General features: G+C 41.8%; 5 protein-coding genes and 1 non-coding gene across 14 annotated transcripts in view; 3 read left to right on the plus strand and 3 right to left on the minus strand.

Annotated features, from left to right (window-relative positions):
- Window positions 1–1401, minus strand: part of MEIG1 (meiosis/spermiogenesis associated 1) — a 16524-nt gene extending 15123 nt beyond the window's left edge. Inside the window, exon 1 of the mRNA XM_070382135.1 lies at window positions 1221–1401. Coding sequence (XP_070238236.1) covers window positions 1221–1260 — 40 coding nt within the window. The 5' untranslated portion in view covers window positions 1261–1401. The remainder of the gene's footprint in view (window positions 1–1220) is intronic.
- Window positions 1402–8985: 7584 nt separating this feature from the next.
- Window positions 8986–43011, plus strand: DCLRE1C (DNA cross-link repair 1C). Of its 2 annotated transcripts, XM_005894846.3 has the most exons (14): window positions 8986–9164; window positions 18308–18359; window positions 20897–20981; window positions 23688–23747; window positions 25423–25478; window positions 26679–26780; window positions 27181–27253; window positions 27399–27539; window positions 31505–31606; window positions 34546–34682; window positions 35665–35719; window positions 39048–39136; window positions 39625–39719; window positions 42033–43011. In XM_005894846.3, exons 1-14 carry the CDS (start codon window positions 9056–9058, stop codon window positions 43007–43009), a joined length of 2133 nt encoding a protein of 710 aa, XP_005894908.2. In that variant the 5' UTR covers window positions 8986–9055; the 3' UTR covers window positions 43010–43011. The 2 variants fall into 2 exon arrangements, with proteins under 2 accessions (XP_005894908.2, XP_070238018.1); XM_070381917.1 differs by lacking the exon at window positions 23688–23747.
- A 644-nt stretch (window positions 43012–43655) lies between these two features.
- SUV39H2 (SUV39H2 histone lysine methyltransferase) lies at window positions 43656–70209 on the minus strand. 4 transcript variants are annotated; one of them, XM_070381919.1, is made up of 6 exons: window positions 70045–70209; window positions 67217–67362; window positions 52876–53547; window positions 50824–50970; window positions 49040–49169; window positions 43656–48220 (listed from the first exon to the last, which is right to left on the minus strand). In XM_070381919.1, exons 1-6 carry the CDS (start codon window positions 70073–70075, stop codon window positions 48114–48116), a joined length of 1233 nt encoding a protein of 410 aa, XP_070238020.1. In that variant the 5' UTR covers window positions 70076–70209; the 3' UTR covers window positions 43656–48113. The 4 variants fall into 4 exon arrangements, with proteins under 4 accessions (XP_070238020.1, XP_070238019.1, XP_005894907.2 ...); XM_070381918.1 differs by lacking the exon at window positions 70045–70209 and adding an exon at window positions 69658–70034; XM_005894845.3 differs by lacking the exon at window positions 70045–70209 and adding an exon at window positions 69191–69594.
- A 7273-nt stretch (window positions 70210–77482) lies between these two features.
- Window positions 77483–106110, minus strand: LOC102264477 (heat shock 70 kDa protein 14). Of its 5 annotated transcripts, none has more exons than XM_005894844.3 (14): window positions 105841–106110; window positions 104644–104724; window positions 104488–104570; window positions 95968–96016; window positions 95734–95839; window positions 94715–94805; window positions 93652–93756; window positions 92428–92589; window positions 90687–90842; window positions 87475–87577; window positions 83708–83920; window positions 83130–83303; window positions 81103–81173; window positions 77483–80245 (listed from the first exon to the last, which is right to left on the minus strand). In XM_005894844.3, exons 1-14 carry the CDS (start codon window positions 105895–105897, stop codon window positions 80167–80169), a joined length of 1530 nt encoding a protein of 509 aa, XP_005894906.1. In that variant the 5' UTR covers window positions 105898–106110; the 3' UTR covers window positions 77483–80166. The 5 variants fall into 5 exon arrangements, with proteins under 5 accessions (XP_005894906.1, XP_070238025.1, XP_070238023.1 ...); XM_070381924.1 differs by lacking the exon at window positions 105841–106110 and adding an exon at window positions 102285–102394 and having other exon boundaries at window positions 104644–104701; XM_070381922.1 differs by lacking the exons at window positions 104644–104724; window positions 105841–106110 and adding exons at window positions 100691–101189; window positions 101670–102394 and having other exon boundaries at window positions 104488–104527.
- Window positions 82681–82800, plus strand: LOC138990612 (small nucleolar RNA SNORD22). Its single transcript, XR_011466735.1, has one exon. It is a non-coding gene; the product is annotated as a small nucleolar RNA SNORD22 (small nucleolar RNA).
- A 151-nt stretch (window positions 106111–106261) lies between the features above and the next one.
- CDNF (cerebral dopamine neurotrophic factor) lies at window positions 106262–142803 on the plus strand. Its single transcript, XM_005894843.2, has 4 exons — window positions 106262–106477; window positions 118721–118848; window positions 119931–120072; window positions 125587–142803. The coding sequence occupies exons 1-4, from the start codon at window positions 106363–106365 to the stop codon at window positions 125763–125765; spliced, it is 564 nt and encodes a 187-aa protein (XP_005894905.1). The 5' UTR covers window positions 106262–106362; the 3' UTR covers window positions 125766–142803.
- The last annotated feature ends 145555 nt before the right edge of the window (window positions 142804–288358 follow it).

The following is a 288358-nucleotide window of genomic DNA, read 5'->3' on the forward strand; positions in this document are numbered from 1 at the left end:
TCAGTATGGTTCTATTAGCTGAAATACATTAAAATCAGACCTAATAAAGTAGATCCTGTAAGTGAATTTGTATTTCAGTTGTAACAATGAATGCTTATGATGTTAAAGCCAAGTGGAGTCTTTACACTGTGCCACCTGTGAAACCTTCTTACAGCTTTCTATTTACTAAAAACAGAATGAAACTAAAAATAGGAAAAAATCAACTTAAAATTCCTTAAAGATTTGAGTGATTCTCAGAAATTCAGTGACTGCACTAATTCTGCTGGTAACTTTAGCACTTTGTAAGTTTTAATGATAGCTGTAGCAAAAAATAACTGATATGAAATACTTTTTACCTCTGTAATACTAAGTTGTATCTGGAGACACAGGAAATGGCAATGCCTCCCTACTATGCAAAGATCAGATTTTATTAAACAGTATTAGGATTTACATGGGTATTGAAAAATCCAACTGATATTAATTCCCTGACAATCTGAGACTCAGATCTAACAGAAGAAGCATTTGATGTACTGTCAAACTCCTTTCTGTGCAAACATCTGTCACCTTCTTCTCGCTTTTAAAAGTGCTTTTACTTTTCAAACTCCAAGAGTCATCAGTAAGGCTAATCTCCCATTTTTTTGCCCATTTTATTTTTTTCTGTTCCTAGACAAGGCAGGATACGGCAGAAGGGCCCTTTAACTAGTAAGTCACTTGATAACCTCTAAATTTCTCACAGTTCCCAAAGTTGTTGGTGTTCAGTTGAACAACAAAACTGGTTCCCAGAGTCCAAGCCTTGGTGGTCCATCGTCCAGGTGTGCTGTGTACCTCTGCAGCATAAAGCCCCTCTTCTCAGGGACCCTGCAAGGTGACTAATGTGACTTCTCTGGTCCCTCAAACTTTTTTTTTTTTTCCCTGCCAGAAATCAGCAATCACGTCTGTAAGGCAAAATCTGCCTAGAGAAGGCTGGGATGGAGAAAGTGTCCTCAACACTGGGGATCAAATGGTCGCCCTGCAGGAGGAACTCAAAAAGGAGCCCCAGAATCGCGACCCCTAAAGACAAAGGGGGCACAGGGCCGCCTGGAAACCACGAGGAGTTGAAATTAAAGCCCCTTCCATAAAAAGAGGAAACGAGAAAATAGAGGAGGGAGGCGGACAAATCTCAGGTACCCTGAAGAAGAAGGGGTGGACCCTGGATGGCTTCGGAGAGGGCGCACCCATCCCTCCGCAATGGGGCTTCTCACCCTTGGGTCCTGCTCGCAGGGGTAACCCTCGCTCAGCCATCCTTGAGAGGCCGGGGCGCCCCGCCCAGGAGCTTGCAAGCGAGCCCAGCGGTGCTCGTGCTTTCCACTCGGGATCCGTGGCCTGGGCTGGGCCACCCAGAGGCCAACTGTCACGGCCTTGGCAACGCTTCCTTTACCTGGCAACGCCTTTCGCAGCTTACTTAGGCCCCTTTGAACTCACTCAGGCCCCACCCACTGTGAACGGGCCTTTGTGCGCAAGTGCGTGGGGGCGGGGCCCAGTTTGGAGCTTGAAAGCGGGTCTCTGGATGGAGCCTTGCAATTGTCTCAACCCCCCTTAGAGGTGGAGAGAGGACTGTGTCACTTGCCACTGCATCAGTCACAGACAGCATTCCCTAAAAAAGCCGATCAAGGAATAGAGACCACTGGGCTTCAGGTCCCTGATACTAAATATCTCCTATCTGTCCCACCTCTTTAACCAATCCATAGAGCTGAGCATAGAAGAAGTGAAGTGGCCCAGTCGTGTCTGACTCTTTGTGACCCCATGGACTGTAGCCTATCAGGCTCTTCCGTTCATGGGATTTTCCAGGCAAGAGTGCTGGAGAGGATTGCCATTTCCTTCTCCAGGGGATCTTCCCAACCCAGGAATCGAATCCAGGTCTCCCGCATTGCAGGCAGACACTTTACCGTCTGAGCCACCAGTAAACCTATGATAAATGACATCTATAGCTTTAATTATTTTTTCCAACATTACCTTCATTATTGTATTTAAAATACTGCCTCTTTACTTACAACTCTCAAATTTATTTCCTTAATCCAGATCTCTAAACTCCAAGGTGTATACAGCATCCATGTGTGGGAAAGTCGCTCAGTTGTGTCTGACCCTTTGCTACCCCATGGCCTATACAGTTCATGGAATTCTCTAGGCTAGAATACTGGAGTGGGTAGCCTTTCTCTTCTCCAGGGGATCTTCCCAACCCAGGGATCAAACCCACGTCTCCCACATGGCAGGCGGATTCTTTACCAGCTGAGCCACAAGAAAAGCACTACTCAACATCCATATGGTTGTCCAAAACAACTACCCTCCAAACACTCATGCTTAATTCTTCCCCTTCCATGGTCTCCCACTTTCAGTAAGTGGTCACTAGAGTCCATTTTCTCTTGCTATTTGTCAGCAACATATCCATCCATCTGCAAAATCTGTTGGCTTTACTGCTTCCATCCAGCCCAAGCCACCATCACTTTTCCCCTTCTGGTATTGCAGTAGTTTCCAACAGGCTTCTCTTGTCCCCTGCAGTCTATTCACAGCAAAACAATAGACTTGATCTTATAAAATTATGTTATTTCTCTTCTCCTAATCCTGCAATGATTTCCCATTTTACAGAGTAAAAACCACCAAAGCCCAACAAGATTTGCTCTCAATCACTCCTCCCTTGTTCTGTAGCTCTGGATCACACTGCTCAGCACCAGTGACCTGGCTGTTCATCTCCTAGCTCCCACAGTAAGGATTTAGTCGTAGCTGCCTCCTTCCATTTATCCCCTTGGCTCACTTCCTTGTCTTCAATTGTTAATATCTCAATTCACCCATTTTCATCCAGCTAGCTCGCTCTTCCCATCGTATTCTCTAGTCCTCTTACTATGTTCTAGTGTTTCTTCTTTCCGCAAGTCTGATCACCTCCTAATATACTATTTTTATATTGCTTCTTTTTTCCTTTTCTTAGCTTAATGTTTTTTATATTGGTAGTTTCTTTAAAAAAATTATTGAAGTATAGTTGCTTTACAATATTGTGTTAGTTTTTACTGTACAGCAAAGTGAACCAGCTATGAAAGTGAAAGTGTTAGTCTCTCAGTCATGTCTGACCCTTTGTAACCGCATGGAATGTAACCCACCAGGCTCCTCTGTCCGTGGAATTCTCCAGGCAAGACTACTGAAATGGGTTGACATTCCCTTCTCCAGGGGGTCTTCCCAACCCAGAGTTGAATCCAGGTCTCCTGCCTTGCAGGCAGATTCTTGACCGTCTGATCCACCAGAGAACATATACATATATCCCCTCATTTTTGGATTTCCTTCCCATTTAGGTCACCATGGAGCACTGAGCAGAATTCCCTGTGCTATACAGTAGGTTCTTGTTAGTCATCTATTTTTCACGTTGTATCAGTGTATATATGTCAATCCCAATCTCCCAATTCATTCCACCCCCATTGCCTGTTTATATTTTAGTATTTATCTTTCACTCGAATGTAGTTTCCATCGAGAGAGATATTGTTAACTAAATTCCAAGAACAGTGCCTAGCACTAAGTAGGTACTAAAACAGCATATTAGGAATAAATATATTTCACCATCACTGCTACTGTGTGGAAGCAGTATAGCATGGTGGCTAGGAGATACATTCATCTGTTGATTCCATGTCTTGGCAATTGTAAATAATGCTGCTGGATGCTTATTCCTTTGAAGAAAAGCTATGACCAACCTAGACAGCATGTTAAAAAGGAGAGACATTACTTTGCCAACAAAGGTCCATCTAGTCAAAGCTATGGTTTTTCCAGTAGTCATGTATGGATGTGAGAGTTGGGCCATAAAGAAGACTGAGCACTGAAGAACTGATGCTTTTGAACTGTGGTGTTGGAGAAGACTCTTGAGAGTCCCTTGGACTGCAAGGAGATAAAACCAGTCAATCCTAAAGAAAATCAATCCTGAATATTCATTGAAAGGACTGATGCTGAAGCTCCAATAGTTTGGCTGATTTGAAGAGCTGACTCATTGGAAAAGACCCTGATACTGGGAAATATGGAAGGCAGGAGAAGGGGACAACAGAGGATGAGATGGTTGGATGAATCACCAACTCGATGGACATGAGTTTGAGTAAGGTCTGGGAGATGATGAAGGACAGTATGCTGCAGTCCATGGGGTCACAGAGAGTTGGACACAACTGAGCGGCTGAACAACAACAATGAACATTGGTTAATTCTTTTTGAATTAATGGGTTTCTTTTTTGATATATACCCAGGGGTGGAACTGATGGGTCATATGGTATTTTGAATATTGAGAAACTTCCGTACTGTTTTCCACAGTGGCTGCACCAACTTGTATTTCCATCAATACTGTACAAGGGGTCTCTTTTCTCTACATCTTCACCAGTATTTGTTATTTGTGTTCTTTTTGATGATAGTCATCCTGACAGGTGTAAGGTGCTATCTCATTGTAGTATTAATTTGCATTTCCCTGTTGATTAGTGATGCTGAGTATCTTTTCAAGTCCCTGTTGGTCATCTGTATGTCTTCTCTGGAAGAATGTCTATTCGGGTCTTCTACCCATTTTTAAATTGGGTTGTTTGGGGGAGGTTGCTGTTAATTGTATGAGCTGTTTATGTATTTTGGATACTAACCCCTTATGTTGTTGTTTAGTCTCTAAGTCATGTTTGACTCTTTTGAAATACCATGGGCTGTATAAGTCATATTACTTGCAAATATTTTCTCCCATTTAGTAGGTTATCTTTTGGTCTTGTCACTGGCTATCTTTGCTGTGCAATGGTTTTTAAGTTTAATTAGGTGCCATATGTTTATTTTGCTTTTATTTCCTTTGCTTTAGGAGCAGACCTCCAAAAAAATATTGCTATAATTTATGTTAGAGTATTACACCTGTGTTTTCTTCTAAGAGTTTTATGGTTTCTGTTCTTACATTTAGGTCCTTAATCCATATTGAGTTATCTTTGCATATGAAATTGTAAAAGAATGAAATTAGAACCTTTTCTATGTAGCTGTCTGGTTTTCCTACACCACTGTTGAAGAGACTGTCTTTTCTCCATTAGATATACTTGATTCCCTTGTTGTAGATTAATTGACCATAAGTGCATGGGTTTATTTCTGGGATTTCTATCCTGTTGCACTGATCTATGAGTCTGTTCTTGTGCCAGTGTCATATTGTTTTGATGATTGTAGCTTTGTAGTCCAGTCTGAAGTCAGGAAGTGTTATTCCTCCAACTCTGTTCTTTTTTTCTCAATATTGTTGGCTATCAGAGTCTTTTGTGTTTCCATATACATTTTAAAATTATTTGTTATAGTTCTGTGAAAAATGCTCTTGGTATTTTGATAGGATTGTGTTGAATCTTACATTGGAAATGTGGAATCTTAACCACTGGACCACCAGGGAAACCTCATAGCTAGGTAGTGTCTTCTTAATCAGTCGGCTCCTATAGAGAAGGAATATCCCTACCAATCTTGTTCACTTTGTTTACATCCTCCTATGTGAGTGAGTGAAAGTCACTCAGTTGTGTCCGACTCTTTGCTACCCCGTAGACTATACAGTCCATGGAATTCTCCAGGCCAGGATTCTGGAGTGAGTAGCTAGCTGTTCCCTTCTCCAGGGGATCTTCCCAACACAGGGATCAAACCCAGGTCTCCCACATTGCAGGTGGATTCTTTACCAGCTGAGCCATCAGGGAAGCCCTATATACTCTCTATTTTTTTTTTTTCAAATCTATTGAGCTATAATTGAAATGCAATAAATAGCACATATTAGCAGCATGTAATTCAATAGGTTTTGGCATATGTATATACCCTTGAAATCATGACCACATCAAGTTAATGAACTTGTTTCCTTGTGTACAAAGTTGACTGTTGATTGCTTTCTGTCACTTTAGATCAATTTACATTTTTCTATAATTTTATATAAATGGCATAATGTAGTATGTACTCTTCTTTTGTCTGGCTTCTTTTGCTCAGCAAAATTATTTTGAGACTCATCCCTTTTGTTTTGTTGTATTAATAGCTCATTCCTTTTCTCTCCCAATTGTATTGTGATATAATTTATATATAACATTGCATAAGTTTAAGTTGAACAACATAATGTCTTGAAACATGTATATGCTGTACCAACATGATCACTACAATAAATCTAGCTAACCATCCATCACCTCATATAGTTAGTTTTTTTTCTTGTGATGAAAACTTTTAATATCCACTTCTTCAGTAGCTCTCAAGTATACACTGGGCTTCCCTGGTGCCTCAGATGCTAAAAAATCTGCTTGAAATGCAGTAGACATGGGTTTGATCCCTGGGTTGTGAATATCCCCTGGAAGTGGGCATGGCAACCCACTCCAGTATTCTTGCCTGAAGAATCCCCATGGACAGAGGAGCCTGGTGGGCAGGCTACAGTCCATGGGGTCGCAAAGAGTTGGACATGACTGAGCAACTAAGCACAAGTATACACTACAGTATTGTCAATTGTAGTTGCTATGCTGTACATTCCATTCCATGACTTTTTCATCTTATAACTGGAAGTTTGTACCTTTTGACCACTTTCACTCATCTCTCCCACACCCCTCACTCTTCTCTGGCAACCACCAATCTGTTCTTTGTTTCCAAGAGTTGGATTTCTTTAGATTCGACATATCAGTGAGATCATATAGTAGTAGGTGCCCACTAAATAATTAATGGCTAATATTTATTGGAAGCTTCCCTGGTGGCTCAGATGGTAAAGAATCTGCCTGCAATGGAGACCCAGGTTGGATCTCTGAGTCGGGAAGATCCTCTGGAGAAGATGGAATGTCAGTCCACTCCAGTATTCTTGCCTGGAGAATCCCATGGACAGAAGAGCTTGGTGGGCTACAGTCCATGGGGTCGCACAGAGTTGGATACGACTGAGTGTCTAATATTTATTGAGCTCTTAGCATTTTCCAGGGCCTTGTGTGGGCTTTATTGTTATCTCCATTTTAAGATGATAAAACTGAGTTTCGGAGACGTTACCTTAACCAGGATTACATAAATAGTAGTGGCTCAGATGAAAGTGGCTAATCAGGGCCTGTATTTTCTTTTCTAAGAATAGCATAGAACATAGTATGTGTATAATGCAAGTTATTTATATTGTCAGCTGAAAAAAAAGCACAACATAAATATATGGCTCACTCATCTTAAGGGTACACATTACATGCCTCTGGGCTATGCTTATCCTATCCTCTTTTTATTCTAACTCTCTATTTGTCTTTATTCTCTTGTACTGTATCCATTGTTGAAAGAGAATAGGATAAACAAAGGGACAAATAAAAAAATAAGAATATGAGCCATATCAAGACCTGTGGCCAGGAGCTTCATTCTCAGAAGTAAACACACTGGATTCTGCAGATATCAGGCTCAGTGCAAGATCTTGTTTTAGGTACAGACAGCCTAGCCACAGTGACACCCTCTTTTATCCTATGACAAGCCATCTCATACCAAATCAAATGTGTTGGCAATATATACTAGCAGAGTATTTTACTCAGAGTAGTGACAATGGTGTGTACTCCTCCCCCCTCCTCTCCCCTTTCTCTTCTTACTCTTCCTTTCCTCCTCCTCCTCCTCCTCCTCCTCAGCAGTTCATCAGAATCTGTATTTGAATAGAACTGACTGCCAGGGCTTCAGAAATATGCTAATATTCCCTGAGGGTGACATTCTGATTCTTGATTTCCCTGGTTAGAACAAATTGTTACTGGAATTATTCCTACGTTACCTTGTGTCTCTGTGGAAGCATTTATTTACCATGTTCTACAAAGGTCTATCTCCAAATTGATTGAAAATGACTTGTAGGCACATCTTAGTCATCTCTGTCATCATGGCAGGGCTTGTACAGTGCTAGCACAAAGTAGTAGCTTGCACAACACTAAGCACAACTCACAGGTGTTGGAGTTGTGATTAAAATAATACTGTGGTGTCTAAGGAGACTTGCTACAAAGGGGGTGCAGGTAATGCTATTGCGACTATTTGGTGAATGTTAATATTTTCACAAGACTTCTCCAATGGCTCAGCGATAAAGAATCCACCTGCAGTGCAGGAGACGAAAGAGTCATGGGTTCCATCCCTGGTTCGGGAAGATCCCCTGGAGGAGGAAATAGCAACCCACTCCAGTATTCTTGCCTGGAAAATCCTATGGACAGAGGAGCCTGGTGGGCTACAGTCCATAGAGTTACAAAGAGTCGGACATGACTGAGCATGTAGGCCCACACAATACTTTAGCAAACCTTTTCATAAAGTTGCTTTGATGTTTAAAAACTCCATACCTTTCATCTATCACCCTACCATTGTTTTACTTTTATACATCTTTCTAACTTCCAGAAAACAATAACAACAACAAAACATCTCAGAAGAGTTGGAGGTTGGGGAGGCTAGCAGCTAAACTCTCCCTGAGATCTTTACTTATCTACCCTAAGATCATGCATCTGAGCTTGATTGTCAGAGATTGTGTATTTTACTCAGTTTGTAGATTATAAATGGAAACGGGGACTAATAGTTTTCGAATATACCACAAGACTGATACAATTTTCTCACACAGTCTTCACGATTATCCCATAAAGAAGACAGTGGGAAGGGACAGAAAGAAGAGAAGCCAAAGCAAGCTTTCAGGAACACAGTGGACAAGAAGGAAGCAGAATGCAGTCTGATTTCAAAGCCAAGCTCCGCATCCCGCTTCTCATCCTTGGATGTAGTCGCCTGCTCTGGACGTTGTCTCCCTTCGCATTCTTGTTCCTGCACAGACCCAGGCAAAGCGACGATGTGTTGTGCCAAGGTATCCAGGAGGAGGCCCACTGCTCGCGTTACAGCCTAGATTCCACCCAGCCTCTCAGCTGTGAACGCAGAGCAGCCCAGGTGGTTGGTTTTAACCCACAGGTGACGGGAGGCCGGAAATGACAGAAAGCTCGTTGGCACCGCCCACCCCGGAAGCAGAGCTGCTCTGATTGGACTTTGCTGGGTCCGGCCGGCCAGTGGTGAGGCGGTGGCAAGTTCCCGGAAGTAGCGGCGCCGGCGGAGGCTGGGGCTTACGCGGCTCACTCGCGAGGCGGTTAGTCCGCCAAGGTTGACCGACGCTATGAGCTGCTTCGAGGGTCAGATGGCAGAGTATCCAACCATCTCCATAGACCGCTTCGACAGGGAGAACCTGAGGGCCCGTGCCTACTTCCTGTCCCACTGCCACAAAGGTGAGTGAGCGCAGCGCGTCGCCTCCTCCCGGGGACCCGGGCTGCGCGGGATCGGGCCCCTCGAAGAGGTCACCCATGTCTGGAGAGAAGGAAGGCGAGGGTCTTGTAGGAGGAAGTGCAAGCTTTGGGAGGCTATGCGAGAAACTAGCTTGGACCTTGCCCAGCCGAGCTCTTCAGTCTATCCGAGGCTTTATCTTCTCATCCCTCATACTGCGGGATAGAACAGCAACTACCAGTTGCCACTGACCCACGCCACTTTGATCTGCCACAACTGTTCGGTTCTTTTGAAAGCTCTCCCAGTGCCCAGTAATCAGAGGTTGACGGGTATTACTTAGTTCTTCCCCCACATCCTCGGGATTATGCCATACAGTTCAGTTTAGTCGCTCAGTCGTGACCGACTCTTTGCGACCCCATGGACTGCAGCACGCCAAGCTTCCCTGTCCATCACCAACTCCTGGAGCTTGTTCAAACTCATGTCCATCGAGTCGGTGATGCCATCCAACCATCTCATCCGCTGTCGTCCTCTTCTCCTCTTGCCTTCAGTCTTTCCCATCATCAGGGTCTTTTCCAATGAGTCAGTTCTAAGCATCAGGTGGCCAAAGTATTGGTGCTTCAACTTCAGCAACAGTCCTTCCAATGAATATTCAGGACTGATTTCCTTTAGAATGGACTGATTGGATCTCCTTGCAGTCCAAGGGACTCTCAAGAGTCTTCTCCAGCACCACAGTTCAGAAGCATCAATTTTTCGATGCTCAGCTTTCTTTATAGTCCAACTCTCACATCCATACATGACTACTGGAAAAACCATAGCTTTGACTGGACAGACCTTTCTCAGCAAAGTAATGTCTCCGCTTTTTAACATGCTGTCTAGGTTTGTCATAGCTTTTCTTCCGAGGAGAAGCGTCTTGTGCCATACTCCTACACACAGATAAGCAAGCATGCAGGCACTGAAAAGTCCTGTCTGTAAGCTAGACGAAGTGCAAGCTCCCCTCCCTTATAGATGTTCTGTCTAGAGGTGGGATGCAGGTTTCTTTTCTAGAGGGCCAGGTCAGGCAACTAGAATACGAATGTTTCACAGCTGGAACCTGTTAGGAATTAAGCCTGGCATCACCCTCTAACCATAGGGTCCCAAGGCTAACTGCTCCAGGCAAGGCTGGAGCATCTCTAAAGCGTTTTAGCCAGTCTCCAGGGCTGAGGTACCTGCTGATTTCACAACCACTTTCCATTTTAACATCTGACATACTGACTGATAGGTCACTAACTTTACCTATGAAAACAGGCTCCATATTCATTGTGCTAATTAGCACAGCTTTGGGCATTGACCAGAGATGAAGCTTAACTGGAGCAATCTGGAAGCTGCCTCTTGAGTGTGGACTTCCAGAGTAGCTTAAGTAGGATCCCCAACCCCTATTTTGAGGAGTGACTCAGATACTTATTTATGTACAAACCACACCGTGTGATATTAAAGTAAACTGCAAATACCAAAACTTGGCCCTCGTCGTGCGGTTGGTGTGCAGACCAGCCGTTGTCTTGTGTGTGGAGTCAGTCACTTTAAGGTAGTGTAAATTGATGAAATTTCTGCTTTGGGGAAATGCCTCTGCTTTCCAGCTCTTAGCTCCTTTTTTTTTTTCTCTCTCTTCAATGAGAAAAATCTGGACCTCCTTTCCTGATTCACTGAAGAGCATAGGAGCCTCTATACAGTCTTTCTGTGACTTGATAACATTTCTGTTTTTGCCTTGTTTTTCATTGGGAATTCACTGCTGGGTGAGAATATTTTCACCTTTTCTATTGAGTCTCCACAGGAGGTGTCTGAACTCGCATGTGGTGGCCACAATGAAACAATGGATTCAGGGCTTGGCTTTCGTATTTTGCAGTAGTGAGTTTGGAGAAAGAGTTCATATTCATCTAACGAAATTTGTCTGTCTGCTTGTTTTTGTATTTATATGTGTATTTATATTTTTACTTATTTTTTTAAATTGAGGAATAGTTGTGAAATCATCATCATTAGTTTGTACATTAACGAAGACTCTCCTGTCCAGCACTTTATAATAACTTTTCCTATTCTCTGATCCCACGTGGGTCTGTTTTCCCAATAAGGATGTAGACTCATCAAGGGCAAGAACTCTCCTTCTGCTTTCTGAGGTTTGCCACATTGCCCACTGGTGGTTTATAACCATTTTGGGAAACATTTCTTTGGATGTGTTATGGAGTGACTTGTACACTGCACGCCCCCAAACCCAAATTCAGATACTGAGTCCCTAACTCCCAGTGTGACTGCATTTGGAGAAGGGACTTTTAGGAGGTGATTAAGGTTAACTCCAATGTTCTGGAAAATTCCATGGACAGAGGAGCCTGGTGGGCTACACTGAATGGGGTCGCAAAGAGTTGGACACAAATGAGTAAATAACACCTGAAGGTTAAATGAGATTGTAAGGGTGAGGTTCTAATTTGATAGGATTGGTGGCCTTAGAAGAAAAGGAGGAGAGCTCACTCCCTCCATATGCACAGTGAGGAAAGGTGTGAACACATAGCAAGAACATGGCTGTTTGTAAGGCAGGAGGAGAGGCATCCCCAGAAATCAGTCTCGTCACCTTAATCTTGAACTTTAGCTGCCAGAAGTGTTAGAAATGCATTTCTGTTTAAGCCACACAGACTCTGATATTTTGTTATTGCAGCCTGAACTGAGTGACACAGGATGTCTGACAAGATCTGTGGCCTCTTGTTAACACCTGCATGTACACTGTTAGCATCACATCTTGATGAAAGTTAAGGTGGGCCATGGACCTGCTTGACGCTTGCTTATGGCCCATCTGGAATCCAGTGCTGTGCTCAGGGCAGACTTGACTAAGCACCAGTGAGGCCTGGAGGACAAGAGGGGACCCATAGCCTTAAGACAGTGGCCCAGAGTGGGGGAGGACCCCTTCTGGAGACAACTTAAGATGATTTATTCTGGTCAAGGAAAACAAAAAAGGCCCTGGAAGAGAGACTCTGCGTGCAGTCCTTGTTGTTGTTGAGTCACTCAGTCGTGTCCAACTCTTGTGACCCCATGGACTCCAGGGTCAGAGTCCCACCAGGCTCCTCTGTCCATAGGATTTCCCAGGCAAGAACACTGGAGTGGGTTTCCATTTCCTCCTCCAGGGAATCTTCCTGACTCAGGGGTCAAACCTGGGTCTCCTGCACTGCATGCAGATTTTTTACCACTGAGCCACTAGCATGACAAAGTAAACGCATTCAGGTTCCCTTGACTGCCCATGAGGAAGGAGCCTGGGGTGGTGGGCTGGACTGTCTTGATGGAACAGGGTGCTGCCCACTGAATTGGTTTGGGAACATGGAGCAGAGTCCTGAGTCAGCCTTCTATTTGTCATGACTCAAACAGTTTAGAAATGACATAACAGAGAGTCCTGCTCTGGGAAGTGCTCATTGTCCTGAAAAGCCTGGACCAGCAGTGACGTGAGGAGATGCACCCTCTGAGGCGGCAGGTGGACTGTCCTGTAGAGGCATGTGTTTGGTCAGTGTTGGCCACGTGAGGTGTGGTGATGGCCTTATTTTCATTAGTTAAGGATCATTACATACAAATTTGAGGGTGTGTGTGTTGGTAGTTCAGTTGCTGTGTTGTGTCTGACTCCTTGAGACCCCATGGACTGCATTATGCCAGGCTTCCCTGTCCATCACCAACTCCCAGAGCTTGCTCAAACTCATGTCCATCGAGTCACTATGCCATTCAACCATCTCATCCTCTGTCGTCCGCTTCTCCTCCTGCCCCCAATCCCTCCCAGCATCAGAGTCTTTTCCAATGAGTCAGCTCTTCGCATGAGGTGGCCAAAGTACTGGAGTTTCAGCTTTAGCATCATTCATTCCAAAGAAATCCCAGGGCTGATCTCCTTCAGAATGGACTGGTTGGATCTCCTTGCAGTCCAAGGGACTCTCAAGAGTCTTCTCCAACACCACAGTTCAAAAGCATCAATTCTCTGGCGCTCAGCCTTCTTCACAGTCCAACTCTCACATCCATACATGACCACAGGAAAAATCATAGCCTTGACTGCTGCTGCTGCTAAGTCACTTCAGTCGTGTCCAACTCTGTGTGACCCCATAGACGTCAGCTCACCAGGCTCCCCTGTCCCTGGGATTCTCCAGGCAAGAACACTGGAGTGGGTTGCCATTTCCTTCTCCAATGCGTGAAAGTGAAAAAGTGAAAGTGAAGTCGCTCAGTCGTGTCCGACTCTTAGTGACCCCATGGACTGCAGCCTACCAGGCTCCTCCATCCATGGGATTTTCCAGGCAAGAGTAACGGAGTGGGGTGCCATTGCCTTGACTAGACGGACCTTTGTTGGCAAAGTAATGTCTCTGCTTTTTAATATGCTGTCTAGGTTGGTCATACTTTCTTCCAAGGAGCAAGTGTCTTTTAATTTCATGGCTGCAGTCACCATCTGTAGTGATTTTGGAGCCCAGGAAAATAAAGTCTGTCACTGTTTCCAGTTTTCGCATCTATTTGCCATGAAATGATGGGACTGGGTGCCATGATCTTAGTTTTTTGAATGTTGAGTTTTAAGCCAACTTTTTCACTCTCTTCTTTCACTTTCATCAAGAGACTCTTTAGTTCTTTGCTTTCTGCCATAAGGATGGTATCATCTGCATATCTGAGGTTATTGATATTTCTCCCAGCAATCTTGATTCCAGCTTGTGCTTCATCCAGCCTGGCATTTTGCATGATGTACTCTGCATATAAGTTAAATAAGCAGGGTGACAATATACAGCATTGATGTACTCCTTTCCCAATTTGGAACCAGTCTGTTGTTCCATGTCCAGTTCTAACTGTTGCTTCTTGACCTGCGTACAGATTTCTCAGGAAGCAGGTAAGATGGTCTCATATTCCCATCTCTTCAAGAATTTTCCAGTTTGTTGTGATCCACACAACAAAGGCTTTGACATAGTCAATAAAGCAGAAGTAGATGTTTTTCTGGAACTCTCTTGCTTTTTTGATGATCCAGTGGATGTTGGCAATTTGATCTCTGGTTCCTCTGCCTTTTCTAAAACCAGCTTGAACATCTGGAAGTTCACAGTTCATGTACTGTTGAAGCCTGGCTTGGAGAAGTTTGAGCAATACTTTGCTAGCGTGTGAGACGAGTGCAATTGTGGGGTAGTTTGAACATCCTTTCGCGTTGTCTTTCTTTGGAATTGGGATGAAAACTGACCTTTTCCAGTGTTGGTAGTGATAGGGTAATTAGATATTTTTCTTGTGGGTTATTGCCACGCTATTTAACATTGTCTCCCCAACAGCCAAGCTTGACTGACTTTGCTTTCATCAGGGGTGGTAATGGGCAGTGTTTACATAAATGCAAATGAAAGTCAGTTTTGGTAAATGATTTGAGGAGGGATGACTTTCAAAATAACCAACTTAGTTATAGTTTTAAGTAAAATTAATTTCCAGCAGCATTTATGTATTAACCTTAAAAGAGCTGAAAAAAAGTTATAGAGAGAGAATACTTTTGTTTTAATTAGCTTTAAACTTACTAAACTTATTATCAGCTTTTAGAATACTTATAATGAAGGTTGTTAATTTGTGGTTAGACAGCAATTTTATGGCTGAATAATATCCTTCGTGCATGTAAACCACAGTTTTCTTTATCCATTCATCCACTGATGGACACTTAGGTTGTTTCCAGTCTTGGCTGTTGTAAATAACAGTGCAGTGAACCTGAGGTGCAGATACGTTTCTTCAGATAAATACACAGATTTGGAATTGCCAGATCATATGATAGTCCTATATTTTAATTTTTTGAGGAAATTCCATATTGTTTTCTATAAAATGGGCTGCACTAATTTACATTCCCACCAACAGTGCACAAGGGCTCCCATTTCTCTACATCCTTTTCAACATTTGTTATTTTTCTTATTGATAATAACCATTCTAATGGGTATGAGGTAATATCTTATACTGGGTTTGATTTACATTTCACTGGTGATTAGTGCGGAGAAGGCAATGGCACCCCACTCCAGTACTCTTGCCTGGAAAATCCCATGGACAGAGGAGCCTGGTGGGCTGCAGTCCATGGGGTCACTGAGGGTCGGACACGACTAAGCAACTTCACTTTCACTTTTCACTTTCATGCATTGGAGAAGGAAATGGCAACGCACTCCAGTGTTCTTGCCTGGAGAATCCCAGGGATGGGGGAGCCTGGTGGGCTGCCGTCTATGGGGTCGCACAGAGTCGGACACGACTGAAGCGACTTAGCAGCAGCAGCAGGTGATTAGTGATGTGGAACATCTTTTGATGTGCCTGTTGGCCATCTGTATGTCTTGGGGAAAATGTATATTTAGATCTGCCCATTAAAAAAAATCACTTTGTATTGATCATTTGTTTATTTTTGCTTTTGGTGTCAGATTTAGAAAAATCATCATCAAGACCCATATCAAGTAGCTTACTGCCTGTGTTTTCATCTAGAAATTTTATGGTTTCAGATCTTACATTCAAGTCTTTAATCTGTTTTGAGTTAATTCTTATGTATAGTATAAGATAGTGGTTAGGTTTCATTCTGAGTATAGCAACAAAGACCCAGCACAGCCAAAAATAAAAAAGTAAAGATTATATGTATATATATATATATATATAAACAACTATGGATTTGGGAGTAATTAGTCTTAAATTTTGAGGCGGGCATGGTAACCCACTCCAGTATCCTTGCCTGGAGAATTCCATGGACAGGGACAGGCCACAGTCCATGGGGTCACAGAGAGTTGGACGCAACTGAGTGCCTAACATTTTCACTTTTTATCATAAATTGACACAATATATGTGGGTTTATTTCTGGGCTTATTATTCTGTTTTGTTGATCTATCTATGTGTTTTTATGCCAGTACCATACTGTTTTAATTACTATAGCTTTGAAATACATTTTGTAATCAGAAAACATCTCCAGTTTTGTTCTTTTTCAAGACTACTTTGGCTATTTGGAGTCTTTTGTGGTTCTGTACAAATTTTATGATTATTTGAACTTTTTCTATGGATAATGTCAATGGAATTTTGATATTGGTTACATTGAGCCTGTTGATTGCTTTGTGTGGTATGGACAATTTAACAATATTGATTCTTTCAGTCTATGAACACAAAATAGCTTTCTATTTGTGTCATCTTCAATTTATTTTATTAATGTTTTATAGTTTTAAATATACAAACCTTCATTTCCTTGGTTAAGTTTATTCTTAGGCATTTTATTCTTTTTGATGTAGTTTTGAATGTTTGCTGAGAGATTGTTACAATGGCTTTATTATATTAAGGTATGTTCCATCTGTACCTGGTTTATTGAGATTTTTTTGTCATAAATGTATATTGAGTTTTGTCCAGTGCTTTTGTGCATCTGTTGAGATGATTATATGATTTTTATCCTTCATTTTGTTAATGAGATTATCACATTGATTGATTTGTGGATGTTGAACCAAGTTTGCATCCTTGGAATAAATCCCACTTAACCATGGTGTATGATCCTTTTAATATATTATTGAATTCTGTTTGCTAATATTTTGTTGAGGATTTTTTAGTCTATGTACATCAGGGATATTGGGCTGTATTTTCTTTTTTTGTGTGTGATGTCCTTGTCTGGTTTTGGTATCAGGGTAGTACTAGCTTCATAAAATGAGTTCTTTGAATGTTTGTAGAATTCAGCAGCAAAGTCATCAGGTCTGGGACTTTTGTTTGTTGGATTTTTTAAAATTACTGATATTAGAAAGGATATTTGATATCCTTACTAGTAATCAGTCTGCTCAGACTTTCTGTTTCATCATGATTGAGTCCTTCTAGGTTGTATGTTTCTAAGACTTTATCAATTTCTTCTAGGCCGTCCGCTATGTTGGTGTATAATTGTTCATAGTAGTCTCTTACTCTTTCTTTTCTGTGGCAACAGTTGTAATAACTCTTCTTTTATTTCTGATTTTATTCATTTGAGCCCTATGTCTCTCTCTCTTTTTTGTTGGTGAGTCTAGCAAAGACTCGCCAGTTATGTTTATCTTTTTAAAGAACCAGCTGTTACTGATTTTTCTCTGTTGCCTTTTTAGTCTCTATTTCTTTGTTTTTGTTCTAATTTTTGTTATTTCCTTCCTTCTAATAGTTTTGGGCTTTGTTATTTTTCTAGTTCATTAAATTGTAAAATTAGGTTGATTTTTCTTATTTTTTGAGGTGGAGATTTATCATTTGCACTTCCCCCTTAGAACTGTTTTTGTGCATCCCACATATTTTGGTATGTTTTATTTCCATTTTCATTTGTTTCAAGGTATTTTGGAATTTCTCTTTTGATTTCTTCTTTGGCCCATTGGTTGTTCAGTAGTGTGTTGTTTAATCTCCATATATTTGTGAATTTTCCAGGTTTCTTGTAATTAATTTTCTTTCTAGTTTTATACCATTGTAGTTGGAAAAGATGCTTGATATGATTTCAATCTTCTTAAATATATTGAGACTCATTTTGTGGCCTAATATGTGCATGTCTTGGACAGTGTTCCCTATGCATTTGAGAAGAATGTGTGTTCTATTGCTTTTGCATGGAACGTTCTGTATATATCTGTGAAGTTCATCTACTCTAATGTTTGTTTAAGTCCAGTGTCTCTTTAATGATTTTCAACCCAGCAGTCACAGTTGGCTGAGAAGTTAATGAAACTCTTCTTATTCTGGCCTAAGCCTGTATGGTTTCCTCAAGGATTCCATGGAAGCAAACTTGAATTTCCAGATGGACTAACTTAGTGACTGGAATTGAAGGGGTTAGAGAGAGCATGGTCCGAAGATGGTTGGATTGAAATAAAAGAGAGTAGAGGAAAATGATGGAAGCAGTTCCAAATGAGACTCTGGTCATGCATTCTTCTGTGGCTACTCCAAGTGATTTAGACTCTGCCCTAAGATACAGAGGCTCATTCTCCTTTTAAATGGCTTCTGTTGGCTCAGAGATGGTCAACTTTGGTGGTTCTTGTCCTGTTTTCGGTGGATTCTTCACTTGCAGAAGCAAGAGCTCATACAAATCAATGCTCCTATAAAAGTGAAACTCTCATTTATTTTCTCTTAAAAGGAAATCTATAAACAACAGACAACTCAGTTTCCCTGGGTCAAGGAATCCTCTGAAAAAATAATGTATTTATGATATCTGATTCTTTTATGTTTTCAGATCATATGAAAGGATTAAGAGCCCCTAGCTTGAAAAGAAGGTTGGAATGCAGGTAATTTTTTCTTGCTATTTATTTGTGTGGGCTTTTTTAAGTAAAACTTTTAATTGAGCTGTAACCTCTATGTAGGAAAGTACTTACATCATAAGGAAACAGTCTGATGGACTTTCACAAGTATACACATGTGCAGCTTCTGCCCAGCCTGAGAAACAACAGCACTCACCTGGTACAGAACTCTGTCCCTCCCCAACTTGGTCTTTCCCACTCACAGATAACCTGTCTTCTGACTTCTGCCATCATTGTTTAGCTTTTGGTTGTAAAATCAATTCTATCTTATGGATGAGGAAACTGAGGAACCAGAGGGGTTAGATGAGTTGCCCAAGGTCACACAGCTAGTAATGGGGGACCAGGACTCCCGCCAGGTCTGTTGGATTTTAGAGCCGGTATATTAGTCATCTATTGCTGCGTAGCAAACTACCCACAAGCTCAGTGGCTTAAAGTAACCCTAATCATGTATTCTGTCTCTATTCTGTTTCTGAGGGTCAGGAGCTCTGACAGGGCATAGTGGGGATGGCTGGTTTCTGCCTGACTGGGTATTATATGGGGCTGGCGTTACGTCTGGAGGCTTATTCATTCAATGTCTGACACCTGAGTTAGGCAGACTCAAACAGTTGGGGCCCTTTGGGTATCTCCACCTCTAAAAATATCTCTTCAGCATAGTGGTTTCAGGATAGCTGGAGTTTTTAAAGAAAAAAAAAGTGTACATCCCAAATGAGAGCTGTGTTAGTTGCTCAATTGTGTCGGACTCAATTTTGCGACCCCGTGGACATAGCCTACCACATTCCTCTGTCCTTGGGATTCTCCAGTCAAGAATACTTCAGTGGGTTGCCAATTCCTTCTCCAAGGTATCAATCCACCCAGGGATTGAACCTAGGTTTCCTGCATTGCAGGCGAATTCTTGACCATCTGGCCACCAGAGACCTATAACAGAGAGCTAGCGGCAGCCATATTGTCCAGAGATCTAGACTCGGAAGCCCTACAGTATTACTTCCATTACATTCTGTTGGTTCAGATTCAAGGGGAGGTCAACACAGATCCCTCCTGTCAGTGGAAGTTCCATGACCATTTTGTTAAGAAGGCTGTGTGTGGTTGGGGGGATATATGGTTAACATGGCCATCTTTGGAAAGTATGATCTACCATAGACTGCATTCCTAACCTCTAAATTGGAGTGTCCCAACTCTCTGCGACCCCATGGACTAATACAGTCCATGGAATTCTCCAGAGCCAGAATACTGGAGAGGGTAGCCTTTCCCTTCTCCAGCGGATCTTCCCAACCCAGGAATTGAACCAGGGTCTCCTGCATTGAAGGCTGATTCCTTATGGCAGAAAGTGAAGAAGAACTAAAGAGCCTCTTTATGAAAGTGCAAGAAGAGAGTAAAAAAGTTGGCTTACAACTCAACGTTCAGAAAACTAAGATCATGGCATCTGGTCCCATCACTTCATGGCAAATAGATGGGGAAACAATGGAAACAGTGACAGACTTTATTTTTTTGGACTCCAAAATCACTGCAGATAGTGACTGCAGCCATGAAATTAAAAGACACTTGCTCCTTGGAAGAGAAGTTATGACCAACCTAGCATATTAAACCTCAGCATATTAAAAAGCAGAGATAGTACTTTGCCAACAAAGGTCCGTCTAGTCAAAGCTATGGTTTTTCCAGTAGTCATGTATGGATGTGAGAGTTGGACCATAAAGAAAGCTGAGTGCCGAAGAATTGATGCTTTTGAACTGTGGTGTTGGAGAAGACTCTTGAGAGTCCTTTGGACTGCAAGGTGATCCAACCAGTCCGTCCTAGGGGAAATCAGTCCTGAATATTCATTGGAAGGGGTGATATTGAAGCTGAAACTCCAATACTTTGGCCACCTGATGCGAAGAAAGACCCTGATGCTGGGAAAGAATGAAGGCGGGAGGAGAAGGAGACGACAGAGAATGAGATGGTTGGATGGCATCACTGACTCAATGGACATGAGTTTGAGTAAATTCCAGGAGTTGGTGATGGACAGGGAAGCCTGGCGTACTGCAGTCCATGGGGTCGCAAAGAGTCGGACACAACTGAGCAACTGAACTGAACTGAAATTGGAGTGTTGAAGTTTTACAGTTTGTCATGAAATTGATTTCTACCAACTAAAAACATAAATGGAATAGATTTATATGAAGTACAAGGCAGATGTCTTCTGTCCCCTTGCCCCTTCTGCAGAGGTAGTTTACTCACGTATCTCTCCAGACACAGCTAATCCTGTAAAATTCATTTATTTAAGATGAGAATGGTGAGGACCAGCCTTTGAGGAGGTCAGAGGGCCCCGTCCGATCTGTCCTCTGCTTCTTGTCTGTCCCTTTACACCATCATGCGACTGAAGTGGTCATTGGACTGTTGGCCTGCTGGGAGCTATTCTAATACGTTTGTGTCAGCGCAGTTTCTGATTTATTCGAGACAACTGACACACATTGAAACATATTTCCTAGTCACCCAGATGGCGGCTCATTTTGAATTGCGCTCAAATGACTTTTTTCTTTTGTCTTTTTCCCCAGCTTGAAGGTTTGCTTATACTGTTCACCTGTTACTAAAGAGTTGTTGTTAACAAGCCCGAAGTACAGGTTTTGGGAGAAACGAATTGTAAGTTTTATTTTTTGAATGATACTAATTCTTTTTTTCAAGTGGAAAATATTTTTTGAGGTGTATTGAACAAAATATTGTCGTTATTCAAAGCCCACTTCCTCACAATGTATTTATCCACAGTAACCACCATGTCAATATTCAGCCTTTGCAATTCATTAGTTTAGAAGAAGTTGACATTTTATTGTTGTTGATTTTTCTTTCTTGTCCCCCAACATGATGACCTAGATGCTTAGTTTTGTCTAATCTCACAAGGTGTCTTTCTGAGTTGCATTTTAATGCTTTAAAGTGTAAACTGTTTATTGACAGAACTAATAAACCTTTTATTTAGATCATGGAATAGATTAGGAAAAATAAGAAAAATAAACATAACATTATTTATAATAAAGAACCAAAATAAAAGTAGAATGGATAATTTTGAATCTGGCCATATAAAATGGATATCTCCAATAGAAAGTTATAGTAAAGGTGAGAAAAACAAAGCATGGCATGAAAATGTGAAGATGGCAGGCAAGGTTATGTCATAACAGTAATTGCTCTAAATATAAATGGATTTATTTCAACTTTTGATCAGAAGACAAATTCTTGATTTAGGTTAAAAAAAATAGTTCCCCAAGTTTTGATCTACAAGACACATAGATAACACTAAAGGAAAAGTTCAGGTTGAAGTGGGAGGAAAAAAAAAAGGGAAAAGATATACTGAAAATTAGAAACTAAAAATGCCAGAGTAGCAACTATTACATCACGCAGAGAGTTGAAGGCAAAAAATATCATTAATTTCAAAGACTGTGTTTTTACTATTCAAAGGGACAACCTCTTAAAAGTATCAAGAAGATGCCACTTGGTGGTTGGGGAACTAAGATCCTGCAAGCTGCAAAGTGCAGCCAAAAAAAAGGAGAAAAGATATCAACATATATGCAACTAACAAAATAGCATCAGACCAGATATAGTAGTCCCTGATCACTCAGTGATTGATCGGAGAAACAACCGCAATGAGTAGATAGAATTAGGGGTTGTTATATGGATTAAACCATCAATACTTGGGGGAGCTAGCAGAGAGTTCCGGAGAAGGCAATGGCACCCCACTCCAGTACACTTGCCTGGAAAACCCCATGGACGGAGGAGCCTGGTAGGCTGCAGTCCATGGGGTTGTGAAGAGTCAGACACGACTGAGTGACTTGACTTTCACTTTTCACTTTCATGCATTGGAGAAGGAAATGGCAACCCACTCCAGTGTTCTTGCCTGGAGAATCTCAGGGACGGGGGAGCCTGGTGGGCTGCCGTCTATGGGGTCGCACAGAGTCGGACACGACTGAAGCGACTTAGCAGCAGCAGCAGAGAGTTCTGAACAAGAGTCTGTTTGATGTCTGACTGCTGACAACTTTCAGTTCCCATGTCCACCTTTCCCTTCTGCCCTACCTGTGGGCAAACTGGTTTTTAAAAAAGTCTACACCTTCCTTGGCACCTACATGGCATTCTAAGATGCAATCCCAGGCCCACCCTGTAACCACAGTAAAAATCAGGACCACTCACTCCCATTTTCTCAGGCCACACAAGCCACTTTGTCCCTGCCTGGGTTCTACCCTACCTACCATAGAAAATAAACTACCACAGAAAATAAAAAGGAAGATGAATAAAAGTAAAAGCTGGTCTGTAGAGAAATAAACTTCTGCCAAGACTGAAAAAACAAAGATGCATATAAAAATAACAAATGATATAAAGGAAAATAACTTAATAAACAGCAGTGCCTTGTTTTGAAAATTAATACAGTATATTTGATAATTTAGCTAGAGTGGATAAATACCTGGAAAAGTAGGAAAATCCCAAATTGAGGCAGGAAAAGATAAAGAAGTAGCCATCAAAGACATTAAAGCAGTTTTCAAAGATCTCTTCTTCAAAAAAAGCCTCAGGCCCAGATGGTTTTATCTTGCCTTTTGCCAAATATTCAAAGAACAAATAATCCCTACTGTAGGAGAGAATAAAAAGATAAGCTGCTCAACCTCACTGTCAAATGGATAATGATAATACATGGGGAAGAAAGGCCATTTCTATATGAGCACATTTGAACATCCTAATACTGAATCTAACAGTATTAAAAAAATAGTACATCATGAATACTGTGTGTTTAATCCAAAAGTGAAAGTTATTTTCACACCTGAACCTCACTGAAGGTATTATGATATCAGTGGACTAAAAAGATGAGAAATTATCTTCATTCATCAACGACTTACTGAATGCCTCTCTGTGCTGGTTGCCATTCTATGAAATGTGCGGATAGCTTCTTGAATCTGTGAATTAGGCCAACACATCACAGACTGATGGCAGACTGTGTTCTGCAGCAGAAAATCTAAATACAAAGAACATGTGACTACATGTTGTACAAAGACTCAAGTTCAATGGGAATGGGAGGGTTGGGGAGGTGAAGGGGGGAAATTGAATTCATAGTAGAAATGCTGTGTCAGAGGATGTACAGGTTTGTAAGGCATCCAATATATACATATTGCCATATCAACCTCAAGAAAGGTGTAATTTTAACTTTATCATGTTTTCAAGCTGTAAAACTGTTTTTATAGTGAAATCAGAAATTGTTCCACTGAGAGTCTGTAATATCTCTTAGTTCCCTTTCTGTGTTTAGATGGCAAAGGCATATAAAGTCATGAAAGACTGTGTACAATATGATATATACCTGATGTCTTATTTTAATAGGTATCAATTGAAATTGAAACTCCTACCCAGATATCTTTAGTCGATGAAGCATCAGGCGAGGTAACTAAATATTAAATATTGTATTTCTAAAAATTGTTATTTAGCATTAAATGATTATCTTTCTCCTTGATTTTGAATGCTCATTTAGCCAGAAATAAAATTTATAGTAAATGAATAAGTTTGTAAGGAAAAAAAAAAGTTTGTGATGTATTTATTTTCTACGTCTAAGGGACTGAACATTGCTTCTATCCAATTCTAAGGACAGAACTGCTTCTATTAGCGTCACATGCTAGTTATAGGAGTGCCATAGTAATGGTATGATTACTATGTAGTATGACTGCCACATGTATTGTTTATTATAATGTTAGGTATATAAAACAGTGTTTAATGTTTTTGCAGCAAATTTATGTATATTGTGATTTTTTTTCTGAATCATTTTCTTATTCAAGAAAAAGACATTGGTCAAGTGGATCTAGTTTATTTTTTTGTCCTTAAATTCAAACGCAGGTACTTTTGTGTTGTGCATTCAATTTTTTTTTTAATAGTAACTAGGATTGAAGACCCACCATTTATGTATGTATTTATTTTTATCTCAAATTATACATCGGGCAGGGAGGTATTTTCCTGTCTTACAGCAAATCCAGTTAGCATTTGTTACGTAGCCCAATTAGAACCTGCTTTGTTGACGCGTTGAAATCTGAAGAGTGTCCTTGGTGGTGTGGCTGTCATGGGACAGGGACGGACTTTTCACATGTCCTCCCTGGAGGAGATCAGACATTGAAGTACTTTTACAGTAACTGTTCCGAGGGAGAGGGAAGGGATGGCCTAGAACCTTCCTGAATGCCATCCTGAGCTCCGTTAGCTGGCACTTTGGGGAGATGCTCTCAGTCCCTGGTGGCCTGTGTTAGTGAGTGGCCTTCTCAGAATTGGGCAGCAGGCAGCAGGTGGCCCCCAGTGGTCAGAGTCCTGCCGCCCGACTCTGGTCCTTTCTGTTTCTTCTCACACACTGAGGCTTGTGTGTTTGTCTCCAGCTCCAACCAGTGGGAGAGCCTGTTTTAAAGGGGCCTGGGGAACAAACATAACTGGAGGAGTTGCCATGATGGAGCATAGCTGATTAACAATGTTGTGATGGTTTTAGGTGAACAGCGAAGGGACTCAGCCATACATACACATGTATCCATTCTCCCCCAAACTCCCCTCCCATCCAGGCTGCCACATAACATTGAGCAGAGTTCCCTGTGCTATACAGCAGGACCTTGTTGGTTATCCATTTTAAATACAGCATAGTGTTGATGTCCATCCAAACTTCCTAACTATCCCTTCCCTTCTCCCCATTCTTCCCCACTGGTAACCATAAGTTCATTCTTTAAGTCTCTGAGTCTGCTTCTGTTTTGTAAATAGGTTCATTTTTATCATTTCTTTTTAGATCCTGCATGTAAGGGATGTGATATTTCTTCTCCGCCTGACTTCCCTCACTCAGTATGACAATCTCTAGGCCCGTCACTTCATTTCTTTCTTCCCAAGAGTGGAAATGCTGTGTTGCATTGGAACTCTACTTTTAACCATTTGTTTTGTGAATAAGGATTCCACTTGTTTCCAGGATTTGGAGAGTGGGGAAAGGAGCAAGATATAGCAAGTTCTTGAGAAGTACTTGTGTACGTTCTACTCAGGAGGGCTTTGTTTAGCTGGGTCCTAATGATAACTTCTATTATTATTTTTTTTTCTTTCTTTTTAGAAGGAAGAGATTGTTGTGACTCTTTTACCTGCTGGTCATTGCCCAGGATCAGTTATGTAAGGGGGTTCATCTGTTTTGCCCATTTATTTTGTGTTGATATGTATTACATTTGTAGAAATAAACTTGTAGGGTCTAGAAAATAACGTGTACCAGGAGATTTGCTTCTTGTGATGGCAATTCTTTTAACCTTTATTTCCAGGGTTAAACTAGGGGGGACCGGGGCACAGGTTATGTTCAAAATGTGGCTTTCTTACAATGGAAGACTTCAGTAGCAATCTTTCCACGGGCTTTGCATTTTCTCATCATATGGATCTTTTTCTCCATGAGCAGGAGAAAAAGATTTCTCCTGTATACAGTCAAAGGTGCTGATGCATTTTAGGGGACATCTCTTGCAAACGCAGCGATATCTCCACCATGTTATGTTTTCCCTCTTTGGGAAGACGTGGCAGCTGAGGGTTCAGTGTGGTTTAACACTTTGGGAATTACATCAGCACCGTATCACAGCAGCTGTGTTTGGCAGGCAACATGGGCTATGGATTTAGTATATATTTGTATTTAGTATATATTTAGTGGGCTTCCCTGGTAGCTTAACTGGTAAAGAATTCACCTGCAGGGCTTCCCTGGTGGCTCAGTGGTAAAGAATCTGCCTGCCGATGCAGGGGACACAGGTTCAATCCCCGGTCTGGGAAGATCCCACATGCTGCCAGACAACTAAGCCCATGAGCCACGACTACTGAGCCTGTGCTCTGCAACAAGAGAAGTCACCTCAATGAGAAGCCTGCGAACTGAAACTAGAGAAAGCCCATGCAGCAAGGAAGATCCAGCACAGACAAAAACAAATAAATAAAAAAATTGTAAAAGAAAAAAAAAGAATTCATCTATAATGCAGGAGACCCTGGTTTGATTCCTGGGTCGGGAAGATCCCCTGGATAAGGGATAGGCTACCCATTCCAGTATACTTGGGCTTCCCTGGTGGCTCAGATGGTAAAGAATCTGCCTGTGATGTGAGAGACCTGGGTTCAGTCCCTGGGTTGGGAAGATCCCCTGGAGGAGGGCATGGTAACCCACTCTAGTATTCTTGCCTGGAGAATCCCCATGGACGAGGAGCCTGGAGAGCTATAGTCTATGGGGTCGCAAAGAGTCGGAGATGACTGAGTGACTAAGCACAGCACATATATTTAGTATATGGATTTAGAATAAATTTACTAGAATTTTGTATGAGACTTAGAAGCCACTGGGATCTATTTTCTTTCCAGGTTTTTATTTCAGGGCAACAATGGAACTGTCTTGTACACAGGAGACTTCAGATTGGCTAAAGGAGAAGCTGCCAGAATGGAGCTTCTGCACTCTGGGGGCAGGTACTGGGCTTTGTGGAGTTCTGGAACCTAATGACTGCATTGTTTTAAAGGTTTTATTGTTCATTTCTCCCCACTAAATACCAGGCTTTGTTTCTCTTAGAAATCTAATTGGATTATAATAATATTTGTAATAGAAAGGCACCTTTTTCCTCTTGAAATGAAGGGATGGTAACATTCCATGTGTTGATCAAGGTGGTAATTACATGAATTGGTCTAAATTCACTGAACTATATATGCAAGAGCTGTATTATTTCATCATATGGAAATCATTTCCCAACAAAGTTGATATAAGAAAAAAATCCAAATGACAGAACAAACTGTAAAACAACTGACAGTGTAGGCTTCGTATTTTATTTCCCATGAAATGAATCACACCCCCTTGTTTGAATTTTGTTTTCAGAGTGAAAGACATCCAGAGTGTGTACTTAGACACAACTTTCTGCAACCCAAAATACTATCAAATTCCTAGTCGGGTATGTCTCCTTGGAGCACAGCTGTATTTCTTAAGAGGGTGGTTTGGGGAGTAACAGATGAGATGTTAATTGTTCCTGTTGCCGTGGGTATCTGGGAAGCCTGGGCGTGGAGCAGTATTAACTGCCTTTGAACCTTCCTGCCCAGGAGGAGTGCCTGCGTGGAATCATGGAGCTGGTCCGAAGCTGGATCTCACGGAGCCCCTACCACGTGGTGTGGCTGAACTGCAAGGCTGCCTATGGTTACGAGTATCTCTTTACCAACCTCAGTGAGGAGTTTGGACTCCAGGTACCTGACGACTCTTTCTTTTCTGTTGCTCTGAGCTTCCATCCTCCCATCTCCTCCTCTCCTCCCCTTTCTCATGCCCGCTCCCAGCATCCCCTAGACTGAAAACCATAAAAGATGAACGCAGTCTTTAATGACTTAATTTATTTTTGGTTGTGCTGGGTCTTGGTTGCTGTGTGGGGTTCTCTCTAGTTGTGGCAGGCTGGGGCTACTCTTCACTGCGGTGCATGGGCCTCTCCTTGCAGAGGTTCTTCTTGTTGTGGGTTTCTCTTGTTGTGGCGCGCAGGCTCCAGGGCACGCAGCCTTCAGTAGTTGTGGCACCTGGGCTCAGTAGTTGTGCTGCACAGGCCCAATACTTGTGGCGAACAGGCTTAATTGCTCTGTGGCATGTGGAATCTTCTTGGATCAGGGATCAAACATGTGTCTCCTGCACTGGCAGGTGGATTCTTCACCACTGAGCCAGCAGGGAAGCCCTGAACACAGCCTTTGTCATCTTTATTTGCTTCCTCTTGGGAGAGTTGACAGTGGGAACAGCCCTTTGGTGAGAAGTCCCCTAAAGGACGTATTTTTTTCAAAATTGCAGGTCATGAAATTTAGTGTTTGTGACCAGCAATGAGAATACATTTGAACTAGGAAATATCTGAGGGGGTTGCTTGCAGTTAAGAGTAATCACTGTCTTGTGAAAATTTACGTCAGGAATCAGACACATGCCTATCTAGACCTTCCTTGAGTTAACCACAGGGCTTTGTCCTGCTAAGTCCATTGCTTACCATTAAGTCAAAAATTCCTTTAATAGCCAAGACCCACTGAACATCATAGCTTAGCCTCATCTACCTGAAATGTGCTCCGAACACAGATTAGCCTACAGTTGGACAAAACTGTCTAACACAAAGCCTATTTTAAATGAAGTGTTGGGAGTCTCGTGTAACTTATTGTATGCTGTAAGTGAAAACCAGAATGGTTGTGTGTTCTGGACATACAACCATTCTGGTTTTCACTTACAGCATACAATAAGTGTGTGAGCTGTTCACCCTCACAATTGCGTGCCTGACCAGGGGCTGCGGCTCTGCCTCTGCCCAGTATCCTGAGAAAGGAGTGTGCCACAAATCGCCAGCTTGGGAAAAGATCACAGTTCAAAAAGTATTTCTTACTGGAGATCATGGTCAAAAGTGTATGGAGAATACTGTCCTGGGGCACTAAGCCCCTTCCCCTTGAGGGAAACACACGTCAGGTCAGGCTGGGAGTCAGTATTCACCTGTCCCTTCCATGGGAGCTGAGTGCTGGGCTTTTGGGAACCCCGGCAACAAGGTGAGCAGAGTGCTTCTGGCAGTGCCCACGGCCCCTGAGAGAAGATGGATTTTTGGTGGTGGCTCTGAACAAAACAAATGCTGGAACGAGTTGGATGTTTAAATTCTGCTTCATTTGGCATCTTTTATTGATCCTCTGGTTAACAGACTTCTGCCGTGAACTTAACTTATATACAACACAATTTAGTAAAACTAAAAAGGTTAAGTGCTTTTACATTTGAAATTTAAACAATTTCTGCAGCTCTCCATAAGCCTTACTTCCTAAGTCCTTCTTTCCTTAATTTCTTCCTTCCTTAAGTTTTCCTGTCCAATATTTTTGGCATAAAGCTCCCAATTCTCCATTTTGGGACAGATTTGCTTTCATTCTGAGATTGTGGTTCCTATGTGTTTTTGGTGTTAAAATGGCCTTTTAAATAAAAATCACAGTAATTATATGTTGTGTGTGTGTGCAAACTTGCATATTTTACAGTCTGCTTTTTTTCCCCCTCATGTCCTTTCCTGGCAAAATATAAAGCTAGCCACCACCTGTCAATCCTGAATTTATTTTGTGAATTTCAGTGGTGTGTGAAATCTACAAGACTGGAAGCTCCAGCTCTGAGGCCTGGCAGGGAGAAACCCTGGGCCTAGGAGGTGCCCAGGGATGGTGGAGAGGAGGCAGGTCCTAGGAAAGTGACCCTGGAGTGAGCCCTCTTGCCAGTCTCTTAATCCCTCTGTAGGGAACAGAAACAACTTTAGAGACAAGGGAGTATAGGGACTTCCCTGGCAGTCCAGTGGTTAAGACTCTGCACTCCCGGTGCAGGGAGCACAGGTTCGATCCCTGGTTGAGGAACTAAGATCCTACATGCCTGGTGGGAAAAGAGCACACAGAAAAGGGGAGAAGAGTGAGGTTTTTTGACAGAGGGATCTGAGAGATGAGATCTGAGGGTTGATTTATAGCAACCTTTTCAAGCACCTTCATTTTCGTGCGGATGAAAATTTCCCTGTCTCTCTCTCTACATCTCAGAATTTACCTCTTTTTATCTCCTTAGGCCAAAAAAATCCATTTGTTGTTTCTTCTTGTTAGTCATTAGGAAAACAGGCAGCGAGAGGAATAAGGCTAAGTCACAGTCAGGCTTGGATTCTTTCTACACTTGTCTGGGTATTTAATTTCCACACTGATTTAACATTAGTCTAATCTGTTTTGTTATTCAGACTTCAAAATTAGAATGCTTTGGGAGGGTGCCATTTCATTATCCTTGATTCAGTTTAGGTACTTGTTGTTTACTCTAAAATACCCAGAAGATTTAAGTAAAACTGACATGTTGGTTTTAACCATTTAAAATGTATTAGCTTTAAAATTCTGAAGGTGGCTGAGCTTTGTTCTGTTTTGCTTTGTTGCATCTGCCAGAGTCCTCCTTTCACCCAATAAAGAAGAGTGTGGAAAGGGAGGATCTGGGTCTCTGCTTCCTCTTCCTGCTGGCCTCCCCTCCTGCCAGCTGCCGGTATACAGCATGTTGTGTGTGTTTTCGTGAGCAAGTGAGTCCTTTTCTAAACATTTTATTTATTTATTTATTCATTGGTCATGCCTCACTGCTTGCAGACTCTTAATTCCCTGATCAGGAATCGAACCTGGGCCCTGGCAGTGAAAGCACCAAGTCCTACAGACTAAACCTGCTAAGGAATTCCATGAGCAAGTGACTCTTTTTTAAAAATTATTATTATATTATTTATTTAATTTTTGGTTTAACTGGTTCTTCATTGCTGCTCTCAGGATTTCTCTTTTGCAGTAAGTAGGGTTACCCTTGGAGAAGGCAACGGCACCCCACTCCAGTACTCTTGCCTGGAAAATCCCATGGACGGAGGGGCCTGGTGGGCTGCAGTCCATGGGGTCGCTAGGAGTCGGACACAACTGAGCGACTTCACTTTCACTTTTCACTTTCATGCATTGGAGAAGGAAATGGCAACCCACTCCAGTGTTCTTGCCTGGAGAATCCCAGGGACGGGGGAGCCTCATGGGCTGCCGTCTGTGGGGTCGCACAGAGTCAGACACGAGTGAAGCGACTTAGCAGCAGCAGCAGTAGGGTTACCCGTCATTGCAGTGTGCAGGCTTCTTATTGTGGTGCCTCTCTTGTTACAGAGCACAGGCTTTAGGCAGGCTTCAGAAGTTGAAGCCCTAGGGCTCAGGTGTTGTGGCACACAGACTTAGCTGGTCCGCTGGATGTGAGATCTTCCTGGATCAGGGCTCAAACCCCTTTCCCCTGCATTGGAAGACAGATTTTTACCTACTGTACCACTAGGGAAGTCCAACAAGTCATTCTTGATTGTTTTCGTCTGCTATGTACACTGCAATAAACCCAATACTTAGAATAAAGCATGATGTAGAACAGGTGTACAAGAAATATGAATTGAATGACTTGATGGACGGATCCAATGAAATCCACCAGCCAAGTCACCACACTTTTCACTGCCACCCACAGTGGGCAGTAACGCTGATTGCAGGGCATGGGATCTTGATGTCCTGGCAGATACTAAAAGGCATTGAAAGAGTTGAAAACTAGGCTTTGAGGAAGAAGAAAGTTATTTTCTAACTGGATGATTTACCCCTGCCCGATTTACCCTTGAATACTTTATTTACAGGAAATACAATTCCAATAACGTGCTTATTTGTGGTGTTTTCCTCAGGTTCATGTGGATAAACTAGACATGTTTCGAAACATGCCTGACATTCTCCATCATCTGACAACAGACCGTGACACTCAGATCCATGCGTGTCGACATCCAAAGGTACATGGTGAACTCTCTTTCTTACTGTTTGTATGATTCACAGAAACCAAAATTTTAGATTCAGAAGGAACCTCAGAAATCCCATTTTGTAGGCTCTTCAATTTCCAAATGTGAAAAGTGAGGCTGAGATCCCGGCATTAGATCAGGGTCATGCAGCATTACATCACTATATTCCGTTATCATAAACCTAACTAGTAAACAGACACAGATACTTGTAATTTCTAATGAAATATATTTATACAATTGATATATGTTTATTTGTAATGAATTATGTAACGAACAATTTATTTGTAAGGAAAGTAGTAACATTAGAGCTTATAATTGAAAATTTAACAAAAGGTAATCACCATCCATTGTGGTTTACTTTTGAAACTCATGACACATGCATATTTATAAACTTTATTTTTTTTTCTCATTTGAGGTAAATATCTAAATATAACTTTGCTTTGATTTTTTTTAAATTTTTTGGCCACACCACACGGTATTCAGGATATTAGTTCCCCAACCTGGGATCAAACCCAACCCCCTGGATTGCAAGTGTGGTGTCTTAATCACTGGAGCATCAGGGAAGTCCCTTAAATTTGGAAGTAGTTACGTGTATTGGTGATCCAGTTTCAAATGAATATTTTTAGTGTCTTTGAAACTCACTGGTAATTGACTTTCTGATGCCATCATAGAACTTCCTTCTCTTATTAACTGCCAGGGATTCAATTTTGAATTTGGCTTTAACAGTTCCATTTTAATTTATATAGTCATTCAGTGTAACTCAACTACTAATTAGTGACCGTCAAATGCAGAGGGTTTGTGTGATCATAATTTTTCTCTAAATTTTTAATCTTGGCATTCAAATGCTGAGTAATTTTTATTTTAGTAAATAGCACATTTATACATTTGGATAATCACTGTAGTAGTAATACTATGTAACTCCATCAGCCAAAATCCTAAAGTTTCTTTGTCCTAAAGTAAAGCAAAATTTAAAAAAAAGATTGTTATTCTTACCATGGAGTATTCTATTTCAAACCACCACAGGAGAGATATGAGCTAAGAAATTCTTTTGATGATTGTTCAGCTTCATATTATAATTTACGTCATGAATTTACTTCATCATTTTGTTTATGTATATATACACACAAACACAGACACACACCATGCAGTTATTTAATGGATGGATAAAAATAATGTTGATACAAAGTAGAAACTGTTTTGTCCTTTTTCTGTGGGACTTGTAGTCTTTTCCCCAACAACACCCCATAAATGTCTTAATTGGCAGATTTCCTTTTGCTTGGTATAGAAAATGGCAACCCACTCCAGTATTCTTGTCTGGAAAACTTCATGGTTGGAGGAGCCTGGTGAGCTACAGACCATGGGGCTGTAAAGAGTCAGTTGTGACTGAGCAACTGAGTGCTACACTTTGTATAGTTGATGTACAGTATTACATGTTGCAGGTGTACAGTATACTGATTCACAGTTTTTAGAGGTTGTACTCCATTTATAGTTACTATAAAATATTGGCTCTGTTTCCCCATGCTGTACAGTATGTCCTTGTGGCTCATTTTATACCTAATAGTTTATACGTCTTAATCCTCTACTCCTATCTGCCCCTCCCCCTCCTCTCCCCACTGTTAACACTAGTTTGTTCTCTGTGTCTGTGAGTCTGTTTGTTTTTTGTTGTGTTCATTAGTTTGTTGTATTTTTTAGATTCTACAAATAAGTGATATCATATAGTATTTGTCTTTCTGTCTGACTTATTTCACTTAACATAATACCCTACAAGTCCATGCACATTGTTGCAAATGGCAAAATTTCGTTCTTTTCTTACGGCACATTATCCACATTAGTTGAGGTGATAATGCTCTTGTTTTGTATTATTTTTTTTTCTAACTTTCTATTTTGTATTGAGGTATAACCACTTAACAGCGTTGTGATAGTTTCAGGTGAACTGTGAAGGGACTCAGCCATACATATACATGTATCCATCCTCCCCCAAACTTCCCTCTCATAGCTCATGGTGTATATACGTACCACATCTTGTTGCTTCCACATGTTGGCAATTATAAGTAATGCTGCTATGATCATTGGGGTGCATATATCTTTTCAAATTAGTGTTCTTGGTTTTTTTTTTTTCCGGATGTATACCCTGGAGTGGAATCACTGGGTCATATGAGCACCTCGTCCTCTTCATCCGGATTTCACTGTGTGTTAACACCACCATGCCTTTTTCCTGGCAGCCTCATCTCTCTCTCCTGTGTGTGTGTAACCAGCACGCCACTCCCCCCCGACTCCCCACCAACCCATCTGAGTCATGACACTTCACCATAAACAAAGACATTCTCCTATATGACCACAGTACAGTTCTCACACTCAGGAAATTCAGCATCGATACAACACTGTTGGATGTGATGTCGTCCATATTCAAATATCCAGTTGTCCTAATCGTGTCCTTTATGGCTTGTGGAGGGAGGAGCAAGGCTGTCCAGGATTTAAAGAAATATATATTTATATATTTGGATGCACCGGATCTTAGCATGGCATATGACCTCTCAGTTATGGCGTGTAGGAGCCAGTTTCCTGACCAGGTATGGAACCTGGGCCCCCTGCATTGGGAGTGTAGAGTATTGGCCACTACACCACCAGAGAAGTCCCCAGGATATTATTTAGAATCATGTGTTGCATTCACTCAGATCTCCTTAGTTTCTTTTGATGTAGATCAAGTAAGTCTCCAGTCTTTTGCTTTTCTTTCATTACAGCAACATTTTTGAAGAGCCCAGGCCAGTTATTTTATAGAATGTTCCTCACTTTGGACTTACCTGTTTCCTCATGTCTGTCTGTCTATTATCTATGTCTGAAAATCCATCTATGTTTGTTTTTGAGACCCTGCCTACAAACAGATTTGTTGAAAATGTTAAAACTGATTTTCTGTATTTTTAAAATGTTTTTAGGCAGAGGAATATTTTCAGTGGAGTAAGTTACCATGTGGCATTACTTCCAAAAATAGAATTCCACTCCACACAATCAGCATTAAGCCATCTACCATGTGGTTTGGAGAAAGAACCAGAAAAACCAACATCATTATGAGGTAAGCAAGCAGTGTCTTTGGAGAGAAACCTTGTTGTTCAGTCACTAAGTTATTTCTGACTCTTTGTGATGCCATGGACTGCAGAACACCAGACTTCCCTGTCCTTCATCATCTCCCAGAGCTTGCTCAAACTCATGTCCATTGAGTTGATGATGCCATCCAACCATTTCATCCTCTGTTGCTCCCTTCTCCTCTTGCCTTCAATCTTTCCTAGCCTCAATGTCTCTTCCAGTGAGTTGACTCTTCATATCAGGTGGCCAAAGGATTGGAGCTTCACCTTCAGCATGAGTCCTTCCAATGAATATTCAGTCAGGATTGACTGGTTTGAACTCCTTGCAGTCCAAGTGACTCTCGAGTCTTCTCCAGCACCACATTTGAAGGCATCAATTAAATCAATGGTTTAAATGCAGTCTAGCCTAAACCCATTCCAGTATTCTTGCCTGGAGAATCCCAGGGACAGAGGAGCCTAGTGGGCTGCCATCTATGGGGTCGCACAGAGTTGGACATGACTGAAGCAACTTAGCAGCAGCAGCAGCAGCCTAAGCCCAAGAAGAGAATACATTACAATTGTGGAAAATAACCTCTGAAATTTAAACTCTGTTTGAACTAAAGAAATGCTGCTTCCAAACCTATCTATTGGCCAGTATCTCCCAGGGTCTACCTGCATTAGACAGACAAGAGGGTTAGAGTTGAGGTGTCTTGCTTGGCGGGGAGTCATGAATGGATGTTGTAGGAAGTAGAGCCCTTGGTGGAGTAGAGGAGCCCCACACTGATCACTGTATTTTAGCAAATTTCCTTAATGTTCGCTACTCAGAATGTCTACAAAAATTTGTATTTCTAGAAAGGATTCTCCCCTGTGCCAGGAAGAAATTACTGATGATAGGATGATTTCACACTGCAGTAGCCTACATGAAAAGACTTGAAGTTTAGAACTTAGTTTTGATCAAGTGACCTTTAATTTTGTGTTTGCATCTCCCACCAGGACTGGAGAGAGTTCCTACAGAGCCTGCTTTTCTTTTCATTCCTCCTACAGTGAGGTAAGAGGATCCCATAGGCTCAGAACCTCGGCCGCCTTCATGGCTTCTGGGGACATCTCTTTTTCTACTGCTCAAGGTGGGCTGTGGCTTTTCCTAAAGAAATGCAGGGAAGACATCTCAGTGGATGGGGTATGTCATTAAGTCTAAAGGAAATTGCTGATCATCACCATTTTCAACCTAAACATTAAAGAAAACATACGACTAAGGTGTTCTCTCTGCCTTGCTTTCTAAATTTATTTGAAATACTCCACTTCAGTTCTGTTTGTCATAAAAGCATCGTAAATCTTACACAGCACATGGGACTATATTCACTGACTTGTGATGACCTATAATGGAACAGAATCTGAAGCTGTACACCTGAAGTGAACACAATACTGTAAATCAGCTATAGTTTAATAAATAAAATTTAAAGGCTAACAGACAAAAAAAAGTGTCCCTAATGAAGTCATAGTTAAGGTAAAATACTCCATTATACAACACAAGGAATATAGTCAGTACTGTATAAGTGGAGTATAACCTGTTAAAATTATGAATCACTACATTGTATACCTATGACATATAATACTGTACATAAACTATACTTCAATTAAAAAATTGAAAAAAAATCTTAAATCTTTTTTGAAGGAGTACTTCAATAAGAAGAAAGACGGAAAAAATATCTTAAATCTTATTTGAAGGAGCACTGCAGATAAAACCTCATGATAAGCTGCCTGGTACTGGCCAGATTCTTGGCCCCTTCCGGATTTTGATGGTACTGAAAAGCCATTTACAAAATAGTCCTCACTATTCAGAAGTGTGGAAGAACAAAGCTATTGGGGTATACACTCTGTCCTGAGTAAGGACCAGTATAGCAGAATTACTCAGTTGAAGAGGACTTCATATGGTTATGTGAGGATACTTTTTATATAGGATATTGACCTACTAGGATGGAAGCCTGACATACGTAATTTATTTGCAAAATTCTCAAGCATTTCCAAAGTAAATGCTAGCATCTTACAAGTGCAGGGGTTCAGTAATTTCATATATTGGAGAAAAAGCGAGATCAAAGCTGGCTTTTTATGATGCTTTGTCATATATGATTGTAGTTTTGCCACTGCTGCCCTTAATGCATTTCCCTGATAATGGTTATTTTTTGTATTGGAGCTACACAGATACAGCTCTGCAGCAGTGAGCTGTGGGCATGGTAGTGATTTGAACAGCTCCAGGCAATGACATTCTTTAAAAAAAAAAAAAAAAATTTTATTGAAGTATGGTTAGTTTACAATGTTGTGTTAGTTCCTAATGTATAGCAAATTCACTGTTTAGTGAGTCAGTTATTTAACACACATACATTCTTTTTCAGATTGTTCTCCCTTATAGGTTATTACAAAATACTGGATATAGTTCCCTGTGCTACAGCAAGTCCTTGTTTATCTATTTTATACATAATACTGTGTATCTGTTAATCCCAAATTCATAATTTATACCTCTGCCGCCCCCTTTCCCCTTTGGTAACCATAGGTTTGTTTTCTATATCCTTTCTCCCTCCCCCGCCCCCAAGTATTATTGATTCTCATTATTCGTGGATTCCTTATTACAAACCCGCCTGTTTACTGACACTTGTATGAACCCTTAACATCAGTGTGCATGGTGCTCTGTGGTCCTTTGCACACATGTACACCCGGGAAGCAAAGGATTGGACTCACCTGACACACACATTCCCGACTCAGGTCGCACATGGTGGTCTCCTGCCTTCATGTTTCAGCTCGTAGACTGTAAACAAGAGACCTTTAAACTATTTACTGCTGCATTTTCCACATTTTTGTGCTTTTGGGGTGATTTTGTTGTTTGAAAGAGCCCCCAGGTGTAATGCTGAAGTGCTGGCAAGTGTTCCTAAGCGCAAGGAGGCTGCAGTGTGCCTTATGGAGGAGTTACCTGTTTGATTTTTGCTCAGTTGTGAGTTACAGAGCCACTGGCCATGAGTTCAGTGTCCATGGACCAACAGTATATATTATGTAAGATATCTTTAAAGAGAAACTCACATAAAGCAAGATTGTGTATTTGATTGGTTGACAAAGTGCTGTGAGTAGAGGCTCACAAGAACCCTGTAGTTACTCCACCAGGAACAGCAGTCCACCGTTTGCAGTGACTCTATGGACAAGCAGGAGAGTGTACTGGGTGTCTGTCTCCCTGAACTGTTTCTGGTGTGTAGGTTTGACCTTCCTTTCCTCATTCTTATTCCCTTCAAAAGCCTCAGATTTCTACCAGCCTCAACTTTGGACTGATTGTACAAATCATATAGGTTGTGGGCAGGTAACAATGGTTTTTCATTGCATGCCTGCTCTGAAAGTGCAAATGAAATTGTTTATGAAAAGTAACCAAAGAATGGATCTTTGTCTTTCCCCCAGGCTTAATTAAGGTTCCCATTTTAATCCAGTTATTAATAATTGCTGAGTTCCCTACCTCTTGTGGTGCTTTACTTGAAAAAGTTGAGTGCTAATACTTACTTTGTGCCTCAGTCTCCCCATGTGCAGAAAGAAAGAAAAATCTTTGTGTTGCCATGATGACCAACTCCTAATAGTTTTATTGAATATTTAACCATGTGCTAGGTACCAGGCTAAGCACGTCACATGTGTTATGTCATTTATACGCTTAGATGAAGAATCGAAGAGACATGAGGTAACTTGACTGAGATCAATCACAAGCTCACCAAGATCTAGTAAGTGACAAAGCAGAAGCCCGTCTGGGTTGTTAAGAGATGTTTTGAGGAGGTTCTTGTTTAGCATTCCGAGCTTTGCAGAGGGCATTCATGACATGACATGTTTGCATGTCATTGTCCTTGTTTAGAATAAATCCTGAGAACAAATTAGGCAGCCTCAAAGGTGTAGTTCCTCTTGGTGTATTGCTAACAATTCCATGTCAGAGGAAAGGAATGGAGTTTGAAGACCTTGTTTCCTTGTGCATATTAAATACTCAGCTAAATTCCAACTTCCTGGAAGGAGAGGTATTTACTATGGGTGAGTGACCTAATGGGTCACTATGGGTAAGGAAACTAATGTCGTGTGAAGGACAGAATCTCTGAATCCCAGTCATCAGAGTGTCTCACACCTTACTGGTAGCCAGAATCACTGCTTCCCAGGCCCCATGCAGCTCGGTGTTAGGGGATCTTTGGAGATAGGGCCTGCACTTTGTGCATCTCTTCTTGAAAGGGCCCAGACACTCCCCGGGTGCAGCTGACATTGGGAGCCACAGTCTTGAGAGACTTCAGCTTCTCCTCGCTTCGCTCTTCTTTAACATCCAGGGTTTTCATGGGAGAGATAACTGATGCATTTTGTTTTCCTTCTTCCAGATTAAAGATTTCTTGAGCTACATCTGTCCTGTGAATGTCTATCCAAATGTCATCCCGTTGGGCACAACTATGGATAAAGTTAAAGAAATGTGAGTGGACTACCTGTGGCATTTATGTTGTTGAATGGGATGGACCTAGAGAATAGTTTTGGGCTGAAAGTGGGAGCAAGGATGTGAAACAGGCTAGTTAGGGGCACATCGGCTTTCTTCAAGCAAGTGTGTTCTACATAATCCTCAAGGCTTCTGGGAATCTGCAGAAGGAAGCTGTTGCAATACTGAAATTCCCTGAATGCCAGAAGGTGTTCCTCTATAAAGACCTGCTTTTCTGCAGTGCAAGAACAAAGAGAAAAGTTTTGCTCTCCCCAGTCCTACAATTAGAGATGGAGGTCTACGAGGTTGTTTAAATGCTCGTATTTACCACTTTGTTATAGGAAAGTATTTTTGATTATTAAACATTGCTTTTCTGCTTTTAATAGTAGTGGCTCCCACCCCCCATAGTCAGGTTTTCATAACCTCTATAACACTTACATTCCAGCAGCTTTCCCAACAGGAAAAATAAAATGTTTATATTATTTCAGCTTAAAGCCTTTATGCCGATCTTCCCAAAGTACTGAGCCCAAGTACAAACCACTTGGAAAACTGAAGAGAGCTAGAACAATGCACCTAGACTCAGGTAGGAAGAATGACCCTGGTGTCATGGATACGGGTTTCCCTGCAAGGCTGCTTTTCAGGGTGTTCTGGTCTGGGGAAAGCTGTCTTTGTGGTGTCTTCTTAAGTGTAAAAATTTAACTGTTGATGAAGTCCAATTTATCTAATTCCTTTTATAGCTTTTGCTTTTGGTGTCATATCTAAGCAAAACTATTGCTTAATCCAAGATCATGAGGATTTACTATCATATTTTATCATTTCTGGGTCAATTTTGACTTTTCCTTACTATAGGTTTTATTTTCTCACCTTTCTACACACCTATTGGATGCCATAACTACATAATGGTATATCTGATGTTTGTCATTGTACATTTATTTTGAACTTTTCAGTTGTATAAATATTGTGATGAACATTATATGTTAAGTCTGTTTCACAGCTCTCATTATTATTGGGTTAAACTGAATTGTAGAAATTACAGTATTTATATTGTCAAGGCATAGAATAATATCAAAATAAACTTCTAATAGCATAGAAATTTTACTTTTTTTCAGACACATACAGGTGAGTTAATGTGAAAATGTTCTGACAGAGTAGAGTTGAAACATACCATGATACTGTTATAGTCACTGATTCAGAACATGAGCTATCCAGCTTTAGAGGTGATACAAACACATTCCACAGAAAGGTAACTTTGGCACATTGTGAAGGAGCTGTAACAAATGTATTAATCCCTGGCTTAAAATAAAGCCATAACTTGGACATTAGGATGACTACAGATACAGCAGCTAGACATCTTACGTCACCGTGAGTCCTTTAGAAGATGAGAAGATATAAACAGTTGCTTGTTTGAACAATTATAAGTTCTAACAGAACCCTGGACTTTAAGAGCTGGGTTTCGTCCCTCAATCTGCCTGTCTGGTTTCTTGACCTTCGCGTTGTCACACACCTCCAGGCCTGTCTCCTCAGTGGTAAGATGGGAAGCTCGATGATGGATCCTATACCTGCCCCCCTACCCCGTTAAAGCAGCTTTAAAAAATGTAGTTTTAAGCTATACCCTTTGTCACTGGGAAAATAGTTAATTTATAATTACCTGTGTCTTAACACCAGCTTCAGCACTAGAATAGTAAGTTACCCTATCCAGTAAGCAGTCTCATGAGCATTCCGTTTCATTCTTCAAGCTTAGGTACCATTAGAGGGCAGGGAAACATTTGTTCCCCCTTCCCTAATTCCCTGCCTTGTCATTTTCACTTATGTAAAGTACATTCTGTATGTAAGATTTCCTCATTTTCAGGATGTAAGTGGACAGGGCTCACTTCAGGCAAGTGCAGCATGCTTGAGACAGTAACGTGACACCAGACGTGGCTTATTCAGCATTTTGGTTAAAGTCTCCTGTTCCTCCCGCCCCCTCGTGTGTCTCGTGGCCTTGTGCACTTGGCACAGGCTACATGGCAATGAGCAGACACTGGGTGCTACTCACGGTCCTGGGGGCCGCTGGGATGGCAGGATCAAGGTGCTGGCAGGTCTGGGTCTTGGTGGGGGCCCACTTCCTGGCTTGTACCACCTTCTCACTGTGCACACATATGGCCTTTGCTTTGTGCATGGGCCTAGAGAAAGTGAGAAATCTGCTTCCTCTCCTCACAAAGACACCAATCCCATCATATGTGTCCCCCACCTCCCTCACCATGAGCTAATTAGCTTCTAAAGGTCCCACCTCCAAATACCATTGTGGAGTTAGAAATTAAGAATTTTGAAAGGACCACAGACATTTAGCCTGTAACATGCATGAATTAACAGATATCAAAAAATGTTCATAGAAGGAAAACTTTAGAAAAAAATTGTTTTATTAAATCAGCCAATGCATTGAACATCTACTGGCTGCAGAGCACAAAGAGTTTGCAAATGTCTCTCCTAGTGTAGATGGTTTCAAAGCCGAACTGATGTAGAGAATCAGCTGTAGAACTTAAAAAATAAATTATTCGGCCCTACTTTCAGGGACTGAGTAGGTCTGAAATGAAACATAGAAAGCTATTTTATTTAAAAAGCTTTCCAGGTAAGAACCACTGATTAAGACTCTGTGGTCTTATGTGGGGAGTGCAGATCTCTAGTCTCAACTCCCTGCCTGGCTTTATGACAAGCTAAAGGCTGGTAGTCAGGTCAGACTGTTCAGAATAATAAGCGGCCTTTTAACTTCTCCTGGAAGAAGAGTGAATTCCCATTATTTGCAATTCTATGAATTTAAAAATGCAGCTAAGTGCTGCAAATTGGATTTTTAATTAAAAGCATGAATCGGTTCCTTCTGCATTCTGTCACCTACACACCTGTTCTGTTTGTCTCACAGAGGAGGAAGACGACGACGGTCTCTTTGATGATCTTCTGCCGGCACCTTTAAGGCACAAGGTTCCAAACCAGCTGACTCTTCACCCTGAGGTGTTTCCCACGCCTGCTATATCACAAAACCAGCCTGAGAAACGGAGAGAAAGCACAGGGTGCTTCAAAGCAGAGAGTATGCCAACGTTCCTTTGGGCAAACTTTATAGATTGTGAGGAATCCAACAGTGAAAGTGAAGAATCAGAAATTCTAGGATCAGCTCAAGGAGACACGGGTCCTGTCTTCCAGCCCCAGCAGAGGGCTGATGGGGAAGTACCGCAGTGGGAAGTGTTCTTTAAAAGAGATGCCGAAGGCACAGACGACTGTTTGGAAAACCTCCCGTCTTCCACAGAGGTGGGGGGCTCCCAGTCCCCAAAGCTTTTCAGCGATTCTGATGGGGAATCAACGCACATTTCTTCCCAGGCCTCCTCTCAGTCAACACACATATCAGAACAAGGAAGTCAAGGCTGGGACAGCCAATCGGACACTGTTTTGTTATCTTCCCAGGACAGAAACAGTGGGGATGTTACCTCCTTGAACAAAGGGGTCTATAGGCCAGGAATCAAAGAGAATATTCCTGCCCCTCAGCCAGAACAAAATGTACTCTGCCTAAAGGACACTTGCTCGGATTTCAAAAGCAGAGATCAAGATGTAAACATACTTCCTAGTGCTGGAGAAACCACCACTCTAAGCAGTGGGAAACAGATGCTTCAGGAGAAAAGGCCATTGACTCTTAGCAGCAGTGCGGATTCACAAAGCTCCTCTGATTTTGAAATTCCCTGCACTCCAGAAGCTGAGCTTCCTAAACAAGAACATTTACAGTATTTATATGAGAAGTTGGCAACAGGGGAGAGTATAGTAGTTGAAAAAAGAAAAGGCTTACTTCATTCTAGAGCAACCACTAAAAAGTCTATACTATCAGATACCAGTCAAAATCATAATAGATAAAAGTAGAATACTTAGAAATGATCCTATTACCTAAAAGGTGGCAGTAAAGAGGAAATGGATGACCGAAAAAGCAGCACCCCATGCTTCCGTCTTTCACTACCTCCCAGAGTTTGCTCAAACTAATGTCCAGAACATGTCAATAATTACATGGGAATAGGGGGAAAAGTAAACCAACTATATGCTACCTATAGGAAACTGACTTCAAAAGACTTGGGTAGGTGTACCAGTGAAAGAATGGGAAACTTTACCCTGTAAACATTACATAAAGACGCAGTGTCTATATTCTCATGTTAAAAGGTCCAGTTCACTGAGACAGAATCGAATCCTAAATGAGTAAGTACCTAACAACATTTAAATACACAAAGCGAAAACAACTGAAAGAAGACAAACTAACGCACGATTACAACTATAACAGATTAAGTTTAGAAAAATAAGGATATGGAAGAACAGAATGGCACCCTCAACCAACTGGATTTAACTGATAAAAGTACACTTCACAGCAGAATACAAGCTTTTCAAGTTCACACAGGACGATGTTCACTGATGGATCATATCCTAGGTCATAAACACACTTCAAACTTAAATAAGCTTGAATCTATTACTATAAACTGATGGCTACAGAAGAAAGTCAGCCCTTTACCTACCTCAGGTGTTCCATCATCTTTAAGAATATTGGGGGAAAGACAGTGGTAAAATTAAAACCTAAAGAAAATACTTAAAAGGCATTCAACCTCTTTAAAATCCACCAGTAGGTTATGTATGTGCATTTAATATACTCATTCACAGATATTCATAAACACTTTGGTTTGCTGATACTTCATATTAAGAAAGCAAAAGCAGAGCTTTGACTTAAGTGGAGTCTTTAAAAATCAATTTTCAGATCAATGAAACTGAAATGCATTATCACCATGCTGCATTGTAGATAAACCAAAAATAAGTACTGAATCCACAAGACTCATTAAGGTTATAGGACAGAATCAGTGGGAGAGGAGAATAAACTGGGTGTTCAGAGGAGCCAATACCAAGTGGACCTGGGAAGCCAGCCCTCTCACTTGTCCAGAAGGGAATTTTCCATTCCCAAGTGTTGGGAGAAGGATAAATTAGCCCGTGTCCATTTACACGGGAGGAAAACTGGACAGTGACTTTTAAGTTTCAACTAAGAAACTGGCACCAGAGAGGGGTAACCCAACATGATAAGGCTCAGGGCCGAGGGTTGGGGGCCTGGTGCTACTCCTTTCTGTTCTTTGAGGAATATGTTGAATCATAATTTACAGCAAGTGTCTCTGTCCTAAATTACTCAACAATTAGTTTATTAATACGTACACCAACAGAAACTGGGCTGAGCATCATAATATAGCTGCTGGCGAAGGAGCTGAAGAATGCAGAGTTTTAAGGGGACACGGAACCTTTTTTCTAGCTCAGATGCTACCCTGAGTTTTTTATGAAATACACTCTACAGACTCAGTGTGACTGGGGAAGAATTATATATTATTCTATTTTGCACAGCTCCCCTGTGAGTACCATTACCTAAATTCAACGTGAATATAAAGTCACTAGAGACTACCAGTGGCAACTATAAAATGTTTAACTCTCAACTGGCCTATTACAGGAACCCAGAGACTTCATTTTTAATTTTTAGCTCTAAAAATTAATTATACTTCATTATCATAAGTCACATAATCAAATGTAACTACTGTATACATTTGTACATACTCACTGACCATTAAGACTTCATCTTAACAGCTTATGATCCAAGGTGGATGTTCAAAACATGCCTGTAAACATTCTTCTGAATATATTTGTAGTATTTTATAATCACCATCAATTTAATATTCCATATGGCCATATATTTATTGTTTTATATGTGATTCTAGCATAATAAATGCTGGCTGAATGTATTTAATGGCTAAGAGTACTACAACAGACTTTGATCAAAAACCCTGCAGTGATCACCAAATATTTTACAGTACAGAATTACAGCTAATACTGATATATGGTACTTCCTTTGTAACAAGGCTTAATTCTTTCACATACTTTTTACTCCTCACAACCACCCTATGAGGTAGGCACACTTACCATCTGCATTCACAAAGGAGAAGGCTAAGGCAGAGGGGTTAGTTCATTAGTAAGATGTGAAGCCAGAACTCAAACAAGACACTCAGGCACCCCAGGCCATGCTCTTAACCACTGTGCACTAAAGCCTCTCAAAAAAAGCATAAAAGTGGGTAAGATTAATTACACTGGCTGTTTGAGTTTTACTTCAAGAACTGTGATGTATAAGTGAAAAAAGTTTCAAAAATGCCAAGCTATATTATCACAAAAGAAACCCATGGCTAGCCACATTTCTTTAGGAATCCAGGACTTTGCAGTTTGTTTAAACTAACAGTAGAAACTGATTAAAAAAAAAAAAAAAGTCTGCCTGAAGCTGGTCAAATACATTAAAAGCAGTCAAGTGTAGTTTCTGATTGGGGGATGTTAATGTTAACCGCAGCAGTCTAAGCCCATTTCTTCAGTGTGTTTAGGGAAGACAGCACCAACCTCCTCGATTCATGAGAAGCACAGGAGGACACACGTAGGGCCTAAGACTTGCTCAAAGGTTATCAGCTCTAATTCTAAAATTCCTCTGCACTTCCAGGCAGAACTTAGCAAAATTGTTTAAGTACTTGGTGACTAATGCTCAAAAAATTTAAGCATCCATCTACCTTATGCTAAGTACAAAATGGTACTTTACTATTCAAATGCATGAGCCATGACAATAGAAAAACTTTCTTAAAAGTAATATTTAAAAGAATGGTATAAACCTTTGGTTAATCTCAGTAACAGGTACTCAGGAATGCATCAATAATTTTCTGCCCCTTTAGCTTTACTGAAAATGACAGTAAAATATTCAGAAATACAGCTAAGGCATAATAAAAGAAAACCAAATGCTAAACTACATTTATTTTGCTAAGAGAAACTGCTTAACTATGAGTAAGTGCAGTCTAGATTTTGTGCATATGTGGGGAAAAAACCCTGAGCTTACCAACTATGTGTCAGAATCCTTTTCTGTAGATACTGAAAACAGTGCTATCAATACAACATGAACAGTGGATTAATTTACAGCGTTAACTTGATTTAAATATTGTAAACTTGATCTAAATATTACCCTTGCATATTTGCTTGATATTGAGAGAAGAAATTCTGACAACTTAGGAAACAAGTAGCTAGATGTTGACTTAAAATAGTTAAAGCTCCTAACAGCTTCATTTAGTTTCTAGTATTTTACTGCTTAAGTTCAGCTTTTTTAACGACTCACGGTTAATGCGGGTATTTAAAATGTCAAAAGCTCATTACATTTCTATTATAATAAGGACCAAATGCAAGTTTACCGAAAATAGTCATTTTTCCCTTTGTTCTCCAGCTTTACATTTCTTTAACACAGAGTAGACAAGATCAAATAACTAGACAGTAAAACACTGACCAATGTTACAGCTTGAACCTGTGAGAATTATAATTCAAAGTAAGTCTGGCCCCTGGGGGCAGCTGTAAATTTGTGACTTTTTTTAAAAACATCACTGACACCTTGTGACTTTTTTTTTAAATCAAGAAATGGCACTAAAAAAATATTTTTTTCTTTGACGCCTCCAAATTTTGGTATGCAGATATACTCCGAGGCTCCAAACATGTAAACAATTCACCCTGTACTATGAAAAAGCCAAGTCCTGTGACAGCAATATTAACAAAGTGCAGCTTCTCCCAAGAAGAGAAGTTAAGGATTAAGATGTGAAGTGCTGCATCCCTGAAGTCAGCTCAGTTTTACCCAAGGGCTCTGCGGGTCAGGAATACCAACAGCCAGACTCAGCTGCTGTTGCTGTCACGTTGGACACCATGTCCCAGGATCTGAGGGAGATGAAAATAGTTTTTTTCCCAACTTAGGTTTCACTATGTAGGAAAAAACAAACAACCCCCTCGCCCCAAACAATAAATATAGTCACTTCAGTCTTCAGAGTTCAAGTAATAAATGGTCTCGTAATTCAGACACACTTTGGCCAAGCCAAGTTTAGCTTTATCACATTAAAAAATTTCACGTATAAAATAAGTATCTGTTCAAAATATAGATCAGGTCTTAAGAAAGGCATGCAGGCCCTTTATTAATTATAAAAATAATTAAATTTAGTGGCAAGGAAATGTTAAAACTACCTGAAATTCAGAAGATGCAATGTTAATTATTGTGTGGAACATTATCATTACATACAGCTGCTCTAAAGAGATAATCTTGTTTTTACTGTGGAGACCAGAGGTATTCAGCAGAGATCGCCTGATTCATATTATCAAGAGGGTCCTATAAAGTGCTCCATCTCCCCTGCTTGGTGCTCCAAAAGACCCTCATGGCCCCATGCCCCATCCTTTCTAAGAAGTGCATCAGCCAGCCATTCTAGAATTTTAGGTAAACTTCAGATACCTCTCCTCTACAAGATTAAAAAATCTTTTACTGGTTCAGATATCCACTCCTCCTACTGGTCTAGATTGCTTCAAAGTATTAAATCAAGCTGTAATTAAATTTTTTTACATTTAATTTTAGACCTTAAATTTCTATATCATTAAGATACCAATGTTTTAATGAAAGTAGAAAATAGAGTATAATTCAGTATCACCTATTTGTCTCAAATACAAGTACAAAGAGTTGTTAAGTAGGTAAACAGGAATGACAATAACAAAAATAGAACTTGTGTATTTGTCCAATTCTAAATTCAAGGTATATGGCAAATTGAATGTTCAATCTTAGCAACTGTTACATCATCAGTTTAACACTTAAACACTGAAGGAGGCATTTCTCTATATTCACATAGACTTCCTGTTAAGTATATAGTTGTTGATTTGCAAACAGTTTTCCTTTCATGTTTGGTATCTAACCACTGAATATGTATATGTAGAATTAGTCTATGTGACCCCCACGTTCCTCTCTTCAAAAGGATCAGTAACGCATTTGGTCAATAGTCTGAAAGGTAAATTGTAAATCAACGTAGTGTATAATCTTGATAATATGAAAAGAGTCCAAAATACTTTTAAAATGTTAACATTAGAAAAAACACTATAATCGTCATAAGTTCTATTTCCTGAAAATTCAGTTGAGGTAACCTCTGCAAGTCACAGCTCCACATTTGCACACAGTTCTGGCCCTCTTTTTGGCTGGGCTGTGGTCAATAGAATCTGAAGATACATCTCCAGAACCTGGATACATAGAAAAAGAAATACAGGAGAAAGAGTTAAGACAATTCATAATGAGTTTCAAATTTTGTATCAGTTACAAGTAAGTGTGACTATTCAGAGACAAATCATTATGAAATGTCATGAAAGGACGGTGTAGGCTAGTCAGAGGTAAAGTGTTTGTTATTACCCGATGTTTATGAGGATGGATTTGTGAAATGATGAAACTTACTAGTAAAATTCAATATACAAGCATTTCATAAATTTCTTAAGAGCCATAAAGCAAGGTCAAATAGTAACAATATGTAAAGGGCATCATACTTAGAAAAACAGTGTTTTCTTTCCTAAGCAAAGAAGACAGTAAAGCACATAAAATTAAGTGTTCACAGGAAAGCAAAGAGAATTCAATGTTCTTTTTAAAAGCCAGATTCAAGTAGAAATGGAATAAGCTCATATATGATTTAATCATATTTTCAATCTTTTGAATATACATCTTAGTAAACATTCAGAAATGTAAGGCTGAAAATTTTTTAAATTCAAGTAATACTGAAAAAAGATCTTATAATAAATAAGCTTCTATGTGGAAGTTCTGAAAAAAGCAGGCAGCAATGTGATGTAAAGAAACAGCATTACTCAGCCCCCAAGGTAAGGCAGACCTGGATTCTAGCATTAGCTCTATCAGATTAGCTTTGTGCCCTTGATGGAAAAGACCAACTCTTATAGCCTTTTTTGCCCCTTTCTATTTAGTTAGTATTTAGTTTGGTTCAGATGTTCTAAAGTCTTCTACTCTAATTAGATTTTTCACACTGAAGTTCCATCAAAGAAACTATTTGAAAATCATACCTTTCATTTGATAATCAAAAGTGAGCTCTTCTCCAGCATTGATAGTTCTCGTGGAAAATAATGCTATTCGGGGAAGACGGGTATCGAGGTTATCAATGAAAACATTGAACACCTGAAGGTTTGGGTCACACTAAAAAGGAACATGAGATCCCACTTAAGTAAAAATGACATGAATAAGCTCTTCTATATGCTATGTAAAATCATTAATTTCCCAGAGTATTAGTGTTAAATTCTATGAGAAATTAAGTGGCTTACTGTTTAGAGGGTTTTGAGGCATGCACACTGAAAAAGTGTTCCCTTACAGAAAATTTCAGACATAAACCTAGAGAAAGTAAGTTCACATACATCCACTATGCAGCTTCAAGGACTATTAACGTTTTTGTCATTCTAGTTTCATCTAATCCCAACTTCTTGTTTCTGGAGAATTTTAATGCAAGTATTAGATAATATCATTTCACCTGTAAATATTTTAGTAAGGCATCTATATATTTTCTGCTTGTTTCTAAAATTTTTAATATTTTTGGAGAATGTTTGACAGCAGTAACTAAAATCATGGGAAGTAAAACTGCAGATAAACAGGGACTACTGTATCAAAAGTTTATTGAAAAGCCTAGAAACAGTCAAAAAAGGCCCACACAGAACATCTAGAAATAGATTATTAAAAGTAAAAGATGCTCTAGTAAGGCTTAAAGAACTGCAGTAACTGTTCTTAAAATATCAAATCATGCAATTTCATATTGCATGGAGTTTCACTTCTTAAAACTTTTGATTGGAATTATTCATCATTTTGAGAACTCTACACTAAATTCTATAATATGCAAGAAAGATCCAGTGAATTATACTAAGAAATAAAAATGACTGTTTAACTGTCCTTGAATAGAGTAACTATTTTGAAAGCATTTTGATTTTATCATTAAGAAAAAATTAAATGTTTAAGCAAACCAGAAAACTAAAATGTCAGAAGGTCTCTGATATTTCAGTACTCATCATAAACTAGTTTCTTGGTATAAAACCCAATAAAAGATTATCATGGGCTACGTTCCTTCTATGGCCAACTGTAAGACTTACTCTGTGAGATACATTTTCCTTATATCTATAAAATGGAGACAATGCCAATCTAACAAGCCTAAAACTTTGTTATCCATTGAGCACTAAATAGGTGTCTAGTAACTCCTAACCTCCCTTATAGTTTTTATAGAGTGTAGTTTTTTAGAGTGTAAGTTTCTGGAGTTAAGGTTCTAACTGTATTCTAAATTTGTTTCAAATAGGAATTGAGAATACTAGTTCATAATTTGGAAAAGTAGCCCTAAATACTTCAGTACTCAAGAAATCCTAAAATTTTATAAAAATGTTAACATGTTTACATTTTAAGAGAACACAGCAGTCTTTCTTTAGTCATACATCCTAAATTTAGCTGTATTAACATCTGTAACCCATAAAGCTGTGTTAATTCTTCAACATTTTACCTCTTTACTCCTCTGGTGATTAATTTCCTTCTCTATATGAGGATAATACCTATCTTATAAAGTTGTTGGAAAGTTTAAATGAAGTAATACATGTAAAGATTCTTAAAAGGGATAGTATTTGGTATGCACCTTGATGAATTTTCCTAAAAGAGCAGTAATACCAGGAATTAACAGAAAAGGCCCTTGTATAAAAATACTTTGGAAATAATGAAAAAGTATATAATTATCCCTCAAGTACAGAAAATCTTTTAAAACAGTACTAATTAGTCCTGTCTGTAGTAAGTGGTCCTAGTCCTGTCTATAATAAGTATCTCTTACACTGTGATTCACAAAATGAGACACATTTCCATATCGAGCTGCATCCACTGTGAATTCATCAGATTCATAGTCCAGATCAAAGAGATACGTGATTCCTTTGTTGTCATATAACTGGCCACGTCTCTCAGCTTCCTCACTGGTGATCACCTAAAAAGAAAAAACTGTATTATATAGCTGTTGCTGAACTGAAGAAACATTCATCCATAAATCTATTAATATATTAATGGCCTTCAAGTACATAAAAAGAAATAAAAGTGCCATCAAAATAAACATTTACCATAAACTATTCTAGAAAAACTAGATGAAAAGAGGTGGGGAAACGAGAGGAGAAAATGAGGGTGCTAAGTATGACTATTTAAATGAGAATTAGGACAACCCAACAATTATCAAGCTGAAATAGTATACTACTTTGGTTCTAATTTATTGATATGTTCAATATATCAATACAGGAGCTACATGATAGCTCTCTGTAGAACACACCAGAATGTAAAGAACTAAGTTTACAAGTAAGTATCTGTGCTCTAAAGCATAATTTTCCTATAATTAATCTGTGTGTAGTTACAAACAGAAATTAGTTGCAAATACAGGAGAGAAGGTATGTTAAATCCACAGTTAACTATGGCAAGTTTAGTTTTGTAGAACAGGTGGTTTTCATGAAATTCTGCAACTCATGACCATCATCTATACAGTTCCGCTCTGAAGAACACAGCTTCACCACATGCTCAGATTAAGAAACCAAAAATGTCTCAAGTGATTCATGGTGGCAACCAAATTCAGCTGCATTTATTAAACTCAAAAAGAGAATGATTTGATTATACGAGATCCAGTCTCCTGAATAAGTGATTTATAATAATCTGCCGTTGTCTAAAAATTTAAGGATCAAAATAGGGATGCAATTTAACCTGAGAATTCTGAGTGAATGCAGATACTTAAAGGTGATCCAATTCCAAACAACTTCTAAAATATCTGAGTTGACAACCCCAGATATGCAGTCACACTTGTATTTTTCTAGCCATAGCCTCTCCCACCATTCAGTCTGGGGAAGAATGGTGCAGGGGTCAAAATTCTAGAGCCTTGGTTTTGAATCTTGGTTCTTTGTTACTATTAAGTGACCCTGGGTGAGTTGCTTATTTTTCTCTGTGCCTCAGTTTCCTCCTGTATAATAACGGAGAGAATGCTACCATGTCATAGAGTTGTTGACAGAATTCATAAGTTAAAACACGAGGTACTTAGAATAGTATGCAGTGAATACTATCTTCTGTAGATCTACATTGCATGTATAAAAACAAATTTGCTTAGTATTTGGTAATTTAGAGAACAGTCTTTGTAGCTGAGTTACAAAGGATTCGGACATTCCTTGCTGGCGGGTGCAATACATGTTTTTATGTATATTTTACAGTGCTTGCTCATAAAACGTCCATTTACTCTACAGTCTTTCCTACTGATACAAAACTGAGTTTTGCCGACTACACATAATCATATTTGGTCAAATGGATGAAGTGAATTACAATTTAACAGTTTCCGGAGCCCAGCCTGGTACTCTGTGATGACCTAGAGGGGTGGGATGTGGGGAGGGAGCCGCAAGAGGGAGGGGGTAGGGATACATATATATATGATGGATTTGCGTTGTACAGCAGAAACCAACACAACATGGGAAAGCAATTTTCCTCCAATTAAAAAGTAACCACCCCTCTGCCCCCAAAGTTTCCAAGTCAGGATGTTTTTAGATCTGATTTTCAAAATTGTCTTAGGACTCTTGTGTAAAATAGCTGTCATATTTTCAAATTTACAAATGCCAGTTCAGTGACTATGACTGGGTGTTTGTTGAAAGATGACTACTACATTTGTCATTATATATAATTTTTTGATTCATATTCAAGTTTATATTTTTAATGATGCCAGTGAACCCTTCTTTCAAACCTGAAATTTGTACATATTTGCAATGATAATATCAAAACATATCAAATGTTTGTCACAGAGGTTAAAAAGGCAACTTTTCAAAAGCATAAACCTTCCTTGTACATTATCTGCTATGAGAGAAGGTGAACGTACCTCTCCAACATATTCCATGACAAAACTCATTCTTTTAATCTTCACAAGGGTTTTTACACCCCAGCCACAGCCATTGCTAGTTCGAAAGATGCAAAGTGAATACTGTGTGCCTTTTTGTACGATCCTGTTGGGACAGTCGGGTCCACATTGACACCTTGAGTTGCACTCGTAAATGGGGGTACCAGGTGGGATTTTAATTTGTTGATTTTTATTATAAGCCAAAAGAACTCCAGCTTCAGCAGGACAACATTTTTCAAAGAAGCAATCTGTGCATGAACAACCAAAGGTAGCTTCATTTACTAAGCTGATTCCAGGAGCTGGTTTGTATTCATTAATGTAGTAGAAGTCTGAAGGGGGCCCCTCTAAGTCCACAGTATTTTCAACAAAAATCATTCCTTTGTGAGTCTTCCTTCTGTTGAGTTCATCCTGCCATCTCTGCAGGGCTATCCTTTGTTTAGCCTTCTTTACAATGTATTCAGCAACAGCAGGTTTCAAGGCTCTGTGATTTTCTTTTAGAGTTATTGCTTTGCCTTTCTTTACCTGAGATAAATAATTATGCTTGTCATTAAAGAACTGCTGAAGTAGTAATGGGCACTTGAGATTTTGCAAAGGTTCCCAAGTATTTGTAGAATCTGGCCATCCTTTCCATTTTACAAGATAATATTCCATATCCTTAAAATATAAAAGAAAATGCAAATCAGATTATGACATATCCATTTATCAAAAATAATTTAATATCTTGAAGGGTATTCATTATTATTTTTCTTAAAAAAGTTCATAATACACAGTTACAGATTACTAGCAGATGAAATACAAATCATAAAATAAACCTGTTTTTCTTTACATTACATAAAATATGTACAGAAAACTTAGATATAGCATTATGTTTGACTGCAGGCAAAAGAGTCACACCTGGAGAAAGATAAAAGTAATGAAATTCATGAATATGTTACCAGTGATCAAGTTAAACAAAACAGTATTTATCTTTATATGGAAATAAGCTGTACCAAAATGAATTTATGACATAGGTCAGTGGCTTGCTTGGCCAGCACAGCTGCAGACACCACCCTCTAAGGTCTGTAATAACCGGTTCAATGGACATGAACTTGGGCAAACTCCAGGCGATAGTGAGGGACAGGGAGGCCTGGAGTGCTGCAGTCCATGGGATCACAAAGAGCTGGACGCGACTTGGTGACTGAACAAGGTCTATAATTTAATATTTTACGCTGGATATGAGGGTAGTTCTTTTTCATTAATGTCCAGGACACACCTCCCTAGATTTTCTAGAGTGAACTGTCTCCGTCATTCCTGGCCGAGGTCACTACTGAATGTGGCTGGTCCAAACTGAGATGTGCTCTATGTAATAAACACTGCACTTCAAAGACTCAGCACAAAAATAATGTACACTATTTAATTTAAAAACATTGATTATACATGGAAATAATATTTGGGGTTAAATGTATTATTAAAAGAAGTTTCACCTGGTTCTTTCCATTTTGTTTAACACAGTTACAAGAAAAGTTTTTTTTAATTATAGTTGTCCTTTGGTATTCACCAGAGGATTGGTTTCAGGACCCCTCTCGGATAATAAAATCCACTATGCTCAAGTCCCAGATGTAAAATGGCATAGTATTTGCATACAACCTACTTGTATACTTTAAATCATCTCTGCTGCTGCTAAGTCGCTTCAGTCGTGTCCGACTCTGTGCGACCCCATAGACGGCAGCCCACCAGGCTCCCCCGTCCCTGGGATTCTCCAGGCAAGAACACTGGAGTGGGTTGCCATTTCCTTCTCCAAAGAAATCATCTCTAGATCTAATATAATGTGAATGCTATATAAATAGTTGCCAGCGCACGGCAAATCCAAGTTTTGCTTTGCAACTTTCTCTTTTTCAAATATTTTCTCTCTGAGGTTAGTGGCATCCTGTGGTGCAGAACCTGGGGATACAGAGGGCCGAGTGTATACACCTGTAGTTTGTATCATATTTCTATTGAACAGCACAATTCCAGAGACACTTGCCTGTGGCTGGATTAGGTGACAGGCCCTCAAAGCACCAAAGATCAAATATTTTGATTTATCCTTCAGACTGCTGTTGGTCACCATGGTACCTGAAATCCTGCTTTCTCACCCCAGGAGTCAGGCCGTGTCTTCTTCCGAATGCTGTATTAAGTTTCTCTTTAGAAACGTAGTCTAGTGTACGTGCATGTGTGCTAAGTCGCTTCCACTGTGTCCGACTCTGTGCGACCCCATGGACTGTAGCCCGCCAGGCTCCTCTGTCCATGGGATTCTCCAGGCAAGAATACTGGAGTGGGTTGCCATTTCCTCCTCCAGGGGATCTTCCCAACCCAGGGATCGAACCTGGGTCTCTTACATCTGCACTGGCAGGCAGAAGTCTAGTGTACATGCTGTACATAATAAATTATTCAAGTAAAGTCTCAATTTTCTTTGTTCTCTAGAATAGCGAACATATACCTATGAGTGCTAGGGTAAAATGTCTTCTGAAATATAAAGTAATTAAACTGCATTCTATGGTTTTTAGTTAGCATTTTAATTCATAGATATTGATAAAAAAATTAACTGGGATACATTTGATTTCGCCTGAAATTTTAAATAGAGGTTTTATTATAAAATAAGGATGTCTTACTAGTTCTAGTTTATATGACCTGGCAGGTCCAGAAAATGTACTGAGGCATGATGGGGTGAGGAGCATTAAGGCAGCCTTGCAGGAGCTCACCTGGCTAGTCAGGGAGCTTATCTCCATGTTTTATTATATTCTACTCAATACACAATAATGCTTGTTAATGAAAAGAGCTCTACTTCTTTGTGAAATTGGTAAAAATGTTTAGTCAAAAAAAAAAGTGATTAAATTATGGCATGAACATATGCCCCAAAACTGTACTTCTATGAAAAATATATTATGATTCCAGGGCAGAAAAAGCCTAGACATATTGAAGTGTTAGTCAAACTGGCTCACTAAAACATAACATGGGTTTCTCCCTCCTGTCAGGTGACTACAATTTGCAATGTTGTTAGCAGATATATGCTCAATAACAATGAGGATGGTTTGGCACCATGTAACATTACCTATTCCCCTTAATTATAAATAAAAGTTACATTTTTCTGATTCCAAAATAAAACAGTGCAACCCTGGTCCTCTTTTTTTTTCCTACCATAGCCCTGAGTTATACACCAAAAGTTGCCAGCAAACAATGAAAGAAACACTAAAAACACTAAGCCACTGAAGTCCGCTTTCTAAATAATGCATTGTTCAATGATGAGTCATTTGCATTTTTAGTGATTATTTTGTATGTTAATTACATTGTATCTACTTAACTTATGGATGGTAAAGGTGCTTCTAAAGTATGAATGCAGTGTAAATACAAGTAACATTTTATTTCTATTTTGTAGATTTGTCTTACATTTTATAAGAATGAAAATTTTACTTTTTATATATATGTCTCATTTTACTTTTTATATAAAAAATTTCCCTTTTTAAAAAATAAAATAATTTTATACAGAAATCAGTTTGACTTAAATGCAATGACTTCAATACCCTAAACTCTCAAATAAAAGTCAAAAATTTCTTAAGTCTCACAGGATGTCAATATCTTATTCAGACATGCAGTCAACTCTTGATTACCTATAAAAATGGAGTGGAGTCATAAAAATGATCCATTAATCACTCCTGTATAATTTGGAATGCATCACATGAAATTTTTTCTTCAAGACATTTTCCCCCACTATATTTGGCTTAGGTTAAATTCATTCAAATATCTTAGTGTCTATAATGAGCATATGGAAGTTCAGTCACTAGGGGGCGGGATGAGATGTAAGATAGTATTAGCCTTTAAGTGTAAAATCTCATTGGGAAAGGAAGGCAGTAGTATGTAAAATAAAGAGCGATGCAAGGTGGCACAACTTTAAAGGCCAAAAAAAGTAAGACAATAAATACCACTAAAACATAAAGAAGGAAATCAATATAGGTCAATGAGAAAAAGGCACAGGAAGCAGAACAAACTACGCTGTGAAAGACTGATAGCGTTTGTTGGGCAGGGCACAGGGCAGGCAGGATGAGAAACACAAGCGAAGCTTGGAGCTAAGATTTGCATGAAGTATCCAGAAAACAGTGAAGAGACAGATTTAGCTAGCTTTGAGGTTGAGAACACTGAAGCGAGAGATTAAACTGCAACAGCAAGGGAAGAGCAAATTTGGGACAGCCTTGAATACCTGACTGAGGCATCAGAGCTTTATTGTAGGCTAATGGTTTTAACAACTCAGAAACCACGGCGTTTCTGTAGGAAGTGTCATTCAAAATAAATATTTAATTTTATCTTGTCTACTAGAACATTTTACCAATCTTCCAACTGTCAAGCCAACTCAGTCCTCATCTGACTTCCTTAGGCTTTGGTATCATAGTTCTCTCTTCATTTTTGTTCCTTCTCTGCCTTCTTTGCTGAGATCTCTGCTCATCACTTAAAACAATGTAGTCACTCAGGATTCTGTCCTTGGTCCCTTTTCACACTAAAGTGTTTGTCTCTTTTGAGAATCTCCAGAGAGCTACAGACTTTCCCCTATCAAAAGTTACATGTATGATACAATGGGTAATTTCAGGATATTTGGATTCTAGTCTAAGAATTCTTCCTCTAAATGTTCTCTCTGGGCAACCTCATTACTCCAACGGTTTTAACTGTACGCTGACACTCCCAGAATTTGAGCTGCAACCCCATGGAGTCAGTGACCTACTAGATGTCCTGTAGGTTCTTAATCTACCCACAGGGAACTCACCACTGCTGTTCCTAAGCAGTTCCCCTCTGTATTCTCATCAAAGCAGCCTTAACCTCCTCTACCTGGTCACACAAGCTGCAAATCAGGAGGTCAATCTCATGTCTTTCTTCCCTTCAATCCCCCATCAGCAAGCTTCCTTAGATCCTTTCACCCATCTCTATTAACATAATGCTATTTACTTCAAGCCTTCAGTCTTGCCCAGATTATGGCACTGATCTCCTACTGGTTTCCCTGCCTCCAGACTAACAACAATCCATCTATCCTTCTCTACTAAAGTGTAGATTTTTAATAAAAACAAAAAGCACCCCCCCACCACAGTACCAGTCATTCTGTTATTTTCTTGCTTAAAATTTTTAATGGCTTCCCCACTGCCTAAAGAATTAAACTCAAACTTCCAGTTATAACAACAATTATTCTTGACTGGGTCTTTGATGCTCCCCTGACTCAGTGTTCCAATATGGCCCCATTCACACACCACCCTCTAGCCACACTGAACTGCTGTCTTCCTACCTTTACGTTGCTCTGCTCACAGTTATTTCTAGTTAGAATGTCTGCTTCCATTTGTCTACTGAACACCTATTTCAGTCTCATCTTTTCTGTGCAGAAAAACTCACCCATTTTTAAAACTCAGCTCAAATGTCATCTCTCCTGTGGAGTCTTCCTTGCCACTCTTGCCCAAGGTGGACTGATTATTGCCAACTTGTGTTCCCATTTCTAATAGAAACTATTGGGTTAGCCAAAAAGTTCGTTTGGGTTTTCTGTACAATCTGATGGAAGAACCCAAACAAATATTTTGGCCAAATCAATACTGGCCAACTCATTTGCAGGAGGGTAGCAATCTTATTCCTGGTAGCCCTAGCACCAAGCAGAATTCCCCACTATGTCCTAGGCACTTACTAAACGTTTCTGAATGTGTAACAAAAACTGTGACTACTAATATGTATGCAGTATTAAAAAATCACAATAGTAACCATATGAATCCTTAAAAGAAATACAAGCTGTTCAACTTAACCTGAAGATAACAATTCATGTTTTTTTTTTTTAATGTCTGTTAGTATCTGTTACCTGTTGCCTGTAGCCAGTAAGAGGTAGCAAGCACAAACTCTTTAAAATGCATATATGTGGGAGCACAAAAAAGAAAAACAATTAAAATCTACCTCTCATTAGCTAATTTTCCCCTGCAAGTTTTGAGATCATAATATTCAATATTAATGGTAGAAGAGCTGCTGCTGCTAAGTCGCTTCAGTCATGTCCGACTCTGTGCGACCCCATAAACGGCAGCCCACCAGGCTCCCTCGTCCCTGGGATTGTCCAGGCAAGAATACTGGAGTGGGTTGCCATTTCCTTCTCCAATGCATGAAAGTGAAAAGTGAAAGTGAAGTTGCTCAGTCGTGCCCGACTCTTAGCGACCCCATGGACTGCAGCCTACCAGGCTCCTCCGTCCATGGGATTTTCCAGGCAAGAGAACTGGAGTGGGGTGCCACTGGTAGAAGAGCATGAATCTGAATATGAAAATCACACAGTTACATGGGAACACAGTTTGAGAATTATTCTGGTCAATGGAAAGTCACTGGATTTTCGCACTACTAATTGAGAGAGTGTACGTATTGTGAGGAATGGGTTAGAGGCCCAAAACTGACACAAATGAATAACATGACCCTGGAAAAGTCCTTCTTGGAGCTCTATTTTCCTGACCTCTACAATTTAGGTTTTAGTCTAATGATTTCTATTATTCCATTTCTTAACAAACCACCCTAATTGCAGTTGTCTTTAAGGAATATGACTATGCTGAAATGTGGATATTTTGTTAATATGTGTCATTCAGTCTAGTGCTAGTCCTAGAGACAGAGAATGACCTGGAAACTTTAAGAAGTCAAACCTTTATGTAATATTTCTTTAATATTTGATTCCTAAGGACTTCTTCACTAATGAGCTGAGTTTGTCAATAAAGAGCACCCAGTTTTGTCACAAATTTTTCTGCATGAAGGGGCAACAATGGCAAACATGTGGCATTAAAAAAAAAAATCACATAGCACCGAGACTCCAGTTCACATCCTTTGAGTTCCACTGGACCCCAACAGGAGCCCATCTTGGTAACTGTCCCGTTGTTCCCCCAGCTGGTATTCCTTCCCCGTCCTGAGTTGGCTATTCCAGACCTTCTCCATTTTCTTCCAGGTCCCTATCCCCCGCCTCCCCCCTAGTATTTTTGGGAGCACATAGCCCTGACTTTCGACTTTCCATCCTTCCATGGACGTGGAACTAGAGACGAAGGGGACCAAGGATACGGCAGGAGAGATGCCCTTCCTCCATCAATGCCTTCCCTCTCCTGTCTCTTCAGTTTCTTGCTCTCTCCTGATTTTCACTAGCATCTGACTCTCCCTTAATTTTTTAAAAGCAAAATTAAACCTCCTTTGAGATATAAATGCTTGAATAAAGAGGGGACCTCTAAAAGATATGATAAATTACTAAAAGTTTAGAGATCAGAGACTAAGGTCAAGGAGTGGAAGATTTTTTTTTTTTCAGTATAAAATGCTTTATAACATTCAATTTTAAAATTCACATTATCTAGTCAGATATTTTTTTAAATCAAATTATCAATACTCTTAGACCCTACACATCCATATTTGAAAGTGAGAGTTCTTGAAGAGTTGCCCACGCTACTTGACCTTACTTTCTCGTTTCCAACTTATTCTTTAATTCATTCTATTTTGGCTTCTTCTATCCAAACCACAGAAATGCTCTCAGGGCATCAGCGACCTGTCCACTACTCAGTCCAGAGGGTAACGTTCTACTTCTGCTTTGACCCCGCTGGTCATGACTCTGTCTTGCTGACAAGAACTGCTCCTCAGGCTTCCGTGGTTTACTCTTCTGATTCTCCTACCTTTCTTGCCAGGTTGTGCCTGTCCTTGGACAGCTCTTCCCTGTGAGTACCCCTTCCTGTTCCTCGATCTTGGCTCATCTCCCATTTTTTTTGCGTGGATTACTGTAATGGGCCTCTTATCCTTTCAATCCACTCATTGTGCAACAGCCCCCTTCCTGACCCCTCTCTCCCATGTTACTCCCCTGATCAGAACTTAGAGTCAAAAATTCCTCTCTCTGTCTACAAGAAGTGGCACTTTCTGGGCCCTGCCCCATCCTTCCAGCCGCATTTCAATCCTTCTGGCTTATTATGTTCCATCCATACTTCAAAGTCTTTGCAGAAGTCAGGCTCTCTTCCGACTCAGGACCTTTCCCCATTATCTCTACACCCTTTAGTACTAAGTCTGAAATCAGTTCCTCATGGACAACTGCCTATTCTCTCCAGGATGAGTTACAGCCTTCTGTTACACTAGCCTCATCTCAACTATTATTCAGTTCTTGGTACAGTGATAGTTAAGGTTTTTCTACATTCACCAAAAGGCAAACTCCATGACATCAGGGACCATACTTCTGTGTCATTCACCACTGAGATTGCTAGTGCCCAGGGTGTGACATGATAGGTGGTAGAAGACTGGAGAAATATCTGTGGGTTAATGAAGGGGTAAGTGTACCCAGTCCCGGGGCTTCAGTCCCCATTCTTCCACCAATCACTTCAAGGGCCATGGCACCAGTCAGTTCTCACTCTTGATTTAAAGCCACATTTCCAACCACCTGTCTTCTTCAAGTTGGCTTAGAGGGTCAAGAGTCTGCCTGCAATGTGGGACACCTGGGTCTGATCCCTGAGTTGGGAAGATCCCCTGGAGAAGGAAATGGCAACCCACTCCAGTACTCTTGCCTGGAAAATCCTGCGGTCGGAGGAGCCTGGTAGGCTACAGTCCATGAGATCGCAGAGTTGGACACGACTGACCGACTTCACTTCACTTCACTTCCAACCACCTACTGGTTCAGCTCACATTTAAATGTTCTCAACCTTCTTCTCCAACCTCAATCTGGCCCCCTATCCTACTCCTCCTTATACTAAGCCTCATCTTCCTGTATTCCTGGGTCTTGGTGAACAGGACTACCACCAACACCACTGCAAGCTTTCCAGTGCTGGATCCCCAGCCAACACCTTGACTGCTAAACCACAGACTGAAATTTTACATCCTTGATAATTAAGCAAATCATCTACTTCTTTTCATCTTGATTGTTACTACTTTAGTTCAAACACAATCACTTCTCGCCTACATTACAACAGCCTTTCAGAACATGTAAGCTGTACATGTGTCATTTCCCTTCCTGCTAATCCGCTCTCTCCTGAGAAGAGAAAACCCTCTGAATATAGTGTCACTTTTTAGAACCAGATGATGCTCTCTGCAGTAGGATGGCTGGAGTTCCTTCACTTGTCTCTCACCATCTCCAAATCCCAGATCCTTCCCCTCCATTCTCTGTACTAAAGCCTTAAGGAAAGACTCCATTCAGTGTTACGAGGTCCCAGCTGGATGTTATCTGTTCCAGGAAGCCTTCTCTGAGTCAGCCTAGGCCTTCCTCCCATCAATCGTGTCAGGATGTCTGTCTTAGCGCTTACTAGTCTATACAGCATTGGATGGTTTACTCATCAATCTTGTTCACTGGGCTGTGAGTTCCTTAAGATTCGGGACCATTTCTCATTAATTTTTATGTTCCCATTGCCTAATGTAGCACCTGATACAAAGAAGAATCTCAAATGTTTACTGAGTGAGACTACAGAAAGATGAATCGGCAGACATCAGTCAGTAAATTGGTGCTGTCATTTAAGCATGAAGCTATGAAGACATGGTCCAAAGGTCATTGTGAGGACTGGAGAAACCACTGACATAAAAAACCAATTCATCAACCATGAACTAAATACCCACTGTGTACTACGGTTTATAGTAAGACATAGTCTTGGCCCTCAAATCGTTGATAGTTAAGCAGGGAAGGTATGAAACAAAGCCACAAAATGGGAAAAGTTTTAGAATAATGACAAAAACAGTGCTTATCCTGAACATAAAGAAAGTAATTTTGCTGAGATGAGCAAGGAAGGAGCCTCTGTGGTTGGTGTAACCTTTCAGCTGAACTTTGCAGGCATGCAGGATTTTGCAAAGGAGAGAAGAAAAACAATGTTTCGGAGAGAGAAGTGGATGAGAAAAGTCAAAAGGCACCAAGGTGCATGATGTGTTCAGGAATTAGAATATAAGCTCTGTCTGTTGTTAAGCTAAATTCTCAATGCTCAGAAGACTGCTCAGCTCATACTACACATTCAGTAAGCCTTAGCTACATGGAAGAACTTTCTAGCATATCAGTGCGGTTGGGAAGTAGGATATATTACAGGAGATGAAGCTGGGAAGGGGTTTGGAGGCCCGATGACAGAAAACATCAGTCCAAAGGGACTCAGCTTAGATTGGCAGACACCAGGGAGCCACTGAAAGGGCTAAAGGAAGGTCCTAGTGCAATCAAAGCTGTGTTTCAGAAACTAATGACTCTGAAGAATATGCTGCTGAACAATCTCTTTTATGAGTTAAATGGAGGGGAATATTTAAGAAAAGGACAGGGTCATAAAATCTCTCACCTGCCCTGACTGTAAGACAGAGAGACACAGACAGAAAAGGTAGAAATATACTGAAGTAATACTGGCTTACAGACTCAATAACCTGTGTTAGGCAGAAGAAGTGAGGGATAAAAGTGGGCTGTCGAGGACATACGTGCAGGAAGCGTGCTTATTCCAAAGTAAGAATCCAAAAGGAGAAGGTTGAAGGACAGCAAAAGTTACCCAAACTGAACTGTAAGACTAAGAATTTTGAATAAGAAAAAAGATTGGCAGCTCCTTCAATGTAAGCACAGATTCCTTGGTAATTAACTCTCTATTAAAGTGGATCAGGAATTAACAGCAAAAGACAGAGACATATGGTCTCTAAGAGGTAGAGACCATATAATCAGATGACCTATTAGATTTAGAGGGTAGGGAGAAAAGAAGAATTTATAAGGATAGGTCACTGTGAAGATTATAATTCGATGAAGCTAGACAGGGGACACTAGATCAGGATGCAGGTTTGATGGGGAAAATGGGTATAGATTTGAATATGTTCAGTGTGGTTACCTAGAAACTGGGTGCCCAGTTTGAAATGAAGCTCAGAAAGAACACAATGCCTCACAGAGATTTGAGGGTCACTAATACTTTTGCCTGGAAAATCTCATGGACGGAGGAGCCTGACAGGCTGCAGTCCATGGGGTCGAGAAGAGTCAGACAAGACTGACTTCACTTTCACTTTCCACTTTCATGCACTGAAGAAGGAAATGGCAACCCCCTCCAGTGTTCTTGCCTGGAGAATCCCAAGGACAGGAGCCTGGTGGGCTGCCGTCTCTGGGGTTGCACAGAGTCGGACACGACTGAAGTGACTTAGCAGCAGCAGCAGCCAAATCAATGTAAGTAGAGACCACCAAGAAGAGGCCGTCCACAGAGCAGATTCCAGGTGAGAAGAGGGCCGAGGAGAGAGCCTTGATGAGTACGTATCGACATTTCAGAGGAAGGACAGGCAAGAGACAGCAAAGGAGCTTCAGACAGAACGTTAAGAAAAACTGGTGGTGGAAAGAGTGGAGATTGAGGTGAGAAACCATGACAGCACATGCTGCTCCCACATGACAACCACGGTCAGTCTGCTAACAGAAACCCTATGAGGTGGTACTGTCCATTCATCTCAGGGAAGAAACTGAAGGAAAGAGAACCAGGTAATATATTGAAGGTCATGCAACTAGTACATGGAAGAGGCGGAATCTGAACCCAGGCAGTCTCTCCAGGACAAGAGGTTCAAGGAAGAAAGAGTAGCCAACAGGGTAGGATGTTGCAAAGAAGGAGAACAGATCTGAGGTCCTCAAATGTGGCAATTAGGAGGTCACTGATAGGAGCATAAATCAAAATGGAGTGGGTTAAAAAGTAAGACGGGAAACAACAAGCAAGCTACAGCACAAACTTTTTGCAATCTGTGTATCTGATAAGGGACTATCTAGAATATACAAAGAACTAGTACAACTCAGTAAGAAAAAGACAACCCAATTCAAAAAAAATAGGTAGGGACCTCCTTGGTGATACGGTGCTGAAGAATCAGCCTACCGATGAAGGGAACACAGATTCCATCCCTGGTCCGAGAAGACCCTACATGCACGGGGCCACTAAGCCCGTGCACCGTTAACCCTGAACCTGTGCCCTAGAGCCTGGCTCCACGACAAGAGAAGCCACCACAGTGAGAAGCCTATGCACCTCAACTAGAGTAGGCCCTGCTCACAACTAGAGAAAGCCTGCACAGCAACGAAGACTCAGTGCAGCCAAAAAGAAATAATAAATTTTAAAACCTTTAAAAAATAGGTAAAGGATCTGCATAGATAGTTCTCTAAAGAAGATACACAAATGGCTATCAGCACTGGAGCAGATGTTCAGCATCATTAGCCATCAGAGAAATGCAAATCGAAAGAACGAGATGCTCCACACCCACTAGGACAGCTATAATCAAAGTCAGATAACAGGTATTGGTGAAGATGTGGAGCAATCAAAACCTTCATACACTGGTGGTGGGAATGTAAAATGGTGAGGTCACTTTGGAAAACAGTTTGGCAGTTCCTCAGATGGTTAAACCACAGAGGTACCATATGACCCAACAGCTCATCTCCTAGGTATATATCCAAGAGAAACAAAAACATGCCCACAGCAAGACTTGCACGTGAATGTTCATAACTTTATCTATAACAGCCCCCGACAGAAACAACCCAAATGTCCATGAAGTAATGAAAAGATGAATCAAATGTGCTATGTCCATATAATGACATATTTGGCAATAAAAAAGGTACTGATATATGCTACAGTATGAAAGAACCTTGAAAATACTATGCTAAGTGCAAGAAGCCAATCATAAAGGACCACATACATACTATATGATTCCATGTACATGAAATGTCCAAATAGGGACATCTGTTGAGACAGAAAGTAGACTAGTGGTTGCTGAGGGTTAATGGGAAAAAGATCTGGAGAGGTTTGGGGGGTGATGGCTAAACAGTATGGGGTTTCTTTTTAGGTTAATGAAAATGTGCAATCACTGCTACAACTAATTTTAGAATAATTCTGTGAGTGTGCAAAAAGCTTTGAATTGTACAGCTTCAACTGGTGAATTGTAGGGTATGTGAATCATGTATCAATAAAGCTGTATTTAAAAGTTGATGGGAAATGAAGAAGAAGGAAAAGATAGGAAATGCTTGAGTGGGGATGCAAGATCAAAGAAAGATTAGGGAAAATCTGATTTATCAATTAAGATAAACCAGTGGAAAAATAGCACTTGATTAAAAAAAAGACATCAAAGATTAAGCAAAGTTCTGAAAGGGATGGGCAGGGGAAAAAAAAGAAAAATAGGTGCAACCTCTGAACAAAGATAACTGATGTGAAGTAAGTTGAGAGTTCATACTTGAAGGATCCAAAGAGGTAGAAGTCTGCAGCTGAGAGGGTGAGGGACAGAGTAAGAAGTCCAGAAAAGTTATAACTGGGAAAACTGATGACAAGAATGGAAGAAGCAAGCGAAAGATAAAAGGCTTGTCCAGTGGCACTGAGCAGTGTGAGAACAGAAATAATATATAATGGAGCCACGAAGTGTGACTGTATGACCCCTGCAGCTATACTAGCCAGGCAAGAGTTTAGAAACTGAAATGGCAGAGGACTGGGCTGTTTGGGGGTTGAAGACTACAACCCTGAGTACAGAGAGTGCTGACAGTGTAGGTAAAATTTGGTTGTTGTTTAGTTGCTAGGTAGGTGAAATGCTTCATCACAACATTCCACTGAGTGAGGAAGCCAGTGAGACCAAAAGAAGATGGATGTTTCAAAGGAAGAATTTGATTTAATGGCAGAATCCATATGGAAGATGAAAGAGAAGGAAAACAAGGAAACAGGATTTGATTCATTCATCCAGAAGAACTGACAGATGAACAACCAGAGTTCTTACAGAATAGGTAGGCAATGGAGAGATGAATTACTAGAAAGTATATGGTAAAGTTTAGATTGTAAGAGCTTCTTGAAGAACCCTGTCATTTTCAAGAGAAACAGAAACACAGGGAGGCCCAGGGAAGTTAAATGACTTTTCTGGAATCACAAGGTACTAGACAAAGGCTAGAAATGACTGAACTCCAGGCTGTCCTACTGCAAAACAAAACCTCATTGCTATCTGGAGTTTGACAGGACGGCAGGAAATACAAATGGTGATGCTTCTTGAGATTTGGTAACATTAAAATTGGCTTGAATTTCTAGGTTAATCTCAGGTGATAGTGGGGAAATATGATTCAGGAACAAAACGAATGACAGGAGAAGCCAATCTGAGCTAAAACATTTGCTCTGGTAATCCACATGGAGATAATCAAGAGTTGGATGTACAATGACATAAGTACCTTGAAATATTTGAATGTAAGAACATTTTATGCTTCAAAATCCTTTCAATGTTAGTTGGCAAAACAGATGACAGGACATATAAATTTATCATGGCTAAGAATTGTAACCATTAAGAAGAGCTTTGCTTACTTTTAAGGTTATTTTTATGCTACAGAAATATGAAATACTAAAGGGAGGTCTGATTAGGTCTTTTTTAAGGGTCTAGATATTTGCCTTACCTTTACTACCTTGTAGTCACACAAGTATTCCACCTCATAATTGTTTAGATTCCTTTTGGTGATTCCAATCGATTTACATGTGAGCTTTTCTTTTCTACATAATTCCTGAAGAGTATCAAGTGAAACTAGGCAAGGCACACACCAAGCTACAATAAGAAAATAGAATTCTTTACTAATGAAATAGCTACTCAATTAAAATAAAACAAAACAAAAAATCTTGACTTCTATATCCCCACCCTTCAACTGGCAATTTTATAAGACTAAAAATTCAAGAAACCATTTACATGTCTAAGAAAATTTAACCACTTAAGAACTATTTTAGTAAATATTTCTTCCTGGATTTTCTCATGTGTCTCTGCCCTACTATATCAATTTCCACTAAGCCACCTGAACAAAATGTTTCATGTCTATAAGCTTTCATAAGATTACACATAGATAGGCTGGGATAGTATTTTTAACTTTTCATTGTATTCTATATAGAACTGCTGTTTTAGTCAAATGTAGACCTCAAGCACAAAATTATTAGTTAGAGATACATCTTAAATATATTCAAAAATAATCTTACATTGTTAAAAAGTAATTTTCCCTTTCTCTTTGTCCAGCAATAAGAACTGAAATCTAATTCTATAGTTATATACTCGTGACATCATATGATCCACTTTTCCTATTTGAGAAGGTTGTATGAAATTTTAACTTCAATTTTGCCCATGCAGCAATGTAGTTTAGCAAGGTAAATTAACCCAAGGACTACAATAAAATAATGAAGAGTATATTGAGTTTTGTAATACTCACTTCCTGTATTGTTTTCAAAGCCAAGGATGACAATACAGAGTATTCAATTTACACCAAGCCTGAAGAAAATTACATACACTCATCATCAACCTTCTAGAAGCCAGTAACAGTGCTGTGGAAGAGTCTACCCTCAAATTCCTGTTAAGGGTATGCCACCACACTGCATTAAAAACAGGTTAACACAGAGTGGTGATCCAGCGGCTAAGACTCCAAGCTCCCAATACAGGGGCCCAGATTCACTCCTGGTCAGGGAACTAGATCCCATACGCTGCATCTAAGACAGAAGATTGGTGTACCTCCAACTAAGACCTGGCACAGCCAAATTAAGTAAATAAATATATTTTTTAAAATAGGTTAACACAAACTGACGTTTAGAAACACAGAATAAACTTGGCTTTCCGGCTAGTGCCACGAGAAGCACCAGAGAGGATCAAGGGTCCTCTGTTCCAGCCCCCGCGAGGCCCCCTAGCTACATGACTTGAGGGAGGTTTCCATCTTTCCGGGTTTCAGCTTCACTGAAAAAAATGTGAGGGCTGGAGTAAACTGGGAGTAAACCAAACAAAACCCATCAGTAAACGCACGCTTTACTTGGCAGCTCTCCAAGGTAGCTGTGATAACCTTTTGGGTTTGGAGGTAATTTCCCAGGAAGAGAGAAGAGCTGTTCCTAGTATACCCGTTCCTCGCCCTCCCAAATTCACCCAGGGGTCTCATGATCAGAAAACCTGAAATATGATTTCCAGCCGCCCCACCCCCCAAAAAAGAACTCAGTTCTAGATCAAGAAAGTGAAATGTATTTTTCCCCCCAAAATTTGAGGGGTGGTTTGGGGGTAGGAGAGTAGTGGAAATACAAACCACCCCTTATGTCCATCCCTTCCATTTAAAAAGCCTCAGGATGTTTTGTGTAGAGTTAACCTCGTTATGCTGATCACCTGGACTTTCTACCCAAGGTGTATCTGTCTGCTATTCCTACCAATTTCACTTAGTGCAAGTAACAGAAGAATTCAAGACGCAACCCTCCACGGAAATGCTAGTTTTCAGAGTAAGAAAACTTGGAACACACGACAGCGCAACCCCCCTGGTAACCAATCTGACTGTCTCTAATAACGTAGAAAGAGAATTCACTGGGAAGAGTAAACATTTCATGACCACCACAAAAACTTGACACTGGAAGTTCACACTAACCCCTAGCGGAGGAAAAGTTGGGCGATAATGAGTCCATAATCCAAGCGGAGAGGCGCAGTGCTGGAAAACACCTTTCCGATTCAGAAGGCATTGAAAGTTCCAGTCTTGGAGCGCGCGCACAAACACACGTTCAGCACCGAATTCTTTGGCGACCACAGAAATAGCACGCAAGTTCCCTCCCGGCGGGGATGACGATTCCCGTGAGCCAGAGGCTAACGCCTCCAGTACCCACTTAGTGGGACTTCCTCCAAAGGGTCCTCCCCGTACGTCCGAATCGGGGTACATCCTCACTCATTTCCTTTCTTAGCCTTCACACCTCTCAGCCCCGACCTCTCTCTGCTCCTCCGACACTGAAGTCACACCCACACCACCGGGATCCTCCTGCTCCCAGTTCCAAAACCAGCCCGACCGCAAACGTCCCGCTCAAACCATCACAAAGGAGTCGCGCCCCCCTCGTGTCCACGGACCTCGAGGCGCGCAAGGATCCGCCGTAGCCACCCGCATGCCCCCAAACAGCGGACGGGAGGGGTGGGGTTTCTGGGCCGGCCAGCGGCGGGGGCTGGGCCGCCGGGTCCGTGGGACAGCAGCGGAGGGCGGGGGCCGGGCCTCGCGAGGGCCGGGCGCGGGAAGAGATTGCGGGCAGCAGGCGGGCCGAGCCGCGAGGAGGGTCAGGGGCTGGGGGCAGGGAGGAGCCCTCGGCGCGCGTCTGGGGGCCGCAGTGTCAGCCGCGCGGAAGGCGGTGTCTCGCCGCGTCGAGTTGCGGCCGGCCCGCGCGTTCCGACCCCGCTTCCCGGGCCTCGGGAGTTTGCCCGGCGGACAGGGGACAGTGCGGGGCGCCGCTCTCCAGCCCTCACCTCCTGGCGCCTCGGCCCCGGCCGCCGCCATCTTGAGGAGCTTTCATTCAAACTGGCGCGGTCTGACGGGATAGCTCAGTTGGCCCAACGCCCCGCCCCCGCACAGCCCGCGCGGAACTCGGGAGCCCGGGCGGGGGCCTAGAACCCGCGAGGCGTCCTGACGTCAGCGGCGGCCGTCCCAGCCGCGGCGGCGAGTGCGCCTGCGCCCCACGTCTTTCGCGGGGACCGCGCGGACAGGGGCGGGGCAAGCGGTCGGAATCTGGGAGCGCTTGCTTAGGTGAGCGGCCACCTGCCCTGGCCTGGTTGGCTGACCGCCTAGTTCAGGGAACGGGCATCAGTCAGGCTTTCCTACAGTAATTATTTCTTCTGCCTGGGCGCTGGGTGTGCAATGTGCAGAATTCCAAGCGCAATGTACGTTTTTCCCCTCATAATTGTTCCTCAGCCACCTGAGCCCAACAAACCCTTGTTTCCTTCTAGGCTCTGCCTCTAGATCACACGTTCCCAAAATTGGCTATACATGGGGACCCCTTGGAGGTTTTGTTTTTTGTTTCAGTCTCGGAGATTCAATAGGAATGGGGTGTAACGGGGACATTGGAATTTTTAAAGCTCCCCAGGTGATTCTCAGTGTGCAATTTGAAACCACTGGTCTAGATCAGTGCTTCTCACACCTGAAAGGGCATAGGAGTCATCTGGACATCTTGTTAACATGCAGATTGGAATTGGCGGTGGCGGTGGGGGGGCGGGGCGCGGGTGGGCGGCGAGCTGGGCTGAGATCTGGAGTTCTGTTTCTGACTAGCTCCCGGGCTAAGCCCCACGCCTGGGGGTGGCGCCTATCCTTGTAGCCGGGCTGCAGGACGCCCAGGTACTCATACCTGGACCACACAGGTCTCCACTCCCACCCCGTCTCCATCCATCCATCACACCGCATCCATGGTGACTGATGTAAACAATCTGAAGCAGAAATCTTCCAAGAGTAAATCACAGAAGTTCGGTAGAAAGCCGTTTGACGTCTACCAAGGATTTTTAAAAGCAATTTATGTAAAATACGAAAAGATTTTAAAGCATCCTAAGTTTGCGATGTTGAGAATAAACACAGAACATTAAAGGAATTAATTTGTTTTGATTACATTATGAAATACTGTCAAGCCATTAAAGATGTTTATGAAGCCTTTGGTGTCATGGAGAAGTGTTTAACAAAACTTCCTATAACATAAAACAACAAAAAGCTGTAAAATATACAATTTCAACTATGTAAGGAAATGTATAGGAAAATAGATATAAAGTCTCGGGGAAGTGGTTTCCTTTTTGACTTCTTGTTTTTACGAATTTTCTATAATGAGCATCTTGTAATGGTTTAGTCGCTAAGTTGTGTCCAACTCTTGTGACCCGATGGACTCTAGCCAGCCAGGCTTCTCTGTCCATAGGGTTTCCCAGGCAAAAATACTGGAGTGGGTTGCTATTTCCTTCGCCAGGGGATCTTCCCGACCCAGGAATCGAACCAGGGTCTCCTGCATTGCAGGTGGATTCTACAAGGTTATGACTGCCGGGAGCCGGTGAGGCATTCCACTCGGCATATGACCATCTTACTACCTTGATAATAAGGAATAGAAGGTCCTATCCAACCCTGCTACATGGAGGGCCCTTTGTGATATGGTGGTTCCTGCCCACTTCTCAAGCCTCACTGCTCATTTCCTCCTGTTCTGATTGTAACTTCCTGGAATATCCAATCTCCTGCTCCTTGTCTGCAGGACTTCGGTCAAACCTGTTCTCTCTGCCTAGAAAATGCCAACTCTCCCCCTACCTATGCTAGGATGATTCCTACAGATCCTTTAAGACCTGGATAGCACCTCACCTACTTCCCAGGGCTACCCCTCCCCCACCCTCGTGTACTCTCTATGTTTTCAGAGCACCCCTACTCAACAGCATCCAGCCTCACTCAACTGCCCTCTACTTCCCTCTTGGTTTTCCCCCACCTCACTGGCCACTCTTCACTCCTATGTTGGCTCCCTTTCCTCTATCCAGCCTAAATGCTGGGGTTCAAGATTTGGCCTTGAGACATTTCTCTTACGCTCTTTTCCTAAGTGACTGCCTCAATTTCTATGGATTTAAATATCTTTTCTAGTTAAGAGTCCCAACTTTCTGTCTCCAGTCCTGACCTCTATTCTCAGTTCCAGACTTGAATATCCACAGTGCCTAGCTGACATATCCACTTAGGTGTTTAAACCAACATATCAAATTGTATATATCCCCTTATTCGCCTGGAGTATGTTCCAAGACTCCCAGTGGATGCCTGAGACCACAGATAGTACTGAACCCTATATATACTATGGTTTTCCCTAAACATACATCTATGATGAAGATTTAATTTACAAATTAGGCACAGCACCATCACTTCATGGCAAATAGATGGCAAAACAGTGGAAACAGTGGCAGACTTTATTTTGGGGGCTCCAAAATCACTGCAGATGGTGACTGTAGCCATGAAATTAAAAGACGCTTATTCCTTGGAAAAGTTATGACCAACCTAGACAGCATATTAAAAAGCAGAGACGTTACTTTGCCAACAAAGGTCTGTCCAGTCAAGGCTATGGTTTTTCCAGTGGTCATGTATGGATGTGAGAGTTGGACTGTGAAGAAAGCTGAGTGCTGAAGAATTGATGCTTTTGAACTGTGGTGTTGGAGAAGATTCTTGAGAGTCCCTTGGACTGCAAGGAGATCCAACCAGTCCATCCTAAAGAAAATCAGTCCTGAATATTCATTGGAAGGACTGATGTTGAAGCTGAAACTCCAATACTTTGTCCCCCTGATGCGAAGAACTGACTCATTTGAAAAGACCTTGATGCTGGGAAAGATTGAAGGTGGGAGAAGGGGACGACAGAGGATGAGATGGTTGGATGGCATCACCTACTCAACGGACATAAGTTTGAGTTAACTCTGGGAGTTGGTGATGGACAGGGAGGCCTGGCGTGCTGCAGTCCACAGGGTTGCAAAGAGTCAGATACGACTGAGCAACTGAACTGAACTGAAGGGATTAACAACAATAAATAATAATGGTAGGACAGTTATATAGTAATGAAAGTTATGTGACTGTGGTCTCTTTCAAAATACTGTGTAGAAATTGGATATTTTCCATCTTAATGAAGCACTTATCACTTGCTGTGGTGGTAACTTTTTCAGTTTGAGGTGTGACAGCAAAACTTGCACAACTTTTTTTCCTTCTTCACAATTTTATAGAACATTTGTTTTTACCAAAGATCATGGGAATCTCAGCAGATGACTTTTTCCCTTTCCCTACTAAGTCGAGAACTTTCACTCTTTCACTTAAATGAAGTACTTTATGTCTTATCTTTGGCATATCTGAATTGCCACATCACTCCTTGTGTGCTTTGGGGTCATTATTAAGGGTATTGTTGTTGTTCAGTCACTAAGTTATGTCGGACTGTTTGTGACCCCATGAACCATAGCACACCAGGCTTCCCTGTCCTTCATCATCTCCCTGAGTTTGCTCAAACTCATGTCCATTGAGTCAGTGATGCCATCCAACCATCTCATCCTCTATTACCGACTTCTCCTCTTGCCTTCAATCTTTCCCAGAATCAGGGTCTTTTCCAATGAATTAGCTCTTACCATCAGGTGGCCCAAGTATTTGAGCTTCAGCTTTACCATCAGTCTTTCCAATGAACATTCAGGGTTCATTTCCTTTAGGATTGACCGGTTTGATCTCTTTGCTGTCCAAGAGACTCTTGAAAGAGTCTTCTCCAGCACCACAGTTTGAAAGCATCAATTCTTTGGTGCTCAGCCTTCTTTATGGCCGAACTCTCACATCTGTACATGCCTACTGGAAAAACCATAGCTTTGATTATATGGACCTTTGTCAGCAAAGTAATATCTCTGCTTTTTAATATGCTGTCTAGATTTGTCATAGCTTTTCTTCCAAGGAGTAAGTGCCTTTTATTTTGGTGGCTGCAGTCACCATCTGCAGTGATTTTGGAGCCCCAGAAAATAAAATGTCATGGTTTCCGCTTTTTCCTATTTCCTATTGTGAAGTGACAGAACTAGATACCATGATCTTCATTTTTTGAATGCTGAGTTTTAAGCCAGTTTTTACACTCTCCTCTTTCACCTTCATCAAGAGGTTCTTTAGTTCCTCTTCACTTTCTGCCATTAAAGTGGTATCATCTGTGTATCTGTGGTTGTTGGTATTTCTCCTGGCAATCCTGATTCTAGCTTGTGCTTCGTCCAGCCTGGCATTTTGCATGATGTACTCTGCATATAAGTTAAATAAACAGGGTGATAATATACAGCCTTGATGTACTCCTTTCCCAATTTTGAACCAGTCCCTTGTTCTATGTTGGGTTCTGTTGCTTCTTGTCCTGCATAAAAGTTTCTCAGGAGGCAGGTAAGGTGGTCTGGTATTCCCACCTCTTTAACAGTTTTCCAGTTTGTTGTGATCCTGACAGTCAAAGGCTTTTCGCATAGCTAGGTCATAGAAAAAGCAAGGGAGTTTAAAAAAAATCTCCTTTTGCTTCATTGACTACACTAAAGCCTTTGACTGTGTGGATTGCAAGATAAGGGTGACCTGAACACAAGCACTGTGATACCATGACAGTCAATCTGATGATTACTAAGTGACTGAGAGGCGAGATAGATAGATTGGACAAGGATGATTCAGTCCCAGGGCAGCCAAGATGCCATCACACTATGCTGAACAGTGTGCAATCTAAAGCTTATTGCTTATTTCTGGAATTTTCCATTTATGGAATTCAGTGTAGGTGACTGAAACTTTGGAAACTGAAAGCTTGTGTAGGAGGAGACTGACTGTACTCAGAAAAGTACCCTTGATTTTTGCCTCCCAGCCTGGTCTTCTCCACTGCAGCCCCATGAATTATTTCATCTCCATATGCTGGACCACCTGTTCAGGTGTTTAAGAAGTAATTCCAGCATCATCTTGATTCACCCTATCCTTATTCTCCAAATTAACTCCATCCACAAGTCATGTTAGTTATAGGTCTAAAATATACCTTGCTTCTGCCTCTCCTCTCCATCACTGTTGCTATTAGTCCAGGCCATCATTTCACAACCAGACTTGCAAAAAGCCTACCTGATGTCACTCCACTATTGCTCCCCTCCAGTCCATCTTCCATACAGCTGAAAATGTGGGCTCAAACCTAAGTGGAACATGGCCTCCTGCTTTAACTATCTCCCAATGTGCCTGGAATACAATCCCAACCTTCTAATAGCCCACACATCTTAGTGGGACTGGAATGCTGTCTTCTGAATCGTTGTGTCTCTCTCCTTCTGCCCACTATTCTTTAGGACTTGTTTTACTCATTCAGAAACCTGTCATTATGGAACTCCATTGGTGGTCCAGTGGTTAGGACTTTATGCTTCCAATGTAAGGAGAACGGGTTTGATTCCCGGTCAGGGAACTAAGAGGGCTTTCCAGGTGGCTCAGTGGTAAAGAATTTGCCTGCCAAGCAGGAGACGTGGGTAAAATCACTGGATCAGGAAGATCCCCTGGAGAAGGAAATGGCAATCCACTCCAGTATTCTTGCCTGGGAAATCCCATGAACAGAGGAGGCTGGTGGGCTACAGTCCATGGGATTACAGACAGTCAGACAAGACTTAGCAACTAAATAACAACAGGGAACTGAGATCCCACATGCTGTGTGGTGCTGACAAGAAAAAAAAAAACCTGTCAATGTGTATATCCTACATGCCAGGTTCTGTATGAGGTGCTGGGAATGTAACAAAGGACAAGAAAGAGAAAGACCCTATCCTCCTTGTGGGAGGAGCAGATAATAAACAAGGAAATAATGTAAGGTAGCCCAAATTACTTCCTAGTTCAGAGGACATGGTCCTCCCTCTCTTCACATTGCTGAGTCTCAGCTTAAATGTCACTTCTTCCGAGACCTCTCCTGGTCACCCTGTCTGAAATAGATTCTCTCTCCCTTGCACTCTTAAGTGTACTTATCAAACCGTTATTTTGTCTGTTTTGGGGGTCTTGATCAGTTTCAGTAGTAATTTATAGAATGTATTAGGCTCTTTTATAAATCAACTGTTTCTTTTGTTTCTTTAGTCTTGCTGCTGCTGCTGCGAAGTCTCTTCAGTTGTGTCCGACTCTGTGTGACCCCATAGACGGCAGCCCACCAGGCTCCCCTGTCCCTGGGATTCTCCAGGCAAGAACACTAGAGTGGCTTGCCATTTCCTTCTTCAATGCATAAAAGTGAAAAGTGAAAGTGAAGTTGCTCAGTCGTGTCCAACTCTTAGCGACCCCATGGACTGCAGCCCACCAGGCTCCTCTGCCCATAGGATTTTCCCGGCAAGAGTACTGGAGTGGGTTGCCATTGCCTTCTCTTTAGTCTTGGATAGCATTTATTCCAAGGGACAGATTAGGCCTTGTGTCTTCAACACACATTACTGTGTCTACTGTCTAGAGCAGCAATTCTCAAAGTAATGTAAAAGGACCTCAAGATCCTTCCAGGGGGTCATAAGTTCAAACTACTTCATGACAACACCAAGATGTTATCTGCCTTCTTCACTTTTCTCTCATCAGTATACGATGAAGTTTTCCAGAGGTTACACAACTTGGACCCTGGAACAGACTGAATGAAGGAACAGATAATAAAATAGAGCTATCTTTTTAAGGCAGAAATTAAAAAGATTGAAAAATATAAAACAATACCACTCTTGCCACTAAATTTGTTATTTTCAAAAATGTTACCTGTGCTAATGTTAATTTACAAATGAATGATTATTTTAAAAATATCTTGGCTTTAATTTCTATATGATAAATAACACTGAGAGGGAAGTTCGTGTGGTTCAGCGTTAAAGAATTTACCTGCTAATGCAATCCCTGGGTTGGGAAGATCTCCTAGAGAAGGAAATTGCAACCCACTTCAGTATTCTTGCCAGGATAATCCCATGGACAAAGGAGTCTGATGGGTTACAGTCCAGGGGATCGAAAAAAGTCAGACATGACTTAGCGACTAAACACAATAACAACAAATAACTATATATATATAACAAGTACAAACAAAAGTTCCTTAGGTTTTCAATAATTTCAAAGAGTATAAAGGAATCATGAGACTAAAAAGTTTGAGATGTTGGTAAATCCTGGCTGTAGATGAAGAGGGAAATAAAGTCACTAAACTTAGTGACTAAACAACAAACATACACCAGTGTCCTCAAGAAAAACAAATAGAGAATTATGCCACCACCTCCCAATTCTTTATAAAAACCACAGAAAACATACTTTTGAAGATCCATGGAACATCTCCTTTTCCATTTACATAAATTTTCTTCTTTGAGAGTTATAGAATAGTAGCAGAATGGACACCAGAAAATGTGAATTTAAATGAAAAAAAAAATGCACATAATGTGCTTAGAATAGTAAGCAATCAAGAAAAATTAAGTATACCAAAAAAGCACTTGAATATTAGTTCAAAACCCATTTATTTTCTCTGAGACCTTGGGAAATTATTTAACTTCTCTGAATCTATTTCCACATCTAGAACACAAAAATAATACATGCCATATTACTCTCTATATATTGCAAGTACTCACATGGTGAGATCACAATTCAAAAAGGAAATAACGAATTAAAGCAAATAAAGAGCAATACTATGATGTTACATGATAACTGTTATTTTAGAAATTCTGGCATTTCCCTCTAGTTTTGTGCTCTGACACTGTTTCCTCAATTTTTAAAAACTGTGATGAAATAGTTTGTGACCTCCTAAGACTTTCACAGTATTATATATACTATGAATATATATATAATATTATATATACTGTGAGTGTATTATTAGATATCATACTGTATACAGGCATTTCTTTTTGTATTTGGCTCTGTCCTTTAGACAATGTCAATGTCAGCAGGCAAAATTATAATCTGACATAATCTTCTGCTGATAAAAGTGCTCAAGTGTTTTAACATACATGAGACACTGCAAAAATGGTTGGTAAGTGAATGAAAAGATTATCAAGATGGTCACCAAAAATAACTTAACATTTGTTACTCAAGGTGCTAGAGTAGAGGATGTTTTATGTTTGCTTCTTTAATTTTAATTTATAATGAGTATGTGTCATTTTATAATCAGAAAAATGTTAAAGGTATTTTCACCTTGAAAAATTAAAAGAAAAAAAAAAACACTATGACGTTTAACTGGCAAATCTTCCAGTGTGGATGTAAGAAAATTTGGGAGTACAGTAGACTCTTGAGAACGTAGTTCAGGGACTATTCTGGGGGTTGGGATACAATGGTATCTTAGACTTAGAGTCTCCTGCTCTCACAATGCTTAACAATCCAGTGGAGAAAGCAGTCAAATAAGTAAAGTGTTACCTGGATATGCAAGGAAAGAAAACTCTTGGATAAATGCTTATGACATTTTACTCTGTAAATTTCACTCATCTATTTCAGGGGTTGACAAACATTTTCTGTAAAGGGCTAGACAGTAAATATTTAAAGCTTTGTGGGTCATACAGTCCCTGCTGTAACTACTCAACACTCCCATTATAGTGAGAAACGGCCGCAGACAATATGTACATGATTGAGTGTGGCTATGTTCTAATAAAATTGTTATTGACAAAAACAGGTGTAGGGAGGACACATTGCCAACCCCTGGTCTAAACAGCTAATTATAGCTACAAAATAAAACCCTACAGCACTTTTCCAAAGCATAACTGAAAGCAGATGTAGCAGTTCAACTAGTTCAGCTGGTATTTTCCTAAATTCTAGAAACACTTAATAGCTTATAATCATTTTATTTCAAAATCTTTAAAAAAGTTTTATTTATTTATTTATGGCTGCACTGAGTCTTCGCTGTTGCTCATGGACTCTAGATTGTGGGCTCAGTGGTTGTGATGTATGGGCTTAGTTGCTCTGTGGCATGTGGGATCTTCCCAGACCAAGGGTAGAACCCACGTCCCCTGCATTGACAGGATTCTTAATCACTGGAGGATCAGGGAAGTCCTTATTTCAAAGTTTTTAAAACTTGGGACAAGATAATAAAAGATAACTAAGTACTTCGCCTTTAATCAAAGGACAGACCTTTGAGGCTGCTTCTTTGTGGACTTATTAGACTCATACCTGAATTTTCCTTGGTGCTTCTGTCCATAATTTGATGCAGAATAATACATTTAAGTTTAGTTTCTCCATTTAAGAAATAGAAGATTACTGCCATCTGTCTCCATAAAAATCAACGGTAATAATAAATCACATTTCAAAGTCTTGAACGGGTGAAAAAACAGCAGAGTTTTAAAATTTTACTGGGTAAAGATATTTCTCCTTCTCAAATCCACTGGGAACCAAGGAAAGAAACGAGTGGAAAATCCTCCCTTGGTAATGAAATCTAGAGTCTGATGCACATGGCTCACCTTCAAGCTCTCTCTTCAATACAGGCAGATTAGCTGTCATGTTTTACTAAAAGAAAAAGCTTCTTCCTTAGTATCCACCTAAGTATTCTCAATGCACTAGTCAGCATTTTCTGGTGAACAGAAAGTGGCTAGGCTTTTCTTCACAATAAAAAAAAACTTTCAATTTCAAATGAAAAACATGTTTGTTAGAGGGAAAAAAATCAACCTCAAGATAATTATAAAAAGTGTATCCCGTGTATTTCCCTCCACTGTTAAGAGTCTGGTGTTCAATTGTCCATCCTTTTCTCTACATGTGTCACATGTGGATTTATAAACAATTGTGTGTTTTGTTTTTTTTTTAAGCAAAAATGGTATCTTACTTTGCATATGGCTCTATGGTTTCTTTCATTTAACATCAAAGACTTTTAAACTGTTCTTAGCTGATTAATAAGAATTTCTTAAAATTAGAAATTGTAAAGACAGAAAACATTTTTAACTGCAACATTGAATTTCCAGTAAAGTTTCCTTCATTTTATTCTAAGTAGGTTCATGATAGAAAAAGTTCTTTGTATTTCCCGCTAATAATGGAAATCTTTAAGTGGAAAACAACAAAAATAAGTTTGCAACAATTACCAATATACTATAGTTTAATAGAAACATAGATCATACAGGTAATTTGAAAAGTATTTTAATATAAACATTCTTAAACAAAATGAAATAATGTTGACATTTTAGATTTAAAAAATTCATGGTTCCTCTAAAATACTAAGATGCCACCTCTATAGTAATTGCCTCACATTTTCCAGTTTCTTGATCTGTGCACGTCACGTGTAAAGATCCATCCCTGTGCAAACAAAAAATAGTAACACTTCATAAGCTCAATTTATAAAAGCAGAAAGTTCGTAAGAAACTACTTGAGGACTTTGAGTAAATAAGAGATCATTTTACCTTTTGAAAGAAGAGTATTAAGAGACAAATAACTGAAACACAACTTCATGTCTTTACATTTAGAATCATATGCCATATTTGGGTAGTTGTTCTTTAAAAATCTCCTTCTGTGTCACTATGATGAAGGTTGTATTCCTTGAGAACCCATGATGATAAAGACCTTGAGTTGAAAACTTTATGCAAGTTCAAGATACACTGAGTTGTTTTCAATCCCAGGCCATGATAGATCTACCCTAATGAATTCTACATTCTGGCTAAATATGATTTATGGAATAAATTGCCCTTAACGTTGATTTGGAAATGATTTACTTGTAAGACATAGTATTATGGATGGACTATTGTTAAAGAAATGATAACAGCTGAATTTAATTTGTAGTATATGTTCTATAGATTTCCTGTTGAAATACTGAAATAAACTTACCCTTTCATAGGACAAAAATCAATTATGTAAACCTTAGGAAATCATATTTAACGTTGATAAAAATTATGTCTCAAACTTGCATGGACCAGTTTTTTAGGTTGACTACACCCATAATAATAAAAGAAGTCACAAAAAATTCAGAATGGTAATGACTTGAGATACACTTTTCTTGGCAAATACAGTTCATTTTACAGGGAAAAATTTAAGTTACTGATAAGATCTTTACAAGCTTTTAATGATTTTCTCAGAGTGACAACAGATGAATCAATGGAAAAAAAAGGCAGAATCTCAAAGCAAATTTTCTTAACATCAGAAGTACATTAATTTTTTACCTTTTCATAGTAAGAACAGCTAATATATCACGTAATCCATTTTCTTTTTTATCTAAATCTTGGAGCACAACCTGTTTAGGCAAAAATAATACAAAGATGATTCAGTATTTTGACATTAATAAACTGATGCATCAATTATTCCAATGGACTAAATCTTATTCATTACTGAAAAAACCTTTTAAAACAGGGCTGTTTTCAGTTCTTTTAGCATTTATCATAATTCAGAGCATAGAATTAAGCTTTCTTAACTGACACGTCTCCTCTAAAAGGAGGGCATGGAAGATAACTAATATTATTTGTCCCTCTTAAATGTCATGTCCTAGATTAAAATGATACTGTTTGTCTCAGAAAATAAAGACTGTTTTTCTTTTTGGTGACTACACTATTACAGTAATGCGTACATTACATTTTGGCAAGCCTTTTATATATACTTTAAAAAATTCAAATATTTTAAATGCACTTGAAAAAACCATTTAAAAGAAATACATGTCAACTTCTTTTGTACTACTATGATTACATTTGTAAGTAAGAATTATTAATGGATTTACTATAAAATTACTCGGTTTCCTAAAGAAAGGCATAATGACAGGTCAAGTTTGAAAGTGACTTTTCAGATTTTGCCAACATGAAATTTTATGACCTTAGGTAAACACCAAGTTTACTCATTTGTAAACTGAGGCAGTTAGAAGAGATGGAATCTGTAAAAGATTCTCTTCCAAATTCAGTATTATGTGACTAGTTTTTTCCTTTCCAGCATCTGGTAGCTACAGAGTCTCTGAGTAGTGTGTCCAAAGAAAATGTAAGAAATGCACTGATTCAAGAGATGAATACTACTTCCATCTGAGTTTAGAGCCTGGTGCACAGCAAAATACTTTTATAGTGATACACTGCAGAAGCATATGGAGGAGCTTTGAAACCTTTACTAGCTTGAAGGAGCCCAGGCAAGAATACTGGAGTAGGTTGCCATTTCCTACTCCAGGGGATCTTCCCAACCCAGGGACTGAACCCAGGTCTCTTGTGTCTCTGGCACTGGCAGGCAGATTCTTTACCACTGTGCCACTTGGGAAGTCCATTACTTCTTGGGCATGTTTCTAAGCAAATTACATGGCTCCACCTCATACTTTTTAAAGGATGTAGAGGACCATATCATATGATCCAAGCATGTGGTATTTGAAAAAGCAAACTTATCCTATGTCAGAGGCAGCATGCTGCAATGGCAAGAGCATGGGCTCAGGAGTAAAACCAACCTGAGGATAAATCTCAGCTCAATTAAGCACAAGGTATTTACTATCATGAGCCTGTTTCTTAATCACCTATAAAATGCACAACAATGTCTATCTCATAGCACTTGGGATTATGTTTGTAAATTGCCTAGTAGAGCACACTTGGCATTTAGCAAACAAATAAATGTCATTTCCCCTGCCACTGACCTTATTGTCAAGGAGGGTAGAGAGCACAAAGAGAAGTAGAAACACAACTGTACTTCGTTTTCGTTTTCCTCTTTCAAATTGAAATAGCTTGTTTCTTCTCTTTCCAAAATGAATAAGTACAATTAATCCATTCATAACAATGTGTTAATCCCAGTGAAGAAACATTCATGTCTTATTCCCTGTCCTAGTCCCATAGCCTGTAAAGGTGAACCCACTGGGGTTGGCTGGAGGAGAAGAGGAAAGCTCATTCCAGAAGGAACTGAGGGATCCTAAGAATTTCTAAACAAGGCAAAGAGGGGAATAAATGACTGGTTGAAAAGTAGATTGTATTTTTTTGTGGGGTCTAAAGAAAGAACAAAGCACACATGATGGAATCCAATATGAAGGAAATAAAAAACGAAAATTTTTTGTACAGATTACCTGTTCAAATTAGCATATAATCATTTCAGCCTGTCTAAATAAGTTTTGTTTTAAAAAAAAAAGTGTTAAATGTCCTATATGCACAGTTTATGAATTAATGTTAAACTGAGCCTAAACCAGAAGGAAAAGCTAAATGGTTTCATGTGATTAATTCATAGTATAATCTGATATATTCACCTGTGCAAACTTGTTTTCTACTTTTGCAGAGTTTTTCCCCTCAGACTCATAGAGTTCAAGACACACTGAGGATATACTTCCAGGGGCCTGTAATGTGTGTTGTCTTCGAGCTGGCAAAGGAGTCCCTGATGGAAACAGTACTTTGAAGCTGTTGGCTCCTGATTCATCAACTCCCTAATAAGCAGGAAAATAATATGCACATCCTTTGATATCATTACAACAAGAAAAAAAATCACTATTAGAAATGACGATATAGTCCTTGTTGATAATCTCAACACTACAAAGCAGCAAAGAGAAGAAAATGGAACTGATCCTTAATCCCAACCCACTTTAAAAATAAATTGAAACATACACTTCTCAACCTGTATTAGAAGCTTATGATTAAAACGATAGCAAATTAAGAAATTAACAGATTAATATCAACTGAAAGAATATCAGAAACTCATTACAAGTAAAATTATAAACCTAAATTAAAAATTTTTACCAGTACAAGGTTTTATTTTAAAAACCATATGTATGTAAACCTGTGGCAATAACTTTATACTACGTATGGAAAAGTAAAGACAAGCTAAACATACCTTAACTAAAATATCCTTGGCTGAACACTCTATCTGAAGAGCATCTTCCACTGAAAGGCCTTCTTTCCCAATAAGGATTCCTGCTTCTATAGCTGCACCAATAGGGATGACCTCATCAGGAGGAATGGAATTGAGAAGCTCAACAGCTGGGAAAAGATCTCTAATCATTTGCTGTAGCCTTGGGATTCGAGAAGACCCTCCACAAAGGACAACCTAGAAAATAAAAACAATTTTCAGTTTTTTTACTTTTAGAACAATGATTGTTTCTCAAAATTAGATGTAACAGGCCATCTTCATCACATGAAATGGTAAAATATAAGAAGCCCTATTTTGGCATATTATTTTAAACTTATCATATAAAATATACACATATAAACATGCATTTAGTACACTGTTAATATTTAACATATTCTTTACTTATAATGACAAAGTTTAAAATGACGAAAGAGTAAAGAAAGAGCCCTGGTTATGGAGGCCAAGTATCTGAGTTCCAATCCTGGCTCTATCACTTACATGCCAGCATTACTTCAGGGAAAGTCCTTACCCTCTCTGGAAACCTTTTATTGGGTTGGCCACAATGTTCATTTGGGTTTTTCCATAACAGCTGATGAAAAGGAACTTCTTGGCCAACCCTACAGTTTCCTCATCTGTAAATGGAGAGCCAATTTCCTGACTTTGCCAGGATTAAATGTTTCAGTGAATATAAAGCCCATCATTTTCTCCCTCTATCCCTGTAAGAGGATTAAACATCCCCACCCACAGCCACTACCCAGACACTGCAACCCCTCCCTTTTATTTCTCTGCTCCATACTCAGGACCGGCCATGGGTTTAGCTTTGGCCAGGTGAATGTGAATACACTGGAGTACAACATATCTAAGCAGAAGTTTTAAAAGCCCTGCATGTTCCGCCAGCTGCTTTCCTCTTTCCCTTCCACCACGAGAGCTGCTCCTTTAGCCTGGGTCATGGAATGAGAAGCACACAGAAAAATGCCAAAGCAGTAGACACACGGCCACCTTCAGCTGCTCGTGTGGAACACAAGCAAGAAAAAACTGTTCACTACAGAAAACCAGTGAGACCTGGGGGTTGTTCATTACTGTCACAAGGTCAACAAACTACAGAGACAACACTATATTTTTAAATTCTCAAAAGCTTGTATTTTAGAAGTATCTAGTGGGAAGCTGCTGTATAGCACAGGGAGCTCAGCTCAGTGCTCTGTGATGTCCTTAAGGGGTGATCGCCTCCCCAAGAGGGGGGTGATCGCCTCCCCAAGAGGGGGGTGATCGCCTCCCCAAGAGGGAGGCAATAAATGTATACATATAGCTGATCCACTTTATTGTACAGAAGAAACTAACACAACTTTGTAAAGCAATTATACAAAAAAAAAAACCTTAATTCTAAGAATGTACCTGATCTTTAGTCAAGCAATTGAGGATTGTACCATTTGTGATATCTAATGTCAGGGTTGTATGACCAGTTAATGAAGGAAGAGAACTCACATTAACTGATCATCTATGGCATGTCACACCCTGTGCCATACATGGTTTTCATTTAATCCTCACAACAACCCTATAGAATAATAATACTTACCTGAAAGTTAAATATTATCACCCTCCTAGTAAGAAGAGACAAGACAGTAAGGCTCAGGAAATTAAGTGATTCGTCTATTCTGGAACTATTAGCACTGTGAGCTTTCCAATTCAGCTGGATCTGTCTCCAAGCTCATTCCCTTCCCACCACTGCCTTGTATCATTTATACCATGTGCTTTCATCTTTATAAGCCACTCTTCCACTCACGTACCACAGTGCATAGCATATGTATGCAAAAAAAAAAAAAAAACCCAACTGAACTAAAACCTCTACAAACAGACAAAAGAATGCAACTTTCATGTTACAACATACACAAAAATAGTGAAAATATAAAACTTTCAAACTACAGCAAATTAAAAGAAAACAGTAATAAATATTTGTCAAACACTTGAACAAAGATGGAACTGGTAAATTCAGAAGCAGCTGAAGAAATGAGAGTAACAGACCAACAGATTTAAATAGGTCAATAAATGAAACCTCGGTGTGTCAAATACCCATCCTCCCTAATAGAACCAAAATTCAATAGTAAACTACATGCCTCAAACGAAGGTTGCAGTAAATAGCAGTTAATTTTCTGATTATACAGAGCATTTACACAAATAAATTTTAAAAATCCGTAAGATTTAATCGACTAAACAGTTAAAGAATACGAAATATTTACACATAAGGAAATACAAACTTAAACATTTACTATTTAGTAACATTGACAATACTTTTTCAAAGAGTCCTATAATAGTAAAATATAGAGTAAAAACATCTCTTTTCAACTACTTAATGGAAAATTTATCTTTAAATGTAAAACTCAGTGTCAGCAATGTTATACTAAAATGTCTGTTCTCATACACTGCTGATGAAAGTATGAGTTAATCCAGCTCTTTTGAAAAGTAACTGAAGGTAAAAATAGGCTTCTGCTATCTATATTCTTTGACTCAATATTTTTATTATAGAAACTTATCCCAAAGAATAATCTTAAATATAGGAAGAGATGAGCACCACTTTTCTGGGGAAGGGAAGACCCAATCTAGGAGTTCAAAAGAACAATGAAATAACCTACGGTGCTCTTGCTTTTCTAGGATATTAAGAACCTATTTAAAATTCTTTCTTAAATTCTTATTGACTTATTTAGGCTGTGCTGTGTCTTTGCGGCCGCACGCACTTTCCTCTGGTTGCGGAGAGCGGGGCTACTCTCTTGTGGAGCACAGGCTCCAGGGTGCACTAGCTACACAGCTGTGACTCCAGGGCTCTAGAGCACAGGCTCAGTAGCTGTGGTGCACGGGTTCACTTGCTCAGTGGCAGATGGAACCTTCCGGGACCAAGGATTGAAGCCCCGTCTCCTGATCTGGCAGGCAAATTCTTTACCACTGAGCCACTGGGGAAGTCCAAGAGTCTATTTAAAATTGTGTTGATGAAGACTATGTAGTAATATGGACAAAGACATTGGTTATAATATTGTATAAGGAACATAAAATTCAAAATTGTGCAACAAATTTGACAAGTTTATTATAAAGTAAGACACTGGACTATTTTCTGAGTTTTCTTATATGAAAATTCCTTTATCAACAACAATGAAAAAATGTATATATATTGTGAAAGAGTAGAAATAATCTTGGGAAAAAAACTACAAACCAGTAGAATATTCTTGAAAGTCTCTAAATCTTCTTATGCAAGCAAATATGCAATATTTCTCAGCAAGCAGAGAGGAGACCGTTGTACTGGTTAAAAGCAGAATTGGGAACCACACTGAGTTAAATCCTGGTTCTACCACTAGCCACATGATAACCATGAAGCTACTTATATCTCTGTACCTCTGTGCCTCCAATTATAAAATGGAGATAAATAATATCACCTACTTCATAGAGTTCCTGGTTAAGATACAGCAAGTTAATTCATGTAAAACACTCAGAAACAGTGCCTGACACCTAAGAAACACTCTAATATTTGTCAGTTTTTGCTTATATACAAAAAATACACTGAAAAGGAATTTTAATCTTTTTTGCTAATAAACACACAGAACTGTGAGTTCATTAGAGCCATTAATCAAAATTTCCTTATTTCCTAATGTAAGGTAAGAAAATATTTACATGTATAAAAATACTCTTTCGGTACCAAGGGGCCATATCCTAAATTCCCAGTCAAAAACTATTCCTAACATAAATAAGAAAAATACAAAAGTTATTACCTTGTTGATATCATCTGCTGTAAATCCACTTTGTTCTAAGACTTCTCTGATTGCTTCTATACATTTATTAAAAAGTGGAGAACACAGAAGTTCAAATCTTGCTCTGTAAAAACACATAAACACAAAAGAGACAGCAGAAATAAGTTAAACAAGACATCTTTTTCTTGTAAAGGGTAATGTCAAAACCTACTGTAATAGATCTTTTAAGAGTAGGTTTATGATCAGAACAGGATATTAAGCACTCAGCTGTTGGGGGCCAGAGTGAGGCACTCCGCCTGTGACAAAGGTCATGAGGAAGGAGGCTCGACATATGCAAAGGCGGGATCGAGCCTCAGGAGTCCCCCTGGAACTCCTCGAGCTTCTACCCCCATAACCAGACCCTGCCTACTTTACTACTTTGTGCTCTCACCTACACCTCTGACTTTACGGGGGGCTGTCCCCCACCACCTCTTTCGGAGAAGGAGTTAACTTAGAGCTCCAGTTAATAATAATTCCTGGGCGTGATAAGAGTGTTTTAACCTACAAACTCCTCTGAAGGTTCTCTAGCCTGCCTGACAGGCTTGTCCGGCCACATGTGATTGCTCACAGCCTCCCAACCGTGAGAGGCACGAGATGCTTTAAACCTTCTAAAAACAGGTTCCTTAGAAAAGTTAGAAAACTATTAGTATAAGTATAATGGGCTGATTAGAAATTGTATTGGTGAAGGGTTTTTCATTTGTTGAGCCAATGTTTGTTGCTAAGTCTCCATATCCCCTTCCCTTACACACGTTAATGAGTATATAAAAGAAATAAGTATTAACCTTTGATATTAATCACGTTAGACCTTAGGCTAAGTAAATTCTTTCCTTAACTAAAACCCATTACACCCTCACCCTATAGGAATGTAACTTTATTTGGGTGGCGTCTGTTTTAAGAATAATCACCCCTGGAGAAATAAGTGTCCTGGTTGACTGACCGTTGTCACAAAGAGAGGGTCGTAAATTGTCAGCAGGCCCCCCCTGGCCAGAAGATGATGTAACACCCCTAAGACCTCTGTATACATTTGTGTGAAGCACCTGACTTTGATAAAGTCAGGACTGCTGTCCCCACGTGACTTTTGTATAACATCTCAGTGTATAAAAACAGACTCTGGAAAATAAAGAATTGGGATCAGTTTCTCGAAATACTGGTCTCCCCATGTCGTTCTCTCTCTCACTCTGGCTGAGTCTCCATCTGGAGCGTGGAACCCGCCATGCTTACTAATTATGCCTGGGCTTCTAAGATCCGACCAGGGAGGCCTCAGTGTCTCCTCTCCTTCGGGAGAACGGAAGGACACCTGCGGCCTACGTAAGTGGTGCAAACTTCTTGTCTTGAAGTTTTATTGGTCTCCCGCGTAAACCAAGCTACTCAGCCTCTTTTCTCCACTGAATATTCCTACTGAGCTATCCTTATTCTATTACTCTTTATATCTTTAATTAATATCTAATTGAAGCTATTGTATCCTGACCCTCGCCGACGCTGTCCCCACTTCGAATACCCTGGATCAGCCGGGGCTGGACCCCGGCACTCAGCAGAGCAATATCATGGGAGGAAAAAGTCTAGGTTATTCATCTACATACAAATGTATATAATATTAAATTCACATAGAAAAATTATCATACCCATAGCCTGCTTATAAGCTGTCAAAAAACCTAAAAATAAATTCTCAGTGTATGGCATTTCTACCAATAAATCTATTGATTCAAATCAAACCATAATTTGGAAATTTTTGCTATTTTTATGTTTTAAAGTTTTAAAAACTGTTTCTCACTACTTTTCTTTATGGTCTGAGCCTCTGCTGCATTTAAGTTTGGTTATTTTGCACCCCCTGAGAAGCCTGAATGCTAGCAAATAAAATAACAAATTCTATTTCCTTCTTAATAACTGATATGAATAAGCAAACATTTACTGAGTACTTGGACAAACTTAGCACTAAGTTAAATATTCTGGAAACAAAAAAAGTATAAAGACTCTCTTGCCCACAAGAGATTAAAATTCAATGAAACAACTTTCTTTTAGGTTGTAGCTTGAAATGTCTTAAAATATCTAGAGAACTTTCTGGAGCCACTGGCCACTTGAGACTACTGAGCACTTAATTCTGGCTAATGCTACTGAGGAAATGAATTTTTAATGTTATTTACCTATTTAATTAACTAAAAATTTTAAATAGCCACTGGTGGCAGTGCTGACCTGGAATCAGGGAAAACCCAGGGAGAAAGAGGGAGCAAGCTACAAGGGCCAGACAAAGAGAGAATTTAAAGCCTAAAAATAATGTAATACTGTATTCTGGATATTCACTAGGCTTCCAAGTCACCTGTTAGCTTGTTGGGAGGTTTAAATAGTGCTAACTCACGGTAGCTATTAGTGTGGTGAGTAATACACAACACACAATGAGAGGACAATGGCCTCCCCTACCCATTCCTGGGTGGAGGTGCAATCATTTGTAACCAATGTTTTGGATTATGGAAAAGATATGAGCATTAAAAATAATTTTATGCACATTAAATCTGTGTTTAATAAATGTCACAAAAGCTATTAAAATTTAAAATGTTGCCAATGGATGACAAAGCAAATAAAACCAAGACAGAGATCAATCCTCAGAGTAAGGTGACAGGTAATGAGCACGAACTTGGGACTCAAACTAGCTGGGTTTGCATCCCAGGTCTGTCACTTACTAGCTGGATAACCTTGGACAAGAAACGAAACCTCCTGTGTAAAGTAAGGAAAACAACAGCACTTACCTCATTGGGTTGCTATGAGAATTTGAGAGTTAATACATAAGAATGAACTTAGAATATAGCCTGCCACACAGGGGTAACAGTGAAATAGTAAACAACCACTGATGCATGTGGAAGCCCCACAAAGAACTAGGGACTATACAGGTGGGACTGCTAGTCAAGAAAGGAACTTTCAAGTCTCCCCTTATCATTCTTTCAAAGGCCTGGGATGCTCCTGTCACACACTGCTCCTGGTAGGTTTAACATAACAGGGCAGTCACCACTGACATGGTTGCTTTGGGAACAGTCATTTAGTCTGACAAGAGCTGAAAACCCTGGAAGTAGAAACAGAAAAGCTCTCCTTTTATAGTGGGCTAAAAACCTCAAGTGAGAAAATGAAAAATCCGAAGTGAGAAAATTACACCTAAATGTGAATACATTTGGAACTTTTTGAAGTTTTTCGAACTGCAGTTTTACCTGGACACGTTGCAGTCAAAATCCTGACCTTCATACAATGAGTCAAGGAAGCAATTGGCGCTTCCCAAGGTTGACAAAGAATGTTTTGCAGTGTCAGCACCGTTCATCAGCTTCATCATGGCGCGGGCATTTCCTCTCACATCATGTCTGAAGGATCTAAACAAGAAATACAGTTTTTGAAGTTTAAAAATTACTAGGTCATTTAGAATTTATTGTAATTAAAATCTGGATAATCCCCATTAGGATAATTGTAAGCTCATGAATCAGGGACTTCCCTGGTGTCCAGTAGTTAAGACTCTGTGCTTCCACTGCAGGGGGTGCAGGTTCCATCCCTGGTCGGGAAGATCCTGGATGCTGTGCCATATGGCCAGTAAAAAAATAAATAAATAAGCTCAAGAATCAATATTAATACCAGATTTTATTTTTTCAGAATATATAAAGAAAGAGAATTTGAAGAGGGGTCTCAGGAAAAATGAATAACCAATATCCTTAAGACTCTGAATTGCTGGATTGTTTAACCACAGTTATGGACTGCACTGAAGAGGTAGAGGAGCCATCATCTTTTTGCAGATGAGACAAAAGGACGTTGAAGGAGATTCATGCAGTTCGGTCAAGTCTCATACTTCACCATTTACAACCATAGCATGATTCTTGCTGAATGGCATAGACTTATCTGTCCAGCATTAAAAAAAAAAAAACTAAAAGTGCTTCTTCAAAGAAATTTGAAACCTATAAAATATGTAAAATTACAGTTCTTCTACTTCCAAGGTGAGTTAACTGTTAAAACTGCTTGCTAAGTGGTGACTGATGGCTCTGCTTTTAAACATGTTTAAAACCCATAATAAAATTAACAGTGCCTTTCCTTGAGTGGGAGGGGCTTCCCTTGCGGTTCAGCTGGTAAAGAATCCACCTGCAATGCGGGAGACCTGGGTTCGATCCCTGGGTTGGGAAGATCCCCTGGAGAAGTGAAAGGCTACCCACTCCAGTATTCAGGCCTGGAGAATTCCATGGACTGTATAATCCATGGAGTCGCAAAGACTCAAACACAACTGAGTGACTTTCACTTTCTTTCACTTTCCTTAAGTTGGAACACCTTTATAACAAAAAGCATCATAGGTCTTTATTGAACAAATGAGAAATTACCACTTTTTCAGGACTTTTTTTTAACCCAGTGTAGTCAAACTGATGAAAACACTACTTTTTAGAGCAGTGATGTCCCAAATATAACCTTTATATATTTGACTCATGATGTGCCAAACAGGATTAGAATTTTGAATGGAATAATTACATCCAGCAACAAAACTAAAATATTCCTTGTGGTAATAGATAGCACATAAGACTGGTTCATTGGAATCTAACTACAATATAATCTTTTACACCTGTAAAAACTGTTCAGAAGGTAGTGAAACCTTACTGCCTTTACCCTCCTTCACCCAAACATAAAAGCAACCACTGACGAATTAGGAAGTTGAACTTGAGATCCAAGTTCATGCAGTTCAGTGTCTGGTGGTCCCTTACACCGAGTGAAAACTCTAAGTATACTGTACGAGGCAGCTGGGTCTCTGCTTTCGCCTGTTTGCCAGGATAGATTGTATAATTTCAGACATGAAAATATCCAGTGCCCTGGAAAAACCATGCCCTCCTTTGAAAGGACAATTTCAAATAAATTCGGTAAAAAAAATTAAACCTGAAGCTAAATTTCAGGTTTATCACCAAACATATCAAGTCCATTAATACTCACCTCTGAAACTCAGAGGCTAGGTACTGTGCTAAGGTTTCTGTGAAGTGGGTACCTCCAATGTTATCATCAGTGTTTGTTGAAAGAACACGGTATATTCCACTGTTAACTTCCATGACACTGATAGATAAGGATGTTCCTCCAAGTTTGAACACCAAAATGTTGCTAAAAAAAAAAAAAAAAAAAACCACGAGTAAGTTATGAGAGAATCATAGTATTGTAAAGCCAATTTTGATTTCTTAAACTAAGAAGTCATTTAGTTTAACTCCTGTAAATCACAAATGAGGAAACTGAAGCTCTTATGGGAGAAATTGAGGTGTCCATGGTTATCACTTAGGAATGAATCAAGCCTAGAAACCAGATCTTCTGATTTTAAGTCAAAGCTCATTTTTATTTAATCCTGCTGGTAAAATTGTATTCTTTCTCACTAATTGGAGTTCAAGACACTAACTTTTCAAAGTAAATAAAAAAGAGATTTGCAATTAAAGTAAGTCTAAGAGCATTAAATATAGAAACTTCGTTAATACTCTTAGTTACTACTGCAATGTCCATGTTCTACAAAAGTTAAAACATATGCAAAACTAGGCATTAATTTCCTATGAGTCAAAATCCAAAATTTCTGATATTCTACATTTTAGATTACTTAAATTCCTAGTGATTTATATTAGTTTCTTTGTGAGATATGAATGAAAAGATACAATTAGGGAAAATTAACACATCTGAATTGACATCCCTAAAGTTGCACAATGTGTCAGATCTATTAGGACCAGTTTTACAATTAAATTAGGAGTACATTTTACTATTTCATTATCAAATGAAATCTTAAATTCCCATCCTGTCTTTTCTGTTATCTCCTGCCATGAAAGTCCTCACTGTTTTTCTAAGTATGTTTAATATTCAAATTGGTAGTAAACTTAACAGTGTCCTAGAGCTTCAGTTGTAACTTGGCTGGCTTATAAACTGCAAATCTTCCTTCCTAAAGGGACAAAGTGTTAGATGATAAGAGAAGGGCAGAAGAGCGCAACCTTCCCTCCTGTTATATCTGTTCTCAGCTTTCTAGGACATCTTTCTCATCTATTTGAAAAACTCTAGATGAGGATTTTGATGTCTTTCCATCTATAAAAGCTTGGAATGACTGCACTATATAACAATCTCTATTGAAATAACTGCTATCATCTAAAATGTTTTCTACACTGAAAAACTTAAAGCTGAAAATATGGTTTTTACCTTTTTCCAGTGGGGGAGTCCTGTCCAATTCCGTAAGCCAAAAGAGCTGCAGACGGTTCGTGGATTAACCGCAAAACATTAAACCCAGCAGCTCGGGCTGCTTCCCTGTGGACAATGTGCTTTTAATCAATTTGGTATCGCATGTTCAAGTCTACATTTTTAGAAATGCTCTGCTAAAGATTTTATGCAATAGCAAATAAGATTTCACAAGCAGAACATGAAGGGTAATGATCTTTTAGAAGCAAGATAACAGAACACAAGAAACAGACCTAAGTCTTTAAGTGTAGAGATTAATTTCTCTTTAAAATAATAATGTTCAGAGTCTATTTTCTTGACAAAGAAGACAACATGTGCCCATATTAAGGGAAAGAAAGCTCTCCAAATGCTTGAGCTTACAAATTTCAGAAAGAGATTAGGACATATTTTATAATTCATTTCAGAGTTAATACAATACATATTTATAAAACACTTATAATACATTTCCAATTTCTTTACTTTAGGTTCACAGCTTTAACATTCCACAAGTACAAGTAAACAAAGCAATTCTGTGGCCCAGAAGCAAATCAGATGTTCAGCAAAGCCCTACAAGGAACTCTATCTACAGACCAAAAGACTGGGTGCTTGCCAATTACATTTGCATAACAACTTATGAAAACTAGATACAATTTTTTGTTTAGATGTTTATCTAGGTTAAAAAAAAACTCAAATACTTTCTAAAATTGCTTATTTTTATACAATTCCTACATAAGCCTTAATTACAATACACTAAGGCAAAGTGATTCACAAACGTCAACTTAATCTGGTCATCAAATGTTTCCAATCAAAATAGCGAGGAAGATATTAATACATGCGGTTTCAGGTTCTTTTGACACTTCATAAAATATAGGCAATATTAATGATTATTACCACGATTTTACCACAGGATTTACATATATAAATATATACATGATATACAAACACAACATTTTGTGTAAGGTATTTTCACATATAATTTTACCTTTTACTATATAGCAATGTTGTGAAATTTATATTTCCTTTAAGAGAAACTTCATATTATACTTACCCAAGAGCACTTTTTTGCTTTTCTCCAAAATCAAATGGAACAGTAATGACTACATCATTGGCATCTGAGCCCAAGACAGAATGTGCCGTTTCTGTATACGAAAAAAAATTTTTTTAGTTCATGAAACTTAATGTGGTAATCATGTCATGACATACATAAGTCAAATCATTACACTATACCCTTTAGTTATATAGTGCTGTATGTTAATTATATCTCAATAAAACTGGAAGAAAAACATAAATTCTGACAATACACAAAAATGTCAAGTGATACTGAGGTTTATTTTTTTGTGCCAAAGATCTTTTTATTATAAAGATTTTCCAATTTGTGAGGCTGTCCCACCCCACTGATCTCCTTCTCTTGTTCTCTTAAACTGTGCACTACTTTCTATGGTTTTGGTATAGTTCGTGGACATGTGACTAGGTACTTTCTAAAGTGTGTAGTTCTCAGGCTTCCAAGTTTCAACCACCTCCCAAATGAGATGGGCCCCACTGAGAACGGGCTTCTGATGCACAAAGGTGCAGCCCAACTACCATAAAAGGCTGCCCTCCATCCCAATTACTTTCATCACAGATTCCAGAGCTGAAGTAAGCCTCGTCAACAACCCACTCCAGAAGTCCTCAAGTTGTTCCACAGGAGGCTGCTCAGCTCCAAGCTTTTGCCTGAAGTGATAAAGCCAGACCTACCTAATCTGCTTAAACACTGTGGAGATTGTACTATCTTGAGGGAGACATAATAATTCACTTTTCACCAGCTTACTGGCCACTTTGTCTTTAGAAGTTTTGAAAACGCTGATTTGGCCCCATCCATTTACATTTCTTCCGGGGAAACCACAGTCAAGGAAAAGAAGTCGTCTAATCAAGGTCACATGGCCAGTTAGCAGGCCAGTCAGGTCTAGCATAATTTAGGCCTCCTCACTGCACATCTGCTCAATCACCCTGCTTCACTCCAGATCAAAAAACACCTCTAGCTTTTTTAAAAGGCCAACTTTTAAAAAGATCTTTTCCTTTGCTCAATACCTTTCATTTTACTAAATATCAGTCTGGCAACATCTTCTGGGCTGACAAATTTCTTTTCTTCTCCAGTATCTATTTCATATAATAACTTCCCATTTTTTTCAATGACCTGTGAAAGAAGTGTGTTAAAATAAGAAATGATTTTAACAAAATACAAAGTTTCAAATCAATATAATTGGGTCACGACCTTGGCAGTTATTCTGTGTAACAGGGAAATAATAATAGAAGCATACTCACTAAACATTTACTTTCCGTGATGTATTTCCGAGACTGAGGATCATCAGAGCTGTCCATAAGACAAATATAAATATTTATATCATCATCATTGATATGTAAGTTTTAAAGATTATATTCTTCAAACCAACAAATATAAAAATATAATTACAGTAATTCCATGAAAGCGTTAATCTTCACATTTGAAAGTAAATAACTCTTACTTGTTCTGATCTTACTATCAATAGATGTTATACATTTGAGAATATTTTCATAGTATCAATTACTTTAAGTCCTATAATATCATATCTTTGATCATATCTCAGAGCCAAACCACTGAGATTAAAAAGGACAAAAGAAGGTAAAACCTCAAACCGGAATACCTAACACCATCTTTGTTGCTTGGTTTCTGAACATGAATCAATGTCTGAAACCTAAAAGCACTGAGCAAAAGTATGAATATTATTATATGTAAAAGTACAGAGTACTACAAGTAGATAGATACTGTCCTATACAAAGTAGGTACTCAAGAAATGTGTATGGCAAGGAAAAAACTAAGACAATGGGTATTACGCTGCTCAAAATAGTAATACAAATTAATGCAGACTAGTGCAGATTACAAAACATTTCCACTGGATCTTCCCAGCACTTAAGCGGGGTTAGTTTGGCAGGTAGTATTCAGGAGTAACAGATTTATAGACAGTCAACAACTTACAAGCTGATAAGGGGAAGAGTCAGTACTTGATCCCAGGTCTTCTCTACCAGGCTAGGTAGACTGCCTTGCAGTGAAGACAGTGAACTACTAAGGTACTTTTGCCTTGAGCAGGGATAAAAGTCTGATTCTTGGCCTAATTTCATCTATAAATGAAGATAAGGTCAATCCTTCCACTTAACCCTTCTTGCAAGGGGCTGCAGCTATTCTGTCCAGAGACCAGTCTTAACTGTTTAGTAGGAGGAGATGAAAATTAACAGTGGCTCTTCACTGAAGGGTTACCAAACATGAGGGCCCTAATCTGTGTAAACAAGGGGGAAATGAAAGGGACTTAAAAATGGGATTAATTTGGCTTAGAACTTTGTTGGCAATATTTGTAGATTCCTCCTATCACCTCCACTATGACAGGTAAGCAGTTTGTCTGACGTCACATGGCTAATTAATAGCACAACTGGCTGGAATCCAGATCTTTCATATAAAGTTTAGTATTCTTTCCATTAACTCCTGCCCTCTTTTCTAAACCCAGTATTTATACCATATCCTGGACAAATATTTTAAGGATAAGAAAAAAAAGACTAAGTGTGCCTATGGTAACTTTTTCCCCCATCAATGCTGTAATGTTGGCCTGACATGTAGTGGTTTAGATGCCTTTAGAACAGAATTTAAGTCAACCAGGATGATTTCTCTGAGTATGTTATCCGTCACTCAGATAATTTGCCAGAAAAGGGTATTTTAATGGCTTTAAATGGAATTTAATGAACTCTTAGAAATGGCAGTTTTGGACCTGATAGGATTAATGGGACTTAAAGGACTTTTAGAAATGGCAAATTCTTTCTCAACTGAGGGTCTTGTTCATTTGAGGACAGAAAGCACATGTAGCTCTGAAGGTCTCAGAGAGGTAAGGTCCTGGAGGTTAGCCAGTGGATAAGCAGAAAGCAGAGGATGGGGATGATGGACAAATGTTCACAGTAGCACCAGAAAGTAGTGGACTGACCCACATCTGTGTACAGATAGCAACTTTATTTGTCCACACCAGGATCAAGTCACTTCACAGAGAGACAGAGGGTGGTGGGAGGCTGGTATACACAGCACCATTTACTTTGCAGGCTTCGGGAGGCAGAGCATCACTCCTACCAGGGCACCCTGGCCTTCATCCTCCTCTTTCTTGAAGGGCCCCTTGCAATAGGCAGATCCTCACCCCACACTAACATGCTACTGGGCTTGTTCCCCGCACCATCCCAGCACAGAACCTATTATAGCCATCTGTCCACTGGGTCCTCATGCAGCTCCTATGAGGTAGCTGGGATGGCCTCCCACTGCAGAGGGGAGGGGCCTGAGGTACAAAACGGTAAAGTGACCTGCTTGTGGACAGATGGGGAGTCCCAGCTGGGCCTAGAGCTCAGGCACGATATCTGGGCCTGTTTTCCTCCAGTCTCCCTTTATTACAACTTCCTCCTCTGAACAGGCTTTGGCCTGTTATTCTGTTGACTTCTTTAGGATCTTTCCCTTTAATTTTATTCCCACCTTCAAGTTACTTTACCCTTCAGGTCTGCACACTACTGCCTCTAAAGTTCAACTTGACCATCATGCTTTAGCACTTCTCTTCTCTCCAATAAATCCCTGCCGGAGTACTTTGCTACCATTAAGTGATTAATAGAGTATGGGCCTAACTGTTTCAAGTACTTCCTTAATTTTTCAGAAAATCTAACTATCTACAGGTAGTGTTATCCAGTTGTAACTGAAATGGATCCCTCTACATAAGGGCCTAAAACAACACAGAAGAAAATTTAAAAAAAAATTATCTCCATTTCCAGGCCTTTTTAAAGCAAGGAATCTATGTCTGGGTATGGAGTTAATACAAGTCCACGAGAAGTCATAAATATCAATACTGTAGAATCTTTCCCTAAAATACAACTGTTAGCAGTGTTTCAAACATACATTAATATGCTGCTGTGACTGAAAACATGACAATCATAATTTCACTTTGTCTTCTGTTATGCTATTCATCTAATTTTCTGGAAGGTACGAGAAGGTACAAACTTCTCTTTAGAGATAAATAAACTGAGGCACAAAAAAAAGACAAGTGATTTGCTCAATGTAACAAAGTGTGACAGCATCAGAACCCAGGAGTTCTAACTCGATTCCAGTGTAGTCTACCTCACACCTCCTCCATAATCACTCGTTCACCAGAGCAGCTTGCCTGCCTGCCATCTGTTCCTGGTTCCAGGGATGTTCCCACTGTGGTTCGGACCATTTCTCCACCTAATGGTATTTCCAGCATTTAGGTAAGCAACTGAGCTGCAAAATATAAAACAAAACCTCTCCCAACAGGCCTGTACTTTTTATTTCACTCTCTAGATTACAGGAGGGCTTCCCTGGTGGTTCCAGGGATAAAGAATCTGCCTGCAATGCAGGAGACACAGGTTTGATTCCTGGATCAGGAAGATCATTGGAAAAGGAATGGCAACCCACTCCAGTAGTCTTACCTGGATAATCCCATGGAAAGAGGACCCTGGCGGGCTACAGTCCATGGGGTCACAAGAGTCAGACATGAGTCAAGAGACTAAACCACCACCACCACCACCACTAGCTTATAGGAAAGCTTTTTAAATTCCAAGTCTGCTTTTTATATTTCTTGAAATAACTCATGTCTCTTATGTCTCCTGCATCAGCAGGCAGGTTCTTTACTCCTGAGCCACCTGGGAAGCCCAAATAACCACTAAGAGCTTTAAGTCAGGTTAATGATGGTCAGTTATGGCTTCCCTTCTAAAGTAAGTTGGAAGCCTGGCTCAATACCATCTATCTCCTGTAGGAAATGTGTGTGTTTCAGAGAGAAAAGGGGATGTGTCTGTGAAGGGCTGGTGCTTTTAAAAAGAGTTATCTGTTGCAGGCTTTCCTTATTCATACCACCCTCAACTGTTACCAAAGCTATTCTCTTCTAATAATATGCCATTAACAAGGTGAACTTTTGTTTACACTTTGTGAGAAAAAGTGACTCTGGAGTTTCCTAGAAGAAACATTTTCTCAGTCTTGCCTTTTGCAACATTCTAGACAGAAAACAAAGACACAGAGAACAAAATTAGCTACAAGTATTTGGGAAGCTTATATAATCCAAATTGTTTCCATGATCTCCAAATGACAAACCAAACCTAAAGATATATAAGTATGAATATAAAGAAACCTAAACATGGAATGCAAAGAATTTACTTATAGGGAGTTATTTTATAAGATAGCCAATTTCTCATCAAAGATTATCAACATGAACCAAAACACATGATTGTGGCTTCCTATCAGTTCTGAACCATATCCATAGAGATAGACTAAGGACAAGTAAAATAGAGGCAAAGATGGTTTGACTATTCAGTGCTTCTAGTAGTTATGTCACAGACACAGCAAATATAAAAAGGGACCAACACATGTTGTGTCTACATTAGCCTAATGAACTACAGAGAGGTTTTAAGAACTGAAGATTGTAAACTCCAGGAAGCAGTCAAGTTAAACTAGTAGAGATTTAAGCAATGAGGTCATGGTGTACAACCCTAATCCTGTATCTTGTCAACTACTGTGCCTCACCCCAGCCTTCTCTCAGCCAAGGTCATATGCTTTAATAACTTACATGTGTATAGTGCTTTAAACCCTTTTACATCTATTTCAGCCATCTGATCCTCACAACAACCCTGTGAGGTAGGCAGGTTTAGCAGCTGAGGAAGCTGGTGTATAGAGGTAAACTAAAGTGTCTCCCATCAGTGACAAAGCTAGGGCTAACTAGCTCTGTGGCCTTGGTTGCATCCTTTTTCTACTGGGCCACCCCTTGCATTTCTAAAGGGTCTTTCAACTAGTGGAGACACCTGGGAGCAGCCACTAGCACATATGTTCCTACCACTCCACATATTAACCGTTCATCCACTCTTTTTTGTCTGAGGACATGGAAAAGGAGCTGGGGTATCAGGAGGCATTGGTTGGACCCAGGCTCTGCCAGTGTAGGAAATACACTCTTGCATGATCAGCTTCTAACTTTTGGTGTTTGAAATTAACCTCTGAAGCAACTTTTCAAGTCCTAGCTGGAAAGCCCCGGTTGCCTCTTCCACTGCTGTGGCCAAGCGTCTGACCGCAACCACCGCATCCCTGCGGAGCTCGTTGGCAGTGTCCTGCTGAGCGCTGGCCTCCTCGCCAATGGCAATCAGCCGATCCAGTTTTTCTTGCTCCCGCTTTGAAAGTTCTCGTGCCAACCTCCTGTTTTCTGCCAGCTCGGCTGCAATAGTCCTGGCCACTGACCGCCTTCTTCGCCGGGCCCACCTGGGAGGGGGCTCACTGGTCAAAGGTCTATCCCCACCAGAAACAAAAGGAGCCCTGGAGGAGGAGGCTGGAGGCTGCTGTGCGGAGGCCACCCCGTGAATGTTTCGGCTGGAGCTGGAGCAGGGGCTGGGCTCACCGGACACAGCCAGTCTGGTCATGGGGATGCTCTGACAGGGGGCAGCTGCACCTCTGAAAAGGTGATGAGAGCTGCTGTAGCTGGGGGTCCCTTGAGAGCACCCTGCAAAACAAAGCAACAATGTTGCAGAGAGGACATTCCTGCTATGGGAATGCTTGGAGCCAGCTGCAGAGTTGAGACACAAGGACAAAACCAAGGCATCTCTCTGCAGGGGGTGGGGAAGAATTCATTTTCTCATGCGGATATTTTGGTCTGCTACAATAGTATGTCCAAAACATCCCCCTCTGCCTTCCATGGAGCTATCCAACCCTTTCTACAGCCACAAGTTCCTAAGTCCCCATTATAAATAATGCCCAAACTAGTTTGGTTCTAAAGAGTACTTGAGGTTTAAAAGAGTTCTAATATCATACATACCTAGGGTTATAGCTTTTAAAAATCTGGAGCCCTTTCTCTCACCATTAGGTTTAAACGAGAGGGCAGGGGCTGAAATAGCGACTATGCTGAAGAGGTCACCATCCAAATACACACTGATGAGAGCCAAGTGACTCTGGGACCCGGACCCTTCACACGCTTGGGGGTTACCTGCACCCGAGGATTCATCCCAGGAGTCCTCGAGGTCACTGGTTTCTGGCATCTGGTCACTGACCCTCAGCTGACAATCATCTGACTCCTTCACTGTTTTCAAAATAGGCTGATGCTCTGCTGCCTGAGTCCTTTTTGCTCCCAGAATGCTGGTCCCCTCCTCCCCTGGGGTGTCAGGGGCTGCTAAATTCAGGTCACTGTGCTTGGCCCAAGCAGCGTCCTCCATTAAGTTGTCTGCATCAGTCACTATCTGATTTCGGAGAAGCTGATCCAAAGTATCATAAAAGGGACAGTGTGGTGGGTCGCCCATACTTGTGGCGTGGGCCACATAGGCCTTTAAATATAATGCCTTCAGGACTTTGAACTTGGAGCGGCACTGACGCTCGGTGCGGCGGAAGCCTTCCTGCTGCATCCGCTTGGACACGGCCTGATAGACATCTGCGTTGTGATGCACGGTCTGCAGGCGCTGAATGTACTCTGCCTCGCCTAGTATGGAGAGAAGCGTCCGTGTCTCTTGTCTGGACCACCGGATGCCCGCACTGCTATTGGAAGTGGCCATGGCGGACTGGGAAGAAAGGCTAGCTGGAGGAGACTCTTGGGCAGGAGGGTGCCGACCTGAAGGTGTGAGGAATTTCTGTGTGCTCCAGTCTATCTCCAGGAGCCAGCCGCTTCTTCCCTCTCTGGGCTAATTGCTGAGAAGCCAGGTCGGAGGACCGCATTTCTGGCTGGAAGGCCACAGGGGAATGAAAGTTACAGGAACGGTGTAAGGATAATTGTGGCAGTAAGTTAAGTGGTGCTACCTGTAAGTAGGTTGCAAAGAGAAAGGATGCCAGGGTTGAGAAAAGCCCAACTCTGGGAGTTCGCTCAGGATGGGGACTGGACCAAGGGCTACAAAGGGCCTTACTGGCTTGGCAACAAGGGGACTGGCTTCTCCACAAAAGGCAGGATGCTTCCAAGGCTGAGACCTGGAACCACCGTGTATCTGTAAAAATCACCATTGTCTCGTAAGTAGATAGACCAACGGGGGCGGGGATGCCTGGATCCCGAGACACATCACTCTGGAGAAGGGATAGCAGGACCGTGGTGCAGTAATATGTGTCTGCTGTGGCTCATTCCTCACTAACCTTGGCCTGGGTGGTATGCTATGCTGTGTGTTACCCATCTGACTGTCACCACTGCGCTCCTTTGTTAAAAAGGTAACTTCCAGGGCCAGAAAAGCAAGCTAAAGTTGTTCTCACTAATACAAAGCTTTTTGCCTAATATGGCAGAAGACATCCATATCTTTATTTCCACCACCTGCCCCCAAATATCAACAAAACCCAAAGAGGGCTCCCAAAGAGATGCACCTATAGAACTATTCTGGATTTTGACCGTGTCAATGCCAGTACCCTGGTTGTGATAGTGTAGTATAGTTTTTCAAGATGTTACCAGTTGGGAGAAAATGGTAAATCCAGAAATAGATTGGATCTCTCTGTATTATTTCTTGCAACAATATGTAAATCTACCATTATCTCAAAAAAAGTTTAATTAAAAAAAATATTATTGGCTGCTTACTTCCTGCCTTTTTTTTTCAGTTTATAATTTGAAAAATTTAGACAGCAACTCAATTTATTTTCAATATGCTCAGTACTAAGTTTAGTCAACAGATACATGGATATGCGAGTGTATGTATCTTCACAACAATTTGAATTCTCTCCAAAACACTATAGTTTTTGACTTAATCACAGATATTCTAAAGAAAAAAAAATGAGCATCAAGTTCAACTTACCTAAATATATAGGTAAGAGATAATAAAAAACCAAAATCTGTATGTAATATATATATATATATATACACACACACATATCAAATTTAATCCATGATTTCCCAAACCTAAAAACAACACAAGGAAATTTCTACTTAAATTCTCACCTGAGTAAGGTAGAAAGGAAAGAACCTGAGGTTAAGAGTTAGGTGTCCTGGACCACAGTCCTGTAGAGTTCACCCCACTAAACTAATTTAGGGATACTGTAACTTCTGCGTGCTTTGAATTTCTTATCCAGAAATGAGGAGGTATAAAATCTGCCCTTCCAATCTTACAGGGATTTCTGTGGATTAAATAATAGATGTGAAAGCACTTTTAAATTTAAAAACACTATATCAAGTATTACGACTCCAATGAAAACGAAAACCCCTAATTTATAATTATAATTTGAGGTAATCTATAATTTGAGGAGACAGAAGTCTGGGGAAGCAGGCCTCTTTAATCTTTTAATTAAAGTTATAGCAGATGATTAACCTGATTCTTAAGACTTTAATTAAGCTGTTTTCCCTAATGATTTAAGGTGTAAGCCAACTGGAAAAGTTAGTTCCCAGAAAGTGTCACAAAGAGATCTGAAGAAGAAAATCAATAGCTTCTACATAAATATTCACCAATTACAATAGACTTTACAAAATTCAACTATAGTGCAAATAAATCTTCAAATTCCCACGCAATCTCGCAGTTTAAAGAGTACTGTAAAAACGTGTTAAGTTCAAACTGCCACCTCTGAATGATACAAATTATCAAAACTAAATGCACACTGGCATCTACCAATACTAACAGACCTGTAAGCGAGAAGCAAATGTCTAAATGTCTCCGTGAATCCCATCTTTGAGAAAATTCAGCACTAATATCAAAAGATAACAGCCTACTGGGGAATTCTGTGAAATGACTCAGTCATTAAAAACAACGAAAAACACACTGGAAGTTTCTAGTTTCATTTCAAATTATGCTTACATTTAAATTATAAACATGTTTTTTGTTTACCATAGGTGAAAGCATTATTTTACTCCATACCTTCTGCCAAGGATCTGCTTGACTTTCATTACTGTGTTTGAAATATTCCTTATTCTACTTTGTTTTGCTGCCAATCCAACAACCTGAAAAAGAGCAATCTATTACAACACGTCATTTTATACTTATTTCAATGTACAAAAATGAGGAGAATGGTACCTCTTCATTTTTTGAGTAAGCAACAATGGCTGGAGTAACTCTGTCGCCTGCATCATTTGCGACCACATCAGCCCGGCCATCCTGGAGGTAAATACACAACTGTATTAGTTCTTTTGAAATGAAATATATAGTCTCTTTAGATACATTCAGACATATGTGGGGCCCTGTGACTGACATATATGTGGAAACAAAAACTGCTTTACTGTATTTCTAGATCTTAATAACCAGAATTCTACAACCAGCTGCCTCTTTTCAGTCTGTTCTGCATAGTTGATAACAGAAGAGACATGATAATAACCTCTCTATATAAAATAACGTGTTAATACATTAACCTTTCTATCTCTTTTCCTTTTCCCTGTAAACGCTAATCTTTCTTCCCTCTTTTTACATATGATGAATTAGCAACAATCCTTCGGCTTTTCCCTACAAATCATTTGACATTTAACCGTGAGACGAGTATCAGGGCTGTCCCTTATGGTTCCTTCCGCCTCCCCACAGACGAGAAGAAGCCCTAAACTCCCAGTCACACACTCATTTCCAGAAAGGACAAGTGACTGGAGCACACACCATCAACTGGCTTCCTACGCTTCTCGGGATTAACAGGTCCAGTTCCAGATCGCCGCCACCTTGCTCTTTCTTGGCAAACGTCCAGAAACCTCCGGGTACCAGACGCTCGGGTCCCCCTCCCGGCATCCTGCGTCCATGAGGTCCCCAGGTCCGCCTTCCTCCTCTAGGCCTCCAGCGCCCAGGACGTGGCCGGGTCCGTCCCCACCCTCAGGGGGGACCTCCAGCTCCCAGCGTGTCCCTGGGTCCGCCCCCCAAACTCCCGGGGCCTCCAGCGCCCAGGACGTTCCCGGGCGCGCCCAGGACGTTCCCGGGCCCGCCCCCGCCCCTGGGGCCTCCGGCGCCCAGAAAGTCCCTGGGTCCGCCCCTGGGCTCGGGGCCTTCGGAACACAGGATGTCCCCGGGTCCTCCTGCACCCTGGATGTGCTGGGTCCGCAGCTGCCTTTCCTGAGGGGCCGCAGGGGAAGAGGCCGAGTCCGCCCAGCCCTTAGCCCCGAGACTTCCTCGCAGAATCGCCTCTCCGTGCGACGTCCCTAGGCCCGCGACACGCTGTTCACAACCCCGCAGACCAAAGGACTTGGCCTCGTACCCAAAGGACGCTGCACCCGCAACCCAGCTCCCCGAGTCCCTCACCTTATAGACGGCCACACAAGCTGATGTGCAGCCCAGGTGAACCCCGATGGCCGCCATGAGGCGGCAGAGACGCCGGCAGCACTAACGGGTGGTTTCCCAACAGCAACAGCGCCGGGCCGCGGCACAGCCCCATCAAGCACCGCGGAGACTTCACGTTCCAGTCCACCCACTACGCCTCGGCCCTTGCCGAGGCCGCCCGCGTCGCCGCCAATCAGCGTGAAGGTCCCGCCTTTTCTGTCGCGCAGTCGGCGATTAGCTATTGTGAGTCTCTCCCCGCTGGGGCAGCACAGCTTGAGCAATATTGCGCACGCGCAGGTCGGGGATGAGAAACGAAAAGGCTCCTTCGTCCCACCCTCTTTTCCTGAGAGCCAATGGAAACTCACGGTTGAGTTGCGTCATTTGTCCTAGCAACTCCGGGTAGATTCATTGCATCCCAGGCTCCGCGCTGCTTCGTCCTGCCGGCGATACCCGCGCGGCTGTTCTTTTCGCAGGTGGCGAGGAGTTTGAAACTGCTGGCTCAGCATGTGGTGCGGCGGCGCAGCCGCAATGGTGGCCTTTTGCGCCGGACTTTGGGTCTCTAACCCGGGGCGGGCGCAGGGCCAGGAGGCCGGGGGGATCCCGGGCGCCGACTGTGAAGGTGAGCGGTGTGAGACCTGCTTGCATGGCGGTGGCACCAGGTCACAGCGCAGCTGTTGTTAGCTTTGGCGTCTCCCAGCCTTGGCTATAAATAACATTGCACTCAGGAATGCGGGCCCTGGCCCTGGTTTCTGATCGCCTTCGTCCAAGCCTAGACAAAAGTTCGAGCTGGGCCCAGTGACACCTTCAGACTGCGTTCTTGGTCTGGCTCTATTAAACCGCCGTAGTCAAAGCTGGTGCGTTTATTTATTTATTTTTCTCTTTGTCCCTCATTTTTATTTATTTTATTATTATTATTTTTATTATTTTTTACTTTACAATATTGTATTGGTTTTGCCATACATCAACATGCATCCGCCACGGGTGTACACGTGAGCTGGTGCGTTTAGATTTGGACTCAATTTTGTGCACACACGTCTAGCTGCAGAGACACGTGCTGCTTCTTGTAGTGTACAGAAGTCTTTCAAGTTCAAATTAGTTTGTAACTCCCAAAAAGACAAAACGTGACAAACTATCTGTAATTGAGGTGAAATGGCTTAAATCAGAGGACAGAATTAACATTTGTTAGGACTTCACAGGGAAAAGGGACTTTACAAAGGAGTACTTTAACTCGTTAGAAAAAGGAGGAATACAGAAGAATGAGTCCTTTGCTGTTCACGGAATCTCCTCTGTGGACTTGCAGCTAGAATAGATGGGTCTACATCCCACTCAGCCTTCTGGCTCCAACTGGCACTGTAACTGTTTCTTGAAAAATCAACGTGACAATACCTATCTCAGAGGGCTGTTAATGAGATCAAAGAAGATAATTAGCTGTGCTAGCTCCTCCCTCTTTGTGTTTTCCTTGTGGCTCAGCTGGTAAAGAATCTGCCCGCCATGCGGGAGACCTGGGTTCGATCCCTGGATTGGGAAGATCCCCTGGAGAAGGGAAAGGCTACCCACTCCAGTATTCTGGCCAGGAGTCTATGGGGTCGCAAAGAGTCGGGCGACTTTCACTTTCAGCTCCTTCCTCCTGGACTACTGGAGCACTTACCTCGTGTTTAATTCATTGAAATAATTACCTTAGATGTATATCCTTCACTCATCCCTAAGCCTGAAAATCTATTCTCACATAACAGGAAATGGTAGCTTCACAATACATGTTGAATGAATGGGTAACTACAGACTGTACCATATAAGTGAATAAGTCTTCACAATTGGAGTCCAGTTTTCTGTCGGCCCTGCAATAATTAAGCTTTTCTCCAGAAATTTAAAATACCTACATGATGTTATTACCAAACTTTAGATACAGGTAGTTACTCAGCTAAATATTGTAATTTTGTTTAAAGGTCCCGTATAACTTAACTAGGTCCTACACGTATAAAGCAGAACTTAATAAGGCATAGACGATTGGATTAATCATCAGCAGTTTAGTTTCTGGAGTTTCTACTTACAAACATTTCGGAAAAGCCAGAGCATATGTATTAATTAAATCTGAAGCTTCTAACTTGAATTTATTATAGCATATTGTGATTATTAACTGGCATGTCTGACTAACCTGGGTGTGTGTTCCCCTTTGTTAACACTAGAATTATAGCGAAGGAAATACTGGTTTTAGAACAAAACGAAAAAGTCTAGATCTGGGTCTGTTTCTGCTTATGAGTCTTTATCATTAGCCAATTAACTTCCCATCAATGTATAAGATTAAAATGCTATACTATACATAATGTAGGGCAAATTGCCATTCTTATCATGACTACTCTGTGGCATGGGACACCACTGATTTCTTTTATCAATAGAAAAACCTGACACAACATCAAAATTAATTGGCTGTATTTTGAAATTGGGAGATGTCATACTAAAAAATTCAGATTTCTGACTTATCTTGAAAACCAGGTTACCAGTCAAGACTAGCCCATCTGTCCATATAGTGGGAATTAGCTGTGGCTGCTCTTTTCAGAAAGGACAGCGCATTGGTCCTTGGATTGGTTTACCCATTCATTTTATCTGCCTGAGTCCTGAGAGTATTTAAGTTTCTGATTGTTTTAGGTCAAGTGAAGCTTTACTGGAAAAAAAAGTAAATATTTCTGAATCTCATTTAAAGGATAGTATTATGGGACTATTAAAATTCTTTTTTACTTTGAAATAATTATTCACTTATGGGACTAATTTTAATAAATAAAACCCTACAGCATAACTAAAAGGAGTATGATTATCTGGTTAAATACATGCCAGAATCCTTAAACTAATTTGTTAGTTGATTTATAGTGATATTACTCTCTTCATGTAAGCCCAAGGAATCTTTTCTATTCTTACTGTGACTTCTCTTTGGCATGGGACACCACTGACTTTTTCAGAAAATTTCTTCTCTCCCTTTTGGCCATGCCAGATGGCATGTGGATGTTAGTTCCTCTACCAGGGATGGAACCTGCACCCCCTGCAGTGGAATGGTAGAGTCTTAACCACTGGATCGCCACGGAAGTCCTTAAAATTTCTTTTCCTCATGGCTATGATACTGCTTTACCCCTGCTTTTGCTTCCTGTCTCTGTGCTCATTTGCTTGACAGTATCTGTAAGTTTCTAATTCTCTAGCCATGGCTTCAATATTAGAATTTTCCAGAATTCTGCCCTCTGTCCTCCTCTCTTCTCAGTCTACACACTCTTCTGTGCAATTGGAATTGACCTACCCATAGTCTGATTAATCCCAGATGTTTATATCTACCCCATCTCCTTTCTGGAGTCCAAGACCTTGAATCCAATGGACAACTGAACACATCTACTTAGATATCTTCTACTTCAAACTCAACAGAGTCACAAACCAAAGTTATTTTCTCCTCTCTTTCTCAGTCCCCCAAGTCTGTTATGCTATGACACCAGTATATAACTAGTCCACTAGACTAGACTTCTCTCCCTGATCCCCTAAACCCATCAAACACTGGGGCTATTGATTCTACCTTCTGATTGACTCTGCTCCTTTCTTCTGCCCAGCTCCAGTGCCTTGTTACCAACCTTCACCATTTTCAGCTGCCACAATTGCATCCTTCCCCTAGTGTGGTGATCATGTAATTCCCATACATAGTATCTTTTACTGATCTTCCAAATTCCTCCAGGGAGGTGCCTCCCTTTTGTATCTAGTACGTGTCTCATAGTGTTGAGAAATCATTTTGGCTTCCTCCACGTGTGCCTTCCTTGACAGTCAAGACTTTTTCTCTTCCCACATCATCTCCAGCAGCTACCATGGTGCATAGTTCAATTCTGTTGAACACACGTTATATAGTGCTTCAATAACAGGTTATATAGCTTATAGTGAGTCAAAAGTGTATCATTCAAAGTGCAAGTTAGAATTCCCAACTTCCATCATCTAGGTAATACATTGACAGAGCAACAGTTGAAGTGTGGATATCATCTGAAGGTGTATTTGAGAATAGAGAAGGAGCTTTGAGGCATCAGAACACAGGGTTTCTTTTGCAGGAAGAGGAGAATCAGGGGTCATCAGGAAGCTTTAAAGATGGTTTCTGCATTGATCCCTACAGCAGGTATCTCCTTTGCATACTTATCAAAATGCATGTTTTCCACATTCTATCAGCAACATTCAACACAACTTATCAGTCAGTCCCTCCCTTTTAACACTTTATTCACTGTCTCCTGGGACACACTCATTCTGTGTTCTCATCCTACCTTACTGGCTTCTTATTTCAGTCCTTTCTGGTTCTTTACATCTTTTCAACTCCTACACAATGGAATTACATCACACTGAGACCTGGGATCTCTCCCTATCCTGTGGTTTCACCCTTTAACACCATTTTATTGTTCAGTTCAGGCGCTCAGTTGTGTCCGACTCTTTGCGACCCCATGGACTGCAGCACTCCAGGCCTCCCTGTCCATCACCAACTCCTGGAGTTTACTCAAACTCACATCCATTGAGTCCGTGATGCCATCCAACCATCTCATCCTCTGTTGTCCCCTTCTCCTGCCGCCTTCGATTTTTCCCAGCATCAGGGTCTTTTCCAGTGACTCAGTTCTTTGCATCAGGTAGCCAAAGTATTGGAGTTTCAGTTTCAGCTTCGGCATCAGTCCTTCCAATGAATATTCAAGACTGATTTCCTTTAGGATTGACCAGTTGGATCTCCTTGCTGTCCAAAGGACTCTCAAGAGTCTTCTCTAACACCACAGCTCAGAAGCATCAATTCTTCGGCGCTCAGCTTTCTTTATAGTCCAACTCTCACATCCATACATGACTACTGGAAAAACCATAGCTTTGACTAGCCAGACCTTTGTTGGCAAAGTAATGTCTCTGCATTTTAATATGCTGTCAAGTTTGGTCATAACTTTTCTTCCAAGGAACATCTTTTAATTTCATGGCTGCAGTCACCATCTGCAGTGATTTTGGAGCCCCCGAAAATAAAGTCTGTCACTGTTTCCACTGTTTCCCCTTCTATTTGCCATGAAGTGATGGCACAAGATGCCATGATCTTAGTTTTCTGAATGTTGAGTTTTAAGGCAACTTTTTCAGTCTCCTCTTTCACTTTCATCAAGAGGCTCTTTAGTTCTTCTTCGCTTTCTGCCACAAGGGTGGTGTCATCTGCATATATGAAGTTATTGGTATTTCTCCTGGAAATCTTGCCTCCAGCTTGTGCTTCATCCAGCCCAGTGTTTCTCATGATGTACTCAGCATATAAGTTAAATAAACAGGGTGACAATATACAGCCTTGACGTACTCCTTTCCCAATTTGGAACCAGTCTGTTGTTCCATGTCCAGTTCTAACTGTTGCTTCTTGACCTGCCTACAGATTTCTCAGGAGGCAGGTCAAGTGGTCTGGTATTCCCATCTCTTTAAGAATTGTCCAGAGTTTGTTGTGATCCACACAGTCAAAGGCTTTGGCATAGTCAATAAAGCTGAAGTAGATGTTTTTCTGGAACTCTCTTGCTTTTTTGATGATCCTTTTCTGTCCTTTATTGTGCCCATCTTTGCATAAAATGTTCCTTTGGTATCTCTAATTTTCTTGAAGAGATATCTAGTCTTTCCTATTATATTGTTTTCCTCTATTTCTTTGCACTGATCACTGAGGAAGGCTTTCTTATCTCTCCTTGCTATTCTTTGGAACTCTGCCTTCAAATGGGTATATCTTTCCTTTTCTCCTTTGCCTTTCGCTTCTCTTCTTTTCATAGCTATTTGTAAGGGCTTTTTGCCTTTTCAGAAAACCTTTTTGCATTTCTTTTTCTTTGGAATGGTTTTGGATCACTGCCTCCTGTACAGTGACACGAACCTCCATCCATAGTTCTTCAGGCACTCTGTCTATCAGATCTAATCCCTTGAATCTATTTGTCACTTCCACTGTACAGTTGTAAGGGATTTTATTTAGGTCACACCTGAATGGTCTAGTAGTTTTCCCTACTTTCTTCAATTTAAGTCTGAATCTGGCAATAAGGAGTTCATGATCTGAGCCACAGTCAGCTCCCAGTCTTGTTTTTGCTGACTGTATAGAACTTTTCCATCTTTGGCTGCAAAGAATATAATCATATAAATCCAGATGTACATACCTAGCTGCTCCTTACTGTTTGCAGTGTCAAATAGTATATTAGCGTTCTCTAGAGAAACAGACCAAGAAGATAGATAGACACATACATACAGATAGATTTATTATAAAGAATGGCTCTCCTGATTATGGAGACTGAGATATCTAAAGTCTGTATCATGGGCCAACAGGCTGGGGGCCCAGGAGAGTTGATGGTGCATAAGGCAGTCTACTGGAGAAATCCCTCATGTTTGGGAAGGGCAATCATTTTTGTTCTATTCAGGCCTTCAGCTGATTGGAAGAGGCTTATCCACATCATGGAGGGCAATCCATTTACCTAGAGTTCATGGATCTAAATGTTAATCTCATTCAAAAACACTCTCCAAGTGGATGCATATAAAATTAGTTGTCACAGTTGTCTACAAGTATCTCAAACTTCATTTAAGTATGTCTAGACTTAATTCCTGGGACTTCTTTGGTGGGTTCAGGGGCTAAGACTCTGCATTCCCAGTGCAGGAGGCCTAGGTTTGATCCCTGGTCGGGGAACTAGTTCCCACATGCTGCAACTAAGACCCGATGCAGTCAAATAATAAAAATACTTTAAAAAAAAAAAAGACTGAATTCCTGCTGAGCTTCCCAGTTTAGCAAATGGCAAACTCCACTCTTACAGTATCTCAGGCCAAAATCCTTGAAGTCATTCTTGACTTCTGCCTCTGCCCACACCTCTGTGACTCTCTCATGCCACATCTAATCCATTAGGAAGTTCTTTTGGCTTTGCCTTCAAAATATATCCAGCATCTCATCACCTCCAAGGCTCCCACCCTGGTCCAAGATAGGCAGCTATTCTAAGAACCTCCAAACTCTTCTGCCTCCTTTCCTTCTTGCCCCCCGTGCAGGGTATTCTCTGAAGAACCTCCAGAGGCATAATTTAAAAGTCATGTCAGACCACTGCACTCCTCTCAAAACCTTTAATGGCATCCCTTCTCAGAGCAGGATCCAGAGTCCCTACCATGGCCCCAAGGCCCTAGATGACCTGACATGCTGCTGTTTATTTGACCTCATTTTCTACTACTCCCCCTCTTCATCACTCTACTTCCCCAGTATTGGCTCCCTGACTGTTCCTGGTGCTGCCAAAGACACGCCTGCCCTATTCTTCCCTCTGCCTGGAGAGTTTCTCCCCAGCAGTCCACTTAATCTGTTTTCCCATTTCCTTATGTTTTCTGCTCAAACACAACTTTATCTGAGAGACCTTCCCTGACCACCCCATTTAGAATTATCTTGTCACCCTCTATCCTCCTTACCAAGTTGATGTTCCTTCATAGCCACAAGAGACTTTTATTTATTCACTAGAATGTAATCCTTGAAAGAAGGAACTTTGTTTTTCCAACAGCCTGTAGAATACTGTCAGGCACTTACTAATTGCTCAATAAATGTTTGTTAAAACCACGACATGGCTATTATATTTAGTGTTCTGTTCTTATTAAACAGCATAAAAAATCATGTTCTAAAAATGGACATTTCTAGTCCTTCAGCTGAAAACAACTAAAAACACTGGATAAAATGAAAAATATGAAGTGTAAGTTAGGAAGGCCTTGTTGTCTGTTGTTTAGTTGCTAAGTCGTGTCTGACTGTTTTGCAACCCCATGGACTGTAGCCTGCTAGGCTCCTCTGACCATGGTATTTCCTGGGCAAGAATACTGGAGTGGATTGCCATGTCCTTCTCCAGAAGATCTCCCCAACCCGGGGATGGAAGCTATGTCTCCTGCATTGACAGGTGAGCTCTTTACCACTAAGCTACCAGGGAAGCCCAGGAAGGCATACTCAGAGGCCAAAAACAATGTGAAAACAGGAACCAGAAGAGGTAAAGGGACCCTGAGGCTGGGATTTTTCTTGAGAGTATTTGCCACCCAGGCAATTGGAAGTTAGATTTTTCATGGCTATAAAATAAAAAGAATGAATAAAATAAAAAAGAAGGATAAAGATATAGCCCAGAACCTTCTCAAGTTAGGCACATAGTAACTGGATCCTCTTCCAATTAGTTTGAAACCCTGGAGAGCTAGACCTTCATTATAAAAGGTGACCTGGAAATAACCACAACTCTACCACCATCTCCAGAGACTAAAGGGAACTGTAGTACTTGAACTTTTTAACTGAATAAAAGGGAAAACAAAAAATACCTCCTAATCACTCATAGTCACAAGCTACCACACAATATGCATTGAAGTCCAAATGTACACAGCCAACCTGGGTGATTCAAAACATCTCAAACTGAGAATTTAGTTTAAAGGGATTTCAAGTAGGTATGAGCAAATGTTAATCTCACTGATAGGAATCTACCTTCAACCCAGTCCCACAAAATTCTAATAATTCCAACAAAGTTCTCAGAAAGAAAGCTCACAATTAGAAAAGTCACAAACACATGGGAAGAAGAGCATCCTAAGTGGCAGCCAGTTGAGACAAGAGACAGAGGCAGCATACCTGGAAAGGCTTCAGGGATTGGAATTATCAGGCACAGAATATAAAATATGTTTATTATATGTAAAGAAATGAAGGGATTGAAAATATGAATAAAGGGCAGGAGACTATTAAAAATATTTCCAACATGTGTGGAAAAGAACCAAATAAGCATGCACAAACAGAAATTACTAGGATAAGGACTTCCCTGGTGGGTCAGTGTTGGAGAGTCCACTTGCCAAAGCAGGGGACATGGCTTTGATCCCTGGTTTGGAAAGATTCCACATGCCTCCGAGCAACTGAGCCCATGTGCCACTAAGCCCACGAGGGCAGCTACTGAGGCCTGGGTACCTAGAGCCCATGCTCTGCAATAAGAGAAACCACTGCAATGAGAAGTCCATGCACTGAAACTAGAGAACACCCACATGCAGCAACGAAGGCCCGGCACAGCTAAACAAATGAAAATAAACAGGAAATAAGTGGGATTAATAGTGGATTAGACAGAGCTGAGAAAAAGAATTAGAGAGTTGAAGACTGAAGAAATTGTCAAGAAGGAATCACTGAGTGATTCCGAGAATAAAAATACAAAACAGAGATAAAGGTACAATGTGGATCAAGAGAAGAATTCCCACGTACGTTAATTGGACTTCCAGAAGGAGAAGAGAGAGGTATGGATGGAGCAAAAGAGATGATAACTCATTTTTGCAAACTGATGAAAATCACCCATCCACAGATTTTGAAGTCCAGCATATTCCAAACAGTATAAATAAAAAATAATTCCACATCTAACCACATAAGAAGGAAACTGAAAAACACAAAAGGAAAATCTTAAGCACAGAAAAAGAAGACTGATAAAACTTCAAAGGCACAGCAATTAGACTGTCAGGTGATTCAATGTTGAAAGGCCTGAAGTCACAGCTAATAAATATGAAATAATAAAGCCAGGATTTAGACCCAGAAAGTTTGGCTTCAGAGCCCAAGCACTGAGTCACTACTAAACTGCCCTCTGAGTATGGAGTTGGGAACTAATTTATTTAAGGCAATAGTAAAAATAAAATTGGAATGACGAAGTTTAGCCTACATTTATTCAAGAACTTCTGGCTATTCTTAAAGTCTCAACGCAGTATAACATGTATCTTATTCCTAGGTAGCAATTCCCCCTGGTCCTGACACCAGCAAGACTAATCTGGTGTCTTTTTTTTCCATCCAAAATCAAGTGGAGCAGATAATGTGGGACCAACTTTAGTTCTAGAAGGTATGGATGGAACTGCTGAAAACAATGTTCCTAGTTTACAGGTAGCTTAATAATTTCACTAACCTGATTTTAAACTTTATCATTATCTTAAAAAAAAAAAGTTGTAGCTCTTTTCCTGCAGGTGGCATTATTATATTTTTTAAGTACTAAGTTGTAAATACTCAAGTTAGAAGACAAGGATTGTTGCTGTTGTTCAGTTGTGTCTGACTCTTTGCGAACCCATGAACTGCAGCACGCAGGCTTCCCTGTCCTTACAAAGATTTTAAGGCTACATAAAAATATCCAACCAAACGCTTTTTACAGGAGATGGGTTTGGGCAAAAGAATTAAATCCTTCTTTTCTACAGAAAAACCTATAATAAATATTTAAAACTAAAAATAGGAGAGACTTGGAAACAAGTATAAAATTTATTTTAGAGTGATTTTCTTAAAGAGGAGTGGAGAAATGGGATGGTGTTTGGTGTTGGGGAGGGGTGTTGAGGGAGATTTTGTTGCTTTTAAGATGTGAGAATTAACAGCATGTTCATGGGAACAATACAGGAAAGAGAGAGGGCAGAGGTGCAGGAGCAGGGAGCTGATAGGATCTACTTAGCAGGTGGAAGAGTTGTCACACTTCATTCATGGAATTAAAGTAGACTCTGCTGTGTGGTAGAGGCGGAGACAGAGGCAAATGAGAGTTCTCTTTTGTTGCTTTTTTTTGCCCCTCGAAGAAATGGGAAACAGGATCAACCATGACGATGGGGTGGAGGTGTTAGGCAAGGCTTGCTAGAGAGCTGCTGTGTACTTGTCCTTTTGGGAGTGGGATAGAGTGTGGGTGAGGTCCAAGCAGGGGGATTGTCGGAAGCACTGGTGGCTCATTGAAATCAGCAGTCATGAATTAACAGCAAGACCAGTGAACCTCGTGCAGTTTCCTCCAGCCATGTTAAGTGAGTGTAGGTACCAAGTGGGTGGAAAGAGGTTTCAACCAGCGTTAAGGTTTTGCTGGGTGAGTCCAACAAAGGAAAGCGATACAAGAGAGTTGAATTTGTGTGAAAAGGAGTGATTATAATGTTGAACCACAGAATCTAAGCTGGGTGAGGAAGCATGGTAGAGAGGTAGCAGAATCAATGTGACCTGGCGGGATCAGAGAATCATTGGTGCTGGGATGTTAGAGGATGTGAGCTGGGAAGATGGGAGGTGAGGATCAGACAATGAAATATTTCCACTGAGAATACAGAGAAGTTATAATCACTGGTAATGACTGGACCTAAGGGTATGACCACAGCAAAAATGTGTTTGGAATATTAATCCTTTGTCAGTTATATATGTTGTAAATACCTTCCTCCAGTTTGTGGCTTGTCTTATCATTTGCTTATGACTTATTTTGCATTTACAAAAGTGGTTAATTTTGATGTAATTAAATATACAGTCTCTGGTTTGGTATCTTCTTTAAGAAATTCTTCTTTATCCTGATGCCATAAAGAAGATGCTTTCCTCTAAAACTTGTTTTGTGGCTTTTCTTTTATGTCTTTATTCTCCTGGGATTCGCATTTGTGTAGTTTCCGATAGAGATCTAAATTGAACTTTTCCCAAGGTATATGGTCTGAGTATCATTTATTGACTTGTGCATTTCTTCCCCCACTGATTTTTAACATTGCTTCCATCCTACACCAAGCTCCTCTAGATTTCTGGATTTGTTTCTAGTCTCACTTTTGTCCCAGCGGCTTTTTTTTCTGCGCCAGTCCCACCATGTTTTAAATGCTATAGCTTTAGAATTGTCTTGATATCAGTAAGATCTACTCCTCAAGTTCCTTCTTCAGAAATTTCTTGGCTTTCATTTGCTCTTGTTTTTTCATATGTATTTTTGGATCAGTTCATCAAATCTGATTTGACAAAATCTTTTGGAATTTTTAATGAGCCCTGGTGGCTCCGCAGTAAAGCATCTGCCTGCAATGTAAGAGACGCAGGAGACACGGGTTTGATCGCTGAGTTGGGAAGATCCCTTAGAGAAGGAAATGGCAACCCACTCCAGTATTCTTGCCTGGGAAATCCCATGGAAAGAGGAGCCTGGTGGACTACAGTTCATAGAGTTTCAAAGAGTTGGACACGACTCAGTGACTAAATAACAACCATAGAATTTGCTGCTCTTCCTTATCATATTCCCCTAAAATTCTCTTTCTAATATTAGGGCTGCTTTGTTCCAGCATAAGCTCTGGTCTCCATCTCCTTCTCAGCTTGCTTGGACCACACACCTGCCCCTTTGAGCCAGCAACATGGGAAAGCAGCTCCTCCTGTTGCAGAGTAACCTAGTGGATGAGGCTGTGGACCAGAGTGAGACCTCCTGGGATCAAATTGCCTCCACCATTTACTGGGCAAGTTCACTGGCCTCTCTCTGACTCAGCCTCTTCATCTGTAAAATAGGGGTAGGAATGTATCTACATCAGAGCTCTGTTCTGAGACTGGAATGAGTTCATCCACATAAAGGACTCAGAATGGTGCCAACAGCCAGTAACTAGGTTGTTCTTATTGCCTGTGCCTCTTCTGATCGTCATCTCTTCACTGACTTTGGACCCTGGGACTGAATATGATTGTTTAGATAGGTGTTCAAACTGGAACAAAGACACAGATGCAGACTACCAAGGAGCTTCATTCAAGACACATACTTTGGTTCTTCTCTGTGCTTTACCAAAGCTGTCCCTAGCATCATGTCCCAGAGGAGGCTGGCTATATGTTCCTATAGGGTTAGTGACATTCTCATATTAGGTGGGAAATGCTCATATTTGAGAGTGGAACTTGGTTTCACAGACTGGATTGATTCAAAAAGCTTATGTTATTCAAGGCCCAATACTAAGCTAATAGGTACAGCATAAGCTCTGGTCTCCATCTCCTTCTCAGCTTGCTTGGACCACACACCTGCCCCAAACCATTCTTACTTATAATATGAATTTGTTGTCACAATGCATTGAATCATACTTTTTTATTTGGTGGGAGGGACATGTGCATAGGTGTGGTAGTGGTGATATTGTACATAAATACACAAATACATAATTTCTTTGTTCCTTATAGTATGTCAAGAATTCTTGAGTCGATTCTACAATTCCTTGATAGCAAGAGGAGTCAACTTTTCTCTGGACACCATAGAAAAAGAATTGATCAACTTTTGCTTGGATGTCAAAGGAAAAGAAAACCGCCTGGTATGGTAAATTTTCACCTTTCATTTCCCTCCTGTGCTTGGAGAAAACTGCTAACTGTTTCATTTCTTATCTTGAGTTTAATGTTCTCCTGTTTGGATCCTTGCCCCAAGCATGTTCCCTGTAGAAGGCCAGCAAAAATTGATCTTTCAGGAAAATGGAGTCAATGTATTTTCACCTAGAATATGTCTGGTTTCATCTGGCTTTTTGGAAAAAACATAGGCAACCAATTCCATGATTTCTTAAATGAAATTACTATACAACTGAATTCCTAATGAGAATTTATTTACTGTCCTGAGTTAGTGTGGGTAGACTTTACATTTCTAATCAAGACAATTAGTGAAACATATAAAAATATTTTTACATAATTATTTATGCATAATTAATGAAGTATTATTATCTTGAAATGGTGTTTCCTGGGTAAACACAAATGACTTGTTCCAATATACTGTCTTCATAGCACTAAAGACAATCTTGGGCCAACTTGCTTTGCCTAAAACTGTTGTATTGAATTTGTCAATTAAATTTGCCTTGTTAACTGCTCACCACTGACACACTATAAAAATCTCAGCATTTGTCTGCACCATTAAGGTTTATATTTTTAAATGTAAAATGCTTTTCAGGTAGCTTGAAAGGCAATACAACATGATGGAACAGGGCATGGACCCCAGATCCAGAAGGCTAGATTTTTGAATTAATTCAGTCTCTTCTACTTGCTGGTTGGGTGACCTCCAGTTGGCTTGGGTGTGAAATAGGGAAAGTTCTAGTACTAATGTCACAGGCTCGTTATGAGAATTAAATACATCAGTACCTTTAAAGCCCTGAGAGCAGCATCTGACACAGACAAAACATTTAGCAACTGTTATCTCTTATCATTAGTCTTTAAGTTTAACGTGAATTTCAGGGCACTTCTAATTAGGCTGATCACGGGAATGGAGTCATTGTTTTCTCATGTCTTAGTGAGTACGGGTTAAATTTAAGACCTGGGCCATGAAAACTAGGTTAACCTCTTTCTCACTTCTGGAAATTATACTGCTTGCTTTTCCCAGTGTCTGGGACCCTAAATTCTCTTTGTTCCCCTTCAGTGCTACTATCTAGGAGCCACAAAAGATGCCGCTACTAAGATCCTAAGTGAGGTCACTCGCCCGATGAGTGTGCACATGCCTGCAGCGAAGATTTGTGAGAAGCTGAAGAAGATGGACAGTCAGATCTGTGAGCTGAAATATGGTATAATGGAGTTTAATGTTTTCCCCAAATGTCCAATGTATTGCCAATTCCCTAAACATGGGGCCAGGTTTTTAAACCATCAGTGTTAGAAGAAAAGGAATTCTACACTTGCTAATAGGATGCTGGGCTAGTGGATGGTGTCCAGTGTTGTCTGAGCTTCTTTCAGGAAAGAAAAATGAATTCTGGCACAAGCAGCATTAGGTGAAACTGCCTACCCAAATGGCAAAATTTAAACTCTTAAATCACCAAGACATTTTCAACTGCATATGTCAAAGAAAAGTTCAAAATATCAAGGGAGGGGCTTCCCTGGTGGTCCAGTGGTTAAAACTCTGCCCTTTCAATGCAGGGGGCATGGGTTGAATGATCAAGAAACTAAGATCCCACATGCCATGTGGTATGGCCAATTAAAAAAAAAAAATTTCAAGGAGCAGCTATTCATGGTGAATTAGCTCTTGGTAACCTATTAAGCCCTGGAGAAGGAAATGGCAACCCACTCCAGTACTCTTGCCTAGAAAATTCCATGGATGGAGGAACCTGGTGGGCTACAGTCCCTGGGGTCACAAAGAGTCAGACATGACTGAGAGACTTCATGAACCTATTAAGACCAAAGGTGCATCTACTCAAAGGTAATGTAAGGACCCTGAAGTTTTAAATGGGGCTCTAACATTCTTCCTAGGTCTATCACTCTGCCAGGTTTAACTTTTAGGAAATAGGTTAATCACATTAAATCAGATTTTGCCTGATGAAATAGACTTATCAAGGGTGCCGAAAATAAACAGCCAGAAAAGGAAGATGTCCTATTTAAAACGTTATTCTTGGCCTTATAAATTTTACATACATATATCTATTCTTATACAGATAATTTGTATCTGGGCCAGCCTTTGGGGTAGATGGATAGGACTTATAGAAGGCCGGGGAATTCTGCCTTTAGCCTATCCTTTAACCCTTGCAGTTCCACCAAAAGAAGTCCATTTCTTTTGTTTATGTCATCGTTTCATGTTACATACGTGGCGTAATATTTTAAACTACCTAAGTAATTAGCACCCAACTCTGAATCATTAATACTTTAGTTTTATTTTCCAACATAGCTGTGTAATATGCCTGTGCGCCATAGCTACACATCTGGCTTTAAAAAGATTTAATGTCTGGAAGATATCAAGACAACCTGTTTCCCAACTGGGCAAGGGCAAGCCCTAACTTCCAGGGTGATGATGATGGACTAGCATCTTTTTCTTGGCTTCCAAGTAATGAAGTAGAAGGAGGAATCACTGAGTCCGTAGAAAAAACAGTCCCCAAAGGGACAAAACTGTACTGATTCTTTCATTTAGCACATTTCTTTTGAATAATTTCTGCTATGACCAAGGTATCTTACTGGGCTCCTTGAATAATAGAAAAATTCATCAGATATTACTGAGAAGAAATGAATACTTAACTAATGTTTTGGCAATGCTGGCCACTAGAGGCCCCTGGGGAGCCATGCCATAGAGAATTTTCTTTTTAAATTGATACCAAATGATAAGTTCTCCAGAATAACCTGAAGAAACTACCAGCACCTAAAAGAAAGTAATTTTCTCCTTCAACTATTTATCTTGAATAGACCACTAGTTCTAAATTTTTCCCAGCTTCCTTTTGGTGAAAAAGTTGATATTGAACAAGGGCCTTTGAGCTGTGGAATACTAAAATTTGGGCTCTGAAAGCTTCTACTCTTAAAGGTATTATTCTGTCATATCAGCCATGAAATTAAAAAACAAGGTAAGTGTAGATTTGGAACATGTTTTCAATCAGGAAGGTGTTATTTGGTTTTGAACCTGAGAGGATGTTTCTGCTTTCTCTGTTTTTTAAAAGAATAGGAATCATTATTAAAAATTGTAAAGATTCTCGAATTTATGGTTACCGGTGGGGGAAGGGTGGCGGAAAAAGATAGTTAGGGAGGTTGGTATTGAGATTTACACACTGCTATATTTAAAATCGATAACCAACAGGGACCCACTGATAGCACAGGGAACTCTGCTCAACATCATGTGGCAGCCTGGACAGGAGGGAAATGTGGGGAAGAATGAATCCATGTATATGTATGGCAGAGGCCCTTTCCTGTGCACCGGACCCTATCACAATATTGTTAATTGGCTGCACGCCAATTAAAATAAAAAGTTTAAATTCAAAATACCCACACACACAAATGTAAGAATTCTCTGGAGCACAGAGTGTAGTGACCCTCCAAATAAAAAAGGCTTTATATACAACTTTGATTTATTTCCAGCTTTACTGAGATATAAGTGACATACAAAAGTGTGTAAGTTTAAGGTATAAAATAAGTTGATTTGATAAACTTATATAGTGTAATATGATTACCACATTAGCTAATATCTCCATCATCATCATGTAATTACAAATTGTGATGGTTAGCAAACAGCTCCATTATATCATCTAATTACTCTTCCTTTTTTTGTGATGAGACTATTTAAGCTCTACTCTGTTAGCAACTTTCAAATATACAATACAGCATTATTAACTGTCTTCACCATTTTGTTCTTTCTCAGGACTGCTTTGACTATTTGGGGTCCTTTGTGATTCCATACAAATTTTAGGGCTTTTTTTTTTTTTTTTTTTTTCTTTCTCTGCAAAAGTGCCACTGGCATTTTAGTAGGGATTACATTGGTAGAAGGCAATGGCACCCCACTCCAGTACTCTTGCCTGGAAAATCCCATGAGCGGAGGAGCCTGGTAGGCTGCAGTCCATGGGGTCGCTAAGAGTCGGACACGACTGAGCGACTTCACTTTCACTTTTCACTTTCATGCATTGGAGAAGGAAATGGCAACCCACTCCAGTGTTCTTGCCTTGAGAATCCCGGGGACAGAGGAGCCTGGTGGGCTGCCATCTATGGGGTCGCACAGAGTCGGACATGACTGAAGCGATGTAGCAGCAGCAGCAGCACATTGGTTTTACAGATAGCTTTGGATAGTATAGACATTCAGTTAAAAAAAAAACTTCATGTTATTTATTTTTGGCTGTGCGGTGGGTCTTGTTGCTTTATTCGGACTTTTCTCTAGTTGTAGTGTGCAGGCTTCCCATTGTGGTGGCTTCTCTTGTTGCAGAGGGCTTCCCAGGTGGCGCAGTGGTAAAGAATCCGACTGCCAATGAAGGAGATGCAGGAGACCTGGTTCAGTCCCTGGGTGGGGAAGATCTCCTGGAGTAAGAAATGGCAACCCACTCCAGTATTCTTGCCTGGCAAATCCCATGAACAGAGGGGCTTGGTGGACTAGTCTACGGGGTCACAAAGAGTCAGACACGATTAAGCACACCATACTCAAATACTCAGCTCCTCCTGTTGCAGAACACAGGCTCTAGGCATGTGGACTTCAGTAATTGCAGTGCACAGGCTTGGTAGTTGCACTTGCTGTTCTCTAGAGCAGAAGGCAATGGCACCCCACTCCAGTACTCTTGCCTGGAAAATCCCATGGACGGAGGAGCCTGGTGGGCTGCAGTCCATGGGGTCGTGAAGAGTCGGACACGACTGAGCGACTTGACTTTCACTATTCACTTTCATGCATTGGAGAAGGAAATGGCAACCCACTCCAGTGTTCTTGCCTGGAGCATCCCAGGAACGGGGAAGCCTGGTTGGCTGCCGTCTATGGGGTCGCACAGAGTTGGACACGACTGAAGCAACTTAGCAGCAGCAGCAGAGCAGAGGCTGAATAGTTGTGGCCCATGGGCTTAGCTGCTCCATGGCATGTGGAACCTTCCTGGATTGAAACTGTGTCCCCTGTATTGGCAGGTGGATTCTTATCCATTGTACCACCAGGGAAGTCCAGTATGGACATTCTGAATTCTTCCAAACCATAAGTATAGGATCTCTTTCCATTTGTTCGTGTCTTCTTCAATTTCTTGCATCAAAATCTTATCATTTTCTGTGCACAGATCTTTGACCTCCTTGATTAAGTTTTTTCCTAAGTCTAAGATTCAACTTATAAATTAGGATACACTTACTGAAAAATTTTGATAAGTCACTTGAAAGCTATGTTAAGTTATTAAAAGGCTTTTAAATGCCATGTTCTTTCATGTAGGTGTCAAAAAGAAATGCTTCAGAAGATGTCAAACTGAAAAAGTCCTAGGATGCCACTAATTTTTTAAAAATATTTTAGCTACACCATGCAGCATGTGGGATCTTAGTTCCCCGGCCCAGGATCAAATCTATGTCCCTTGCAGTGGAAGTGTGTAGTCTCAACCACTGGACAGCCAGAGAAGTCCCAGAACTAATAGTTGAATACGTCAACTGAAGTGCTGTAGCTATGAGCAAGCATGCACCTAGTGGCTGGGGAGGTGGGGAGGACACTTGCCTTTGAAAGAGAAAAACTGCCCCTTTCTGATACAGAAATCATAGTTATGGGTATATTATAGATGAGCTTCATTTTTTTTTCTATTTTTGGGCTTGGCAATAGAGCAGTAGCTGAGTTCTTGACATCCTCTGAAGATAATCTGTAAATAGGGAAACAATGGTCTTGCTAGAGGAGTTAGATGCTGGTGACAGATACTATTGGCAAGAATGTTAGGAACCAGATTGACTGGTACAGAAGCACCAGCATTAGAGAAGTTGGTTTACCCCAAAGGACTGTAAATCAACTCTGTGTGGCTTGGTAATCTCGGTAGGGGAGGGGAGATCCGGTGAGTTTAAGCTGAGATCCAAAATAGCTAAGGATTGGTGAGAATGCTCCTAATTTCATTCATGTGTTTGGGTTTCTTTAAATTTGTATTTAAAAACTAGCTTAAATTCTTTATATTGTGTTTACATTCTTTAAATTTATATTTTAAAATTGTATTTAAATTCTTTAAATTTGTATTAAAAACTAATTTGTATTAGTGCTTTGTAATATATATGCTCATCCAGTTTACCTCAGACATATTTTTCTATAAAAACTGAACCATGGGATTTCCCTGGCAGCCTAGTGATTAAGATTTCACTTTTCAGTGCAGGAGGTACAAGTTCAATCCTTGGTTGGGGAGCTAAGATCCCACATGCCTCACAGCCAAAAAACAAAACATGAAACAAGCAATATTTTAGCAAATTCAATGGCTTTAAATTTAAATTCAATGACTTTAAAAATGGTCCACATTAAAAAAGAAAAAGTGAACCATAACTTTCTAGTAAATTACAATCCATGGCTTTCAGTTGGCCACACACAAGGCCATCCCAAGGCACCACCCTCTTGATTCCCTTCTTTTTGCCTTAAAAGTAGCAATTAGGATGTTGTGCTATTTGTTTTACGAACGCTGCATAGGTCCCCGTTTTGCAGCAAGTATGATTCCATGGGGAGGAAATCTGATAGATCATGAGTTAACATAACAGCTTTATATATGATACATTTTTCTTGGGTGGGTCTTGGTTTCCATAGACCTTGGAACTCTTCCCCACTTTGGATCACAGGGTAGACAGTACCCAGATAAGGAACACCATTCGCTTTTCTTAGTTTAGTTTTTTTTTTTTTTTAATGTATGCCTTTCCTTTTTGTCATGAAGAAAAGAAACTGGACTTGGCATCAGTGGACCTGTCCAAGATGAGAGTAGCAGAGCTGAAGCAGATACTGCACGGCTGGGGAGAAGAGTGCAGGGCCTGTGCAGAAAAAACCGACTACGTGAATCTCATCAAAGAACTGGCACCCAAGTATGCAGCAACGCACCCCCAAACAGAACTCTGACTCCTGGAAGCCAGCGCACCATTGGCTGTAATTAGAGACAAAATGCCTCTCTAGGGTATGGATGCATTGGTTGAGAGGAACCAGGAATTTCAATATGTGTGGTTTCAGACTTATTGTTTGGATGTGACACTTCAGAATTGGTTACCTGAGTTTCTAAGTAGAACTGTTAGTATTAGTGGTTTCTGAAATCTGCAGTGTACCAAAACCTATAAGAGCCTTTCTCATAAGTTTCTTGTATGTCAATTATCATTGCCTATCTCCTTAAACTGGGAAAAGTGAACCACTGAAAAATCAGTGGAGTAAATTGATTCTAAGTAGGAAGAGAGTACTCAGAAGCTATCTGTATGCTGCTGCTGCTGCTATGTCACTTCAGTTGTGTCCAACTCTGTGCGACCCCATAGATGGCAGCCCACTAGGCTCCTCTGTCCCTGGGATTCTCCAGGCAAGAATACTGGAGTGGGTTGCCATTTCCTTCTCCAATGCATGAAAGTGAAAAGTGAAAGTGAAGTCACTCAGTTGTGTCCGACTCTTAGCGACCCCACGGACTGCAGCCTACCAGGCTCCTCGGTCCATGGGATTTTCTAGGCAAGAGTCCTGGAGTGGGTTGCCATTGCTTTCTCCAGCTATCTGTATACTCATTTTTAATTAAATATGTTGGATTAGAGAAAGACAAATATCATATAGTGAAAAGTGAAAGTGAAAGTCTCTCAGTCATGTCTGACTCTTGGTGACCCCATGGACTATACAGTCCTGAAATTCTCCAGGCTCCCCTTTTTTTAATATTCCACATATAAGCAATATTATATGACATTTATATATTGCTTATATGTGGATTATAAAAAAGGGGCACAAATGAACTTATCTACAAAACAGAGTCACAGATGTAGAAAACAGTCTTATGGTTACTGAGGGCGGGCGGAGAAAGGATAAATTGGGAGATTAGGATTGATACACACTCCTATGTATAAAATAGGTAACTAAGAAGAATGTGCTGTGTAGCACAGGGAACTCTACTCAATTATTCTATAATGGGCTATATGAGAAAAGAATTTTTAAGAAAGTGTATGTATGTCTGTGTATAACTAATTCACTTTGCTGTAATACCCGAAACTAACACAACATTGCAAAGCGACTATACTCTGATAAAAAAAATGTTGGATTAGGACAAAAGAGAAGATGTTTAGCTTACCTAATTCCCAACTTCAACCTCAAATGATGACCTGGTGAAATCAGAAGTTTTTTAAAAAGTAAACTTTGTATTTAACTGTAAATTACTTTATCTTCTGGGGCTTCCTAGGTGACTCAGTGATGAAGAATCCACCTGCCAATACAGGAGACACAGAAGACACAGGTTTGATCCTTGGGTTGGGAAGATCCCCTGAAGTAGGAGATGGCAAACCACTATAGTATTCTTTCCTGGAGAATCCCATGGACAGTGTTCTTGCTTGGAGAACCCCATGGACAGAGGAGCCTGGAGGGCTATAGTCCATGGGGTCGCAAAGAGTTGAACATGACTGAGCAACTGAGCGCGCACACACACACACACACACACACACACACACATCTACACTCACACTGTTAACTGAACTAAGCTTAAGGTCATTTGCCTTTCTTCCTATCACATATTAGAAAAACTTATTTATTTTGGCTGTGCTGGGTCTTCGTTGAGGTGTGCAGGCTCTCCAGTTGTAGCATGCAGGCTTAGTCACAGAGAGGCATGTGGGATCTTAGTTCCCTGACCAGGGATTGATCCCTCGTCCCCTGCATTAGAACATGGATTCTTAACTACTGGACCACCTGGAAAGTCTCTAGACAAGCTTTTGATAGAGGATAGAAGCTTATTAAGACTAGCTGCAGACAACATGGAGCTTTATGGGTCTTAATGCTATTTTATCAGATTTAAATTGTAAAATCATCTTTGGTTCCATTTTCTAGTTACATAAGAATATGGTACCCATTGTAGATGCGGCTGGCTCTGTGTGGCAGGTGGAAGAGGGAAATGACTGCAGCGCAGTTAGAGGGAATGTTCTGGGGTGTGGAAATGTCCTATATCTTGATCAGGGCGATGGTTACATGGGTGAATATGACTGTCCAGAGCAGTATAATTAAGATGTGGGCATTTTATTGTATGTAAATTACACCTAAATACTGCTGTAGAAAAATAACTTGAAAATTAAAGTCAGTTGATTCAAAACATCTTATTTGTTTAGGAATTGCATTTGCTTAAAGTTGCCAAATGATCCAGCAATCCCACTCCTGGGCATATATCCAGACAAAACTATAATTTGAAAAGATACATGTACCCATGTGTTCATAGTAGCACCACTTGCAAAAGCCAAGATGTGGAAACAACCTAAATGTCAACTGACAGATGACTGAATAAAGAAGATCTGGTATGTATATACAATGGAATGCTATTCAGCCCTAAAAAAGAATGACATTTTTTGCCATTAGTAACCACATGGGTGTTATGCTCGGTGAAAATGTCAGAGAAAGACAAATACTGTATGCTGTCACTTATATGGGTAGTCTAAGAAATTAAAAAAACAACTAGTGAATATAACAAAAAAGAGACTCACAGATACAAAGAACAAACTAGTGGTTATCATGATTAGCCATAAAAAAGGAAGAAAGAATGCCAGGTACAGCAACATGGATGGACCTAGAGATTATGGTACTCAGTAATGTAAGTCAGAAAGAGAAAGACAAATACCGTACAATATTGCTTATACGTGCACTCTAAAATATGACACAAAGGAACCTATCCAAAAACCAGAAACAGACTCACAGACATAGTAGACAGGCTTGGGGTTGCCAAGGGCGAGGAGGTTGGTGAAGGAAGGAATGGGAGTTTGGGATTAGCAGATGCAAACTATTATATATAGAATGGATAAATAAGGTCCTACTGTATAGCATGAGAAACTATATTCAATATCTTGTGACAAACAGTAATGGAAAATAATATGAAAAAAAATATATATATATATATATATATATATATATATATATATATATGTACAACTGAGTCACAATAGAATAGGAAACACTAGAGATCTCTTCAAGAAAATTAGACATACCAAGGGAACATTTCATGCAAAGATGGGCTCAATAAAGGACAGAAATGGTAGGGACCTAACAGAAGCAGAAGGTATTAAGAAGAGGTGGCAAGAATACACAGGAGAACTGTACAAAAAAGAGCTTCACAACCCAGATAATCACAATGATGGGGTCACTCACCTAGAGCCAGACATCCTGGAATGTGAAGTCAAGTGGGCCTTAGAAAGCATCACTACAAACAAAGCTAGTGGAGGTGATGGAATTCCAGTTGAGCTACTTCAAATCCTGAAAGATGATGCTGTGAAAATGCTGCACTCAATATGCCAGCAAATTTGGAATACTCAGCAGTGGCCACAGGACTGGAAAAGGTCAGTTTTCATTCCAATCCCAAAGAAAGGCAATGCCAAAGAATGCTCAAACTACCGCACAATTGCACTCATCTCACAGGCTAGTAAAGTAATGCTTAAAATTCTCCAAGCCAGGCTTCAGCAATACGTGTACCGTGAACTTCCAGATGTTCAAGCTGGTTTTAGAAAAGGCAGAAGAACCGGACATCAAATTGCCAACATCTGATGGATCATGGAAAAAGTAAAATAGTTCCAGAAAAATATCCATTTCTGCTTTATTGACTATGCCAAAGCCTTTGACTGTGTGGATCACAATAAACTGTGGAAAATTCTGAAAGAAATGGGCATACCAGACCACCTGACCTGCCTTTTGAGAAACCTATATGCAGGTCAGGAAGCAAGAGTTAGAAGTGGACATGGAACAACAGACTGGTTCCAAACAGGAAAAGGAGTACGTCAAGGCTGTATATTGTCACCTGCTTATTTAACTTATATGCAGAGTACAGCATGAGAAATGCTGGGCTAGAGGAAGCACAAGCTGGAATCAAGATTGCCGGGAGAAATATCAATCACCTCAGATATGCAGATGACACCACCCTTACGGCAGAAAGTGAAGAGAAACTCAAAAGCCTCTTGATGAAAGTGAAAGTGGATAGTGAAAAAGTTGGCTTAAAGTTCAACATTCAGAAAACGAAGATCATGGCATATGGTCCCATCACTTCATGGCAAATAGATGGGGAAACAGTGGAAACTGGCTGACTTTATTTTCAGGGGCTCCAAAATCACTGCAGATGGTGATTGCAGCCATGAAATTGAAAGACGCTTACTCCTTGGAAGGAAAGTTATGACCAACCTAGATGGCATATTCAAAAGCAGAGACATTACTTTGCCAACAAAGGTCCGTCTAGTCAAGGCTATGGTTTTTCCAGTGGTCATGTATGGATGTGAGAGTTGGACTGTGAAGAAAGCTGAGTGCCGAAAAATTGATGCTTTTGAACTGTGGTGTTGGAGAAGATTCTTGAGAGTCCCTTGGACTGTAAGGAGATCCAACCAGTCCATTCTAAAGGAGATCAGTCCTGGGTGTTCATTGGAAGGAGTGATGTTGAGGCTGAAACTCCAACACTTTGGCTACCTGATGTGAAGAGCTGATTCATTGAAAAAGACTCTGATGCTGGGAAAGATTGAAGGAAGGAGGAGAAGGGGATGACAGAGGATGAGATGGTTGGATGGCATCACCAACTCGATGGACATGGGTTTGGGTGGACTCCGGGAGTTGGTGATGGCAGGGAGGCCTGGAGTGCTGCAGTCCATGGGGTTGCAAAGAGTCCGACACGACTGAGCAACTGTTCTGAACTGAACTGAGTCACTTTGCTGTACAGAAGAAATTCATACAACACAGTAAATCAACTAAACTTCAATAAAATAAAAATGCTTTTATTTAAATCCTTTTTAAATAAAAACATTTTATTTAAATAAAAAGCACTTTCTTATTTAAATGCTTTTATTTTAATAAAATGCTTTTATTAAAAAAGCATTTTTTAATGGTTTTCATTAAAAAATGAATTGCATTTACTTACTAGGAGTTCTTTTGTGGAGTGGATTGAAATTTTCCAGACTGTAAGAATACATTAGAATGTAATTTACACTTTTAAATGCTGCACAGGTGAAAGTGTTTTCAGCTAGGCAGTTAGGATACAACTGAACTTGTCAGGGATTAGCGGCTAGTAACTTTAAAATGAGAATAAAAAAGCTTTCGTGTGATAAATAGCCAAAATGGTTACTGTTTCTGGATTTTTGTCATTATGTGTAAAGCTCCCTACTTTATTATTAATTATAAAAGCCTAATTTTAGGCTTTTTACAACCTTCATGTTTGTTTTTCTTTAGTGCATTTTGAACCTTTTGAGAAACTAATCATTTGAAGATAATCTGATCTTAAAATCGGGTCATATATCTGTCTCATTTTTTAGGATATAAATCTAGGTAATAGGAGCACTGTGCAGCAGGTCATTCAAACCCATAATGTTTAATCTGGTCTTTTGAGGGGCATTTACTCTCAGGCAGTGCCGCTCAAACTTCTGCAGGTGTGTATACAGGTCACCCGGAAAATGAAAGTTGCTCAGTTGTGTCCGACTCTTTGTGAGCCTGTGGACAATACAGTCCATGGAATTCTCTAGGCCAGAATACTGGAATGAATAGCCTTTCCCTTCTCCAGGGGATCTTCCCAACCCAGGGATCGAATTCCGGTCTCCCATATCGCAGGCAATTCTTTCCCAGCTGAGACACAAGGGAAGCCCACAGATCACCCGAAGATCTTGTTAAAATGTAGATTCTGACTCAGTAGGACTGGGTGGGACCTGAGACTCTGCATTTCTAACAAGCCCCCGAGCGATGCCCAGGCTGCTCTACTAGGGACAACACTTTGAGTGGCAAGGGCCTAAGTCATGGGTCCTGAGTTTGACTGATCTGTTTCCTTCTGCTAAACCCACTAAGGTTTTTGACAGAGCTGAATATAATAACAACAATAAAACAAACAACAACAAAGGCACAAGAGTTGATTCTCTCACATAAATGAGGTCCGGATGTAGCCAGTTCAGAGTAAATATGGTAGTTCCACGAAGACGTTAGCGACTCAGCTCTTTACTTTCTGCTTCATTTCCTAGTGGTGGGTTCTTTTTTAACCCACAGTCCAAGCTGGCTGCTGGAACTCCTGGTTCCAGGAGCGAGAAGGTAGAAAAGATCTGTCTCTAAGCTGAGCCAGCTCTCATTTTGGGGTATAATTGCTTTACAATGTTGTGTTTATTTCTGCTGTCCAACGAAGTGAATCAGCTATATGTATATGTATATGACCTCCCTCTTGAGCCCCCCTCCCACCCCCATGCCATATCCCACCCCCCTAGATCGTCACAGAGCACCAAGCTGAGCTCCTGGTGCTGTAAGCTCCTTGTGCTTCCCACTAGCTGTCTATTTTACACATGGTAGTGTATATACGTCAGCCCTAATCTCCCAATTCGCCTTACCCTCCCCTTTCCCCCTTGTCCACATATCTGTTCTCTACGTCTGCATCTCTATTCCTGCCCTGGAAATGGGTCCAGCAGTGCCATTTTTCTAGATTTTCTTTTTTTTTTTTTTTTTTTTAGTTGCATAAATTTTATTTTTGTTAACTTCGTATTCAATCATTTGGAGTTTATATTTATTAAAAATGTTAAAGCAATATATCCATTCAAGTTAAATAAAAATATTAATTTTCAGTAATAAATTTATAACTTTTTCAGCTAGGCTCACTTCTCTAAAAAGCAAACATGTTTTTGAAAATCAGTATTTACCACACAGTTTCTCCTAAGTACTTTCAAACTTATTTACAAAGCTTGAGACACCCACATGCTCCATTTCACTTAATGGCTTCTATGAAAAGTTTATTTATATCAGGAAAAATCTGTTTCATCAATCTAGATATTTAAACCAATCAGAAAAGAAAAAATAATTTCTACTAAATTCGTTCTCAACATGGGAAGTTAATTGCAAGAAAGTTCAATGCCTGTGGAAAATTTAAGAAGGAAACTGAAACTTCAACATTTTTCTTAATTTAAAAAGGCTCATTAATTTTGAGTTGTCAGCACAATAACCTAAATATGTCCACCAAACAATAAAGTCATTATCATAGAGCTATGTGTAAATCTGGAAGTAAATATCTACCAGTAAAGCAGATTTCCTACAGTTACTTTTTCCTTCTTGTCCCTAACCATGAATTGAGAACTTCTTTCACTTCTACATAAGGATTAAAAAAAAAAAAAAAAGAAAAATTTCTTAGTTTATTGTTTATAAATCCAGAGATTAGACATACGTGTTAATATACGATATTTGTTTTTTTTCCCTCTGACTTAACTTTATTCTGTATGACAGATTTTAGGTTCATCCACATCACTACAAATGGCCCGATTTCATTCCTTTTTATTTAGCCAGGTTCTTTAGAGCAGCCTTTCCCTTCCCTCTCCCTTCACTCCCAGTCCCCAAGTTCCACGTCCCACTCAATACTCTGCTTATGTGTCACTGACGAGAACTTAATCACATGCCGAGCCCTGCTGCAAGGGAGTTTGGGAAATAAAAGCTTTTAATTGAGTTTATTGCTGCCCAAATAAAATCAGGATTTTTTTTTTTTAAACTGAGGAGGAAGGGGGAGAAAGAGTTTGTGACCACAAGCCATCTCTGCCACAGAGCACACAATTTTTCTTCCTGTGAATCTTAGTTATAATTCCTGGTTGTGGTGTGGTTGTTTAGTTTCTAAGTCGTGTCTGACTCTTTTGCAACCCCATGGACTGTAGCTCACCAGGCTCCTCTGTTCAAGGGATTTCCCAGGCAAGAATACTGGAATGGGTTGCCATTTCCTTCTCCAGGGGATCTTCCCAACCCAAGGGTCGAACCTGCATCTCCTGCATTGGCAGGTGGATTCTTTACCCCTGGAGCCACCAGTGAAGACCAAATATAATTGTTGTATCAGACCTTAAATACTTCTCCCTCCTTGCTATTTGATTCCATTGTAAATGTACCTAGCTCAGTCTTTCTTTTTTTGTTTGTCAAGAAGTGGCTACTGTTTTTCTATTTTATTTTCATTTAAAATGGCTTTCTCTCTCTTCCTCCCTCTTTTTCTTGTGTGTGTGTGTGCATCTGCATGTGTGTGTGTGTGTGCATTTTTCGGGTATATTTTTACCCCAAATCCATAAGCACACATGTTAGAAGTCAGACAACCTGACTTCAAAGAGTAACAAAACTCTGGGCTAAAAACTTTCATCTAATCAGTGGTGGTCTAGGGTAGACATTACCCCCAATCTACTCTAGATTTCAGGAATTCCAAGCAAATGACCCTTTAATTTGGTTCCTAAATACACACGAGAGACTAGATAAAGTACAACTTAAAAGTTGTAGTTCTTCATTTGAGGGTAGATATGTATAGTCTACATTTCACTAAAAAATGATAAATACAGAATGAGTTACCTTGCCACATAGGATAAGAAAAGATTTGATTATCAGATCCCTAAAAAGCAGCAGAGAGTATTTTGTAACCCAGAAGCCCTACCTGTGTTTTTGAGCAGTGCTCAGGTTGGTAAGAGTCTTTTTAAAGCAGATATCTCAGTTTTTATCCTCTGAGTCTCATCCAGAAGAAATGATCATCAGGTGCCCATTCTAACACAGTGTGTTTGAAAGAAAAACAATTCCACCAAAGGAGAAGCAGAAAAGGGAATGAGCAGTGTGTGTTACTAAGTTTGTGTTTGGTATGCTTTTCAGTGGCAAAAAGTTTTGAGAATCTGGGATTGTGTGGGTGCATCTGGTGGTGAATTTCTAAGGTTCATTGGGATTAAAATTAAAATTTTAATGTGTGAGGTGGATAAATTAAAATTTTAGATGTGATCGTTGGGAGAAGGAAGATCGTTAGATATCAGTGAAGTGGATCAATTTTAAGGTAGTATTTTCTTTTAACCAGGGTGTAGTTGCTTTACAATGTCATGTTAGTTTCTGCTGTACAACAGCATGAATCAGCCATCTGTATACATATATATCCCCTCCCTCATGGATCTCCCTCCCTCCCCTGTCCCACTTCTCTAGGTCATCACGGAGCACAGAGCTAGACCCTTGTGCTGTACAGCAGCTTCCCACTGGCCGTCTATCTTACACATGGCAGCACTCCCCTTCCCCTCTTCCTCGCCCCAACTCCCCATGTTCACAAGTCCATTCTCTGGGTCTGTGTCTCTGTTCTTGCCCTGCAAATAGGATCATCTGTACCATTTTTCCAGATTCCACATTATATGTGTTAATATATGATATTTGTTTTTCTCTTTCTGACTTACAGTATTTTTTTTAAATTTAATTTTATTTTTAAACTTTACAATATTGTATTGGTTCTGCCATATATCAAAATGAATCCGCCACAGGCATACATGTGTTCCCCATCCCGAACCCTCCTCCCTCCTCCCTCCCCATACCATCCCTCTGGGTCGTACCAGTGCGCCAGCCCCAAGCATCCAGCATCATGCATCGAACCTGGACTGGCGACTGGTTTCATATATAATATTATACATATTTCAATGCCATTCTCCCAAATCATCTTACCCTCTCCCTCTCCCACAGAGTCCAAAAGACTGTTCTATACATCAGTGTCTCTTTTGCTGTCTTGTATACAGGGTTATTGTTACCATCTTTCTAAATTCCATATATATGCGTTAGTATACTGTATTGGTGTTTTTCTTTCTGGCTTACTTCACTCTGTATAATAGACTTATAATATTTTTTAAAGCTTCTCGGGTGATTTCCCTGGAAGGCTGTCTTAGGTTCTCTGCACACCATTCAGACAGCTGCTTCCCTGTGGAGGCAGCTCCTTGGTGTCGGAAGTGACCTGTGCCTTTGTGTCTTTCTAGTCTGCTGGTGGACTCTGCAAGCCAATACATATAATCTGACAAGCTGTGCACTTTCTATGAACATATACCTGCTTATGAAGACACCTAGTCAATTATACTGTGTTAGAGATGAACTAACCTACACTTAGAAAGGAAATGGCAACCCACTCCAGTATTCTTCCCTGGAAAATCCCATGGACAGAGGAGCCTGGAGGGCTACAGTCCATAGGGTCCCAAAGAGTTGGACACGACTGAAGCGACTTGGCACTGCACAGAATAAAACAAGAAGGCAAAAAGAAATCATAAAGCTATATAATACAGGCCCACAGTCCATCACTGAAACTACTTGGAGCTGGGTATTCTTAGAACTCATAATTTTTCAGAAGAAAAGAAAAGATAGCATGATTCATATACTATATATTTCATAATTTCCTCTGGGCTTGTGGCCGCACCCTCCCATAAATCTAGGTCAGGTTTTGTCATCAGAAGAAATCCGGCCAGGTTTTGCCTGTCAGATGAGTTACAGAAAAGAACTTTGTATTTTCCAAGCTTTTTGGATTTCTGGATCTTGGATGAGAGATTGTGGCTCTGTGGTGACTCCAATCATTGAGGGTTTATCAATCATTAATGAAGACTTTGGGCCTTCTTTGATAAAGCCTCTACAGCCCATAGACTAGTGTCCGATAGACAGAACTTCTTTCTTCTATAAAGGAGCTGAAAACACCTGGGGGGCCTCAGAAAATTAGGACTTCTGGGGCCTTGTTTCTTTCTTTTCTGGCCCCATGCCTTCCAGGAGCACAGGGCATGGTAAGCACCGAACACCTGCTCAGGGAACCAGTGCTCACCGTCTGTCTTCCTTCCCAACAGGTAGGTCAGCAGTGGTTTCTCCTCTTCAGGTCATGGTAGCCTAGAAGCCAAAAGGAGTATCTGTTCCTTCTTTCTGTAGCCCCCCACTTGCTGTCCCGCAAGCCTCCTCTCTCATCAGACTGAAAGTTTGCTCAGACTCTGCAATCCACTACCCTGACAATCAGCTGCATAAGACGTTGTTTGCAGGGCTCTTGCCTTTTTTCCTTTTGAATTTTTTAAAACCTATTTTGGAAAGACCAGATCAAATGTTGGCGCCTTCTTGATGGAGCAGCTATAAATACATTCTGAGGGACTTTGGGCCGTGCAATTTCTAGCAGGCAGCAAACTTGCTGGCCTGCTCAGTATGACCTAAGAATGTGTGTACCTGGTCCAGGAATTTATTTCTCCTCATTTCTGAGTCTTCCACTGACAGCCAGATATTTACTTCTCATATATCTCTATTCTTCCTGAATTTTAAATGAGTAAATTCCTTGTTCCTTTCAAAAAAGAAATCAGAGTTTTTTTTCCTCTTAAGTTATATTTGTATGTTTTTGCCCCCCTAGAAAGTTTAGGGTCATAGCACCTTGTCCCTCGGTGGTATGTGCTCAAAAGCTTGGTTCAGACCCAGACTCTGAAAATGACCTATAGTTTCCTTTATTTTCTCTAATATAGTTTACTGGTGGTTCCCCCAAATTTCATTCTATTGGAAAATCTTATTAATAGCATCTTGACTGTAAGATAGAATAATAAGATGGAAAGAGTACTGAATTGGATTTGAATTCTAAGTTTGCCTATGGTTGGTTGTGTTGGTTGTGCCTCTGTTTTTCATCTGAGAATGTACCAGTTCTACTTAATTGCATTATTGGGAGGGTTAAATGACAAATATAGGTAAAATTTGTAATAGAGTGCCTAGCTCATGGTGGACACCTCAGCAGATATTAGCTGAATCTGAGTTGCACTTTTCTCTTAACGATTTCATTTATTGTCACACCATTGTACATGAATACATTTAAAAATATCTTCTGGGTGCAATGCCGAAAGACTACATCACAGCAGGTGGGATCCTTATAGCTCAGTTGGTAAAGAATCTGCCTGCAATGCAGGGACCCTGGTTCGATTCCTGGGTCAGGAAGATCCCCTGGAGCAGGGATAGGCTACCCACTGTAGTACTCTTGGGCTTTCTTTGTGGCTCAGCTGGTAAAGAATCTGCCTGCAATGCAGGATACCTGGGTTCAATCCTGGGGTTGGGAAGATCCCCTGGAAAAGGGAAAGGCTACCCACTCCAGTATTCTGGCCTGGAGAATTCCACTGACTGTGTAGTCCATGGGGTCACAAAGAGTCAGACACGACTGAGCGACTTTCACTTTCACTTTTCATGCAGGATCCTAGTTCCCTGACCAGGGATCAAATCCCAGCGTTGGCAGCATGGAGTTTCAACCACTGGACCTTCAGGGAACTCCCATGAAGACATTTTAGAGATGAGGAAGTGAGGCAAAGGAGACACTTAGCAAGTTGTTTCCTGAGGCCAAAAAATGAATTCAGTCACCTGACTTCTGGACTGGATGTAACTATCAGGCTGAGAAACTCAGGAATGAGAGAGTTGGATCATTTGGAAACCTGGGCTTTAATCATTGGGAAGTAGGAATACTCACACCACATCCTCAGGGTTCTTAAAGGATATGGCAAGTAAATAATGAACATAATGCACCTGTGATAAGTAGTGGGTTGTCTCTTTTATTTGAGATGACTTGATGTTTCTGGAGCATCCTTTAATGTTACACCCCTCCATGACGCTATTGCATCTTGTAGGATGCAGGAGACTGTAGGTCAACTGTCTTGAGTCAACCCTCTGCCCCAAATAAGTATGAGTATGTTCATGGATCTTTTTATTGCAGCCACATCTACCAGTTCTTTGGAAACACCTGGAAAATTTACTCATTATCATGTCTCTATAAAGCCCATTAAAAACTATTGAAACTCAGCAATCTCAAATGAAACACTTTGTGAGCTGTGCTTGATTTGAACGACTTTAACTATTAGTAACTTTCCCACCTGTCTTCCTTTTTCCACTAGGCAAAATAGATTATATACTGTAATGTGATAACTTATTGTTCTAATTTGAAAAGTTGCTTTTCACTTGTTGAAATTGTTAGAAACGTATGGGTTGGTATTCTTTTCCTATTTTCCGAGTAGTATCAACTATTTTCATCTAGCCTACACGTATTGGAACACACTCCAAAGTATAATATCTTTCTTCTACAGGGAGGGGAAAGTGTGTAATATAGTCCTTGAGAAAATAAATGAATATGCTTTGCTTAAAAGCCTACTTATATCTTAATTTTAAACCAAGGACTTCTATGAGTAAATAATATATGTTTAAAAGTTCATTTAAATGCTTCCACTAATCATCGCATAACTGAGATGAAATTTTCCGCCAGCTGTAAGAATGATGATGAATCAATAACTTAATATTTTGTGAGTGACTCAGTAGCATATGGAGAAGGCAATGGCACCCTACTCCAGTACTCTTGCCTGGAAAATCCCATGGATGGAGAAGCCTGGTAGGCTGCAGTCCATGGGGTCGCTAAGAGTTGGACATGACTGAGAGACTTTCACTTTTCACTTTCACTTTCATTCATTGGAGAAGGAAATGGCAACCCACTCCAGTGTTCTTGCCTGGAGAATCCCAGGGACGGGGGAGCCTGGTGGGCTGCCATCTATGGGGTTGCACAGAGTTGGACACAACTGAAGCGACTTAGCAGCAGCAGCAGCAGTAGCATATATTTTTGGGGGTAGGTTTTGCTTTGAAATAATTTTTAACATGAGAGTCCCTTGGACTGCAAGGAGATCCAACCAGTCCATTCTGAAGGAGATCAGCCCTGGGATTTCTTTGGAAGGACTGATGCTAAAGCTGAAACTCCAGTACTTTGGCCACCTCATGCGAAGAATTGACTCATTGGAAAAGACTCTGATGCTGGGAGGGATTGGGGGCAGGAGGAGAAGGGGACGACAGGGGATCAGATGGCTGGATGGCATCACCGACTCGATGGACATGAGTCTGAGTGAACTCTGGGAGTTGGTGATAGACAGGGAGGCCTGGCGTGCTGCTATTCATGGGGTCGCAAAGAGTCGGACGCAACTGAACTGAACTGAACTGAATTTTTAACAGAAAAATTTCAGTTTCCAGAATAGCACACAGAACTTCTGAATATTCTCCCCCAGATTCACCAATTGTTAACATTCCACCATATTTTCCATCTCTCTCTCTACAAATACATATATTATTTTTTCTCAACCCTTCGAAATTAAGTTGCAAAATGTGTGATGCCTTGTGATATGCCTTTAGATGCCTCTAAATATGTCATTGTGTATTTCTTTAAAACAAGAAGATTCCTGACATAGCCACAGGACACCCATTCAAATCAGGAAATTAACATTGGTATTGTACAATCTTTGGTTCACAGGTCCCCACTCAAATTTCATTGATCATCCCAATGATGTCCTTATATGTCCAGAAGCATGCATTGTAGGAAGCTGGCATGTCTCTTTAGTCATCTTAAATTTGGAATCCATTGACTAGTCTTCTCTTACTCCCTGGTGGCTCAGTTGGTAAAGAATCTGCCTACAATATTGGAGACCTGGTTCCATCCCTGGGTTCAGAAGATCCCCTGGGGAGGGCATGGCAACCCACTCCAGTATCCTTGCCTGGAGAATCCCCATGGACAGAGGAGCTTGGAGGGCTACAGTCTCTGTGGGGTTGCAAAGAGTTGGACACGACTGAGCGACTTTCACACTTCACTATCTTCTGTTATCTTGACATTTCTGATGTGTTCAAGCCAGTTACTTTGAAGAATGTCCCTCAGTTTGGGGTTGTCTGATGTTTTGTCAGTACATTGATTGAACGAGTTATCATTAGATTCAAGTATATCACAGGAATATCACAGAAATGACTCTGTATTCTCAGTACATATTATCAGCAGGTACGTGATGTTGATTTTAACTATTACTGGTGATGTTGATTTTTTAAAACTTTTTATTTTGTATTGGGGTATAGCTGATTAACAATGTTGTGATAGTTTCAGATGAACAGAGAAGGGGACTTAGCCATACATACACATGCAGCATTCTCCCCCAAACTGCCCTCCCCTCCAGGCTGCCACATAACACTGAGCAGAGTTCCATGAGCTGTACAGTAGGTCCTTATTGGTTATCCATTTTAAATACACCAGCGTGTACATGTCGATTCCAAACTCCCAAACTATCCCTTTCCACCATTCTTCCCCGCAGCAATCATAAGCTCGATCTCTAGGTCTGTGAATCTGTTTGTTTTGCAAGTTCATTTGCATCATTTCTTTTTAGATTCCACCTGTAAGCGATGTCATATTACATTTCTCCTTCTCTGTGGTGATGTTGATTTTTATCATTTGGTTAAGATGGTGTCTTTTGGGTTTCTTCACAGTAAAGTGGTTTCTTTTTAAAATTTTTATTAGAGTATAGTTGATTTTACATGTTGTGTTAGTTTCCACAGTAAAGTTAATAAGTAATTTGTGGTGGGATATTAATAAATATTGATAAGTATTCATTACAATGTTAATAAGTATTTTGCAGGGATATAGTTTAAGACCATATAAATATCGAATCCCTCATTAAACCTTTATCCATTAATTGCGGCATCTACAAGTGCTTCTTACCTGACCCAATTATTATTAAGGTAGCTGAAAATTAATTTTTATTAATTATATATGCTACCGTTCCTTCTATACACATTGATTGGCATCCTACTATTATTATAAGACAAAGCTTTCTCTTATTTATCTATGTCAGTATGGCTTCATGGATTCCTATTTTATTGAATGAGTTATCGTCCTCTACTGGTATTATTTATCATGATGCTTAACCTGGCCCAGATTTGGCCAGTGAGAGCCTTTTCAAGGTCCTGTGACCTTTGACAGTCCCCATCATTCTTGGAGAACTTCTTATCCCTCACAGAAGAAATTCAAGCATGTCTGATACTTTTGCTGCCTCAGCCTTGGACTCATCCATTTCTGTAAGAAGTCCTAGTTAATTTTTAGCTGAGAATGGTACTTAGAAATCTAGGTTTAGATATTGAATATGCTCATTGCTACCAGGGTGTCATCAATTCCATGTCTTCTCTGTGGGTAGAACTATCAGTTCAGTTCAGTTCAGTTCAGTCACTCAGTCGTGTCTGACTTTTTCGACCCCATGAATTGCAGCACGCCAGGCCTCCCTGTCCATCACCAACTCCCGGAGTTCACTGAGACTCACGTAGAGCTATATACACACACATACATTATCTATGGGCCTCCCAGGTCATGCTAGTGGTAAAGAACCCACCTTCTGATGTCAGAGATGTAAGAGACACAGGTTTGATCCCTGGATTGGGGAGATCCCCTGGAGGAGGACATGGCAACCCACTACAGTATTCTTAACTGAAGAATCCCATGGACAGAGGAGCCTTGCAAGCTACAATCCATTGGATCATGAAGCGTCAGACACAACTGAAGTGACTTAGCATGCACATAAATTATCTGTATCTATGTATTCTGGCGGAGAAGGCGATGGCACCCCACTCCAGGACTCTTGCCTAGAAAATCCCATGGACTGAGGAGCCTGGTAGGCTGCAGTCCATGGGGTCACTAAGAGTCGAACACGACTGAGCAACTTCACTTTCACTTTTCATTTTCATGCATTGGAGAAGGAAATGGCAACCCACTCCAGTGTTCTTGCCTGGAGAATCCCAGGGACAGGGGAGCCTGGTGGGCTGCTGTCTATGGGGTCACACAGAGTCGGACACGACTGAAGCGACTTAGCAGCAGCAGCAGCAGCAGCATATATTCTGGAAATCTTGTGTTCATGTCAATGGCTTCAGTTATAATCCAACATCACTTGAGTTATTCTAGTCTTCCCTTTTTCCAGGTTTCCCCTCTCTAACAGTGGGAAGCCTGGCTCCTATTATCCTCAATGTATTTGATTAATTCTTTCAGATGTAACCCATCTCCTGTTCTTCCTGGCCATCTTTTCATCTCCAGTGCTTCTGATTCACATGGACCAGTGCAGGTCAAGAGCTAAGAGGTTCCCCGAGCCCTGGTGGTATGCTGGCTAAGAGTGCTTCCCCTGTATTGTTTTGAATGAATCTATGAGGGGCTATCATCTAGTGGCTGAGTGGGAGATCTCTACAGTCAGAACGTTAGGTGTATATAACACCTATGCCACTTGCTAGCTGTGTGATCCTGGGCAAACCAGTCAACCTCTTCTAGTCTCTAAGATTTCTCTCTTCAAAGAGAAGCCATAGCAGGAGACAGCAGTCTCTGTACTTCTTGCTGCCTTGGGGACAGATCTTGAGTCTCAAAATAAAGGCTTCTGTCTTCTCTGCTCTAGTAGCCACTGACTGATCAATGAGCAGCAGCCTTCAGCAGGCCGCAAAAGGTGCAGCGTGGGAGATGGCTTCAGAGGCGTGGGTGGCCATACTAGCCAGGTGTGGGGCGGCGGTGCGCAGGGTATCATAAATGGGGCTTGCCTATGGCATCCGTCCACTTGGGATAACTATAACCCAGAGCAGAATGATGTAAAGTCAGGGCCTCAGTTTCTCTATCTGCAAAAAAAGAAGATAAACATGGGCTTTCCCATCTTAGAAACCTGTTGTGTGAGGATCAAATGAGCTAATGTTTCCTAGTGCAGGAAGTGGGAGACACTTAAAGAACATTTCCCACCTCCTACCCCTAAAAGCAAAATATATTCACTGTAGAAAATTTAGACAACCAATATAAGCAAAAGCAAGGTATTAGCTATCACAGGTAACCCCAATCAGGCAAAGACAACCATTTATATTTAATTAGAGGTCCTTCCAGTCTTATATCTGGACACATCAGCATAAGATACTAAGATTATGGAGTTCCTGCTCCCTTCTCTTCTCCCTGTACAGAGGAGGAACAGATTTCTCTTGGGGACCACTCCCCTATCCCCTGAGTCTCTTGCTGGCTGGACCCAGCAGCACAACATCCCCACAAAGCAGGCAGCAGGCGGGCAGGGCAGGGCAGGGTCTGCATGTGCGGCCAGGGGACCTCACACCCGGCTCTTCTCCTGCGTTGGGGGGGGGGGGTGTGCATCTTCCTTCCCAGGTACAGGAGGCCAGGAAACAGGTTTCCTCCTTCTTTGATGAGAATGAATCGTCTGCTGCGGAAGCTGGCTGTGGCCCAGATTCAGGGGGAAACGGCAGTGCAAGGCTTTTCTATTCGAGGGCTGCCCCATGGTGCTTCTCTGGGCTGAGTGTTCGGGAAAGCGAACATGACTCTAGAATGGATTCAGAGGATGTGGGGGGCTGTGCTGAGGGATGTGCCCATGCTGATTCCTGGGCTTCCCATCCCTATTGTCTCTGATGTCAATGTCAGCTTGTCTGGCTCCTCTACTTGGACATACTGGGTCATTGTGTAAATATATTCCTGTGCTGTACTAAGCTGCTTCAGTCATGTCCAATTCTTCACTACTCCCATGGATTGTAGCCCACCAGGCTTCTCTGCCTATGAGATTCTCCAGGCAAGAATACTGGAGTGGGTTGTCACTGCCTCCTCCAGGGGATCTTCCCAACCCAGGAATCGAACCCACATCTCTTATGTTTCCTGCATCGGCAAGCAGGTTCTTTACCACCAGTGCCACCCAGGAAGCCCAAATATTTTCTTAAGGATTACCTAACACTGTATTGGTGCCTGGGGAGAAAAGAGGGGAGAAGAATGTGTAAAAGCGAGAGCTGTATTTCCTCAGAATTTTCACCACGTAACCGATGAAGAGATTTCAGTTCAAGTTCAAGATGACTTTGCAGAACCTTCAAATGCTGCTCTAAGGACTCACTGATCCACCCAGCTCTTAGGTCCATCAAGTCACCAGTCCAGGCCCTGCTCTGATACTGACATCTTATGTTTTGGTTCATTTAATAAACATACTCATTCATCCTCATATCTATTAGTGGTTTGGAATTTTACCCTTAGAGATTTGAGACTTTTGTGTCTGGAAGATTTTATTGACCAAAAAGCAAGTGTCTGATTAAATCAACAACCCTTGAGCTTTTCAGTGAATGGGCTGCTGTGTGTCAGTTGACTTGAGCTCTGTTTAGAGGCTAGATGGGGGAAAGTGGGGGGAGGAACACACCAAGGGAGGTGGTGACGGGGACCCTGGAGGAACTAAGGCCAAGAATCTCGTGGTGTCATCATTTAGCCAGCATTTGGATGTAGCACATCACTTTATTTAAATCCATCACACCTCTGCCCTGTGTGTCTTTATTTCCCTTCTCCCTGAGCTTGCTGCTAAGTTGCTTCAGTCGTGTCTGACTCTGTGCAACCCCATAGACGGCAGCCTACCAGGCTCCCCCGTCCCAGGGATTCTCCAGGCAAGAACACTGGAGTGGGTTGCCATTTCCTTCTGAGTTTAGCAGTGTTATAATCCCTGCTTTTGCCCAGGGCTCTTCTGGCCAACCCTGATGAAATCTCTCTCTGTTGGGCTCTACCCCTGCATCTGAGCAGCTAAGTATGGGTGCAGAGAAGTTCCCAACCCAGAGGACTGTTTCACACCAGCTCCACGACTGTCAGTCTTAGGGAGCTCTGGGCACAGCCAGCAGCCCCACCTCATGCCCCTTGTCAGTGAGCTCCCCTATTCTCGGAGAAGATCACTTCATGGCTTCTGTCCTTTCCTGAGATTCTAGCACCTCCTCACGGGTCCTTCCCCTCAGCTGTTGGCCTTAATTCCAGTTAATAAAACAGATGTGATCCCAGAGAGCAGCCTGCATTTTCCTCCACCAAATCTTACCTCGGGACTCAGACACTTTGTTTCCTTTCTAGTTAGACAAGACCAAACCAACATCAGTCCATGCTCATTCCTGTGTGTGTTTTTAAAATGCAGTTTGCATTTGCTAACTGAACACATATATTACTTTTATTAAAATATGTTAACAAGAGGGACTTCCCTGGTGGTCCAGTGGTTAAAAATCTGCCTTGTAATTCAGGGGGACATGGGTTCGATCCCTGGTTGGGGAACTAAGATCCCACATGCCACGGAGCAACTAAACCTGCAAGCCGTAACTATTGAGCTCATGAGCCACAACTAGAGTCTGTGCACCAGAAATAAAGTCCTGCATGATGCAACAAAGATCTCACATGCCACAACTAAAACTCAATGCAGCTACACACACACAAAAATGTCAACCAGAGTAAACCAAGCAGGTCAATCATGGTCTAATCTTGCTTGCTTGCTTTCCCTTAACATTTCTCTGAACTAAAAAAGAAACCAAACAAAAAAACCCTAATATCAGTCTCCCAAGGCAATAGAAATAAAAATGAAACCAAACAAATGAGACCTAATCAAACTTACAAGCTTTTGCACAGCAAAGGAAGTCATAAGCAAACCAAAAAGACAACCTATGGACTGGGAGAAAATTTGCAAATGATAAGAGTGATAAGGACTTAGTATCCAAAATATATGCACAGCTCATACAACTCAACAATAAAAAAACAAATAATCCAATCAGAAAATGGGCAAAAAAACCCTAAACAGACATTTCTCTAAAGAAGACAGTGTTGTTGTTTAGTGGCTGTGTCTGACTTTTGCAACTCCATGGACTGTAGCCCACCAGACTCCTCTATGCAAGGGATTTCCTAGGCCAGAATACTGGAGTGGGTTGCTCTTTCCTTCTCTAGGGGATTTTCCTGACCCAGGGATCAAATCTGCATCTCCTGCATTGGCAAGCAGATTCTTTACCACAGAGCCACCACGGAAGTCCTAAGAAGACACACACATGGTCAGAAGGCACACGGAGAGATACTCAACACCACTGATTATCAGAGAAACGCAAATCAAAGCTACAAGGAGTAGCTCATATCAATCAAAATGGCCATCAATAAGAAGTCTACAAATAACAAACGCTGGAGAGGGGGAGGAAAAAAGGGAACCCTCTCACCCTGTTGGTAGGAATGTAAGTTGGTGCAGCCACTCTGAAAAACAATATGAAGTTTCCTCAGAAAACTAAAAATAGAATTATCATGCGACTCAGCGATCCCACGCCTGATCATATATCCAGACAAAACTATAATTAAAAGATACATGCACCCTGGTATTGATAGCAGCACTACTGATGATAACCAAGACATGGAAACAACCTACATGTCCAGCAACAGGTAAATGGGTAAAGATGTGGTCTAGTGAAAGAGAAACGAAGTCGCTCAGTCGTGTCTGACTCTGCGATTCCCATGCAACACTGCACAGCCATAAAAAAGAGCCATTTGCAACAACACGGAGGGACCCAGAGATTATCATACAAAGTGAAGTAAGAGAGAAAGAGAAAGACAAATACCATAGGATATCACTTATATGAAAACACTCATGTCAAGACTTTGTAGAAGTATGAAATACATGCTATAATAAGTGAAAAAATAGGATTACCAGATTGTATATTCTCTATGATTTGGAAGAAATTATTCAAATAAAACAACTAGAAATTATATTAGTTGAAGGGTGGTGAAATTAAAGATGGCTTTGAATATCTGTTTTCCTAGATTGTATAACATAAATATATAAAAAACAATTTTAAAGTTCTCTAGAAATATCTAATATTTAAGAAAGTAGGCAGCTCTTAGAAGCAAGGGTGCTTTTATAAATTATATAGGAACATCACAGAAATAATTAAGTCGCTACTGTATTCAGGTAGGAGGTGTTTATGGCATTGTTCTGAGTGATCCTGTTAACATCTTAAGCAACACAACATCACAAAGGAATGGGAACAGTCTAAGGGAATTTGGTGATTTTTTCCTATGTCTGACATGTTTTGGTCCCACATATTCCAGAATTTTCTCTATCCCTGCATGTAAAAATGTATATATATATATGTATGCACACATGTATTTAAAACTTTAAAGTACATATTTTAAATTAGGTTAGAATTTCAGAATCAGAGAATAAAATGAATATATACTGCTTCTTATTTACATTCTCTGCCATGGAGCTTATTGAGCTTTTTTGGTAACTTCAGTATAATTTCTAAGCATGGATGAGAATTAAGCTAGGAGGTGCTAGCCTTCCTTTGATTATATTTTTCTTTCCCCTCTTATTCATATTACTCTTAGGCACACAGGATTCTTTATAGTTTTGGTCACAAAGGGTAATGTCTGAAACTATCCGTTAATGCGTAAGCAAAGAGAAATTACTCTAAAAAGCTGAACAAGATCTAAAAAGCTAAACCAGTGAAGTGCTCTATAAGTAACTCTCAGACATAAAGTATATTTAGATCCTGGATACTCAAGACAAGTTTAGAAAAGGGCACATTACTACCAAGTACCTAAAAGGGCTAGATTTTTTAGTTCATTCCTTTATGGGAATGACTTGAGAGCTTTCAAGTGGTGGCCGGAGGACAGGGGAGGATGTCTGTGTATTCCTGTGTGTAACTTGTCCAAAGCCAGTTGTCCATTCTCCTATGTGAGCCAACTAATCTTTCTGTTGCTGTGACCATTGTCTCTTGAGTTGTCTTACTCTTGCTGCCCAAACCATTATACCTGATGGTTATGAAAATGGATACAATGATCTTCCAATGTGCAGGAGAGACAGTTTTACAGAAGAAATGGAGAGAGGAGACTTTGAAGTACAGCGGTGTGAGAGGAAATCTAATAGATGCTGGGTGCACCCATGGGTCTCATCTTAGCAAGCTTCAGCCTGCTTGAGAACCTGAAGGCCCTCCTCATATGCTTCTGCTTACAGAATTAATTCTGGTACAGTTAATTCAGGTGGAAGAAGAGAAAGTCAAGGATCAGTTTAGTTCAGTCGCTCAGTCGTGTCTGACTCTTTGGGGCCCCCATGAATTGCAGCATGCCAGGCCTCCCTGTCCATCACCAACTCCCGGAGTTCATTCAAACTCATGTCCATTGAGTCAGTGATGCCATCCAGCCATCTCATCCTTTGTCGTCCCCTTCTCCTCCTGCTTCCAATCCCTCCTGGCATCAGGGTCTTTTCCAATGAATCAGCTCTTTGCATCAGGTGGCCAAAGTATTGGAGTTTCAGCCTCAACATCAGCCCTTCCAATGAACACCCAGGACTGATCTCCTTTAGGATGGACTGGTTGGATCTCCTTGCAGTCCAAGGGACTCTCAAGAGTCTTCTCCAACAAAAGCATCAATTCTTTAGCACTCAGTTTTCTTCACAGTCCAAATCTCACATCCATACATGACCACTAGAAAAACCATAGCCTTGACTAGATGGACCTTTGTTGGCAAAGTAATGTCTCTGCTTTTGAATATGCTCTCTAGGTTGGTCATAACTTTCCTTCCAAGGAGTAAGCATCTTTTAATCTAATGGCTCCAATCACCATCTGCAGTGATTTTGGAGCCCAAAAAAATAAAGTCTGACACTGTTTCCACTGTTTCCCCATCTATTTGCCATGAAGTGATGGGACCAGATGCCATGATCTTCGTATCCTGAATGCTGAGCTTTAAGCCAACTTTTTCACTCTCCACTTTCACTTTCATCAAGAGGCTTTTTAGTTCCTCTTCACTTTCTACCATAAGGGTGGTGTCATCTGCATATCTGAAGTTATTGATATTTCTCCCGGCAATCTTGATTCCAGCTTGTGCTTCTTCCAGCCCAGTGTATCTCATGATGTACTCTGCATAGATGTTAAATAAGCAGGGTGACAATATACAGCCTTGATGTACTCCTTTTCCTATTTGGAACCAATCTGTTGTTCCATGTCCAGTTCTAGCTGTTGCTTCCTGACCTGCATATAGGTTTCTCAAGAGGCAGGTCAGGTGGTCTGGTATTCCCATCTCTTTCAGAATCTTCCACAGTTTATTGTGATCCACACAGTCAAAGGCTTTGGCATAGTCAATAAAACAGAACTTTATTCCGGAACTCTCTTGCTTTTTTGATGATCCATCAGATGTTGGCAATTTGATCTATGGTTCCTCTGCCTTTTCTAAAACCAGCTTGAACATCTGGAAGTTCAAGGTTCACGTATTGCTGAAGCTTGGCCTGGAGAATTTTGAGCATTACTTTACTAGCATGTGAGATGAGTGCAATTGTGCAGTAGTTTGAGCATTCTTTGGCATTGCCTTTCTTTGGGATTGGAATGAAAACTGACATTTTCCAGTCCTGTGGCCACTGCTGAGTTTTCCAAATTTGCTGTCATATTGAGTGCAGCATTTTCACAGCATCACCTTTCAGGATTTGAAGTAGCTCAACTGGAATTCCATCACCTCCACTAGCTTTGTTCGTAGTGATGCTTTCTAAGGCCCACTTGACTTCACATTCCAGGATATCTGGCTCTAGATGAGTGATCATACCATCATGATTGTCTGGGTCATGAAATTCTTTATCTGGGTCGTGAAACTCTTTTTTGTACAGTTCTCCTGTGTATTCTTGCCACCTCTTCTTAATATCTTCTGCTTCTGTTAGATCCATACCATTTCTGTCCTTTATTGAGCCCATCTTTGCATGAAATGTTCCCTTGGTATCTCTAATTTTCTTGAAGAGATCTCTAGTCTTTCCTATTCTATTGTTTCCTCTATTTCTTTGCATTGATCTCTGAGGAACGCTTTCTTATCTCTTCTTGCTATTCTTTGGAACTCAGCATTCAGATGCTTATATCTTTCCTTTTCTCCTCTGCTTTTCACTTCTCTTCTTTTCACAGCTATTTGTAAGGCCTCCCCAGACAGCTGTTTTGCTTTTTTTCATTTCTTTTCCATGGGGATGGTCTTGATTCCTGTCTCCTGTACAGTGTCACGAACCTTTGTCCATAGTTCATCAGGCACTCTGTCTGTCAGATCTAGTCCCTTAAATCAATTTCTCACTTCCACTGTATAATCATAAGGGATTTGATTTAGGTCATACCTGAATGGTCTAGTGGTTTTCCCTACTTTCTTCAATTTAAGTCTGAGTTTGGCAATAAGTAGTTCATGATATGAACCACAGTCAGCTCCTGGTCTTGGTCTTGCTGACGGTATAGAGCTTCTCCATCTTTGACTGCAAAGAATATAATCAATCTGATTTCGGTGTTGACCATCTGGTGATGTCCACGTATAGAGTCTTCTCTTGTTTTGCTGGAAGAGGGTGTTTGCTATGACCAGTGCGTTCTCTTGGCAAGACTCTATTAGCCTTTGGCCTGCTTCATTCCATACTCCAACACCAAATTTGCCTGTTGCTCCAGGTGTTTCTTGACTTCCTACTTTTGCATTCCAGTCCCCTATAATGAAAAGGACATCTTTTGGGGGTGTCAGTTCTAAAAGGTCTTGTAGAACCGTTCAACTTCAGCTTCTTCAGTATTACTGGTTGGGGCATAGGCTTGGATTACCATGATCCTGAATGGTTTTCCTTGGAAACAAACAGAGATCATTCTGTCGTTTTTGAGATTGCATCCAAGTACTGCATTTTGGACTCTTTTGTTGACCATGATGGCTACTCCATTTCTTCTAAGGGATTCCTGCCTGCAGTAGTAGATATAATGGTCATCTGAGTTAAATTCACCCATTCCAGTTCATTTTAGTTCGCTGATTCCTAGAATGTCGACGTTCACTCTTGCCATCTCTTGTTTGACCACTTCCAATTTGCCTTGATTCATGGACCTGACATTCCAGGTTCCTATGCAATATTGCTCTTTACAGCATCAGACCTTGCTTCTATCACCAGTCACATCCACAACTGGGTATTGTTTTTGCTTTGACTTCATCCCTTCATTCTTTCTGGAGTTATTTCTCCACTGATCTCCAGTAGCATATTGGGCACCTATCGACCCAGTAGTTCCTCTTTCAATATCCTATCATTTTGCCTTTTCATACTGTTCCTGGGGTTCTCAAGGCAAGAATACTGAAGTGGTTTGCCATTCCTTTCTCCAGTGGACCACATTCTGTCAGACCTCTCCACCATGACCCACTCATCCTGGGTGGCCCCACACAGCATGGCTTAGTTTCATTGGGTTAGACATGGCTGTGGTCCATGTGATCAGATTGGCTAGTTTTCTGTGATTATGGTTTCAGTGTGTCTGCCCTCTGATGCCCTCTCACAACCCTTACCTTCATACTTGGGTTTCTCTTACCTTGGAAGTGGGGTATCTTCACGGCTGCTCCAGCAAAGCGCAGTTGCTGCTCCTTACCTTGAATGAGGCGTATCTCCTCACCACCGCCCCTCCTACCTTGAACATTGAGTAGCTCCTCTCAGCCCTCCTGCGCACGTGCAGCCAAAGTCAAGGATATGGAGACTCAAAACAAAACAAAACAAAAGGGCTTCTGTTATTGTGTTCTGAGTTTAACTCTTTAAAAGATAGTATGAAAGTGGTCTTAGAAAAGCAGGCTAACCACATCTTGTTACTAAAGGCAGGGGAACTGGGAACCCCCAGGTAGAGGAGCTCCCAGACAAACTCATAGCTGTCCCTACCAAGGTGATCTCAGAGACCCTATGCTCAGAGTACTGTCTGTTGTTCAGTCTGAACCATTCCTTAAGCATCTGAAAATCCACATACATCCTAATTCCCCAATCTTCTCATGTATCACAACAATTGAGGGATGGTGTATTTACAGATTAGAGATTTAGATATGATCTGGCAATAATAGACCTTAACTCACGGATCTCTGACAGAGAAACACTCCCAGAATGGTCCCAGAGCAGAAGTAGCCCTAGACCTTTAGTTTCCACCTAGAGAAATGAAAGCCAAGAGAGACTTCATGATTTGTCCATGGTCACTGAGGTCTACAGAGAAAGGATTGGGAATTCATACCACTACTGTTTCAAGTGCATCACATGGCCCCACCATGCTTGTCTTATTGCTCTCTGAGTAGTAAGGGAAACAAGTTTATACAGAGATGTGACCTTAAAACCAGAAGGTGGCAATCTACTGAGAAATCTCAAAGACATATGTGGTCCGGCTCTAGATATATAGGTTGTCCCCTCCCTGCTCATGCTCAGTTTTGACTCTTGTGACCTCAGGGTCGTGTACCCTGCCAGGTTCCTCTGTCCATGGAATTTTCCAAGCAAGAATACTGGGGTGGGTTGTCATTTCCTCCTCCAGGGGATCTTCCAGACCCAGGGATTCAACCCACATCTCCTGTGTTTCCTGCATTGCAGGCAGATTCTTTACTTGCTGAGCCATCGGGGAGCCTCCCTGATTATTCCCTGTAGATAGTGGGTGCAGCTTGTGGTTGCCCCAGACCTCTCTCCAGCTATGCTGTCAGATATAAGATTCTTGGGACAGTAAAAGTTATATCTCATCAAATAAAGAGTGAGGATGATTGTGATATAATAACAGTTACTAACTTCATGGGAAATTGTTTTAAAATCTAAAATTTTCTAGTTAATTGTGAGTAAGCATAAAAAGGTGTTCTATCCTGATCTTAGGCTTCTCTGGTGGCTCAGATGGTAAAGAATTCACCTGTAATGCAGGAAACCTGGGTTTGATTCCTGGGTCAGGAAGATCCCCTGGTGAAGGGAATGGCAACCCTCTCCAGTATTCTTGGCCTTCCCTGGTGGCTCAGATGGTAAAGAATCTGCCTGCAATGAGGGAGACCTGGGTTCAATCCCTGGGTTGGGAAGATCCTCTAGAGGAGGGTATGGCAACCTACTCAAATATCCTTGCCTGGAGAATCCCCATGGACAGAGGAGCCTGGTGGGCTGTAGTCCATGGGGTCACAAAGAGTCGGACATGACTGAGCAACTAAGCACTAAGCATATTCTGAACTTAGGGTTTTTTTCTCTACACCACTTATTGGACACATATTTTGGTCCCAGCACCATTCTTGGGGGCTTCTATATAGCAGTTAAGAACCTGCCTGCCAATGCAGGAGACATAAGAGAATTGGGTTCAGTACCTGGGTTGGGAAGATCCCCTGGAGGAGGGCACGGCAACCCATTCCACTATTATTGCCTGGAGAATCCCATGGATAGAGGAGCCTGGTGGGCCATGGTCCAAAGAGTCACAAAGAGTCAGACATGACTGAAGTGACAGCACAGCATAGCACCCTGCTTGGGCTGAAGGTGCAAAGACAAATGAAGAAGGATTCCTGATTGTGAAAAATGTATCATCTTTGGGAGAAACAGACATGAAAACAAATAACTCTAACACAGGTACTAAAACCTACTTAGAGGTTAAGGACAGAGTGCTAAGGAAACATGACATCAAATAGGTTTATATTACCTAGTGTTACAAACATGCATGCAAAGGTGATAACTTTCTTGCTATAAGACACAAGGTAAGACTATCCAACTGATCTTAGTTGTTGGTGTTGTAGATGTGTTTTCCAGTTCATTTCCTGCACGAGTAAATGCCGTATACAAAGTGTAATTTTCTCTTTGAAGCAAAGGCTTCTCTAACCGTCTATGTCAATATCAGTTCTCATTGCGCAGTACTGATGACAGACACGCAAAGCCTATATGATAATATGCTTTCAAAATACACCGTTGAAGTCTCAAATTGTTTCTTTTTTCAAATGCTGCTGTCCCAAGACTGAAATAGAAAGACTATCAGGACAATTGTTTCACTAGATCAAAAGTTTTCTATGTGACAGAAATTAAAATTCACGATTTCCTTCTTGATTCATGTGAACACACTGTATGTTTCCCAGGGCTGTTGTCTCAAAGTACTATCAACTGGGTAAATAAATACAACAAATAAACTGGGTAAATGAAAACAAATAAATGTAACTGGGTAAGTAAATACAACAGAAACGTATTTCCTCACAGCCCTGGAAGCTGCAAGTCCCACATCAAGGTGTTGGCCGTGCTCCCTCTGAACACTTTTGGGGAGAACTCTTCCTTGGTTCTCACACAGGGGCTGCTGCAGTGACACCTTGATATACATCTCCACTCTTTTTAAAATTCCATTCCCATATAGGTCATTACAGAGTATTGAGAAGATCCCCTGTGCTGTAAAGCAGGTTTTACTAGTTATTTATTTTATATATAGGAGTGTGTCTATGTCAATCCCAATCTAGAGATGTAGAAAACAAACTTGGTTACTAAAGGGTAAGGTGCAGGTGCCCAGAAACTTCCTGATTTGGTGAATAACAGTCTAGTTTTCTGTGGAGGGAGCGCTATCTTGGCTGCACGGACTAAACAAAGGACATGGTATCTGCATGCTCTTTCGAGAATTTTCAAACAATCTCCCACTCCTCCAAACCCCCAAATGACCTGGTGCCTCCAACTTCTAAACCTTTGGATGGAGTGGGAAGATAGGGGTATGGAGAAGATTAGCTTGCTTATCATCTCACATCCTTTTCAGACACATGGGTTTCATTCAGCTAAGACAGTTCTCACTCTCCTCCAGTTTCCTTTTATATCTTTTGTCTTCTATTGCCTCTTCTTCTGTCCTCTTGTCCTTATGAATTTAAACCCCTTAAATTTTTGGTATAGACTGAATGTTCATGACCTCTCAAAATTCACATATTGAAGCCCTAAACCACAATGTGATGGGATCTGGGGGGTGGTGGGTTTGGGGAGTTATTTAGGTTCAAGATGGGGTCATGAGGGTGAGGCCCTCATGATGGGATTAGTGACCTTCTAAGAACAGGAAGAGTCACCAGGGCTCTCTCTGCCCTGGGAAGACACACCTGTAAGCCAGGAAGGGGGTACTCATCTGGAATGGAATTGGCTGGGACTTGGATCTTAGACTTCCCAATCAGGAACTGTGAGAAATAAATGTCTGCTATTTAAGCCACCCAGTCTATGGTATTTTGTTATAGCAGCCAGAGCTAAGACATTGCTGCTGCTGCTGCTAAGCCGCTTCAGTCATGTCCAACTCTGTGCGACCCCATAGATGGCAGCCCACCAGGCTCCCCCGTCCCTGGGATTCTCCAGGCAAGGACACTGGAGTGGGTTGCCATTTCCTTCTCCGATGCATGAAAGTGAAAAGTGAAAGGGAAGTCGCTCAGTCGTGTCTGACCCTCAGCGACCCCATGGACTGCAGCCTTCCAGGCTCCTCCTTCGATGGGATTTTCCAGGCAAGAGTACTGGAGTGGGGTGCCATTGCCTTCTTCGAGCTAAAACATTATTTACTGTTATTTTAGTTAGATTCTTTCACTGGGGCTTCCCACAGAGCTTAGTTGGTAAAGAATCCGCCTGCAATGCAGAGACCCCGGTTCAATTCCTGGGTAGGGAAGATCCCCTGGAGAAGGGGAAGGCTACCCACTCCAGTATTCTGGCCTGGAGAATTCCATGGACTGTAGAGTCCATGGCGTTGCAAAGAGTTGGACACGACTAAGCGACTTAGTTCACTGTTATTTTACTACTCTTTAGTCACTTAGGACTTGCACAAAAGCTTTGAACCATATCAAGACACATACTCACTTTTTATTTAAAACTCAGTTTCTTTCTTTTTAACCAATGAGATCATATATGATGCTTTAGAATCCTTTTTTTATTATTTTCTTACTACAGTATAAAGATTTCTAATTTGTGGCCATCTGGCAGGGGACCTGCCCTCCTCATTCCTTCATCACCACCAGTAGAGCAGGAAAACAAGCATGGTTACCACAGCTGCCCCTGGGAGGATGGAGACTGCAAGGGTCTGCAAGTCCTAAGGAAGGTGACATGAATACAGGATGAACCACTGCCCAGGTACAGCTGTTGGGAAAAGGCATGAGGTATGTGGTTTAGGGCAGATGCCTTTTCACTCTGAAACTACTAGAGCAAAACTTTGTACACATCCAGAGACTATCTATGGATAAGACATCATAGTAGGGTTTCCCTGGTGGCTCAGTGGTAAAGAATCCACCTGCCAATGCAGGAGACATGGGTTCCATCCCTGATCTGAGAAAATCCCACATGCCTCGGAGCAACTAAGTCTGTGTGCCATAACTATCGAGCCTGTGCTCTAGAGCCTGGGAACCGCAGCTACTGAGCCCACGTGCCGTAACTACTAACGTCCTTGCTCCCTAGAGCCCATGCTCCCCAACAAAAGAAGCCACTGCAATGAGAAGCCCACACACTGCAACTAGAGAGTAGCTGCCCCACTTGCCACAAGTAGAAAAAGCCTGCCCACAGCAATGAAGACCCAGCACAAAAATAAATAAATAAAATTACTTTTTAAAAAAGACATCATCGTAACTGTGTGATGAGATAGACTAGCCACTGTCCTAAGGGTATATTCTATCTGTGAACTCATCAGCGCTGCTCCCAACACCCACTGCTTGTTTTATCGTCACCCCTGGAGGCTGAATACACCCCTTGGTGGCAGGCTGTGGACCAAGAAGAATGGTGGAAGGATCTGGGAAATGGGTACATCTGGGGAATACAGACTCTACTCTGAGATCAAGGGCCCCACTGAAAGAGACTAATTAGGAACCTGACAGATCAGTATTTCCCAGAAGTATTTGTGGAAGCTGTAATGATGGAAATATAATCCTGAAGCTTGGAGATTAGCTGAGTGTCAGAGAGGGTCGACTTTTTTCAGCCTACCTGATCATTCCTTTTAATTTCAGCTGTGCTTTTGGGTGGAAAGCAAAGAAGCTTTTGCTTTTACTCCCCCCCAAAAGATTTATGTTGTAATCAGCTGGGATTTCTGTGTGAGGATTAAAAATAGGGGTAAAGAGAATTCCAGAAATGCGAGGGAAGGACAGTCTTCATCTGAGGCATATACAGTCCAATCTCATTTTGCAAAAAAAATAATAAGGGCATTTTCAATAGTCTCAGAAGTGTTTGAGAAACTTTTACCAAAAAAAAGGAAGCATATTTTTATTTATCTTTTGTTTTACTTTGTTTTCTTTTTAAACTTATTTTTAATTCACTTTGATTTTAAAATAAATATGAGGAGGGGGAGAGGATGTGGGATCACACAATGGCACTGTTATCCGCCCGGACTAGGAGCACAGCTGTGTTTCTGGGTCTGACAGCTGAGGGACCTGCTTCCTGCCTTTCCCCTGCTAGTCCTCTCTCCTATAGGTGACCTTCCTTCCTCCATGTTTAGGAAGAATCTGGTCCTTCCTGCTGCTTTCAGGGACTGGTGAGAGTCCCCTGAATTCTGAGGTGATTGTTTGTCTCACTAGGAGGTGTGCTAAGGCCTGGAGGCAAAGGCGCATCTGTTAGGACAGGGGATGTTCCCAGAGTCAATCACACTCGGGCAGGAAACATCCAGCAAGGCGATTCTCTGGAGGAAGGGGTGCCCCTTCCTCTCTTGGGGCCTTGTCTCTTGACCCGAGTCTCTAAGGAGTCTAGACAGGGTAAGACTAGGATACTAGACAGGAAGGAGGAAGGGGGAAGCCCCTGGGACACTGAAGTGCTCTCAGGGGGCTCTGGGACACAGACAGTGATGTTACCTAGCAGCTGGTGAAAAGAAAAAAGAACAGGGTTTTGAGAGCTGTGATTCCCTTTTGTAATCAGTAGAGTCTGCTTCCACACCACTATCTATTTAGTCAGGACTCGTCAGAGAAAAAGAACCAATGGACACATACATATTTAAATAAATAGGTAGGAAGATGTAAGAGGAGATTTATTATAGAAATTGACTCACATGGTTATGGAGGCCAGGTGGTATCATGACCTGCTGTCTGTGAGCTGGAGAATCAGGCAAGCTGCTGTGAGTCAGTCCAAGTCCAGAGGCCTGAGAATCAGACAGCTGATGGTGCAAACCTGTATCTGAATCCCAAAGTCAGAGAACCAGGAGCGCCGATGCCCGAAGGCAGGTGAAGATGGATGTCTCATCTTGAGAGAGAGAGAATGAAATCACTCTTTCTCCACTTCCTGTGCTCTTGGCTTCTCAGTGACCTGGCAGGCACTCACCCACACCGGAGAGGGGCATCTACTCCGTCAAATGCTCCTCTCTCCTGCAGACACCCTCAAGGACACACCTGGAAATCACGTCTTAGCAGCAATCTGGGCATCCCTAGCTCGATCAAGTTTCCATCTAAAATCAGCCATCACAACCATAGGCTAGTATTAGCTGAGCTGTGGAGAAGGGACAGGTGTGGTTTTCTTGGGCTGGATTTGTGAAGGCGAGGGCAGGGCCTCTGCCTCTCTACCAGCCCCAGGTTGTGTGGTAGGGCAGTGATGAGTGGGATCTCCAAGGAGAAAGTGAATGTCTGCCAACTTGGGCTGTGGGTCAGTCATCCTTCCCTGCACATCCCATTTCATTTCCGGGAGCCAGTGGGCTTCCCTTACCACTTGACACACTCTCTCACATGCCCCACTGGCCTGGGAGCTCCCGGAAAGCAAGGATCCTGTTTTGTTCGGCTCATGCTCACGACAACACCACACTCAGGATCTGACACACAGCGGCTTCTCAATATATTAACATCATTTAAATAAATATGCTCCCGCCCCCGTTACTGTTTCATCTTGGAGTTCTGTACGATAAATGATTCACATCCTTAAGGCCTCTGATGATGGCACAGAATGACCTCATTCACTCTTAGGTGACTGACATCAGCCCTGTCAGTCTTCTCTTTGGAGACGTCATTTCAGCTAAGTCTTCAACTTTTATCTGAGACTCTGCCTAGAAATAATTACGTTGGTGCCATGTTTACCTTGGAATGCTTCTAAGCTAGTTTTTTTTTTAATTGAAAAATATTTACATAAAGTTAAAAAAATTCAAACAACAGGGTAAACCATGAAAAGTGTCTCCTTACCAGACCAGACATTTACTGAGACGCCCTCTCTCCAGAGACAGATACTAACTTTTTAGGGCATACTTCTGCGAATTTTCTACATAAATGTAAACACACACAGGTATATATCTATATATATATCCCTATATAGATATATATATACATGTGTTTAATACAATTGGGAACGTATTATATATAACTTGTTTCCAATTTGCTTTGTCATTCAAAATGTATCTTGAAGATTTCCTATATTGTAGCATAGAAATTGACTCTATTCCTTTTTTTAAAAAAAAATGTATCAAAATAAAACTTGCACATGATTTTAGCATGAACCATACATAAAGGGTTCATAACAGAAGAGAACTGCCTGTCTCATCTCCTCAGAAGAGAACTGTCTCATCTCCTCACCTCTTGCCTTGCTCCAAGACAACTTTTTATCTTTTAGTTTTTCTGATAAACAGCACTGTATTATAAGTGAAAGGTTTATATTCCTTAATTTATTGACTTAAAATATTATCTATTGACAGTCTGCTCTGATGGATGATGAACCATCCCACTAACTAACATGCTTATGTCTCTACTTATCAGTGCTAGACATTATCCATTACTTTTCTAATAAGATAGGTGAGCATTTAGCACTTACTCCATACCATCTCTTCCCAGTATTGCTCCATCTCTATTTGCAATCCACCCTTTGGTGACCTCGGCAGCCTCCAACACCACATCTAACTCTATTTCTCTTTGCATCCACCATAGAAAGCATTTCCTGACTTTGAAATATAAGAACATGAGCAAACCTAACCCTTCTCTCTACTTATATCATCTTCTCTGCAACTTTCCCCTTTTGTAGAGTCACTCAGCTCCTCCTTTATCTTGCCATTGCCAAAGTGGATTATGTCCTCATTCTCTTCTATAACCATAATGAAGTCTTCTCCTGTGATTTGCTGGTACATGCAGACTATATAGTCCATGGAGTTCCCCAGGTCAGAATACCGGAGTGTGTAGCCGTTTCCTTCTCCAGAGGTTCTTCCCAACCCAGGGATCGAACCCAGGTCTCCTGCATTGCAAGTGAATTCTTTACCAGCTAAGCCACCAGGGAAGCCCTGCAGGTCATATATTGATTTGAACTCTTTCAGTAGGGAGTGACAGAAAGCTCAAATGAAAAAGGAAAAGGAAAGGAAATTTGCTCACATAACAGCAAAGCATTGGAGGGAAAATGCAGCCTGATGCAAAGTTTCATTTAAAGGTGTTGTCAGGACTTAGCTTCTTTCTCTCCAGTCAAGGAGGCAAGATGTTGGCACCTGCTCCAGATTTTCACTTTCTCAAGCTCAAATCCAATAAGTTCAGTGGAAAGAGAGGAAATTTCTTCCCAGTCAAACTTCAGGATTCTTTAAGATTGGAACACTGTGTTCTCAGGCTCATCTCTGAACCCACTGCTGGAACTGAGGGCCCTGGGTATGCTGATTATCTAATCACCACCTCTGGAACCAGGTCTGGAGCTCCACCCAAGGCACAGAAGGGGTTCCTCCAAAGGAAATCAAAAGAAAGAGGGAAAGCATGCTGGGTATCAAAAGTAACAAATACACAAACCCTGGACCACAAACTCTTCAGAGTTCTGTTTACATAAACTTGTGAACTGAGTGAAGGAAACAGAGAGTGGTAGTTTCTGCGATCTAACAGGGGTGCAATAAAATTTTAAAAATGTCATCAGCTATTCAAAACACCTCTGGAGGCCTAATTTTGCTTGAGAGCCACCAGTTTGCCACTACTGGCCTGTATAATAATTCTGAGAGTTCAAGAAGTGTGAATCGTGTGGCACCATAGTAACCATTTGCATGAGTTGTTTTATGACAGGAGATCCTGGTAAGGAATACAGAACTAATATATTATTATAGCTATGTAAGCAGGTTTTAGAGCAGAGTGAATGAACGTTTTCAGATTCTCTAGGCTTCCTGTCATGACTCCTGCAGACTCAGAGAATGTTCTTGGCTTCAAGCTGCGAAGATTCTCCCTTTTTATCCTCCTGCATCACCCAGAATCTAGCTGCAGTGTCGTTTGCTGCAAACTTGCCCCTGACTTTGAATGGCAGATGTGGTTGCCAACTCTCCTGACGTTCCCTTGTCCTTGCCTGTTTGGATCTTTTTCTCGGTTGCTGTCATTGATGTTGCAGTTCTTCTCACAAGTCTGGTGATGTCTTATGATTTGTCTTTTTACCTAAGAGAGGAGTTTGAAGTTGACAGGGAGCTCTGTGAATGTTGGTGTGATTTATCAACTGACCTGTGCCCTTTTAGTGAACTGGCAGGGAGCTTTCTGCTATGATGTGGCATCTAAATAAAGAACAAGAGGGGCTTTAATTCTTGGATATTGACACCCACACAGTTATCCTAACTAGTTCATTAAACAATTCAATCAATAGTTTAGATAAGAACTGATTACACAGTTCACTGAATAATTTAGATGTTTAAATAAGACCCTGACTCCTACCATAATTTTTATTGTATTTATTCATTTGTTTATTTATTTGAGCATTCATTCATTCTTTATTTATTTAATAGTCTTCCCACGGGTAGAGGAGGGATAGGAACTTTTGATTTCCATATCCAGACCCACATTTTCAGACCTACTGTTCAGTTCCATGGGCTTCCCTGATAGCTCAGTTGGTAAAGAATCTACCTGCAATGCAGGAGACCTTGGTTTGATTCCTGGGTCAGGAAGATCTGCTGGAGAAGGGAACAGCTACCCACTCCAGTTTTCTGGCCTGGAGAATTCCATAGACTGAATAGTCCCTGGGGTCTCAAAGAGTCGGACATGATTGAGCAACTTTCACTCACTTCAGTTCTATCCAAGCCAAGAGCTTCCATGAGGTACCACTCAGTATGCTGGCTTTCTGCTTTATTTTAAAAATTAATTAGTTAGGGGAAGCACACTGATTGAAACCGCCCACCCTGGCCAGGCACCATAGTAACCATTTGCATGAGTTGTTTTATGACAGGAGATCCTGGTAAGGAATACAGAACTAATAAGCCACCACCAAACGGAAGAGTTCGGGAAAGGTCTAAAGGAGACACCGCCTGTCCGTCCACTTCCCAGAATCCCTCTCGCTAACATCCATCTTGGCTGAGCAATGCGTGCGCCACCAGGAAAGACTCTGAATTAGAATGATTGGCCAAAGACCACCCAGAACCTAATCCCATCACCATAAAACCCCAGACTGTGAGCCACGCAGCAGAGCAGTTCTCCTGGGTTCCCTTACCCTCCTGCTCTCCACCCGGGTGCCCTTTCCCAATAAAATCTCTTGCTTTGTCAGCACATGTGTCTCCTCGGACAATTCATTTCCGAGTGTTAGACAAAAGCCCAGTTTCCGGCCCTGGAAGGCATCTGCCTTCCTGCAACAGTTCTGTTTCATCTTCTTTTTGTTATACAGAAACTTGTTGAGTTTTCTTGTATATTAGTGGCCTCCTTTCTATTCTCTTTAGTGTTGTGAACGTCAGCTTTTAAAAAGATTCCATTACTATTATCCTAATGCTTTCTTAGAAAGGCAATGATATAAATACAGGTGCTCCATCAGTACATCTTGTTAAACCGGAAGGCTCTGCATTCTTCTCTTTAAAAGCTGCATTGTATTCAATTGTATGGCTCTTTTAAGTTAACTTGTCTTCTACTGATAAACAATTACCTTTGTGATTACAAACACTGCTGCCATAAACATTCTTGGAGACACTTCTATGCACATGTGTATTTGTACTAATAGAATAAATTCCTAGAGGTAGAGTGTTGGATTGAAGATTATTAGGAAGTTCCTCTTTGGAGTGCGTGTGTGTGTGTGTGTGTGTGTGTGTGTGTGTGTGTTTGGAAAGTGATACTGTACAGTAATTAAAAGCATGAACTCTGGGGCCAAGCTGCCTAGGTTCATAATCCTGCTTCTCTTCCTTGGCAATGCTGTGACCTTGGGCAAGTTACTTAAGTTTCTGTGTCTCGTTTTTCTAATGGGTAAAAATGAGAATTAATAATATCACCTTTCTCTTAGGGTCGTGAGGATTAAATGAGTTAATCTGCTGAAGTTCATGTCTGATAAAAAACACTCAATAATCATTATCTGTTTATGTTGTTATTCTAGGTCGGACTTCACAACAACACTAATAAAAATAAGCCACTATTCTCAGGGGCTGGAGCTGCCCCCTGGCTTGTGCTCCTGAGCATGCTCCTTGTTGGGTGTTGGGGTGGTATCACACCCAACAAGGGTGTGTTGTCCCCACAGCAGGGCTGCAAGTTCGGGGCAGAGAAGAATAAGACAGGAGACCTCAGAGAGGGGCCTGAAGCTTTCTTACCCACTAGTCTACAGAATATAGCCACAGGAATGCTGCTGTTCTAGAAGGTGCTCAGCACATAGTTGAATGAATAAATGAATGGGTGAACAAAACCAGGTTTAAGAATGAATTTTTTTCTTCTCTTGAATTCCTTCCTGTCACCTCGGGCCCTCAATAAAGTCTTGTTAACCACCAGCCTCCCTTTGTTGTGAGCCATTTGGGGGAAGGGTCCTGAGGAGGGGGAGCACAGGAGGGAGGGTCACCGGGTCACCCCGCCTGAGGGCATGGTAGCAAACACTGCAGAAGAGACAGAAGATGCAGGTCCCGAGGCGGCTCAGGAATACCTGATGGGGGAGCCTGCTAAAAGCCTGGACTTCCTGCTCCCATGAAAAGGGATTTGTACTGCTTGTACTTGGGCATTAAAAGGTGAATGATCTCTTCAGACTGGGAAGTCTGATATACCTGGGTTAGTACAGAGACTGTTTCACAGTAACCTTTAAGTAAATGGTAGCTTTTTAGATTTTATTTACAAAATTTGACCAAGACTAAAATTAAAGTCCACCTTTGATGTTGCATGTACTCCCCCTCCCACCATATCTGACCTCTGTGTTATGAATATGGCTGCTTGCTTGGGACAATATTCCCAACGCATGCTCAGTTGTGTCCAACTCTATTGCAACATCATGGACTGCAGCCCACCAGGCTCCTCTGTCCATGGGACTTTTCCAGGCAAGAATAATGGAGTGGGTTGCTGTTTCCTCCTCAAGGGGATCTTCCCAACCCAGGGATCAAACCCATGCCTTCTGTGTCTCCTATATTGACAGGCGGATTCTTTACCACTGGGCCACCTGGGAAGCCTGTTATTTCAGTGAGAGGCTTGTCAGGTCCCGTGGGGCTCAGAGACCAGATAGAATAGCAGGGGTCTTGAGCTTTCAACTGGCCTTTCTCAACAGCCTAATCTTCTGTTAGAATCTTGAATTTCAATGAATCAGTTTCTGTCTCCACAAAATGGGAATTCATGATATAAGATCTACCACCTGTTTGAGCTTAAAAGCACATCTTGACATTATATTAAAAGAGAGAGCAAAATAATAAATTAGAATTGCCAATATACCCTGAAATCTTGACCTGAAAGTCACTATTAATGGGAAAACCATTACAGTATTATATTTCTCTAACATTCTTAGCAGATGCTTGGCTAAGGAAAAAAAAAATCTCTATTTTTTTGAGCATTGTCTTGGAATGTGGTTATAATTTATTATTTTTTACCACTCACATATTAATGTGCTGAAAAATAGAAGATCTATGCTCAAAAGGGCATTATTTTCCAAAATTAAGTAATATACATAGTAGATGGACAGAACACACATTCACACATTCATAATATTTGTCTTAACTGTTCACACTATCACAAATATTATTATTATTTTTTGGTGTTGTTTAAAATTAATCAGGGACTTAGCATGGATTGTAAAAAAAGCAAATTGTGTGTGTGTATGTGCTTATTCATGTCCTAGTCTTTGTGACCCTATGGACTGTAGCCTGCCAGGCTCCTCTGGCCATGGGATTTCCCAGGCCAGAATACTGGAGCAGGTTGCCATTTCCTACTCCAGGAATAAAACAAATTAGCAAAGTCTTATTTAGAATTAGAAGAGAGACAATATGGATCCTGAATACTGGAAGCCTGTTTGGGAGAAGATTCAGAAAAGATCGAGAAAAGTCCTGGAGACATCAGACACAACATGGACCTCTCCAGACAAAAGGTTCAAGTCTACCTCCTACTTTAATAATGAAGCAGCTACGAGGGTCGAGGACCCTCTTGAGGGGTCTTCATTCATGATGGGTAACTGGGTGGTTTTGTTTTGTTGGGGGGAATAAATATTTGAAGGGGGTAACTGAAGAAGGTTATGTGGCTGTTGTGATGTTATTGATACGTGGGCTGACGCTATTATGGCGGATGCTATCAGCTACATTATCTTTATGCCTCCAAGGTAATCTGAAGCAGCTGTCCATTGACTTGGCACTACCTTACACTGAAGCGTCTGCCCTGCCCAGAGACTGTAACTCAAGCCAACCACATGCCTCCCAGACAGCTTTCTTTAGCCACTGACAGCATCAGGGAAGGAAGAGCGTGAAATCACCAGGGATGGACGTGTCCGAAGCAGGGGTTGGCTGCTGAGTGATTCTCAGGGCGGGCGGCCTGGCCATTTCCCAATCTTCTATTAGAGGGCAACTGCTAAAAGTCCTCTTCAGGCAAGGAAACGGTTGCTATAAGGAAACGAGGTGATCAGAACCCCTGCACAATTTCCTTTCCCCCTGTGAACTCTGCAATGTTCTGCGGCAGATCATGTCCACGTGGAAGGCAAGGCTGGCTGAAAGACTGAAGTCTCCGTCTGCAAGGATGCATCCATTCCCATGCTCAGCTCTGCTTGCTTGTTTTGGGAACACCAGGGAGACTGCTCCCTTAGATCAGGCCAGCGCAGCTGATACCTGTTCCACCATCCATGTTCAGCCCAAGGCCAAAGCAGGCCGATACCCAAGTCACCTGCGAGGTGAAGAAGGCACCTCAGAGAAAAGGCGAGATTCAGGTGCCCATTCAGAGACAAATGGCAACACAAACCGGAATTCAAGCAACCACTCTGCCGTCCAGACTGCTCACACCCCTGAGGATCTGCCTGGGTCTCCGGATGGAGGATCAGTTCATGAAGCAGTTACTTTTCAGCCTTCTATTCCCAGACCATCAATTATTGAAATGCCAGTGGTGAGTGTTCCCAATGCTATTGTAGAAGAAATGAAGTTGGGAGAGAATTTCATGTTTGGTGGCCAAACAAATGAAAATGAACCTGTTTAGCATTATTAGTGAGTAAAACATCAGGGGAACTCTTACTAGTGAGAGGCAGTGATCATTCTCTGAGACTTACAGGCGAGAGAAGGGAGTTATTTGGGGGGAAAAAGAAATGGTACTGCTGCTTTTTACAGGCAGCCTCTTGAGTTATTTACGTATCTACTTTCCTGTTTCTGGCATTACTGAATTTTAACTGTTAAATATTCTTATTGGATTGAGCTACAAAATCATTTCAGAGTTCTTGGTAATCTCATTTGGAGAGGCCGTGTAGAGGTAGGCTTTCTTGAATGATGTTTTCCGAAGATACTCCTTGAGCATTTGGGGGTTGTATTCCTGGCCATTTTGCTTAGGACCAGATTTAAAAAAATGAGAGGATCCACTATTAAGATATTCTGATTTTTTTTCAAGATTATTTTGTCTATGTAGTCTAACAAAATCACTTTTCATCTGACTTGCTGGTTTGAACCTAAGAAGTCTCATTAAACAGTGAAAACTGCCATAGAGTGAAGACAGGGTCAAAACATGATTTTAAAAATAGTTTCGTTTGACATTCTACATGCTTATATTAAATGACTGAAGCTCAGCTCTACTGTCCACATCTTTCTATTCTGATATTGAACCAAGGATTTCATCAAGCCCTCTGTTAGAGCAAGAACTGTAATTTTTTTTCTAAATCAAAATCCAAAGCAAACAGAACATCAGTATTTTTTGTTCAATTTTTTCAGTTTATACCCAGATCCAGAGTAAGATATTTTTTATAGTAATACCATAGTCAGCATAGTGGATGTCATGGCTAAGATTATATTTGTTGCATTAGTTAAAGGAACTAATGATGTACTATTTTAATGAGCTGGAAGAATTTCTTTTGGGTAGAGATTCCAGCAATTCAGCACCCACCTTATGTTGCTAAACATAGCAGCAAGTACAGGGGTTGATTTGATTTCATCTTTCTGTTGTAGGGGCATATGTGACACAGGGGTTCTGGATAAATAAGTGTATTCAAATATAACCAATTAAACACAGCAGGGTAACATCCGTATCTACTGTCTACTGGTATGAGCAAAGCCAAAGATAGACCAAAGAGGTGAGGCAGGGCTTTTGATGGAACCAGCCGTCACACACACTGCAAGGCTGAATGTAAGTGCCCCAAAGACAGACACACGAAAGATGGTTCAAGGAGGTTGGAGTGTCTGGAAAGGCACATTGCAGGGGAAGTGAAATTTGGGATGGGTCTAGAAGAGGGTTAGGATTTTTAAGGGCAGAGATGAAGGGAAGGACCTTGCCAGAAAAGGAAATTGTGTGAACAGAAGCTTGAATGTGGAGGGATGCAGCACAGGAATAGGCAGGTGCATCAGGTTGGCCAAGTTGGAGAGACATCTGGAAAGGAAAATGAGGCCCCAAGTGGTTTGAATGCTATCATGAGAAGGCAGTAGGGAAGCTTTGAGAATTTTGAGCAGGGGAATGTCATGCCTGGGATTTCATTCTGGGAAGATAAATAGATGGACCCATGTAGGAGGAATTAAAGTTGGGAAGACTGGAGCTGAGAGGCCATTGGAATTATCTGGGCCTGAGGATGGTCACAGAAGTTACAACAGGAAGGTGGGGTGGGAGGGCCGGAGAAGAAAGGATCTCACAGTGGACTCTGAGTTCCAAACTGAGTAGGGAGGAAGGCAAGATCAAACTGGGAGTGATGAAATGGAATACTGCAAAATTCAGTTGTCAGGATGTACGAGAAGAAGGGGATTCCATGGGCATGGGGAATGGCTTCTCTTTGGTTTAGATTTGGGGAGCTAACATTTACAGAGTACTTGCTGTATGCCAGCCATTCTTCTAAGTGCTTTACACAGAATATTCCATCGTTACCTGGTTACAATGAGGGGATTATTCTTATGATTCCCATTTTACAGAGGAGAACATTGATGCTCAGAGAGGGTAAGATGCTTGCCCTAGTTCACAGAGGGAGGAAGTGACCCAGGATTAAAGCCCAGTTCTGTTTGATTCCAAAGTCTATCTTCTGAATTATAACATGCTTCCACTGCTTATTATTATTATTATTTGTGTGGTGTTTGAGGATTTACAAGTAAGTATTCTTATGTGATCTCACTTGATTTGCAGTTAATTAAAATTTTATGTGTGCATGTATGTGTACATAATTATATATAAATGTGTCTGTGTATATAATAATAGTTATTTTTATTAATTTGCTTAACATTGTTTTCTCTTAGTTTCATAGTGTACAACACTATAGAAAGAGATGCTTCCTACTTTGCGTCCAGCTGATGACAAGGCTTTGTGAACAACAGTGTGGGATTGCTTTGAGATCTTACGATTAGAAGTGCCACAGGATTGCCCAGATTTTTCATTACCTAGTAATTTTGTTGTGACATGTTTCTCCTCAGCAGATGATGAATGAGCTTCTTTTATTACAGCCTTGCCTGGAGGCAAAAATATTTCCTTTTTGGATGCACTGATCCCCATCACTTAAGCTGTCTTGGTAGAGGCAACAAATAATACTTTTTAAAAAAAAAAAAAGAGCTCAGCTTCAGAACATAATCATAGCTGAGAAATGAGTCCCTCTATTTGTCTTTAGTTTCCTGGGGTTTAGACAGGAGGGTGAGTCATTTAAATTTGAAACAACATCTGGTCTGAGCAGGACAGCTCAAGATAGGGCGGCCAAGTGAACTAATTAAAAAGGAAAGGTTTTCGTTTGTGTAAATAGATGTGTGCACATCTGTATTTATGAAGTGGTACCAGTTAGTCCTCAACCTTTCGTGGTAGTCTCTTCCCTCATCCAGGATGGTGACAACAATCCCAAACTTGGAATGTGCCTTATAATTGCTGCTATCTTCTGATTATAATTTTTTTCTTTCGTAGCGGTCTTGAAGTAGTAAAGTCTTGTAAATGGGTTGGATTGTAGAGTCAATGGAAGAGTAGGATGTTGACTTTTTCCGCCAAGAAGTACTGTGTTTTTACTCTGTGCCAGGACAGCCCTAGTGGTAGAAACCAAGAGAGGTTAAGATACAGTCTGTGAAGCTGCTTACATTCTAGTGGGAGGAGATACAGTTGGGTAAACAGGCAGGTGAACAGGCAGTATTAGAGCAGTATGAGAAGGCTAACAGGTCAACACCGGATGCCACAGGAACACATGGAAGAGACTCTCATTTTAGCCTTGGGAAGACAAGGGGGGATGGAATATATGGAGGAGAAGGGTTTCTACTTCGTTCTTTTATCACTGCACATCAGACTCAACTCTGCCCCCTTCCTAGATGAATGGTGCTGTGTTTCTTTTCTTTCCCTCTCCTTTAACAAAGCTGGCAGTATAAGAAACACACAGCTCCCACTTGAAGCAACTAAGGGATTCTTTTTCTGTTTGTTTGTTTGCCATGTTATGAGGTCTATGGGATCTTAGTTCCCACACCAGGAATTCAACCTAAGCCCCAGATATTGGAAATTTGGAGTTTTATTAAAACCACTGGACCACAGGGGTATTCCCAACTAAGGGCTTCAGAATAGTTTGGTAGTGTCAGAAAGCCTTTCTATAGCAGTAGTAGGTTTTCATCTAGTTTTTACTTCAACAAAGGAGCCATCCTGACAGGGGAAGAGAAAGTAAATGTGGTTCAGGAAATCATTCCTGGGTATTTTAATTAAAAGTTGGTTTTACAAAAGGGAAGGGAGACAGAGCCCATACTGGAGCTGCTAACTGCACTGCTTTTTGTAACAGGCTGGCTTTGCTACTAGACAGAGAGGTGGTAACTGAGACATGCCCAGGACCCAAGTGGTGATCTGGTCGAAGTCTCGAAGGCTCAGGCTCAACTGCTCCCACGTTGTTCTGCAACAATCACTACCATCCTTCTCCAGAACCTTTTTCATCTTTTCCAGCTCAAATTCTGGATCCATAAAACACTGACTCCCCATTGGCCCCATTAGCCCCTCTTCCTACTCCCTAGCAACTACCAAATGAATTTTAGGATAGATTTTTCTATTTTTAAAAAAATTATTGGGATTTTGATAGGGATTGCATTGAATATATTGATCACTTTGGATAGTATTTATGTTTTAAAAATATTAGGTCTTCTAATCCATGAATGCAGTTTGTCTTTCCATTTATTTGTGCCTTCTTTAATTTCTTTCAGCAATGTTGTGTAGTTTTCAGTATGCAAGTCTTTTGCCTTCCAGGTTATGTTTATCCCTAAGTATTTTATTCTTTTTGAATTGTTTTCTGAATTTCCTTTTCTCATTGTTCATTGTTGGTATATAGAAATGCAACTGGTGAATTTTGAAGGTGTTTTATCTTGTGATTTAGCTGAATACATTTATTAGTTTAAATAGTTGTGTGTATACCTGTGGAATCTTATGATTTATACATATGAGATCATTATAATCTGTGAACAGAGATCATTTTACTTCTTCCTTTCCAATTTGGATGTATTTTATTTCTTTTTCTGTCTAATTGATCTGACTGGAAGTTTCAATCAGTTCAGTTCAGTCACTCAGTCTTGTCCGACTCTCTGTGACCCCATGATCTGCAGCATGTCAGGCCTCCCTGTCCATCACCAACTCCCAGAGTCCACCCAAATCCATGTCATTCAAGTCGGTGATGCCATCCAACCATCTCATCCTCTGTCGTCCCCTTCTCCTTCTGCACTCAATCTTTCCCAGCGTCAGGGTCTTTTCCAATGAGTCAGCCCTTCGCATCAGGTGGCCAAAGTATTGGAGTTTCAGCTTCAGCATCAGTCCTTCCAGTGAACACCCAGGACTGATCTCCTTTAGAATGGACTGGTTGGATCTCCTTGCAGTCCAAGGGACTTTCAAGTCCAAGGGACTCTCCAACACCACAGTTCAATACTATTCAATAATACTGTGTTCAATAGAAGTGGCAAAAGTGAATATTCTTGTCTTGTTCTGGATCTTACAATATAAACTTCCAGCCTTCCACCACTGAATATGATGCTACCATTGAGTATAATGTGGGTTTTTCCTATATGGCCTTTATTATATGAAGTAATTTCCTTCTATTCCTAGTTTGTTGAGTATTTTTATCATGAAAGGGTATTAAATTTTCTCAACACTTTTTCTGCATTAATTGATATGATCATATTCCACCCCTTCATTCTGTTAATATGTTGTTATACTGATTGACTTTTTTTTTTTTTTTGTATTTTGAACCATCCTTGCATTCTAGGAATAAATGGTATAATTTCACTTGGTAATGGTATAATCCTTTTAATATGTTGTGGAATTCTGTTTGCTAGTATTTTGTTGAGGATTTTCGCATCACTAATCATCAGGGATATTGGTCTCTAGTTTTCTTTTCTTGTAGTATCTTTGAATTGGTTGTTGTTCAGTCACTAAGTCATGTCCGACTCTTTGCAAACCCATGGACTGTAGTACGCCAGGTCCCTTTATCCTCCCACTATCTCGCAGAGTTTGCTCAAATTCATGTCCACTGAGTCAGTGAATTGGACATCAGGGAGAGAATTATCTCACATTATAGAATGAGCTAGGAAGTGTTCCTCTGTCTTCAGTTTTTGGGAAGATTCTGAGAAGGATTGGTGTTAACTCTTTACATGTTTGGTAAAATTCACTGGTGAATCTGGCCCAAGGCTTTTCATTGTTAGGAAGTTTTTGGTTTCTGATTCAATCTCCTTACTAGTAATAGATCTATTCAGATTTTCTTTTTCTTCATGATTTGGCCCGGGTGAAGAGGAGCCACTTTGATAACATGATTTAATTATGGTAATTGAAATCATGATTACCACTTTTTGAGCACTATTAATAGTTTAAGTGAAGTGAAGTTGCTCAGTCGTGTCTGACTCTTTTCGACCCCATGGACTGTAGCCTACCACGCTCCTCCATCCATGGGATTTTCCAGGCAAGAGTACTGGAGTGGATTGCCATTTCCTTCTCCAGAGGACCTTCCCAACCCAGGGATCAAACCCGGGTATCCTGCATTGTAGGCAGATGCTTTACTGTCTGAGCCATTAATAGTATTAAAAGCCATTAGTAGTTTAGGGTGGTGCTAAATGCTTTCCATGGATTAACTCATTTGATCCTTCTAATCCTTCTATAGTGTTAGTTCCTGATAATCCCAATCATTCCTCTGATCAAAACCCTTCCTCATTCCCTCAGGATAAAAATCAGCTCTTAACAGTGGCCCATAGGTCCTTAACAAAGTGTCTCATTACCTCTCTCAACTCACCTCCTGCTGTTTTTCCTGATGGGAAAACTAGGACTCAGTAGAGTCAGGCAAATGGTCCATTTCCTCTCTAAAGGTAACCTTTCCAGCAGGCTGGGAAGCTCAGCTTAACCAGTTAAAGCATGACTTTCTTGGGCTGTGCAGAACTCATGCTGCCAATAACTGGTCTGGGCTCCATGCCCATCCTTTCTCTTTTCTTGGCACAGTCTAAGACCTGGGATAGTTTAATTAGCTGGGTTTCAGCTTCCGTGGTTAGAATCAGATTCCAGCCATGCTCTCTTGAAGCTACATCAAGGCTATGTTAATTGTTATTTGGTGTTGGAGAGATTCCTGGATACCTGACAGCAGAAAAACTCTTGGAGGTATTCACCTCCATAGGCAACTGATCTCATTCAAAAAATTGATTTTAGTTTTAGTGTCTTAAAGTTGCCTTGAAGCCAAACCTTGGGAATACCTTCTATTGAGGGCAGTGTTATTTAGAATCATACTGTAAATTTGTGTGTCACACAAGTTTATCATACTGTGAATAGAATCACCCTCATCCCACCCTAACTCTGCATCCTCTTTATTTAAGCATTATTAGGGACAACTTTGCTAGGCTGCATTTCTACTTCCTAGTAAAAACCAGTATTTTTGCAATTTCTTTAGAATGAAATTTTCCCTTTTCCCCTATGGATCCTAATAGAAAAGAACAGAATTCTAGGCTACCTGTTAAAAAAACAACAACAACGAAAAAACCCTATTAAGGAAACTCTCTGCTACTCAGATGATGTGACATAAAAACAATTCTAATAGAAAGCAACTTACAGACTCATGCAATCAAATGTCAATTTTCTAGTTCCCTTTCACGCTCCTAGTGAAGTGAAAGTCGCTCAGTCATGTCCGACTCTTTGTGACCCCATGAACTATACAGTCCATGGAATTCTCCAAGCCAGAATACTGGAGTGGGTTGCCTTTCCCTTCTCCAGGGGATCTTCCCAATCCAAGGATCAAACCCAGGTCTCCTGCACGGCAGGTGGATTCTTTACCAGCTGAGCCACCAGGGAAACCCAAGAATACTGGATTGGATAGCCTATGCCTTCTCCAGAGGATCTTCCTGACCCAGGAATTGAACCAGGGTCTCCTGCATTGCAGGTGGATTCTTTACCAGTTGAGCTATTAGAGACGTCTAACAAAATAACAAACCATCACCTCACCCCAACCCCATGCCAAAACCAACAAAGATATCTTAATAAGCTGGTGGGAATATCATCCCATTCACTTTAAGCCCTGATAACTTCCCGTGCTAGGTTTCTACTTTCAAACGATGTTAAACATACTGGCACGACAGTGCATGATATACCCAGTGTACTCAGACAGGAATTTTCCAACCCAGATATTCAGTTGCATCCCAACTGGAAAAGAGAGACACAGCTTCCTGGATTCTCTTAGAGTGAAATAAAATAAACAGTCCTCATAAAAGCATGTACTTTTATAATGAACAACTTTGACTACTGTAGACCTTCTGTAAAATACTACAGGGGATGACAAAAAAGCAAAATTTTCAGACAGTTTAGAGCAGAGTGGAATAATATTTTAAACTCAGAAATAAAAGCTTAGTGTATAATTTCATCAACATTGAAAGCATCATTTTCAAATGAGGTTACTCCTGCATTTACAATTCAGGTAAGAATAGTAAATATAGTCTAAGTAGACTGTGATACGGTGGAGGGAGAGGTACAAAAGGAAGAGGTCAGCCTATATTTGAGCTGCACCTATTTCCAGCTCGTCAGAAAGAACCTGGCAATCTGCCCATGACCGAGCTGACCCTTTGCCCTCCTTTTCATGGGTGCTTAATAAAAGAGCAGAGTTTACTTTGTTCATAGGCAATGACCTAGGAGTGTCTAATCAAAGAGCCGCCAAGGGGATTCCAATTTTTTGACAACACCCATTTCCTCAAAATACCTGTTTTTGTAGAGTTGGGATTTCCATTCTCTTGATTATATAACATGCGGTTGTACTTTAGTTGAAAAAAAAAATCTGCTATTTTACTCGCTGAGAACACTGGAAACTTTAAGATTTCTGACCCTGCAGGAACCATAGAGACTAGCTGAATGAATGTGCTATATCAATCATAGGAAGTTAGAGGGGTTTTTTCCCCAGCCAAGGACATGTGTTAACCTGGTCTGAACAGCCTTTACTTTTGCACTCACACTTCCTCCATTCCAAAGAAAACAGATCTCATCACGTTAAAACTTCTTCCACTGTGAGGTTGACATACTTGCTTTTGTAATTCCGCATCAGGGGATGTGAGAGTTGGGAAATTTGAGGTGATTAGACGAAGAGAGAGTCTTCGCAAAGGGCACAGGACCTGCTATGGGAAGTGTTCATGATTTTGTTGTGTGAAGCTGGTTTGTGGGTCTCCCACATTCAGTTAAGTGGAAAATTACAGCCCAGGCAACTGTTAGAACCTATCTACATAGGCACGATTCGGTTGTCCAAGCACGAGAGGAACTTCCCCTCAAATGGACCACCTGCCAGAGGAAAGTCAGTTTCTGCAGCCTGAAGCATCAGATTTCAAAAAACTGTGTCGCACATTGCTTATCACTCATAGTAATTACAGCAATTTCAAAATAATAAACTTACTTTTAAAGCTTAAATATATTTATATAAGACAACACAGTCTTAGGCTTCCCTGGTGGCTCAGTGGTAAAGAGTCCCCCTGCCAACGCAGGAGACACAGGTTCACTCTGTGGTCTGGGGAAGATCCCACACGCTGTGGAGCAACTGAGGCTGTGCGCCACAACTTTTGAGCCTGTGCTCGAGAGAGCCTGGGAGCCGCAACAAGAGAGCAGCCCCCACTTGCCACAGCTAGAGAAAAGCCCGTGCAGCAGCGATGACCCAGCACAGCCAAAAATAATAAATCAATGAATAAAAGACAACACAGTCTTATAAAAAGCTCAAATATGATAAATATGTACACCTGTAATTAGAGCCAATTTAAAGTTATCTCTTTTAAACAATCACATACAGTCTAGTAATCTTCACCAAAGCCACTAAGGATACACAATGGGGAAATGATAGTCTCTTCAATAAATGGTGCTGGGAAAATTGGACATCCACGTGCAAAAGAATGAAACTGAACCCTTGTCTTATACCAAACACAAAAATCAACCCCAAGTGGGTTAAAGACTTAAATATAAGACCTGAAACCTCAAATCTCCTGAAAGAAAACCGGGGGAAGAAACCCTTGATATGGACCTCAGCAATGAGCTTTTAGTTGACATCAAAAGTACAGGCAACAAAAATAAAAATAAACAAGTGGGACTATATCAAACCAAAAAGCTTATGCACAGCAAAGGAAACAATCAACAAAACTAAAAGGCAGCCTACAGACTCGGAGAAAAAATTTGCAAATCATATATCTCATAAAAGGCTAATATTCAAAATATATAAGGAACTCATCAATTCAACAGCAAAAAAAAACAAAACAAAACAAATAACCCAATTAAAAGATGGGCAAAGCCCCTGAACAGACATTTCACCAAGGAAGACACACAAATGACCAATGGATACATGAAAAGATGTTTAAACTTACTACTAATAAAGGAAATGCAAACCAGAAACACCATAAGATATCACTTCACACGTGTTAGGATGGCTAACAGAAAGAGACAGTTTCCCTGATTTTGAGGCTGTAAGAGATTCCCTAGCTCTTGTCTTTTTACGTGGTAGCCCTTTGGCATGAATAAAATGATATCTACGAAGGCAACAATATTATAATGGCAAAACCAGCAAGCCACGAAAATGGAGTGCAGAGCCCATTTAGATGTGGGTCCAGGGCCACCTGGAGTTTAGGATCCAGGATATGATAAATGAGTTGGACTTCTGAACTGGCCACATTCTCATACTTTGTTTTACAAAGGCAAAAATGCTAGTCAGTCAAGGACCTTGAATACCATTTGTTTCGCATGTGAAAAATGAATTACTCTCTTAGACTAATAAATCCTCTAATTGAGATTTAGCTAGCTTTGTTTGAAACATTTGCTGTGGTTGTCTCTGGATGTAGATTCCTGAATAGGGTCGTTCAGATGTTAAGCTCTTGAGTGTGGCCTTCGAAACTTTCTTTGCCCTCAAGAGGGAACACAAGGAAAAATGTGCTGGAATTTGGCTTTGGACGTTATTGCCTGGATGGGACGCTGATGCTGCTGTAGCCATCCTGTAAATGGGGGAGGACACACCTGTAGATAAAAGCAAACAACCTAGAGATGGTAGAGCAGGAAGAAAGAACCTGGGTCCCTGAAGAGACCATGGCACCACTTCAAGTGCAACTCACTGTCCATGGGGTATGCCAAAGTAGTGAAAAATAATTGCATGTGTTTTAACAAAGGTGGACCCAGACTCACCTATCCCGGGGAAACTTCCAGATAGTCTCCAGTCATCTCAAACTCAATGTATGCAAAGATAAACTAACTTTCCCCCAAACCTTCTCTTCCATGTATCACTTAGGATGCTTTTAGCTGCAAGAAACAAAAAAACTTTAATTTAGACTCTATGTAAATAAATTACCTCACTTATAAACAAGCCCCACGGTCGGGTGGTTTTGGAGTGGGTTGAGTCAGCAGTTCAGTGCAGCCATGGAACATCTAGCATCTTCCATCTTTCTGCTTAGCCAGCCCTGACCTTGGCTCACCTCTGCGTGTTTCCCTTGGTGGTGACAAAATGGCTCCCATAGCCGCTGGGTGCCTCCCCCCTCCCCCTAGGATCCCCACACACTGGACGATTCCTCCTCATATTATTATTGCTCTGCCTTCTCTGTCCTCCTTTCCTTTTCTAACACCATCCCCGAAACTTAGTTTCACGTTTGTGCCTTCTTGTCTTTCCTGGCACTCAGTGTTTCCCTGGATTAAAGCACTGTAATCTGCACCATATCTGTTCATATTGTCCGGCTGTCCTGATGGACTCTGAGGAGCTTAAGAGCAGGCACTGTATCATTTTTTCTGTTCATCTATCATGGGCAGTGCCTAGAACCATGTTGGACATGCTGAAGATACCTAACAAATGTTTACTGAATAAATTAAAGGATGAATCAATAAAATCAAAATCAGCAGAGAGGATTACTATATACAAGTCTTCTTAGAGTTTTCTCATTTCATCTTTGTTTCTTCTTAGAGTTTTCTCATTTCATCTTGCCAATATCTTTGTGACCCATCCCTTGTTTTAGAAATGAATGGAAATAATTTAAGACCACACCGAGAATAGGGGCCAAGATATTTTTTTCTCTTTGAAGGATGAACTGTTTCTTGCTCAGTTTTGAAACACAAAAAGCCAGAAAAACTGATTTTCAAGTGACCTCAGCCAGAGGAAGCACTTTCCTATCAACTGTCCTTCTAGCCTGTTTTCTGGACCCCTCAATGAACTTTCCACATGGCGAAGAACTAGCCTCTTTATCCTTCTGTTTCCCTGTTTGCAAAATGAGGATAATGAGAGCTTTTATGATTCTAGTGCTGTTTTGAGAAGAATGACTATTTATACAGAACTTTAAGAAGCACAGGAGAAAATAGAGAATATTAATAGCATAAATGATACCATTAAAATGGGAAGGAAACAAAGAGATGCATTCACTTCATTACTCTCTGTGACTTTAATAGCATGTGGACAAGTATGTAGATAATTTTGTTCACATTATTAAGACCCTGAGCTGTATTAATGAGACTGCCAAGAATGGCTTACATTTTTCCCCCCACAATTCTGACTTTACAATGCTCCTGGCTAAAAGGAAAAAAGGTGTTTTTTTCCCTGATTTGCAAAGAATTCAATACCAAAAAGATATTTTTAGCTAATCTGATTTAAGCACAAAGCATATGATTTTGCACTTAACTAGTTACTTTCTAAATCTGAGATAAAATTCAAAGATGTACATATTATTATCAAGTTAGAGGGTGTTTATGGAGAAAAGGGCTTCGCTGGTAACTCAGCTGGTAAAGAATCCACCTGCAATGCAGGAGGCCCCAGTTCAATTACTGGGTCAGGAAGATCTCCTAGAGAAGGGATAGTCTACCCATTCCAGTGTTCTCGGGCTTCCCTGGTAGCTCAGATGGTAAAGAATCTGCCTGCAATGTGGGAGACCTGGGTTCAATCCCTGGGTTGGGAAGATCCCCTGGAGGAGGGCATGGCAACCCATTCCAGTATTCTTGCCTGGAGAATCCCCATGGACAGGGGAGCCTGGCGGGCTACAGTCCATGGTATCACAAACAGTCTAGCAACTATGCACAGTGCAGCACATGGGGAAAAAAAGTAATTTAACAAGGAAAAAAATAATTTCAAATGAAAAGTTCCTCAGGTTATTTCTTCTGCGCTTTCTGTAGTTGTTGTAAAGACTAACTTGGGAATGTAAAAGTTTTCATTCATTCCTGAGTTCAACAAACTTTAGTAGGGACCCAATACATGCAATGTTAGTGGCTGAATTTGCCACAAAGAACCAAGCACTCATTTTGCCTTGAAGTTGCTTGCTATTAGTTAGGACAGGAGTCAGGCAAACAAACAACAAACAATAAAACCCAAAACAAACAAGCAAACAAAAAACAGCTGCAAAATGAGGTCATCAATGACAAAAGGACATTAACATTGATCCATTTCTATGGCTTATTGTTCAAAACTGTGACTCTACGTGCTCAGTCGTGTCTGACTCTTTGCAACCCCATGGACTATAGCCTGCCAGGCTCCTCTGTCCATGGAACTCTCCAGCCAAGAACACTTGAGTGGATAGCTATTCCCTTCTCCAGGGAATCTTCTAGACCCAAGGATAGAACCAGGGTCTCTTGCATCGCATGCAGATTTTTTACCATCTGAGCCACCAGGGAAGCCCAGTTACTAAAAACGTTTATACAGTTATGCACTTTTTTCTTCCCCATCCAATGAAATTGCCATAAACCCAAATGACTGTATATCAGTTTCTCATAATTATAATCTCAAACTTTTCCCATTTTGCTGTCTCCTCTCTCCCCGTTTCCACAGCATCCTTTATTGTTCTTGTTTCCTTTCCTCCTAACTCCTACGTATGTTTCAGCATTTCTATTGATATAGGGGCCTCTGTCTCTAAGGTACCTTCCAATTGTACTAGGGACTCTGTCAGTTCTGGAAACAAACTGAGTAAGACTTCTTCCTTCTCCTAAGGAGGCTGCAGTCTGCCTGACAGACAGAAATATCCATAAAAGTATGGGTGCCATGGTAGGCATATGGAGTATAAGCAAGTGGGCAGTGAATCAATGCTACATGAACACAGGGTCTCAAAGCTGGAAGGTGTTCGCCAGGTAAGCAAGGCAGACAAAAGCAGCAGGCAGCCAAGAGCCTCAGTTCAATTGACTTAAATAGAAAGGAAATGAAACAAACAAGAGAGAGGGTTGAAATGAATGTTTCCATTTGTTGGTCATTTGTGTTCTGCTTTTCTTTCAACTCGCCTGGGAAGGCATGTCAGCAGCCTCAGGAGCCCAACCCAGGCTGTGAACTTCAGATGAAAGCTTTGCACTCCTCTGTTTCCCAGGGACCAGCCTGCTGGTACCTCCTGCAGATGGGGACCCCGGGCCGGGCATCTAGGGCATCCCTGCCTCCCACCACCAGAAGAATGCTCTGCTGTCTTGCGATAAGACATGTTGCTGGCTGGCCCATAGGGTATTTTCCTGGGCATGGAAGCACAAGCCCAGGCCCATCTCCTAAATGCCTCTGACTTCAGGCCTTTGAATCAGATATTCTCACCCCAGGCTAGTTTCAAAATCCACTTTTGCTTCAGGTATTCATTAGCCAGTCGTTAAGGCCAGTATTTCACTTAGAATTTCTGTACTTCCCATGCTTGTGTGTGGCACCATCTTTGCTGTGTGACCATCGATTATAATTCATTGCCCCCAGAGGGCAGAAGTGAAGCTCCTCTTCTGAGTTCCAAATGCTCACTGTTGAATGACCTACTGGATTGTTTATTCCTGTCTGAGGGAGCTTCCAATGTGGCTCGTTTGCAGAACGCAGATCCAAGGTTGACTAGCTCTCTCCATTGTCTTTTTGGATCAAGGAAGAGCTCTCTGAGGAGCAATCCTTCACGAATTAACTGCTAAGTTTCACAGTAGTAGAACTGCTTCACATAGACAGTACCCAAACCAGACCTAATTGCCATGAGTTTGAAACAGGAGAGAGGGGGCAAGGCACAATCTTTGAAAGAATGACATAGCTTGAGGGCAAAACATAAACTGTTTAGAGCTAAATGGATCCAAGATGGCAGACAAGTCAACTTGACTAGGCCTTGATTCTCAGGATACTTGCTCATTATATCATACCAGCAAGCTAAACGACACACCCAGAGGTGCCATGACAGTTCCAAGGTTGACCATCAAAGACCAAAAAGTGGGCGGTGGTCCAATCCCTGGAAATCACTGCCCCTTTCCCCAAATAGTTGTAATAATCCTCCCACTCATGAGCCTATGAAATTACTCAGCCCATAAAACCTAACCCTGCTACATTTTGAGGCTGCCGTCCCTTCTGCGATGCCCCACACTGTCTGTGGAGTGTGTTACGGATTTTGTGCTCATTACAAGCAATTTTCAGTGAGTGAAAAGGTGTTCTCTGGGGAAGAATGGCTAAAAAAGAAATGGATGGAGTGATTCCTGGAGACAGCAGCTATGATGGAATTGACTGGAAGGATGTGAACTAAGGATGTGCCAGAGCACTGTGACTACCCAGCCTGCACAGTGGGGACCTCTGAGTTCCTTTTGATTCCATTGGGGGTAGCATTACTCTCCTGGACTCATCCTTGTCCTGATACCCAGTGTGACTTGTTCTTGCTCAAAAGAGATTCCTCTCAGACCACTGAGTCATTTAAAGCTTAATTTAGACCGTGTGTGTGCTCGGTTGCTCAGTCGTGCCTGACTCTTTTGCGACCACATGGACTGTATCCTGCCAGGCTCCTCTGTCCATGGGATTTTTCAAGTAAGAATACTGGAGAGGGTTGCCATTTCCTCCTCCAGGGGATCTTCCTGAGCCAGGGGTTGAACCTGTATCTCCTGCCTTGGCAGGCAGATTCTTTACCTCTGAGCCACCTGGGAAGCCAATGTAGACCATGGCTGGTATTAAATTGGAGGAGGAAATGGCAACCCACTATTCTTGCCTGGAGAATTTTACGGACAGAGGAGCCTGGTGGGCTACAGTACATGCGGTCACAAAGAGTCAGACATGAGTGAGTGACTAACACTTTCATTTTCACTTTGGTATTAAATAGGTTACTCTGGCGGCTCAGTGGCAAAATGAATCGGTCATACATACACATATCAGTTCAGTTCAGTCGCTCAGTCCTGTCTGACTCTTTGCAACTCCATGGACTGCAGCACGCCAGGCCTCCCTGTCCATCATCAACTCCCAGAGTTTACTCACACTCATGTCCATTGAGTTGGTGATGCCATCCAACCATCTCATCCTCTGTCGTCCCCTTCTCGTCTCACCTTCAATCTTTCCCAGCATCAGGGTCTTTTCAAATGAGTCAGCTCTTCACATCAGGTGGCCAAAGTATTGGAGTTTCAGCTTCAACATCATTCTTTCCTATGAATATTCAGGACTAATTTCCTTTAGGATGGACTCGTTGGATCTCATTGTAGTCCAAGGGACTCTCAAGAGTCTCTCCAACACCACAGTTCAAAAGCATCAATTCTTCAGCGCTCAGCCTTCTTCACAGTCCAACTCTCACATCCATACATGACCACTGGAAAAACCATAGCCTTGACTAGATGGACCTTTGTTGGCAAAGTAATGTCTCTACTTTTTAATATGCTGTCTAGGTTGGTCATAACTTCTCTTCCAAGGAGTAAGCATCTTTTAATTTCATGGCTGCAGTCACCATCTGCAGTGATTTTGGAGCCCAAAAAATAGTCTGTCACTGCTTCTACCGTTTCCCCATCTATTTGCCATGAAGTGATGGGACCAGATGCTATGATCTTCGTTTTCTGAATGCTGAGTTTTAAGCCAACTTTTTCACTCTCCTCTTTGACTTTCATCAAGAGGCTCTTTAGTTCTTCTTTGCTTTCTGCCATAAGGGTTGTGTCATCTGCATATCTGAGGTTATTGATATTTCTCCCGGCAATCCTGATTCCAGCTTGTGCTTCTTCCAGCCCAGCATTTCTCATGATGTACTCTGCAAATAAGTTAAATAAGCAGGGTGACAATATACAGCCTTGATGTACTCCTTTGCCTATTTGGAACCAGTCTATTGTTCCATGTCCAGTTCTAACTGTTGCTTCCTGACCTGCATACAGATTTCTTAAGAAATAAGCTGAAACATACACATATATCCCCACCCTTTTGGATTTCCTTCTCATTCATGTCACCACAGAGCATTAAGTAGAGTTCCCTGGCTATACAGGGACATTCAGGCTACTCCCATGTCCTGGCTACTGTAAATAGTGCTGTCGTGAACACTGCCACATGTTACATTTTATATTCAGGAGGAGGATGTTGACAATTTGGAAAACAACTCACAAAATACTTCCTTTGGTTATCAAAATGGAAAAGTTGAGTGTACTTTTTTCTTTCTTTGAAAAGCAGTAAAAGTTCTCTGTCACTGAAGAGCAGATATGAAGTAGAAACTCAGAATAACAAAAAGTCACTCATGTAAATATTCGTCTTCATCATTTCATTTGGCCCCATTCCTCTCATTCCCCTTCCACCAGACAATACACAGTAAAGATAACATGGAAGTGAGGAAAACTCATGAAGGAGAACTCTAGTTTACCATGAAGTTACTAAGTCGCTTCAGTCGTGTCTGACTCTGTGCAACCCCATAGATGGCAGCCCACCAGGCTTCCCCGTCCCTGGGATTCTCCAGGCAAGAACACTGGAGTGGGTTGCCATTTCCTTCTCCAATGCATGAAAGTGAAAAGTCAAAGTGAAGTCGCTCATGAAGTTGAATAAGTACTAAATAATCACAGTGGGCTTTGACAGGAAATCTAGCAGTTCCTTCTAGATTCTGTGAACCTTGCCCAAGCATCATCAACTACGCTGAGGAAGACCTGCCTATGACTGCAGTGTGGGAGTGTTGGAACTTATTGTCTTTTAATCTAATCTCTGTGTCTTCAGTATAATAGGGCTTTATGCTCCTTCCTAAATTCTACTTCCTGCTGCTATCCTGACTGAGAGCAAATAGTAGAGCCTGGTTTGTCAAGAAAAGCATAGCCATACAACTTTGTATACATATGTCACAGTGGTGCCTGTGCGTGCGTGCGTGCAAGCATGCACTAAGTCTGTTACCACTCGTTTTCGTTACTACCCTTTTGATAACATCATTAATAGCTTTTGAACTAGAAACTTTGTGTTTGGGAGCACCTACACTGTATTAAAATTATACTTGGGCTGATAAACATTGCCCATTCTCTCATTTTCTCTTGTACGATATGCTGTTTGAATGGCTAAGTTTGCATGAGCCTTATTCACCCCATCTTAAGGTCAGAGACTGTCACACACACACAAGGGTCCCCAAGATACATGATAGGCTTGCACACCATGGCACAGATTTAGCTCCACTGCACTGGCTGTTCATATCCTGTACCAAACTCTTACTATTAACAACCAAGGGTTACTAGAAGCTATATGCCTTTGTACCTGGATTGGGCCCTGGAGGGGAGGTAAACTCTCACTGGAATGTTTTGCAAGTGCAATGGGAAAGGGAACCCTCTGAGTGTGAAGCTGAGTCCCTTCCTGGCACTTGGCCCCTTCCCGAGTGTCCTCTTTGAAGAGAGGAGTGAGAAGCAAAAGGAAGAGACTCTGACGTCATGGAGATTTGACAGGCAATAGGCGGAGTCCCTTTTTCCAGGCATCACATTCCAGGCTGCAGCAAAAACAGGAAGGATGCTCTCACAGGCTACAGCGAGTAGGTCAGAGTCTCTGCACCAGCAGACGGGGTATTAGGAAACCCGCAGTCTGGGGATGACGTCAGCCTGGGATGGAAAACTTTGCCCTGGTTCAGTGAATATGAAAATAGGAAGACTGATGGGTGTTTCAAAAAGCATGCACAAACCAGAGCAAGAGAGGCTGTGGATCAAACCCCTTTTCTGATTCTTTTCCTTCTTTCTTAAACTTCCTTGTCTTCACAGCCACTGGTCCTGTTCACACCATTTCCTTCTCTGTGGGGGAAGTGGGAGCTCAGGCAGGTAGACTTCACTTGAGGTATGTTGCAGTCTCAAGAACTTGACACTTCCTTGCCCTCCTGTTCCTGTAGGTCTCAGGGCTACAGATCGGGGTAGAACAACACCCAGGGACACCTCTGGGGGTACCTGGGGGTGGTCTAGGGACCTACAGATATCCCAGGACTTTCCATACTTTTTCAAAGGATTAGCATATCAGGCCACTCTATTCAACCTGCCTCCCTCAGGGGCTCTGCCCAATGATGGGCATCCCAGGCTCATTCAGACTCCTCTCTTCAGTGGCAATCCCCTAGCCTGAACTGGCAAACTCAAGAAGAGATGCAGAGGACCAGCAGCTATCAAACACGCTTGGCTCCTTACAGGACAAGGGCCATGTATGGAAAATCATATAAAAACCAAATGGTTTCCCAAAACATCCTCTAGTTTTAATAGCTAAGAGCCCACATGTGTGGGTTTACTTTGGAACATTCTCATGTTTGGGAAGGTTGGGGGAGGGGATCTCTGTGTTTGGAGTCAGCCTTTCTTCAGGGACCACAGTGAGGAAGGAAGAAGGCAGATGTGCACACCCCATCTGCCCAGCTGGGACCCATCCTCCTCCTCCTCCTCATGACCTGGTGGATGTCCCCTAGCATCCGGGGCCAGCCTCTTAACAGATGTTCTGACGTAGAAATAATGTGTTAGGCAGACATGCTCCTAACATTTGCAGGCCTGGAACCAGAGTAGAAGTCTGAGGTTAAGCTCCCCTTTTGTGCCATCCCTGGTTCCACCTTGTACCTTGATGGGGCTTCGAGCACATGTATCTGGACCCCTCCACGTTCAGACCGCAGGGCTACCCCATCCTGCCCTGAAGAGCCACTCTTTGAACCGTCTTCTTTAGCAGAAGTGCACACATTTGCTGTGCCTCTGGAGTCTAGACCTGAGGAAGAAGGCTCCCCCTGGGTGGTTTGGTCAAGAATTCCTGGGTCCTGAGTCTCAGTGGTCTTAGAAGGGGTGATGGGTGCTGGGTAGGCACATCCCCGGCCCAGGACTCCTCGTGTGGAATTCTCTAGAACAAAGTGCTTCAGGCACAGGTGTGCCTGTGTGGTTCTACGGGCTCCATTCTGTGTCCTGCAGTTTCAAGATGTCCCCAGGACAATATTACTAAGTGTCATATGCTGTGTTTGTACTTCTCATAGACCGGCATGTTGTCAATTTGATAGCTTTGTGGTGCTTTGAAAATGCTTTCCCAAAAGAAAAATGCAGGAAGCATAATCCTCCTGGACTTCAGACAATACTATAAAGCTACGGTAGTCAAAATGCTGTGGTATTGGCACAAAAGCAGGTACACGGACCAATGGGACAGAACAGAGAGCCCAGAAATAAACCTACACACCTGTCAATTAATCATCAACAAAAGAGGCAGGAACATACAAGGAGGAAAAGGCAGTCTCTCCAGCAAGTGGTGTGGGGAAAGTTGGACAACCACATGTAAACCAACGAAATTAGAACATACACTCACACCATACACAAAATAAACTCAAAATGACTTAAAGACTTAAATATAAGACATGCCACCATAAAACTCCAAGAAGACAACACAGGCAAAACATTTTCTGACATAAAATCATACTAATATTTTCTTAGGTCAGTCTCCCAAGGCAATGGAAATAAAAGAAAAAAAAATTTTTTAATGGGACCTGTTCAATCTTACAAGCTTTTTCACAAAGGAGGAAACTGTAAACAAAACAAAAAGACACCCTATAGAATGAGAGAAAATATTTGCAAATTATGTGACTGACAAGGACTTAATTTCTAAAATACACAAAAGCTCATACAACTCAACAACAAAAAACAAATAACCCAATCAAAAGATGGGCAGAAGACCTAAATAAACATTTCTCCAAAGAAGACATGAAAAGATGCCCACTGTCACTATTAGGGAAACGCAAATCGAAACTACAATAAGGTACCACCTCACACCAGTCAGAATGGCTATCATTAAAAAAGTCTACAAAAAATAAATGGTAGAGGGGGTGTGGAGAAAACGGAACCTTCTAACACCGTTGGTGTGAATATAAATTGGTGTAGCCACTATGGACAACAGTCTGGAGGTTCCTTAAAAAACTAAAAATAGGACTACCATATGGTCCAGCGATTCTCCTCCTGGGCATATATCCTGAGAAAACCATAATTAGAATAAGATAATGTTCATAGCAGGAATGAGAGACTAGTATCTCAGAAGCCTGGTTAATTGAGAGGGGAAGGGAGTTTCAGGGAAATGCCAAAAGGCAAGGATCTTTTTGAAGGCTGCTAAGCCCACAGCGCATTGGATGGTGTGAGTAGGAGAAGACTTCCCACTCATCAGCCAGCCCTCAGCATCTCACTCAGCTCCAACTCAGACAAGCTGGCTTCCAAGAGGCTGACAGATCACATGGTCTTGGCTTTTGTTTCCTCTTAATGGCATTGTTCCCTGGCTTAGAAACATTGCCAAATTCCACCTAGGTGATGACTCCTTCCCAGAGAGGCTGGTTGGAACCAAACCTCACCTCCTTTGAGAATCTTTAATAGGTCTTGAAACATACTGCAGAACAGAAAGGATGTGACTCCAGAACAAGCATTCAGTTTTGTTTTGTTTTTAAAGGAAATTTACTCTAGATCCCAATGGTATTGTCAGATCTATCCTTACACCTTGCTTTGAAGGATGGGGTAAAATCCAGGCCGGCTGGTGCTTGAGCAAGCTGGTCACACAGGCCCACTTGGGACTGCTGTGGGTTTGATGTCCCTGGTTTTCTTTGTGTTGCATCTCAGTTAAATGCTCTACCGTTGAAACCTCTGGGTACTAGTCGGAGTTTATATGTGTAAGCAACAGAAATTAACTCTGGTTGACTGAAATGAAATTAATCAAAGGATAGCTGGGTAGTTTACAGAGGAGCTGGAATTAGGCTCTGGACTACACAGCCTGGAACAGCACTCCAAACTGTGCTGTAGAACCGATCCCATGAAGACAGTTCTATGGCCACTGCTAGCACAGATGCCGCAGCCTGCTCCTCAGATTCTGCTGGCTCTAGACACCGGATGTTGCTACTAGCACCACTGCTGTGGCTGGCCAGGAACGCAAATTTGCCTGATGACCACTCTTTCCAGTTCCATCTATCTTAAGCTGCTAGCTTCCTATTCAAAGTCTTGGGGGAGGGGGTGAGCAGCTAACTGCAGGAAGTCAAGATACAGTCTCTGTGAATGGCTGCAGGTAAAAGACTGGGATCATGAGCTACTGATACCTGCAGCATCAGCAGTGGGAGGCTCTGCCTTCCACTGAGTCACAAAGTGAGGAAGTCCCTAGATATAGGAGGAAGGTTCAGATACTGGGTGTCCAGAAAGAATGATACATGTCCACTAGCCTCTGTTTGGTTTAACCTTTACCCTCACGTACTCACTCCCAGCTTAAAGACATTCATCCATTCAGTATACATTTATGGTATATTTGGTTTTTGTTTGTTTTTAACTTTTTATTTTATATTGGTGTATAGCAGATGAACAATGTGTTAATTTTAGGCAAAGTGGTTCAGTTATACATGTGTGTATTCTTTCTCAAATTCTTTTCCCATTTAGATTGTTGCATAATATTGAGCAGAGTTCCCTGTGCTACACAATAAGTCCTCATTGGTTATCTGATTTAAATATAGCAGGGTGTACAGGTCCATCTCAAATATCCAACTATTCCTCCCCCACCCTTCTCCTCTGATAGCCGTTAAGTTCATTCTCTAAGTCTGTGAGTCTGTTTTCTGTTTTGTAAATAAGTTCATTTGTACTGTTTTTTTTTTTTTTTTAAGGTTCTGTATTTAAGTGATAGCATAAGATTATTTCTCTTTGTCTGACGTATGTCACTCAGTGACTGCTTGTTAAGAGCCAGGTGCTGTGATAACTTTGTTGCGGGGGAGGGACAGAATATAGAGTTAAAAGAAAATGACCTTCTCAGTAGTTACCCATCTAGTTGGGAAGGCAGACAAAGCAGAATAAGAAAAGTGTAGTGGGTGCTTTGACAGAAACTCTGGGGTCCCTAATCAGAGGAGGTGACCCACAAATTAGATCTAGATGAATAAGTGGGAGTTGCCAAGGCAAAGGTAGGTGAGGGTGTTTCAGGAAGAGGAACTTCACCGCAGCTGTGGGTGGTTGCCAGGAGGGACCAGGTGAGGGCCGAGGGTGGAGTGACAGAGAGAAATCACAAAAACTTTGTGATTACTGAGCAGTCTGGATCTTATACTGAAGATTATGGAGAATCACCTGGGGATTTTAACGAAAATCATTTTAGAAACACCACTTTATCCTGAAAATTGCAGGGAATAAGACTAAAGGGAATGACTTTCACTTTAGGAAGTTGCAAGAGTCTAGGGAAGAAAGAGTGACAGAGAGAGCCAAAAAAAAATAGTTTAGGAGATCTTTGGAGATAAAATTGACAGGACTTGGTAACTGATTAAATATGGGGTTTATAAGAGGAGGAGAAGTTACAGATGACTTTTAGTTGATGGGCTGGGCAATCTGGGGATAGTGATGTCATATATCTGGGGGAGACAGGATGTGTTTGATTTTGGAAATGCTGAGTTTGACAGTGAAGTAGAGGGAGCTGGGAGGCAGAGGGACAGGCAGATCTGAACTTCAGGAAAGTAGGCTAAGCTGGAGATGGAGGTTGGAGACTGTCACCATTGTGGTCATTGTTGCTGATGTTATAGTGATGCTGTATCACTCAGCGAGAATCTAGAGCAAGCAGATGAGGGAAGGAGGTCCATAGATACCAGGTGGGTGGGGATTGTCCGAATTTCAAGAAGAGAGTTGAAAGAGTCTGTGAAGCCACTGAGAAGGGTGAAACAAACAGAGGCAGCAAGAAAACCTGAAGAGTGTGAAAGCTGAGGGAAGGAAGATTTTTAAGAAGGACTAAATTGTGCATGTGGTTTTCGTGGGAAGACTCCATTAATGACCTTTATGATAACATTTTCAATACAGTGGTGGTTTTTAAGTATTACAGCGAGTCTAGAAGAGAAGGCAGGTGAGACTCAGGAGTGCAGCGTATTTTCCAGGCAGTTTGCTTATGAAAGAGAAGGAACTAGATAGGGTACGAGCTAAGGGGTGATAGAGAATCATTCAGAGAGGAATGGCTAAAATCTGGCCATTACTCCCTTTCCAGAATTTTATTACCAGACCAGATATTGATCTTTGAATGCATGCAACCAACTGTACCTCTTCCCTTTCCCTTCAGAATTCACAAATATTTGGTGAACATCTCTCATAGGCCAGGTACTGCTTTCAATTCACTGGCCAAAAAAACAGACAGCGACTGCTGCCGCTCATTAAGCCCAGGCTTCCTCAAGGAGAGTGTAATGAAATAAATTATACAGTATGTAAATGATGAAATGCTAGCAAATAAGAGAAAAAGTGGGCAAGGTAAGGGGAACTTCTTGGGTGACATGCAATTGACACGTTCAGTATCTGGTCAGAGGAGGGGCCACTGCTCTTGGTGCATGGCTTGTGCCTTACTTCCCGCCTGACTGTCTTGACAACCTGCTCAGCACTTCAGCTCCCACCTGGCTCCTGCTGTCCCCATCTCCTGGTCTGGAGCCCTGTCCCTGAGCCGTCACCCGCCATCCTGATTTTGGCTGGTGTACTGCCTGCTGCTGCTCGGATCCCCAACGCCACAGCAGCTCCAACCTGGCACCGCCGGCTTGTTGAAACCCGTCTTGGATGGCTGCTGGGCCTCGGTCTGTCATCATCTCTGCATGTTGTTACCTGACCGCTATGGTGGATTTCCTCTCCAAACCTTCTTTTGATTACAAATGACAGAAAATGAACCCAAGCTTGCTTAAGCTAAAAGGAGAATGCATTGACTTGTAGCTGCATAGTCCACAGACTAGGCTAATTTTAGGCATAGCAATGACAAATGATGTCATCAAGACTCTGTCAAGCTTTAAAAATAGACTTTATTTTTTAGAGCAATTTTAGGTTTACATGGAAATTGAACAGAAAATACAGATAGTCTTCATATACCCACTCCTCCCAATCTCTTCCTCTACATTCCCCCACAGCTTCCCCTATTACTAACATCTTGCATTAAGCGGGGAACACTGGTAACAACTGATGGACCAATACTGACATATTACTATTAACTAAGTCCGTTTCATTAAGGTTCGTTCTTTGTGTTGTACATTCTATGGGTTTTGACGCACGTATAATGACATGTATCCACCAACATAACACCACATAGAACAGTTTCACTGCCCTAAAAATGCCCTGTGCTCCCCCTGTTCATTCCTCCTGCCTTCTTCCCTCTGAAGCCCTCCCTGTACCTTGAGAGCTCATTTTTATTTTCATACCTGAGTAGTGCAGTCTATTGCATGCATATACCTCTGTTAATTTTTTTCATTCTGTTGAAGGAAATCTTGGTTGTTTCTAATTTGGGGCAATCAAGAATAAAGTGGCCTGGACTTCCCTCATGGTCCAGTGGCTAAGATTCCACCCTTCCACTGTAGGGGCCATGGGTTTGATCCCTGGTTGGGGAAGTTCCACATGCCCCTTGGTGCAGACAAAAAAGGAGAAAAAAAAAGCTGCCATAGACATTCCTGCACAGATTTTTGTGTGAATGTAAGTTTTTAACTCACTAGGAGCACAACTGCTACAGCCATGCTGTCTTCCAAAGTGGCAAAGTAATTACCACCAGCAATGAATGAGTTCTTGTTCTTCTGCTTCCTCACCAGCATTGGTGGTGTCAGTGTTTGGGTTTTAGGCATTTAGCTGAATAGTCCAGGGAACAGACTAGCTTCTGGTATAGCTGGGTGTCAAATGGTTTTCCAGACTTCCACCTGCTCTTCATCTCTGCGTTCCTTTCTCCCAGGGAAGCTGCACTGTCCCACAGGGACCTGCTTTGTGGTATTTCTCTATGGCTCTAGGATTAATGCCCATAACTCAAGTCTGGTATAAGGAGGATACCACTTTCCTGGTCATTCTAGATAAAGTCCTAGAATTTAAATCACATATCCACCCCTGAAACAATCCTGTGGCCAAGCACCCAACATCTTTTTCTTCCATTCACTCATACTGAGTACCTAGTGTGTGGCAGACACATTCTAGGCACTGAGGATGAGTGGTCAGACCCAAAATACGTGCTCCAGGGATAATCTATCCCCCACCCAAACCACATGAACTGAGAACTGAAGAGGTAAGGTGCCCCCAGTATGCTGTTGCCAGAAGAGAGCTGGTTGGATCATGGATGCTGGGCAGGCAAAACCCAAGCTGAGTGTGCCCACTGGGCTTGCCAGACTGAGTGAGTGGTTATAGTTCTATGTCCTGCATCCTCCCAATTTCTCCAAATCCAGCAGTTGCCTGGGCCCTCTCTGGCCAGACCCTGAGGTAGCACACATGGCAGATTGGTGCCACTCTGGAGAGCTGGAGGCTCTTTCCCCTCCCTTTGAAACTTGGCCACACTGTGACCACTTTGACTAACAGGGTGGGATGGAAGGGACATTGCTTCTGATCTGGGCACAGTCTCTGAGAGGACTGGCAGCTTTGTCTTGGTCTTTGGAAGCCACTCACCATGTTAGAAGGATGAATACCCTGAGACCACCATGCTGGGAGAATTCTAAGCCCATGAGAAGGGGCCCAGGTGGATGAGAAGCCATGTAGTAGAGGAGCTCTAAGTGTGGGTGAGGAAGCCACCTGGGAGGGTGTCCTTCAGCCCCAGCCACCCCAGCTGATGCACGTGGATCAGAGCTCAACAGCTGAGTTCTTCCCAAACTGTAGACCACAAAATTGTGAGCAAAATAAAGCAGTTTCTTTAAACCACTAGTTTGGGGGTATTTGTTATGCAGCAATAACATCCAGAACAGACAGCAACAGGTTTAACAATACAATCAACTGAAACTGAGCACACAAACCCATTAAGACCGGTCTAATTCAATGCCGGTCTTAACATCTGGACACTGTGCCTTCATTACTCCTACAGGCTGTCCTGCAGGTACTGTTGACCTAGTTCTGTACTGACTCATTTAACCTCTTTTTTTCAGGAGGTTTGTGACATGCTTCAGGCTACCTAGAAATAGGCTACAGCTGGGAATCTAATGGGAATGTTTGGGAGCTGAAAGGCCTCTGGAAGACCATCTTACAGATAAGATTTAAAGAGACCTAAGGCAGTTGGGGGCCTGGCTGTGGTCAGGAGAAAGAGCCTGACCTGGAACCAAGATGATGGTCACTTACACCCCTTTCCAGTCAGTAATCTCTTATCTGTCCCAATGCATGAGCTCAGTGATGGTATGGATAATACCAACTTTGCTCTGAAATATATGTTCTCTCTTCCCTGACTCCCACCCCCAACAAACTCACTCTTCTGACCGTTCTGTCTCATCTAATTTAAGATTATTTTAAGACAACCCAGGTTCTTCAGTTGACTGCATTTAGACCCAGTTCAGTTCAGTCGCTCAGTCGTGTCTGACTCTTTGCAATCCCATGGACTGCAGCACGACAGGACACCCTGTCCATCATCAACTCCCAGAGTTTACTCAAACTCATGTCCATTGAGTAGGTGATGCCATCCAACCATCTCATCCTCTGTCATTCCCTTCTCCTCTTGCCTTCAATCTTTTGCAGCATCAGGGTCTTTCAAATGAGTCAGTTCTTCACATCAGGTGGCCAAAGTATTGAAGTTTCAGCTTCAACATCAGTCTTTCCAATCAATATTCAGGACTGATTTCCTTTAAGATGGACTGGTTGGATCTGTCCAAGGGACTCCCAAGAGTCTTCTCCAATACCACAGTTCAAAATCATCAATTCTTCACACTCAGCTTTCCTTATAGTCCAACTCTCACATTCATACATGACTACTGGAGAAACCATAGCTTTGACTAGACAGACCCTGGTTGGCAAAGTAATGTCTCTGCTTTTTAATATGCTGTCTAGGTTGGTCATAACTTTCCTTACAAGGAGTAAGTATCTTTTAATTTCATGGCTGTAATCACCATCTGCAGGGATTTTGGAGCCCAGAAAAATAAAGTCTATCACTGTTTCCACTGTTTCCCCTTCTATTTCCCATGAAGTGATGGGACCAGATGCTATGATCTTAGTTTTCTGAATGTTGAGTTTTAAGCCAACTTTTTCACTCTCCTCTTTGACTTTCATCAAGAGGCTTTTTAGTTCTTCTTTGCTTTCTGCCATAAGGGTGGTGTCATCTGCATATCTGAGGTTATTGATATTTTTCACAGCAATCTTGATTCCAGCTTGTGCTTCATCCAGCCCAGCATTTCTCATGATGTACTCTGCATAGAAGTTAAATAAGCAGGGTGACAGTATACAGCCTTGACATACTCCTTTCCCTATTTGGAACCAGTTTGTTGTTTCATGTCCAGTTCTAACTGTTGCTTACTGACCTGCATATAGGTTTCTCAAGAGGCAGGTCAGGAGGTCTGGTATTCCCATCTCTTTCAGAATTTTCCACAGTTTATTGTGATCCACACAGTCAAAGGCTTTGGCATAGTCAATAAAGCAGAAATAGATGTTTTTCTGGAACTCTCTTGCTTTTTCCATGATCCAGCAGATGTTGGCAATTTGATCTCTGGTTCCTCTGCCTTTTCTAAAACCAGCTTGAACACCTGGAAGCTCATGGTTCATGTACTGTTGAAGCCTGGCTTGGAGAATTTTGAGCATTACTTTGCTAGCGTGTGAGATGAGTGCAATTGTGTGGTAGTTTGAGCATTCTTTGGGATTGGAATGAAAACTGACCTTTTCCAGTCCCATGGCCACTGCTGAGTTTTCCAAATTTGCTGGCATATTGAGTGCAGCACTTTCACAGCATCATCTTTTAGGATTTGAAATAGTGTAACTGGAATTCTATCACCTCTACTAGCTTTGTTAATAGTGATGCTTCCTAAGGCCCATTTGACTTCTCATTCCAGGATATCTGGCTCTAGGTGAGTGATCACACCATTGTAGTTATCTGGGTCATGAAGATCTTTTTTGCATAGTTCTTCTGTGTATTCTTGCCACCTCTTTTGAATATCTTCTGCTTCTGTTAGGTCCATACCATTTCTGTCCTTTATCATGCCCATCTTTGCATGAAATGTCCCCTTGGTATCTCTAATTTTCTTGAGGAGATCTCTAGTTTTTCCCACTCTATTGTTTTCCTCTATTTCTTTGCATTGATCACTGAGGAAGGCTTTCTTATCTCTCCTTACTGTTCCTTGGAACTCTGCATTCAAATGGGTGTATCTTTCCTTTTTTCCTTTGCCTTTGGCTTCTCTTCTTTTCACAGATTGTTGTAAGGCCTCTTCAGACAGCCATTATGCCTTTTTGCATTTCTTTTTCTTGGGAATGGTCTTGATCCCTGTCTCCTGTACAATGTCATGTACCACCATCCATAATTCTTCAGGGACTCTATCAGATCTAATCCCTTGAATCTATTTCTCACTTCTACTGTATAATTGTAAGGGATTTGATTTAGGTCATACCTGAATGGTCTAGTGGTTTTCCCTACTTTCTTCAATTGAAGTCTGAATTTGGCAATAAGGAGTTCATGATCTGAGCCACAGTCAGCTCCCAGTCTTGTTTTTGCTGACTGTATAAAGCTTCTCCATGTTTGGCTGCAAAGAATATAATCAGTCTGATTTCAGTGTTGACCATCTGGTGATGTTCATGTGTAGTCTTCTCTTGTGTTGTTAGAAGAGAGTGTTTGCTATGACCAGTGCATTCTCTTGGCAAAACTCTACAAGCCTTTGCCCTGCTTCATTCCATACTCCAAGGCCAAATTTGCCTATTACTCCAGGTGTTTCTTGACTTCCTACTTTTGCTTCCAGTCTCCTATAATGAAAAGAACATCTTTTTTGGGTGTTAGTTCTAGAGGGTCTTGTAGGTCTTCATAGAACCATTCAACTTCAGCTTCTTCAGCATTGCTGGTCGGGACATAGACTTGGACTACTGTGATACTGAATGGTTTTCCTTGGAAATGAACAGAGATCATTCTATCGTTTTTGAGATTGCATCCGAGTACTGCAAAAAAGCAAAATGGCTGTCTGGGGAGGTCTTACAAATAGCTGTGAAAAGAAGAGAAGAGAAAAGCAAAGGAGAAAAGTAAAGATATAAGCATCTGCATGCAGAGTTCCAAAGAATAGCAAGAAGAGATAGGAAAGCCTTTCTCAGTGATCAATGCTAAGAAATAGAGGAAAACAACAGAAAGGGAAAGACTAGAGATCTCTTCAAGAAAATTAGAGATACCAAGGGAACACTTCATGTAAAGATGGGCTTGATAAAGGACAGAAATGGTATGGACCTAACAGAAGCAGAAGATATTAAGAAGAGGTGGCAAGAACACACAGAAGAACTGTACAAAAAAGAGCTTCATGACCAAGATAATCACGATGGTGTGATCACTCAACTAGAGCCAGATATCCTGGAATGTGAAATCAAGTGGGCCTTAGGAAGCATCACTATGAATACAGCTAGTGGAGGTGATGGAATTCCAATTGAGCTATTCCAAATCCTGAAAGATGATGCTGTGAAAGTACTGCACGCAATATGCCAGCAAATTTGGAAAACTCAGCAGTGGCCACAGGACTAGAAAAGATCAGTTCATTTCAATCCCTAAGAAAGGCAATGCCAAAGAATGTTCAAACTACCACACAATTGCACTCATCTCACACGCTAGCAAAGTAATGCTCAAAATTCTCCAAGCCAGGCTTCAACAGTACATGAACCATGAACTTCCAGATGTTCAAGCTGGTTTTAGAAAAGGCAGAGGAACCAGAGATCAAATTGCCAACATCCGCTGGATCATGGAAAAAGCAAGAGAGTTCCAGAAAAACATCTATTTCTGCTTTATTGACTATGCCAAAGCCTTTGACTGTGTGGATCACAATAAACTGTGGAAAATTCTGAAAGAGATGGGAATACCAGACCTCCTGACCTGCCTCTTGAGAAACCTACATGCAGGTCAGTAAGCAACAGTTAGAACTGGACATGGACTAACAGACTGGTTCCAAATAGGGAAAGGAGTATGTCAAGGCTGTATACTGTCACCCTGCTTATTTAACTTCTATGCAGAGTACATTATGAGAAACACTGGGCTGGAAGAAGCACAAGCTGGAATCAAGATTGCCGGGAGAAATATCAATAACCTCAGATATACAGATGACACCACCTTAATGGCAGAAAGTGAAGAGGAACTAGCCTCTTGATGAAAGTCAAAGTGGAGAGTGAGAAAGTTGGTTTAAAGCTCAACGTTCAGAAAACTAAGATCATGGCATCTGGTCCCATCACTTCATGGGAAATAGATGAGGAAACAGTGTCAGACTTTATTTTTCTGGGCTCCAAAATCACTGCAGATGGTGACTGCAGCCACGAGATTAAAAGACGCTTAGTCCTTGGAAGGAAAGTTATGACCAACCTAGATAGCATATTCAAAAGCAGAGACATTACTTTGCCAACAAAGGTTCGTCTAGTCAAGGCTATATTTTTCCAGTGGTCATGTATGGATGTGAGAGTTGGACTGTGAAGAAAGCTGAGTGGTGAAGAATTGATGCTTTTGAACTGTGGTGTTGGAGAAGACTCTTGAGAGTCCCGTGGACTGCAAGGAGATCCAACCAGTCCATTCTGAAAGAGATCAGCCCTGGGATTTCTTTGGAAGGAATGATGCTAAAGCTGAAACTCCTGTACTTTGGCCACTTCATGTGAAGAGTTGACTCATTGGAAAAGACCCTGATGCTGGGAGGGATTGGGGGCAGGAGGAGAAGGGGATGACAAAGGATTAGATGGCTGGATGGCATCACCGACTCGATGGACATGAGTTTGAGTGAACTGTGGGAGTTAATGATGGACTGGGAGGCCTGTCGTGCTGGGATTCATGGGGTCACAAAGAGTTGGACATGACTGAATGACTGAACTGAACTGAACTGCATTTCAGACTCTTGTTGACTATGATGGCTACTCTATTTCTTCTAAGGGACTCTTGCCCACAGTAGTAGATATAATGGTCATCTGAGTTAAATTCACCGATTCCAGTCCGTTTTAGTTCACTGATTCCTAAAACGTCAACATTCACTCTTGCCATCTCCTGTTTGACCACTTCCAATTTGCCTTGATTCATGGACCTCACATTCCAGGATCCTATGCAATATTGCTCTTTACAGTATCAGACTTTACTTCTATTACCAGTCATATCCAGAACTAGATGTTGTTTTTGCTTTGGCTCAGTCTCTTCATTCTTCCTGGAGTTATTTCTCCACTGATGTCCAGTAGCATATTGGGCACCTACTGACCTGGGGAGTTCATCTTTCATTATCCTATCTTTTTGCCTTTTCATACTGTTCAGCCCAGGTTCTGGAGTTGATTGCATTCAGGTCCCAACTCAGCCATGTATTAGCTCTGCAGTAAGCTATTTAGATTTCCCATGTTTCAGCTTCCTTAGCTGTAGAATGTAGACATATTCCTCCCTGGTTTTTTTTTTTTTTTTTTCACATCTGTAGGTACAGCTTGTTAAGTTCCAATGAGGGACTGCACATAGACTATTTCTCCCAGTGCTGAAAGTAAAAGAAAGTTTTAGTCTCTCAGTTGTGTCCAACTCTTTGAAGCCCCATGGACTGTAGCCTGGCAGGCTCCTCTGACCATGGAATTCTCCAGGCAAGAGTACTGGAGTGGGTAGCCATTCCTTTCTCCAGGGAATCTTCCTGGCCCAGGGATGGAACGCAGGTGTCCCACATTGCGGGCGGATTCCTTACTGTCTGAGCTATCAGAGAAGCGGCACAGGGGGCACTAGATGCTGCTGAGTATCATGGAAATCAAGTGCCTAGAAACAGAGCTTTTGCTAGCGAGCAGGGGCTGTCCAAGGTGGTCACCGTGGCTGACAAAATCGCTATCAGTCAGTGGGGTAAATGGCATTTTCATGAGGAAAAACAATGCTGGTGCCTGGGCTTGCTGAGGAGAGAGCAGAGCTCCATAGGGATGGGCTGACCGAAAGGCCTCTGGAACATTTTCAGAGGGGCCTCTTGGTTGGGGAAGAGAAATTTATGTTCAACCACTTCCCTGTGGAAATAAAATGCTTCTCCTGATGAAAGGAAGTGCTTTTCTTCACTCTTCTCCCCTCTCTTCTACTTCCTTTATCTCTGCATGGCATCCCAACCCCAACACAGTGATAGATGATACAAGAGAAACCATATGAGCAAAACAAAAGGGCCTGCTGTCAAGCAGAGATGAATGGCGGCTCTCTGCCGCTTGCTTCCTCACAGCTGACAAGATTTTTGGCTCCCTCATGCTCTGGGATTTCCTCTGGCTTGTTTTCTTTTTTGCCTCCTTTATGACTCCCTCATTCCTATCTTGTCTGCGGGTTCACAGAACTTCCCATTCCTCACTCTCTCTCAGGCAGGGCGGTCTTTCCCCAGGCTGTCCACAGGGCCGCCTGGTGCCGGCTTCTGAATGGAGGCTGAGGGGGTGACTTCACCGTGGCTCCAGTGGGTCCCTCTGCAGTTTTAAGCCACCACACTCACTCACTAGTCTACTGGCAATGTTTCCCATGCGTTCATTTAAAATCTATTTTTAGCTGACCCTTTCAGAATTGCAGTATTGACTGTCCTGAAAGAATACTGCATTCTTGCACAGGGTAATAAATCCCAGTCGTAGTTACCCCCGCCAAAGTTACAGTAAATTTTTGGAGATGAACAATTAATGATTTATGATGTTTGTACTCAGTAAAGGATTTTAGTATATCTTGGGCTTAGACAACAGTATTGATTGATAGAGCCAGTGAGGAGGATTGAGTGATGATGGGGTTGGGTTTTTTGGCAGACTTACTGAGCTTGTATAAAGTATTGTTCAATTTAGTGCAACAGGATGTTGAAGCATATACAAATAGAGATTTAATTGTGAAATCTATAAGAAAGCTGTTCTAAACAGTTTGGGTTGTCCCTTAGGCTGGGGGTTCGGGTGGGAACAGAGTAAGGGAGAGACAGACTACTCATGTCATCAGAGATCTGGCTGGAAGTAGATTGAAGAATTTACATCAAGATGCTATTTCTTTGTTTTGTTTTTTCCCCTGATGTAGACTGTATTTAGGAGTCTTTATTGAATTTGTTACAGTATTGCTTCTCTTTCATATTTTTGTTTTTTTTTTTTGGCCCTGAGGCAAACTGGATCTTAGTGGCCCCATCAGGGATTGAACCCATAACTCCTGCATTGGAAGGCGAAGTTTTAACCACTGGACTACCACTAAAGTCCTAAGATATTATTTCCTTTGATTTCCAGAAGCAACACAGTGGAGCACAAGATTTGGTGTCATTTTAAAAAATGTCACCGTTACTGTCTCTTTGTTTTATTTATTCTTCCATTAATTTATCCACTCACTCACTCACTCACTCGTTCAGTGACTAATACCAAGCACCAAGCATACAAAATGCAGGCAGACCTCATTTTACTGTACTTTCCTTTATGGTGCTTCAAAGATACTGGTTTTTTTTTTTTGTTTGTTTTTTTTTAATTGAAAGTTTCTGATAACTTTAAGCAGGCTTCCCCGGTGGCTCAGACAGTAAAGAATCTGCCTGCAATGTGGGAGACTGGAGTTCGATCCCTGGGTTGGGAAGATCCCCTGGAGAAGGGAATGGCAACCCATTCCAGTATTCTTGTCTGGAGAATCCCATGGCTGGAGGAGCTTGGTGGGCTACAGTTCATGGGATCACAAAGAGTAGGTCATGACTGAGTGATAACTCTAAGCAGGTTTCTTGGTGTCATTTCTCCAACAGCATTTGCTCACTTCATGTCTCTGTGACACATTTTGGTAATTCTTGAAGTATTATAAACATTTTCACTATCATTATATTTATTATGATGATCTGTGATCAATGATCTTTAATGTTACTATTGTAATTGTTTGGGCACCATGAACTCTGCCCGCTGTGCCCATGTAAGACAACAAACTTAACCCAATAAAAGTTGTATAAGTTCTGACGGCTCCACTAACTGGGTGTGCCCCATCTCCCTCTTTCCTGGGCTCCCCTATTCCCTGAGAAATAATAATATTGAAATTAGGTCAATTAATAACCCTACAATGGCCTCTAAGTGTTCAAATGAAAGGAAGAGTCATACTTCTCTTAATTTAAATCAGAAGCTGTTGATATAATAGAATTGATCAAGCTTAGTGAGAAGGCAGGCTGAAAGCTGAGATAGGCTGAAAAATATGCTCCAACCCTGGTTAGCCAAGTTCTAAATGTAAATTAAAACTTCTTGAAGGGAATTAAAAGTGCCAGTGAATACATGAGTGGTAAGAAAGCAAAATAGCCTTACTGCTGATACACAGAAACTTCTAATGGTCTGGAGAAAACATCAAACCAGTCACAAAAAAGATCACTGTAACTCACTTTATTGCAATATTCAGTTTATCGCAATGATCTGGACCCAGATCTGCAATACGTCCAAGGTGAAGTGAAGTGAAAGTCACCCAGTCGCCCTACTATTTGTGATCTCATGGACGATACATCCACAGAGTTCTCCAGGCCAGAATACTGGAGTGGGTAGCCTTTCCCTTCTCCAGGGGATCTTCCCAACCCAGGGATAGAACCCAGGTCTCCCACATTGCAGGTGGATTCTTTGCCAGCTGAGTCACAAGTTTATACAGGAAGCTTCAATTGTACTGCTGAACCATCAGCAGAGCAATTGTTAAGTCCAAAGACCTCTTCAGTTATTCTGGCCTCACTTTCTAGGTTGTCCACACAATCTTCTGGATATAAATGCTCTTCTAAGGTATCAAGATCCCCAGTCTCCTCCCCAACCGTATTTTCTCCCCACATAGCTTCTTCCCTTTGCTCTCCAGGATGTATCACTTCTAGGGGTCTATTCCCAAAGACTTCAAATCCTCACCTCCTGAACAAAGTCTGCATCTGCCTGGCAGAGCCATAACTTGGATTATTCCAAGCACCCACTTCTGCCAGTTCTGTTTCCAAACCTGACATCTTACTGGAACTGCAGAATTCTGCATCCAATTGATTCTTCCTAGAAGTATTCTGAGGCACGTCGTCTTTTGCTCCCAAGTTTCTTTCTCATCCTTTAACAATATATTACCTTCAAATGGATCTGGAATTCAAGCTCTTTTTCATTTACCGAGGAGTCATCTAACCAGCTGTCACCCTGCCTTTCATCAAGGCCACAAGACCACCCCTAAATAGGGGCTTCCCAGGTGGCTCAGTGGTAAGGAATCCGCCTGCCAATCTAAGAGACTCAAGTTTGATCCCTGGGTTCGGAATATCCCCTGGAGAAGGAAGTGGGAACCCACTCTAGTACTCTTGCCTGGGAAATCCCATGGACAGAGGAACTGGGCAGGCTACAGTTAATGAGGTTGCAAAGAGTTGGTCACAACTTAGCGACTAAACAACAACAACATCCTCTAAATAGCTCTAATAGATGTGTATCTTTCCAACACAAAAGGCCATCGGATTGAGGGGGATGTATTCCACTTATTTTTCCCACTAGTATGCACAGGACTACAGAAAGACTGAACCCTGAAATACAAGCCAATTTTGCAATACAAACCTCGAGACAGCAGGTGGGCGACATCTTGCAGGACACCAGCCTGCAGCCAATGCCGGTTGGCTCAGGACTGAACTGACTTGGCAGGTTAGACTGGGACAGATGGGCTTCCATGTGCCATAGGGTAGGAGGGGGCAGGGGGATGACGTCTATTAATTTGTTTTCTTTGAGGGATTTGTAAAACTGTAGCCATGACATTTCACTACCATGGTAGCAGACAGATGAACTATTTAAGAGTGCAGAGCTAGAGGGAAATGACAAGAGCAGTACTGAACCTGTAGACCCAACTCATCACACTATTTGAGCAGTGAAGATGTGTCCTAACATTTGGGGCACAGATCCTACTAGCTCCTGGTAATCACTCTTACCATCATTCAGCAGATACTTCTAATTCTCTATCCATCTGGATAGGCCAAAGTAAGAAGAGTGAAATGGCTCTGGCTTGTGTCTGACAATGTTGGTGTCTCTGAGTTCCATTCATTAACACTCTCCCCCGCCATGGCTTACTCATCAATGACACAATGGATTTGTAATCTTACATGTGGCAGGACATTTGTTCTCATTATCTTAGCATTTTAATCTCATTAGGAATTGATTTGTATTCTTTTCAGTGAAGACTCTACTGACGTGAAGTGTGTGTGTGTGTGTACACGCGCATGTGAACAAATCTAGTCCCCAGTTTATGTGGGCATGGCTGGCAGTCCATTTATGTGATTCAATGGCTCCAGTGATGACAACATTGGATTGGCACCAACTGTCCTTGCCAAAGTCCTCTACATACACCAGGTGACCAGAACCTCTTTCTAGGGACTGTGATGGTTAATTTCAGGTGTCAGCTTGACTGGATCAGAGGCTGCCCAGCTAGGTGGTTAAATGTTATTTCTGCGTGTGTCCAGGAGGGTGTTTCTAGATGAGACAAGCATTGAAATCATAGACTGAGCAAGCAAATCATCCTCCACAGGGTGGTTGGGCATCATCTAATCTGTTTAAGCCTCGACCAGAACAAAAAGCCAGAGGAAGGAGGAATGTGTCTCTTTTTTCTCCTTCACGGTGTGAGCTGGGATATCTCTTCTCATCTTCTCCTGCCCTCAGGCTAGCATTTAAATCATCAGCTCCCTTGGTTCTCAGGTCTTTGGACTCTGACCCAATTATACCACTGGCTTCCACTAGCAACTCCGGGGCTAAATGACTTTGGAAAATTGGGTGAAGCTGTCTGCATGTACTATAGCTGGGATTCTTTTCTGTGACAGAATTGGTATGATGTCTGTGAGTAGCTAAAATGTTGCATGCAACTTGAATAATTTATTCTGTTTCTGAAAGTCCAATATTTTATTATAAATAATTTAATTATATAAAATATAATAGTAAATATTATATAGTTTTGTTTGGTGACTGGACACTTAAAAAGCAATGTGTCCTCCTTACCTGATGGCTGTGCAAGCCTGTCTGTGATTCAGAGTTTTGTAAATAAACTAGCCTGCAGTGAGAGGAAAACATGATCTTCCAACCAAATAAAATATGTATATATTTTAATATATAATATTTAATATTACCAATAATATTTTACATATAATAAAACAATATTATACAACCCTTCAAAATATGTTTACACTCAGACATTATATGTTTCCATGAGCAAAAACCGTATTTTGGATTGTTGTTTAGTTGCTCAGTCATGTCCGACTCTTTTGCGACCCCATGGACTGTAGCCCTCCAGGCTCCTCTGTCCATGGGATTCTCCAGGCAAGAATACTGGAGTGGGTTGCCATGCCCTCCTCCAGGGGATCTTCCCAACCCAGGGATTGAAGCGATGTCTCTCACATCTCCTACATTGGCAGGCAGGTTCTTTACCACTAGTGCCCCCTGGGAGGCCCCCTAAAACAGCTCAGGTAGGTATCATTCTCCCCGTTTTGAAGAGTAAGGCCACTTATTAGGGCTCCAGTAGGCGATATACAGTCTAGCAAATGGCAGAGCTGTCCTTGAAGACAGCTCTTCTGACTCCTGGTCCAAGCAATACTTTCCCACGACACAGGACTGCCTCTCTGACAAGTTGATTAATTGTCCATCTTGGGTAGAGAATGGTTTAGAGAGTGTGGAACAGATTTGCTTCATTTCCTTGTTCTCACTGGTGATCAATATCTGCTGAGCAATGATGTCTATGCGAGAGCCAGTGGTTGTAAGAAAATGAACACAGGAAATCAATAGTGTGGCCGCGGTGGCCTAGAGAGGGTAGGTATGGTCAGATCATCACACAGCTTGCCACAGAAACTCGGGCACTGTTGAGAGCGGAAGGAGCCATTATTAATTCCACTGGGCCAGCAGGGGTCAACTGGTGTTCTCCCAGAGAAACTAGATATTTGGTCACCTTAGACACCACAGTACTGAGGGGAATAGTATGGTGGAAACAGAGGAGTTAAGTGTTGAGAAATAAATTTTCTTTTTGGTCAAACTACTGATTTAGTTCTTCTCTCCTACTGGACTGAGAGCTCCATAAGGGCAGGCATCCTCTTGTTTTTGTTTTTTTTTTTCAGTGCCCAGCACCTGGTAGGTGCTCAATACATCAGTCAGTGAATTGACTGATACTTGGATTTTCTCTTGGGTGCCTGAAAGTGAGCACGTTCAGAACAAAGCTGGAGGTGAATATAAACAGTAGTGTTATATGATGACCAGACACTTAAGAAGCATTGTGGTCCTTCTTAGCAGATTCCCTTGCAAGCCTGTCTGTGATTCAGGATTTTGTAAATAAATTAGCCTGCAGGGAGAGGGAAACATGACCTTCCAACCCAGTGCTCTAGTGCATGAGGATATATTGACAAAGAGATGAAGGAATATATTTCCTGAGGCCCTTGATGATGAATAGTCCACATAAATTACCCAGCTGGCCCAGCTGGGCTTTTGCACCACTCAGCATCAATACCCTGGGGGCAGTTCTCTTCTGTTTTCCCCTTCATTTCTACTGAGTATGTCCACCTCTATATTTCTCACTGGTTTTAATTTCAAGTTTGTCTTCTGCCACTAGCTATTAAAAAGAAAACACACACATGCACAGGCACACCCTAAAAATCATACCACCAAAGAAATAAATAACCGAAAACAAAGATAACTGTCAACTGTTCTTCAAGGAAGTTGCTGGATTGAAGGAAGTTTTGATTAACGGAAAACAGTGCAAATGCAACTGACCTTAAAGATTCACATAATGACCCAAGTCATGGCTTTGAGCCCAGATTTCAGACCACCTAGTAGCTCACAAATGGTGTGTTGGCTGGACATTCCCTTTGACTTTTTGGGTCATTCAATGGGCTCCTTGCTCCATAATTATATGAGGGTGGGAGTGACAGTGAATAAGAAAGAAAGAAGACAGACAGACAGATAATAGAGGTTGTCCATAACAGGCGCGCTTAAGCCAGTACTCCTTTTGTTTGGAATTTAAAAGTTTGCTAGAGGGTATTTCATCTTCCTGAATCTGATTAGAGCTTTTCTATTTACCTTAAACATTATGAAACTATTTTCCAAGCTTCTTACTCAATATTATGAAATGAGATGGATGCTACAGTATGGAAATTTAGCTAAGCAGCTTCCCCAGAAGCCCCAGGAAGAGAGTGGAGCAGTGATTAAGGGAAAGGAAGCCTGCTATTAAGTCAGCCACAACAGTGGACAACCAGTGTTAATACTATAGGGAAACTGGGGGAAGTGATCCCTCACACTGAGTGCTGAGGGAGCTGGGGTGTTTATACACCAACTCCCAAGAGTCATCACCTGAGGGCTGCTACTGGCAGGTATTAATTGCCTGGTCCTCTGGGCCTGCTGAGTCCCAGGCTACAGTTTTCCTTAGTTAGAGATGAAGCTCTATGGCACAGAGATGCAGCCACTGAGAGCTGGAAGTCCAGGCTGGAACACACTGTCACCGTTAAGATATAAGAGACAGGGCTTGGGCACTACGAGCAAAGCCCAAAGCATGATGGTGCTATTTCTAGAACGGTATGTATCTGATAATCAGAGAATGATCAGAGTTTAAAGGACCTCTTTGTGGGGGAAGCCACAAAAGAGCAGCTGATAATCTGGGAAGCATGGAAAGAAAGAAAGTGAAGTCGCTCAGTTGTGTCCGACTCTTTGCAACCCCATAGGCTGTAGCCTACAAGGCTCCTCTGTCCATGGGATTTTTCCAGGCAATAGTCCTGGAGTGGATTGCCATTTCCTTCTCCAGGGGATCTTCCCAACCCAGGGATTGAACCCGGGTCTCCCGCATTGTAGACAGATGCTTTACCGTCTGAGCCACCAGGGAAGCATGGAAGGGTCCTTTAATCTTTTAATGCTCTTTAAAGGTTCTTTAATGCTCTAGTCTTTTGGGGTTGTACCTCCTGGGTAGGATCAAGCTATTTGCAGAAAGTTGGCTACAAAGACTTCTAGCTGCCATGTGAGTACACATGGTTTCTAGGGGGAAGCATGATATTACTGTCCTTAATTGTGGAATATTATTTTAAAAATTGGCCCCAGAGGTCCAAGCAACAGTCAACTGTCTTTCCAGCTTGGTTCCATGCTGTCCTGTGCTGTGGCTTTGGTCCCTTCTTCCTTCAAGGCAGGTGCAGACATCCAATCCTGCTGCATCTTCCTGCTAAGCTCAAGGCAGATGCACAGACCAAACCTCTGTATCTGGTTTGTCACGGGAGATGCCTCCCACTGAGCATTTTCCTGTGTTCACTTCCTCCAGGTCTGACTGGGAACTGTTACAGACTCAATGTTCTATGTCGCCTGAATATTCATGTGTTGAAATCTTAACTTTCCAATATGATGGTGTCAGGAGGGGAGGCCTCTGGAAGGTAATGAGGTCGTAAGAGTGGTGCCTTCATGATGGGATTACTGCCCTTAGAAGAAGAGATGTGAAGAGCAGACTCTCTCTTCCTCTCCCCTGCTTCCCCTGCCCATTCCCCACTTTGTCTCTTTGCCACATGAGGATACCCTGAGAAATGGCTATCTGCAAACCAGGAAGCAGATCCTCACCAGACACCAGATCTGTGGGCACCTTGATCCTGGACTTTCCAGCCCCCAAAACTGTTAAGAAGTAAACATTTGTTGTTTAAGCCATCCAGTCCATATATGCTCTATTTGTTACAGTAGCTCACACTAAGACTGGAGCATTGATTGAATATAAATTTCAGAGTAAAAGATAACCTGCGGTTCATCAACTTAGCCTTTTGAGGAGTAAATCTCATTTCTTTCTTCTTCTTCTCTCTCTTTTATTCTTCTCTGAGAGACCCCTGAGGATCTCTGACATGAAGTAGACTGTGGCCTCTAGAAAACCCGGCCAGACTTCATGACTCCACCTAGTGAGCTGGGCCCTAGTTCTCTGCAGGGAGCTCAGATGCTGCTGAGGGTCTGAGAGTCTCAACATTTCCCTAAGGCTTGTGGGTTTACAAACACAAAGGCCCACCCAAAAGCACAGGGCCCTCAGGTGCAGTGTCTCTCTTCCCCTGGAAGGTTAGGTTTATTTTTCTGGAAATCTAAATCACATGTTTCCATTTCACTGACACCAAATTCATTAGCAATGTTGTTTCCTTGCAGCCTTTTGAAGTTATGAGAGCCTTATGGATGGATTGCACAAATGTTTATTTTTGTGCTTTCATTCTCAAGCGTGCCTCATTTTCTCACAGCTAGAGACCCTGGGGCCAAGAGACTGGAGTCTGTGTGTGTTTGAGGCCCAGGGGCTTCTCCACTCTTCAGACCCGGCTGAGCTTCCGCTGTCTGCTCTCCTCTCTTAGCCTTCTTCCTGCTCCTTGTCCTCACTGTGATTGGGCTCCTGGGAATTAGTATGAAGATTGTGTGAGCACTGATCTTCCCTTCTGGGAAGGTCCTGCTTTAAGCTTCTTACCCTAGAGAACACTCTCCTCCTGGAAAATGAAATGTGAGCATATATTCCAGGCAATTCCAGAGTTGATCAAAACAATTCACAGTGGAGCTGGTGTTCCAAGTCATCCCAGTAGATAAACTATCTAAATATGTATCTGCAAAACTGGGCCAGCAGCTCTCTGTGAGCCCCTGAGGCCAGGGACTAGATCTTATTAACCTTAATGTTCTACTGGGTCCAGGCAGTGCTTGGTGTATTATAGGCGCTTGATATTTAAAGATTAAGAGATGACTACTCAGTAGTTAAGAGAGATCCACATAAACATATATGATTATAAATACATCATACTCATGCATATGTTCATATGTGTTAACCTTTCAAATTAGCATGGCCTGATAAACCCATGTTCTAACATGAATCAAAGTGGGTTTTTCCCCCAATATTTAGGAAAATAAAAGCCCTTTGTCTCCCTGTAATGCAGCTATGGTCTGAATGTTTGTGTTCCCCCTAAATTGATATGTTGAAAACCTAACCCCCAAGGTGATGGTATTAGGAGGTAGAGCTTTTGGCAGGTGATGAGGTTATGAGACTGGAGCCTCATGAATGGGATTAATGTCCTTGTAAAAGGGACCCCAGAGAACTAGCTTGTCCCTTCCTCCATGTGAAGATACAAGTCTGCAACCACAAGGTGCCTAGCCCTGACCCTGACCCTGACCTGCTGGTACCCTGCTCTCAGTCTTCAAGCCTCCAGACTGTGAGAAGTAAATTTCTGTTGTTTATAAGCCACCCAATCTGTGGTATTTTGTTACAGCAGCCCAGACAAAGACAAATGCGTAGCATTAAAAAAATCTTAATTATATAAACACGCAGGGTCTGTTACAGTGAGAAAAGCTGAACTCATTAGAGTGATGCTCTAGCCCTCAAACACACATTGAATGTTCAGAAGTCTAACACAGTCACCTTCTGTTTCTCATTTGCATTACAGTCCTGGCAGGTGAAGAGATCAGCGGGGGGCAGCTTCCTACCTCCAGCTGTTCAGGGACCCAGGTGATGGAGGCTTGGCCATCTTCAGCTCCTTGAAGTGAAGTGAAGTCGCTCAGTTGTGACTGACTCTGCGACCCCATGGACTGTAGCCTACCAGGCTCCTCTATCCATGGGATTTTCCAGTCAAGAATACTGGAGTGGGGTGCCATTGCCTTCTCCAGGGGATCTTCCCAACCCAGAGAACCTGGGTCTCCCGCATTGTAGGCAGATGCTTTTACTGTCTGAGCCACCAGGGAAGTTGTGGCTCAGCTCCCTGGGGATTACCTATATTCTAGCCATAAAGTAAAGAGATCATGGAGGAGCCCCACAAAGTTTTCTGAGCAGCCCAAGACGTGACATCACTTCAGTGGATGCTGCATCAGTGTGCTGGGTCACGTGGTGTTGCCCAGATGCATGAAGGTGGTCCCTGGCTCAGTAGTCACTTGCCAGTACCAGTACCAGCTCTACTGAGGGAGAGGGAGTGTGAACTTGGGGGAACAACGGTCTCTCTCTGCCACAAAAGCCAAGGAAAGTTCAGCCCAAAGTCCCCAAAGGGATGGCAAAGCAGGTTCCCTTAGCCAAGCATTAAGATGTCATAAGAAACAAGGGCTTGGGAATGGATTGTCCCTAAAGACAGACCTTCTTCCTCCCAGCACCCCCAGCCTCACAGACACTGTGAAGCAACATGAAGCACAGGAATCCATCTTCAGGGGAGGGGGTTGTATGTGTGTGGGAGAAGCTGTTCCCCTTGGGATATGAAGTGCCTCCTCTAGTGACTGTTTCTATTTAAGAACATTAAGAAGCATGATCTAAAGCATACTATTTTCTTTTTCTTTTATTTCTAGGAAATTGTTTTTAAGCCAGTGGAAATGCAGAGGATAAAATAAAACTGATATAGGCCTGAATTTTCAAAATGATTTTTAAGAATCCTCTCTGTGTCTAAGTTGATCTTTAAACCCACAGTCTCAGATCTGGTTGAATATTTGATAGAAAGTGGAAACCGGAGGTGGTGGCTGTTATGGTGGTTTTTAGACTACAACACATTCCCTTCTGCTCTCTAAGTGGGTTATTCGTCTTCATACATGAATGTCAGGTAACCTGAGCAAGACGCAGTAGAGACACAGAGCTCACAGGTGGCTAATAATGATGATGTTTCAAACAATGATAGGAGCTAAATTACTGTGCACTTGCCAAATGTCAGGCATTAACTTCAGTACTTCACAGAGAAGGGCTATTTGTGTCTTCCTACGTTAAGTACTCAAAGATTATTTGACAGATGGAGAAATTAAGGTCCAGAGAGATTAAATGATTTTCTCCAGGTTATACATCTAAGAAAGCATGACCCAACTCCTCATCCACTTCCCATAAATGACCGAGAAAGGCCCACTAATGCCCAGGGCTGCGGGATAACAGGAAGAAATGGCTCAAGTAGTAATAGACATCTGGCAGTAATAAAATACGGATTTTGTTTTTACCACACTTTGCTTTGCTTGCTTTTAAAATTTTGGTACCATGTGTGCTTTATACATTACAGGACATCCTAACTGCCTTCAGAAGCAACTTCATTAAAAAAAAATCCATCTGAGAGAGTGAGTTAGTGGGAACAGATCAAGTGGTAGCTGTTTGTTGTCATTTTCATGGAAATAAAAGAAGAAATTCATTTAGAGCAATAGGGACTAAAAGCTTAGGGCAAGGTACAGAGGCATATTCCTTTGTATTTGCTTTTCTATTCTTAGTCAACAAGCTAGGAAGAGAAGGGAGCTTCATCAACCTGATAAAGAGCATCTATGAGAAACTAACATACTACTAAACAGTGAGAAACTGCAAGCTTTTGCCCTAAGATCAGGGACAGGACAAGCATGTCTGCTCTTGCCACTTCTGTCAATCTGTACTGGTGATTCTAAACAAGGCAATAAGGACAGAAAAAGAAATGAAAGGCATCAGATTGGAAAGGAAGAAGTATTTCCTATTTGCAAACTCTATTTGCAGATGATGTGATACTTTAAATAGAAAAACCTAAGGAATCCATTGAAAAACTGTTGAAACTAATAAGTTCAGCAAGGCCTCAGGATACAAGATAAATATATAAAAACAATTGCAATCGTATAAACTGGCAATCAACACTCAAAAACGAAAATGAGAAAACAATTTCATTTACAAATTGCATCAGAAAGAATGAAATACTTGAGAATAAATTGAATAAAAGAGATGCAAACTTATACACTGAAACTATAACATATCATTGAAAGATATCAAAGAAGACCTAAATAAATGTAAAGTCATACCACGTTCATGGATTGGAAGATTTCATATTGCTAAGATGGCAATATTTCCCACACTGGTCTATGGATTCAATACAATGTTTACCAAAATCCTAGCCACGTTTTTTGCAGTATAAGACAAACTTATATTATAATTCATATGGAAATGAAATAGTCCCAGAATGACCAAAAATAATCTTTAAAAAACAGGTTGAATGACTCATACTTCCCTGATTTCAAAACTTACTATATATATATATCTACAGTGATCAAGACAGGGTAGGGAATTCCCTGGCAATCCAGTGGTTAGGACTCTATACTTTAAATGCTGTGGCCTGGCTTCAATCCCTGATCAGGGCACTAAGATCCTGCAGGCCATGCTGCAAGGCCAAAAAAAAGGAGAAAAAAGTTGTACATGATTGTTTGCAGCAGCGTTATTCATAATAGTGGAAACCACCCAAATGTCTACCTGATGAGTGGATAAACAACGTGAGGTATATGAGCATATTGGTCTATTATTTGGCCGTAAAAAGAAATGAAGTACATGCTACAACATGGATGGGCTTTGAAAACCTCATGTCAGGTAAAAGAAGCTTGTAACAAAGGCCACATGTTATGAAATGTGTAAAAGAGACAAATCTATAACGACAGAAAGTAGTTCAGTGTTTGTTGGGAGTCGAAGGGAGAGAGGAATGGGGAGTGACTGTGAGTGGGTTGCGGTTTCTTTGGGGTGTGAGCAGTATGTTTTGAAGTTAGCAGTGAAGCTTGTACAACTTTGTAAACACACTGAAGACCACTGACTGTACACTTAAATTTTTTTTAAGTATTTCCTTTGAAACTACAAAATATTTCCTAGGGGAGGAAAAAGGAGGGTACAAACAACATTTGCTAATGCATTCTAAGTCCTTTGGGTTATTTTGTTCCTTAAAATACTTGCCTGAGAAAGTCTCAGATTCCTTTAAGACAAAGGAGTCTGGTAGAGTTTTGAGGGAATTATTCATTTGTTATTATTGTCTCTTACTTCCCCAAAGGCCTTCAGTTCACAGATGTATTGGACCTGATGGGGCCCAGCAACTTTTAACTTTCACTTGGGAAAAAAAATCTTTTTACTGTTAACAAGAGTCTGAGTTGGAAGGTGTTTTGGCATAGTCAGACAATCAACTGCCTGATAGATGAATCATAGCTGTGAAACTGATGGCAACTGAATCACCTAGACTAGTTATTTCATTCTGCAGAAAAAGTCTGAAGGAACAGTGACTTGCCTCTGATTTCCTGGCGAGCTGGAGGAAGTGCCCCTCCTGGCTCTAGATCTCCTTCTCCAGGGGAAGGCATTCCCCACACCCCACTCGCTCTGTGAGAACGACAAATTCAGGACCAGTAAAGCAAATAGCCCACACCATGATTTCAACAGATGGAATTTAACACAGAAAACTGGTGACAAAGGTGTCAGAAGAGTTGAAAAGCCCACAGGGCAGGGTGAGGCAACCCAGAGATTAGCAGCACCTGGCAGCAGCTACCACCCTGGGGCCAGAGGCACCGAGGACAGAGGTGGGAGCCTGGACCACCAGCCTGCCGTGGGCCTCAGGAGGAGGAGCGAGGTCATGGGGGAACTGGATCCACTGGGGAGGTCTCCTGGAAGCAGAGGAAGAGGGGAAGAGGTCCTCTGGTTTCCCCCCTCCTCCCCCTCTGACCCCTTCTCCCCTCCTCCCCTACTCTGACCCCGTCATGACTCCGCTGGCTGTCTCCAAGCAGGAAGCTGGGGAGCCAAGAGTCCTGAGAAATGTACAAGCAGAGAACAAATCTGAGAGCAAATATGCAAATGATGTGTGTAGGGGTTTCTCAGAGGAAATTACTAGCATCTTTTAATCTTTCGTTCTGCAAAAAATATTTACATTAATTAAAACAACAGGAATGAATTTCTTTTAGATCCTCAGGCAGGGGAGAGGAAGCAACATTGAAGGCGAAGTATTATTAGGCTATATCAGGACGTTCACAAACTAATTTAGTTTAAAAATGTTGATTTCTTCCCTGAGGACAGGCTAATGAAGTAGGTCAGGATTCTTATTTTAGAGGCAAGAAAACAGGGCCAAGGGAGAAGGTGTCCCTGGCTGAACTCTGAGACCCAAGGCCCAGGCCTGAGTGTGTTAGTGGGGCAGGCTTTGTCCAGGGGGCCTCAAATCAGAGGGCCAGGACCCTCACACCAGCATCTGCCTGCAAAGCCTCATCCCCTCCTACGAGCAGGTGGTGAGGGGGTGGGAGCAGCCTTGGACCTGAGAAGACCTGAACTCTCATCTTAGTTCTACAAACAAGGACTGTGTCCAGAAGGTGCTTCTTCTTTTTCAGTCTCTGTTTCCTCATCTGTAGAACTGGGAAAAAACCTTTTGACTCTTCCCACCTCTGAAGGAGGTTAAGGATCAAAACCATCCTGGCTTTGGGAAGCGGGGGTCCATCCACAAACCTAAGTCAGCATGATCAGTAACTAGCTTTATCTATCGCGGAAACAGGAGCCAATTTCACCACCAGAAGCTGTACTGGTTTTCTGTGTCCCGTGTTGCCTATTTCCCAAAACGCAGGTATGTTACAAGCTGAGATACAGTCTGCACACTGAGGGGCAGATGGAGGATCCACCAGGTCTGCATTTACCCAGTGAGAAGCTAGTCTTATTGGGAGGATTTTGACTTAAGGATGGTTGCAGCTTTCTTCTTGCCACTATGCAGCCATTAAATCTGTGAGGTTGGAACATCAAACATACTTCCCCTAGATTTGGGCAAAGATCTCCCCAAAACTAAAAACCGAAGAATGACATTTTAGTAGCTGAAAAGATTCCTCCAAATCCATAAAACCCACTTGCTAAACGATGTTTCTGGGGTCTGAGCAGAATCCCCATCATTATTCAGAAATAAGAGAGCAGTACATTCCAATTGTCTGGCTGTCCATTACTGAGGTGACCAGAGCGGGGTCTGCTGGTTTTCTGAGTTCCAGTTTGGGACTTAGCCAGGACTTCACAGCACACCACATCCTTCCTCTCTTACCCAAGACATCTCAATACTACTACTAATAAAACTGTGGTTTATTTGGCATCTATCATGTATAAGTCACTTTTAAGAGTTTGTTCTCAATTTACTAAAACTTTGCATAGTGGCAATATCACATCCATTTTACAAGACAGTAAACTGAGGAGAGACAAATGATTTGCCTGAGGAGGAGCCGAGATTCAAGTTCATGATCCTCTGACATCAAAATCTGAGTAGTACCTGCTCTACTGCCCAGCACCTGTGAGTCATCTCACTGCTGTCAACCCTTTCTAGATCCTTCTCCCTGAGCCTGACCAAGTGACTTTACTTCTAGCAGGGGAATGTGATGGAAAGGTCAGCATGCTACTTCTGAAAAGCACTGCACCTTGCTCCTTGCTCTCCTTCTGGGTATTTGCTCTGGGGTGAGCCAGCTCCCATGTTGTGAGAACACTCAAGCAGCCCTATGCAGAGTCCACATGACAAGGAACAGTCAGGGAGGAACTTCCCCAAGGGGGAGCCATCTTGGAAGTGACCCTGCAGACCTGTCAGGCCCAAGGTGACCACAGCCCCCAACAACATCTTGACTCCAGCCTGGGACAGACCCCACACCAGAATCACTCAGCTAAATGCTAATTGACCTGTAAACACTGTGTGAGATGGTAAATGCTTATTATTGTTTTAAGGCACTAAACTCGGGGTCACAGGGGTAATTTGTTACACAGTGGTAGCTAACTGATACAATCTCCTCAACCTGTTTTATAACTTTCTCGCATTTTTCTCTCCTACTGACCTTTCCCTAGTTTTTTTATTTCTTCAGAGATTTCCTTGATTGTATCTTCTGCCTTCTTTTAATTTCAGCTGTCATGTTTGTAATTTCCAAAGGTTCTTTCTTGAAGTCTGATGGTTTCTTTTTTGCCCATAATCTATTGTTTTAAGGGTCTTTTCTCTCTGAAGATGTTAATGATTTTTTGATATTCCCTACCCACTTTTTGTATTGTCCCTGACTCTTCTGAGCCCCCACCTTTTTTCTGTTTCTTTCTCACGTTGGAAGTTGTCTTTGAACGTCTGCTGCCTTCCTTGTCTGCTGCATTTAGGAGAGAGGCAGTAGAAAAGGCTCTGGAAACTAGCAAGACTTTTTGAGGTCCGGAGTTTGCCAGTTAGTGATTACGCTGTAGGATAGTGGCTGGACCACAGCTTCTTATTGTAAACACCTCAACATCAATATTTAATGCTTTTTTTCTCGTTTAGTTCTTTGAAAATGGGTCCTCTGACCTCCTGCCTTGAGGGTAACCTGGCTGTATGGTAAACATAGTTGTCTGGACATTTAACACAGCACTACTCAGACAGCCAAGAAACATGTTTTTTTCTGATGGAAAAAACATTTTCCATCAGATCCAATTCTGCATCTCTGGCCTCCCATACTATTTAGGGAGAAAATGAAAAGTCTTTGTTTTTATCCTGGCTGAATAATCCCATTCAGGTCAGTTTCTCTCGATAAATGTTCCAGTTTTCGGGTCCCCGCTCCCAGTGCCTTCCTGAGACTGTGTCTGGATTTCTCAGAGAAGGGCTGGGATGTTGGTTAAAGGCTTTGGATCTGTGTGCTGCCATCTGTGCCCTCACTGCTCTCTAATTAAGACTGGCGGATCTGGATTTGCCCTGGGTCTGCTGTCCACTGAGATGCCAGTCTCTTTTGGCCTTTTGAGCGATTCTGTGGCTCCAGCTACTGGGTTTAATGGTCCAGTCGTTTGCATCTTGGTTTAGGATCCCAGCATGCCATCACCAATGTGCCATGAGCCAAGGCTGTCAGCCCACTAACCTTGTGTGCTATACCGAGGCACACAGAGGCCTGCAGGATCTCTGTGCTAACAGACTGTGAGGGTTCAGGAACATGGTCTTGGGAATCCCCAAGAGGCCCCTCCTACCTAGCAGTACTCTAGGCCCACGTGGGGCCTAGCTTGCAGGGGCCCCCAGGCTGGGCAACCATGAACCCTGATGTTCTGCTCTTTCCATTCAACCCATTTAACATGCCCTGTTTCAGAATTTCAGGGCAGAATAGCAAAAATAGAACACAAGCCTCTGCCTACTTCCCCCATCTCAGTTCCCCACACTCTTTCCCTCTTCTCCAAAAACAGCAAGTGATTTGCATTAATTAATTTCTTGCGACTCAAAGACCATCCCCAAGTCTCAGATCCTCCAACCCTCAGTGGTATCCCTCTCCCCTCTCCTTGGGGCCAAAATGGTGAATGATTACAGGGAGATTTTTTTGAAGAGCAGTCCCCTATCAAGGACTTCCCTGGTGGCTGAAACGGTAAAGAATCTGCCTGCAATGCAGGAGACCTGGGTTTGATCCCTGGGTGGGGAAGATTCCCTCAAGCAGGGAATGGCAACTCACTCCAATATTCTTGCCTGGAGAATTCCATGGACAAAGGAGCTTGGTGAGCTACAGTCCATGGGGTTGCAAAGAGTCAGACACAACTGAGCGACTAACACACACACACACACACACACACAAAACCCCTGTCAAATGGGTTCCCCAGGTGGCTCTCTGATAAAGAATATGCCAGCCAATGTAGGGTGCAATGGAAATGGCAACTCACTCCAGGATCTTGCCTAGAGAATTCCATGGACAGAGGAGCCTGGTGGGCTACAATCCATGGGATCACAAAGGCCAACGTGACTGAGCACGCATGCACACACCCCTGTCCATGCTGTAAAATGAACACCCACTGAGATAAAGCTTTGCTGACACATACGGAATTTCAGGGCCAAGGGATGTAAAGAATACGGAAGCTTTGGGTGCATATTGTCAATTGTTGAGAGGGAGTAACATAATAAGGCATTATCCTCCATTACAATAGTGTGGTTACCTTAATCTGATCAGTAGGAAGCAAGCACGGATTTGAGTGAGCTTCTAAACCTGTCCATAGAGGAGGAAGCACAGGGGAGGGGAGAGGAGTAAGGGAAAGAGCTCAGTGCCCTGGAAACTCAGTGGCCAAGACCTGGGTTGCTGTGGAAAACCGGAGTTGAGGAAGAAAAGTCAGAGGACACCAGAAGCCCTAAAGGGAAGGGTGGGCGCACTTCTAGTCACAGTCACCACTAAGGAAATAGCCAGAAACTACAGTCCAAAGTGAATGTGAATTTTGGACTCATGTCTTAAAACAAAGCTCTTCTTAGTTACTTCAGAGGAAAAGAAATTTAAGGGGAAAAAAAACCCCACCAAACTCATATCTTCTTGTCTGACACTCTGCTCATTTTGTTCCTTAAAACTTGCCCAGCAATGAGTCTGGAAATCATTTAAGCCTCAGAGTGACCCTAACAGTGGTCTTGGCCTCCAGCCAGTCTCTGAGCTTCGGCAACTTCCTAAAGTATCGAAGACACGGCCCACTTTTCTTAAGTGATGCTGATGGGCTCAGGTCTTGACTCGGTAAACTTGGGGGATTTCTTGCTCTTTGACAAGAAACTGTGACTTTAAGCCTCAGACTACTTTGGGGAAACCCACATGTGCCAGTGGCAATAAATCAAATCAGAACCTTTGGAGTAAACTTGCGGGATTTCTTGCTCTTTGACAAGAAACTGTGACTTTAAGCCTCAGACTACTTCGGGGAAACCCACATGTGCCAGCGGAAACAAATCAAATCAGAACCTTTGGAGTGGGGCCCAGGCATGTGCATTTTTAAAATGCTCCCATATATATGCATGTATGCATGTATTTGTGTGTGTGTATATGTTTTGTTTAACAGACTTCTAAAAAATATTTATTTAGGACTGCGCTGGGTCTTTGTTGCTGCATGCGGGCTTTCTCTAGTTGCAGCGAGCAGGGGCTACTCTGCTGTGCACAGGTTTCTCATTGCAGAGCACGGGCTCAGAGCACAGGCTCAGTGGTTGTGGTGCATAGGCTTAGTTCCCCCACAGCATGTGGGACCTTTCTGAGCCAGGGATAGAACCGGCGTCCCTTGCATTGGCAGGCAAATTCTTAACCACTGGTCCATCAGGGAAGCCCTTGATAGACCTTTTTTTATAAAGAAGTTTTAGGTTTATAGAAAAACTGAGTGGAAATTACAGCAGGTTCCCATATGCCCTCCTTTGGCTCCCCTCCTCAGTTTCTCTCATTACTAACATTTTGCATTAATGAGGTATGTTTGAAACAACTGATGAGCCAATAGCCAATATTAATATATAATATTAATTGAAGATGATGGTTTACATTAGGAGTCACTCTTTGTGTTATATTGATACACTCTATGAGTTTTGACAAATATAAAATGACAAATGTCCATCAATACAGTATCATACAGAATAGTGTCACTGCCCAAAAAATGCCCTGTGTTCCACCTCTTTCTCTCTGTCCCTCCCTCCCCCCTGCACCCTTCTATAGTTTTCCAGGATGTCATATAGTTGAAATCATACAGTATATAGCTTTTCACATTGGTTTCTTTGCCTTTATTGTTCGGTCGCTAAGTCCTGTCTGACTCTTTGTGATCCCATGTACTGCAGTGTGCCAGGCTTCCCTGTCCTTCACTATCTCCTGGAATTTGCTCTCTTAGCAACATGTATTTAAGGTTCCTCCCTGCTTTTTCATGGTTTGATAGTGCATTTTTACCACTGGTCTCAAAGGCTGTTACCTTGAGAAATTCAGCTCTATGGATCATGAAATAAGTGGAAAACACCCTACTGTATCATCTCTGCAGACATCTGTCTGAAATGCACAGCAAGTCACGAGAAATGGAAATGGTCAGGCTGGGTTCAGGCCTCCTAAGGTGGAGAGACTGGGCAGTCACATGAACTGACAGCAGGATGGGAGGCAGAGAGGAGCCTGTGAACAGAGTGCTCGAGCTGGGACGCTTGCCCGCGATGCTGGGGCTTGAGGATTCTGCCATTTCTTGCCATGAACAGGCACCGTGCCCTCCACTGCCTGGTCAGCATTTGTATTCTTTTTTTCTCATAAGCTTGGTATCTCTTCCACAAGCTGGGATTCACTGACTCAGGATTTCTTTTTTAAAAATCCAATAGGTGTGAATATTTCACTATTCTGATCGAGTGGGAGTAGGGAGCCATGTTTATGTTAAAAGTAAAGTGATTTTAATAGAATGAAGACCGAAAAAGAAAAGGAGGATAAATACTTGGGTCCTCCTACTTACAGCCGTAATATGGCTCCCTAATCTAGCCCAGCCATGGTGGTCACAGAGGGGAGGGCAGTATTTGTGAGGCGGGGGTTGCCTCAGTAGCAGTAATGGTCCACGGGAGCACAGTCCTGGAAGTAGTAGAACTTTCTCCTGTGTAGGGATGGGTTCACCTCTCTTCAGTCTTGGCGACACTCTGCTGGTGACCATCACGTCTTTGGTCCCAGTGACTTGGTGCCGAGTAGAAGTCTCTGAAGGTACCTGGAAACACAAGCTCTCTGAGCTGCCAAGCAGGATGGTCACCCAGAGGACCAGTCTCTCTGTGTGTCACGAGGTGACTGTGACAGTCAGGGCTAGACTGTTTAGAATCATTTTTACTCTCTTTTACTGTGGTTAAAGAAACAGAACCTGAAATTTACCATTTAAATTATTCTTATGTGGACAGTTCGGTGATGGTAAGTAACTACACTCACATAGTTTCTGCAACCTTACCCACCATCCACAGAGAGAACTTTTTCTTCATCCTAAACTGAAACGCTATACCCATGAAACACTTACTATTTCCCCCTCCCCCACCCTGGCAACCACCATTCTACCTTCTCTCTGTACTGAATTGACTACTCTAGGTACCACATATAAATATAATTGTACACTATTTGCCCTTCTGTGTCTGGTTTATGGCACTTAGTGTTATGTCTTCAAGGTTCACACATGTTGTAGCATCCATCAGAATTTCATTCCTTCTAAAGGTTGAAAAATTCCGCTGTACGGCTGTATCACGTTTTGTTTATCCATTCATATACTAATGGACATAAAGCAATTGAACAATGATGTTAATGAAAATGGGTGTATAAATACCTATTCAAGTCCCTGCCTCAGTTTTTCCTGCTGTGTACCTAGGAGTGGAACTGCTGGGTCATATGGTAATTGTATGGGCTCCTCAGGTAGCTCCTCTCTGCAAGGCCAGAGATCCAGGTTTGATCCCTGGGTCAGGAAGATCCCCTGGAGGAGAGCATGGCAGCCCATTCCAGTATTCTTGCCTGGAGAATCCCAAGGACAGACAAGCCTGGTGGACTATAGTCCTCAGGGTCACAAAGAGTTGGACACGACTGAAGTGATTGAGCAAGTGTGTGCATGCACGTGTGCGCGTGAGCACAAACACACATTGTAATTCTACATTCAGCTTTTTGAGTAACCACCAGAATGTTTTCCATAGCAGCTGCACCATTTTACATGAGCACAAGCAATGCACAAGGGTTCCAATTTCTTTACATCCATACCAACACTTGTTTTTCTGTTTGCTTTTTGATAATGCCCACTCCAATGGGTATGAAGTGGTATCTCATTGTGGTTTGATGTGCATTTTCCTAATGACTAACTATGTTCCTTGGTGGTTCAGACAGTAAACAATCTGCCTGCAGTGTGGGAAACCTTTGATCCCTGGGTTGGGAAGATCCCCTGCAGGAGGGCATGGCCACCCACTCCAGTATTCTTGCCTGGAGAACCGCCATGGACAGAGGAGCCTGGTGGCGAGGGTCCATGGGGTCGCAAAGAGTCAGACAGGACTGAGCAACTACGCACATGCACAATGATGTTGAACATCTTTTCATGTGCTGATTGGCCATTTGTGTATCTATTTTGGAGAAATGTCTATATATGTTCTTTGCCCATTTTTGAATTGGGTTGTTTTTGTTGTTGAGTTGCAGGAGTTCTTTATATACTCTGGATATTAACCTCTTATCAGATATATAGGATAAATATTTTCTCCCATTCTGTGGACTGTATTCTGTTTGATTCCAGTTTAATTTTTAACCACCCAACTTGTTTCCCCTCTGTTTTTTTCCTGGTTTTGTCAGGGACCTATCTCTGGACTTTTCTGGGGCTGGGCTACAACCTCTCAACATAGAACAAACTGTAGGAAATCATTTGCTAGGAGTCCACTAGGAGTCTCCTATGACTTTGAGCACCTTGTCGGCTATCAGTTCAAATCTGTTCCTTTTTGTTTGGATGATTCATTTATTACATTTATTTTACATGGCAATTTATCCAAACCTTTACTGTTAGCCTCTTAGAATAGTTAGACAATTAGAACAAATAAAGGGATTGGATTTTTCCCCCAAAGCCATAAAATCTCTAAGATCTGATGAAGGAAGGATGGGATGCAACTATTTAACCTCCTTTGAGGATGCACGCACAGGCCACATGTGCTCTTCGAGCAGAGAAAGATTGCTCCCACTGTCTACAACATGGGGATCATGAGGGCGGCTTTTCTCAAAACTGGACAAAATGCACAGGGTTTACTTAGCACTAGCTGGGTTGAGAACCCAGATTTTTTTTCCCTAAGTGTTTTAACATTTTCTCTCTCCTTTCCTCTCTCCCTTTAAACAAACTTTATTTTAAAACCATCATGACTGATTCTCTGCTCAGTCATTGCTGTTGCTACTGCAACTGGAAATAAACCAGAAATTGTAGTCTACAACGCTCCCTTGACCATAAATGGCAAACTTTAAAAAAAAAAAAAAAACCTCCCCTAACAATGAGGCAGTGCTTCTGGAAAAGGGAGATTTTAAGACCAAACTTGACATTGGGCCCTGCTGTGGGTGTGAAAACTGGAAGCATTTCCTCGCTGATTGCTAAAGCAGGGTCAGTGACTACATTTCATCATGACCCAAGGAAGACTTGGAGATGGGTCAGAGTGTCACATTTTAAAGGCAAATTTTTGTTTTGTGGTTTGTTCCAGCCCAGAAAGATCTAACCTGACTCTGCAATGGGAGAGCTGGTTTTCCAGCTGTGACGCACCAAACACATGGTGTCACACACCAAAGATAATAAAATATTATCTTTTATTATTTTAAAAGATAATAAATTTGATTATTTAGTCAAAGACTTTATGAAAAGGATTAACACCATTACAACCAAAGGTTAACTCCATCACATGTAGCCTAGGAAAAATGTCAGGCATAAGACAGCTCTTTAGAAATACACATACACACTATATTGTATACATACACAAATAAACCATGTATTTCTCTTTGTTCCGTAAAAGTATTTCATTAGATATACATTCAGTTCAGTTCCGTAGCTTAGTCATGTCCGACTCTTTGCGACCCCATGAATTGCAGCATACCCGGCCTCCCTGTCCATCACCAACTCCCGGAGTTCACTCAAACTCATGTCCAATGAGTCGGTGATGCCATCCAGCCATCTCATCCTCTGTTGTCCCCTTCTCCTCCTGCCCCCAATCCCTCCCAGCACCAGGGTCTTTTCCAATATGTCAACTCTTCACATGAGGTGGCCAAAGTATTGCAGTTTCAGCTTTAGCATCAGTCCTTCCAAAGAACACCCAGGACTGATCTCCTTTAGAATGGACTGGTTGGATCTCCTTGCAGTCCAAGGGACTCTCAAGAGTCTTCTCCAACACCACAGTTCAAAAGCATCAATTCTTCACCACTCAGCTTTCTTCACAGTCCAACTCTCACATCCATACATGACCACTGGAAAAACCATAGCCTTGACTAGATGGAACTTTGTTGGCAAAGTAATGTCTCTGCTTTTCAATATGCTATCTAGGTTGGTCATAACTTTCCTTCCAAGGAGTAAGCATCTTTTAATTTCATGGCTGCAATCACTATCTGCAGTGATTTTGGAGCCCCTAAAAACAAAGTCTGACACTGTTTCCACTGTTTCCCCATCTATTTCCCATGAAGTGATGGGACCAGATGCCATGATCTTCGTTTTCTGAATGTTGAGCTTTAAGCCAATGTTTTCACGCTCCTCTTTCACTTTCATCAAGAGGTTTTTAGTTCCTCTTCACTTTCTGCCTTAAGGGTGGTATCATCTGCATATCTGAGGTTATTGATATTTCTCCCGGCAATCTTGATTCCAGCTTGTGCTTCTTCCAGCCCAGTGTTTCTCATGATGTACTCTGCATAGAAGTTAAATAAGCACGGTGACAATATACAGCCTTGACTTACTCCTTTTCCTATTTGGAACCAGTCTGTTGTTCCATGTCCAGTTCTAACTGTTGCTTCCTGACCTGCATATAGGTTTCTCAAGAGGCAGGTCAGGCGGTCTGGTATGCCCATCTCTTTCAGAATTTTCCACAGTTTATTGTGATCCACACAGTCAAAGGCTTTGGCATAGTCAATAAAGCAGAAATAGATGTTTTTCTGGAACTCTCTTGCTTTTTCCATGATCCAACAGATGTTGGCAATTTGATCTCTGGTTCCTCTGCCTTTTCTAAAACCAGCTTGAACACCTGGAAGCTCATGGTTCATGTACTGTTGAAGCCTGGCTTGGAGAATTTTGAGCATTACTTTACTAGTGTGTGAGATTAGTGCAATTGTGCAGTAGTTTGAGCATTCTTTGGCATTGCCTTTCTTTGGGATTTCCAGTCCTGTGGCCACTGCTGAGTTTTCCAAATTTGCTTGCATATTGAGTGCAGCACTTTCACAGCATCCTCTTCCAGGATTTGAAATAGCTCAACTGGAATTCCATTACCGCCACTAGCTTTGTTCATAGTGATGCTTTCTAAGGCCCACTTGACTTTGCATTCCAGGATGTCTGGCTCTAGGTGAGTGATCACACCATCATGATTATCTTGGTTGTGAAGATATACATTACCATGTGTAAAATAGATAGCTAGTGGAAAACAACTGTATAACACAGGGAGCTCAGCCTGGCACTCTGTGATGAACTAGTGGGGTAGGATTTGGGGGTAGGATGGGGGCATGGGAGGGAGAAGCTCAAGAGGGAGAGGATATATGTATACATACAGCTGATTCACATTGTGTACAGCAGAAACCAACACAACTGTTGTAAAACAATTATCCTCCAATTTAAAAAACAGAATATTTCATTAAATGCCCTTGTTTGTGGGACAAATTATCACAATTCCTCTATTCCCTCATCAGTGTATTCCCTATTCTTCATCTTAAAAGAAGACAGAGAATTTTTATTTCTGCAGTATTTTTTCCCCCAGTGAAGTGCTACTGCCAGCAGCAGGAAACCAGACCTCCAAAGATGTGTTTTAAAACATAGCTAATGCTGTGACAATTGTCTTAATTATCTTGTTTGCTAAAAGTACTTCAGAAAGGAGCAGCTACATTGCTCAACTCAAAAGGCCACCAGAAGGACAAGTGTGTAATGGGCTAGTTTCTCGAAATTTACCACTATGACACCACACAAATAACTTCCTTTGCCCTTTTGGTTGGTAAAAAAAAAAAAAAAAGAAATAAAGAAATCCTTGCCTGGGGCCAGTCGTGCCTTCTGTCTGGTCTCCCTTTCCTGATGTGTAATCCGAGCTGACGGCCTGGATGCCTTCTTTCCGTTCCCACATGGGATGACTTGTCTGTGAGAGACAGGAAACTATGATTGAAGCTGTTGTGACCATTTAAACGGGAGGGGTTGGTCTGGCACTGATCTTTTTAAAAGTAAGTTTGTTAGAGAGCCTTAATTGAGGTCAGCATGATGTTAGGGAACACGAGGTTACATTAGGACATTAAAGAATGTTTTAATAAAAGTGGCTGAACGTCAAATGAACTCAACGCTTACTTCTATAACAAATCAGCAGGAGAGAGGAGGTTTCCAAGGCAAACATGGCAGGGTTTCTCTGCTGGGTCTTGTCTGGCACCAACGTGAAGCCCCTGACAGTTAACAGCAGGCAAGGAGCCATGGCCTCGGAGACGTAGGATGGGGATGCGAGCGCGTGAGGCGCACGTACGTGCGTGTGTGTGTGCGTACACACATGCGCACTTGCGTGCGCGTTGTGCGTACAGCATGAGTACGTGTGTCCCAGGTGTTGGCCACTGTCCCGGTGCTTCCTTGTAGCCAGATAAAGGTTATTAGTGATCACAGCTTGGACTGCTGTGCTCCCTCGTGCGCTCTGGGCCATCTCTCTCCCTGCTCGTTTGCAGCGTCCCAATGAGCCGCTGGGCCTCCAGTTCCTTTCAGGCTGGTGGGATTTCAAATAACTTTGGCTGTCAGAGCTGCCAGTGGAAAGAGGAGGTTTTACAATCTGTTTCCACATCTGGGAAGAGGCCTGTCGTTCTTGTTTACGGCGGAAAATGGATGCCCTGGGAACTGTAGTCGATTATGAATCATGGATCCAGCTCAGGATGCAGAGATAAACCTAGGCTGCGTTGCTCAGCTTCCACTCTCATCCCTGTTTTTATTGTCATTTCACAATCAGGACATTCATCTCTTTATTGGCTCTCATCTGGTGTCGGCACTGATTACTCTCCCTGTGTTAACTTCTCTGCAAACACTGAAATGCCCCCAAGGCTTCCATATGGAGGTAAACCATCCACTCCATTTTTTTCTTGAGTTCTGCAAGTTACCAGTTGGAGAACTGGGGCTCCCCCTCATCTCCCAGGGTACTGTAGAGGATGCCAAGCTTAACGGTCATTTATTGTGACAGTGCTTGCCTCCTGTTTCATAAATTGCCCAAAGAAATGGCTCACCTTCAAAGAATACTCTTTCCACTGGGGATTATTTCTCAAATTTTTGTTGATTTTCTCCTGGATTTTGTTTGACCTCATTTAGTCAGCTATTCTCCTTGCATCACAATTGTCATTACTGCTTTTTTTCCTCAGGACTCTTCACTGTCCTCCCCCCTCATGAGCTCTCTGCATGCCAATCCAATCTGCGCACTATTTCCAGACTAATCTTTTTGATGGGCTACCTTTCTGCTACAATGTGGGCTTCCCACAGCCTTTCAAATTAAGTAAAAAGCCTTAGGATGACACTCAAACCACCGTACCATGTGCTTCAGCCTATTTCCTTATCCCCTACAAATTTCCTCTCTGTAACCAAAACCAGTGTCTTACTACTCTCATCACACACATACTTTCCCTGGTTTTTCTCATATTGTCTCTTTGGTGTAGAACTATGAACCCCTTTCTCCCCTCCCTTCCCACCCACAGTATGCCCAGTTTCCATGTGCCAAATCAAACCTAGTGCTGTCATCAAGATTTTCCTAGTCCCCCAAAGAGATGCGGTTGTATCCTCAGAACATCCACAGCTTGTGCTGCCGCTGCTGTTGTGGTGATCAAATCTACTGGGGCCCCTGGATGGTTTGTTATGGTAAACACAGGCAAACAGACACAGATTGATGGCTAGTTTGAATTCCAGTTGATAAAAGGCTTAAGCCTTCAGTTAGCTCCCTGTAATGTAACCTACCGCAGCTGGGTTGAGTTGCTAGCTTTCTCTAAAACACCATAGAGCCATGGGGAAGACTGTCTGCCTCACTGTGGCTTTTGTAAGGCTCTTCGTAGCCCACACCATTGTAGAGATGGTGTGTTGAACCATCTCTCCAGATGGCTTCTAGCTCTAAGACCTCTAACTCTATGAACGACTTCTGTTTGTTACTGCTCTTAAAAGTCAGGGGCCAGTATTTCATTCTCACCTTGCACGTGAAGGATCAGAGAAGTTAATTGAATAACCTAGGCTCATGCAGCAAGGCAACACTCATTCTGAAACCAGACTTGAGGTATTTGAAGCGCTGAGTTCTGATGCCTCATCTTCTTTTGTTGATCAGTTACACACAGCAAAAGTGAGATGATAATTTATTACCTAAATCAGCACTTTTGAGTGTGAAAGGGGACACCATTAATAATCATTCTGGAAGAATAGCCATTAAACCGTGTATATGGGTACTTTAGACATAGGGGGAAAGTAATGTAGTCTTTTTTTTTTAACTGAGGTCATCAACAGATCTTAAATTTGGATTCTGCAAAATTTATGGGGTACTCTAAATTTACCAGCAAATGTATTGCTTGCCAACTATAAAAACCCTTCTGTGTGGTTAGGTTAGCCGCCCTTGTAGCCAAAGGAAGCATACGGCAGTGCTACCCACCCCAGCCCCAATATGGTTAATCACAAGTAGAACAATTTTTTGTTGTTTGTTTGTTTTTTTGGCTGGGCTGCACAGTGTGTGAGATCTTAGTTCCCTGACTATGGATCAAACCCTGGCCTTCGGCAAACAGTGAAACCGCAGGGTCCTAACCACTGGACAGCCAGGGAATTCCATGGAATGGTCTTAAATTTCAAATTTTACTCCTCTCATTAACACTCCAATCTCTATTACTTCCTCAAATCAATAATTAGTTAGTTCAAAGGGAGCCAGAGTCTGTTCAGAAGCAAACTTTGGGAGTGCCCCAGGTACGTTTTTTTTTTTTTCAAAGGAATGTACTTCTCCCCCTCCCCCACAGCAATTTAATTATCTGTTTATTTTTGACTGCACTAGATCTTTATTGCTGTGCACAGGCTTTCTCTAGTTTGGGCAAGTGGAGGCTACTCTTTGAGGTTGATCGTCTTCTCATTGTGCTGGCTTTTCTTGTTGTGGAGCACAGGTTCTAGGCTCAAAGGCTCAGTAGTTGTGGCACATGGGCTTACTTGCTTGAGACATATGGAATCTTACTGGACCAGAGATCAAACCTGTGACCCCTGTATTGGCAGGTGGACTCAACCACTGGACTCCCAGGGAAGTCCTGCCCCAGATACATCTTCTTTTGCTTGCCTCTCTCCCTTCTTTCTAACCCCTTAGCAAATTGTTAGCTAATGTCTGATGCCACCAGGCAGAATCAGAAGAAGACTCTTGTAAGGTTAGTTCCCCAGCCGATTTCTCACTCTGTGGATATAATAGCAGAGAATACACCAAAATTGCTAGATAGCTCTTTGCCTCCAAACCTGTAATTGTCTCTTATTTATCAAATAGCCTCTCATCTTGGCCATGAATTGTCTATTCCTAGAAAGGATGATGCAGTGGAGGAGAGAGCTGTGAAGTCAAGTGGGCCTTAGAAAGCATCAGCTCTGCTGAAACAAAGGGCAGGAATCCTGATATGAAGGTCAATAGACCTGGGTTTGAATCCAGACACTAACGACTACTGCTAGGTGCTAAATGAGGAAAACCATGCCTTTTTCATAGGGATTTTCATGAAGAATAGATTCAGTATTATTTGCAAAACTTTTGACTCATGGCTTGGGCTCATAGTGAGCCTTGGTTATCACTCTGAAAGCTTTTGACCCAAAAGCAGCTGACTTGCTACTCAGAGAGTGAAGGAACTTTACCTACTGGGGAATACAGACCTGGAACTTGATCTTGCCTCCGGTTTTCTCCACTTGCTTTTTTTGTTTGTTTGTTAGAGACATGGACTTTGGAGGAATAAGCTAGACTAGAATAAAAAAATCAGAGTACTCATCTTCCCCTGCTGATAGCTATTGCGATCATATTGTATAAACTGCACAAATGAAATATATAGTCTGGCCATAACAAAATGTGTTGTAACTGACACTGTCTCATAAAATCCAGAAAGGGTGACTTCCTTACTACTTGTGTTTTTGCCGTGTGTGTGTGTGTGTGTGTGTGTGTTAGTCGCTCAGTCATGTCCAACTCTTTGAGACCCCATGGACTATAGCCTGCCAAACTCCTCTGTCTGTGGAATTCTCCAGGCAAGAATAATTCCTGTAGCAAGTGATGAACAAATGTCTGTGGAATAAATGAGTGAATGAATGGGATACCACCACTCCTGTGGATATATTTATACATTTATACAAACATAAATCTTTTATATATTTGATAAATTCATATAAAATATAAATAAAATCATGCATAGTTCTTCTAGACACGTGCATAACGTTTGCATCCTGCTTGTCATGATATATTTGCTATTTGCAGAACTATTTGGTATCAGTCAAGGTCCCAACAGGAAACAGATGGCCCTGAAATTAGAATAATTCAAGAAGCGCTTAATAAAACGACTGTTTATGAAAGTGTGGTTGGGATGGAGAGGAACCACCAGGGACGCTAGTGGCAGAGGAAGAGCTGTTACCAGTCCTAGGCTCTCAGGGACGAGGGCGGGAGGGAGGTGCCGCAGGAACCTGCATGAAAGCGTTTCCTGAGAAGGCTGCCTTGATAGGAAGCCAGTGGAGCAAGTGCCTGGACTGCACGGTCCTTCCTGCCTCTGATCTCCTGCTCATGTTCCCATGGGCTGAGCTCAATGGGAAGCCAGAGGTCCAAGGAACCCATGATGTATTTATGGGAAGGGAAGGGCAGAGAAGGACAGGGCACATGAAAGATGTTAGGTTTGCACTATCTCTGAGAGCCAAGGTAACTTTTTAAAGAGGAAATTAAAAGTGAAAACTGGTTAACAAATATTGTATATTAACACATATATGTGGAATCTAGAAAAAATGGTATAGATGTTCTTATTTGCAAAGCAGAAATACAGAACAAAGACTTGGACACCAAGGGGGAAGGAGATGGGTGGGATGAATTGGGAGAATGGGTTTGACACACATACACATGACTATGTATAAAACAGATAACTAGTGAGAACCTGCTGAACAGCGCAGGGAATTCTGTTCACTGCTCTATGGTGACCTGAAGGGAAGGAGATCCACAGAAGAGGGGATAAAATGTGTGCGTCAGTCTGACTTGCCTTGCTGGACAGCAGAAACTGACGCAACATTGTAAAGCTGTGTTGTTGCTGTTGTTCAGTCGCTCAGTTGTGTCTGCCTCTTTGTGACTCTATGGACTGTGGCATACCAGGCTCCTCTTTCCTTCACTATCTCCTGGAGTTTGCTCAAATTTATGCCCTGAAGCAACTATACTCCAATAAAAAAAAGTGAAAACCCTTATTAGAATCTTGGTTCCTTGAAGTAGTTCCCTGCCGGTCACACCAGCGCCTCCCCCTCTGGTAGGTGGCGTCGTCTCCCCTGAGATGTTGTCCTGGTCACCTACAGGGGCCTCTGAGTGCCTTCCTCTTTGTTCTCTTGAAGTTCTGACATTCTAATGATTGGTCTCCTTCTCCAGGGTACTGGTCTGCGTCTCCCCCACACCCAGGGAGTGGCAGGCGCACAGTAGGTGCTCAGTCACTGTTGGTTCAGTGAATAAGTTTCCCATTCCCCCAAATAAAAGAAAATTGCCATTCAACTGCTATACTTGGTTCCCTTGGTTTTTTAGGTTAAAGCCTAGAACTGCTGCCTTCCCTGTAAGCACATCTCTTCTCCCTTAGAGGGGCAGGCAACTGAAAACAGAGAAAGAGGAGAGGGCACTGGCAGAGCTGAGCATCTGGAGGTCAGCTGTGTCCAGAGTATGGGGTCAGCAGGAAGTTGGGTGGAGGGGGGTGCTCAGACCTGCAGCCACGTTGGGAGAAAGGAAACTCCATTTAATAATTCCTGGTAAAGGAACTTGGGGTGTTGCTTAAGTTAACACTCGAATTCACAGTAACCCCACTTCTCTTTCTGGAAGCTCTGCTGAAACAAAGGGCACAAATCTTAATATGAAGGTCAGAGGCGTGGACAGCAGGCTGAGCTGCCAGGCATATCTTCCCCAGCTTTACTCTTTGCTGTTGCCCAGTTTGCTTTTGATCTGTGGTGTGTAAGAGTGTTTGTATGTGTGTTTGCTTGTGTACATACATGCATGTGTGTGTGCATATGTATTTGCAAACAGGTACATACACGTGTGTGTTTGTGTATATGTGTTTATGTGTATATTTGTGTGCTTGTGTGTATGTGTTTGCATATGTGCCTGTGTTTATATATGTATATGTTTGTGTGTGTCTGTGTTTGTGTATATGTGTGCATGTGTGTATGTGTATTTGTGTGCATTTGTGTGTGTATGTGTATTTCTGTGCATTTGTATGTATGTGTATGTGTTTGAATATGTGTGTATATATATGTTTGTCTATGCATTGTACAGGAGACAGGGATCAAGACCATCCCCATAGAAAAGAAATGCAAAAAAGCAAAATGGCTGTCTGGGGAGGCCTTACAAATAGCTGGGAAAAGAAGAGAAGCGAAAAGCAAAGGAGAAAAGGAAAGATATAAACATTTGAATGCAGAGTTCCAAAGAATAGCAAGAAGAGATAAGAAAGCCTTCTTCAGCGATCAATGCAAAGAAATAGAGGAAAACAACAGAATGGGAAAGACAAGGGATCTCTTCAAGAAAATCAGAGATACCAAAGGAACATTTCATGCAAAGATGGGCTCGATAAAGGACAGAAATGGTATGGACCTAACAGAAGCAGAAGATATTAAGAAGAGATGGCAAGAATACACAGAAGAACTATACAAAAAAGATCTTCACAACCCAGATAATCACGATGGTGTGATCACTGACCTAGAGCCAGACATCCTGGAATGTGAAGTCAAGTGGGCCTTAGAAAGCATCACTACAAACAAAGCTAGTGGAGGTGATGGAATTCCAGTTGAGCTATTCCAAATCCTGAAAGATGGTGCTGTGAAAGTACTGCACTCAATATGCCAGCAAATTTGGAAAACTCAGCAGTGGCCACAGGACTGGAAAAGGTCAGTTTTCATTCCAATCCCAAAGAAAAGCAATGCCAAAGAATGCTCAAACTACTGCACAATTGCACTCATCTCACACGCTAGCAAAGTAATGCTCAAAATTCTCCAAGCCAGGCTTCAGCAATATGTGAACCGTGAACTTCTTGATGTTCAAGCTGGGTTTAGAAAAGGCAGAGGAACCAGAGACCAAATTGCCAACATCCGCTGGATCATAGAAAAAGCAAGAGAGTTCCAGAAAAACATCTATTTCTACTTTATTGACTATGCCAAAGCCTTTGACTGTGTGGATCACAATAAACTGTGGAAAATTCTGAAAGAGATGGGAATACCAGACCACCTGATCTGCCTCTTGAGAAATTTGTATGCAGGTCAGGAAGCAACAGTTAGAACTGGACATGGAACAACAGACTGGTTCCAAATAGGAAAAGGAGTTCATCAAGGCTGTATATTGTCCCCTGTTTATTTAACTTATATGCAGAGTACATCATGAGAAATGCTGGACTGGAAGAAACACAAACTGGAATCAAGATTGCTGGGAGAAATACCAATAACCTCAGATATTCAGATGACACCACCCTTATGGCAGAAAGTGAAGAGGAACTCAAAAGCCTCTTGATGAAAGTGAAAGAGGAGAATGAAAAAGTTGGCTTAAAGCTCAACATTTAGAAAACGAAGATCATGGCATCTGGTCCCATCACTTCATGGGAAATAGATAGGGAAACAGTGGAAACAGTGTCAGACTTTATTTTGGGGGGCTCCAAAATACTGCAGATGGTGACTGCAGCCATGAAATTAAAAGACGCTTACTCCTTGGAAGGAAAGTTATGACCAACCTAGATAGCATATTCAAAAGCGGAGACATTACTTTGCCAACAAAGATTCATCTAGTCAAGGCTATGGTTTTTCCTGTGGTCATGTATGGATGTGAGAGTTGGACTGTGAAGAAGGCTGAGCGCCGAAGAATTGATGATTTTGAACTGTGGTGTCGGAGAAGACTCTTGAGAGTCCCTGGGACTGCAAGGAGATCCAACCAGTCCATTCTGAAGGAGATCAGCCCTGGGATTTCTTTGAAAGGAATGATGCTAAAGCTGAAACTGCAATACTTTGGCCACCTCATGCGAAGAGTTGACTCATTGGAAAAGACTCTGATGCTGTGAGGGATTGGGGGCAAGAAGAGAAGGGGACGAAAGAGGATGAGATGGCTGGATGGCATCACTGACTCGATGGACATGAGTCTCAGTGAACTCCGGGAGTTGGTGATGGACAGGGAGGCCTGGCGTGCTGTGATTCATGGGGTCACAAAGAGTCGGACACGACTGAGTGACTGATCTGATCTGATGATTGTGTGTTTGTGTGTGTGTGTCTATGTCTTTTGTGTGTATATATGTGTTTATATATGTGTGTATCTGTGTTTTTGAGTGTATATTTGTCTTTATGTATGTGTGTTTATGTGTATACCTGTGTGTGTGATTATGTATGTATATATAATGTGTGTATAAGTGTGTGTTTGAATGTATGTGTGTGCTTGTGTGAATGTGTTTATGTGTGTTTGTGTGTGCACATGTGTATATAAGTTACTGGACACTTATGATCTAGGAGTGATTCTATCCCACTCTATCTAGGATTCAGAATTGGGATAGAGAAGCATTTCTAAGTAGAAAGGGGATGAAAATGAAAGCAAATAACTCTTGGCAGCACTTTTCATGACAGCCTGCCCCTCCCCCACCACACCTGTTCCTCTCTTGCTGAATTTTCCCGTGTCCTCCAGGAGGACTTGAAATCATGTGATGAGTTTAGCTCACAGACCATAAATATTTGCTGAGCAATCACTGTGTGCAAGGTGACAGAGTTCTCTTCTCTGTGTTGGTTTTGTATGTACACAGGAACTGCCCGGATTCTGTTTATAATTACCTTTATAATTATCTCTTTCCAAATAACAAGAATGTTGACCCTTCTGTTATTGGAAAGAGTTTGGGATGCTTTCCCTCCTCCCTCCCTCATTTGATCTGGAAGGATGGCCTGCTATGAGGTGGTGAAGAGCATCTCCTGCTATGAGGTTGTGAAGAGCATCTCCTTATTTAGGAGGAAATGAAGCCCAGAGGAGGATAAACATGTGGGACTTGAAGGTAGCTCTTCAGACTCTCCTTTTCCATCAGGTACCACTGCCTTTCTAAAGTGATGTTAACAAGGATTCATAGAAGGACATTGAAAAATTCTTTTGGTGGGGGTGGGATGAATTGGGAGATTGGGCTGATGTATATGCACTGCCATGTGTAAAACAGATAGCTAGTAGGAAGCTGCTGTGTAACTCAGGGAGCTCAGCTCAGTGATCTGCGATGACCTGGAGGGGTGGGATGGGGGTTGCTGGGAGGCAAGTCCAAGAGGGAGGGGATATATGTATACGTATAGCTGATTCAGTTTGTTATACAACAAAAACTAACACAGCATTGTAAAGCAACTATACCCAAATTAAAGAAAAAATCCTTTTGTGGGTAACACAGTCTGAGAGATGAGAGCTGTATACTGAGCCAGGGAAATTGTTAATCCTCTCTAGTAAACCTAGTCAGGGTTTTTTGAGCATAAACCTTCTGTGAGGGAAATTCCTGAAAATCAATGAGTTCCATGGCACTTCTGTCATTAGAAGAGCTGCCACAACCATAATAAAATGCTATTGCTTTAAAAGTTGCTTTAAGAGATGTGCTTATGCAGGACAGGGTTGCACAACTCGTGGCTGGCTCCCTCCCCCCACCCTACACATTCCCTAGGTGGCATTAAGCAACCTCAGGTTAGCATTTTTTCCCCCCAGGTTGAATTGAGACTGTATTTTAAGCTCATTTTGGCTATTTATAAATAGTACTTCGTGGCAAGTCAAGCTTCAGGAAAAGAGGTTGAGTTTCCAACCTTGAGTCTGAACTTCCTTACTGCAGCTTCAGCTGGAACTGGAAAAATTTAGGTTTACAAAAACAAAATCCACCTTCAAATTTCCATTTATTCTTGAAGGGTCTACAGGAAGCCAAAAGACCTGTTGGGTGTCACCGCTGAGGGGTGTAATTTCTTAGAGACGTAATTCCTGCTTCCATGAATGGAAGCTTAGAATAAGTCCTGGGAGTGAGACTGGTCAGGAGGTGAGGGCCAGTGCCTGGGAGTCATCTCTAGGTTCCCGCAGAAGCTCCGTGAGTGTGTACATGCTGATGCACCCTGGGTCTCTGGCTGAATCTCTCCTCCTTTCCTGCTTTTCGATTCTTGAGAAAAGACCACCTGTTTTCTGATCCATCTGCCTAAACTCTGAGGGATAAGAAGAGCTCAGAGCAAAATGGGAAGTGCTTCTTTCAAGGCCAGTCAGCAGAGGGAATGGCCTTGCTTTTCTTTACGGTTGTGTGACTGTGGTATTTAAATTCTTCATGTGGAAAATGAGGGTGTGAAATAATAAGAAACAAATATTTATGTATATCCATCTCTGCTCCTGGTTCCTGACACAAATCTAAAACCCTTGTAAGTAGAGGTGCAGAGAGAATCCGAGTTGATCTTTGACCTGGCTTCTTGACACAGAGCTCTTAAACCCTTGTAATTCCCTAAGTGATAAGAGCATCTGACAGAGTTCCTAAATCCTTTAGAATTTCCTGGGTGATAGGAGTGTCTTTTGTTCTAATGAGGTGTCTCTGAGTGGGTTCCTGGATGGGGTCGGGTCACCAGAAAGACCAAGGCGTGATCAGAAACTTGAAACTTTCAGGCCCACACTCCATTCTTCAGAAGGGTAGAGGGACGGGAAATGGAGTTAATAATCATGCCTACATGAGGAAGCCTCCATAAACATGCCAAAGTTGTGGATTTCAGAAACCTTTTGGGTTAGCCCCACTCCAGTACTCTTGCTTGGAAAATCCCATGGACAGAGGAGCCTGGTGGGACTGCAGTCCACGGGGTCGCTAAGAGTCAGACATGACTGAGCGACTTCACTTTCACTTTTCACTTTCATTCATTGGAGAAGGCAGTGGCAACCCACTCCAGTGTTCTTGCCTGGAGAATCCCAGGGACGGGGGAGCCTGGTGGGCTGCCGTCTATGGGGTTGCACAGAGTCGGACACGACTGAAGCGACTCAGCAGCAGCAGGAGCAGGAACACATCTACACACAATAACCATGGGAACAGAAACGCCTATGGGATCCTTCCAGATACACCCTACGTACCATCTTCGTCTGGTCAGTTTTATCCTGTAATATATTTTTGGTAACAAATCAGCAAGAGTAAGTGGACTGTCTTCCTGGGTTCTGGGAGATATTCTGGCAAATGAGTGACCCCAAGAAGGGGATTGTGGGAACCTCTGATTTGTAGTCAAGTTGGACAGAAGTTATAGGAAAGCTTGGGACCTACTGCTTGCCGTTGGTGACAAAGTGGGAGGCAGTCTTGTGAGGCTAAGCCTTTGACTTGCAGGGTCAGTGCCAACCCTGGTTCATATTAGAACTAAATTTAATTGTGGATGCCCAGCTGGTATTGGAAAATTGTTCAGTGTGGGAAAAAATCGAGTGTCAGAAGTGTTGTGTGAATAGAGGAAAGCAGTGCATTTTTGTGAGACAGGGATACCTGCTCTGCCCACCATACACAATTATTGACAGAGTCAAGTGAAACTACACATACAGCACTTTATAAATGGAGATATACTGGAAAGAGAAGGAAGTGTTACTAATTCTGTGAACCGATATGGAGACTGAATAAAAAACTAGTGTCCCCATTTCCAACAAAAACTCTGATGTTCTTGTTCACCCTGTGTGGATCTCAGACTTGCATTGTCTTCCAGGGACATCTGAAGGGTGCCCTGCAGGGCTTGAAGCCACATTATACTTATGAATGACTTCTTAGAGCATCAGTTTTATGCAAATGAAGATTGGAGGGAAGCATCCTTTTCTTTTTTAAGGTCATCAGTTCAGTGCAGTCGCTCAGTCATGTCCGACTCTTTGCAACCCCTTGAATCGCAGCATGCCAGGCCTCCCTGTCCATCACCAACTCCCAGAGTTCACTCAGACTCACGTCCATCGAGTCAGTGATGCCATCCAGCCATCTCATCCTCTGTCTTCCCCTTCGACTCCCAGGAACTAAAAAGGATTAGGAATCATTTGTAAAGTGATATTTGCTATGCCTTTTTAAAAAAAGTATAGTTGTATTTACAATGTTGTATTAGTTTCAGGTATAGGACAAAATGATTCAATTATACACACACACACACACACACACATATATTTCTATTCCTTTTCAGATTCTTTCCCCTCTGGATTATTATAAGATATTGAGTATAATTCCCTGTGCTACACAGTAGGTCCCTGTTGTTTATCTATTTTATATATAGTAGTGTGTATATGTTAATCCCAAACTCCTGATTTATTCCCTCTCCTTTCGTCTTTGGTAACCATAAGTTTGTTTTCTATGTCTGTGAATCTGTTTTGATTAGAAATACTCTTCCTTAAGCAAGCATTATTCATTCATTCATTCAACCTGTGTTTATAGAGTGCCAGTGGAAGTAGAATTAAATATAAAAGTAGCCAAAGAGTCCTGATTCTCTCTCATCATTTATTCAAGATCTGTAACACAAATCTATATGCGGGATATGTAATAATCCTCAGCTGACCAGGATCTGTCTGTTCAGGCCACTTAACAAACTGCTGTAGACTTGTTGCAGGAAGGGGGACCCCTTCCAGGGCCCGAAACTGGGCTGTTGTCTAACACTCAGAAATGAATTGTCCGAGGAGACACATGTGCTGACAAAGCAAGAGATTTTATTGGGAAAGGGCACCCGGGTGGAGAGCAGTAGGGTAAGGGAACCCAGGAGAACTGCTCTGCCACGTGGCTCACAGTCTCGGGTTTTATGGCGATGGGATTAGTTTCCAGGTTGTCTTTGACCAATCATTCTAATTCAGAGTCTTTCCTGGTGGTGCATGCATCGCTCAGCCAAGATGGATGCTAGTGAGAGGGATTCTGGGAAGTGGACGGACACGCAGTGTCTCCTTTCAACCTTTCCCGAACTCTTCTGGTTGGTGGTGGCTTGCCAGGATCTCCTGTCATAAAACAACTCATGCGAATGGTTACTAAAGGGCCTGACCAGGGTAGGCGGTTTCAGTCAGTGTGCTTCCCTTAACTGACTGAGTGGCTTAAACAACAGCCATTTATTTCTCACAGTTCTAGAGGCTGAAAAATACAAGACCAAAGTGCTAAATGATTCAGTGTCTGGTGACAGCCCATTTCCTGGTTCATTGATGACCAGCTTCTTGCTGTGTCCTCACAAGCAGGAAAGGGCTGGAGAGTTCTCTGGGGTCTCTTTTTATAAGAGCACTAATCCCATTCGTGAAAGTTCCACTCTCATGATCTAATTACTCCCCCAAGGCTCCACCTCTTATACAATCACATTGGGAATTAGGATTTCAATATATGAACTGGGGCAGAGAGGGACAAAAACATTCCATCCATAGCAATCTGTAGAGGCAACTAATCTTACCCATTTCATTCCTCACTAGTTGACAGTTACTTTAATTCAAATATTTGTGCAATCATCATGTAATTTGAGCGTTTGGACCAGCATGTTGAATTACAGCCGTTAAGATCGTGTCAAAGTTTCCCATGCTGCTGGTTCTGAAATTTCCACCATGTGATAAATGTTTTGTTCTGTGGGCAAACAAAACATCCTTGGTGTGGGCCCCTCTAAACCTTGAAACAGACAATGATAGGTCTTTGAAATGATCTTCCCGAGGAGGAACAATCATCCATTCCTTAATAAAACTATACCATGTCCTTCTTTACCCAAAGTTCTCTTCCGTTAGTCCTTTCACTTAGGATAACTATCCAATTATTCAATGTTCTTTCCACTTAACATTAAATTAAAAAAATAACACCAGTAAGGAACAAACATGAAAAGGAGACAGCATGGTATTGCAGAGAGCACTGGGGCCCAGACCCAGGCAGATGGTATGAATCTTGTCCTACCCAGAAGCACACAGCTTTAGTTAGTCTTCAACTCTCTAGGGCCCCTTCTGCATAACAGGGACACAAATATCAACTTTGCACTTTCCCTGACAATGTTTTTCAGTATTATCTACAGAGTACCTTTTGTGTCAGGGACCCTCCCTGCAAACTTCCTTGACATTCCATGTTCATCCTAAACATTTAGGTCTGTTCTACATGCCCTTCTGAGACATAATGAGATTTGTTTTAAAGTACAAATAATGTTTTCTCTCCCAAATCTTTGAGTGAGATTGATCTCCAGAGAGAGGCTTTGCATACTTCTAGCATTTTACAGGGAGAAGGTGATGGCATCCCACGCCAGTACTCTTGCATGGAAAATCCCATGGACGGAAGAGCCTGGTAGGCTACAGTCCATGGGGTTGTGAAGAGTCAGACACGACTGAGCAACTTCCCTTTCACTTTTCACATTCATGTATTGGAGAAGGAAATGGCAACCCACTCCAGTGTTCTTGCCTGGAGAATCCCAGGGACTGGGGAGCCTGGTGGGCTGCCATCTATGGGGTCACACAGAGTCGGACATGACTGAAGTGACTTAGCAGCAGCAGCAGCAGCAGCATGTTACAGCATACCTCTGGGAGGTACCTATACCTTTGTTTGAATGTTTCCTGTTGTTTTATTTTTTTAATTAAAAAAAATGTATTTATTTATTTATGAGTTCACTGGGTCTTCGTTGCTGTGAATGGGCTTTCTCTACTTGAGGCGAGAAGGTCCTCTTTGCGATTCATGGGCTTCTTTCTCATTGCGGTGGCTTCTCTCGTGGAGCACAGGTTCTGCAGTTGTGGACCACAGGCTTAGTTGCCCCAAGGCATGTGGGATCTTCCCAGACTAGGAATCAAACCTGCGTCTTCTACATTGGCAGGCAGATTGTTAACCACTGGACCACCAGAGAAGCCCAGAAGCTGTACTTTAGAAATGTGGCTGATAAGATGATATTCAGGACTGAAGATATTCAGTAGGTATGCATTAGTATCTATTTCTGCTTTATTGACTATGCCAAAGCCTTTGACTGTGTGGATCACAATAAACTGTGGAAAATTCTGAAAGAGATGGGCATACCAGACCACCTGACCTGCCTCTTGAGAAACCTATATGCAGGTCAGGAAGCAACAGTTAGAACTGGACATGGAACAACAGACTGGTTCCAAATAGGAAAAGGAGTACGTCAAGGCTGTATATTGTCACCCTGCTTATTTAACTTATATGCAGAGTACATCATGAGAAATGCTGGGCTGGAAGAAGCACAAGCTGGAATTAAGATTGCTGTGAAAAATATCAATAACCTCAGATATGCAAATGACACCATCCTTATGGCAGAAAGTGAAGAGGAACTAAAAAGCCTCTTGATGAAAGTGAAAGAGGAGAGTGAAAAAGTTGGCTTAAAGCTCAACATTCAGTAAATGAAGATCTTGGCATCTGATCCCATCATTTCATGGGAAATAGATGGGGAAACAGTGTCAGACTTTATTTTTCTGGTCTCCAAAATCACTGCAGATAGTTATTGCAGCCATGAAATTAAAAGACGCTTACTCCTTGGAAGGAAAGTTATGACCAACTTAGATAGCATATTGAAAAGCAGAGACATTGCTTTTCCAACAAAGGTCCGTCTAGTCCAGGCTATGGTTTTTCTAGTGGTCATGTATGCATGTGAGAGTTGGACTGTGAAGAAAGCTGAGTGCCGAAGAATTGATGCTTTTGAACTGTGATGTTGGAGAAGACTCTTGAGAGTCCCTTGGACTGCAAGGAGATCCAACCAGTCCATCCTAAAGGAGATCAGTCCTGGGTGTTCATTGGAAGGACTGATGCTGAAGCTGAAACTCCAATACTTTGGCCACCTCATGCGAAGAGCTGACTCATTGGAAAAGACCCTGGTGCTGGGAGGGATTGGGGGCAGGAGGAGAAGGGGACGACAGAGGATGAGATGGCTGGATGGCATCACCACCTCTTTGGACATGAGTTTGTGTGAACTCCGGGAGTTGGTGATGGATGGGGAGGCCTGGCGTGCTGTGATGCATGGGGTCGCAAGGAGTCAGATATGACTGAGCGACTGAACTGAACTGAAGTGATGCATCAGTAAGAACAGTATTGCCTATTAAAAATGCTGGAGAGGGTTGGAGAAAAGGGAACCCTGCTATACTACTGGTGGGAATGTAAGTTGGTAAAGCCATTATGGAAAACAGTATGGAGGTTCCTCAGAAAACCAAAAATAGACTGTATGATACAGCAATCCTACTCCTGGGTATATACCTGGACAAAACTGTAATTTAAAAAGATACGTGCATCCCTATGTTCATAGCAGCACTATTCACAGTAGCCAATACATGAAACAACCTAAATGTCCACCAAGAGATGATTGGATAAAAAAGATGTGGTACATATATACAACAGCATACTGCTGCTGCTGCTGCTAAGTTGTGTCAGTCGTGTCCCACTCTGTGTGACCCCATAGACGGCAGCCCAACAGCTTCCTCTGTCCCTGGGATTCTCCAGGCAAGAATACTGGAGTGGGTTGCCATTTCCTTCTCCAATACATGAAAGTGAAAAGTGAAAGTGAAGTCGCTCAGTCGTGTCTGACTCTTAGCGACCTCGTGGACTGTAGCCTACCAGGCTCCTCCATCCATGGGATTCTCCAGGCAAGAGTACTGGAGTGGGTTGTCCTTGCCTTCTCCGACAACAGCATACTACTCAGCCATAAAAAGGGAACAAAATAATGCCATTTGTAGCAAATGGATGCAACTAGAGATTATCATCGGAGAAGGCAATGGCACCCCACTCCAGTACTCTTGCCTGGAAAATCCCATGGATGGAGGAGCCTGGTAGGCTGCAGTCCATGGGGTCGCTAAGAGTCGGACACGACTGAGCGACTTCACTTTCACTTTTCACTTTCATTCATTGGGAGAAGGCAGTGGCAACCCACTCCAGTGTTCTTGCCTGGAGAATCCCAGGGACAGGGGAGCCTGATGGGCTGCCGTCTATGGGGTCACACAGAGTCAGACACGACTGAAGCGACTTAACAACAGCAGCAGCAGCAGCAGAGATTATCATACTATGTGAATCAAGTCAAAAAGAAAAAGACATCTAGGTTGCTTCCATGTTCTAGCTATTGTAAATAGTGCTGCAATACAGATGAATGGATAAAGAAGTGTGGTACATATACACAATGGAATATTACTTGGCCATAAAAAGGAATGAATTTGAGTCAGTTCCAATGAGGTGGATGAACCTAGAACCTATTATACAGAGTGAAGTAAGTCATAAAGAGAAAGATAAATATGATATTCTAATGCATATATACGGAATCTAGAAAAATGGTACTGAAGAATTTATTTGCAGGGCAGCAATGGAGAAACAGACAGAGAGAATAGACTTATGGACATGGGGAGAGAGGAGGAGAGGGTGAGATGTATGCAGAGAGTATCGTGGAAACTTACATTACCGTATGTAAAATAGATAGCCAACAGGACTTTGCTGTATGGCTCAGGAAACTCAAACAGGGGCTATGTACCAATCTAGAGGGGTGGGATGGGGAAGGAGATGGGAAGGAGGTTCAAAAGGGAGAGGATATATGTACACTTATGGCTGATTCATGTTGAGGTTTGATAGAAAACAACAAAATTCTGTACAGCAACTATTTTTCAATTAAAAAATTAATTAAAAACAATAAAAAAGAGAAAGACAAATGCCATATGACATCATTTATATGTGGAAATCTAAAATATGACACAAATGAACTTATCCATGAAACAGAAACAGACTCACAGACAGAGAGAACAGACCTGTGCTTGCCAGGGGGAAGCAGAGGTGGGGAGGGCGGGAATGGGAGTTTGCGATTAGCAGATGCAAACTGGTATACGAGAATGCATAAACAGTAAGATCGTACTGTGCAGCACAGGGAACTATATTCAATATCCTGTGATAAACCATAATGGAAAAATATTTTTAAAAAATCTCAATATGTGAAAAACTGTCACTTTGCTGTACACCAGAGACTGGGCTACATTGTAAATCAACTATACTTCAATAAAAAAATAAAAAAGAAGTAAAAGAAACATTGGTTTTTAAGATATAAAAACACCTTTGTTTTGACCTATAAATAGCTGCCCCCAGGTCCTTGAGTGGCATCCATTCCCCACATCACTCCTCTCAGGAGGTATTTTTAGTCTTGTGGCTTTGGAGAATTGTCTGCTTGAAGTCTATATTTTGTAGCCAGCATCCCTTCCTCCCTCACTTCTGGACACAGCTTTCCTTCTCTTGGGGAACTGCGCCTTCCCCATTCTCTAAGGTTCTGGGGAGGCTTCCAACCACAGCACTTCCCCCCTCCCATGGCCCATGGGGTGGGCAGTGATGCGGTCCCTATTCCTTGATAGGCATGTGCATGTGGTCCAAGACAGAGCAACCAGAGGCTTCCCCTAGAACTCTACACAGTCACCTCGGTATCCATAAGGAGATGGGTTCCAATACCCTCCTGTCCTCCACAGATGCTCAAGTCCCTTACATAAAAGGTTTCTGAAATTTGATCAAAGGTTGGTTGAATCCACTGACACAGAGGGCTGACTACGTTATGAGTGCAGGGACTGAGACACTCTTTGTCCCCCTTTGAAACATGAACTGAAAGGATATGGCCTTAGAGCATCTGGTGGCCTTGACTGTGCAAAGAAGGAGAAGCCTGGGAAGCAACACTAAGATAGAAATGGACCACTGGAGAGATTGAGAGAAAGAGAGGACCCTGGTGATATCTGAGTACCAGGCCAAATTTCTATTCTTTATAATAGCAATTCTCAAGCTTGGGTGTGTATCAGCATCAGGCAGAGTGCTAATAAGTAATCCAGAGCCCAGCCATGATGAAGTGGGAAAGGGCTGGCTCCTCTGTACTCGTTCCGCATCCTCCAGGTGGTTTGGATACACATCAAAAGTTGAGAACTACAACTTGACAAACATCTGACCCATTATACCTCCTCTTTTGCAGGAGCGACTTAGGTTTCTGATGTGCAGAGACTAAGAAGCACCAAGGACTCTATGGCATCATGCAAACAGGAAACAAAGCAAATCTCTGGTCAAGGCCCCAGTGTCCCAGATCTTGGGTAGCTGAGTGAATTGCAGTTTTTGTTCATGAGGAATATTCTCCATGGACCCAGTGCTCATGGGAGTGAAATGTTGAAGTGATTAAAACAGGAATGACACCTCCCATCTTCCTGGGCTCCCCTACATCTACAGTTATCTAAAGGGAATTCCCTGAGCTGGCAGAGCTTTCCTTTATGTGGGCTTCCGTCCCAGCTGCATGTGCCAGCAGCAGCCCAACCCTCACACCACAGTCAACTCAGGATTTGGGACCAGGGTAGAAGATAAGCCATATTCTTGGAAGTGCATTGAAAATCTCTCGTTAGCCCAGATTGGGTCATATGACTCACTCTGCACCAATCACAAGGAAATGAAGTGGACTAATGTGCCCACCCCTAGATCACATGACCACTCTGTACCAATAACAGGGAAATGCAGTGGCCTGCTGGGCCCAGCCCTGAGTCACATGGCCACCTCTGGCGTGGTGGGGAGGGACATTATGTGCGGGAGAATTGAATTGGCTTCATAAGAACACCAATTCATTACTAGGTGGAAAGGATGACTTTAAAGAGGAAATCAGGACACACTTACTAGAAAATGTGAGTGAATTCCAGGCAGCAAAATCGACAGATGTCTACTACAGTTGGACTCTTGTCATTTTATTCTAGCTTTGCTGGGAAAAAGCCAGTAAGAACAAATTCAGCAAATCACAGACTTGCACTGAAGAGAAGAAACTCAAGAATCTAGGAGCTCAGCCTTTTTTCTCTAAATAGAACATAGTTTATGCTATTGAAGACAGATGCTTGTTTATTCTTTGCTGAGAGCTCTCTGGCCGGGCAGATTCCAAATATCCTTCCATCTGCAGATCCTTCCAGGGCTTTGCAATTTTTACTAGTTAATGACAAGACTGGGGGAGGGGAAACTTAAAATGAAGTAATAAATGCATTTGGAAGAATGTTAAAGGCTTAGTTATTTCACACTTCTGGAATTCAGAGCAATGAAAAAGTAAACAGTCTTACTGGCTCAAAGGGGAATCCTTCCATCCATGAAACAAATTTATTTTGATTATTTTGGCTTCTCAAGAAACATTTCCTGTGGGTGTATTATAAAAAATTCTTCATGTTTTTATTCTATACTGTTCTACTGGGCCTTGTGAAACAAGAAATTATTTGCTGCATTTACTTGCTGTGTAATGGGGCTTCACTATCATTTACATATCTTTTATATACTATTAATTCAGATCTTTTTTAGAATTGTAATTGTGGAAGCAATTTTCATTACAATTTCTTGTAATGTATAAATCTGAGATAATTGGACTGGAAGGCTTGTTTGTCCAAATTGCCTGCATCAGTACTATTTCATGGGTTTTGAAAGTATGAAAAAAAATTGAAACTGGTCCCTGATGATAAACATTTGAAGATGATTTTTGATCTCTGAAAAAACCATTTGTACCCAATGCAGGTGAAATCAATTCCTTTCTGAGTTGATACTGATGGTGATTTAATTAAACTAATCTTTATGAACTGAAAAGAATATCTTTTTATCTTACCAACCAAGCTTAAGAGTATGATGAATTCTCAGATGAGATATGACCTAGGAGCTGCAAACTTAGAACAAATTGGGGATTTGATAGATCCTATGATAGGTGGGCTATCTATCATAATCCTATGATAGATGGGCTTCCCTGGTGGCTCAGACAGTAAAGAATCTGCCTGCAGTGCAGGAGACCTGGGTTTGATCCTGGGTTGGGAACTGGAAAAGGAAATGGCAACCCACTGCAGTATTGTTGTCTGGGAAATCCCATGGACAAAGGAGCCTGGTGAGCTACAGACTATGGGGTCTCAAAGAGTCAGATACAGCTGAGCAACACAGCAGCAGCAGCAGCCTATAGTAGATAATATCAGTTTTGGAATTCCATTGTTCCCATATGGTTAGAGAGTAGTTATCATTTATGGAAGCCTCTTGATGAAAGTGAAAGAGGAGAGTGAAAAAATTGGCTTAAAGCTCAACATTCAGAAAACTAAGATCATGGCATCTGGTCCCATCACTTCATGGCAAATAGACAGGGAAACAGTGGAAACAGTGTCAGACTTTATTTTCGGGGGCTCCAAAATCACTGCAGATGGTGACTGCAGCCATGAGATTAAAAGACGCTTACTCCTTGGAAGGAAAGTTATGACCAACTTAGATAGCATATTGAAAAGCAGAGATATTGCTTTGCCAACAAAGGGCCGTCTAGTCAAGGCTATGGTTTTTCCAGTGGTCATGTATGGATGTGAGAGTTGGATTGTGAAGAAAGCTGAGTTCTGAAGAATTGATGCTTTTGAACTGTTGTGTTGGAGAAGACTCTTAAGAGTCCCTTGGACTGCAAGGAGATCCAACCAGTCCATCCTAAAGGAGATCAGTCCTGGGTGTTCATTGGAAGGACTGATGCTGAAGCTGAAACTCCAATACTTTGGCCACCTCATGCGAAGAGTTGACTCATTGGAAAAGACCCTGATGCTGGGAGGGATTGGGGGCAGGAGGAGAAGGGGACGACAGAGGAGGAGATGATTGGATGGCCATCACCGACTCGATGCACATGAGTTTGTGTGAACTCCAGGAGTTGGTGACGGACAGGGAGGCCTAGCGTGCTGCGATTCATAGGATCACAAAGAGTTGGACACAACTGAGTGACTGAACTGACTGACTGACACCCGTAAGCTTTATTAAGGTCCAGAACATCTTCTATTGGGCTAAATTCTTAGGAGGAACAAAGTGTATGAAGAAAGTATGTCAGCCTAGGGAGGAAGTGAGAAGGGAACTACCTACAATATAATTCAAGAGACTGGAGAAGGAATCTTTCCTAAAGATTAAGATCCCATAGATTTAGCCCATTACAGGCACTCAACAGATATTTATCCTATGAAGGAAAAAAATAAAGGAATCAGACAAAATTAGAAAAGCCCCTTTGGAGATGTTCCTTTTAATTAACCTCCACTTCTAGCTGGGCCAGCTTTGATGAGTGCTACATACGGGAGTCACATTTGTCATTAAAGCATGTCATACCAGAGCTCAGAGAACCTTCCCAGAGATAAACATAACTGAGCTGGGATAGAATTTTCTAAAGTACATGAAATCAGCTTTTTGAATTGTGAAAAATAAAACATAGTTCTTTTTGTTGCACCATACTGGCCGACTTTCCATCTTATGAAGAAACCCGCCACTTCTGTGTTTAAGTAATTGATGTCTCCTAATGGATCAGTCACAGACGGTGCCTGAGTTGTGTTATTCCAGGGGCAGCTTTCAAATGCTTCCACGTGAATGGCACCCTGGAGTCTGTAACCCAGCACCCCCCTAGTTATTCTACTCAACATCTGTGGTTGAGTTTGTTCCTTATCCAGGGCCTCAGTTCATAAGGGCATGGTCTAGTTTTTTCAGATCTTGATCTCATTTTAACTAGTCAATTTGCAAAAAGCTATTGCTGTCAATTAATGCATTGTTTTTCTTTTCTCCCTGTTTTTTTTTTTTTTTTTGGTTTGTGGGACTGGAATTCAGGAAGAAGAGGGATCCCCAAGAGAACCACAGTGCCTCAGGGTGGAACCGAAGATGGCAGCAGGTAGAGTCCATCCATGGCAACGCCTCCTTTCCTGGGCTGCTGTTGTTGACAGCAGGGCTCAAAGAATCCAAAAGCTTTGCAGATCACAAAAGAAAATTTGTATGTTTCCATTGATTGGAAACATGACTAGAAATGTCTTTTGTGATGTATGCCAGGCACGACATCTGGACAGTCTGGTCATGGTGCAAAAAATAGCTTCTCTTTTTCTTCTTTCTTCTAATGATTTCAGTGCTTGCTGAACAAATACTTGCAATGAAGTAGATGATGATAATGATGAAGAAATTTCAAATTTAGTCATACTAAAATAAGTAGTGCACTTTTTTCTGAAGTATTTATGATTACCTTGGAAAATGCTATCTAGATGCATCTGCTTTTTTAAAAAAATGTGTATAGTTAAATACGCAGCTTTGCTAAAGATATTTACCCCATCATTGGACTTCATATGAGATAAAATGCAAAGGAATAAATGAGTCTATACTTTAGTTTCTGCCTATGATTGGTAATGATAATAAGATGTAATAGTCATAAAAATAAACAGTTGAATGGACCTCATAAAAATGAGAGCTAAATCTTAATACTCTCTGCTTCTATTTTCCAATGACTGTGAGGAGGGGTTAGAAGAGGTCTCCAGATGTGTTTGCCACTGGCAGAGGCTCATGTTCTTGTAAGTTAATGAAAATCAGGGAGAGGAATTAAGAAAATTAAAATGGTAATGAAAAGAATATGCAAAGTGTGTGTGTGTGTGGGATGGGGGTGAACTGGCGCCCTGTTCAGATTTCCATGGAGGAGAGAGAATTAGGGATTAACCAGCTCCAGCATCTCCCTCTATGCCCCTCCCAAGTGTCTACCCCATCAGAAACACTGTTTTAGGTTCATGCTTCTTCTGACTTGCGCCCCTTGCAGATTCTTGCATGACTGGTTCCTTCTTCCAGTAGCTCTCAGCTGAAACATCCAGTCCCAGAGGCTACTTTGTTGTTCCTTGAGATCACTCTTCATCTCATTGTCCGTTTTTATTGGGTTGGCCCAAAAGTTTAATTGGTTTTACTACAAGATCTTATGGGAAAAAAACAAACAAACTTTTGAGCTAACCCAATATTTTTTTTTCCATAATACTTATTATGGTCAAATCATCTTTCTATGGATTGGTTTCTTTCTTAAATCTCAAGAGATTGTAGCATAGGAGTTGAGTCTGGAAGGACAGATATGAAAATCTATTTGTGAAAAGAAGTGCATTAGCTGGGGTGTTTATAAAGTGAAAACCAAATACTGTAAATTGACTCCAAAGGGATATCTATTTGAAATTCTGCTCCCCCCTGTTTTTTGGCTGATGATCTGATCCTTTGGTATCTGTCACCTTATCCTGAGGTCTATGATTTCTATTTGCAGGGGTAACCCAGGGTACAATGACAGGTTAATTGGGAGTGTGTTTAAATATCACCAGCTTTGCACTCTAATGATTCAGCATCTATGTATGATTGAAGTTTTTCTTAATAAGTGACCTGCCTATAATAGATAGAACCCTAATGCCTGCTCAGAATCAGGTAGCATCCCCTTGACTTTATGGATACAGTAGCTGAATGGATGGAGTAGCCCATTTAAGTCCCTTTTAATGTGATACAGTATGGGTTGCTGTCAACTGGTGCTCTGTTTCAGCAAGATTAGCACTGGGAGAGTTCATTAGGTGAATGAGGTTTACCTTTGCCTTCAGCCTGCCCTTCTGGTGCCCTGCACCTCCTAGTGAGGTTCCTCCTCACTACTCACCCCCTGATTTCTCTGCCTTCAGAAGAACGTGCAGTTAGGCACATAAACCTTAGTCCATGTTAATTCACATCATTGTGTTGCTTCTTCTTCAGCCTATTGCTATTTAAGCCACAGAGCTACCTGTGGAATGAAAAAATGTGGCAGTTGTTAAACACATCAGCAAACAGAAAAAGAAAAAGGGACACTTCTGGATACAATCACAATGCCTGTGGAACCACTTTCTTAGGCTGAGCATTGAATGGCCCTGAGTCATGGGAATACTCTGCAAAGATTTCATTAGAGAGTGTTTCTTCAGAGCAGGAATTGTGTCTCTTTACAAGTGAGTGCTCCAGCACTAAGTTGTGTCTGGCTCTCTGTGACCCTTTCGACAATAGCCCAACAGGTTCCTTTGTCCTTGGGGTTATCCTGGCAAGGGTACTAGAGTAGGTTGGCATTTCCTCCTCCAGGAGCTCTTCCTGACCCACACCTCCTGCACGGGCAGGTGGATTCTCTACCACTGAGCCACCTGGGAAGCACATTTACAAGTGAGGTTAAATCCTTTATTGAAAGACACCATTTTCAAGACTTATAACTTCTTTCTGATATAATGTTCAAGGCAAAAATAAAGGATGGAAAGCTGAACTGAAGTGAAGCTTATCACCCTGCACAGGGAAAAGGAAGAATGAGTGATAGACCCATGAGATGGAGGTATCACGGAGAAGAATTTCCATAACTTAAGAGCCCCTTTGATATGACCATGACATCACTTCCATAATAGAGAAAAAAATAAATATGCTTTACTGATAGTGACAAGGAAGAGGGCATAATTTCTGCGAGGGAGAACTCTACATCAGCAAAAGGGCTGACAGTATCACCCAATTCAGTTTGGCTCAGTTCAGTCACTCAGTCGTGTCTGACTCTTTGCGACTCCATGGACTGCAGCACGCCAGGCCTCCCTGTCCATCACCAACTCCGCAGTTTACTCAAACTCATGTCCATTGAGTTGGTAATACCATCCAACCATCTCATCCTCTGTTGTCCCCTTCTCCTCGCTACCTCAATCCTTCCCAGCATCAGGGTATTTTCAAATGAGTCATTTCTTCCTATCAGGTGGCCAAAGTATTGGAGTTTCAGCTTCAACATTAGTCTTTCCAATGAACACTCAGGACTGGTTACCTTTAGGATGGACTGGTTGGATCTCCTTGCAGTCCAAGGGACTCTCAAGAGTTTTCTCCAACACGACAGTTCAAAAGCATCAATTCTTTGGTACTCAGCTTTCTTTTATACTCCAACATCCATACATGACTACTGGAAAAACCATAGCTTTAACTAGACAGACCATTGTTGGCAAAGTAATGTCTCTGATTTTTAATATGCTCTCAGGGTTGCTCATAACTTTTCTTCCAAGGAATACGCGTCTTTTAATTTCATGGCTGCAGTAACAACCTGCAGTGATTTTGGAGCCCAGGAAAATAAACTCTGCCACTGTTTCCACTGTTTCCCCATCTATTTGCCATGAAGTAATGGGACCAGATGCCATGATCTTAGTTTTCTGAACGTTGAGTTTTAAGCCAACTTTTTCACTCTCCTCTTTCACTTTCATCAAGAGGCTCTTTAGTTCTTCTTCATTTTCTGCCATAAGGGTGGTGTCATCTGCATATCTGAGGCTACTTCTCCCAGCAATCTTGATTCCAACTTGTGCCTCATCCAGCCCAGTATTTCACATGATGTACTCTGCATATAAGTTAAATAAGCAGGGTGACAATATGCAGCCTTGATGTACTCCTTTACCAATTTGGAACCAGTCTGTTGTTCCATGTCCAGTTCTAACCGTTGCTTCCTGACCTGCATACAGATTCCCCAAGAAGGAGGTCAGGTGGTCTGGTATGCCCATCTCTTTCAGAATTTCCCACAGTTTGTTGTGTACCACAGAGTCAAAGGCTTTTGCATAGTCAAAAAAGCAGAAATAGATGTTTTTCTGGAACTCTCTCGCTTTTTTGATGATCCAACGGATGTTGGAAATTTGATCTCTGGTTTCTCTGCCTTTTCTAAAACCAGCTTGAACATCTGAAAGTTCATGGTTCACATACTGCTGAAGCCTGAATTGGAGAATTTTGAGCATTACTTTGCTAGCATGTGAGATGAGTGCAATTGTGTGACAGTCTGAGCATTCTTTGGCATTGCTTTTCTTAGGGTTTGGAATGAAAACTAACCTTTTCCAGTTCTGTGGCCACTGCTGAGTTTTCCAAATTTGCTGGCATATTGAGTGCAGCACTTTCACAGCATCACCTTTTAGGATTTGGAATAGCTCAACTGGAATTCCATCACCTCCACTAGCTTTGTTTGTAGTGATGCTTCCTAAGGCCCACTTGACTTCACATTCCAGGATGTCTGGCTCTAGGTGAGTGATCATACCACCGTGATTATCTGGGTCGTGAAGATCTTTTTCGTACAGTTCTTCTGTGTATTCTTGCCACCTCTTTTGATATCTTCTGCTTCTGTTAGGTCCATACCATTTCTGTCCTTTATCGAGCCCATCTTTACATGAAATGTTCCCTTGGTATCTCTAATTTTCTTGAAGAGATCTCTAGTCTTTCCCATTCTGTTGTTTTCCTCTATTTCTTTGCATTGATCACTGAGGAAGGCTTTCTTATCTCTCCTTGCTATTCTTTGGAACTCTGCATTCAAATAGATATATCTTTCCTTTTCTCTTTTGCTTTTCACTTCTCTTCTTTTCACAGCTATTTGTAAGGCCTCCTCAGACAATCATTTTGCCTTTTTGCACTTCTTTTCTTGGGGATGGTCTTGATCCCTGTCTCCTGTACAATGTCACAAACTTCTGTCCATAGTTCTCCAGGCACTCTGTCTATCAGATCTAATCCCTTAAATCTATTTCTCACCTCCACTGAATAATTGTAAGGGATTTGATTAGGGTCATACCTGAATGGTCTAGTGGTTCCCTACTTTCTTCAATTGAAGTCTGAATTTGGCAATAAGGAGTTCATGATCTGAGCCACAGTCAGCTCCTGGTCTTGTTTTTGCTGACTGTATAAAGCTTCTCCATCTTTGGCTGCAAAGAATATAATCAATCTGACTTCAGTGTTGACCATCTGGTGATGTCCATGTGTCGAGTCTTCTCTTGTGTTGTTAGAAGAGGGTGTTTGCTATGACCAGTGCATTCTCTTGGCAAAACTCTATTAGCCTTTGCCCTGCTTCATTCTGTACTCCAAGGCCAAATTTGCCTGTTGCTGCTGCTGCTACTGCTGCTGCTGCTGCTGCTAAGTTGCTTCAGTCATGTCCGACTCTGTGCGACCCCATAGATGGCAGCCCACCAGGCTCCCCCGTCCCTGGGATTCTCCAGGCAAGAACACTGGAGTGGGTTGCCATTTCCTTCTCTGATGCATGAAAGTGAAAAGTGAAAGTGAAGTCGCTCAGTCGTGTCCAACTCTTAGCGACCCCATGGACTGCAGCCTACCAGGCTTCTCCATCCATGGGATTTTCCAGGCAAGAGTACTGGAGTGGGTCGGAGAAGGCAATGGCAACCCAATTTGCCTGTTACTCCAGGTATTTCTTGACTTCCTACTTTTACATTCAAGTTCCCTATAATGAAAAGGACATCTTTTTTGGGTGTTAGTTCTAGAAGGTCTTGTAGGTCTTCATAGAACCATTCAACTTCAGCTTCTTCAGCATTACTGGTCGGGACATAGACTTGGATTACCGTGATACTGAATGGTTTTCCTTGGAAACGAACAGAGATCATTCTGTCGTTTTTGAGATTGCATCCAAGTACTGCATTTCAGACTCTTTTGTTGACTATGATGGCTACTCCATTTCTTCTAAGGGATTCTTGTCCACAGTAGTAGACATAATGGTCATCTAAGTTAAATTCGCGCATTCCAGTCCATTTAGTTCATTGATTCCTAAAATGTCTATGTTCACTCTTGCCATCTCCTGTTTGACCATTTTCAATTTGCCTTGATTCATGGACCTAACATTCCAGGTTCCTGTGCATGGGACCTTTTAGTCTTCATTAACTCCACCATAGTTTGGCCCAAGGTAAATAACAGGGAGAGAACACAGCCCCACCCATCAACAGAAAATTGGATTAAAAATTTACTGAGCGTGGCCCCATCTATTAGAACAAGACCCAGTTTCCACCTCAGTCAGTCTTTCCCTTCAGGAAGCTTCCAAAAGCCTCTTATCCTTCTCCATCAGAGGGCAGACAGACTGAAAACCACAATCACAGAAAACTAACCAATCTGATCACATAGACTACAGCCTTGTCTAACTCAATGATACTAAAAGCCATGCCGTGTAGGGCTACCCAAGATGGGTAGGTCGTGGTGGAGAGTCTGACAAAATGTGGTCCACTGGAGAAGGGAATGGAAAACCACTTCAGTATTCTTGCCTTGAGAACTTCATGAACAGTATGAAAAGGCAAAAAGATAGGACACTGTAAAGATGAACTTCCCTGGTCGGTAGGTGCCCAATATGCTCTTGGAGTTCAGTGGAGAAATGACTCCAGAAAGAATGAAGAGACGGAGCCAAAGCAAAACAACACCCAGCTGTGGATGTGACTGGTGATGGAAGCAAGGTCACCCAGTTAGCCAGTGTTGAGAAAAATATTTACACAGTGTGAGAGTTGTGAGTTAGGTTTTATTTGAGGGCAAAATAGGGACTGCAGCCTGGGAGATAGTGTTTCAGATAGCTCTGAGAAAATGCTCCAAGAAGGTGAGGGAAGGAGCTAGGATATATAAGAGTTTTGCAATGAAGGGCAGGTAGGGCAGGTAGCCGGGAATATCAAAAGATTACTGCTTAAGAAACCAGATACATCAAGTTAAGGAATTTAGTGCTTTTCTATGTGAGGGAAGATGCGAGAGTCTCCACTCACTAAAATCATTTTTTGATATGCATCTCAGCTATCTGGGGTCAGTATCCTGTGTTATCAGATTCCGAGTTTTCTCAAGGCTTACTGTAGGGAGTGGACACAGACTGATGGCTGCTAGATGGCAGAAGTTATTTCCTTCCTTAGTTCCTTCAGGGCGCAGCAGCTCATGTTGGAGGACCACAATTGCTAAGACTGTGATATCCTTTGTTTACTGATATGGCAGGAGACATTCCATTTCTCACCAGTTTTTGGAAGGTGCTAAGGACCTGCATCATCATGCAGATGACACCACCCTTATGGCAGAAAGTGAAGAAGAACTGAAGAGCCTCTTGATGAAAGTGAAAGAGGAGAGTGAAAAAGTTGGCTCAATGCTCAACATTCAGAAAACAAAGATCATAGCATCCAGTCCCATCACTTCATGGCAAATAGATGGAGAAACAGTGGAAACAGTGGCAGACTTTATTTTCGGGGGCTCCAAAATCACTGCAGATGGTGATTGCATCCATGAAATTAAAAGACGCTTATTCCTTGGAAGAAAAGTTATGACCAACCCTGACAGCATATTAAAAATCAGAGACATTACTTTGCCAACAAAGGTCTGTCTTGTCAAAGCTATGGTTTTTCCAGTGGTCATGTATGGATGTGAGAGTTGGACTATAAAGAGAGCTGAGCGCCAAAGAATCAATGCTTTTGAACTGTGGTGTTGGAGAAGACTCTTGAGAACCCCTTGGACTTCAAGGAGATCCAACCAGTCCATCCTAAAGGAGATCAGTCCTGAGTATTCATTGGAAGAACTGATGTTGAAGCTGAAACTCTAGTACTTTGGCCACCTCATGCGAAGAGCTGACTCATTTGAAAAGACCCTGATGCTGTTAAAGATTGAAGGCGAGAGGAGAAGGGGATGACAGAGGATGAGATGGTTGGATGGCAACACCATCTTGATTGGACTTGAGTTTGAGCAGTCTCTGGGAGTTGGTGATGGACAGGGAAGTCTGGGGTGCTGCAATCCATGGTGCTGCAAAGAATTGGACATGACTGAGCGACTGAACTATCTAAGGGCAAGAACTAGTCTACACATTCTCACCTGGGCATGTGCCTCACTGAAAAAACAGCTGTTGTATAGTAGTCAGATTTTTGGTCTACATGACTCAGACCCCCAACCTCTCTCAGGTCATTCTTTCCCTGGATTATCTCTTTCCTTTTTGCTCCTCTGTTGGTGGTGAGACCAATGAATGGGCCAGCTATGCTTTCTTGAGAGAATTCTTTTTAAAAAAGAATTGCATCCTTTCTGATGGCTATATTTTCAAGAGGAAAAAAAAAGGAAAATGTGTTTTTAAAATGTTGGCTCAATCTTGCCATGTTTCTTGCCATGCATGGCTTTAGAAGCAAGCCAAGTACTTTTGAATGCTGCAACAACTTTAAATGTTTAAAATCCAAGAAGACTTTGTGGAATCCTTATTGTCTTTTGGTCTGTACTCACCATGTGCTGTTAGGGCTGCAAGATTGCAACATTTTGTTCATTGGAGCCAAGAAGCCATTTTATTCCCATCAGAGGATTTCATCTGAATGTTCTCCTTTCCTTAAAGGTCACCCAGGGCTGAGTGGGGCCCAACCCCCTTCAGAGGTGGGTGTCTGTGTCATCTGTACTTAGTCAAATTTTCATTTCCTGTGGTTTGTAGTTTATTGAAATGTAAAGTAACAAGCCCCAAATGGTTAAAATTCTTCTACTAAAAATGGATGTGATGAGGGAGAAAATATATATATTTTTGTAACCTTTCTGGGAAACGAGACCAGAGTTTCACTCTGCAGCTTCTTAAGTGACATAATGTTACTGTGCATGTGAGGCTGGGCCCCCAAGGAGACTCAAAAGTCAGACTTTCTGACTGAGAGCCTTGTGAGAGGTCAGAAATAAGACCTAGTCTCTGATAACCAGACAAATGTCTGCTTTTGCTTTCACATCATAGGGAGAACAGTCAAAGCGAGGTTTCCACTCCAGCCAACTGTATTTCAGTAGACTCTCTTCTGATTGTGCAAGAAAGTTGTCTTCCTTACTGTTTTGTCTGAGGCCCCAGCCAAAGAATGATCAGGAAATTGTTAAGGTAGGGAAATTAGGAAACAAAAGGGTGGTGTACTTCCTTTATTCTGAATTTACATTCTTTCCAATCCCTTAGACTCGGAACAGATAATCTGAGGATTCCTGGGAGGCTGTTTATTAGAGAAAATGCTACTGGACGCGATAGGTGAATTTCAGCAAAGTCCTGATCTTTAAATTCTTTTATGGGACTTTGCTGCAGTATATATATTTTTAACTTATTTATTTATGTTTGGCTGCGCTGGGTCTTTGTCACTTTGCCCTGGCTTTCTCTAGTTTCAGAGATCGGAGGCTACTCTCTTGCTGCGTGAGGGTTTCAGTAGTAGTGGCACGTGGGCTCAGTGATTGCAGTTCACAAGTTCTAGGGCACGGGTGCCGTAGTTGTGGCCCACGGACCTAGCTGCTCTGTAACATGTGGAATCTTCCTGGACCAGGGATCAAATCCATGTCCTCTGCATTGGCAGGCAGAGTCTTACCCACTGCGCCACCAGGGAAGTCCCATACTTTTGTTTAACCTAAGGAATCTCACTACAATTGTTTGTCTCTGCTTCAGATAACAGTGCTTAGATGTTCACAATCATATAAATTCTTCTGAAGAAATGAAAGCAGTGCTATGCTTGTTGCTGGAGGTTTGTCAGAGGAACACAGTCCTTTGAGGGTGAGAACATTTCCTATTCCAAGAACTAAAACACCGCTGGACAGGAGGCCATAGGCTCCAACATACATTCACAAAAAGGAAGATGTTTCCAGAATTTACTTACGGTTTCTCCATTGTCAGTGTCAATAGGAAAAAGCCTTTTTTTTTTTTTGGCTTAGATTTTATTCACCTGTGAAGTCAGTAGGACTCATCCTAAAATCTGAAGAGATGTTTCTCTGGTGACTGGGGTTGGGAGGCTGTGGCGGTGGGGGAAATGATTGTGTTTGGCAGGAGAGAGTGGTCAGCTTGGGAAGTCTTCCTGTCTGCAGTGATGGGAGACCTCCTGGTCTGCCTATTGAAAGGTGCCAGTCAGGCCCCAGCTCACTGCCATATTCCAGGAGAAGGCATCAGAGAAAGGAAATCAGGTTCCCAAGTTCTCAGGGCTTTCCTAGGTGAAATTTCTTAAGTGATGGTCCACCCACTGCTCTGAACCCACTGCATCCATCCTCCTCAGCATGGCCCAGAGAGCAGTCCTGGCCTTTTCTCCTCTCTCCATAGGCAGAGAGCTAATCATTTCCAGATTTTTTTTTTTGGGGGGGGGAGCATAATTCAACAAACCACCAATTGTTCATAAATGGGAAAGCAGAAATATAAAGAAAATGAGGGTCTGCTTTAGTCCTCTGTGTTCACAGTGTACCTGCTATGTTGTTGATTGACAGGCACCTGTGCCTTGAGGAGAAGCAGAAATTCACCTCCACAGCTGATGTTTGGGTGTTTGTTTGTTTTTTTAAGTGTGTGTGTTTTTTGTTTTTAAGACCGCACCATGCGGGATCTTAATTCCCTGACCAGGGATCAAACCCATGCCTGCTTCATTGGGAGCTTGGAGTCTTAACCACTAGGCAACCAGGGAAGTCCCTGATGTTTGGTTCTGACTCTGTGCACATGTGTACCAGGAGACACCTTCTTTACTTTGTCCTGTCCCTTAGCTCAGTGGGGATGGAGGCTGAGAGCTTACCAGAAGGTCATCCAGGAAAAGTGAATCAGTTCCCAGGGATGAAATTTTCAGTGTGGGAAATCAACCCTGAATATTCATTCAAAGGACTGATGCTGAAGTTCCAATACTTGGGCCACCTGATGTGAAGAACTGACTCATTGGAAACGACCCTGATGCTGGAAAAGATTGAGGGCAGGATAAAGGGGTGACAGATGATGAGATGGTTGGATGGCATCTTTGACTCAATGGACATGAGTTTGAGCAAACTCTGGGAGATAGTGAAGGACAGGGAGGACTGGCAAGCTGCAGTCCATGGGGTTGCAAAGAGTTGGACACCACTTAGTGACTGAACATGAACAAATACTTAGAGCAGAATAGCCTAATCTCTGTTTGTGTGTGAGAGAGACAAGATATGTTTCTATCCAATTTCACTTTTTAAAAATTATTATTTTCTTGTTTGTTTGACATTTATTATTCGGTCTTTGTAAGAACCCCCTCTGAAAGCTAAAGACAAAGGAGAAAAGGAAAGATATATCCATTTGAATGCAGAGTTCCAAAGAACAGCAAGGAAAGATAAGAAAGCCTTCCTCAGTGATCAATGCAAAGAAATAGAGGAAAACAACAGAATGGGAAAGACTAGAGATCTCTTCAAGAAAATTACAGATACCAAGGGAACATTTCATGTAAAGATGGGCTTGATAAAGGACAGAAATGGTATGGACCTAACAGAAGCAGAAGATATGAAAAGAGGTGGCAAGAATACACAGAACTATACAAAAAAGAGCTTCATGACCCAGATAATCACGATGGTGTGATCACTCACCTAGAGCATCCTGGAATGTGAAGTCAAGTGGGCCTTAGGAAGCATCACTATGAACAAAGCTAGTGGAGGTGATGGAATTCCAGTTGAGCTATTTCAAATCCTAAAAGATGATGCTGTGAAAGTGCTGCACTCAATATGCCAGCAAATTTGGAAAACTCAGCAGTGGCCACAGAACTGGAAAAGGTTAGTTTTCATTCCATTCCCTAAGAAAAGCAATGCCAAAGAATGCTCAGACTGTCGCACAATTGCACTCATCTCACATGCTAGCAAAGTAATGCTCAAAATTCTCCAGGCCAGGCTTCAACAGTATGTGAACCATGAACTTCTGGACGTTCAAGCTGGTTTTAGAAAAGGCAGAGAAACCAGAGATCAAATTTCCAACATCCATTGGATCATCAAAAAAGTGAAAGAGTTCCAGAAAAACATCTATTTCTGCTTTTTTGACTATGCCAAAGCCTTTGACTCTGTGGTACACAACAAACTGTGGGAAATTCTTCAAGAGATGGGAGTACCAGACCACCTGACCTGCTTCTTGGGGAATCTGTATGCAGGTCAGGAAGCAATAGTTAGAACTGGACACGGAACAACAGACTGGTTCCAAATCAGTAAAGGAGTACATCAAGGCTGCATATTGTCACCTTGCTTATTTAATTTATATGCAGAGTACATCATGTGAAATACTGGGCTGGATGAAGCACAAGCTGGAATCAAGATTGCTGGGAGAAGTATCAGTAGCCTCAGATATGCAGATGACACCATCTTTATGGCAGAAAGTGAAGAACTAATGAGCCTCTTGATGAAAGTGAAAGAGGAGAGTGAAAAAGTTGGCTTCAAACTCAACACTCAGAAAACTAGGGTCATGGCTTCTGGTCCCATCACTTCATGGGAAATAGATGGGGAGACAATGGAAACAGTGGCTGACTTTATTTTCCTGGGCTCCAAAATCACTGCAGGTTGTTACTGCAGCCATGAAATTAAAAGACGCTTACCTCTTGAAAGAAAAGTTATGACCAATCTAGACAGCGTATTAAAAAGCAAAGACATTACTTTGCCAACCAAGGTCTGTCTAGTCAAAGCTATGGTTTTTCCAGTAAACATGTATGGATGTGAGAGTTGGACTATAAAGAAAGCTGAGTGCCGAAGAATTAATGCTTTTGAACTGTCGTGTGGAGAAGATTCTTGAGAGTCCCTTGGACTGCGAAGAGATCAAACTAGTGAATCCTAAAGGAAATCAGCTGAATATTCATTGGAAGGACTGATGTTGAAGCTGAAACTCCAATACTTTGGCCCCTGGATGTGAAGAACTGACTCATTAGAAAAGACCCTGGTGCTGTTAAAGATTGAAGGTAGGAGGAGAAGGGGATGACGGAGGATGAGATGGTTGGATGGCATCACCATCTCGATTGGACATGAGTTTGAGCAGTCTCTGGGAGTTGGTGATGGACAGGGAAGCCTGGAGTGCTGCAATCCACGGGGTCGCAAAGAGTTGGACACAACTGAGCAACTGAACTGAACTGAAGAATCCCTTAGAGAACACAGAATTGGGATGGTGATGTTATTATTAGAATAGCATGTGCATTACATAAATCAAACTGCCAAGCAATGGTCTTTAAAGATGTCCATCCCGGGGGAATCTCCTGCCCACTCCCTGCTTCTTCCTTGCCCTCCCCACTCCCCCCACGCCCACCCTGCACATGAATAAGAAGATGGCACTTGTGTTGCATGCCACGCATGTGGACACCCACCAGCTCTCTCCTTGGACTCCACCTTCCCTCTTGTTCTCAGGATGTACAAAGTAGGGGTCACCAACTGGACATTCCAGCTGATTATTGTCACAGAAGCTTGAGGAGAGAAAATGAGAGGGTTTTTACATCTCAAAGATTGTTGTTGTCGTTGTTGTTGCTGTTTGCCCACGTCTCTCTGCAAACATTTCAGTGAAGTGGCATTTTTGGTTCTGGGGCCCCTGAAGTCAGCTGCTTTATTTCAAGCACTCCCCACGTGCTCCAGTTCAACTTGGCTTCGTGGCAGCCGCACTTTACCACATGCTTCAGTGATTCCTGGTGCAGCAGCCACTGATCCCAAATTTGTATTAACATCTAGAAGGGGCACAGGGTCCAGCCTGGCCTGAGGCTGCTCTAAAGCCCTTCAGAGGTAGCCCCAAGCAATTACTTATGGGCCTTAGTGAGTCAATACCTCTGCTCTCTGGCCTCATGAGAAGCACAGCTGGGGAATGTGGTCCCCACAGGGTCAAGCCCCAGTTACCCCCAGAAGTTGCTGGCTGCAATAAGCCCTGTGCCAGCTACCCGCTCCTGTCTCTGCATCCCACTGCCCTCCTATATCCTCCACCACCCATATAAACTTGGGGAACCTGAACTAAAAGAAGATCCCTTGACACAGTCATGCATCGAACTCATCATAACATATTTAAAAACATCAACGAGCCTGGTTGAAATCTCAAAAAACCTTTCAAAAATGTTTTTAAAAATCTAAATGCAAAATAACTGCTTTGAAATTAGACTGCTTACAGATGCTGTCCACAGGCCTTGCTAGAATGTGGATTTTGATTTGGGCATAAACAGAAGGGGCTAGAGGGCCTCCCTGGTGGCTCAGATGGTAAAGAATCCACCTGCTATGCAGGAGACCTGGGTTCAATCCCTGAGTCAGGAAGATCCCCTGGAGGAAGAAATGGCTACCCACTCCAGCTTTCTTGCCTGCAGAATTCCATGGAGAGAGGAGTCTGGCAGGCTATAGTCCATGGGGTTGCAAAGAGTTGGACTCAACTGAGCACACACACACACAGACACATGCACAATGTTTGAAAAGCGTGAACTTTAATTTAAAAATCTAAGTTCTTATTTCTCTTGAGAAATTGTAAGAATTGGCCAAACCAGGCTTGCATCCTTAAGTGGTTAAAAAAAAAAAAGCTGGGGTGGCATCCTCTAGGTGTCCCCTCTCCATCCTGCCTGTGGTCTAAGGAGCAAGTAAGATGATGCAGGGGCTGTTGCTATGGAAACAGGAAGACATGCTAGCATCAAGCTAACGAGTGCTTACCTTGGCCAGCAATCTTTACACAATTCTCTGAAGCTCCTCTGGGATGGTTTCTTCTTTGTAAGAGGCTAATGCTGTCCTCTTCAGAGGATTCTCATGATCTCAGTGATGGAGGATCACTCACACTTTGCAGCTCTGCAGGGTACCATGAGAAGACCAAACCACTTAATGGATGGGTGTGGCCAAACAGTATTAATATATTCCATCTCACATCTTGATGACACGTGATGCTGGAGGACTCAGGGTCACCTAAGAGGCCATAAACTTCTCCTCTGGGTCATCTTTTCATGGGAACTGAGAGGCCAGTTTATTCCCACTGTGTAGCCCACCGAGAGGGTTACAACCAAGGTCTTCTGTTTCTGCACTTGCTCAGCAAGCCTGATATCATATCTCTTTGTGAGCATTTGCCCATCTGGCTATGTGCCTGGCACCTTTTAGATGGATTTTGACCAAGCATGACTCCTGTGTGCATTGCAGTCATAGAAATCTTTAGCTTTCTTATCCAAGGAGAAGCTGACAAAAGGGACAAATTGCCCTTGGCTATTTTCAAGCTGTAGAAGTAGAACAGATCGAGGACTGAGAGAGTCAGACCACATTCTCAGAGTCAATTCTAGTATTTGGTGGTAACTGTAAACACCAGGACATCCGTGTATTTGATCACAGGCTTCATTTGTCTCTTTGTTCAACAGGGTTTATGAAGCCTGCTGTTATGCTAGATGCTAAGACAGGGTGTGAAGTCTTGCAGTCTTGCTTTTTTGTTCACATGGAACCAGTTGCTGCCCTCACCCTAATAGCCATGTTTCTGGAAGTTCATGCTTTGCCATTTATTTCTGTGCCTGGATTCTTCTCATGGCTGCCCTGCTCCAAGTGGGTATGTAGATCCTTCAAACATCTTGAAAAGATGGAAGGAAAATGGATACTTGTGTCACTTCCTTCAGGTGACCACAACTGTCTCTGCCCCTTACCTCTTACAATCCACTGATTTTATTCTGAATTATTCCAGTAAAGCTGCCATGTTTGATTTTCACATATTCAGGATCACATCATCTGAATTGTTCTTTTCTAACACCTGAACATAAGACATCTGGAAACCATGCCAGTCTGATACTTAACAGTAATACAGTTAACATTTATTAACTACTTGCAATGCACTAGGGGCCTTGGTAAGTGCTTTACATGGATTTCCTATTTAATCCTCTTAACAGTCCTATGGAGTAGGTACTATATTATTTCCACTATGCAGATAAGGGAACTCGAGTTTAAAAAATCCATTTATCCCAACAAGTCTGGTTGAGTCAGTCCAAATCCTACTGTCTTAGCCATTTCAGTGACTCTGCAAATACCAAATGTCTTCTGGATAGAGTTAAGAATTTCTGAGCAGTACCATGGACTGCAGGGCGATCAAACCAGTCAATCCTAAAGGAAATCAGTCCTGAATATTCATTGAAAGGACTGATGCTGAAGCTGAAGCTCCAATACTTTGGCCACCTGATGCGAAGAACTAACTCATTGGAAAAGACCCTGATACTGGGAAAGACAGGAGAAGATGGGAACAACAGAGGATGGGATGGTTGGATGGTATCACCGACTCACTAGACATGAGTTTGAGCAAGCTCCAGGAGTTGGTGATGGACAGGGAAGCCTGGCATGCTGCAGTCCATGGAGTTGCAAAGGGTCAGACTCAACTGAGTGACTGAACTGAATTGAACTGAACCATATGAGAGGCTTCCCTGGTGGCTCAATGGTAAAGAATCTGCCTGCAAGGCAGGAGCGGTAGAAGCCCTGGGTTTTATTCCTGGGTCAGAAAGATCCCTGGAGGAGGGCATGACAACCCACTCCAGTATTCTTGCCTGGGAAATCCCATGGAAAGAGGAGCCTGGCAGGCTACAGTCCATAAGGTCGCAAAGAGTCAGGTACAACTGAAGCGACTTAGCACGCATGCACGCACCATATGAGAGGGTTGATTTTATATCCTTCTGATTTGAGCAAGTTTGTCAGCAGGGATCTTGGCTTGAGTGCCCTTTAGAAAGGCCTAACCTTCCTGGTTTCTTTTAAGGAGGGAGAGGTGAGTAGAGGGGTCCTTGGAATTTGCCTTGGGCATATAAAGTCATGCTTTGGCAAGGTCATGGAGATGAAGTAAAGAAATGAGAGCCTTTACCTTTCTCTCTCTTTTTTTAAGGTTTAGTGAAGTTGAGTATCTGTTTTAAATCTACTTCACTCTAATAAGACATTGTATTTAAATCTCATAGAGCCAATAATAATAATAAACTTCCATCAGATTTGCTTCTTTCATCCAATTGTGTAATTTCTGTTTATGGTCCATCTTGGCTTCAAGGTCCTGTTTGATTCCTTCTTTCTCCTTAACTTCTGTATCAATTTTATTGAATTCCTTTACTGTATTTCTTGTATATATGCCAACATTTCCAGTTCTGCTGTTATACTCCATTGTTGGGTCATTATTCCCTCATGTCAGTTTCCTAATAGGTCTTTGTGCATCCAGATTCTACCTCCTCTTATACATCTTATGTACCACTGACAGATTATCTATTCATCTATTAAAATCACACCTAGGCTTGAAGGTCCAGGTCCAATTCTACAGTCTCAATTAAATAATGGAGGACCTACCAAGAAGCAATCTCACCAATACCTCCTTTATGGGCCATCATTTACAATCACATGTGGACATGTCTTATCCCTGCCAGTTTATCCAATATTCGCATTCTCTTCTCTAGCCACGGAATCTGATATTGTTGAATACAATTTTAGGTTTAAACCGTTGAATGCAATTTTAGTCTCTGTGTTCTCCCTGCCTTTTCTTTCCTCTCCTCCATCTCGCCATCAGCAAATGGCCAGAACGACTGCACTAGTTCTAGAACTATATTCCCCAGCCTCTCTTACAGATAGGGCTGGACAAGTGATATATATGCTGTCAGGAGATGCCTTACTTTGGCTCTTCTAGAAGTAGATTCTGAGACAAGGATTCTAGCGCAGATTGTTTGGAGAAGATCTTAGGAAGCCCAGGTAGTGGAGAGAGAAAGCAAAAAAGTAGGGCAGGTGGGAAAGCAAGGGTTGGTTGTTAAAAAAACAATCACTGTTGTTGATGGCTGGAGTTTCATCCTGAAGGGAACAGTGGGATGCACACTAGGGGCTGGCAGTTTCAAGCTGGGGCCAGTATGTGCTGAGGATGGTAAGAGCGAGGGAATGCGGCTCGTTTTATTTTTGTTGTTGTTATTCAGTGGCTAAGCCATGTCCAACTCTTTGTGACCCCATGGACTGCAGCAGGCCAGGCTTCCCTGTTCTTCACTGTTTTCTGGAGCTTGCTGAAACTCCTGTCCATTGAGTCGGTGATGCCATCCAGCCATCTCATCCTCTGTCATCCCCTTCTCCTGCCCCTAATCCCTCCCAGCATTAGAATCTTTTCCAATGAGTCAGTTCTTCGCATCTGGTGGCCAAAGTATTAGAGCTTCCGCTTCAGCATCAGTCTTTCCAATGAATTTTCAGCTTTATTTCCTTTATTTTTAATAGACTTCATTTTTTTAGAGTAGTTTTAGGTTGACAGCAACATTGAGTGCAAGGTACAGAGATTTCCCACAAGCTCCCTGCCCCAACACCTGCATACCTTTCCTCATTATCAGCATCACTCACCGAAGTGGAACACTTGTTGCCATTGATAAACCTATAGTCCAATATCATAGTCATCCATAGTTTACATGAGGGTTCCCTCTTGGTAGTCTACACTCAGTGGGTTTGGACAACTGTATAACGGCATGTATCCGTCATTAAAATATCACATAGAGTATTTTTTATTGCCCTGAAAATCCTCTGTGCTCCATCTCTTCACTTCTCCACACTCCCGCAACCCCTAGTGACCATGATCTTTTCTTGTCTCCATAGTTTTGCCTTTTCCGGAATGTCATAGAGTTGGAATCATACAGCAGGTCACGTTGTGTGGGAGAATGCGGGCACCTGAAGATGAATGAAACGCTGTCTCTGCTCTCAGGGAACTGATGGTAGAATTGTGTGTGTTGGATGTGGTGTTACAGAGTGTACCTGACGCGTCTGGGGAGATGAAGGTGGGACGGGGGTCAGCCCACTGTCTCTTTGACTGGGAACAAGATGCCCACTCATATCTTGCTCTCTCCTGACACCCTCAGCTCTTAGGTGCCTGCTGGAAAAGCCAGGCCTGGCCCAGCATTACTGTGACATCTGAGCATTGAGAGCTGTTTCCTTTCCTTCGAAGCCTAAGAAGGATTATTCTAGTGATATCTGAATAGCTGTGTGTGTGCAGAGGAAGTGGTTCCCTAGCAACAGGAATCTCTGAAGCCTCTGCGTCTCTGTGTTCCCCCTGCCTTTTCTTTTCTCTCCTCCATCTCGCCGTCAGCAAATGGCCAGAACAACCGCACCTGCTCTGAATTATAGGGAGGCCATTCAACCCCAGGCGTTTGTTTTCTAAGTTGAGGGGCCCTGTTCCTCTTTTGGTGGAGCTTCCTCATGAGGTCTGGGGCCTTGCTCTGCTCCTGGTCAGGCCGTCATTACCTCACACCACACTTCCTTTTCTGTCTTTCAGATGTTGACCAGAAACGGAAAATTCTGAGGTGCCTGAGGAAAATTTTGAGTTTAAAAAAATACTAGTTTTTGCATATTATTTCAAATGACCTAATTTTCTTAAGAAAAAGTTTAGTAGACCTTCCCCACCACCAAAGAGTTCATTCTCACTCCCTTCTAACTTTGTTTTTCACAGAAGCCAAGTTCTTCCTTTCTTATATAGGTCAGCATGTCAATATGAAGTCGAATGCACAAGGAGATTAACAAGTATCTTCTTATGATGTTGCCTCAGTCTAGCAAACTCTGAGTTTCTAGAAACAGTCATTCTCACTAGGGGCATTGATCCACTTCCTGTTGCAGCCCCGGAGCCCTATTTTAGAAAGGGTAAATCTTTCCAGACCTCAGCACATCGGCAGAGTGTGGGTTCAGAATTGCTGACTGGAAATGCCTTACTTCGAATAGTGTTCTCTGTGAGAACAGTGATCTTAAAGGAGGGGTTCTACATCTTCACCTACCAATTGGCTGGTGTCTGTTGATAATGTTGACTATCTGACCCAAACTGCTGGCCACGTGTGACTAATTATAATTGAGCCTAACAGTGCCTAGAATCCTTGTCATCTATAGCAAGCCTAACAGTGCCTGGAATCCTTGTCATCCATAGCTTTTAAAATATTTTTTTCACTCATTTGTTTAAACAATAACTGTTTAAGGTGGATGAAACTGGAGCCTATTATACAGAGTGAAGTAAGCCAGAAAGAAAAACACCAATACAGTATAATAATGCATATATATGGAATTTAGAAAGATGGAAACGATAATCCTGTATGCGAGACAGCAAAAAACACAGATGTATAGAACAGTCTTTTGGACTCTGTGGGGGAGGGAGAGGGTGGGTTGATTTGGGAGAATGGCATTGAAACATGTACAATATCATATAAGAAACGAATCGCCAGTCCAGGTTTGATGCAAGATACAGGATGCTTGGGGCTGGTGCACTGGGATGACCCAGAGGGATGGTGTGGGGAGGGAGGAGGGAGGGGGGTTCAGGATGGGGAACACGTGTACACCCGTGGAGGATTCATGTCGATGTATGGCAAAACCAATACAATATTGTAAAGTAATTAGCCTCCAATTAAAATAAATAAATTTAAATTTTAAAAAAAAGAAAAAAATATTTTTATTCACTCATTGGTTTAAACAATAACTGTTTCTAATTGAGGGCTCCTATGTGTGTGTACAGGCTTCCCAGCTGGCACTAGAAGTAAAGAACCCACTTGGCAATGCAGGAGACATAAGAGATGAGGTTTGATCTCTGGGTTGGGAAGATCCCCTGGAGGAGGGCATGGCAATCCACTCCAGGATTCTTACCTGGAGAATCCCAGTGACAGGGGAGCCTGGTGGACTACCGTTCACAGGGTTGCAAAGAGTCGGACATGACTGAAGCAACTTAGCACGTGCACACACGTGTGTCTACAGATCATGGCGTGTCTTGTGGGGAAAACATGTCTGTAACCTTGGTTAGTGGGGGTTGTCAATTTAAAAGAGGAAGTAAAATATGTACCCCAGTAACTATCGAGCAAGCTCATAGCCTAAACAGAGATAAAACCATACAATTATAGACGTTGTCTTTAACTGAGTCTTCCCATGAGAGGGTAGTGGTGGAGACAGGGCAAACTCACCTTTCTGGGTGATTAAGTAGAATGACTGTGAGGGAAGAGAGCTGAGAAGTTCCATCTGTTCTGTAGACAACAGAGGACTTGGGCTCCAAGACGATTCATCCAGCTCTTTTGATTAACGTTACATTTATTAAAGTAACAAAACTGAAGAGCAAAATCCCCCTATGTTATGGTATTCTGTTTCCGTCCAAATGGTCTATTTTTAATTAGTGTTAAGAGCTTGACATATGTCCTCTAAAGTGGCATAAAACAGAAAGCGGGAAGATAATTTATCTGGGATCTGGGAAAAGTAAAACATAAACCCTAGCTTAGGGGAAAATTGAAAGGCCACTGTTTATCTTCTTTTCCTCCCAGCCAGTGTGTTCCACTAGTAAATGAGAGAGGAAGAAAAATGCGTCTCAGTAGCCAAACCCCCTGGGAGCCAGGCTCTCTCTCGTTAATAGCCGTATCCCCCACAAGCTGAGTCTATCCAGGGTAGACTGTGTGCATGGTCACGGCCATGGTCGTGGTTAACCTAAAAGCGAGGTTGTAAATCACTGGCAATGTGAGAAAGGAAGCACCACCCAAAGCCAGACAACCATGGTATGTTCTTTCTCGGGTTGGCTGAGAATAAAGGTTGGCGGACACCTAAAAGCCATTCTTAATAGAGCCAGGTGACAAGCCATTGCGGATCATTTCTGACTTTTAAAAAAATAGTCACTGCCTTCTGCGCAACTGACACATTAAGGACGTATGATGTGGGGAAGGACCTATGGCGTGGAGAAGGCGAGATAAACCATAAGTGAGCTTTTTGTTAACCAAATAAGCAATTTACCCTGATGATGGGAAAAATTGAGGGCAGGAGGAGAGGGAGGTTGACAGAGGATGAGATGATTGGATGGCATCACTGACTCAATGGACATGAGTTTGAGCAAGCTCCAGGAGATGGTGAAGGGCAGGGAAGCCTGGCGTGTTGCAGTCCTTGGGGTCACAAAGAGTTGGACACGACTGAACAACAACAAAATAAATTGCACCTTATGGCTTACGGCGTAAAAGACAGGGAGGTCCCAGTCATGAAAAGAATGGAATTCCCCGAGGATGTGTCCTGAGGCTGGGGCTCTCCTGTAACTATGTGATTGCTAAGGCATAGCTCCCTTTCCCCACCACACTCAGGATCTAATTGCTCATAAGAAGATCACAGCTATTATTTTTAGGATGTTGCAAACACATTCCCCATGACTTTAGATGAGTAAGTACCAGACTGTATTAATCAGAGTTCTCCAGAGAAACAGAATTAATAGAATGTGTCAATGGCAACCCACTCCAGTACTCTTGCCTGGAAAATCCCATGGACGGAGGAGCCTGGTAGGCTGTAGTCCATGGGGTCGCTGAGACACGACTGAGCAACTTCACTTTCACTTTTCACTTTCATGCATTGGAGAAGGAAATGGCAACCCACTCCAGTGTTCTTGCCTGGAGAATCCCAGGGATGGGGGAGCCTGGTGGCCTGCCGTCTATGGGGGGTCGCACAGACTCGGACACGACTGAAGCGACTTAGCAGCAGCAGCAGTGTGTATATATACATATATTTAATTTTTAAATTTTTATTAGCTTTAAAAATTGAAGTACTGTAGATTTACAATGGTTCAGGTATACAGCTAAATGATTCACTTATATATACATATATATATATATATATATATATATATATATATATATATATATATTTCATTGGCTTGGGTAATTTTGGAGGTGGTCAAGACCCAAGATCTGAAGATCTGCAGATAGGGGAGAGGCAATGACATAGTGCCCGTCCAAAGGCCAGCAAGCTTGAGATCCAGGAAGAGCTGACATTTTAGTTTGATTCAGAGGCAAGAAAAATTCTCTTTTACTCCAGGGAGGATCAGTCTTTTTTTCTATTTACAACTTCAGCTGATTGGACAAGGCCCACCCATATCCAAGAGGACAATCTGCTTTATTCACCCTACTGAATGAAATGCAAATCTCACCAAAAAACCTTCACAGAAACACCCAGAATAGAGTTTTGGCCAAATATCTGGGCAACTTATGGCTCAGTCAAGTTGACACATAATTAATCTCTGACAGGCTTTGCCTCCTATGCCCATTCAAACAAAGTGAGGAAACTAATATTTATTGAATTCCTACTAGACCAAACACTCTGTGTTTATCTCTTCTTATAAATAGGGGATAATTTACTGCCTACTTTACAAAGCTTGACATGAAGATGACAAGATAGAGGATTTATATTTAAGAAAGATCTGTCAAGTAAGAAGAAAAATTTCTTCAAAAAACAGACTTCTACTTCAAAAGACAGACTTATACAACAGAGATCAGATTGGTGGTTACCAGAGGCACGTGCTGCGGGCAAGGGGAATTGAATGAAGATGGTCAAAAGGTGCAAAGTTCTAATTATAAGATAAGTACTAACAACATTATGTACACTGTGATTAACATAATTAACACTACTTACATTATATACGAAAGTTGTTACAGAAGTAAATCTTTAGCATTCTCATTGCAAGGAAAAATATTTTTTCTTTTTCTTTTCTTTTATTTCTATAAGAGATGATGGATAAGCTTGACAATCATTTCATGATGTATGTAAGTCAAATCATTATGCTGTATACCTTAAAGATGTGCAGTGCTGGATGTCAATTATATCTCAATAAGACTGGAAAGAAGAGAGAGGAGAAAGAGGGAGAGGAGGTGAAGGGGTGGGGGGAGGAAGCGGGAGGAGGAGGGAGGGAGAAATTTCCGAATTTCATAGTAAATACAACATACCAAAGCGCACATATGTCCAACGTTCTTCATAATGCTTTCACAAGCATTTATTCAATTTGTCATTAAAATGCCTTGAGATAAAGTCAGAAAGATAAAAATTTTACTTTATAGGTAAAGAAACTGAGTCACAGAAGAAGTAAGCAGCTTGCTTAAGATCACATGGCAAATGGGAAACAAAAGCAAGATGCTTTGCTCACACAGGTTGTAGCATGTGTCACAGTTTCCTTCCTTTCAAAGGCTGAATAATATCCTATTGTATATATCTACAATAAATTTTGTTTATCCATTCATCTGCCAATGGACACTTAGGTTATTTCCACCTTTGACTACTGTAAATAATGCTGCTATGAACATGTGCTTGCTAAGCCATTTCAGTTGTGTCTCACTCATTGTGAGCCTATGAACTGTAGCCCGCAGGCTCCTCTATTCATGGGATTCTCCAGGCAAGAATACTGGAGTGGGTTGCCATGCCCTCTTCCAGGGGATCTTTCCCATCCATAGATAGAATCTGAATCTCATGTCTCCTGCACTGGCAGCTGGGTTCTTTACCACTAGTGCCACCTGGCATAGGTGTTCAAGGATCTGTTGAATCCTTGCTCTCATTCCCAGAGGTGAAATTGCTGGATTGCACATTAAATCTATGTCTAATTTTTAGGAACCACTAATTTTCTTTTCTTTCTTCTTCTTCTTTTTTTTTTAATTTTTTGATCACACAGCCAAGCTTGTAGGATCTTAGTTCCCTGACTAGGGATCAAACCTACACCTCCTGAGTCTTAATCATTGGACCATTAGGGAAGTCCCTGCTGCTGCTGCTGCTGCGAAGTCACTTCAGTCATGTCTGACTCTTAGTGACCCCATGGACTGCAGCCCACTAGGCTCCTCCATCCATGGGAATTTCCAAGCAAGAGTACTGGAATGGGTCGCCAGTGCCTTCTCCAACATTATTGGTTAGCAGTGCGCAAAGTTTCCATTTTCTCCACATTCTCACCAACACTTGTTATTTTCTGTTTTTCTGATAGGAGCCATCCTCATGTGTGGAAAGTAGAAACTCACATTTTGAGTAAAATAGTAATTTGTTGTCTCTTCCCTGGCAGGAGGTGCCTCCAGCTCCCACTGGAGATCCTCTGGCAGAGAATATGATTGTTTTCTAAGTAGTGAGCAACAGTTAAATTCTCTGTCGAGTGTCTTCAGCCTCCTCGGTGCTGCTTGAAGTCTAACCATGCAGGCAGTTTAAGGGTCAGTCCAGAGATGTGGGCAAAGTTTATGCAGAAAATTTGGGGCCGTTCTTCTCTCCTGCTCTCCTTTCTCAGATTTGTCCCCCTCACTTTCTAGCTGCTGTGGTTTCCCTGCTTCTGTTCTGTGGTTTTTTAGCCCAGAAAGACTGCAGGTTTCTATCTAAGGTTTTGCTGCTCTTCTATCCCCACCCGCATCCTAAAGATACCATCTGACTTCAGGCTAAAGGCCACACAAGTAGGAAAGTCAGCTGGTGCCACTGCTGCCCCGAATATGGATTCCTCTCCAGGTTCTGCCTGCTTTTAGATCACTCACCAGGACTTCAGGAGTTGTTTTGGGATTTTATTTACAGTTGACAATTGTCTTCTGTGGGAGCGTTGAGTCCACCATTACCGGAGTGAAGTGAAGTGAATTCACTAGTCGTGTCCAACTCTTTGGGACCCCGTGGACTGTAGCCTACCAGGCTTCTCCGTCCATGGGATTCTCCAGGCAAGAATACTGGAGTGGGCTACCATTTCCTTCTCCAGGGGGGTCTTCCTGACCCAGGGATCGAACCTGGGTCTCCTGCATTGGAGGCAGACACTTTAACCTCTGATCCACTGGAAGCAGACCCTTATCCCCTTTCTCACCATCCATTCTCATCTTCAAAAGCTGATGCTGCCCTGTGAATAAACCCAGGCTTCTTCTCCCTTTTTTGATGTTGGTGGTGGTATTGGTGTTGGTCGTGTGGCTTGCAGGATCTTAGTTCCCAACCAGGGATCCAATGTGTGGAGTCTTAACTACTGCACTAGCAGGGAAGTCCCATTTTCCAAATTTTGGACACTGAGGATATCTTTTGAAATCTTAAGTTAATATTTTTATTATTTTTAAAAAATCTATAATAAAACATCTTAAAATCATAACTCAATTATAGAAAAAACATCACAATCCCCTTCAGAGAGCTAAGGGGAAACTCTGCAATGGCTTCACATTCTTTTGCTTCCAGGCACGTGAGCTGAGGCTTAGTTGACTCATTTAATCTCTTCCCTAAATTGTGTTTATGCTCCACAAAGTGGCTCAACATTTAACCAGAAAAGTTCTAAATTTCTCACTATGTGGGACGCAGGAGAAACAGGAGGTTAATCTTGCAAAACAAGCATCCATTAGATCAGTATTTTCTCTGGGTGCCTTGTGGAAAAAAGCTAACAGGTTTCAGATTGGAAAAAGATAATTCTGAGATCTGGGGGTTAGTAAGAGATTTGTCTGCCTTTCTTCAGTAGTCCATTCGCTCAACAAATATGTGTTAGATTCGCATTAGCTATTCATTAGCTTGTTTAATGAAAACTAGTTTAGTCATTTGTGGATTAGTGATTAGCTGGTGTGGTCACACTTTTCTTCGTCAATAAATTAATTTATTTCATGAATTTAATTTAGTTAATTTGTGAATGAATCAATGCAATAATTTAATTCTTCAATAAATTTCTAATCCTTGTTCCAAGGCCCTGCAAGATCCTGAAATGCTTTCTGAAAAATCAAGTTAATCAGTTTTGTTCAGTATAGTTTTAGCATCAATTATATATACTTGCCAACATCCACTGGATCATCGAAAAAGCAAGAGAGTTCCAGGAAAACATCTATTTCTGCTTTATTGACTATGCCAAAGCCTTTGACTGTGTGGATCACAATAAACTGTGGAAAATTCTGAAAGAGATGGGCATACCAGACCTCCTGACCTGCCTCTTGAGAAACCTATATGCAGGTCAGGAAGCAACAGTCAGAACTGGATATGGAACAACAGACTGTTTCAAATAGGAAAAGGAGTATGTCAAGGCTGTATATTGTCACCCTGCTAATTTAACTTATATGCAGAGTACATCATGAGAAACGCTGGGCTGGAAGAAGCACAAACTGAAATGAAGATTGCCAGGAGAAATATCAATAACCTCAGATATGCAGATGACACCACCCTTATGGCAGAAAGTGAAGAGGAACTAAAAAGCCTCTTGATGAAAGTGAAAGTGGAGAGTGAAAAAGTTGGCTTAAAGCTCAACATTCAGAAAACGAAGATTATGGCATCTGGTCCCATCACTTCATGGAAAATAGATGGGGAAACAGTGGAAGCAGTGTGACTTTATTTTTCTGGACTCCAAATCACTGCAGATGGTGATTGCAGCCATGAAATTAAAAGATGCTTACTCCTTGGAAGGAAAGTTATGATCAACCTAGATAGCATATTGAAAAGCAGAGACATTACTTTGCCAACAAAGGTCGGTCTAGTCAAGGCTATGGTTTTTCCTGTGGTCATGTATGGATGTGAGAGTTGGACTGTGAAGAGGGCTGAGCACCGAGGAATTGATGCTTTTGAACTGTGGTGTTGGAGAAGACTCTTGAGAGTCCCTTGCAAGGAGATCCAACTGCAAGGAGATCCAACCAGTCCATCCTAAAGGAGATCAGTCCTGGGTGTTCATTGGAAGGACTGATGCTGAAGCTGAAACTTCAATACTTTGGCCACCTGACGTGAAGAGTTGACTCATTGGAAAAGACCCTGATGCTGGGAGGGATTGGGGGCAGGAGGAGAAGGGGATGACAGAGGATGAGATGGCTGGATGATATCACCGACTCGATGGACTTGAGTTTGGGTAAACTCTGGGAACTGGTGATGGACAGGGAGGCCTGGCGTGCTGCGATTCATGGGGTCCCTAAGAGGCGGACACGACTGAGAGGCTGAACTGATACCTTCTTGCATTATTGGAAAACCAGGAGTCATGCAGAGTACCTGTATCAGTTTTCTCAAGTATTAGGTAAAGTTTCACTTTTCTGGTCATCAGTTTCGTAATCAAAGGCCTATGTAGATTTCCCATGATCTCTTGAAGGGAGGCATCATTCAATAAGGTGTTTTTTTTTTAATTTATTTTTTTGGTTGGGCTGAGTCTTAGTTGCGGCTTGGGGGATCTTTGATCTTCGTTGAAGCTCATGGGATTTTTTTTTTTTTTTTTTTTTGGTTGCAACATGTGAACTCTTAACTGCAGCATGTGAGATTTATTGCCCTGACCAGGGATGGAACCCAGGTCTCCTGCACTGGGAGTGTGGAGTCTTAGCCACTAGATTACAAAGGAAGTCCTGTCAATGAGGTGTTTTTGACTAGCCGTATGATTTTAAATCGATTATTCCAGCATATGGACCTCCGGCTCATTTTGGAACCCCTCTCCTCTCTGGCACTTCTTATTCTGTACCTCCTAGTCTCTATCATAAGCTGGTCAGCCTCTCAGTCCCTGGGTAATGTCCCAAGCCTCTCCTTCCCTATCTCATACTCTACCTACCTTCTATCCCCCACCTGTCTTCGTCCTTATCCTTTCCCTAAGAACAAAGTTACTTTTGGATTTCCTTTATGTACTAATTTTTATATGCAGACTTCTGAATTCTCTTGAAGGGGATTCTAATTCTGATGGCCAGGAATCTGCACTTTTCTTCATGGGCATACTACAACCTGCATTGTCCTACAGGGACTTGAACCTAGAAGAGCCTTGCACTTGGCTTACTGCTCTGCTGTCACCATCTTAAAGTGCTTAAATGATTTTTTTTTAAACAAGATGCATTTTGAAACGTTTTTATTCTGTGCTGGCCCCCACAGCTATGTAAGCAGTCTGCATTTGGGAGAGGTGCTCAGTGGGTCAAGAGTTGTGCAATTCACTGGGGGAGGGGAAAGGAGCAATCAGGGCTATTTATGACATCACTGAGGGATAGGAGGGGACCAGGAAGTTAGGAAAGGAGGGAAAATAGGATCATCTTTCAGCAGTGCTCTCTTTTCCCTTGGAAATCTCCTTAAAACGCCAGACCAGAGTTAGAGGACATAGTGGTAAACATCTTGGAGATCAGTCAATAAGTTAGTTGCTCAGTCGTGTCTGACTTTGCAACCCCATGGGTTGTAGCCCACCAGAATCCTCTGTCCATGGGATTTTCCAGGCAAGAATACTGGAGTAGGTATCCATTCCCTTCTCAAGAGGATCTCCCCAACCCAGGGATTGAACCCAGGTCTCCCCCATTACAGATAATTCTTTACTGTCTGAGCCACCAGGGGAGCCTCCAAGGAACTGTTCAAATGATCAGAGTCAATTCTGATCTACTCTTGGGGAATCCCTGCCAAATTCTACAAAAGGAAACTATCTCTAAAAATAGATTGATTTTAAAAACCCTGCCATGGAATTTACACACTGGCTCATCTCGTTCGCCTAACAGGTAAACTAATTAAAAGATAGACAAGTTTATCCCAGGAAAGCCAGGAGCAAAATCTTGTCCTGTAAAGATAAGAAGTGGCAGTAAGGTGCTTCACAGATGTTGACTGTAAAGGGATATTATAATATGTTGGTTTAGGACAGAAATCCTGGGAGAGTAAATTAGAAAGAGAATTGTGATGTCGACCTTTTCAAGAGGTGATAACATGCTGCCCAGGCAGAACCTGAGGGAAAACAATGAGATTCATATGTGAGAAGAAAACAAAGGAAAACACGTGAGATAATTTCAGACTGTCCTGGAAAAAAGAATTATCTATGTCGATCCAAATAGAAAGGTCTCTGTGATGATCTGGACAACAGAAAGGCAGAGTTGAGACTGCAAATTCCTGCCTGTTTGCTTTGTAATCATTCTTTTGTTGGCTCTCAATAAGTGTAAAATAGTATTAAAAGTCCACGGGATAAACCATTTCAAACAGCCTAGATTCCATTAGAATTCTAAACAATAGCATTTGAAGGCTCTTGCTGAAGTTCTTTCATTTAATAATTGACTGCTCTTGAAGCAAGTTCATTTCAGAGCGTGGTTTTGAAAATGGGAGCCGAATAAAACATATACCCTGGTAGCACAGCTGGTAAAGAATCCTCCTGCAATGCAGGAAACCCCAGTTTGATTCCGGGATTGGGAAGATCTGCTGGAGAAGGGATAGGCTACCCACTCCAGTATTCTTGGGCTTCCCTGGAGGCTCAGCTGGTAAAGGATCTGCCTGCAATGTGGGAGTCCTGGGTTCAATCCCTGGGTTGGGAAGATCCCCTGGAGAAGGGAACAGCTACCTTTTCCAGTATTCTGGCCTGGAGAATTCCATGGACTATTCCTTGGGGTTGCAAAGAGTTGGACATGACTAAACAACTATCACTATAGCTTTCAAAACATATACACGTAAAATTCAGCTCTGCTGAGATGCACTGTTTTATTTCTTATGTGTTGAGATTACTTGGGAGCAGTGGGCATTTGTAGGCAATCCTTTTGCTAATGGTTACTATGGTCAATCTACGAAGTCAACTATTTTTCTGCAAGTCTATTTCCATTGTGTCTTTCAACACAGAAGCAATAGCAATGGCATGTTGAACTCAACAACCAAGTTTAAACATTGCATTCAGGGCACTAAGTGCTTCCCTTAATGCAAATTGCTGAGGAGAGCAAGGGAAGTGCATTTTGGTGTTTTCTTCAAAGTCCTAACTATTGCACTGAGCCTGAAGTATGGACGACAGGAAATTCTGCAGCCAAGAAACTTTATCTGTACATAACATCCTGCAGAAGATAAAGCTCCATCCAAGTTTTACCATGATACAGATTGTTCATTTACTGTGAAACCTCAAAGAACATATATATATATACACAAACACATACACATATATATTTTCATGTATCTTAGATGAAAAGATTGTTTTCACTTCCATGACTTATGTGTTTTTTAATGTTAATACTTGATTTTTAAAAATAAATTGAGAAGTCACGATTTTTCCTTAAGTTTATAAATCTTATCTTCCTTTAAATTATATGCAGTGAATTTCTAAAATTCACTTTAAAGGCTCTTCGATTCATCTTTGGGTTCCATTTAAAACCTAAACTCCTTTAAACATTTAAAATTTATTTAAATATCTTTAAATGTTAAAATTTATTTAACATTTAAAATGTTATTTTTAAATATCTGATTTATTTATATAGCTTTATTTCTAAGTCCTTCAATTGTCTCTGGAACACCAAAATTTCCCAAAACTTACTTAAGAAATATAAATACAATGTATATAATATGATAATACATGCATTATACTTACCTACTTATATATAATCTTGCTGTGCTGTGCTTAGTTGCTCAGCTGTGTCCGACTATTTGTGACCTCATGGACTTTAGCCCACCAGGCTCCTCTATCCATAGGATTCTCCAGGCAAGAATACTGGAGTGGGTTGCCATACCCAGGGCTCGAACCCAAATCTCCCACATTGCAGGCGCATTTTTTACTGTTTGAGCCACCAGGGAAGCCCATAATCTTAAATTCTCTGAAATTTTTCAGTACTGTTTACAAATTGGGTTTTATGTGGTCAGCTTAAAAATCAAGAGTCTGAATCAGTTAATTCATGCCAGTTATTCTTTAGACAATTTATACAAACATTTCAAATGCAAGGTACACAAAATTTTACATACAATTTAACACCAAAATGTAAATATTATGAATTGCACTTACTCAATTATCTTTAGACTTAGCTCTAAGCTGACCTGGTGTTAATCACACCCACCAAGGAACCAATTATACTTTCTCACAGTCATTTCATTTTTCTTTCCAAGTATTTTTTTGGAATACTATTCCAAGGAAGTGGGATTTCCATTCCAAGTGCATTGAGGTGACCTCAGTGCATAAAAATTAGATTGGCTTGAGCATAAGATGAAGAGTTAGAGACATCCAACGTAATTTTTTTCACCAGTAGACTGTCATATTGAGTCTTCTTTTTCTTTTTAAATGGAAGATAATTACTTTACAATGCTGTGTTGGTTTCCGCCATACAACATGAATTGGCCATAAGTATACATATGTCCCCTCCCTCTTGAACTTCTCTCCCACCTCCACCCTCTCCCACCCCTCTAGGTTTTCAAAGAGCACTCGATTGAGCTTCCTGTGTTATGTAGCAACTTCTCACTATCTATTTTACTATCACAAGCCTAGATAGCATATTAAAAAGCAGATACATCGCTTTGCCAGCAAAGGTCCATATAGTCATAGCTATGTGGTTTTTCTACCAATCATATATGGATGTGAGAGTTGGACCATAAAGAAGCCTGAGAGCTGAAGAATCGATGCCTTCTAATTGTGGTGCTGGAGAAGATTCTTGAGAGTCCCTTGGACTACAAGGAGACCAAACCAGTCAATCCTAAAGAAAATAAACCCTGAATATTTATTAGAAGGACTGATGCTGAAGTTGAAGCTCAAATACTTTGACCATCTGATGCAAAGAGCCAACTCACTGGAAAAGACCTGATGCTAGGAAAGATTGGGGGCAGGAGAAGAGGGCGACAGAGGATGAGATGGTCATATGGCATCACTGATTCAATGGACATGAGTTTGAGCAAACTCGGGGAGATAGTGAAGGACAGGGAGGTCTGGAGTGCTGTAGTCCACGGGGTCACAAAGAGTTGGACAAGATTCAGCAACTGAACAACAACAACAATCTGTTTTACACATAGTAGTGTATATGTTTCCAGAGAAGGCAATGGTAACCCGCTCCAGTATTCCTGCCTGGCAAATCCCAGGGACAGGGGGAGCCTGGTGGGCTGCCGTCTCTGGAGTTGCACAGAGTCGGACACGACTGAAGTGACTTAGCAGCAGCAGCAGCAGTGCATATGTTTCAGTGCTACTCTCTCAACTCATCCCACCCTTACCTTCCCCACTGTATACACAAGTCTGTTCTCTATGTCTGCATCTCTATTCCTGCCCTGCAAATAGGCTAACCAATACCATCTTTCTAGATTTCATGTATATGCATCAATATACAATATTTGTTTTTATAGGAAATTGAAGTGAAATTCATGTAGCATAAAATTAACCACTTCAAAATAAAAAATTCATCAGAATTGAGTACATCCACAATGTGTGAAACCACCCCCTCTATTTAGTTTTAAAACATTTCCATAACTCCAAATAAAGTCCTGTTCCCACTGAGGAGTTACTCTCTACTGCTCATTACCTCTGCTCCCAGGAACCACCAATCTGCTTTTAATTTCTATGGTTTTACCTATTCCGGGTGTTTCATATAAATGGAGTCATACAACCTGTGGATTTTTGTGTCAGGGTTCTTTCATTTAGCATGACTTTAGATTCATCCATATCATAGCATGTTGTTGGTCAGTCACTAAGTCGTGTCTGACTCTTTTGCCACCCCATGGACTGTAGCTCGCCAGGCTCCTCTGTCCATGGAATTTTCCAGGCAAGAATACTGGAATGGGTTGCCATTTCCTTCTCCAGGGGATCTTCCTGACCCAGAGACTGAACCAACATCTCCTGCTTTGGCAGTTAGATTCTTTACCACTGAGTCACCATGGAAGCCCATGTTGCAGCATGTTTCGCTACTTTATTCCCTTCTGTGGCTAAATAACATTCCCTTGTATGGATACACTACAATTTGTGTATCCATTTATCCACAGATGGACATTTGGGTTGTTTCCACCTTTGACTCTTGTGAATAATGTTGCTATGAATGAGCTTGTACATGTATTTTTGTGAACACCTATCTCCAATTCTTTGGAGTATTTACCTAGGAGTACAATTACTGGATCATGTGTGTGGTAATTCTACACTTCGCTTTTTGAGGAACTGCCAAACTGCTGTTTTCCACGGCAGCTGAACCATTTTACACCACTCCACCCAGCAATGTGTGAGGGTTCCAACTTCTTGACATCCTACTCAACACTTGTTACTTGCCATTAAAAAAGAATTATGGCCATCTTAGTGCCTATGAAGTGCTATCTTCTTATGGTTTTGATTTTCATTTCCCGAGTGACTAATCTTGCTTGATCCTTTTTTTCTTAATGGCTTCTACCAATGCGGAGGGAGGCATCAAGTCAATGTCCTATATTGTAGGTCCTTTGAATTCATGTTCATTCTTTTGTAACTACTCTCAACTGTGTCCTAGATTAGGGCAAATTATATTATGGGACCTTCCTACCAGTCCCCAATTCCATTTGTCCTCTTTGCTTCACAACCTAACTGGATTCAACCAATCTGTGTAATGCTTATTTCTACTCTACATTCTTTTCACTTTCTATCTGGCAGAGCTCTTACCTTAAATAACTATTTGTGTGACATCCTTTAGCTTCTGCTCGCCTCTCCTGCCTGTTTAACTGCATGGTCAATTTCTCAAGTCATTCTTTTTGTTTTTTGCCCTTCCCCCTGGCAAGCACGATCTTAGTTCTCTGACCAGGGATCAAACCTGTGCTCCCTGCAGTGGAAGTACACAGTCTTAAACACTGGACCACCAGGGAAGTCTCTCTAAATTCATTCCAATGATAATATTCTAAGTATAACATTAAATATATTGGGAGGTTGGAAATTTCAGACTGTGACCAAAGTGTGTTTTGGCAGAATCAGACTACTGTACTTTAAGAATTAATAACCATTCATTTAGGAAATTTTCCTTTTGAATCAAATAACCTTGATTGAGACCACAGCGTTCAAGCAATGGCAATTTACCTAAATCGCCTGGATGGTAAATTGGTGCCTGTGGGGGAACTAGGTAGATCACCAACAGGAACTATAGGAACCAGGCAGTGTCTGCCTTGTAAATGTCCTTTCTGAACATGACCTTCAGGCCATGGTCATATCTAATTAGGAGTGTCCCGGGAGGGGAGAGATGTTGATGAGAACAGAGAGCATAACCAATTGATGTGGACGAAAATCAGAATTATAGATGACGGTTTATAGTATGACAGCCAAGAGATGGAGCAATGCACAAACAACTCATATGGGGACAGATCAGAAATGGGGACAGATCAGATATGGATTCAGAGGTCACTGATCATATCCTCTGTGGTACTTTTTTGCGTGGCCCAAAAAGAGTTTTGCTGAGATACATGGAGACTTACAGGACTCCTGAAGCTATGAAATGATCCATCTCAAATCTACAGTCTGTTTCCACGAATGTCTGGCCCTGCTATACCTGGGACTTCAGATGAGAAACCAAAGAGCAGAAGCACTGGGGGAGACTGTACTCTTTAGCATCTACGCCCCAAGATCTCCAGCTCCTGGACAATTGTCCGGGACAACAGAAAATTCTAAATTGCCACTCAAGTATAAAACAGTGTTGCTTTTATTGTTCTCCTGATGAATTGTATATTGAAGGCAGAGGAGAGCAGAGGGGTCTGAGTTAATTCAAGCTATAAGAAGAGTCTTGTGTAAATTCAGGACCACCCAGGGACTGGCAGTGGCCAGCAGTGGTCAACCCTCAAAAAAACTAAATAAAATCATCACCGTAACAGGAGATGGCTTTTCTCTTCTCTTCTTGCTTTGCCAGCTGCAAAACAACCACTGTCTTAAAAGAATCGGAAGAGTCCCAAGTGTACTTCGAGGGGACCTTGAGTCCCCAGCCTCCTGCTGGCCATAATGAAGGAGGAGGATGTGCTTTGCTTTGATGTACAGCTGTAGGTTTTTTAATGAGGGAGGCAAGAGATCAAATTCCATTAGGACATTTCCTTTTAAGCCTTGATTATTCAGCAGCCCTGTTGAAATTAGCTGTTCATTTATCTATGAGCAGCTGCATGCAGGGTTGGTCGCTTTTACTTGTGCTGTGAAACTGACTAGGGCTGGGAGAAGGCACTCCTGAATATTTATTTAATTCAGTTATTCTTCTGTGCCATTTTTTTTCCTTCTTCTGTATAATAGCCCCAGATTCTGAAGTTGCTAGAATTTCACTGTAAAAATGGCCAAGAAATTTGATCTGGATTTGTAAAACCGCAGCTTGGTTCCAATAGGAGACAAGTCCTCTGGGTCCAACCCTCCTGTTCCTCTTCCACGCGACATTAATGCCAATCTTGGCACATCTTGTCACAGCTGCAAAGCAGGGCTGGGCCCTCCTGTTGGCCTATTCTGATGAGCTCCCTGCAGCGCTACCGGAATGGTCATATTCATGACTGTCAGGGTCTGGCTGGAAATATGAAGTCTGTGTTTCAGAGCAGAGGCCAAGCTCTGCTTACTGTCCTGGGAAGGTGTGTGTGGTTAGATGAGACTTTGTCAGGGGATCAAAGCAGCAGGAATGAAGGATGACCCAGGCATGGGGCAGAGATTTGGTGCCAAGTTGGAGAATTGGCAGGGCTAGAAGGGATTCACACACACACACACACAAAGAAGTGGCATTCTGATTATTGTCATGTATTTCGTTCCATGGACCACCAGGAGCACAAGGGTTTCTCACTCTTCAATATTTACTGATCCAGATAAACTTCGTTATGTATGTGCTTTTGGTTGACAAGACCTCTGCAGTATTATTTTTTTCAATATTTTATTTGTTCTTAAAAATCAAATGCAACTTTTCAGCTTTTTTTTTTAATTAATTTTTTTTTTACAATGTTGTATTGGTTTCTGCCATATACCATCGCAAATCAGCCATAATTATACACACATCTCCCCCTCCCCTCTTCCCCCTGAGTCATCACAGAACACCAGAATGGGCTTCCTGTGTTATACAGCAACTTCTCACCAGCTATCCATCTTATACCCAATAAATAGTGTATATATGTTGATGCTACTTTCTCCATTCATCTCACTTTCTCCTTCCCCCACTGTGTCCACAAGTCCATTCTTTACATTTGCATTTCCTTTCCTTCCCTTCAAATAGATTCATCAGTATCATTTTTCTAGATTCCATATGTATCAAATGCAATTTTTTTCTTTGGCCATGTGGCATGTGGTATCTTAGTTCCCCAACCAGGGATCGAACATGTGATCTCTGCCTTGGAAGCACAGAGTCTTAACCACTGGGCCACCAGGGGAGGGCCAAAAATTAAATGCAATTTTAAAGGTTACTTTCCATTTATCGTGATTACAAAACATTGGCTGTATTCCCCGTGTTGTACGATACATCCCTGAGCCTGTCTTACACCCAGTAGTTTGTACGTTCCCCTCTCCCACCCCTGTATTGCCCCTCCCCACCTAAGGCCTCTGCATTATTGATTTAACTGTTTCACTCACCGTATTCTTTTCTCCCTACATGTGTTGGTTGCTTGAGCTGTTTTTTCACCACATTTTGTGCTCAAAGATGGAGTTCTACTCAGGGACCTTCAAGCTCCCTGGAAGCTGACCCCCAAGTTCTTTTTACTTTGAGATAAAACTGGCCAAACAAGTCCTGGACCCAGTGGAAGCTCCTCTGTCATTTCTTCTTCAACCTTTCCAGCCTATTTTGGGATAGTTTTCACGTTTCTTTCCTCTCCCGATGGGCTTCGTGGTTTTATGGACTGTTCTTACTATCACTAGGTTGTTTGCATTGTTCTGGGATCTCTTTCAGTGTTTCCAGTGGTTATTTAATGATCCTCCACGTGTTTTCTGAACTGGCCGCCAGCCTCAGCTGCCTCTGCTTTGTTTCCTGTTTGCTAGGAATCCTTTGGGGACAATGGTAGCTGATGATACAGGCAACTGACATTTTACAATCCTTCATTACTCAGAAGAAGGCTTTGTAACTGATGTTGGCAAGTTCATGAAAATGTGATGTGCTCAGCACCAGAGGACAGACTAGTGGTTGTCAAGGGGTAGGGATTTGGGGAGGGATGGAGTGGGAGGTTGGGGTTAGCAGATATATTCTATTATATATAGAATGGATAAACAATAAGGTCCTACTGTACAGCACAGGGAACTATATTCAATAGTCTATGATAAATCATAATGGAAAAGAATAGTTTAAAGAAGAATATATGTGTATAACTCCATCACTTTGCTGTACAGCATAAATTAATACAACAATGTAAATCAATTATATGTCAATTAAAAACATTAATAAAATTTGAAAACTGGAGAGGGCCTCTAACATAATTTGGTGAAATGGATGAATCTAGCCTTAGTTCCTTTGAAAAACATTGGATTTTATTGATCATCGGGCTTTTGGGCTTTCCTAGCCATAGGGGTCCACTGACTGAATATAAGATATTTAAGAGGGCAATGGCACCCCACTCCAGTACTCTTGCCTGGAAAATTTCATGGACAGAGGAGCCTGGTAGGCTGCAGTCCATGAGGTCTCTAAGAGTCAGACACGACTGAGCGACTTCACTTTCACTTTTTACTTTCATGCGTTGGAGAAGGAAATGGCAACCCACTCCAGTGGTCTTGCCTGGAGAATCCCAGGGACAGAGGAGCCTGGTAGGAGGCCGTCTATGGGGTCGCACAGAGTCGGACACGACTGAAGCGACTTAGCAGTAGTAGCAGCAGCAGCAACAAATACTCATTATTTAGCTAGAGCCAGATAAAATTTCATAATTAAAACCAAAGTGTATAAAATTATTAATTAATTTGTCTTAAAAACCCAAATATTTATTTTCTTTTTTTTTTTACATTAATTTATTTTAATTGGAGAATAATTACTTTACAATATTGTGATGGTTTTTTCCATACATCAACATGGATCTGCTACAGGTACACATGTATCCCCTCTATCCTGAAACCCCCTTCCACCACCCTCCCCACCCTATCCCTCTGGGTTGTCCCAGAGTGCCAGCTTTGGGTGCCCTGCTTCATGCAGTGAACTTGCATTGGTCATCTGTCTTACATATGGTAATGTATGTTTCAGTGGTGTTCTGCCAAATCATCCCACTCTCAGCTTCTCCCAGTGAGTCCAAAAGTCTGTTCTTTGCATTTATGTCTCCTTTACTGCCCTAAATGTAGGATCATTGGTACCATCTTTCTAAATTCCATATTTATGTGTTAATATACAATATTTGTCTTTCTCTTTCTGACTTACTTCACTCTGTATGATAAGCTCTAGGTCCATTCACCTCATTAGAACTGACGCAAATGCATTCCTTTTTATAGTTGAGTATTATTCCATTATAGCTGAGTAATATTCCACTGTGTATATGTACCATAACTTTCTTATCCATTCATCGGCCAATGGACATCTAGGTTGTTTCCATGTCCTAGCTATTAAATGGTGCTGCAATGAACATTGGGGTACATGTGTCTCTTTCAATTCTGATTTCGTCAGGGTGTATGCCCAGCAGTTGGATTGCTGGGTTGTATGGCAGTTCTATTCACAGAAAAACCCCAAAATATTATCTCATGTTCTAACCTGCTAGACCTACCAACATATTATAATCACTAGAAAGACTATCAATGAATAATTTTTCAACCTTATGCTTTTTTTAAAAACTATTTATTTTATATTGGAGTATAGCCAATTAACGATGTTGTGATAGTTTCAGGTGGACAGCAGCATGTATCCATTCTCCCCCAAACTCCCCTCCCATCCAGGCTGCCATATTGAGCAGAGTTCCCTGTGCTATACAGTAGGTCTTTGTTTGGTTATCCATTTTAAATATAGCAGTGTGGACGTGTCAGTCCCAAACTCATTAACGATCCCTTCCCCTCATCCTTTCCCCCTGGTAACTGTAAGTTTGTTCTCTAAGTCTGTGAATCTGTTTCTGTTTTGGAAATAAGTTCATTTGTATCATTTATTTTTAGATTCTGCATATAAGGAATGTCATTTGATATTTCTCGTTCTCTGACTTGCTTCACTCAGTATGACAATATCTGGCTCCATCCATGTTGCTGCAAATGGTATTATTTCATTCTTTTTTTTTTTTTTTAACTTAAGCAAAGAAGGGTATTTATTGATTCACATAACTGAAAATAATTTTCAGTTATTTCATTCTTTTTAATGGCTGAGTAATATTTCATTATGTACATGTGCCACATCTTCTTTATCCATTCCTCTGTCAATGAACATTTGGGTTGCTTCCATGTCCTGGCTATTGTACATAGTGCTGCTATGAACATTTGGGTGCAATTATCCTATGCTGTTTTATCATAGTAAGTAAAGGCTTCTATCTATTTTTCACATTAAAAACTAGTGTCCTTAGCAATATTGAATATTACTGTTGGGAAAGATGAGTTTGACATTTTTGATAGAGTGTAAAAGTTAAGGAAAAGTGACAGTTTTAAATGCTTTTAGAATCCAAACCCAACTGTGGGATATTTAGCTTGAAGTCTGAACTTATCAAATCCTCTGTGCATGTTTGCGATGCTTTTGTGCCCATGTGCCTGTCCCTCTGTGCTGCTCACTCTCCTTGGATATTTGTGCCTTGTCCATTGTTGATGTCCTTTAAACAGATCTCCACGTAGCCACATGCTGGATTAAGGGTGACTTTAAATGCTCTGGGTAGGGTGTAAGGGTGTTACATTCATAGCTTCCTAGACTCTGGCAGCTGATAGGCTATACCTATCTGTACAATGTCAGACTTTATTTTTGGGGGCTCCAAAATCACTGCAGATGGTGACTGCAGCCATGAAATTAAAAGACGCTTACTCCTGGAAGGAAAGTTATGACCAACCTAGATAGCATATTCAAAAGCAGAGACATTACTTTGCCAACAAAGGTCCGTCTAGTCAAGGCTATGGTTTTTCCTGTGGTCATGTATGGATGTGAGAGTTGGACTGTGAAGAAGGCTGAGCACCGAAGAATTGATGCTTTTGAACTGTGGTGTTGGAGAATACTTGGACTGCAAGGAGATCCAACCAGTCCATTCCGAAGGAGATCAGCCCTGGGATTTCTTTGGAGAGAATGATGCTAAAGCTGAAACTCCAGTACTTTGGCCACCTCATGTGAAGAGTTGACTCATTGGAAAAGACTCTGATGCTGGGAGGGATTGGGGGCAGGAGGAGAAGGGCATGACAGAGGATGAGATGACTGGATGGCATCACCGACTCGATGGAGGTAAGTTTGAGTGAACTCCAGGAGTTGGTGATGGACAGGGAGGCCTGGCGTGCTGCGATTCATGGGGTTGCAAAGAGGCGGACATGACTGAGGGACTGAACTGAACTGAACTGATCTGTACCTACTGCTTATTTTACTGAGAAAAAAAATGTGTTTGCTTCCAACTTCTTTACACCTGTTGTTATTTTAATGCCCTAATGTAATGAGACATGAAATAAGTCAACAAAATATGAGTGCCAAAAGAAAAGGAGTGGTGATTATGAAAAGCAAATCAAATGCTTGGAAAAGAAGGGGGATGAGCTTCTGAAGACAAATTGCTGTCAGATTAGGTGTGGGCAATTGGGCTTCCCTTGTGGCTCAGCTGGTTAAGAATCCCCCTGCAATGGGGGAGACCTGGGTTCGATCCCTGGATTGGGAAGATCGCCTGGAGAAGGGAAAGGCTACCCTCTCCAGTATTTTGGCCTGGAGAATTCCATGGACTGTATAGGCCATGGGGTCGCAAAGAGTTGAACACGACTGAGTGACTTTTTTACACTCAAGAGAATTACATTGATATAAGATGAGTGAAAATCAAGAAGGACTCTTTTCACAGATTGCTTTGGAATTCTCTCCCCATTCTTGTTCCCAAACAAGGTGGAGCGGGGTGGGAAGGACAGGGTGGGACAAATTGAGAAGGTAACACTGACGTATATACACTGCTGCTGCTGCTGCTGCTAAGTTGCTTCAGTCGTGTCTGACTCTGTGCGACCCCATAGACGGCAGCCCATCAGGCTCCCCTGTCCCTGGGATTCTCCAGGCAAGAATACTGGAGTGGGTTGCCATTTCCTTCTCCAATGTATGAAAGTGAAAGTGATAGTGAAGTCGCTCAGTCATGCCTGACTTCTAGTGACCCCATGGACTGCAGCCTACCAGGCTCCTCCGTCCAGGGATCCTCCAGGCAAGAGTACTGGAGTGGGGTGCCATTGCCTTCTCCGGTATATACACTACTATGTGTAAAATAGCTAGCTATTGGGAAGCTA

The sequence above is a fragment of the Bos mutus genome, chromosome 13, assembly GCF_027580195.1.
Source record: "Bos mutus isolate GX-2022 chromosome 13, NWIPB_WYAK_1.1, whole genome shotgun sequence".
In the NCBI taxonomy this organism is placed as follows: domain Eukaryota; kingdom Metazoa; phylum Chordata; class Mammalia; order Artiodactyla; family Bovidae; genus Bos; species Bos mutus.

Coding starts and splice junctions, on each gene's coding strand:
- CDNF (XM_005894843.2), top strand. CDS start 106,363: ATGTGGTGCGGCGGCGCAGCCGCAATGGTGGCCTTTTGCGCCGGACTT. Junction 118,849..119,930: donor AAGGAAAAGAAAACCGCCTG/GTATGGTAAATT, acceptor GTTCCCCTTCAG/TGCTACTATCTAGGAGCCAC. Junction 120,073..125,586: donor GATCTGTGAGCTGAAATATG/GTATAATGGAGT, acceptor TTTGTCATGAAG/AAAAGAAACTGGACTTGGCA.
- SUV39H2 (XM_005894845.3), bottom strand. CDS start 69,281: ATGCCTTCTGAATCGGAAAGGTGTTTTCCAGCACTGCGCCTCTCCGCT. Junction 50,971..52,875: donor TCATGGAATATGTTGGAGAG/GTACGTTCACCT, acceptor TTTTCTTTTTAG/GTGATCACCAGTGAGGAAGC. Junction 49,170..50,823: donor CTCATTTTGTGAATCACAGT/GTAAGAGATACT, acceptor GTTCCTTTTTAG/TGTGACCCAAACCTTCAGGT.
- LOC102264477 (XM_070381922.1), bottom strand. CDS start 102,228: ATGGCCACTTCCAATAGCAGTGCGGGCATCCGGTGGTCCAGACAAGAG. Junction 95,840..95,967: donor TCACGGAAAGTAAATGTTTA/GTGAGTATGCTT, acceptor CTTCTTTCACAG/GTCATTGAAAAAAATGGGAA. Junction 93,757..94,714: donor AAGCAAAAAAGTGCTCTTGG/GTAAGTATAATA, acceptor CATTGTCCACAG/GGAAGCAGCCCGAGCTGCTG.
- DCLRE1C (XM_005894846.3), top strand. CDS start 9,056: ATGAGCTGCTTCGAGGGTCAGATGGCAGAGTATCCAACCATCTCCATA. Junction 23,748..25,422: donor TCGATGAAGCATCAGGCGAG/GTAACTAAATAT, acceptor CTTTCTTTTTAG/AAGGAAGAGATTGTTGTGAC. Junction 25,479..26,678: donor CATTGCCCAGGATCAGTTAT/GTAAGGGGGTTC, acceptor TTTTCTTTCCAG/GTTTTTATTTCAGGGCAACA.